This window comes from Ascaphus truei, chromosome 4 (genome assembly GCF_040206685.1).
Source record: "Ascaphus truei isolate aAscTru1 chromosome 4, aAscTru1.hap1, whole genome shotgun sequence".
Lineage (NCBI taxonomy): Eukaryota > Metazoa > Chordata > Amphibia > Anura > Ascaphidae > Ascaphus > Ascaphus truei.
Genome location: NC_134486.1, coordinates 214,412,703 through 214,682,175, shown reverse-complemented (window position 1 = coordinate 214,682,175; position 269,473 = coordinate 214,412,703). Strand labels below are relative to the sequence as shown.

The 269,473-nt window shown below is 43.9% G+C and overlaps 1 protein-coding gene and 1 long non-coding RNA gene across 2 annotated transcripts; one reads left to right on the top strand and one right to left on the bottom strand.

Annotated features, from left to right (window-relative positions):
• The first annotated feature begins 27,645 nt into the window (after nucleotides 1–27,645).
• KMO (kynurenine 3-monooxygenase) lies at nucleotides 27,646–191,727 on the top strand. Its single transcript, XM_075596841.1, has 15 exons — nucleotides 27,646–27,761; nucleotides 37,331–37,400; nucleotides 71,333–71,430; nucleotides 85,176–85,265; nucleotides 94,696–94,744; nucleotides 128,417–128,504; nucleotides 134,405–134,570; nucleotides 142,426–142,497; nucleotides 143,747–143,868; nucleotides 160,360–160,507; nucleotides 164,601–164,655; nucleotides 164,798–164,880; nucleotides 169,743–169,844; nucleotides 182,599–182,658; nucleotides 190,757–191,727. Exons 1-15 carry the CDS (start codon nucleotides 27,708–27,710, stop codon nucleotides 190,907–190,909), a joined length of 1,410 nt encoding a protein of 469 aa, XP_075452956.1. The 5' UTR covers nucleotides 27,646–27,707; the 3' UTR covers nucleotides 190,910–191,727.
• A 25,284-nt stretch (nucleotides 191,728–217,011) lies between these two features.
• On the bottom strand, nucleotides 217,012–224,402 carry LOC142492044 (uncharacterized). The gene is made up of 3 exons (XR_012800689.1): nucleotides 224,332–224,402; nucleotides 217,954–218,054; nucleotides 217,012–217,372 (listed from the first exon to the last, which is right to left on the bottom strand). It is a non-coding gene; the product is annotated as an uncharacterized LOC142492044 (long non-coding RNA).
• Nucleotides 224,403–269,473: the final 45,071 nt, after the last annotated feature.

Here is a 269,473-nt window from a genome sequence, read left to right as displayed (position 1 = left end):
AGATAGAAAAATTAACAAGATTTTATTGAAAATACAGCAAGACACACTAACTTAAAAACATAAACATACTAGTGACAGCCAAAAATAATATATATGGAAAGTGACTACTAATCAAGAGATGCTGTATGTAAAGCAAAAAGCTAAAATGTATCTAAATGAAAAAAAAAAAAAAAAAAAAAAAAAAAAAATATATATATATATATATATATATATATATATATATATATATATATATATATTAAATAGTGACACCAAAAAAGCTTAATGAAACAAAAATTAAATAAAAAAAAATAAAAAAATAAAAAAATATATATATATATATATATATATATATATATATATATATATATATATATATATATATATATATATATCCCTGATGGCATAAATGCCTGATTACAAGATATAAAATGTGAATCACGGCATAGGGAAAAGTATGTAATCAATAACCCAATATACAACCTAAAATATATGGGGAAAAAATATAGTATATAGCCAAGAGAAAGAAAAGAAAAACGGGGGCACACAGGGGAGAAAAATATAATTAACTCATACCCTGAACAGCAAATCCAAAAAATAAACAATGAATACTGATGCAGCAAAAGGATACATAGTGACTATGATAGACATATGAGCAAACAGAAACAATGAGTGTGGAGTACACCGCAGTGCAAAGCCCTGCAAGGACAAATAATGCCAAGAGAGCAGGGGGAGATAATACTCAGCTGTAGCTCAGTAGCAAGAGGCATCAGTCCATAGTGGTTGTAGTAGATGTATTCCAGTGCTTGCTCATAACAAAATTGAAAAAGTCCATGTTGCTGCATCAGGTCATGATAAAGTCACACCAAATAAAAATCACATAAAGCTGTCTGTAGTAAATACTCAACGCGTTTCACCCGTCGGTGGGCTTCTTCCCGGAGTGGTAAAACTAAAGTGAAGGCATGCTAGTCTTTATAGAGGTGAAAGTAATTAATTACAGCACTTCGCAGAACTCCCCGTCCAATTAGGGATTCAGGGTTGGATTGATAGCGTGACGCGCACCGGTGCAGGCAATAATATAATTAATTCAGGCACAAACAATACGAGCCAATATGTTTGCTGCGGTGCGCATGCGCATAATCTACACCCGATATCACAGCCGCCAGACACATACACATAATGCACATAAATGCAGGCAGTGAATAAAGGAAATCCCTGAGTGATTGATCGTACAGGTGCATGTGTATATGTCATCTGCATCACTTCTCATCTTGTTCTCAATGGTGCATATGACGTCATAATACCAACATTAGCTGAGATTAAAGATATATTAGGCTCAGAAGATAACTAATACAGGCAGTGAATAATATAATATCAGTACATCTGGATAAAGAGAGTCCCCATCACTGTTGTAACTCTGATGCAGGAGTTGCACTGGTTCACATGCCGATTAGTAATGTCTTAGTTGACGTCATCAAGTCATCACATCAGGGACTGGAGCAGATAGTGCTGTCAATTCATTATTTATGCACTGACGAGAGAGGGACATATATGTTAGAAAAACAGAGCTATAATGTACAGAGTTCTGATGTTTAATACAAAAAAATATCCTTTATGCAAAAAAAGGGGAAAAAAGAGTAGATGATCACACTATATCAATAGGAATAAAAATAAAATTGATGGATTTAAATTTAAGAGAATAAATAGTAAAACAGAGAGGGAAAGAAAAAATACACATGTCAGTAGCAGGGGGGGGGGGGCACACAGCCCAGCAAACATATAGAACACATTATGGCCACAATTTTGCTGAAAGTACAAGTAACCAATAACGAACTACAGAAACATAGCAAACCCTAGGGAATCATTTAATCCCCTGGGCTGCATCGTATTGAGAAGGACGATCCAGAGACATTCCTTCTTAAGGAGTGCTTTCTCCAAATCCCCACCCCTTATGCCTAAGGCCACTTTATCAAAGGCAAATGCTGACAGACAAGTACTGTCCGAGGCATGATATTGGAAAAACTGTCTGGCTACAGATGTGATTTTTTTGAATGCATATATATATATATATATATACACACACATACTGTATATATATATATATATATATACACACACACATTATATATATTGTGACATAGTCCAAAGATGTTAGGCAGCTTTCTGCCCCATTTTAGGTCAGAAAGTGCAGGAATAGTTAAAAATGATCCGTTCCACAGCTTCCCATTAACTCAGGCAGCTGGATGGAAAATCCAGACCACAGATTACAATGGCTCTAGTTCTCCCTCACCTGCTCTTCTAATCACATGCACAGGTATTTAGAGCAGAGAGGTTTTGCATTTCACTCTCTCTCCTTAGAGCCTGGAGGCTGGGGGTATCGCTGCTCCCCTGTTTCCAGTTTCGGGGTGGACGGCCCCTCCAAGTATCACAGTACCAGAGGATTTGCCTGGACACTTGGGACCGAGTTCCCACCACGAACAGATAAGACAAAACAAATGGTTATTGCTGTTGCTAAAAGACTGCTGTATCTAGTGACCCTAAATGAGAGAGCATTGTTTTAAGCTGGGGAACCAGGTTAGTTGGCCAGCAGCTGTTAGAGAGACTTATTCTGATGTGTAGTTAGATCCCTGAAAGGGATAGGATTTTGTTTATATGATTTTGGTTTTATTTCTTAAAAATAACAGTGTGGGAAATACTGTAACACTGAAATGTGTGAACTGCTGAATGAAAGTATCTGAGTACCTCTAATCTACACTTGTTAAAGCTGCAGTACCTTACTTGGATGAAAATAAAGCAGGCAGAAGCCTGAGTTAAGCAGCATAATACTTTGCATGATCCTGTTTTTTTGTATAAATAACCCTAGAAGACTGTGTCGGGAAGAACCCAGACAGACGTCAGCGCTACAAAAGAGGGGCGTTTGTCACTATATATATATATATATATATATATATATATATATATATATATATATGCAGATGGCACACACATAAACTGGATATAGGTGCTATTCCCATACAGGTAATGTATAGATAGGTTCCTTACTGAGTAAATCCAGGATCACAAGGCAAGAAGGAGACAGCACACTCAGGAGGTACAAAAAAAGCATATATTCAGTAGAAAAACTGGCACATAAACCCGACGTTTCGGTCCATGGCACAGGACCTTTCTCAAGGGAGTGCTCTGTACATAATGATACCTGACAAACATATATACCCACCACCCATCAACAAACAGATCCCTGATAGGCTAAACCATGATGTCAAACAGCTGTAGACACTAGCTAATCAAATACGACATCAGCACTGAGCAACAGTGGTGTCGGGTGGCGTCTCACGTATCTTAGTAACCATTAACAATGGCGCACATGCGCAACATACGTCACAACTACAAATAATAAATATATAAAGGTAATTGCTAGAAAACACGAGCGTTCAATGCGTATGCTAGGTTTATACATATATATATATATATACAGTGTTCGACAATCCTATACATTTACACGCCCGGGGCGGGTGGATTTAACCCCCGGGCGAGTAAATATTGGCCCAAGCAGCACACGTGTTTTTTTAATTTCCCCCCCGCTCGTGCTTAAATTTTCCCGTTCCCGCTGGCTGAAAAAAAAAAAAAACCTCCCCTACCTGACAGCTGATTGGCGCGCGCTCCCAGGCTTTGTGGGCGCGCGGCCAGGCTCTTTATGAGCCCGCCCCCAACGAGCGGCCATTTTTTCTGGCCGGAGATCTGTTGGAGAGTAAGTAAGTACTCTCCAATCCTCCGTCTTGTGGCCCCTCTGCTCCTTCCCTGCAAGCCCCCTTACTCCTTCCCTGCAAGCCCCCTTACTCCTTCCCTGCAAGCCCCCTTACTCCTTCCCTGCAAGCCCCCTTACTCCTTCCCTGCAAGCCCCCTTACTCCTTCCCTTCAAGCCCCCTTACTCCCCGCTTCCCGCGCGGGGCAGATGTTCCCCCTTCTGTCCCTGTCCCCGCTTAACTTGGCTTGCCGCTGATTACAGTGGGGGTGTCCCCCCTTCTCGCCCTGTCCCGGCATCTCCGGGCTGGAGATGGTCACGGGGGGGGGGGGGGGTGGCGGCGAGCGGGGCAGTGGTGGTGCTCGGTTCCGCTGCCTTTCCTCTTCCCCCTTTCGTGTATGTGTGTGTATGCATGTGTGTGTGTGTGTGTGTGTGTGTGTGTATGCATTGGTGTGTGTGTGTGTTTGTGTGTGTATGCATGGGTATGTGTGTGTGTGTGTGTGTGTGTGTGTGTGTATGCATGTGTGTGTGCGTGTGTATGCATATGCGTGTGTATGGGTGTGTGTGTGTGTATATATGTGGGAGTGTGTGTGTATATGTGTGGGAGTGTGTGTGTATATATGTGGGAGTGTGTGTGTATATATGTGGGAGTGTGTGTGTGTATATATGTGGGAGTGTGTGTATATATGTGGGCGTGTGTGTGTATATATGGGAGTGTGTGTGTGTGTATATATATGGGAGAATGTGTATGTGTGTATGGGAGTATGTGTGTGACACCAAAGGTACCCCCCCCCCAATCAGTCACCTGCCCCGGTCAGTCAGTCACCCCTGCCCCGGTCAGTCAGTCACCCCTGCCCCGGGCAGTCAGTCACCCCTGCCCCGGGCAGTCAGTCACCCCTGCCCCGGGCAGTCAGTCACCCCTGCCCCGGTCAGTCAGTCACCCCTGCCCCGGTCAGTCAGTCACCCCTGCCCCGGGCAGTCAGCCACCCCTGCCCCGGGCAGTCAGTCACCCCTGCCCCGGGCAGTCAGTCACCCCTGCCCCGGGCAGTCAATTACCCCTGCCCCGGGCAGTCAGTCACCCCTGCCCCGGGCAGTCTGTCACCCCTGCCCCGGGCAGTCAGTCACCCCTGCCCCGGTCAGTCAGTCACCCCTGCCCCGGTCAGTCAGTCACCCCTGCCCCGTCAGTCAGTCACCCCTGCCCCGGTCAGTCAGTCACCCCTGCCCCGGTCAGTCAGTCACCCCTGCCCCGGTCTCCCCCCGTCTCCCCTCTCTCTGGTCTCCCCCGTCTCCCCTCTCTCTGGTCTCCCTCGTCTCTCCTCTCTCTGGTCTCCCCTCTGGTCTCCCCTCTGGTCTCCCCTCTCTCTGGTCTCCCCCCTCTCCCCTCTCTCTGGTCACCCCCCTCTCTCTGGTCTCCCCCCTCTCTCTGGTCTTCCTCTCTCTGGTCTCCCCCGTCTCCCCACTCTCTGGTCTCTTTCTCCTCTCTCTCTGGTCTCTTTCTCCTCTCTCTCTTTCTCTCTCTCCTCCTCTCTCTCTCCTCCTCTCTCTCCTCCTCCTCTCTCTCTCTCTCTCTCTCTCTCTCTCTCTCTCTCTCCCTCTCTTCCTCTCTGTCTCTCTCTTCCTCTCTGTCCCTCTCTTCCTCTCTGTCCCTATCTTCCTCTCTGTCCCTCTCTGCCTCTCTGTCCTTCTCTTCCTCTCTGTCCCTCTCTTCCTCTCTGTCCCTCTCTTCCTCTCTGTCCCTCTCTTCCTCTCTGTCCCTCTCTTCCTCTCTGTCCCTCTCTTCCTCCCTCTTCCTCTCTTCCTCTCTCTCCCTCTCTTCCTCCCTCTATCCCTCTCCCTCTCTTCCTCTCTCTCCATCTCTCCCTCTCTCTCCCTCTCTTCCTCTCTCTTTCTCTCTCTCCCTCTCTTCCTCTTTCTTCCTCTCTCTCTTCCTCTTTTCCTCTCTGTCCCTCTCTTCCTCCCTCTCCCTCTCTTCCTCTCTCTCCCTCTCTTCCTCCCTCTCCCTCTCCCTCTCTTCCTCTCTCTCCATCTCTCCCTCTCTCTCCCTCTCTTCCTCTCTCTTTCTCTCTCTCCCTCTCTTCCTCTTTCTTCCTCTCTCTCTTCCTCTTTTCCTCTCTCTCCCTCTGTTCCTCTCTTCCTCTCTCTCCCTCTCCCTCTCTCCCTCTCTCTCTCTCTCTCTCTCTCTCTCTCTCTCTCTCTCTCTCTCTCTCTCTCTCTCTCTCTCTCTCTCTCTCTCTCTCTCTCTCTCTCCCTCTCTTCCCCTCTCTCCCTCTCTCTCCCTCTCTCCCTCTCTTCCTCTCTCTCCCTCTCTTTCTCTCTCTCCCTCTCTCTTCCTCTCTCCCTCTCTCCCTCTCTTCCTCTCTCTTCCTCTCTCTTCCTCTCTCTTCCTCTCTCTCCCTCTCTTCCTCTCTCTCCCTCTCTTCCCCTCTCTCCCTCTCTTCCTCTCTCTTCATCCCTCTCCCACTCTTCCTCTCCCTCCCTCTCTTCCTCTCCCTCTCTTCCTCTCCCTCTCTCCCTCTCTCTCCCCCTCTCTGTATCTGGATATCTTATTTACCCTATATATCTTAACTGTCCTATACTACACCAAAATAACCTATACTGCTTTCTTCCAGATCTGACTCAAGCTTCACATGGAAGACATCGGAATCCCCCCTAACCCAGAAGACAGGTAGGGAACGCCTCCCCTCCAATGTATAACATTGCAGGAATGAGGTACCTGGACATTGAGGGACTGCGGATCAGGTAAGATCCCAGGCGGGATTGCTGCTTTAGATATTGTGAAGCGGGGACGTCCAGACACTGGTTAAGGGGTTCAGAAAACTAGTCATTCACCTGTGGCTTTTATTTCTAGATCCGACATTTACACACTTACACTCACACACACACACACACACACACACACACGTAACAAGGACTAATTGTAGTATAATGTAATAAATACATTTGTCAAAAACGAATGTTGTTCTGACTAGGAATTTATTAAATGTATTTTATTTATATATTTTATTTTAAAGCGGGGTTGGGGGCGGGACTAGGGGCGGGTTGGGGGCGGGACTAGGGGTGGGTTGGGGGCGGGACTAGGGGTGGGTTGGGGGCGGGACTAGGAGCGGGGTTGGGGACGGGACTAGGTGGCGAGTAGATTTTTTGGTTGGGCGAGTATATTTTTGGGTGATTTGTCGAACACTGTATATATATATAAATTTGCATGTCTTAGACACCCACCATGGTGAAAGACAGGGTTGCAGACCTGTCTAAGACATGCAAATGAATATACAGGAATATTTACAGTTGCTTTATGCTTTACTGTGGAGGGTTTTAGTCACTTTTTTTACCCACCATAACCTTAATAGTCGTGGTGATTACCTACTCTTATCTCATTTGAGCAAATGTCAGTAAGCCAACCTCACACTGATGAGACCCATCAAGGTTGAAACATGTCTGTGAGTGGGTTAACTGACTTTGCATCTCCCAAGTCCTTGCTTAAAAGCTGTGTTTAAAGCAGCATGCATTGACTAAGGGTTGCTCATGTAATGTGAGCATGAGATAAAAAGTGGCACTGTGTGCTCATTTGCATGTCATTTCCCAGAATCCCTTGCTGCAGTGGAAGTGCTGTTTGCTGGGTGATAATGGTGAAAGACAGGGTTGCAGACCTGTCTAAGACATGCAAATGAATATACAGGAATATTTACAGTTGCTTTACACTTTACAGGCGGTTCACTGCAGTCGCAGGGGCATAAAAATAGAAATCCTCACGCAATCAATAAAAAAGGTTGTTTATTAAGTTCAACGACAAGTGGCGTGGGAATAAACAGTTCTAGAGCACCTAGAAATAAAATTCTTTTTGCCCCTAGTTCCTAGACCTCCCCCCACTCAACCACAACCGGGTCCCCGAATCCTGGACCCCCGATAAGGGTCGAACCGAGAAGAGCGGGTCGCGCCATAGGTTCCAATGGCGGCGGCAGAAACAGCTCAAGAAAACGGCTAAGTGTAAAAAGCTGAAATTTAGGAATCCATAGCTCTGGTTCTGGAGGGTCCAGAGGATCAGGGTTTGGGGTACCTGTAGTCACTGCTCCGGCATCGCTGCAGAACCATCCTTGACCCTCTTGGGCCAACCCGACAGAGTATGGACCCCCTTGAAAGTTCGGGACTTTTCCCATAGACTCCAATGGCGGCCAATCTCCATTGACCGGCTATGGCGGAAAACCCCCATTGACTTCAACGGCGGCGTAGCCCCGTTGAAAGTCTATGGCGGCGGATCCCCATAGCCACCAACGGCGGCGGTTTGCCATTGAAAGTCTGGCGGCGAAGCCCGTTGTTTTCAATGGGGATTTAGTGAAAAACCGTGATTTAATTTACAGCGGAGTTTTTTGTATTAAAATAGGAAACGGTTTAAGGTGTATTTGTGTAACTCCGGTTCCGAAGGTCGTAGCAAGTCGCAAATTAGACCATAGGGTGTCCCAGTTCCGGCATTGAGAACTGGGAAGTTTGGACCCGCTGGACCCAACGGAACCGGATATTTTAATATGTTTGTGTTTTATCTTTAATACTGTGTCCCAAAGCAGGGATAAAACCCAGAGGAAATTCCTTTGCATACCAGGGTAGCATATGGCCAGAGAGGCGACCCAATGTCTAGGACTTAAGTATTGTTCAAAGGATTTTGTCACCCTCACTGTTTACATGAGGGCGGAGATTACTCAAACCAGAGCAGGCTGTAAGTGTCCCATTTCACACCTCACAACAAAGAGTATCCTGCCAGGAATTCCGTTTAGTAGACTGGCTGGCATCCCTGATGCAAATGTTGGATTACAGAAATGAGACCCTGGATGCCAACTGCGCATGTGCCAACTAGTTGGGGGGCATGTATCAAAATGTGTTCCCACGTTAATGACTGGCTACAGTAATTGTGATCCAATCACCTGTACTTAATGTTAAGGATAGGGTTACAAAAGGTTTATAAACTGTTGTCCACCCTTTATCCTTTGTCTTCTGAAATCATCTGAATTGTTACCTGATTGCTGGAGAAATGCTACATGATACTTCTCATTCCCCATCCCCAAAGTAAGTGTACTTCTTGTCTGTTACTGTATTATTTCGTGTGTTCACCTATCCAAAGGAATAAATATACTTTATTATATCTAAGCCTCGTTCAGTTCAAACCCAGTTATTTGGTGTAAATTACAACCTGTCATAAGCTATTGTCCCAATCACATTGTTGCATTTGACAATATTGCACTATTTGGTGTCTTCATTTCCTCTCTTCTATGTCCTGATGAAATTTGCGCACCTATTTTCTTCATTAATTTTATTCTTACACATATATCATTCCTGATCCCTGGCTCATGGAGGTACCAGGGACCCTACGGGTTCAGGGGTAACCAGAGGAATTAAACCTTTATTAGATAGCATGGTTACCCCCTCCCATCAAACCTCAAGACGATGGATCTGGGGTATTCAACCCATCAGGTGGTCTGCAGACCTGGAGGTTTTCTGGTCACTGGCAATGTCCTGTCAGGAGAGTCCATCTGCTTTGCCATGCTCACTACCCTTCTTGTGCTGGATAGTAAAGTCAAATTCCTGCAGGGCAAGGCTCCAGCGTATCTGTCACAGGAGACCAGGTTTATCAACACCTTTTTGTTCTGGGATTATATGATTGAGTAAAGCAAGGAGGTAAAATAAATTGTAATTTATTTCAGGAAAAGACATACATGTAACACAATTTACACAGTTAACACACTTACTGGGAACGGGGTGTCAAGGGAGACCAGCACTTTCAACACATTTATACCCGGATCCTTTGATTGAGCAAAGCGAAGAGATAAAATAAATTGTAATTTATTTCCACAAAATAGAAAACAAACAGGTAGCGCTATATTCCACAATTAGGCTGGCTGCCTATGATATAACCCTGACCCCTAGTCAGGTAATGGAAGTGGAAAAATGTTATATCTATGGCGCTCTGCACTAATATAAATTGAACAAAATATAATAAATAGATGTTATACAACCAGTATCACGGAAATTGCCATACAGGTGCTCCACGTGGTGTTGAAGTACATGGAAATATAAAAAATCAGAATCATAGCATAATACTGCAACAAACAAACATGCAACATATACCTAACACTAGACAAACGCTGAGATCAACAGGTGGCAAATTACAAACACATTTAATTATGACATATCATTGTAAAATTACACATAAAAATACAAATAAAAAAGATTCTAGCAAGACACTCCAACTCAGGTGGGGGTACCTGCTTACCGAAGGCAAGAAGGTATCAGGCGTTGGATAGATTAAAGAGTATCCCCTCTTATGGAAAGCTGCTGCCATTGCTGACGTCTGCACTCAGACGTGTAGTTCTCCTGTGTAATAGGGACAGGCTTCCCCAACCCGTGGCGTCTGCCTCCGTCCGCAATCAGCACTGTCCACGTGTAGTGGTGGCGGTGGAGTGGCAGCCGCAGATCCATCCTGCCCTGACCCCGCCAAACGATGCAGTTTCAAAGTGCGGGAGATTCATGCACCAACGAAAGTCAGCCCACAGACAACAGCTTCCAAGAAGGGCAGCAATCACACCCGAGTGTAAAGGATCACGTAGAACCACCCTACGCGTTTCGAAAGTCCTGCTTTCTTCTTCAGGGGTAAAACGTAATTGCCAACACCTTACAAGCCTGAGGTGGCTTCTTATTCTGCTAAGGACAAGCACGAACCTCGCACCTTTACCGCTTAGCATTTGAGACCCAACCTCCTTACCTGGCAACACTCAGTCTGGGCTGGGCGGCCTTTTGCTGATCTGCCCGGACTTTACACTAAGATGGGGGTACTTGGGCTACCCCTCCTCACTTCACACCTTAGTAGGTTGGAGCCTTTCAACTCTGGACTTTATCAGACATCACGGCAGCAAGCCAGCGGGGTGTCTTAGAAGTCCGGGGCTGTAGATGCTCCATTCATTCAGAGGAATTTCCTGCCATGCAGTTCTAAACAACCGCAAATTCGATAAACGAAGTGTTTGCTCTGTCTCTGGTGTTTGCATGACAGTCACAATGTGCCTAACATGTTGGAACACTTGCGCTATAGGAGTTTTCATGTTTTCACCTGGACGATGTTCACAGCAAATTTCAGCACTCTAGGAGCTTCCTAGCAAACGTTAACAAAAAAGCGCTTGCTATACTGCCAAGCGCTGAGTTTTAAAAACATTTTTACTTTATACTTTCCCAGGCAAAACACTGCTACTGCTGCGACACACTTTATTCGAGCAAATAACCAGTTTGTACCTGGCAGATACCTGGAATGCGCCGCTCCTCACCTCTGACAAGCCGCGTTGCGTTTGCCTTCCCAGCCACGGTTCATGCCTGGCTGACGGGCGGCTGATCTGTTAAATGATTATGATCAGGATTTAATAGGCTGCAATGCTTCGCGTGTCCACCAGATGGCATAAATTCATGAATTGTAATGCAGTATATATACTGTATATATATATATATATATATATATATATACTGCATAACAACAACCCCTATAACCCCTAACATACACATACTGTACAGTACTGTATATGCACATAAATGATACTATGGGCCGGCGGGGGCGAGATGTGTTTGCAGCAGAGAGAGATCCGCTGCTCTCTCTCTGCGCAAACATCGGCACATTAAAAATTATTTTAAATACATTTTTATTTATAGTGTAGATGTGCAGGGGGTCTCGGGAGCTGAACCGCACTGGTTTCAGGTCCGGGGACCCCCTGCTTCCCGCGATACAGACCCCTTTATGAGGTGCCGGTATCCCTCTGCGTTTAAAGGTCCCGATCACGTGATCGCGGCCTGTTAAACCAAGCAGAGGGATACCGGCACCCCCAAAAGGGGCCTGGATCTCGGGGAGCAGGGGGTCCCCGGACCTGAAACCAAAAGGTTTCTGCTCCGGAGACCCTCTGCACATGTACAGTATAAATAAAACACATATATAAATATGCACTCGTTCTTTACCTTAACGGCTATGCGCTATGGTAAAGAAGCAGCATTTCTGTATTTTTTTTTTTTAACAATCTTTTTTCCTTTATTGGAGACAGATAAAAGTTGGTACATTCAGGGGTTACAATCAGTACAGTATTTAACAATCGGATAGGATTAAGTTGACTTGGTTGTGTTCTATGGAGACAGTCTCAATAAAGCCTTTTCTCAGTTTTGTGTCAAAAAAGAGATGGGTAGGGGGAGACTCAGGTTGGGGGGGGATAGATGGGAACGACAAAAGATGGGTTGGGGGGGGGGCAGGTTTCGGGGAGGGTCGGAGGAGGGGGGGGGAGGCGTTAGGGAGTTCCTCTCTTATTGTCAGTGCCGGGGGGTAAGTGAGGGGAGATGGGTTATTTTTTGTAATTGGGTCTAGTCTGGTGTCGAGATTCCTAGACTTATCCATGGTTCCCAGGTGTTGTGGAATTGTGGCATTTTTTGCCTGAGCATTGCTGTTAGCCTTTCCATGCTCATGACTATGTTTATTCTGTTTACTACTGTCCTTCGTGAGGGTGCTTTCAGTTGTTTTCAGGCTGCTGCAACTGTACATCTCGCGGCCGTGAGTATGGCCGACATCAGTCTGGCCTCGGGGGCCGGGATGTCCTCCATTGGGCTGACCAGCACGTATGTCAGAGGGTCCAGCGGGACCTCCAGGCCCAGGGTCTCGTCTAGCAAGCTCTGGATTCTAGTCCAGAATTTCTGGATTTCGGGGCATGTCCACCATATGTGGGCCATGTCCCCTTTCTGTCCACATCCCCTCCAGCACAGGTCCGATGCGCCGGGGAAGATCTGGCTCAATCTACTCGGGGTCAGGTACCATTGAAATAGTATTTTGTATATGTTTTCTTTTGTTACTGTGCAGATTGAAGTTTTGGGGGCTGCCTCCCAGATGTCCTCCCACTCCTGGAGGTCTAGGGGTACGCCCAGGTCTATACACCATTTTTGCATATAGGCATGTGTGGGCGAGGGGAGGGAATTTTCGATTATTCTGTAAATTGACGGAATTAGTCCCTTCTGGTATTCTCTCACTTGGCAGAGGGACTAAAATTTGGTTATGGGGGGGAATTTTGAGGACGCGGACAGAGCTCTGAGAAAGTGTCGTAGCTGTAGGAATGCAAAAATAGGGAGGTGGGGGGCCGCTAATTTGTTTTTGAGCTCCTGGAAGGACAGAGCTTCATTATTCTCCAGCAGATCCGCTACCGTGCTAATATGAAGGTCCTGAAATAGACCGATTTGGGCTTGGGTGCATCCCGGAGGGAATTCAGGGTTCCCAAGTATGGGGGTGAGTTGGGAGGAGGGAGAAGTTAGGCCATATTTCCCTCTGTTTTTGGACCAGATAGACCACGTGCATTTCATTGCTCCTAACTCAAATTTCTGGGGAGGTTTTCCTTTATATTCTGGGGACCATAGCAATATAGGGAGGGGGAGAGGGGATATATAGCTAGCCTCCATTTCTAACCAGCAGGTTGTACTCGGGGGGCTGTTCCAGACTACTGCTTGTCTGAGCTGGGTCGCGTGGTAATATCTGACCACATCTGGTACTCCTAGTCCACCCCTCGTTTTAGCTGCTAAGAGCACTGACCTCGGGACTTGGGGTTTCCGATACTTCCATATAAATTGCATTATTTGCTTTTGAATATCTTTTAGGTCGGCTAACGGTATTGGAATTGGAAGGGTTTGGAAATAGTATAACAGTCGGGGAAGGATATTCATTTTAGCGGAGACGATTCTGCCGAACCAGGAGATCTGGTATGTATTCCATGTCTCTAGGTCTCTCTTGATTTGACTAAATAGGGGGGGATAGTTTGTTTTATATAGCATGGGGTACTTTTTAGTGATTTTTATTCCTAGGTATTTTATATGGGACAAGTTCCATCTATATTTGTAGTTTGATTGGAGAAGTTTCCATGTGGCTTCGGGGAGGGATATATTCAGTGCCTCAGATTTGTCCCTGTTTATCTTGTAGTCTGAGGCCTGACTAAATTCATCTAATAATTTGTGGAGATTGGGCAGGGAGATATGTGGGTTAGCTAGGGTCAGAATGACGTCGTCCGCGAAAAGGGATATTTTGTAGTTTTTGTCAGCTATAGTTACACCTGTGATGTTCGGGTCTGCTCTAACTTGGGCCGCCAGTGGTTCTATTGATATTGCGAATAGCAAGGGGGATAGGGGGCAGCCCTGTCTGGTTCCGTTTCTAATGTGGATCGGACTGGATTGTCCTCCTGGTAATTTTAAGTATGCTGTGGGGTTCTGGTAGAGTGCTCTGACCCCCTCTAGAAACGGGCCTGAGAAGCCGAATTTGAGCAGGGTTTTGTCTAGGAAGGTCCATTTGATCCGATCAAAGGCCTTCTCGGCGTCTAGACTGAGGATCATGGCTTGGAGTTTGTTGAGATGCACGTGGTCAATGATATTAATAATCTTGCGGGTGTTGTCAGAGGCCTGTCTTCCTGACACAAATCCCACTTGGTCTATATGAATTAGTCTGGGGAGAATAGGGTTTAACCGGTTTGCTAGGATCTTGCTAAAGAGTTTCAGGTCTGTGTTAAGCAGGGAGATTGGTCTGTAGCTACCGCATTGCAGCGGGTCCCTTCCTTCCTTGTGTATAATTGCTAGGTTGGCAGCCGTAATTGTGCCTGGGATCGGAGCACCTTCTAGGAAAGAGTTGAACATATCGAGTAGAAAGGGGGAGAGCGGCATGCTAAATTTTTTATAATAGGCTTTTGAGAAACCGTCTGGACCAGGGGTTTTGGCTATCTTAAGGGTGCTTATGGCTTGTGCCAATTCCTCCTGGGTGATCTTACCATTTAGGGCTTTGAGTTCCTCTTCCGTGAGAGATGGTAGATTACATCTTGCTAAAAATTGCGAGATATAGTCTACGTCTACTGGGTCTTGGTTGGGGGGGTGGAGATTGTAGAGATCTGTATAATATTTTGCAAATTCTTGGGCTATTTCTTTTTCGATATAAGTGGTGTGGCCTCCTTTAGTGTGGATTCTAGTAATTTGGCCCCTTGTTTTATGCCCCGAAGTTTTGATGCTAATAGTTTATCAGCTTTGTTGCCTTTGTCATAAAACTTCTGGTTGGACCATTTAAGTTTTCTCTCCACCTCCTCTAATTAGGACTGTCTTAGTTCGGTCCTAGTTTTTTCAAGTATTCTGAGTAGTTTCTTGGAAGGTGACTTTTTATGCTGGTGTTCCAAGGTAGTTATTTTTTCAGTTAGCTCTTTTTGCATTTTTAGTTTCTGCTTTTTTTTTATAAGATGCTAGGGAGATTAGATCCCCTCTGATTTGAGCTTTGTGGGCTTCCCACAGTGTTGACGCTAGGGGGACTGACCCTTTGTTTTGTTCAAAGAACATATTTAGTTTGTGTCGAATCGTATCTACTGTTTGGGGGTCGTTCAGTAAGGTATCATTAAGTTTCCAATTATAGGAGGTGTGTTTCACAAACGGGAGAGATAGGGTCAAATCTATCGGGGCATGGTCAGACCACGTTATTGGTCCTATATTGGAGTGGGAGGACGCCTGGAGGACATTTGTGGAACCTATGAAATAGTCGATCCGCGAGTATGATTGGTGCGGGGCCGAGAAGAACGTATAGTCCCTCTGGCCGACGTGCTGGGCCCTCCAAATATCTGTGAGGGAGAAACTTTTTAAGACCTCTCTAAGTTTTGTCGCTTTTTGTTGGTCTGGGCTACATATTGGGTGGACGGTTGGGTGGTTCTATCCTGATCGGGGGATAGGGCCATGTTGAAATCGCCAACTATGAGCAACGAAGCTAGAGCTGATTGCTCAAGGGAGTCTAGCAGGACCTGGATAAATTGAACTTGATTTTCGTTTGGGGCGTATATATTTATTATAGAAATAGGGTTTCCAGAGAGGGAACCTTGTATGTGCAGGTATCGGCCATCTGGATCTCGGTTAATCTTGGAGAGGGCAAATGAAACACTGTTCCTTATTAGAATGGCTACTCCTCTTTTTTTAACCTGGGAGGAGGCGTAGTAGGCCTGGGGAAAGGTCTGCTTGAATGTGTTTGGGGGATCATTAGAGTTGAAATGTGTCTCTTGTAAGCATATGATATCGCTCCTGAGTTTTTTAAGTTCCTGGAGTGCTAACTTACGTTTTTTAGTTGAGTTGAGTCCTTTAACATTTAGGGAAGTGATTTTAATTGATGACATTATTGTGGGGTCGTGCTTCCAGGATTGAGAGGCCTGGACCCCGTATTTATCCCATGACGGGGGTTGGTTTGTTTATTATTGGGGGGGGGGCTGGTTGGGGCGCAGCTTGGTTCGTGAGTCATTGTGTCCTGAGGAGCTCGGGAGGGATTGGGTGGGAGGGAGTTGGACGGGGGGAGGAAAGGGGGAAGGGGGGGGGGCACACAAGAGGAAAGTAAGAAGTGGGCTTTCTGAGGGCCCATTTGTTTTCCTCTGCGGCACCTTCGTGTCCAGGGGTTGAGGGGGGAGTCCCCGGGAGATCTTTCCGTGACGTCGATCGTGGTAGACTTCCAGGTTTGGAGGTCCAGCACCCTCCTCTTAAAGATTGGCAGGTGGGGGTGAGGAGGAGGGGGGGGGGGAAGGGGGGTATTGAGGTTGGGTATAGCCTTGGGAAGAGATTTGTGTTCTCTAGTTTGAGGAGCTTTGTGGAGGTCGGGGGGGAGGGACAGGGAAGGGTGGGGGAGGTGAGACGGTTGGGAGGGAGGGGGGAGGGGGGGGGGAAGTGGGGTTGGGGGGGGTGTGAGGGGGGAGGGGAAGGAGGAGGGTGGGGCAGGGGAATGGGACGTTAGGGTGCAGGGGAGATCAGGGTTATCTCCCATGATTTCCTCGCAGTTCCCTTCGTAATGATATATCCTTTATAGGTTTGCATTACTAGGCACCTGTGTTTAAAGTACTTATCAGATGCCTGTTTCACTCTGTCTTAGCCATTGCCATGATGGAGTGAGATTTCGGGTACCAAGCGCGTGTGTAGGTTTTCTACTGTGCTGTATCTGGGCAGGGGGGGGGAGGGACAGGGGGGGTAGGGTGTATGTGTGGAGGGAAGAGGGGAGGGGGTGGGATAAGGGGGGGGGTTGGAGGGGGGAGTGGGGGGGGAGGGGGAGAAGGGAGGGGGGAGAGGATGTGGAGTAGGCGGGCTGGGTGGGGAGTGGTGGGGAGAAGGGGAGTGAGGGGTTGGAGAGGGGGGAGATGAGAGCTTTGGGTTTAATGATCCGTCTTATTACATCGACACTTTTCATTGCAGTACAATATACAGATTACTGGATTACATTGTTAGGCAAAGGCATAAGAAAAAAGGAAAATCACAGCAGTGTGTATCTCCAGACACTCATTCCCTCGTTATTCCTCTTGGTAAGCTAGGGGAGATCATGGGTACCTTTAATGAGAGCGGTTCTCTTTTCGGTGTGTTAGTCGGGGGGGAGGGGGCAGGAGGTTGAGGGGGGGGGGATGGGAGGTTGGGGGGGAGGGGGTGTGTGTGAGGGGGGAAGGGGGGGGGGGGTAGGGGGGGGAGGGGGGGATGAGGGGGGTAGGGGGGGGGAGTGGAGGGAGGGGGGAAAGGCTGTGAAGTAGGCAGGCTGGGTGGGGGGTGATGGGGGGTAGGGGGGAAGAGGAGGAGTGTGGGGGGGAGGGGGAGAAGGGAGGGGGGAGAGGATGTGGAGTAGGCGGGCTGGGTGGGGGGTGGTGGGGGGTAGGGGGGGGAGGGGTTGGAGGGGGGGAGGGGTTGGAGGGGGGGAGGAGAGAGCTTGGGGTTTAATGACCTGTTCCATTTCATCTACACATTTCACTGCAGTGCACTATACAGACTACTGGGTTACATTGCTAGACACAGGTAAGCGCAGAAAGGAAAATCACAACCATGTTTATCTCCAGACTCTCATTCCCTCGTTATTTCTCTAGATAAGCTAAGGGGGGTCATAGGGAACTTTAAAGAGATCGGTTCTGTGTGCGGCATGTTAGTCGGGGGGGGGGAAAGGAGGTTGGAGGGGGGTGGTATGGGGAAGGAAACTTGGGGGTTAGTGTATTGTCCCTTGTGCAGCGTGTGCCATACCAAAAAAAAAAAAAAAAAAAAAAAGTTTTTTACGTTGTGTTTTTGGGGGTTACAGATTTTTGTCAGAGAGGAACTTCAATCTCACAATATTTGAGAAATACATTTTGACCGGGTATGGGTGTGCATATGCTGTATTTAAGAGCCCGTTGCTCTGAATGCTTATCCTGATAGGGGAACCGGGGGGAATAGGAGGGGGGGGGGAAAGGCAAGGGAGGGGGGTAGGTGGGGGGGGGGGGAGCTGGCTTATCTCTCTAGGCGTAGGTAAATTTTTCAACTTATGGGAAATCTTTTTGGCCGTTTGTGAATGCTGTAAACCCTTGCTATGAGTGTTTATTACTCATTCTTTAACCAACTGTGGGTCTTTGTCGCCCATTACTAGGCATTATATCGGTTGCGAATTCTGTTCTTTCAAGAGGCGGGGGGGGGGGGGGCAAGGGGAGACATCTGGTCACACATTTGGGTTTGCATATCACATTGTTAGGGCATCTCCTATATGCGGCAGTTCGCGACCCCATGAGGGGTTAATTGAGTTCTTGCCATTGATCGGGGCCTCAGCAGTTCTAGGGTCCCAGGTGTATCGGGGGGGACAGGGGGGGAGGGGCGCTTGGGTGAACATCCACGGTACCTTTAGGGGTTGTCGGGGGGGGAGTGGGGGGGAGGAGGTGAGGGTGTTATTTTCATACGACCTGTCTCTTGGTGGTTTCAGCTTGGGAGGGAGGAGAGGGGGAGGATTCCCTTGACCAAAAGGAGTTCAGGGGGCCGGCAGCCCTGTCCGCGCGGGCGCCTCGGTGCTGAGTCTCCTGGCTTTCGGGATGAATGGCCGGGGGGGATAAATAGTATGAGGGGGGGAGGTAGGGGGGGGGCTTTTTTTTCTCTTTTTTTTTTTTTTCTCCTTTTTTCCCCCCCTCGGTGGAATTGCGCCATTGCGCACGTGCAGGCCTTGCCGTCCTGATCTTGGGACTCGTTCCTCGGAGCTGATGACGTTAGCGACTTCTCCCTGTCCCATGGTGGGCCCGTTGGCGGATGAATCTACTTTGCTATCTCAGCGGAGATAGGCCCGTCATCTGCTGGCTTGTGCTGGGGCTCCGGACGGCTCGGCTCGGGGCGGACAAGGTAAGGATAGGGGAGGGGGGGGAGTGAGGGGTGGGGGGGAGGGCAATAGGGAGTGGGGGGAAGGGGAGGCTTGGGGAGGGGATAGTGGGGGGGGGGCGGGGGGGACTGGGTTCTAGGGGGGAGGGGGATGGGGGAAATTCCCGGTGCTTGTGGTAAGGAGGGTTGAGAGAGGGTAGTGCTGGAGGGATAGACTAAGTGGGGCGAGAGGTCAGTGTGGTATGGAGGTTTGGTTGAAGCACGCGGGTCAGCCATCTTGTTCTTGCGAGGCAGGCTTTGTTGCTCCCTGGCTCTTTTGGCTGGCGATTCGTTCCGACGCTCTTGGTGTTTCCGCCGGGTCTGCTCGTAGTGCTCTGGGGGGGCTTCTCTCTCTCTCCCCGTCTCTTCGGCTGGGGACTTCTATCGCCTCGAGGAATTCCTTGATGTCGTCAGGATCGATGGTGAAGAACCGCCCGTTCCTCGGGACAACGAGCTTGAAGGGGAAGCCCCAGCGGTAGGGGATTCCGCGATCCCTGAGAATTGCCGTGAGGGGTTTCATCCCTTGTCTTTTCAGGACGGTCCATCTGGAGAGATCGTTGAATACTTGAATCGTGTAAGTATCCATTTTGATGCCGCCGTCCCTTCTCGCAGCTGCAGAGATCTTTTCTTTCGCCGTGTATGTGTGGAACTTCATAATGACATCCCTTGGGCGCTTTGTGTCTGGCGATTTAGGGCCAAGGGCTCTGTGCGCCCTGTCGAGTTGGAGCTCGTGTTCTGTGAGGTCAGGTACCAGCTTTAAGAAGACGTTTTTGAGGTAAGTTGGTAGTGATTCTGGGGGGAACCGTCTCGGGGATACCTCTGAACCGCAGGTTCTGCCTGCGGTCCCTATTTTCGTGATCTTCAATGGTGGATTTTAGCTCGGCAATTTCGTGGCCCATTCGCGCCATCTCATCCTCCAAGTTTGAGTGGGAATCTGTGATCGTTGCCATTTTCGCCTCCACTTCGTCTGCCCGTGAGTTCAATTTATTCACATCCTCTCTAATGTTCCTTAAACCTTCTCGAGGTCTTGAGTGAAACCTTTCCGCATTCTGAGGAGTAGGGCTTCAAAGAAAGCCGGGTTGAGCTCTTGCTGTTGTGCAGGACTGTGCTGGGGCATATCGGCCGCCTCCGCGGCGTCCTCGTGTTCTTCGTCGCCATCTTGGATGCTTGATGCCAGCTCCATCTGTCTCTGTGCTGGGTGGAAGAACTTAGTTACGGGGTTCTGCGATTTCCTTTGGTTCCTCCCCGTCATGCCTGGGTACCTTAGGGAGGCTGTTAGACACTTTTGGGGGAAATTCGTTCGGTTTGGAGTGCTGTTCTAATAGCGTTCTGGGGAGGGTGTCGGGAACTCTCCTTTTACCCTTCCATTCACGGAGGATGGAGGGTTGTGGCACGCTGAGGCTCAGGCAGCAGGGCCAAATTCTTGGCAATTGGGACAGGCAGCCTTGTACCCCTTTTAGGGGAGATGTTCCTTTAAGATGGCCGCTTCCTCTGCAGCCACGTGGTGGGACCAGCAGTACCTTCAGTGAGAGGGTACTCTCCCAGTGCTCTCCCCTGCCGGGATCGCCTGATGGGGTATGAAGCTAGATTTATTGATTAATTGTCTCGGGGGGGGGGGGCACGCGGGGACCGCAGCGGAGTGATGCTGCTCAGGCTTCCTCGCGGGGCTACGGGAGGCTGCCGCAGGCGCGCCTCAGGCACCGCTCACGGGGGGAGGGGGGTTTCCCCGAACACCACAGTCAGACCGGGCACCGCGGGACACCCGTAGCTTAGCTCCACCGCCCCTCCTATCTCCCGCTCCGCTTCTCCAGACGGCTCCTCCGATTTTGTGTTTGGGGCAGGGGGAGACTTCCACCGGGGGTCGGGGCTCACAGGAGGCCTCCCAGAGCGCCGGCAAGCCCACTCCAAATCGCAGGAAAAGATGAGTCCTGTGCGCAGCTAGTCTTTGGGGTTCTGGGCTGTAAGGTTTGGGGGGGGGATTTGTTTATTTAAATGCTGTGTCTTAGGTTATTCGTTGGAGGGGCCCTGGAGCAAGTCTCTCAGGCAGCCATTCCTCGTGACGTCACAGGAAGTCTGCATTTCTGTATTTTTAATAATATTGTACAGTGAGCAGGGGGTTCCCTGAGCCAGAAATCAAAACTCAGGGGGCCCCCTGCTCCTGCTCAATATTATTAAAAATACAGAGATGCTGCTTCATTACCATAGCGTATAGCCGCTAAGGCAATGAAGGGGTTAACCCACCGTGCCCGCTTTATTGTGGGTAGCGGGGGTGGGTGAAGGGGGTATTTGGCCCTTGGTGTGAGTTTAGGACTTGCGCGGGGGGGGTTGCGGGTGCACTTAACCCCTTCACGACCGTAGCAGTTAATACCGCTACGGTCATGAAGGGGTTAACCACTCCCGCGATCTCCCCCCCCCCAAGCCCAAAACAACCACCGTTGGGGCTAATACCCCCTTCACCCACCCCCACTACCCACAATAAAAAAGAATCACACACAGCATCCCCGCAATACATAAATAAATAAATACATTTGAAATACATTTTTATTGCTAGTGTAGATGTGCAGGGGGTCTCGGGAGCTGAACCGCGTTGGTTTCAGGACCGGGGACCCCCTGCCCCCCGAGATACAGACCCCTTTATGAATTCTAGTGGGGACCTTGAGCATTCTCTCATTAGAGTACATGCTTAATACAGGTATAATATGCTCTATTAGCAGTTTTGTGTCAGCTGCAGCATTACTGTGCTTTCTTAGCCATGACGCTGGCTCTGTAGATACAACGCGGCATGTACTCTAACGAGAGAATGCTCAAGGTCCCCACTCACAGACAAAACCGGCACTTAGCAGTGCATCTCACCCTCTAACCGGCATGTAAACGTCATGACATCATGACGTCAGTCCTGTAGCCGCCTCCCACCTGACGCACGTTTCGCTGGGGCGCCTTTGAAAAAGCTGTCAGCTGCAGCATTACTGTGCTTTCTTAGCCATAACGCTGGCTCTGCAGATACAACGTGGCTGCACTAAGGGTGTTTCAAGTGTGTGTGTATTCACCACTCCATCAAGTTTATTCTGCTAAGGTACCCTGCATGTTTAATCATTAGAGAACAAACTTAACTAAGGCATTGTATGATCTACTGATGTCTTTGTACCAACTGCAGCACTACTGTGTTTTCTCAGCCATGATGTTGGCTTTATAGATATAAACTTGCTGCATTTAGGGTGTTTTACTTGCGTGTGTATTATCACTCCACCCTGTTTGTTCTGTCACAGCAGCTGATTACAACTGCTGCCTTTGTCAAAACCTCTCCCCCCCCCCTCTTTCACGTTTGTTTGTTTTCACATTGCAATTTGTCTGCTGCCTCAGATTTGGCGTGCTTATATGGCACATTATATTAGGGGGCTATAACTGGATACGGACTAGATCCGTGCCCCAGAGCCAGTTATCACACTTTGTGAGCTCTTGTGCCTGCTATTTACGATTCATATTTTTGATATTGATATTCTGAGCTATTAGCTTTCTTAGGCATACTAATGTTTCTTACAGGGGTTTACTAACTTCAGACTAATTAGACCATTTTTTGATACCATCTGGTCTTTACTATCTTTTGTGTAAACATTCAACTGCTATATACCCGGTATTTCATTGAAGTATATACATGTGCATGATCAGTCCTACGTTACCTGTTCTAACTATACAGGCTTTTTAACTCCTATCATTGCTGCACTAGGGGGTTAACTCCTATATACTTGTGAGTTTATTGTCTGCTACATAGCAGATTAGTTAGATTTCCCTTATCCCCCTAGTATACAGTTTTAGTATCACGTGCTGTTGTCTGTTTTTTGTGTTTTGTCACCAATGTCAGTTGGTTTTTGGTTTCAATGTTTTGACACTTATTTTAATTGAGATTAATAAAATATTACATTTTAAATAATTCATCATTACATCATCATATACAGCGAGTGCTGTCGAATAGGGTGCTTTTGTTTCCCAGTATCTAGTTTGCTCGCTCCCCCCTATATTGAACCGTTGTACACTATATATGTTTTTGACCTTTTATATTGTAGGCAGATGCGAGGGTGTCTTTCCCTTCCCCATTTCCCCCAGTTTGTAATATTTTTTACAACAGCCTGTCTAAGCCAATCCTGATGGTTGTTGTCTATATCATCCATAATTGGCTCGGGTAAATATGGAAAGGTATATCCATGAGACTGACGGTACTGGTTTAAGATGGCCCTGTCGGCTATACTGAACGTTAAGATCTTATGGTCAGCTCCTTGATTAGGTAATACCCCAAACTTCGTTTCACTGAGCTCTATCTCCTGATAAAATATGGAGGGTACTCTCACCCCTAAGTTAATCTCACCGATCCGCTTACGAATGGCTTCCGCTATTTCCTCTTGGGACATCCCACCAGTGGTCCATGATGGAACCATCCACCAGCAGTAGCGGTGTTCTATTGAAACTGGCAGCATAGCCCTTAAACATTGGATCCCACCACTAAAGGGTTTCCTGGACTGACGTTCTACATGTGGACTATCGGGAGGACACACCAGAGGACACACCAGAAGTAGCAGATTGTTGAGATAGGGATGATTCCCTAAAGGACTTAAATGACCCCAGAGATCTAGCCACAGGGATACGACTTGAATAGGGTATTTAACACTCAGAGTCATCCTCTGACCACCCATCTTTCCCACCAAAGTCCCAGTCCCTCAAGTCCATTGACATACCAGGGAACAGGTTAGCACTAGGGAACTTGGTTAACACAAAAGTAGATGTCGCAGGGGCCGAAACTTTGGGACTAGGGGCCAAGGGTTGAGGCCTAGGATGGTCTTGGACATAACGCACTGGGTCCCAGATGATAGTGTTGGGCTGGGGGCAGGGGTTGGTGACGGGGCATAAGTAACTGGGGCCGGTGAGCTGGGCCTATCATCATCCATGACCAGTCCAGTAAGCATACCTTTGGGTCGGCCATGACCCCTAGGGAATTTTACGGGCAGTGGTGAATGATCCATGGGTCCAACAACCTCTTCCATGGAGCGGGGTCTGCAGTGGGGCAGGGGCAGGGAGCATTGTCCGACACTCAATACAGGAAGTCCCGACTCCGGTTCCGCAGCCGCCATCTTGACAACTTCATCGGATAGGGCAATTCTCGTAAGAGCACCAGGCAAGTACAAGTTCGGAGGCGGTGATGACGTCACATCCGGAATTGCATCACCCCACGGCACACCAAACAGGGCTCCGCCTGGTTGCTCATCTGGCAAGGCCGCAGTGGACTCTTGTTGGACGGAAGAAGATGGCGCCTCACCCAGCTGAAGGTAGGAGATGTCATCTGGTTCCACAGGGTCCTCAGCAGGCAGGTCTTTGATCGACATCTTCCTTGGGCCTTGGCCTTCAGGACATCGATGGAACTGGACTCTACCTCAGGACGCAGGTAGGTGAAGCTCTTTTCTCCACAGGCGTCTGGCAGCTTGCTCCCCTGTTAGATGAGGAGGGTAAGGACACCTCCTCTGGGCCGCAATGTCAGGGCGCCTCGCACCCAAGGCAGCAATTGGCATGGAGCTAGCCTGCTCGGCACCACCAGCGGAAATGCACCCAACACCCCGGGGGTAGTGGACTCACCCTCCAGGCGCACAGACACCGGTTCCGGTCCTGGAACCGTCGGGACTTGGACCACGGTTGTCTCGGCCACTGGAACGTTGGCGCGTGGTTGAGCAGGTAACAGTGTGCACGGGACTACAGGTGACTCTGTGAGGTACAATTTCCCATGACAGTAGAGCCTGATCGTAGACCGACAGACGCACGGGTGTAGGACAGACTGCAGGGGCCGCACCGGATGGTGTGGAGGCCTGGTCTATCGGTTGAAACACAGAGGAGGGTGGTACAGGGCGGGCAGGCTGCAGGTACAAGGCCCTGCATGCTAACAACGAAGTAGGGCTGGCATCGCCCCCTGGAAGCCGGCAGTTGGGGCACACACACCGCATGTGGTGGTGGCCATAGATGGTGACCACCAGGTAGCCTCCTGGCAGATAATAGTTGGTCAGTTCTAGCTCTGACATGGTATTGAAATAAAGTAGGTGAGGTAGAATATCAGCAGCTAGGAAAAGCAGCTCATCTCTCCCTCACAGCTCAGCAGAACTAAAGTCCAGTAGGGTGTAGTAACTCCTCCCATAGCAGAGACAGAATCCTGGATTGGTTCTTGGATTGTGGCCCCTCCCTACGTGGAACACAGAGTAGGGCTGGGCGGACTAAGGAGTGACCTGGCTCCGGCTGAGCCAGTCACAGTGATGGGCGGTGTCGGATTTTACCGCTGAACAGGATGCAACTATTTTGCAAAACTTGCATCAGGCTTTTGCAAAATCCATGCGGTCCCGTGGTTTTGTCGGGAATGCCATCTTTGTTGTGCGGTACACACGGCAGACTTCATTTTGGAGCAGACCGCAAAGTTCAGTGAAACAAAGGTGTACATGGTCCCTGGCGATGCCTCACGGGTCCGTCCCTTACATCCTGAATTGTAGAACAGCACAGACCATAGACATTAGGTATACATGTCCACCCAGCTCCAACTGAAAGGGGCCTGTCCCTAATTTAGATGAGATGCGGGGTTCACTCTCCCTGGATACTTTCCCACAGGGTGCGCCCCCATAAGCACATTCCCAGGTACCCAGGGTCCCCAGCAAATACTGAAAGGAGTCCTGGCCCCAGTATTTTCTTTTTTAGCAGCTTGAAGGGTACACGCTCCCTGGATTTCCCATCAGGGTCTGCCCCAACCACTGGTCTGTTTGAGATGAAGGGTACATGCTCTCTGTTGTCATGCCATCAGGGCGCGCCGCAACTAGCACAGTTCATTGTGAACAGGTGCACAGGGTCACCAGCCTACAACTGAAAGGGCACGTCCCTGTCTTGAACATAATGAAGGGTCTTCACGCTCCCTGGGAACATGCAATCAGGGTACGCCCCAACATAGTCTTTCATTCGGTAAGGGTCTAGGTAACCTCCTTCCTGGTGTCGACTCAGAGAGAGTTTCCACCTTCCTTTACGTGGATGGGTGCCCAGGGTCCCTGGCAGAGCATCAGAGGCCTGGCCCAGCCTCATTTACTGCCTGCTGCCAATGTCCTGAAAGCCTGCCCTGTTGCTGCATCTCAGCGCCTACAATTGTAGCACCCCCCCCCCCCCAGGTGATTTTAACTAGGCTACAGGTCCGTGTGGTGCTGGTTACCTGTGAGGGTCCAGGAGAGATGAGCTTCTGCGATGTTGTAGGGAACAGGACAGGCTTTTTGTGATCCTCAGGTTATTTTCATTTGGTGACAGCGCTTCAAGTCCCAGTAGGTTACAGCAGGGCTGCAGGCAGTCCCTGCCATGACAGTCTTTTCTCCTATTCTTCTGCCTAATAGACTGCGACTTAGTCAGAAGTATATAAAAGGGATCTTTATTTAGTGCAGCCACTGCAGGATGGTATTACAGCTTTGCAAATGGTGGAGAATGGGTTCCAGACACCTGGGTGGTGCGGGTCAGCAGAGAATGTTGAGGCCTTGTGCTATGCACAGATCTTGGGCTCCTCATCCCCAGGAGGGGCTGAGCTCCTCTCCCTTCCCCGGCTGGAAAGGACTCCAATCACAACTCCTCTCCCCAGGATGGGCTGAGAAGAACTGACTCCTCTATAATTTGGAATGCCTCCTCCCTAATACAAAAAGGGGAGGACACAGGGTCTGCACCATGATTGGGTGCAACACAAACCCAGTGTCACCTCATCTCTTGCCACTCAAGGGGACTGTGTAAATGGGGGTTAACCCCACAGGGTAGCCTGTCATTGTCTGTAGCTATCAGAACGTACGTGACGGAAAGGCAGAAAGAAAGTCTGGACCAGCCATGGCTATGTAATATATTCAATAAAATGCTAAAAGAGAGGTTTATATATTGGTGGGTGCTTTTATTTTATTGCAACACCAAATAACATACATAGCCTTTCTAACACAGAATACTACATGTAAGTATATACTGTAGCGCAGTACAAACAGTTAAGTATTGTAGCATTTTTTTTCTGTGTTTCTTTTTTTAGTATGTCTGAAAACATAATTGTCAATATTAATTCCACCTGGATTATAGAATATTTTAATATTTGTCCAAGATGAGATACTAAGAAAATATAAAAAAAATCACATGTAAGCAAACTAATAATCCCTGCAATAATTCTTTAAAAAAAGAAAAAAAAAAAGTAAAATCATGTAATTAAAGTCTATGCTCAGATTGCACAATGGTAAGTAGTATTAACCTCAGCTATAAACGGAGGTTGAAAATATAGTGGGCATCTGGTTATTACAGAACCTTTTCAGCCCATGTTGTCAGTAAAGAATGTCTGAGCACTTTAAAATAGTGCAGAAATACAATACAGTTCCTCAAAATTAATCCTGCTGCTTTACTCTGTTTTTACAAAAACAAAATATGGGCACTGAGCAGCTGGGGGCCCAGCCACATCATGTTCAAAGTAATGGTGTGCTGCCAGACCCGAACTTCTCATGTGTGTCTGAATTCTCCTCTCAGTCCATGGTATTATCTGGTATTGTACTGTGATACTGACTAATAGCATAAACTTGTCTTATTTGTGCTTTTTTTTTTTAGTTCTCTGATGCCACTTAATGTATTTTAGCACACAATATAGTAACTGTTCCTTTTGTTGCTCCTCCCTGTTTGTTTAAACTGTCATGCATAGACTTTGCTCTGTGTGCAGTCAGCAAGTTCTCAATGTAGTATAAAAGCAGTGTATACAAAGCTTGTGAGTGATTTGTTTAAAGCTCATTCGTGGTAGCAGCAATTTTGGGGTCTCTGAATCATGGATATAGCTGACAATCGAACAAAGAAAATATCCATTGTTGGAGGAGGATTGGTAAGCACATAAACGTCAAACTACAATTTGTAATTACATTTTTTTTGTGTGTGTTATGCTCTTCTGTACGACTGTAACAGATTCCTGTTGAATGATAGAGGAACAACTTTCACTGGGGGGAGGATAGAGGGATAGGGGATGAGGTAGATGGGGGGGAGGGGGTGGAGGGGAGAAGGGTTGCCAGGTGGCTTCTCCCAATAGTACTGGACGCACTCAAGAAAAGTTGTTGGGCAGGTAAGTGATTGATAAATGATCCAACTGTACCAATTTTGTTCAAAATTTCCCTCCACATATGCACCAATTTGCACCATTTGCCCTCTCCAACATTTTTATGAAATGGTGTAAATTGGTGCATACAGTACATGGGGGAAATTAAAAAAAAAAAAAAGATGTAACGGTTAGATCATTTTATAAGTAACATGCCACCATATAGCAGCTCAAAGGGAGAGAATCCGTTTGATTCTTGCGGTACCTCTCGGTAGGCAAACAGCAAATACTGCAGGTGAACCCCATAAGCATTTCTAGCCGGTCTCTGGGATCCACCACATACTAAAGCACAGTGCTCTAGGTGAATCTCCCAGTCTTTCCCTTCAGCCTCTATTAAAGCTTGAAGCCTCTGCTTCAGGGTACCTTTAAACCTCTCACATAAACCGTTTGTCTGGGGGTGGTAAGGGGACGTGCGCTGGTGCTTCACCCTGCACGAATCCCAGAGACACTGTAGCAAATCACTCATGAATTGCAACCCTTGATCAGTCAGAATCTCACTAAGGGAAACCAACTCTAGTGAATATGACTAGCAATGCTTTAGCTACTGTCCTAGCGCCGATGGGGGCTAGTGCTATAGCCTCAGGATACCTTGTGGCAAAGTCCACCACTGTGAGTATTTTGCGCTTGCCAGACTAACTGGGGATCATGAGGGGTCCCACTATGTCCATATTTATCCTCTGGAAGGATTCCCTATTACTGGTAGTGGGTTCGGGGGTGCCTTCACATGATCACCCGCCTTACCTACTCGCTGGCAGGCATCACAGGTGCGGCAGAACTCTGCCACTGCCCCTGATGCCCCCGGCCAGTAGTAACGCTGCAACAGCCAGGCTCTCGTCTGATTGACCCGCTAGTGGTGTGGAGTGGGCTACCTGTAACAATTGCAGCTTATACTCCTTCGGTACCACTAACTGTCTTCTACCTGTCTAAACCCAATCTGGAAAGGTAGAAACCTACTCTATAAGAGCCCATGGTGCCATAAGAACTAATCTGCCCCATTGTCCGAGACAGACTCGGATGCCCGGAGTCTCATGCCCTCCAAGCTGGGATCAGATCTCACCGCTTCCCTAAACGGTGTCCCTAATTCTGGCCACCCACCCATAGTCTCTAAGTCAGGTGTAGAGGGAACAGGTACAGTGGGAGATAAGTCAGAACCTTGTCACGACTCCATCTGGCTTACCTGCCTGGTCTCCTGGGAGACCCCTGGCACTGTTGGTCCCAAACGCAGGGGGATGGCGAAATCCTCATGCGCAAATGCCAATTCCTCCATAAAAACACAAGTAAGATGCCCCAGGTCATTACTGAGGAGAACCTCAGTATCTAACATGGGCAATACCCCCACCTCCCTCATGCCGCGTCCGGCACCTCAATCAAGAAAAGAGGCCTGAGCCTCCACCAATGGGACCCTGGGGTGATATCTGGTTCGTCTCTGTGCAGCACCTCCACCTTTAAGGTATCCCAACGTGGTGGGATAAGCCCCTTACAGGAACAATACCAATAATACACACACTCGGGTATATAATAACAACCTTTACTGAATACAAGAAACACTACCCTGTACCATACAGTATAATATGCCCCAACCTGATATGGCCAATGAGTGTCCCCAAAGTACATAGGATGCTTGGCACATATACACTGATGTCCTTTCCCCAATTTCAGGGCCCACCCAAAAGTGATGGAGAGAGCTCTATCCTGTGGAATGTTGATGCACTTGTGGAGGTACCTGCCCAGGGCTCCAGCACCCGGTTACTGTAGATTTACAAAGGGGAATCCGTCTGATCGAACGTTGTCTTCAGCGATGGTGTCTGCATCCACGTTGGATGAATTCCCGCGTGGATGGTATCACCAAACAGAGTCTCTTACAACGGAGGTGGTCTGGTCCCAGACCACAGGCCGCAATCACCGCATGGTGTCTCCCGGTGCTGTACACTGACAATAAACAGCTACTGGGGAAAGGTCCCTAGCTATGGGCTTTCCCTTTAGCAGTCACAACCTATTGTGAGTTGGGCCTATGGGGGGAGATCGGGCCTAGTTCAGGGGAGCACTGCTCCCTGGACACTACCTGCTCCATCGAGGTCCCGCTTCCGACTGGCGTGGTCCCAGGTGCACCAAAAATATCATCTCCTACTGCTGAGATTCTCCTAGCCCTATTGGCTGCCTGGCAACATGACTCTCCTTCCAAAGGCTCATTGGAGCTGTAGTTTTCCTGCGGAGCTGTGGGTGTAATGGCTGCTAATTGCAATGCCTCCTACGCGAGGTGTTGCAAGATGGCCGCTGCACTTGTGATCCTACTGCGATTGCTTCTGCGCAGGCGCCCGCAACTAAGATGGCCACCGCCCGCAGTGCTGAACCGCTCCGGCAGCTCCCTGCACAGTCACAGCCGCCCGCGTCACCTGCAGTCTCCCCCCATTCCCCCACACCGCTGTAGGAGGTAAAACGGGGTTGGGAATACATCCTCCCCCTGGTGAAGACTCCAACGTACCCGCTTGGAACAACGTATAAACATAACACCAGTTACATAATAAAAATGGATAGTCTTGCCTCTCGCCCGAACATCATGTAATATGGAGTATATCCCGTGGACTCATGTCTGGTGCAAATATATGCGAGTACCAGAGCTTCAAAATGCCTACTCCATTCGGTCTTTTGCGAGCCCTTGAGAGTGCCTAGGATGTCGAGCAGCGTTCTGTTGGACCTCTCCAGCAGAGCATCTCCTTCGGGATGATATGGAGTGGTCCTAGACTTCTGGATATTGAACAATTTAAGCAGCTCCTTGATGAGCTTACTCTCGAAGTCAATACAGACTAGATGCAGGGGCCTTGAGCTCTTTAGGTGTCCCATTGGGGAGGCATGGTTGGGCAGTGTCTTCCTCCGGATACACTTCAGGCATTTCTGGCAATGCTGTTCCACCGACTCCCGCATTCTGGGCCAGATGAGCGGTCCCTAACTAACCCAAAGGTCTTATCCACCCCCAGGTGTCCGTGGTCATCATGCAGTGATTGTAGTACATGGTACTGCATGCTTCGGGACAGGACCAGCTGTCTTCGATCAGGATTATTGTGGTATGGGATGATCCGGTAGAGAAGGCCACACTCTATTTGGATTTATCCCATTCTCTCATGAGGATTGCAACCGTGTCTGTGGGAGCACATTTAACCAAGAAGGGATTATTCTGGTGTAGAGCCTGGTGTATAGCGTTAGCCACTGGGTCACGTATCTGAGCCTGTAAGATCGTCTTCCACTTTAGGAGTGTATTTGGAAAGATTTCCAGGCCATCTGGTTGGCAGTAGGCGGCAGGAAGTACCTGGGGTCAGCATCCCAGAGAATCTGCTATCCTCAACTCTGAGAACGCAATACAGTCCTCTACTATGGAAGCTGTGGACTACATGGCGTGCATACCAGGGCTAGGGATTTTTTTCCACACACCATCATCTGACGTAATGCTTAGTCCGGGTCTGACAGGGCATTGGCTCCGACGTTTATGGATCCCAGTTTGTACTTGAGAATAAACTGATAATTTGACAGTGCTGCTAGCCATTGGTGGCCAGTGGCATCCAGCTTGGCTGAAGTTAGAATGTATGATTAATATTATCTGTGCGGACCTCAAAGGGGACTCCATATAGGTAGTCGTGGAGCTTCTTGACTACTGCCCACTTGAGAGCGAGAAACTCCAGTTTGTGGACTAGGTTGTTGTGCTCGCTGGGTGTCAAGCTCGGGCTCACGTATGCTATGGAGCAAAGTCCCTCAGGATATTTCTGATGCAGTACCGCTCCCAGCCCATTGAAACTTGCATCCACATGTAATACATATGGCAGTTCAGGGTCGGCATAAGCCAAGACGGGTGCCTCGGTAAAGCTTTTATTTACATTAATGAACGCTTGCTCGCAGGCGGGTATCCACTTGTCACTGAGGGGAAGATGGGTGGGGTTGCCCTTCTGGTGGTTCTTCTGGGCATATCCACAGGAGGTTGTTGAGGACCTTGGCTTTACTGAGTAGCCCTCCACGAAGCGGCGGTTAAATCCGCAGAATCCCAGGAAGGACCGTAGCTCCGTCACATTCTATAGTCGAGCGGCATGGTATGTGGTGAGAAGTTCTAGAAAAGCACTTTAATCCTATCCAGGATCACGGATGTCCATGCTCTTAACTCGGGCACTATCTTATACCCTCTGCGGATGTTGTCGTCGGCCGTGCTTCCTAGGGACAAGCACCAGTAAGCCTTGTGTCGACCCCGATAGCAGCACGCCACTTCCATGTATCTCACTCCCCCTGGTGGATTCTCGGTCATTCCCTTCTCATTATTGAAGAGTTCCCCATGTTCCTCCTGCGCAGTGACCTTATAGCACCCTTCTTTGAGTACCGGATGGATCCATAGCGAGGATAGGGGAGTTTAGCCAGTTTCACTCAGATAATTCCAGATCACCCCAACCACATCAGTGTTGGTCCCCAGGAGGATCAGGTAGCTAGGATGTTCCCGGGGCTCGGGACATATCAGGACCTCCACTTCCATGGTGTGCGTCTTGCCGGTGTTCAATTGCAGTATGCGGTATGTCCAACTCCACCTCCATTTCCTGTTTTGGTGGCCATCTTTGTGAACTAAGGAAATGTTGATCCATGTTGGTACCTTGAATCCTCACAGACGGACATTGGGTTAGACAAAGGGTGCGTAAACTTTTGCTGCTGTGCCCCCCTGCCTGCTTTCCCCCAGTGCTTGCGCCCGCCCCCATTACCTTAGTGCAGCGTCATTTGACATAGAGTTGCCATGGTGATGCGTCCTGAAGCCGGCTGAATCTCGGTAAGTTGCAGAGGCCTCGTGCGGTCTCCTGGCATTTAATTTAAATGCCTTGGGGAAGAGCACGGGTCTCTGAAACTGCCGTGCCCCCCCCCCCCACAAAATAAATAAATCTCGCGCAACCCCTTGGTTAGACATTTTCAATTTGGGTCTGCAGGACTGAATTGAGAGGGTGATGGTTTTGTCTGGGATGTGTTTGTTCCCACTTGGCATGTGTCAGTGGCGCTGACATATGGTTGTAAATATGTTAAACAATTTAATAGGCTTGCAAGGATTATTGTTTGTGAAATGTTAATAAAATGCTGTGGTTGTTGTACATCCAAAGTTGATGTCTGTGTTTTATTGGGTATGGGTGGGGCGGCTTGGTTTGTATGGGTAATGAAGGAATATGACGGCCAAGGGACAGCTCAAATTAATGGATCTATTTTTTTAACAACAATATTTGCTTTCTTAGAAGATTCAATCACATTTACAATACGTGCCTCACGTATTTCTATCTTGTGAAAAATGTATATGTATTGCTTCTTCTTGCAAACACTGAATTAAAGTGAATGATCTGTTTGACTAATTATACTAATAAAGCTAAGCAAACACAAGCAAAAAACATTTCAAATTTGTAAAAAAAAAAAATTCAATATTTGTGTTTACTATGGAAGTGTTAAAAGTTTTTATTTGAAATATTTTAAAATGTGCTGTGTTAAAGTGAAAAAAAGGCGCTAGCTCCACTGGTGATCACTACCAATGAACAGTGACTATATACAAATCTAATGATACAAAAAAAGAAATACAGTGCACACGTGATAATTAACGTGACTAAATGAGTTCAAAACCCCCCTGCTCAAACCCAGCTGGTAGGGACTGGTTCCACTGGTCCCTCAATTCGTGCAGGTTCGTGTGTATTCCAGGGGGAGCATGGAAGGGAAATAAAACAAAATATCTTCTAAGTGTAGACCGTTTGGTACTCAATGGGTTAATACAATGATGTGTCTTGGCTCGTATGAATAGCCTACTCACAAGATGTAGATAAAATACGGGCAGTGTGACACAGTGGTCTCAGCGGAAAGGAACTCTTGATTCTTGATAAGTTGTGGACCGCCAATCTCAGCAGGACAGCATAATATATGTGGGAGAAAGAGTATCCATAGTGCAGACCAATAATGTAAAAAACGTAACTTTTATAGGGTTTAAAAATGAACACTTACAATAAAAACAATCAAATCAAGCATGAATCACAATAATGTGATGGAAGAGAGTAGACTGTGGATTTTGGGCTCACCCACCACCTCCGGTGTGCATGTGCAGCGTGGGACACTGCTACGTTGGACGTTCCCCCCTCTCAGCTCCCTCTGGGGTGTTCGGGTATCGTCTGCTCCAGTCCTTGTGGTAGACGTCAATTCGGTGTATATCTGGAGCTCCCTCTGAAGCGTGCCGTCCCGTCCCCTCCGGTGGACTCTGATACGTCACTTCCGGTTTGGTCGCGATACGTCACTTCCGGTGGAGGGTCTACAATCTACGTCCCTGCTTCTCTCTTCCAATAGGCGGGTACCACTCTACGCGTTTCGCCAATCGGTATGTGGCTTTGTCAGGAGTGTACCGCCCCCTATTAGTCTGCGTCTTAATATAGCTTGCATCATTAATTGTGATTTAAAACATCTGTTTGTACGAGGTCTGCACTAATCACTAACGAGGAATTCATCAATGTACATAAGGGAGCATCCACATGATTATAAAGGGATAATTATATGACATGTTATTTAAATCCATGAACCGAGTTATGATTCAATATGGGGAGTGGAATCGACTTGAGGATAAACAATCTACCTAATAATATCTACTTATAAATTCTCATAAAATGCGGTATATAGTATAAAAAAGTACGTATAAAAAAGAGTTTATATATGAGACCGGAGGTTAACATGAAATGGGGGAAGGGGGTTCATATGAAAAGAAGGGGGGAATACTTCAAACCGGAATTGTACAGGGGTGGGGGGAAAAAAGTTTATTATGGGTATAATATATGGGTATATAAACTCTTTTTTATACGTACTTTTTTATACTATATACCGCATTTTATGAGAATTTATAAGTAGATATTATTAGGTAGATTGTTTATCCTCAAGTCGATTCCACTCCCCATATTGAATCATAACTCGGTTCATGAATTTAAATAACATGTCATATAATTATCCCTTTATAATCATGTGGATGCTCCCTTATGTACATTGATGAATTCCTCGTTAGTGATTAGTGCAGACCTCGTACAAACAGATGTTTTAAATCACAATTAATGATGCAAGCTATATTAAGATGCAGACTAGTAGGGGGCGGTACACTCCTGACGAAGCCACGTACCGATTGGCGAAACGCGTAGAGTGGTACCCGCCTATTGGAAGAGAGAAGCAGGGACGTAGATTGTAGACCCTCCACTGGAAGTGACGTATCGCGACCAAACCGGAAGTGACGTATCGAAGTCCACCGGAGGGACGGGACGGCACGCTTCAGAGGAAGCTCCAGATATACACCGAATTGACGTCTACCACAAGGACTGGAGCAGACGATACCCGAACACCCCAGAGGGAGCTGAGAGGGGGGGAGCGTCCAACGTAGCAGTGTCCCACGCAGCACATGCACACCGAAGGTGGTGGGTGAGCCCAAAATCCACAGTCTACTCTCTTCCATCACATTATTGTGATTCATGCTTGATTTGATTGTTTTTATTGTAAGTGTTCATTTTTAAACCCTATAAAAGTTACGTTTTTTACATTATTGGTCTGCACTATGGATACTCTTTCTCCCACATATATTATGCTGTCCTGCTGAGATTGGGGGTCCACATCTCATCAAGAATCAAGAGTTCCTTTCCGCTGAGACCACTGTGTCACCCTGCCCGTATTTTATCTACATCTTGTGAGTAGGCTATTCATACGAGCAAAGACACATCATTGTACTGTATTAACCCATTGAGTACCAAACGGTCTACACTTAGAAGATATTTTGTTTTATTTCCCTTCCATGCTCCCCCTGGAATACACACGAACCTGCACGAAATATTTTAAAATACCTGTTTTTGTTTAAATATTTTTTTTATTTTTTTTAAAAAAAGAATCAACCATGACCTGGGAATGTATATTGTCGAATCTATAGTATGTATCAGTCAATAAATAACTAAAGGAAGGAATTTAACAACAAATGTACGCCTTAATAAAATACAATGTGGCCACCCTCTACCCCCATCTTCTTTATTCTATGACCTTCACCCCATTGACAGTATGAAAAACTATTTAATAAAAGTTAAAAATAAACATCAACCACTGAAAACATGATGCTGTCCTTATTTAAATAAAACTGTCCCATCTAATATCTAGAATAACATCTAGAATATCCTCTGCATTGTGTTACTGTACATTCTAGTGAATAAGAGCTACAACAGCAGGACTGATCAGGTCTGTATCTCTACAACCTCAATGTTTCTGGCCTCTCTAGCTAAAGCTGATAAAAAAAGATAAAAATATTTATTCTGGTAAATAACTGGTTGTATTTAATAATAAGAAATGTTGACAATAATCAGTCAGTTGCTTACAAACAAATTTCTTTATTTCTTTCCTCTATAGTTTCGTGTAAAAACCCCATGTACAGTACACGATACATCCATATTTTACTCAAACATCAGCATCCTTTGTGCGACGACATCTACAATATCAGTCTTGAATGTTGCTAAAATAGATGGGCTGTAATTATACCAACAGTTTTCAGTGGTGGCATGTTGACATCTTTCCTATTTCCATCCATCACTCAAAAAGTGTTTCATTTGCATTGTCCAAGATGTACAGATGTAGCAGATCTTATCGCACTCGCGGTCACGTTCAAGCTTGTACAATAGCGCAGATCATCCTTTTAAATAGTGTTTGCCCACATTGGGTGCGTCCCACTGCGATACACAAGCAGAATCAAAAAAGTCTGCTATATCTGTAAATGATGTCCAGATGTAGCAGATGTTATTGCTATTGTTCGTGCAACGCATTGTGCCAATGCTTGTGCGTTATTTGATGCTAAATTTTATGCAGCTCTATTGAAAGAAATGGTAACACATGCATCCTTTTCTCAACTCACGCAAAATGTAACATGTATTTTGATGCAGTGTCATGTTGACAGGAGAAAAAACTACTGGTATATCTGTATTAGAAAAGAGTAAGCGAAATACAAACCAGTCAGTGTGTATGTAGCAAATTACAAGTCTGCTGTGTCTTCTCCTCAACCAAGAGAACCAGGTTTTTTGTCGTAGTTCTAATTTAATTGCACTACTCAAAATGTAGTTCAATTGGAAATTCTGAATCTAATAGATATTTGATTTTAACTTCAATGTACAGGTAATATTAATGTTGGTAACTTTAACATTTGGTAAATGAATTGTTTATTTTTAAATGGCATGTTTCTACTTTAAGTAAATAATTATAAAGTTTTTGTAATGGGAGTACATTTTTGAACTAATATTAAAATATGTTGTTTTTTGCAGGTCGGTAGCTTAAATGCATGTTTCTTTGCTAAGAAAGGATTCCAAGTTGACCTATATGAAGCAAGAGAAGGTATACTTGAATACATATTGTATTATTATACTGTGTGTGTATATATATATATATATATATATATATATATATGCATATAAAGAAAAAAGCAGCGCCTACTATAGGTATATATGTGAGGGAAAGTGTATAGCTATGGTATTAAGTGCAAGTATAACTCAAATAAATGTGTATATTAGAATAAATAATCTATACTAATTATGTGAAGACAGAGTATCTAACTAAGTGCCTATATAAATAATTAAATAAAATAGCCTATAAATATTAACAAATAAACATAAAGTAAATATTACAGAATATATAAATGAAAAACAGAAAAAAGCAAAAAAGAGGGTCAAAACCAGTCCTCAAAGAGATAGTCCAATATTGTAGATGGATGCTAATTAAAGGGGTCTCCGGCTGCTCTCAAAAGGACTAACCACGTCCTAGGGAATCTGCAGAAAAGAGAGAGGAGAGAGCGCACGCCCCATAGTGTAAAACCGTAAATTTATTGAGGGGAAGGGGAGGAGGGGGGATAAAAAATGAACTCACAAAAGTACAGAATAACAAAGCATTTCGTGATAATAATCACCACCATCCAGTAGCTGCGCTTCGTTCTTGGGAACCTCCGATCGCGAACGGGATGAGCCACAGTCCTAACAGATGTCCAGGGCAAGTGGATAATTCTGCAACACGTTCCAGAGATCATGAAGTGTAGCTCCTAGCTGACAAGCCTCTATGGTGTTGGCGCTTGGATCGGTCTACTCCTGCGCTCCGTGAGGACGTAGTGTCTATGCGTCCTACGTGATGACGCTCCCTGATGTGTTTCGTCACACACGGGTGACTTTCTCAAAGGGTAGTCTTTCTCCCTTTCATCCAAGTCATCCAAGCGTGATCCGGTCTGATGACTCCTTAGGGGGTATGGCGGGGGGGGTTAGGTAGCGGTGGTGGAGTGACAGGCGGCAGGGGGTGACCTGTGTAATGCGGCATGCATTCTGTAAAAGTAGGTGATATACAGTAAGTGGCTGAGTGTGCAGGGGGGATGGGGAGAGGGTGGGGTGGATGGGGAGTGGGTGGTTGGTGGGGTGGATGGGGAGAGGGTGGGGAGAGGGTGGGGGGTGCGGGGATGGGGAAAGGGTGGGTGGTGTGGGGGATGGGATTGGGAGAGGGGGGATGGGGGAGAGGGGGGATGGAGTGGGGGTTGGGAGGGAGAGGGGGGATGGGGTGGTGGGTTGGGAGGGAGAGGGGGGAAGGGGTGGTTGGTTGGGAGGGGTGTGGGGTGGGGAGGGAGAGGAGGGGTGTGGGGTGGAGGGGGAGGTGGGGTGGGGGGGTAGAGGGAGGGTGGGGGGGAGGTGGGGTGGGGGGGTAGATGGAGGGTGGGGGGGAGGTGGGGTGGCTGGGAGAGGGGAGGTGGGGTTGGGGGGGTAGAGGGGTGGGGGGGGAGAGGGGAGGTGGGGTGGGGGGGGTAGAGGGGTGGGGGGTGGTATAGGGGTGCCACGTTGACCATGTGCTAATTTGTGCAGTAAACTGATTGCGCAGGGGGGGGGGGGTCGGCGTGGCCTAAGTGCGGGCGGGCAGAGTGTAGAGGGGGGTAAGTGCGCATGGCAGGAGTGGTGACAGGGGGTAGTGGGCTGTTTGTGATATCCCTTGGCGGCAGCGGCGGCGACTGGAGTGGTGAGAGGGGAGGTGGGTGTGTGAGCGGACTGTTTGTTAGGGGGGTGGAGCGTTGTCTTTGTGTGGTCCGGCGCAGCGGCGATGTGGGGTAAGTGCAGGCGGAGTTCTGACAGAGGGTGTTGTTGGGGGGGTGAGCAGCCTCGTTTCAGAGGTCCCACGGTGGCAAGGGCAGCGTGGGGTAAGGGCGTGTGCGACGGCAGGAAGGGCGTAGCAAAGGGGCCGTGTGTGTGTGTTACGGATGTAATCCGCAGGTAGGCTCACACAGTATGAGGAAGCTTCTGGGGTGTGAGCAGTCCACACGGGTGAAAGTGTGGTGCTTGAGTGGAACAGTGGCTTAGAGTAGACCGGACAATGAGAGCCATGGGGGGGCGGACGGACCGACGCACCAATCAAATGGTCTCCAGACACTCACACACAAGATTTTCAAAAATATATATATAGATATATATATAGATATATATCTATATATATATGATAATCAAAAAATAAATAGACGATACCGTTCTGTGGCTAACAAAATGCTTTTATTTGTGCGAGCTTTCGAGATACACTGATCTCTTCTCCGGCGATGTTACAATGAATGAAGCAAGCAAAGGGTATACTTAAAAACAGTGTCTCTTGGAATGTTATCTGTGCTTGTCCCTCCCCCGTGGGTGGATGTGATTTTTAACAAAACAGAGGGGCAGCTAGCACTCCCATCAAAGTGAAATTGTATGGTGCCTGTCCTATAGAAATAAACAGAGAAAGCAGTCATCCCTAGCAAGGGAAGACAAAGGACAGCACTCAAGGATAAATGGCAACAAAAAAAACTGTATTCAGATGGTACAGCACAAACAAGACCAACGTTTCCCTCCCCCTCCCCCCCTCTCACTCTCTCTCTCTCTCCCCCTTCCCCTCCATCCCCCCACCCCCCCTCTCACTCTCTCTCTCTCCCCCCTTCCCCTCCATCCCCCTCCCCCTCTCTCTCTCTCCCTCTCTCTCCCTCTCTCTCTCTCCTTCTCCTTCTCCCTCTCCCTCTCCCTCTCCCTCTCTCTCTCTCCCTCTCTCTCTCTCCCTCTCTCTCTCTCTCTCTCTCTCTCTCTCTCTCTCTCTCTCTCTCTCTCTCTCTCTCTCTCTCTCTCTCTCTCTCTCTCTCTCTCTCTCTCTCTCGTCTGCAACCCCACCTTTCACCATTCTCACAAATGAGCCACGTTTTGCTTCAAAACTATTTTAAACATGGTTCCATATAGGCTTAAGCTTGCTGCATGGTCACAGCTTTAAGCACAGTCAGGGTTAAGATGCATGGCCAGTAAACCCACCCACAGACAGCTGTTTCAACCTTAATGGGTCTCATTAGTGTGGGGTTGGTTACTGGCTATGCAAAGCTGAAGCAATGAGGATGGGGTTTACCATACTTGGTTATGTTATGGTGAGTAAAAAAAGTGACAAAAACCCTCCACAGCAAAGCATATAGGAAATGTAAATATAACTATATGCTCATTTGCATGTCTTAGGCAAGTCTGCAAACCCGCCTTTCACCATTATCACCCAGCACACAGCACTTACTGTACACTGCAGCAAGGGATTCTAAGCACAGCCAGGGTTAAGATGCATAGCCAGTAAATCCACCCACAGACAGCTGTTTCGACCTTAATGGGTCTCATCAGTGTGGGGTTGGTTACTGGCTGTGCTTAAAGCTGTGACCATGCAGCAAGCTTAAGCCTATAGGGAACCATGTTTAAAATGGTTTTGAAGCAAAAAGTGGCACTGTGTGCTCACACTGATGATACCCATTAAGGGTGAAACATGTCTGTGAATGGTTTCTCTGGCGTTGCATCTGATTCCCAGGCTGTGCTTTTAAAGCTGTGTTAACAGCGAGCATTTGCTTATATGGGCTCCATGTAACAATGGTTTTTCAGACAAAAGGTGACACATTGTGTGCTCATCTCATTTACATGTAATTTCCCAGAATCCCTTGCTGTAGGGGAAGCACTGTATGCTGGGGATAATGGTGAAAGGCAGGGTTGCAGACTTGCCTAAGACATGTGGATGTGCTCACAAGTGATCTGTTTATTTGCTATATATATAATTAAAGATTGACAATATACAATTCATTTGCATGGACTTTATTTACTCTTTTTTAACATAAAAGCCTAAACTACCAGGCTAATAGAACAGTATTTACCAAACAAATACAAAGAAGAGTCAAGAGTAATACTTTAATGTGCTTTTAAAATGCAGTTATTGTTCACAGAGCTTCAGCATCACAGCCAATATTTTAATGCTCCAGTGTTACAGCTGGTGTTTTTAGACAACTGATTGGTAATTAAACCTATGCCTGAGTCATATGTATCTTCAATTATTGCCTTATTTAAACCTGAGCTTTGTAAGCAGGAATTGTTGTGCCAAATAAGTTAGGGGTTATCTAGTGGAAACTCAAACTCTGCAATATACTGTATAGTTAGCTATTCTTAGCATGGAGGTAGTAGGAGCGACCAATCAGAGTGTGGGAATCCCTACCCGCTGGCCAATAGGAAAAGGGGATCGTCCTTTGGCTGATGTCAGAGCAGGGGTGTGCCAAGCCGGCTCGGGATGTCCTGTGGGCAGGACATATGAGATGACCAATGGGAATTGCGCCAACATTCTGCCGCTTCCCTCAGTCAACACATTGCCACCTATTGGGCAGGCTCCACGGAGTCTAGGAAAACAGAGTGTCCTCCCTGCAGGGGGTTTCTGTTCTCCAGACCCAGTATTCTGCCCTGCCCCGTCCTCTTAGCACCCCGACACCTCTCAACATCCCGTTTCCTCTTTCATCTACGGACTCTATACAGACTTGCTGACACCTTAAACAGATGCCCTGGCGGACTGCATAGAGCCTTATAATAAATGTATCAAACACATAAAACATATTTGAATACATGTGGGACCTTGGGGGACTCATGAAAGTCAGGGATATAAGACTGATATATCGGGGCCCAAAAAGCAGGAGTCTGGGGGAAACAGGGCAGCCCCGGTGTAATTCCACCCACGTACCGGCAATCATGCCTGCTCGCTTGGTAGAATGAAGGTACTACCAGTAGCTCCGGTCCCCGAAATCCTGAAAACAAAAGAATTGCATTCTTACCAAAATATCCCAACTAAACCGTACACACAGCAAATTTCATGAGTCTAGGGTAAAGGGCACATGGAAAGTGTAGGTGAAGGGGTAACCAGGCTCAACAATAAAGGTTAAGCCTGTCTAGTTACCTCTGATCCACGTATTGGGTTTCGGGAGTGTCAGCTCTTGAGTCCAGTGTTTGTCAATGCATGTCTGTAAATTATGCGACAATAAAGAATTTATGTGTTTTTACCTTTCCAGTTGTGCCAGCAAGCAGAGATTGCTAGGCTATGAGTTTCAAGGGGGATTTTATGGAGAAAGTCGTGTCAGAATGTATCTAGATAGCCGGGTTCCAGTGTTGCGGGATACCCCAAAAATGTACTTGAGAATCAGGACGGATTCTCAGATACATTGAGACACATTGCTCTGGCAAAATCTCCCCTTGAAAACACTTGTGCGACTCACCGCTAGGACTCCCTGTTTCAGCACAGACCGTAAAGGGAATGGTAAAGGGATGGTAAAGGGATCACTAGTATAAGAGGGGATGCCCTGAACACCCAGAACCTGGTATAAGGGTTCTGGAGATACTCCAACATTACATAAGTTTGCAATGAGTTTTAAAATCTAAGTCCGATATAGTATGTGGGGAATATGGCTAGTAGGAATAAAAGTGCAATATTCTTATTCTATTCCCCATAGCCATAAGACTTAGAAATGTTTTAAGTATATATTTTATTAAACCAGTGTGTATATATACTTGTGCACCGTATATGAGCTGGGACTTCCAGGTCCAGGGTTCCGAGAGACAATTTGGCTACCAAGCTTGGTGCCATCAAGTTTGCTCGGATTCCGGACATGAAAGGGTCAGAGGTTGCCAAGGTGTGAAAGCCATTTGGGTACTGGAGTTAAGCTCCAGTACTCATGTCGTGGCTGAATGGAAGTCCTTGGACAACCATTTGCCCAACCCAGGCTTTGAGGAGCCTAACTCAGCGTGTGGCTTCTGGATGACAAGTGGCAGAGGTGCCAGTTTGGCGCATGCCCTTGTCCGATGCCGAAGTCCCGCTTTCCCGGCTTTGGTAGACTGGCAGCGCTCTTATTGGCTGGTAGGAATTCTCCCATATTTCATGAATGAACTCTGAAATACTATAAGGATACCTCAGCCAATCCGGAGAGCAGATTCTAAGAGCCAGAACAGCAGCGGTAAATTTGAAACGACCAAAAGATGCTCTTGGAGAAATAGTAGCGAGCCAGCTTCAGAAATTTCAAGGTGAGAAAGTCCCACTTTTCGGGGCCAAGTTTTGAGAATTGAATGTAGCGGTCACGGCTAGGATTGCCAGCCGAAACAATTTCCAGGACGTTTGGGACTTACTCCTGGTCAAGGGATTTCAGGACCTCCGGAAGAAAGAGAGCGGTGGCGTCAGGAACTTCATGCCGATTTGAGTTCCAGGTCAACTAAAAACTTTGTTTTATGTTCTATTTGTGCAAGGAAAGTCTAGTTTTCAACCCCAGACCCAGTAAGTGTGTTCTTCTCATGTATTTTGTGTTTCATTGTGCTTAGTCTATTTTAAGTGAATAAATGACAATTTATTTTACCACCTTGTTTTGCTCAGTGTTATGATCCCGGTATAAAAGGTGTAAAGGCCTGGTATCCCGTGACACCTGTCACAGCCATTTCCTTTCTAACATGTGTAGGATTGCTCACTTCTCTCCAAGACTGTTTGGGTGAGGACCTCTCTTCCGCTGGGTGTGTAAATGCTGCATCTATACCCAATTTTTTAAGGAACTCCTCTCCCTCTTCTAGCGCTTTTATTGAGAAGGCTTTCCCATTCCTGATAACTAGCAAGCTGAAGGGGAAGGACCAACGATACCTGATTCCCTTTTCTCTAATAAACTTGGTAGTAGGCTGCAATTTTCTGCATCTGCCTAATGTTATCGGGGAAAGATCTAGGAAAATCTGCATTTTTATTTCTTCATATGTGCAGAAGGCGGTATTCCTAGTTATCTGACAGACTGCTTCCCTTATTTTAAAGTAGTGGAAACGTAGGATTACAGACGAGACAACGAGTATTCTAAATCTTGCCTTAAACTAGACCGTTACATGCTGGGTACATGCTGGGTGTAACCTGGCTAGTTTAAGGCAAGTTTAAGGCATTTCTGCATTGACTAATGACCCATCGGATTAACACAGCAGGGGTCCCTGGCAGTCCCATTCAGTTTGAATGGGACTGCCAGGGACCCCCGCTGTTAATCTGATGGGCCATTAGTCAATTCAGACATGCCCTAAACTTGCCTTAAACTAGACCCGCCAAAAAGAAGGATCCAGCACTCCACGGATTTGGCAAAATTTCAAATTTTATTGCGCCATACACAACGACCGTTTCGATCTTAGTAGGTCTTTTATAAGTGAAAAGGCATAATGCCAAAGACAACAAACAGGATATATATACACACCCTGCAGTGGCTCAGGGGCTTACAACAATTTTGGCCAAAAATGTTAAACTAAAAGACCATTTTATTTAATAGATATTGTGACAGAAACCAGGGGATGGTAATAATTCCATATATAGGGCTCCCAGGATACTGAACAGTTTCTATCCTGTTTGGCCTGGGAGTGCAGGCTTATAATACATGCACTCCATCCCACAGTTTGGCAAGTGCTGGAACTGAGGGATGAGAGATCCAGACCAGAGTTTGTCTGCTGCCTGATTTCTGTCACCTGTCATGCTAATTAGAAATCAGATATGTAAGACTGATTTCCTGTTTGTTCTCCCCTCTTCCCAAGAGCCTGGAGGCTAGAAGGCTGCTGAACTACAGAGGGGAGAAGCCTCTTCCCCAAACAGGTTCAATCATTCTGTTCATTTGTCTAAGACTGCAAAAGTACCTTGTTTTGTTGTTGGAAGTGGAAAAGCCACTTCCAACCCTGAGTCAGGGATATCTAAGTTAAGTTATCGCTCAGGTGAGCAGCTTTTGTTTTGATGTGTTTCTGTTGTATGCACTGTGGCAGTCTCAGTGCCTGGGACTGAATAAACCAGGCATAGCCTGTTTAAAGGAACAGTACGTGACGCCTCATCATTTAACCTACCCTAAAAGACCGTGTTCTAACAGTCCCGGACAAACGACGGAGCCCCGGAGTAAGCTGTTTGTCACATATGGTGGAGAATGCGGGCAGAACACTAAAAGGTCTGCGGGTTAAAGAACTTTAACAAGGAAAAAAAAAAGTTTTTTTTTCTCTCTCCAAACAAGATGGAAGACGTGGTGAGTGCGCTGGTACGCAATGTCGCTGTCCAGAAAGAAGCGAATGAAACCCAGCAACAGCTGTTAATAGCCCAGCAAGAGACTAATGCAAACCAGCAACAGGTGAATGCAAACCAGCAAGAGACAAACCGCTTGCTGAGAGAGGAGCAACAACGGTTCGCTCAGGGCTTACAGCAGGATCTCGAGATCCTGAGGGGGACTATCAGTAACCTTCCACTGGCAGAGGAAGCCCCAGTTCCGAAAATGACCAGGGCTAGCCACTACCTTCAGAAGATGGGACCCTCGGATGATATGGAAGCCTATCTTCTCACGTTTGAATGCACGGCACAGAGAGAGGGATGGACAGAAGCTGAGTGGGCTGGTCTAATCGCACCCTTCCTAAGCGGCGAACCCCAGAAGGCTTACTTTGATCTAGAGCCAGCCGAAGCTAACGTCTATACAAAATTGAAGTTCGAGATCCTCGCCCGCCTCGGCGTTACCACGGCAGTTCGTGCCCAAAGGTTTCACACATGGTCCTTCACGATGGATAAAGCCACCCGAAGCCAGATGTACACTGGCGACACACTTTATTCGAGCTTGGCTAGTCCCACGAATTCGGGTATACCCGGGTGTATTGAGGTTTGTGACTGTTTTCTGCCCGAGTGCATTGAGGTATTTTCCAAGCAGGGATTGAAGCATTTTATTCCCGCTGGCTGCAATAATGCACAGTATATATATATATACTGCATTACAATTCATGAATTTATGCCATCTGGTAGACACGCGAAGCATTGCAGCCTATTAAATCCTAATCATTATCATTTAACAGATCAGCCGCCCATCAGCCAGGCATGAACCCAGGCTGGGAAGGCAAACGCAACGGGGCTTGTCAGAGGTGAGGAGTGGCGCATTCCAGGTATCTGCCAGGTACATACCGGGTATTTGCTCGAATAAAGTGTGTCGGTGCAGTATGACCTCATCCACCTCGCCCGGAAGTGGCTACAACCCGAGATCAACTCAGCAAACCCCATCGTGGAACGGTTGGTCATGGACCAGTTCTTGAGGAAACTTCCCTCTGCCTTACGCCGTTGGGTCAGTCGGAGTGACCCCCACAATGCGGATGAGCCTGTGGCCCTCGTAGAAAGGTACAATGCAGCAGAAGAGCACCCGCAACTCACAGTCGGGGAGCAACCCCACTACCCGAGGTTCCAGGACTCTTCCAGAGACGGTAAAAGGGTACCAGAGTTAAGGGGCGCTGAAGAGCGGCGACCACCTTCACGCAGCACCAGCAACAGTGGCTCGCACACTAAGGGCAATAGCCAACATGGGGAGCTGGGAAAAGGCTCTAAGTGGGACACAGACTATGTACCTAAATGTGTAAATTGTCATGAGAGGGGCCACACAGCAAAAATCTGTCCACTAAATGATGAACCCATGCAATGCAACAGCGTGGAACCTTATTCGCTGTGGTCCCAATGTATGGGCCCTAGCCCAGAGGACACCTTGAATAACCATCTGTGGGCATTTGTAAAGGTTAATGGTAAGAGGGTTCGGGCACTTCTTGACTCTGGGAGCATGGTCACACTAGTGTCCGAATACCTGTTGCCCATTAAGAAGAAACAGGTAAACAGTTCACAAAGAGTGGCAATTTGTTGTATACATGGGGATAATCATGAATATTCCACTGTTGATGTTTTTTTATGAAACAGAGTTTGGTTCATTAGATTTCAAGGTGGGTATTGAACCCAAACAGGCACATGATGGGTTAATAGGGACCGACTTTCCCCATTTTCTAAAAATGTGGTCCCCCGCTCAGAATAGCGCCCAGAGTTCAATAGCGGACCATAACGAAGTATTAGAAGAAACAAATCCTTTCCCTTTTTCAGAAATGGATGTTGACGAGGGCCCAAATAAGAAGGGGGAAAAGGAGGAGTGCTGTAAAATTCCCTTCCCCATCACTACTTTGGTAGGGAATACCCCAAATCAAGATGTTGATCAGACACTTACCACCCCAGAACCGGATAAGACCCTCACTGACCTAGAGGTCAGTCCTGGGAGTTTTAAGAAGGCCCAGTGGGAGGACCCCACATTAGCGGTAGCAAGGGGAAATATACGGGACCAGAATAGTACTCCTGGCCAACCAGATAGGTCACTTGCTTACCCCTACTTCGAGGTAGAGAACGACCTAGTATATCGGGTTGATAAAAGGAAATCAGTTACAATTAAACAATTGTTGGTACCACGGACATTCCGTAACGTAGTATTACACCTCGCACATAGTCATCCATTGGGGGGACACCTAGGGGTGGAAAAGACAAAAGAAAAGGTTCTTCGAAGCTTCTATTGGCCTGGGGTTCTGGCAGAAATGACAAATTATTGCTCCTCATGCCCAGAATGTCAGATCACCGCCCCGTTCAAAACGTACCGCAGCCCATTGGTACCCCTTCCCATAATAGAGGTACCATTTGACCGGATTGCTATGGATCTAGTAGGTCCCCTAATAAATTCTGCTAGGGGACATCAGCATATATTGGTAATATTAGATTATACCACCCGATATCCGGAGGCAGTTCCCCTACGTAGCACCTCTGCTAAAAACATAGCAAAAGAGTTAGTAGTTCTGTTTTCCCGGGTCGGAATTCCTAAAGAGATTTTATCTGACCAGGGAACACCATTTATGTCCCAAATAACAAAAGAGCTATGTAAACTCCTAAAAATCAAGCATCTCAGAACCTCAGTCTATCATCCACAAATAGATGGTTTAGTGGAAAGGTTCAATAAAACCTTAAAGAGCATGTTACGGCGGGCGGTCGATAAAGATGGGAAAAACTGGGATTGTTTGTTACCGTACCTGTTATTTGCCATTAGGGAAGTTCCCCAATCATCCACAGGTTTCTCCCCGTTTGAACTATTGTATGGCCGACACCCAAGGGGCTTACTGGATATAGCCAAAGAGACTTGGGAACACGAGGTTACCCCTTACAGAAGTGTAATAGAGCATGTTGCCCAGATGCAGGACCGCATTGCTGCAGTCCTACCCATAGTGAGGGAACACATGGAAAAAGCTCAAGAGGCCCAGAGGAATACGTATAATAAGGGTGCTAGGGTCAGAATTTTTTTTCCAGGTGATAGGGTACTAGTTCTGGTTCCCACCGTGGAGAGTAAATTCCTTGCTAAATGGCATGGGCCATATGAGGTCTTGGAAAGAGTGGGTGAAGTAAATTATAAGGTAAGACAGCCAGGTAGGAGGAAACCTGAGCAAATTTACCATATAAACCTACTCAAGCCCTGGAAAGATAGAGAAGTCTTGTTAACCCTAGTACCCCCAGGTCCGTCAGAGAATCAAGAAACTGACCCAGAGGTTAGCATAGCTGAAACCCTGTCCGTTCATCAGAAACGAGAGGTTCAGAATTTAGTGAGAAGAAACAAAGAAATCTTCTCTACACAGCCAGGTAGAACTAGCGTAATTGAACATACCTAGTCTCTGAACCGGGGGTCCGAGTTAACCTTAAACCGTACCGAATCCCAGAGGCCAAAAGAAAGGCTATAAGTTTAGAAGTTAAAAAAATGCTAAAACTAGGCGTAATTGAGGAATCCCAAAGTGGGTGGAACAGCCCTATAGTCTTAGTCCCAAAGCCAGATGGTACAACAAGGTTTTGTAATGACTACCGGAAACTAAACGCGGTGTCAAAATTTGATACTTATCCTATGCCCAGGGTAGATGAACTTGTAGAGAGACTGGGCAAAGCCCGATATCTCACAACCCTAGACCTAACAAAAGGGTACTGGCAGGTTCCCCTCACAGAAAGGGCAAAAGAAAAGACAAATGGAAAAATAGGGTAACCCCAATTATCGAGGCCACTACCAGGCACTATGGAGTGTGTTTTAGGAAAGAAGGTTTGACGCCGGTATACAGGTGATGCAGGTAATAAGGCAATATTGTGGTATCTCCGATACTAACAAGGGGAGTGGGGTACTGGAAAACCGGTTAGAGGTACAAGGGGACACCTCCCAAGGGGGCGCCCCCAAGTAAATCACGGCCCGGCTACCAATATATCCTCACCTGTTTCCCCTGTTTATCGCGTGGAGGTCCCTTGAAAGCCGTTCCTGTTTGCGGCTGCAAGCTTGATCCTGGAGGCTCTGTGTGCTGGGATTCTGCTTGCTGGCGTCTGCGTGCCCCAACCGGATATGACGTCACAGGTGAAAAAATGGAGATTGCTTCCGAGGTTCACAGCACCTTCACTCAGCCAGTTGTATGAATATAAATAACTTTATTAGTAACCAGTAATGTACAACAGCATGAACACTCTTACGCGTTTCGTCCAAGACAGGACTTTTCGAAAGTCCTGGCTTGGACGAAACGCGTAAGAGTGTTCATGCTGTTGTACATTACTGGTTACTAATAAAGTTTTTTATATTCATACAACTGGCTGAGTGAAGGTGCTGTGAATCTCGGAAGCAATCTCCATTTTTTTCACAAAAGAAAAGACAGCCTTCTCAACCCCAGATGGCCTCTTTCAGTATAAGGTGCTGCCTTTTGGCTTACATGGAGCTCCCGCCACATTCCAAAGAATGATGGATAAAATTTTAAAACCACATGCTCGGTACGCTGCCGCCTACCTGGATGATGTGGTAATCCATAGTGAAGATTGGCAATCCCACCTTCCAAAGGTCCAAGCTGTGCTCGACGCAGTTCGTTCTGCTGGACTAACTGCTAACCCCGCTAAATGCACTATTGGTCTGGAGGAGGCCAAGTATCTGGGGTATTCTATTGGTAGAGGGTTACTCAAACCACAAACACTCAAAGTAGAGGCGATACAAAATTGGCCAAGGCCAGTTACAAAAAAACAAGTAAGGACCTTTTTGGAGTTAATTGGCTACTATAGAAGGTTTATTCCCAATTTTGCAACTAAGGCAACCCCACTAACCGACCTCACAAAAGCAAGAGGACCGCTAATGGTAAAGTGGTCCCCCGAAACCGAACAGGCCTTTAGAAGCCTGAAAGAAGCTCTTTGTGCCCAACCAGTGTTGGTCACACCTGACTTCTCCAAAGAGTTCGTAGTCCAAACCGACGCATCTGAGGTAGGGCTGGGGGCAGTACTCTCCCAGGAGTCTAATGGTGAGGAGCACCCCATCCTTTATTTAAGTAGGAAACTAAATCCCCAGGAGAAAAATTACTCCATAGTAGAGAAAGATTGTCTCGCAATAAAGTGGGCTGTAGAGACGCTCAAATACTACCTGTTGGGGAGAAAATTCCGGTTGGTCACAGATCATGCATCCCTTACCTGGATGTGTCAAAACAGGGAAAAGAATGCTAGAGTGACCAGGTGGTTCCTAAGCCTACAACCCTTTAAATTTTCTGTGGAACACAGGTCAGGGCACAAACATGGCAATGCTGACGGGTTGTCAAGGATGCACTCCCTAATATCCATGGTCGCTCATCCCTCGAGGTCTGAGCTGGGGGGGAGGATATATGACAGAAACCAGGGGATGGTAATAAATTCCATATATAGGGCTCCCAGGATACTGAACAGTTTCTATCCTGTTTGGCCTGGGAGTGCAGGCTTATAATACATGCACTCCATCCCACAGTTTGGCAAGCGCTGGAACTGAGGGATGAGAGATCCAGACCAGAGTTTGTCTGCTGCCTGATTTCTGTCACCTGTCATGGTAATTAGAAATCAGGTATGTAAGACTGATTTCCTGTTTGTTCTCCCCTCTCCCCAAGAGCCTGGAGGCTAGAAGGCTGCTGAACTACAGAGGGGAGAAGCCTCTTCCCCAAACAGGTTCAATCATTCTGTTCATTTGTCTAAGACTGCAAAAGTACCTTGTTTTGTTGTTGGAAGTGGAAAAGCCACTTCCAACCCTGAGTCAGGAATATCTAAGTTAAGTTATCGCTCAGGTGAGCAGCTTTTGTTTTGATGTGTTTCTGTTGTATGCACTGTGGCAGTCTCAGTGCCTGGGACTGAATAAACCAGGCATAGCCTGTTTATAGGAACAGTACGTGACGCCTCATCATTTAACCTACCCTAAAAGACCGTGTTCTAACAGTCCCGGACAAACGACGGAGCCCCGGAGTAAGCTGTTTGTCACAATATTTATACATATATATTTAGGCACTGTACCGTGTATGAGTTTCACTGGATGTGCACTGAGCTCTGTCTGTGTTTTATGTTCTGTCTCTGGTTTTAAATATATATTGCCATGCTCAGTAGCACTCCTCTGTGACACTCATATGCTTATATATATGTTGTGGTTATTTTGGGGGTTCAATAGGAGCTTGTTAGGTGTCCAGTATGTTTTTATATACACCCCCCCCAGAAAACAAAATAAAGTGATAAACCCCAAACAGCTGAACATCTAGCACTTAGCACTTGTGTTTCTTATCAATAAAATAAGGTATGCGTAACTGCATTTGGGTCGATTAGAAGGACCTGACATGATGTGCAGGTTACAGGACTGTCCACACAGACACTGACCAAGCAAAACAATGTAAACTAATGTCAACAACATTTTGTTTTCTAATTTAATTTAATAAAATAAAGCAAATTGGACTCAGTAATAATATATGCACCTGGATTGAAAACTGGTTAAAGGACAGACAACAGAGGGTTGTCATAAATGGAACTTTTTCAGGTTGGGCTAAAGTCATGAGTGGAGTACCTCAGGGATCGGTACTGGGACCCCTGCTTTTTAACTTGTTTATTAATGACCTTGAGGTTGGCATCAAGAGCAAAGTCTCCATCTTTGCTGATGATACTAAATTGTGTAAGGTAATAGAATCAGAGCAGGATGTAATTTCTCTTCAGAAGGACTTGGAGAGACTGGAAACGTGGGCAGGTAAATGGCAGATGAGGTTTAATACAGATAAATGTAAGGTTATGCATTTGGGATGCAAGAATAAAAAGGCGAATTACAAATTAAATGGGGATATATTGGGGGAATCCTTGATGGAGAAGGATTTAGGAGTGCTTGTAGACAGCAGGCTTAGCAATAGTGCCCAAAGTTAGGCAAACAAGATCTTATCTTGCATGAAACGGGCAATGGATGGAAGGGAAGTAAACATTTTATGCCCTTTACAAAGCATTAGTAATACCTCACCTTGAATATGGAGTACAATTTTGGCACCAATCCTAAGAAAATACATTATGGAACTAGAGAGAGTGCAGAGAAGAGCCACCAAATTAATAAAGGGGATGGACAATCTAACTTATGAGGAGAGGCTAGCTAAATTAGATTTATTTACATTAGAAAAGAGGCGTCTAAGAGGGGATATGATAACTATACACAAATATATTCGGGGACAATACAAGGAGCTTTCAAAAGAACTATTCATCCCACGGGCAGTACAAAGGACTCGGCCATCCCTTAAGGTTGGAGGAAAGGAGGTTTCACCAGCAACAAAGGAAAGGGTTCTTTACAGTAAGGACAGTTAAAATGTGGAATTTATTATCCATGGAGACTGTGATGGCAGATACAATAGATTTGTTCAAAAAAAGGTTGGACATCTTTTTAGATAGGAAAGATATACAGGGATAAACCAAATAAGTATTTATGGGAAAATGTTGATCCAGGGATTCATCTGATTGCCAATTCTTGGAGTCAGGAAGGAATTTATTTTTTCCCTTATGAGACATCATTGGATGATATGACTCTGGGGTTTTTTTTTGCCTTCCTCTGGATCAATAAGTAAGTATAGATAAAGGATAAAGTATCTGTTGTCTAAATTTAGCCTAAGTTGAACTTGATGGACGTACGTCTTTTTTCAACCTCATCTACTTTGTAACTGTGTAACTATGTAACTATGTAATACCATGTATAATCATGGAATATCTGAAGGGTAGATTAATCAAACTACTCCCTCTCAGAAATAGATTGTGAGTAACAATACAAGTGTAAGGGTGTGCTAGAACCAGGTGCGTGTGTACGGCAGGTTCCGCGACGGCATGGTAATACAGGGTGCCGCCATGTTGTTGCGCAATATTGCGAAGGACACTGACAATGTGAAGTGGTCGCGCCTGCGCAAAGGGAGCGCGCGAACAACAGGCCAATAGGAAAAGGCTCTGATAATGGACGGCAACTCCCGCGAGCTCTGGGACAATCACCTGATGCTAGGAGCCAATGAGAGGGCGGGGATTACGGAAACAGGAACAGGAAGCGTGGGGGCAGAGACCACGCTAGGCAGAGGAGCTCGGGACCGAGCGAGAGGAGGTAGTGTGAGTGCAGGGGGTCCGTGACCCGCCTGCATAGGCCAGCTATTACTCCCCAGGCCCATAGGAAGTTTCCCTGAGTCACAGTAGGCTGCTGTACTGCAGGGACGCCCGATAGTGGAAGGAATTGTCACCTTAGTTAGGGACAGCGCACAGAGTTGTCGACAGTCATAGTCATCTGGGATCAGACGGCTGGACATCACGACATCCGGAGGATCCGAGCGGAGGCAACGGACCCTTTGCGAAGAGGCCCCGGTCACCGCCGTGACCGGAAGGTACAATTGTAAAGCAAGTGCACCAACACCGGTCATCAGGCGCTGATCCCGCCTTAGGAATAACTCTTGTAGTGACACTAGCATGTGGCTAGTGGACTGAGTATATTAGCTAACCTCTTACAAGGACAATACTCTATAGAGCGTGGCAGAGCCACTGTTATACGGGACGATTTCACTAGGAATGCGGCTGAGCCACGATAGTATAAGGACTCCCACGTTATAGTATAAGTATATAAGTTATGTGTGATGTTGTATAGAGAGTAAGAGATGGTTACATAGGCACAGTAAACTTGGTTGCACGCATTGTTGGTATGTTTCTTGCCCAGGGCGATCTTACGTAACGGGGATCCTGGGTAAGTGGAGGCGCTGCGCTAGAACCCTTACCCCAGGCTCCCAGCTAGCGGAGGCTCATATCTCCTGGAGCCGCAGGTTAAGTACAGCATTAGTAGTCCCTTAGGAAGGTGTTCAGAAAAAGGGCTACATTTGGAGGCGCTGCTAAGAGTCAGACCTGGGGTGCCCCTATATTTTTTTCTCAATTGTGCAACAAGTTATTCCATCATGTCTGTGCCCTCGCCACTTGAAGTGCGCAAGTAAGCCCAGCGGCATGAGATTCCCCTGACATGTGTTTTTAGCCTGGGGCATGTTCCCGCCGTTCTCTCACTCGGCACTGTGACGGACCGTGTCAGAAAACTTCCGCTCATGGACACTGCCCGAGTGCAAGATCACTACTACGATCGGGACCAGTTGTGGCGCAAAATATTATATGTCACTGAGCAGGACATATGCCCCGAAGTTCTGCCCTTGGTACTACTGTTACCTGAGGCCCCCGGCGGACGCTGTCCCATAGTGCAAGTGGACCCCAACGAACCACTGGCCGCTTCTACCCCACAGAGGGGGTATCCCAGCTCGTTAGGTGCCATCACTAGCGGCTCTGACCGCACCCCTGAAAACAGTTTGCACTCTCGGTGGCCTGCTGCAATGGGCCTGGGCACTTCGTTCACCCCTTCCGTCCTGAGGCCCGCACTAAATAGACTCAGTATGCCCCGACTAGATGCCTACTCCCCCGCCGGGAGTAGCCTAATGGATAATGCCTCTATTCCTGTGCTCACAGAGGCCATCCACCACTCCACACAGGCCCACCAATACCGGAAGTTAAAGGCGTTCTCAGGTGACAAACCCACGCCTCAGGGAGAAGTTGGATTTGAAGAGTGGCTGGATCACACGGAACAGGCACTGCCTGAATGGTCCTGCACTGACGCCGTCTGTCGGCAGCGTATAGTGGAATGTCTCCGACCCCCAGCGTCCCACATGGTGCACTGCTAGCGGGACGATCACCCGGACGTTGACGCGGCGGGACTCATTTACTGCCTTACCAAGACCTATGGAGCTCCTGTGGACATCTATGCCCTGATGGCCAAGTTTCATACTTTGGCCCAGAAAGAGGGAGAAATGGTGTCCGACTTCCTTAGACGTCTGCATCTGGATCTGTGGACCCTGGTGAGAAAGGGCGTGGTACCGAAGGTGGACGCCGATGGATTGCGCACTACCCAGCTATTGAGGGGGCTCCTGCCTCTGCATCCGGTGTCTGTACGTGTCAGCGGCTGCCTAGTACCCGGACAAGCCTTGGCGTTCAATGACCTAATGGACCGAGTCCAAGCGCATGAAACTGTGCTGCTGGGGCGTGACTTAACCCCCGGGAAGAAGGCGTCGGGTGGAAACAAGGACACCAAAAAGTCAGAAGCTAAAGCCGAGGCATCAGAGAGCGGGGACCCCGACAAAGAGGATTCGGAGGCGCCGACCGCTGCCCGGCCCCGCCCGGTGTCGGGGCGAAACTCACCTCCCGCCGAAATGATACCTACCTCAGTCAAATCCAGTGTTATTCTTGCGGGAAGATGGGACACCTTCGGGCGCGCTGCCCCTCCCAATGGAGAACGGCGTCTCGACCAGCTCAGTCTATGCCGTGTACTCCCCAGGACGGTGGAGCCGTGGCCCAGCCCTCAACGAGTAATCGGATCGGACCCGCTGCCATCGTTCGGGTAGTAATCGAAGGCATCTATGCCTCGGCATTGATGGATACGGGATCCCAGGTGACCATAGTGTATCGGCCCTTCTATGACCAACACTTACACAGGTTGCCGCTGTTATCCGCTGATTCCTTACGGTTGAGGGGGTTGAGCCACGAAGATTATTCCATCGATGGAGTGGTAAAAGTACATCTGGACATTCCCCAGCTGAACACCGGTAAGCACCACCCCATGGAAGTGGAAGCCTTAATGTGTCCCGAGCCGCAAGACCACCCCAGCGCCCCGATAATCATGGGGACCAACACCGACATTGTGCAATCAGTGATCCGCATGTACCTACAAGAAGCGGGCGAAGTCCCGCTGCTGGCCCTCGCTACGTGTCCGGCACTACAAGAGGCCTGCGGTAGAATCGCGACTGAAGAGGAGCATGGAATGCTGTACAGTCAAGAGTGGGGACTGACCCAGATCCCGCCCGGGGAAGGGAGAATGATGATCGCGGCCTGCCAATACCCGGATAGACGTCCGGAAGATCAGCTCTTCTCCTTGGAAAGCAGGACACGGGATTATCAGCGGCTTGGCTACGAACTATTAGCTTCCGTAAGAGAATGGCCGGGGAAGATTCTGAACAGAACCTGGGTGTATGTGCAGAATATCTCCCCGTACCCCATGTGCATTGATCGGCGGCAACCGCTGGGCAGAATATACCCGGTGGTACCCGAAAAGGAGGCTTTGGAAGGGCGGCCGGTGGCCACCACTCATGCAGTAACCCCCCTGTTGGCCTTTGACTTCGGAGACACACCGATAACGGAAGACTGGAGGAGAAGACTGCAGACCAAGCTAGGAGAACGACGAGGGGTGTTCTCCACGAGTGATATGGATGTGGGATGCAGTCGCAGCGCCCGCCATACCATTCGGATGAACGACACTACCCCGTTCCGGGAGCGCTCCCGCCGCCTAGCTCCCCGAGATGTGGAAGAAGTGCGGAGGCTAATAGCCGAAATGAAGAAAGCTGGTGTTGTTCAGGGATCACACAGTCCCTACGCTTCTCCCATCGTGGTGGTCCATAAGAAGAATGGGGCGGTGCGTCTATGCGTAGATTACAGAACATTGAATAACCGTACGGTACCCGACCAGTACACCCTACCGCGCATTGAGGACCTTCTGAACGCCTTGACGGGAAGTAAATGGTTTAGTGTCCTAGACTTGCGGTCAGGATACTATCAAGTGCTAATGGATCTGGAAGACCAGGAGAAGATGGCCTTCATCTGTCCACTAGGGTTCTACCAGTTCACACGCATGCCACAAGGGATCTGCGGGGCCCCTGCCACCTTTCAGAGGTTGATGGAACAGACCTTGGGAGACATGAACCCGCAAGAATGCCTAGTGTACTTGGATGACATTATAGTGTTCGGGAAAACCTTGGAGGAGCACGAGGAGCGGTTACTGAAGGTATTGGATCGACATCAGAAGGAGGGACTCAAACTGTCCCTGGACAAATGCAAATTTTGTCGCATGTCCGTGACATACGTGGGCCACATCGTCTCAGCTGAAGGGATTTCCACTGACCCAGGGAAGATAGAGGCCGTAGTGAATTGGCCCCGGCCCAGTAACGTCCAGGAACTGCGATCCTTCCTGGGGTTCTGTGGCTATTACCGACGTTTCGTGGAGGGCTACTCAAGCAAAGCTAAACTTCTGAATAACCTGTTAAAGATCTATCCTGAAGATACCGGTCGGAAAGTGTCACAGCACAAACTCCCTTTGGAGAAAGGTGGACCCCGGCTTGTGAACAAGCGTTCTTAAAACTGAAAGCCAGTCTAACCCAGGCCCCGGTATTGGCCTATGCCGACCCTGATCGCGAGTATGTGCTACACGTGGATGCCAGTTTTAGCGGACTAGAAGCAGTGTTGCACCAGAAACACGACACCGGGCTCCGCCCCGTGGCGTACGCGAGTCGAAGCTTGACCCCCAGCGAACAGAACTACCCTGTCCACAAGCTGGAATTCCTAGCCCTCAAATGGGCAGTAGTGGACAAGTTACATGATTACTTGTATGGGGTACAGTTTGAAGTGCGGACCGACAATAATCCCATGACATACATTAATACGTCCGCCAAACTAGATGCGACCGGTCACCGGTGGTTGGCGGCACTGGCCAACTACCGTTTCAACCTCAAGTATAAACCAGGGCCCACCAACGTGGGGGCCGATGCTTTGTCACGAAGACCGGGGCTCTCACCTGTCCTGGATGAGGAGGTGTGGGAAGAGATTCCGGGGCCTGGTATACGTGCTCTATGCTCTACATCCGCAGTAGTCGACAATCAGATCGCCTTTTCGGAATTAAGAGTAGCCGACTCATTGGGGTGTCAATCCCGGGCTGTCCCTCGGGCTTACCGAAGCGGGGACGGAATGAATATTACAGAAGACAAGATTATCCCCTGGAACAAGCTAGTGCAGTATCAAATTCAAGACCCAGTGATAGAATTAGCCCGACAAGCTTTACAGCAAGGAAACCCTTCTATTCTTAAGCAAGCCCCAGGGAATGGTGAAACTCTTGTTAAATGAGTTCGGAAAATTCGAACTGGACAATTGCCTCCTGTATCGGGTCATACCCTACCATAATCATCCCGACCGACGACAGCTATTCCTGCCCAAGATTCTGCGGAATATGGTCCACCGGGCCCTACACGATGATCATGGCCATATAGGTGTCGACAAAATATTCGGGTTAATTCGGGACCGGTTCTACTGGCCAAAGATGAGAGAATCCGTGGAGGTTCATTGCCGACAATGTACCCGCTGCATACAAAGGAAGACATTACCCACTCGAGCTGCCCCCATGGCGCATTTGAAAAGCTCTGGCCCCATGGATTTGGTGTGTATGGACTTCTTATGCATCGAGCCAGACTCCAGGGGCATCAGTAATGTACTAGTGATCACGGACCATTACACCAGATACGCCCAAGCATTCCCCACCAAAGATCAGCGCGCAGTGACTGGCTAGAGTATTATGGGAAAAATACTTCATTCACTATAGGTTACCGAATCGACTACACTCGGATCAAGGCAGAGACTTCGAGAGCACTCTCATTAGGGAACTGTTGAAGTTGTTAAATATAGCCAAGTCACGGCGACTCCGTACCACCCGGAGGGGGATACAATGCCTGAACGGTTCAACCGCACGCTACTTGACATGCTGGGGACACTAACTGGTTCTCAGAAGACGGAGTGGAGCAAGCATGTGGAGACACTGGTGCACGCATATAACTGTACTCGCCACGAGTCTACCGGGTACACCCCCTACTTTTTGATGTTAGGAAGGGAAGAGAGACTACCTGTGGATGTGCGACTGCGGATATCTACCGATGGGGTATCCAACAGGACGCATTTCCGATATGTACAGAGACTGCAAGACAGTCTACAGCAGGCGTATAAATTAGCAGAAAAGACGGCGGCGCAATTAAATGCGGGCAACAAGAGGCGCTATGAACACAAAGTAAGACATAAAGAGATTCGTCAGGGGGATGCTGTTCTTCTACGTAATTTAGGCGTTCCGAGGAAACACAAGTTGGCTGATAGGTGGAGAGATGGGGTGTATGAGGTAGAATCACAGATGCCTGGCCTCCCGGTGTACCGCATCAAGGATTCAGAAGGCCGAGTAAAGGTATGGCATAGGAATCATCTGCTCCCCATACCTCAAGTAGGGGACAACGAATTGGAAGTGCCCACTGTTTCAATAGATGGAGAAGATGGAAATATAGAGGCTGGCCTAGAGACTGTAATAAATGCCACCTCTGAGAATCCGATGGAGGGAACCTCTCAAAGGGGCCTTCCGACCGCGGGGGCATCTCCCGAAGGAGCTACAGGTAAAGAGCCCCTTGGTCCAACGACAGATACGCTGACTACAGTGAGCCAGCCGTTAGACCCGCAGAGCCCGTGCTTTGTGCCACAAAAAGACTTTGTAGATCTATTGAACCCCTCAAGGGCAGAATTGGGAATGCCAACTGAAACTTGCTCTTCTCCAGAGGAGGTAGCTGAAGAGCTACCTCGCAGAAGCCAAATAACTGGTCAACCTCCAATGAGGATGGCGTACGATCAATTCGGGGCACCCCATTATGAGGCTCAGCAGTGGGCTCGCCACAGAGTACAGTCGGTAGTGGTAATGTTCACTGAACTGTGCAATTTAATCTAGAGCCTACACTGGCGACCAACTTTATTCTTAGTTGGCTAGCTCCGCGAATTTCAGAGTATCGCGGTGATGTGCGGTTTTGTATCATTTTCTCCCGGGGTATATAGCGTTATTTCCGCGGCAGTGATTTAAGCATTTTATTCCGGCTGGCTGCAATACTGCAATGCCGTGTAAAAACGCATGGGGGCATTTTTATTGATAGTGTAGATGTGCAGGGGGTCTCCGGAGCTGAACCGCATTGGTTTCAGGTCGGGGGACCCCCTGCTCCCCGAGATACAGCCCCCTTTATGAGGTGCCGGTATCCCTATGCGTTTAAAGGGCCCGATCACGTGACCGCGACATGTAAACAAAGCAGAGGGATACCGGCACCCCCTAATGGGGCCTGTATCTCGGGGAGCAGGGGGCCCCGGACTTAAAACAAAAACGTTTCTGCTCCGGAGACCCTCTGCACATGTACAGTATAAATAAAACACATATATAAATAAACACTCGTTCCTTACCTAAGCGGCTATGTGCTATGGTAACGAAGCAGCATTTCTGTATTTTAATAATATTGTACAGTGAGCAGGGGGTTCCCTGAGCCAGAAATGAAAGCTCAGGGGACCCCCTGCTCCTGCACAATATTATTAAAAATACAGAAATGCTGCTTCATTACCATAGCGTATAGCCGCTAAGGCAATGAAGGGGTTAACTCACCGTGCCCGCTTTATTGTGGGTAGCGGGGGTGGGCGAAGGGGGTATTTGGCCCTTGGTATGAGTTTAGGACATGCGGGGGGGTTGCGGGTGCACTTAACCCCTTCACGGCCGTAGCAGTTAATACCGCTACGGTCATGAAGGGGTTAAGTCCTCCCGCTACCCCCCGCAAGCCCTAAACAGCCACCATTGGGGCTAATACCCCCTTCACCCACCCCCGCTACCCACAGAAAAAAAAAAACTCACACACAGCAGCCGCCAAAAAATAAATAAATAAATCTAAATAAATAAATGACTATAAATAAATACATTTGAAATACATTTTTATTTATAGTGTAGATGTGCAAGGGGTCTCCGGAGCTGAACCGCGTTGGTTTCAGGTCGGGGGACCCCCTGCTCCCCGAGATACAGCCCCCTTTATGAGGTGCCGGTATCCCTCTGCGTTTAAAGGGCCCGATCACGTGATAGCGGCCTGTAAACCAAGCAGAGGGATACCGGCACCCCCTAAAGAGGCCTGTATCTCGGGGAGCAGGGGGTCCCCAGACCTAAAACCACAGCGGTTCAGCTCCGGAGACCCTCTGCACATCTACACTATCAATAAAAATGTATTTTAAATGTATTTATTTTTTACAAATAACGCTTCTCCATACAGACAATAATAATAATAATAATCCATTTAATAATCCTAACTGATCTTACAATATAAAACATAACATTCCAATCCACACAGTACATTGCATTTACATTGTATAAATGATGCATAAAATCTATGCACCATATACATTCTGCAAATGAATGTTAACAATATCATTGCAAGCTACTGTACTAGTAAATACAAACACTTCCAAACAAGTCAACTATTTTAACCAATCAAGTAAACAAAAATCAATATATACTGTAAGTACCAACCAGAAAACACAATTTAAAACCAAAGCTAACCCTTACAATACCAAGGATTACATCTATCTAATTGTAAAAAACATTATACATTATACACACATTGAAGCATTGCAATAAACAAGATACAGTACAGTAAATCCCCGGTATCTCCCTGCCATCAGTGTAATCTGTTTAAAGCCCCCTCCCCCCTAATGTTTCTGTTAAACAGATTACACTGAAGGCAGAGAGATTTAACAGAAACATTAGGGGGGAGGGGGCTTTAAACAGATTACACTGAAAACAGTGAGAGATTTAAAGCCCCCTCCCCCCTAATGTTTCAGCTCCGGAGACCCCCTGCATATCTACACTATCAATAAAAATGTATTTTAAATAATTTTTTATGTGCCGATGTTTGCGCAGAGAGAGCAGCGGTTCTCTCTCTGCTGCAAACACATCTCGGCCCCCCGGCCTATAGTATCATTGATGTGCATATACAGTACTGTATGTGTATGTTAGGGGTTATAGGGGTTGTTGTTATACAGTGTATATATATATATATATATACATAACCAAGAAAAAACAATATGAAGTAGCGCCGCTAAATATCCCAGTTAATGATATAGATATTGATAGGAGAGGTTTCAGGTCCGGGGACCCCCTTCTTCACGAGATACAGGCCCCTTTATGAGGTGCCGGTATCCCTCTGCATTTAAATGTCCCTATCACGTGACCGCGACATGTAAACAAAGCAGAGGGATACCGGCACCCCATAAAGGGGCCTGTATCTCGGGAAGCAGGGGGTCCCCGGACCTAAAACCAAAGCGGTTCAGCTACGGAGACCCTCTGCACATCTACAGAATGTGTAAAACACACATATAAATAAACAATCATTACTTAACTTAGCGGATAGCCGATATGGTAATTAAGCAGCCTTAATGGATTTTTAATATTAGGGTGCGGGAGCAGGGGGTCCCCTGAGGTGAACCGCATTGATTTTTGGCTCAGGGACCCCCTGCTTCCCGAGTTACAGGCCGAGTTACAGGCTCCGGTAAGGGGCATCGGGTGCCAGTGTCACCGCCATCTTTATAGAGCCCACGTCGCGTCTTGGACGCTATAAAGATGGCGGCGACATTGAAACCGATACCCCAAACCGGGGCCTGTAACTCGGGAAGGAGGGGGTCCCTGAGCCAAAAATCAATGCGGTTCAGCTCAGGGGACCCCCTGCTTCCGCACAATATTATTACAATACATTAATGCTGCTTCATTACCATAGCGGATAGCTTCTAAGACAATGAATGGGTTAAGGCATAATACAGTAATGGGCAAAATTACTATTTATAACCACAAATGGATAATAGTGCATTTGTCCATTTAAAATACATAAAGAACAATAAATACATTAAATACATATTGCACTCACCCTTGTCCGGCTGCCACGATGAAGGCCATCCTCATCTTCATCCTGCCCATGCCCCCTCCGCTGCTGCAAAACAGAAACAAGAATAAAAACATCCAATGTAATGTCCCCTAACCCCTTAATTACCATAGCGGTTATTAACCGCTAGAGTCATTAAGGGGTTAACCCACCCTCACCCACCACTCTGGAGGCCTACATACCCTCCCCACTAACCCCCCACCCCATGAGGCCTTACCACCCTCACCCACTACCCACAAGGGAGGCCTACCCACATACCCTTGGGGCCAATACCCCTCCCCCACCCCCAGTACCCACAATAAAAACAATACACAGCCCCACAATAAACATCATTACCCACCCCCTGTGCCCCCCCCATAAATACATGATTTATCCTTTTACATACAGGGTTCATACCCCAGCCCCACGCGAGTCCCCGGCGGGCTGACGGGTCACCTGACAGACCTACAGGGTACCAGCAACTTGTTTCATACAGGTTCTGGAGGCCTGTTGGTGGGTCCCGCCAAGCGCCATGGCCCCCAGGTGGTCTCCGCGGGTCACCGTGGGCCACAATTGGGTCCCCACGGTAGGCCCGCGGATGTCTGGGTCAGACCCACAAGTGTCTGAGGGGCCTCGGTGGTTCTCATGGGGGTCTGGGGACTCACAGGTGCTCACTAATGGTCCGCGGTGCCCCCACGGATGTGGGACCACCGGTTCTTCCCCGCACACTACGGGTCCGCGGTGCCCCCATGGATGTGAGGCCACCGGTTCTTCCCCACAGACTACGGGTCCGCGGTGCCCCCACAGATGTGGGTCCACCAGTTCTTGCCCGCAGGTGTCACCCGTGGACCACGCAGCCTGATACCCGTGAGATACCCGAGGATACCGCAGGTGGTCTCCAGAGGTCTCACGCAGAACCAAGGAACCAACCCTGAATGTAAAATAAATAAACCTGACCTATACATTCAATACATACATCCCCCCCCCCCAACACCTACAGTACAATAATGTGCAAAATAACTATTATCCAGATAGGGATAATAGATTATTTGCCCATTATTAAACACATTAACTAGAATATTAAAATAAATAAAGTACTACTGACCTCATCAATAAGAAGCCCCTGTCGCCAGCAACATCCTTGTCTTTCGTTGCCCACAAAATACATAGCCAATACATAGCCAATACATTGCAATTACATTCAGATATCAATTAACCCCTTAAAACCGTATTGGATAATAACCGCAAATGTAATTAAGGGGTTAAGACACACTGGCCCGATACCCACCCTTCACCCATTCATTTGTACAGTGGCTTCATCATGCAACTATATATATATATATATATATACATATATATATATATATACATATATATATATATATATATATATATATATATATATATATATATATATACAGATATATATATTTATATATATATACACACATGATGAACCAATATACAAATAAATGTAGAAGGGTTATCAAAAACATGCTGTACTACAAATACCACTTCTCCATACAGACACAGTACAATAAAATCAATTTCCTTTAAAGATCCAATCTCATCTTCCAATCAAAATCCTCAAATGCCAATCAAAAACCTCAAATGCCACTCAAAACATTGCATTTACATTGTATACATGATGCATACAATCTATGCACCATGTACATTCTGCAAATGAATGTTAACAATTACATATTCCAAACAAAATACCAATACATCCAAACAAGTATACTATTTAAACCAATCCAGTAACCATAAATCAATTAGCATTCATTAATTAAATCACTAAACAATTTACATTCCATCCATAACAATTAAACAATTAAGTAATTCAATCGTTGAACAGAAAAAGTTATCCTCAGACAAAATATAAGTACCAAAAATAATACAATATACAAAAGCAAGCCTCACTCTGACCTAGAGTACACCACACAATAGCAAAAATTACATCTATCTAATTTTAAAATACATGACACACATTTATGCATAGCAGCATAAGCAAAATCATTTTAAACACAACAAAACAAGCTTTTAAAACAACATAATTTCTTACCCTGTATGTATATATCGATCTAGACATACATACATACATACATACAGTGGCAAGAAATGATATAGCAAAAAAATAAAAAAATACACATGTAAAAAAACTTTAAAAAAATGAACAAGATAAATAAAATACATTTCTTTAGTTCACTTACCATTACTTGACCCACTCACCGACCCCCGTTGAACAGCTTACTCTCGAACCAATCCACGCACAGGAACCCATAAAATAACAAACCATAAAATAGAAAACCATAAAATAATAAAACACGACAATCCAGGGGTCTTCTATTTGTAATCCATCTTCATCTGTATTCTTCTTTCTTGTATCTTCTTCCGGGGTCTTCTTGTCGTCTTCGGCCACGCCCTGGTCTTCTTTCTTCTCCGGGGGTCCTTCCTCCTCGGCGTTTGCCTTCAAAATGAGACGACATAGGCTTTCAAAGGCCTATGACGTCACATTTTCGTCATGGTTCCCACGGCGCTGATTGGGCTCTGGTGCGGGTATCAGCTCCGGAGACCCCCGGCATCAATCACAGACAGGAAAAAGGCCTGATTTTTTCTAAGTGTTGCCCTTGCCGATGCTTCTCCCCACCGACAAATTGGCGAAAAAATGTCTTTTCGAGAGTGCCGATCAGCACCGATAAGCACCGATAACATGATCAAGGCTACTAGAATACAGCCGATTTTAAAAAGTGGCGAAAGGAGCCGAAAAGTGGCTTCCGATAATTTTTTATCGGGAAGAAAAAATGACGATTTTGACCACTTATTGGTGCTTACTGAATCCCAAAGGCTTTTTGTGGCGAAAAACAACTTTTCGGCGCTTTGTGCATGAGGCCCTAAGTTCCCTGGTATACCTTCTAGATTTAAATCCAGAAAAACTATTGAAAAGTTATCACTAATTGAAGTGAAAATCAAGTTAAACTCATTATTGTTAATATAAAGTTTCAACTCATCCAGAGAATCTAGGTCACCATCCCAAACACATACAATATCATCACTAAAGCGTTGCCAATCTACAATCTTACTTGAAAAGGGACTGTCACACCAGATGTACTTCTTTTCCCATGCTCCCATATATATGTTTGCGTAGCTAGGGGCAAACCATGTCCCCATAGCCATGCCACATATTTGAATAAAAAATTGCATTAGGAAAACAAAGTAGTTATGCGATAGAATACAGTACAATTAATTGAATTCACAATTAATTCAGTGTTCAATGGGTATAAGTTTGCATCACTTATTAATCATTCTCTCACAGCTTCTACACTCCTATCCTGTGGTAGATGTGTATACAGGGATCATACATCAAAAGTGACTTATAAGTCACCTACCTCTCAAATTTGGCAGATTTATAACTGACGTTGTAGCTTTAATATAAGATGGTAATATACAAGCATATTTTTGTAGAAAGAAATCTACATATTGTGACACATTCGCCATCAGTGAGTTGATACCAGAGACGATTGGTCTACATGGTCAATTTATCCACAATGTATGCAATTTTGGTAGACAATAGAATATCGGTATATTTGGAAATTCTGAAATTTTGAAAAAAAAAAGAGTACTCAATTTTCATGGCTACGGTTTTCGCTAGAGCATCATTCAGAATCCTATGTGCCTCCACTTCATAATCTTTCCTATTAAGGAACACAGCTCCCCCTCCCTTGTCCGCTTGTCTAATTATAAGGTCTTCTGAATTTATAATTTGAAAACTTTGGCTCCGTTAGGTCTTAATGAAGAATTGGATGTACTGTAGTGCCGACGAGTATTCTAAAAAAAATCTGGGGCAATCACCAACAAGACCCAGGTACATGCTGGGTACATGCTGGGTACATGCTGCAACATTAAAGTAACATTTCTGCAGACAGACTAATGGTCCATCGGATTAACAGCAGGGGTCCCTGGCAGTCCCATTCAAACTGAATGGGACTGCCAGGGACCCCTGCTGTGTTAATCCGATGGGCCATTAGTCTCTGCAGAAATGTCACTGAAATGTTTGCAGCATGTACCCAGCATGTACCTGGATCTTGTTGGTGACAGTCCCAGATTTTCCAAGGCAAGTTTAAGGCAAGTTTTAGAATACTCGTCGGCGCACTTGTATAGTCCCTTTATTAATTTTACTTGATCTAAATAGGGATAATTTTCAGTGAACTCATTTTTAATTTCATATGTGTTGAATTTCAATGTGATTGCAGCCTGTTGGCTTCGTCCAATCCGCAATAATAATTTAAATGTTTTTTTCTTGATAGGTGTTTTTTAGATTTATATTTTATTCTCTGATATTAAATGATTTATATTTTATCCTATTATATAACATTGGGCTTGTAAGTTAGAGCTGATATGGGCGTGCTGTGATTGGCCAAGAACACCCCCCCCCCCTCCGTTCGACCAATCACGGAGACCCACGGGGTATTTAAACTGCTTCAAAATACACTTGATATATTCATTGATGAAGTAGAGAGGACCTCTACGAACCGCATAGGAAACAAGACTATAATTGTACTTTAATTCTCCAAATACTTTGACAGTGCGCTGCCAGGTTGTTCTGAGTCTGTGGTTCATCACCTAAGCCTTGTCAGTGAACTTGCGGATCTCGCTTCAGCAGCGCAAAGCTTGTAACGTCAGTGGCTGCTGCTTAGACTCAGAGACCATGTACATGGCATGCATCTCTGTCTTAGTTGGTGGTTCCCCTATGGCCATATGCTAAATTTTACTTAGCACCTTACCACTACGGACCGACTAGAGGATAGATGCTGGAGTTTCGGGATCTGAGGGAAAGAACACGGAAGGATCCAACTCCACTCACCCAAGAGCAGACCGTGGTGTATGCCGACGGATGCAGAGGTCCAGGAGGGCATTTTTATTGGTAACATGTCCCTAGCATGTACTGCCTGATGTATCAAGTTTGTTGTACGTGCAATACTTACCCTTTTTCCGTTTAACACATGATATACTTTTTAAATACACTATGAGTTGTGACTTTTTTCACATAATCAACAGATAAGATTATTAAAGAATAAAAAAACTAGAACTGATTAGTGCTATAGTGGCAGGGGGTATGTCTACCTATTATATATAAAATAGCAACAGTCTGCTTTCCAAAGGTCTTGAAAAAAAAGTGAAGGTTTAATGTAGGATCAATGTGTCATTGGACCTTTGTCAAGATGGAAGAACAAAAACGTTGATCCTACATTTAACCTTCACATGTTTTCAAGATCTCTGGAGTGTGGACTGTTGCTATTTTATCTGAATGCCTTGGTCTGTAGATGTCTCAGCACCTGAGGTAGTTTGCAGTGTTTATACTGGGAGTGCTCCTTTGAAATGACCTATTATATATAAAATATCATTATTTATAAGCCAACAGATAAAGATGTTGTAACCTAACTGGAACTGGTTGACTGTTACTAACTTAAATTAAGTATATGTACTGTATTCTGAGAGAGAGTATGAGACCGTTTAGATGGAGGTCCCTCTCTATGACAATCTGGGCTTGCTCATCTCTAATATTATCTCCATACGTACACTTTATACTAAAGAAAAAAAATACAATCAAACATGGGGTTCCGTTATATACATACATTTGTAAACACCAAAGGTTATTCGATTAATTTCTCCAGGGCCACCACCTACTAGAAGAGTAACACAATACACAATTACATTGTCACAATTCACTATATGAGAAACAGATAAATCAGACCGCTCTCCCTAGGTATAGTCCTAGTATTATAAAAGGTACAGGTGCAAGGAGGTATATAATTATAGAACAGAGTAGACCCAAGTAGGATCAAAAGATTCCCCACATAATTGCACTCAATGCTAGGACAAATTATATCAGACAACAATGGTCAACCAGATAGTTTCTCTGTAGGTCAGTCTAGTGACTAATAATAAAAAATGTATTTCATCAAAGTATAACTAAACACAGTACAAGATGAAATATATTTATATTTTAAAAATTCCCCGTAGTGGAGTGGATAGTAGAGTATCACTCTTGTCTTGGGTACACCTTTAATAGGTTTGATAAACTTAAAATACTCTAAACTGGCATTCAAAGAGTGTCTTTAATAGTTCCTGCACATATATATATATATATATATCTAAAATGGAGCAGGACTGTATATTGTATTGGTGTTCCTCTATACTAATAATGATATGCTGCGGCAAATGAAGGTGACTATTGGTATGGCCTAAAATAGTAATGATTGAAAATACCACTGGTTATATCACATACTGTAGCCAGTAGGTATAATACCATCAAATCTGCATCCATAAATGTATAAGCAAATACACTACATGGCTGTGTCACTGCATGTGTATTGTTATAACGATTGTGACCACAGATACGCCTGAGAGGGCGTGGATGTAAACTTTGCTCGAACGTAATTAGGAGTGTAAGGATATCTAATAATAAAAAATCCCAAACAGCTGAGAGTAGGTGGTGCTCACGGGGAAGAATTGAATGTATTTACTAAGATTAGGGGCCCCTGATGAAGCCTTGTGGTGAAACGTATATCGGGTACGTTTGACGGCAGCTAACCAGTGACATCGGCTGATTCGGTGATGCAGGGGCGTCCTGCTTGTCAGAGCGTTTCGGAGATTGTGGTTGTGGACAGCAAAAACGCTCTGGCGCATGTATATGTATATTATAACTAATGCAGAGTATAATTATTGATTTCCTAACAGCCATGTAGCTGAGTACTGGATCTAACACTTCTGAGGTGTTCCTGCAAGAAGTGTATTTCCTAGTACTATCCAACTGAGCAAATAATTCTATTTTGCTTGGTGGTGGAGGGGTTACTATACCCACCCACTTATTTGGGTTACTAGGTTCATCAATAGCTATGGGATGCTTGCTCACTATATATTCATAAGTGTATTACTACCTTTAGGGAGCATATACTTAACTATGAATTTAGTAAGAACCAGATACTCCATCTCATTACCTTATTTTAGAGTGGCATTTGCACAAAAGCCTACTGGTACTTTCAGTTATTGATCTATGGCTAAGCTTTATAGGACAGCAATCAGTCTATCAGCTTGTCTACAGCCACTGTAGTTAGGGAATCACTGCATTAGTTATACACCATTGTTTGGGGATTACTATATCCCACAAAGGACATGAGGAGCAACAACACAACACATTTTTGTGGGAATTTGATACACTGATTTACTTTACCCAGTGCTGTTCAAGCTACTCTCTTTTTCACCCTTGCAACTGCTCTCCGCATTTTTAATTTGTTGTTTATTTGTTTGTTTCGTCGTTGATCCCTCACACCTATATTTTAATGAATTACAAATAAAAATGTAATTTTATACTACCTGGTGTTTTTGTGCCGCATAAGGGGATTCTTCTCTATCTTAGTAAATACATTATTATAACGCTTGCCTCATTGAAAAGCACTTAGTGCCTTGGCATCTCATAACAATAACCTTTAGTAGGAATGAATTAGTAATCCTATTTGTACAACAGGATGTATTTATCTCACTAATGTGATTATTCCAAAACCAGGATACAGCTATGATGTTGCAATCATGTCAATACACTGTTACCTGTGACTATCGGTATAGCCAGAAATAACTGTGATTGAACATATCACCGGCTATATCACATACTGTAGCAAGTAGGTATAATACCATCAAATCTGTGTCCATAAATGTATACGCAAATACATGGTTGTATCACTGCATATGTATTGTTATAACGAATACCAGATGGTAAAACACATAGTGTATCGGTACCTACCAACAATAACACCCTTGGGTTGGAATAAATTAGTAATCCTATTTGTTGCAATCACATGTTTTAAGCAGACACAAATAGGACACAAAAATATGTACAGTATTCATCTCACTAGTGAGCATTCCAAACTGGGATACAGATATTGTGTAGCAATCATGTCAATACATTATAACAGCTGTAGCAAGATAGAGGCCTCAGCGGACCAAATGATAGGAGAGAGAGAGAAACACCAAAATAGGCTAGTATGGCCTTTGTACTGTATATATAACTCTGTATATATCATGGTGGGCATACAGCAAATATTGTAATCCTGTACCATCCTGCCTATGTAGACAAATTACATTTGAATGTTTTTTGCTGACGTTGTGGAACTTAATTTGTGGCTATTTTGTAATGATGAAACTTGGGATATTATAACTGCTTTTTTAAAAGATCTTCTCTGTGTCGTGTTTCCCACAAACTGTCTTTAAATTGTAACTTTTCTTTTTCTGATCTAGATATTCGAACTGCCAAATTTGTTAGCGGAAGAAGCATCAATTTGGCACTTTCATACAGAGGAATTCAAGCTCTAAAAGCTGTGGGTTTAGAGGATAAGGTAATGTTCTATTATCACCAGCAATATTAAAACAATGTTTGTCATTTATGGGGACTATTTTCTGTATTTCATATTTAACAGAATAGATGGCCGCTAGAATGTTCTCTTGTGTTTTGGTTGTAAAATGTTTCCATGTTTTGGTCTTGGTTTTTGTTTTCACATTTTTCATGTTTTATGTTTTGCCGAAATTCGATCTGTTTTGGATTGTTTAAAAATTCAGGAAAACATTCAAATAAGTAGGAAAACTAGCATAAAAAAACACATACATTCCTTAAAATAAGTATAAATTCATAAAAAGAACATTTGGGAAAGTAAAATAATATTACTGAGAAACCTAAAATAATTTTAAAGCTATAGTCACCTCTACCCCAAACTATTTACCCAACACAGGTACCCTAATCTTGTTAGCCCAGCTGAAATGAAATGATTTGTGTACTAGTAGTGATTAAAGACATCAGATAGTGTTATTTCTATACCAAGCTAGTACTGTAGTGCCGACGAGTATTCTAAAACAAATCTGGGGCAATCACCAACAAGACCCAGGTACATGCTGGGTACATGCTGCAACATTTCAGTGACATTTCTGCAGGCAGACTAATGGCCCATCGGATTAACAGTGGGGGTCCCTGGCAGTCCCATTTAAACTGAACGGGACTGCCAGGGACCCTTGCTGTTTTAATCCGATGGGCCATTAGTCTCTGCAAAAATGTCACTGAAATGTTTGCAGCATGTACCCAGCATGTACCTGGATCTTGTTGGTGATAGCCCCAGATTTTCCAAGGAAAGTTTAAGGCAAGTTTTAGAATACTCGTCGGCGCACCTGTAAACAAATGGTTTTAACCCAACTGATATATATATATATAGCAATGAACAAAAATAACAAGCAGCAAAACAGAAAAACACAGAGAAAAATACACTCAAGTAGTGTGAACAAAAGACTGATAAAAAATACCAAATTTAAAAAAATGTGAAAAATAAAAACAATTCAACTGAAGACTCCAGGCAGCTTTCTGCAGAAAAAAACACTTCTACCACACAATCTATAAAGCAAAAGAAGAGAGCTCAAGTTCCATAGCGTAATTTAGATAAAAAAAGGTTTAATCAGAGACAGTTTAAAATCAAACGACTCACAAACGCCAAAGGCAATCTCAAGGGTTATTAGCTGGAATCATCAGAGATGGGGACAAAGGTTCCACAAGTTCTTCCTCCGTAAGCTTGATTATGACGTACTATATACAGGTAAACTCCGTTATAACGCGCCTCTTTATACCGCGATTCGGTTATAACGCGGTTTACCCGTGGCTCCCGTTTAAAAAAAAAAAATATATTTTTTTTAAATTTTAATTTTTTTTGCACACTGCACACACTGCACACACTCACTGCACACACTGCACACACACTTCTCACTGCACACACACTGCTCATTGCTTACACTGCACACACTGCTCACACTGACACACATTGCACACACACTGCTCATTGCTCACACTGCACACACTGACACGTTGCTCATTGCTCACACTGCACACACTGCACACACTGCACACACTGCACACACACTGCTCACACTGACACACACTGCACACACACTGCTCATTGCTCACACTGCACACACTGACACACTGCTCATTGCTCACACTGCACACACTGCTCACACTGACACACTGCACACTGCACACACACTGCTCATTGCTCACACTGCACACACTGACACACTGCTCATTGCTCACACTGCACACACTGACACACTGCTCATTGCTCACACTGCACACACTGACACACTGCTCATTGCTCACACTGCACACACTGCACACTGCACACACACTGCTCACACTGACACACACTGCACACTCACACACACTGACACACACTTTCGCACACTCACAGACACTTACACACACTTACACACACTTACGCACACTCACAGACACTTACACACACTTACACACACTCTCACACACTCTCACACACTCTCACACACTCACAGACACTCTCACACACTCTCACACACTCACACACACTTACACACACTTACACACACTCACAGACACTTACACACACTTACACACACTTACACACACTCACACACACTTACACACACTCTCACACACTCTCACACACTCTCACACACTCTCACACACTCTCACACACTCACAGACACTCACAGACACTTACACACACTTTCACACACTCACACACACTTACACACACTTACACACACTCACAGACACTTACACACACTTACACACACTCACACACACTTTCACACTCTCACACACTTACACACACCAGCACCAACACCCGCTCCCCCCCCTCCTCCTGCGCAGGCAGCGGGGACAACGGTGGGGAGAAGGTGAAGCGGGGACCGGAGGGGCATCCCCCCTCCCATCTCCTGTCACGCGGTGACAGGGGGAAGCCGGGACCGGAGGGGCATCCCCCCTCCCATCTCCTGTCACGCGGTGACAGGGGGAAGCCGGGACCGGAGGGGCATCCCCCCTCCCATCTCCTGTCACGCGGTGACAGGGGGAAGCGGGGACTGGAGGGACATCCCCGCTCCCATCTCCTGTCCCGCGGGGTGAATATGCGCTGATGCGGCGGCCATTGTTTTTTTTCCGCGACCCCGTTACTAATGCGGTGGTCTTGGGGTGGACCCCGAGGACCGCGTTATAACGGTGTTTACCTGTATATATATATATATATATATATATATGTTCTTCAGTATTAGGTAATACTTTTTTTATTTGGACTAACAATTTATATATCAGGACAAGCTTTCGAGAGTTCTCCTCTCTTCTTCAAGTCGGCAATACTGATTAACAATGGAATATATGCCTAAAACTGTGTTTGGGAGAGCAGGGGAAAAAAAAAAAACAACAGAGATGTACTGTAGATAAGGTATGGTGAGAAAGTGTTTGAAGACATGGAAGGGTGTAAAACATGGTGACAAGGAACAGCATGAATGGGGAAGGGGGTGCTGTGGGGGGGGTGGATAAGAAGAGAGGCAGGCAGGATAATTACAAACAATTCTGATAGTGTGTGAGAAACCTCATATCCGCATTAAGTCCTTTTATTTTGGTGTCAAAGAGTCTTATCATTCTGAGTTCAAATGTTTTCCATTCTTTGGTGCGTTTAAACATTCCGTTGAGGATTTTGATTTTTAAATCATTTATGGAATGATCTGGTTGTGGGAAATGATGTCCCACTGGTGAAGACTGGGACATCATTTCTGACAACCAGATCATTCCATAAATGATTTAAAAATCAAAATCAAAAAATCAAAATCCTCAATGGAATTTTTAAACGAACACCGAAAGAGAGACGGTTGCATGAATACAAATTTATGCAACTGCTCGTGAAACACTTGGTGGTGGCCTAAACCGAGACAGCAGCTTCAGGAGTCAGTACCCTGACACAAGAGAACTCTCTTCAAATGAGTGCTAAAGGCCATTGTGATGGTGAAGGGGTAACCAGGTTCTTAATAAAGGTCAAGCCCTGTTTTGGTTACCTCTGATCCAAGTATAAAGGTTCGAGCGTGTAGGCTCTTGAGCCCAGTAACGTTATATGCATAACCTGTAATTTGCGACAATAAAGATTTTTTGTGTTTTTACCTTTCCAGGGATGCCAGCTAGCAGGGATTGCTAGGGCATGAGTATTGGGTTCTTGGGTGCTCCAACTGTTGATAAAGTTGTGAGGGGACTCTCAGAGTCCAGTCTATGTCCTGTAGATAGTGTGTGGGGAATACAGGCTGATAGAAAATAAATTACACATTTGTATCCTTTTCCCCATTCCCATGGCTTAGAGAAGTATTAAAGTCTATTTTTATTAATACATTAAAATATACTGTTGTGAACTGTAATGAGCTGGACTTTCAGAACCGATGTTCCGACGTGCTTCCAGGGCTACCAAGTTAGTGCCAGTAAGTCTGATGGACATCGGAGTTGAAAGCTACCAGAGGATGCCTGAGGTGTGAACGCCATTTGGGTAACAGGGAAAGGCTCATACCCTGGGATAAATGGCAGTCGTCAAGGCTGCCATTTGTCCTACCAGACCTGGAGGAGCCTGACCCAGCGGATGGCATGAGATAGCCAGTGACAGAGGTGGCAAACTTGCGCATGACCCGTGGCAATCTCAGATTTCCTGCAGACCTGGCTTTCCATACCGGCTTCGCTCTAATTGGCTACTGAGAAAAGTTCCCACGCTCTGATTGGCTATAGTATTTTGTGAATGGAGCTCCAAATACTATAAGAAATGTCTGAGCCAATGAGAGTTGAGAGTTCTGGCAGTAGATGTGCTGGCGGTCTTTTCAAAGGTGCTCTTGCGTGAATAGCAGAGTACCGGCTACAGAAACGTCTGCCCGGAAAATATTCTAAATCCCACTTCTAGCGGCCAAGTTCTAATAATCGAATGTAGCGGTCTCAACTGGAATTGCAAGCCAATTTTAGTACCAGGAGTTTGTTGCTGTCACAGGAGACCAGAACTTTTAACACCTTAATTACCTGGATCCTTTGATTGAGCAAAGCGAGAGATAAAATAAATTGTGATTTATTTACAAAAATAACATACACAGCTTGATCTATTAAATACTACGAAATAACACTTAGTGGGACAGGGCAAAATGAAATAAAATGTTCCCGGAACGAACTTCACAGAAATAAAGTCTCTAGGCACCAATGCCCAGGAGTGGGTTTGGTGCGCAAAACAGAGCCACGAAACAGTCTTTGGCTAGTGGCGCCTCCCGCAACCACTCTTACTCCGCTGAAAGTAATCTTTTAGTTCCCCCAATACAGGATTGGTCAGCAAATCCTTAGTTCTTACGAATAACAAAATGCTTATGATCGCTCATAGGACAAACTGGTGCTACTAGAATTGTCCTTAGCCAAACTATCCAGATGTGAAGAGAGTGTAACAAAAAAATTGTTTAAACGTCAATAAAAACCTCTTGGTGCCAGTGTCCCATTTAAATGTCTCAGGAGCTTAAAGAGTCTCTATATCCCACTGCCCGTGTATATGGTGCTCAGCAACGGGGAGGATATATAGTGGTAGGGAGGAAAGACAGCAGTAAAACCGCAGTATCCCTGAACCAGGGACCCCCGCTAAGTCACTGCAGCCCTCCGCCACAACCTCTTACCCGGTGTCACCCACGATGTGGCAGTCCTCACCGCAGAGGCAGTCCTCACCGCAGAGGCTGGGGAACGTAAATCCAGGGGAGAACTCCCTCACTCGCTCGTTAGCTTGACTCGCCGGCGTCTCCGATCAATGATGACGTCAGGAGTCACCGGATCCGGAAGAGGAAACAGCGTGCTCCAGCCCAAGGTAAGGATAATGCAGAGGAGGTTTGTAAGAAGGCGGTCACTGCTGCCGCCAGGGAAATGATGTTGCTCACGCTTAGAAATAAAAAATAGGTTTATTCGTGCATGTATAGCAAACAACAGCTGCAGAGAAAACTCTGACGCGTTTCGTCACGTGTGTGACTTTGTCAAAGAGTATCTGACACTGGGGTTAGTGATGTTTAAATAGCGCGCCACTCACAATGGATTGGTTAATACCTCAACACCACACAGGTGCCAGGAATGAATTAAAGGAGGACAAATTGTAATAGACAGCCACTAGAACCTATCACTGATATAGGTCCCCTATCAAAACATCACTTTACCACCAACGTTGTACCAAGGATACACAAAATGACACAAACAGTAATTAAAAACAAACAAGCTTAAAAATTTTTTTCCAATCAACTCTTAACATAGACAACAAGTGCCAGTTAATCTGCAACAAAAGAAACCATAATTTCATACATATAAAGTTATATCTGAAATAAACAGTACATACATGGTAATTGATATATACAAATGAAAACCTGATATTGCATTCTATGATCATATTGCAACCCAAATTCCGTTCCATAGCAATATAATGAAATCTTAAAGAAAAATATATATAAAAGTGTCAAATAATGAATTACATATTTGCTGCATATGCTAATCAAGTACAGCCTAAATCAACATTATATAATCATATACTAAAAACTAAAAAACTGAATATTGAATCTAATAGTAATGTAACCTAATACATATATTTAAATAGTACATAATACATAATAACATATTTTAATAATAAAGTATAAATCAAAACTACTCTAACTTGATCATATCATATATATTAAATTAAACCAAAAAGTGTTTAAGATCCCATTCAACATTCATACCGACGGGATGTAACGTATTTAAAGCGTAGATCCAGAACATTTCCCTCATGTTTAATTTATTCAACCTATCTCCCCCTCTAGGATAAACAAACACATGCTCAAGAACTGAAAATGAGAATTGTGAGATATCACCTTGGTTACAATTTGCAAAGTGTCTGGAGACTGGGTGCAATAAATCTTTTTTCAAGATGTGTCTAATGTGTTCTTGAATTCTAGTTCTCACTGCTCTGATGGTACGTCCCACGTAAGACTTATTGCACCCACACTGAAGAAGATACACGACATAGCATGTATGGCAATTCATAAAGCTATTCATACGCAAAGAACCTTCACAAGTCATGATCTTTTTCAAAGGCCTTGCATATTTGCACGTGGAACAACGTCCACAGGGAAAAAATCCTTTAGGGATATTAACTAATTGTTTCTTATCCAAGTTAGCTGAAAATAAACTAGGTGACAAATGATTGCCAATGGTTTTAGACTTTTTATAGATAAATCTCGGACCACCTTGTATCATAGGTGCAATATCATGGTCCAAACTAAGCACTTTCCAATGCTTTTGAATAATGTCCTTAACCGCCTTAGATTGCCTATTGAACACTGATATGAAAGATGGACATGTTAAATTATCTTCATGAGTGTAAGACTTCTTTTTATTCTTAGTTTTAGACTTAAAAAGTTGTTCTCTATCTAAAGAATCGGCATATTTAAATGCTTTATTTATATCCAATTCTTGATAACCTCTATCCCTGAAGTTTTCCATCATTTCTTTAGAGCGCTTCAGAAATGTCTCATTGTTTGAGCATATCCTTTTAAGCCGAATGAATTGGGCCTTGGGAATACTCTTGATAAGGGCTGGAGGATGACTACTGGTGGCACAAAGGAGGGAATTTTTATATTGTGGTTTACGGTATATGTCAGTTTGTATTTTCTTATTAATATCAATAGAAAGAGTCATATCCAAAAAATCAATATGGTGAATATTTTGTGTATAAGTAAATCGTAAATTATAATTATTATCATTTAACGTGTCAACAAAAGTGTTCAGTGATTGTGAATCCCCATCCCACACCAAAATCAAATCATCAATGAAACGCTGATAAAATATAATGCGACTACGGAATAAATTAGAATCGTGAAATATGTGACGTGCCTCCCAATATCCCATAAAAAGATTTGCATAAGAAGGTGCAAAAGATGACCCCATTGCAGTGCCCAATTTTTGAAGAAAATAACGTGATTCAAACATAAAATAGTTGTGAGTGAGTAAAAAAGTGACTGATTCAACTAAAAAAGTGCTCAAAGTGACTGATAAATTGGAGTGACCTAAAAAATGCTCAAGTGCTTGAATGCCCTGTTGATGTGTAATGATGGAATACAGGGAGGTCACATCCAAGGTGACCCACCTGTACCCCATCTTCCAATCTAAATCCTTGATGGATCAAATAAGGTCCGAAGAATCTTTAATATACGAAGGTAACTGATAAACCAAGGGCTGAAGGTATTCGTCCACATACCGTGATAACCCATCTCCCAAAGATCCAATACTCGCTACAATGGGTCTTCCCGGAGGGTCGACCAGCGACTTATGGATCTTTGGGAGATGATGAAATATGGGTACCACGGGATGCGGACACGCTAGAAACCCCAATTCCTTTAAACTAATAACCTCTAACATCCTACCCATATCCAAAAGATCATTATATTGTACCAAAAACTCCCTAGTGGGATTAACTTTCAAGGGTTGGTAAAGTGTTAAATCCCCAAGCTGTCTGTATGCCTCCTTCTTATATTGTACTGATGACAGAACCACCAGGGCCCCTCCTTTATCTGCCTTTTTAAAGACTAGTCTCTTATCTTTTTTCAAAACATCAAGTTGTTGAATCTCGCATATTGTGAGGTTTTTATCTCTAACATTAGAGAATGAGAATCCTTTATTCAAAAGGCGGATGTCCCGCTCGACCAACTTCTCAAAGGCCGTTATAAATGGTCCTCTTTGAGAATTTGGACAAAAGACCGATTTCTTCTTAAAGCTAGACTCATGGTCCCCAAAAAACTCTTGTGACTGTACATTAAGTTGTTCATCTTGTTGAATCAGTAAATCCTCCATATCTGAAATATAACAATTATCCCTAAAATCCAACAAAACTTTCTCATCAGCAGACCTAGAAACATCAACATCAATAATCGGGTCATCTTTACACCTAGAAGGAGCAGAACGGGAAGCAAAAAACTTTTTAAGGGAAAGCTTACGGGTAAATCTCTGTAGATCTATCACCGTTTCAAATAAATGGAAGTCACCTGTAGGGGCAAAACCTAACCCACGGTTGAGAAGTGATAATTGGTCAATAGTGAGTTCTATCCCTGACAAGTTAATCACATTATCAATTGATTTATTTAGGTATATTTCTTCCTTTTGCTTCTGCCCCTTAATTCTCCGTTTTCTCTTAGATCGTCTGGTACCTTTGCGTTTTTTGAACCAGTATTAGCAGACGATTTCACGTCAGGCCGTAAAGGTCTAGAAAACATCAACGCTGTTGAAGTAGAATACTGGAAGCAGGGGACAATTCTTGGTTACAATGGTATAATCTTTGTCCTGCACAATGAATCGTAGGTGAATCTATCTCCCGATCGGCTGCACAGACTTTTAAAACCACACAAGCCATATCGGTATAATGTGCAGCCAATCACGGTGTGGGAACAACGCATCCCACCTATTGGGAAGGTTTGCCAATGCTTCATGGTGCTGGGCAGAGGCTTCAAGGTATGCTATGGTCATGCACTAACTTCGCACAGAAGCCGCTTAGCATACCTAACCAAGCCCACTTCCCTGGTGACATGCTGTCTACCTGTCCCTGGGCATCTGGACACCTGGCAGGAAAAACTGTTTACATTTACTTCCCTTCACTTAACACTTTAAAATGTCAGTACCTTTTTAAGTCCGGACTTTTGTAGACATTCTGGAGTCATCTCAGCGTGATGTCTTAGAAGTCCTGACTTAAGTTATGCATAACTCACTGTCCGGAAAGGATGGCCATATATCTGTGAATCACTGTACTTGTGAACCAAGTGTTTCTGCTGCTCCGCCTGCTTGAATGTAAATGCTCTTGCTCTATTATTTTAATACACCAAAAAGAGGGGGACTTTCATTCATTACTTTTTATGAAAGTTTAAAATACAGAAACCATAACCGTTTTAATGATTACCCCCTAGCCCTCTGCATAGCAAAAATCAGAGCGCTAGGACATTCCTATCCAAAGTTAGCTTGCTGCTTATTTGCTATGCAGCAAGCTGCCGTGTTTTAAAAACTTTTTTCCTTTCTTGCGGTTGGCAGTGAAACTCTATGACAAGGCTTACAACTGATATATAACTGATGCATAACTGGGGAAAGACATATACAATGTAACTCAAGATAATGATGTGGTCCCGTTATGCCTAGCGGGACACACAAAGACAGTTTACCATACAATACAGGGTTGCAGCCATTATTGGGCTACAGAGCTGACACTTTACATTCCTAATATGACTCAGGGGCACCCAGCCGGGCAGAATACCTTTATTTACTGACCTGGGTACCCCTTCACCCTCACACCTGTCCACCTCAAAGTGTAGGGGCTGTCCTAATCGCCCCAACTGGCGGTTTGACTGACCGCAAAGCTCTTGAGGTTATCGGGTCAACAGGACTGTCCTTGTGGGATAGTTTGTCCACATTTCCGTGCTCGCTGCCTTTCTTGTGCTGGATGGCGAAATCAAACTCTTGCAGGGCAAGACTCCAGCGCAGCAGTTTGGCATTATCCAAATACATACTGTTGTAAACAACTCAGGAGATTGTGGTCTGTGATTACAGTGAATGAGCGACCATACAGATGGGGCTGCAGCTTGCAAAGTGCCCATACAATCGCCAGACATTCTATTTCAATCGTGGCATAAGCCACTTCCCTGGATAACAATTTGCGACTCAGGTACACCACAGGATGCTCTTCTCCCTCCTCCCCCACTTGGCTGAGTACAGCACTGATCCCATAGTAAGAGGCATCGGTCGGCACCAAAAACTTTTTAGCATAGTCTGGTGCAGCTAAAATAGGAGCACTGGTCAGGGCGGTCTTCACAGCCTGAAATGCCTTTTCACAGGCTGGAGATCAGACAACCAGAACTGGGAGTCGCTTCTGTGTCAAGTCAGTCAGGGGTTTAGCTACGGCACTGTACTGTGGCACAAACTATCTATAATAGCCAGCGGTGCCTAGGAAAGCCATAACCTGCTTCTTAGTCTTTGGGACAGGCCACTGCACTATTGCCTCAACCTTAGCTGGTTCAGGCTTCAGATGCCCACCCCCCACCCGATGCCCTAGGTACAACACCTCTGCCATCCCTACTAAGTACTTTGTGGGTTTTAGAGTAAGCCCTGCATCCCTAATTCTTGCTAGCCGCTGCTAAATGTACCAGGTGAGAATCCCATGAATTACTAAAGACAGCAATATCATCCAGGTATGCCCGGGCGTAACTCTGCATCCTTCTAACAACCTATTGACCAGGCGTTGGAAGGTAGCCGGGGCATTCTTCATCCTGAATGGTATCACTAGGAGTTCATAGAGGCCACTCGGAGTGATGAAAGCTGACTTCTCCCTAGGCTACTGGGTCAGGTGGGATTTGCCAGTACCCTTTACGCAAATCCATTGTGGTCAGATACTTTTCCCCTGCGAGTTCATCCAGTAACTCATCCATGCGAGGCATGGGATACGCATCTGAGACCGTCCCTGCATTGAGCTGCCGGTAGTCCTCGTTCCTAAGAAGGATTGGTCCCCCCACTTCTGTGTGGACTCAATGCAAGGGCTCTGGGTCGATACAGTTACCCCTAGGGCCAGCATCTCTTCCCTCTATACTGCTCTTCAGCTCTGCAGATACCTGTGATGAGGGAGGGGTTAATCAGGCCTAAAATAAAGGTTATACCTGGCTGATTAATCCTACCTCGCGTTGGGAATAAAGGGGTTAACAGTTTCTGCACAACACCACTGTATTTGCCCTGTCCCAGCCTTTTTAACCCCCATTTGCAGGCTATTCTCGACCTGCTGTAATGTACATAAATGCATTGCCTGCTACAGTATATTCTGTGGAGACACAAGATGGCATAGTGGTTGCGGTTAAGCAGTCTGTGTAAAAGATGGGTATCCATTCTTCTATCGGGTTGACCTGTAACCACAAGTCAATTGAATAATTGGCTTGCGGTTAAATCTGAAGAGGGTTTTACTGATACAATGTATCCGTGCCTTAACATGAAAGCCGGAGCGTCAATTGGCGTGGGAACTGTGTCAATTGACGTGAGAATTCGGTGAACTTGGTTCCCATAAGCAGGCATTTCAATTAAGGAGGCTAACTAGAGAACGGAGGCACCCAGCACCATGATTTTTGGTGTGCAAGTGTAAATAAATAATACATGAAGATACATATAGAAATTACAGTGATGGTACACCTAGAACATGAAGTTTGAATAAAGTGTGATAAACTGTGATTTTAAAATGTACAGGCAGGAACTGTTTTTTCTATAAGCCTGGGAAAAATCCTCTGGCATGTAACTGTGTTAGGGGTGAATGAGCTGAGGGTATTCCCTCCATGGCACTTCAAGGGTATACCGCTGAACCGGCGACCCTCAGTCTATAGAAGTGTCAGGGATGAAAGACCCCAGAGCACTATAATGTATACATGGCCGGACTCCTGAGAAGTGGCAGATCCCGGACCATTGACACCTTTGGGTCAAACCTCAGACTAAGAGGCCCTAGCAAGAGGGTGTATCCCACATATGCTAAGTGGCCAGGGTGTCAAGCCGACACATGCGCTTTGCAAACCGGAGAGCCTTTTTGCCCGGTTTTGCAAACTGCGGAATTGAGTTCCAGGACTTTACGGGCTAAATCCTGATAATATAAAGACATTGTTTTATGGACTGTAGAAGCTAGGAACGGCTAGTGTTTTCACCCAGAACTCCAGTAAGTGTGTTTTTCCATTTTATATTGTAATCCATTGTGTGATCTCTGTTTCCAAGGAATAAATCCCAATTTATTTTACTGTACCCCCTTGTTTTGCTCAATGTTATGATCCTGGTTTAAAAGGTGTAAATACGTGGTCTCCCGTGACAGTCACACATACATATGAATTGTGAATAGTAAATAAACAACATAAATATTATTGTTGCTCATCCAAGCTCGTACTTGATAGATCTTGATTTCTTATAATACATTGTATCAATTCATGATTAGCCGAGTGCACTCAATAATTCATTGGCTGTCACACATTAGCTCATAACATTATTCTGCCTAATTATGTATATACATGTTAATGCCTTATGATATTGAACCACATACATATAACCATAATTAACCCTTACTAGGGTATGGCAGCAATAATTAACCCTTAGGGCAGTGGAGAATGGTTAAGTTGCTTGATGTATCACAGCTCACCCCCCTGTCCTAGTTTTTATGGTAACATAAAGTATGTTGTTCATAGATATGGCTTGTCAAGCCCAGAAGGATTTGTGGCAATAACTGACTGGAACAACCAGTAGAACAATCTGGTGGAAAAATATTATTTAAGAAACGGTGCTAACTCAATGTCCATTCAGTCCTGATGGGGACTTAGTCTGGAGTGTGTAAATCCAGAACTGCTCTCTGAAGGATATGCAGTTCCCTCTCCCCCCACATGGGATCCTTTGGGATCACTTCCAATCCCCTAAAACTGAGGTTCTCATATTCCATCATGGCAATCTAGAAAGTGCTAGGCCAGGTTGTGGACTTTCTTGCAACTTCCCACTAGACGTTTGGCATTCCTAATCCCACCAATGTGTTCCCCTATTCTTACTTACAGGGAACTTATAGTTTTACCAATATACAGAAGATTACATGAACAGCAGATACTGTAAACCACAAAACTGGTCAAACAATTAATAAATTGATCTATCTTGTACTCCTTTCCAGTGATGTGGTTACATATCATTTTGTCTTTGGACATGTACTTACATTCAATGCATCTGCCACAACAGTAGTTGCCTACTGGTTTCTTCAAAAACCCATGAACCTTATCAACTGAATAACATTTCTTAAGCACACATGGTGCCAATACTGTATCTGTTTAAGGTTTTTCACCTTCCTAAAGGCAACCTTCGGTTTATCTGGGATTGAATCCCTTAAAATGGGATCCATTTTAAGCACATCCCAGTGTTGGTGCATGATTTTGCGGAGTTTGGTCTCCTGTTTACAGATATTATTCCAGCTTTCTCCCCTTCTCCCCCTCCCCCCCCCCCCCACATGTATGCGGGTCTTCGGTTACTAACAAATAGGACTGAGCTGAGTTCAAACATTTAAGCCCTTTTTTGGGGACAACGGAAGGCTAAATTGTAAGTGTAATATTGTGTATTTTTTACATAAAGTACTATTTATTTTTATTCTGTATGTTTCTCTTTGCATCTTTTCTTTTTTTTTAATAACCCCAAAGGGTTAAAGTAATTTTATCGTTAAGTATAAATAATTTATATATTAATTATTTTTTTTCTCAGATTGTGGCCCAGGGTATTCCAATGCGTGCACGAATGATCCATTCACCAACAGGAAATAAATCTACAATTCCCTACGGGAAGCACCATCAAGTATTTATTTTCCTATTTGTTTTCCTGTTTTCCAAATGCCTTTTATAATTGAATTGATCATACAGTATGTATTATAACAATGACATTGGAACATATCTGTACATATGGCAAGTTATATACACTATGGGGCCTATTCACTAAACTTCGATAAGTTCAGAAAAGAGCTTCACCTAAAACAATAAACCTGTGAGGTGATTGTACCTAAAGTACTAGTGAATAAACAATAAACAATTCCCAACAGAAGTGGAATAAATCCTGATAGGAATGGCAGCCTAGGGAACAATATCAAGTCGTCCCAGAAACTTGAATTACAAGAGATATAACAAAAGGGGACAATTCCCTGGCACAAGAAGACAATACAATAAAATATGAAAAACCCAGTCCCAATGGATAATTCCTCAGAACCAGTCTCAGATGACGATTCCAGACAGTAGTCTCAAAATGGATCAAAGTTAATGTGTCTGGTCTCTCTGCATGATACAAAATTGCAGTCCACAACATAACCTCGGAGCATGGCGTTCAGCAGCTGGGATGGGCGTCCCACTACTCTCTCCTCTCCTCGTGGCCGCAATTTGATTCGACTCCCCCGGTGACATCACTGCTATCTCAACTGTTCCTGCTCGACTCTGATGGAAGATTCAAGCTTCACCCTACATGTTTCGTGGCTCAGGCTTGTCACTTCCTCAGGGCTAAGTGGAGCTCAAATATCTCTACAGGCTATATATAGCCAAGAAATCTATCAACCTCTTCATCTCCCTTGTGCAGGGAAGGGGGAGAGGGGGAATGGATGCATATACCACCAAATACTATGATATATCGCTACACCGATGTATGCACTTAATACATAACATATGATTGTCACGGGAGACCAGGTTTATTAACAACTTTTATACTGGGATCATTTAGGCAGTAAAATAAATTGTAATTTATTCCACGAAATGACATAGACACAATGTAACACAATTTGCACTGAAAACACATTACTGGGATCGGGGCTAACGGAATAATCTTTCTTGGAATGAAATGTTAACAACTGACGTCTGTAGGAGCCCTTTCCATGACCGGGAGGTATTCACGAAAGTCCTGGAACACAATTCGTCATGCAATACCAGCCATGACCACTAAGTCCCGATTTCAGAATTTGAGGTTAAAATCTCCGAAGCCGGCTCGCTTTTATTTCTCACAGAGCATCTTTTTCGTATCATGAATTTGCTGCTGTTGGGTTGGTGTTTGGAATCTGAGGTCCTGATTGACTGTAAGGCTCCTTATAGGTTCTGGAGTCCCTTTCAGAAACTACTACAACCAATCAGTGCGTGGGAATCTCCCTGCCGGCCTATCACTGTATTGCACTGTTATGGTTTTTTGAATGGGGAAAATGCTATAAGCCATCTTTGGCTAATAGTACTTTTCCCCATTCCAGTGTAGTGTTGTTGGTATATGGGGTGGGTGAAGTTTGTAGTTGCCCCAGGATGGTGTTTAGGCCTTGCGGGATGGTACCGCTGTGGGTTAACCCCTTAATTAATAACCACTAAGGTAATGAAGGGGTTAACTCCTACTGCCACCCTCCCGCAAGGCCTAAACACCCACCATGGGGCAACTACAAGCTTCACCCACCCCCTCTACCAACAAAAAAGCATTGTCTGCTATTTAATCCCTTCATTCCCTTAGCAATTAGCTGCTAAGGTAATGAAACTGGCTACAATTTTATTTTTACTGCACAGGATTGAATCCGGGGGTCTGAAATAAATATGCAGGTCAGTTTCGGAGGCCCCAGGAGATCCCCGGTGAACCCCGGAGACCCCGGTATCAATCCTATGCAGTAAAAATAAAAGAAGCTCCTTGTTATGTGTATCGCAATTCTGATCTCGACACCTTTTTAGCTGGCGAGAAAAGAGTGCAAGTTTTTATAGTACTATATGTGACGGTGAAGGGGTATCCAGGCTCACTAATAAATGTTCAGCCCACTGCGTTACCTCATATCCATGTGTTGAGGTCCTAGAATGTCAGCTCTTGGACCTACATGTCGGAAATGCACTGCTGTGACTGTGTGCAAATTATGTGACATTAAAGATTTTTGTGTGTTTTGCCTTTCCTGGGATGCTGGGACCAGGAGATTTCTAGGCTGTAAGTTTCAGGGTGGGTTTGCCAGAGAAATCTTTACATAATGTGTCTATGTATCGGGGTTCCAAAGTTACAGGATACCCCAAAAGATGTATCCGGAAATCAAGTAAGATTCTCGGATATATGGAAGCACATTGCTCCGGGCAAACCCCTACCCTGAAAACGTTCTTGCGACTCACCACCAGGATTCCTGCTGCAGCATGATCCAGACAAGGTGAACGGGTCATGAAGGGGTTAATGTATACCCGCAACATAAGGAGGGATGCCCAGGTACATACCCAAAACAAAAGCATTGACGCCGCTTGTTTGTTGCAACTCTTTTTAGCAATATATGTTCTACTACTTGAAAAAGCATGACATCATTATCCAGCCACATACCTTGTAAAGTTAATCTATAAATAACTTCAAGTACACTAGAAATTTTGGCCATACCAACGTCACAGAAGTGAAATTATTCAGTACAATCTTCTTTTAAAAATTGATGTCTCAGTGAACAAATAATAATTGTATTGGACATAGAAATAGAACAATACCAAATAACAGTACAGTTTAAAATACATATACATAGAAGTATGTCACCATCCCATACGCAAAGGTAACGGTAACAAATAAGGTGTAAATAAGTTTCCACTGATGTCGTTTTCATTATTATGGTCCATCTACATAAATACCACCAAACAAGTAGATAAATACCCACAGACCAGTTCCTATTAAGTAACTATATTTAAGGAATCAACAATCATAATTATTTTATAACAATCTCAAAATATATTTTAATCAATTAAAAGCACACATACAGTAAGCAATTATGAATGGTCACACAGACTAATTCATAAAAAGGCATGTTACCTAGATACGTAAGACATTAAAAAGACAATAAGTTACAATATATACAGTATATTATAAAAGTGCAAATAAAACAATCACCATTATTCTAAAACTTAACCCAAAGCACAGAATCAAAGCAGGCAAGCCAATTTAAAATTCACTAATGAATATGCAGTAGGAGATTCTAAATATCAGTGTAACAAATAGACACAGTACTGTTTATGTACAAGAATATAAGGGTTTTGCTCGACTATAAACAGTATATGTACACGAATATACTGGTTTTGCCCAATTATAAAGCAACGTGTTTTTCAATAAAGTTAAATTTAAAAATACATACTTACCCTATAATCGGGCCCAACCCTCTTTGCGAGCTAATCAGCAGTCGGATGTATCAGGTAGGAGGGTAACACGGAGGAAGCTCCAACTTGGGGGCCTGAAGCAGCCATGTTGCTTGTGGCAGGAAGCTCAAGCCAACAGAGATAGACACAGAGACAAAGAGAAACAGTGTGTGTGTGTTTGTGTGTAAACTTTTTTCTTTCCACTTACTAGTGAAATTAGGGGGTCACCTTATATTTAGGGTTTCTCTATAATTGGGCAAATACCGTGTGTATACATATTTACTGTATATATCTGAATCATCTGAAATGTCACCCGCCCCCCAACTTCCCCCAGTGAAGACTTCCGGGTTGGGCAGGCGGCTTTTCTCCTGCTGCTGCCGCAGCCGCTGCCGACCTTTCACCATCTAACACCTCCTGCTGCCCTGCTGCCATGGTCATCGTCTTCATCCACCGCCAGCTCCTTCTTCCGCTCCCGTCTGGATTCTGCCTCGCCTGCTCACAAAATCCACTCACTCCAGGCGAGGGGGCGAGTGAATTTGTCGAGCACAATAGAGTGTGCAACAGGTTTCCCCCCACCCTCTGGGAGATTTCGCTATTACAGGGTGTCTTGTGCTGGTTACCTGCTGGCTCACAGAAGCTCTGAGTTTCCGACATTTTTAGTGGACATTTTAGGACAGGCTTTCGGGGTGATGGTTGGTTCTTTCTCACTGGAGCGGCGTCTCATCTCTTGCAGGCTCCAGGAGTACTGGAGGCAATACCTGCAGGAGAACCCTCTGATACTCCCCCTGATTGATTGCAGTCTCAGGCAGGGTATATAAAACTGGAACACTTTATTCTTCATAACACGAAAACAGCATATAAGTGATCCACTGATCTTCCTTCCTCCGGTTATTCCCTTGAATCAACCCACAGGCTAGGGCCCAAGGGTCTATCCTAGCTCTTGCCCTACTCCCTGGAGTAGGAGGTATCAGTCCCCCTCCCTTAAGGGAGCGGATGGAAGGTGGTCAGGGCCCTGCACACATCCTTCATGGAACACTCTCTTTCAGAGAGAAAACTGACTACATTTGGATGTGCAGCCCCTCATGTACCCCGGGGGGGGGGGGGGGAGTCCATGGTCTGAGCTCCTGATTGGGCAGAACACAGGCCTTAGCCCGCCCCCTGTAACTCAAGGGAGCTGCTTATTGGAGGGGGAACCCCAGATTGAACCTAACAGTGCCTGAGCTGGTACCAGGGTTTATGTGTTAGGCAGGGCAGATTAGTAGCCAAAAAGAATACATGGCTACACACTCTCCCTGGTGCACTCTCACGGAAACCGTTGAGAACCTTAATTTTTGTACCATCCTTCAGCTGGAACAACCTGGAACAATACATAACAATTATACTATCACCATTGATAGTATACAGTTGATCACATATACTGAATACAGTGAGGCATTACAGATCCCTCCCACCATGGAGAATCCTTACACCCCTCAATAGTAATGGTAAGGGTCAGGCTTCTTAACTAGCCTGCCCTCATAGTCAGGAACCATGACAGAGTACACCCATTTAGGACCCCGCTCAGGTAGATACTCTACCCAGTCTAGGTTGATGCCTCGGCCTACTCTCCATACCCTCATGAGGTAGCAGATTTTCTCCTCATTATAGTACCTGGAATCATTGCACTTAGAGGATAGATATTCAATTATGGCATCCCATAGCCAATCCTCTCGATTGGCCTCTATCTCCCTCATGATGGGCTCAGGGACATAGGGGTAGTCGAATCCATGGGACTGCCGGAACCGTTGGGCTATTAACCGATCAGGCCTGTTGAGTTTTGTTAACTTGCAGCAACTGGCCTGGCCCGGTGGTACCCAGAATAATGGCTCCTTTGAGGGTTGCTCATGGTAATTTAGCATTAAACCGGTTAGTTGGACTATCTCTAGCTTGATCTCCCTCTCGTCTCCTGTGGGTCTCCGCTGCTTCCTCTGCAGAGAACTCCCCTTCCTCCCACCAGTGATATACAATGTCCCCACTAATTAGCAGGAACTGGGTCCGGTTCATGTAGGGGACATATCCTTGCAACATGGGGTCCCACCACTGCAACCTTCTCCACACTTCTAGCACTGATTGCGGACTTATCAGATCCAGAAGCCACCCTAGAGGATACTCCCGATATCTCTGATTTTGTTGACTTGTCTGACCCTTCCCCTGCGAAGGTTAAATAGTCACCCCATTTTCCTCCCTCATGGTGGTCATCGTCAAAGTCTTCCTAGTCTCTCCAGTCCTGAGAAGGTTTAACTACCTTCTGTTTGTCCTGGGCCAGTGTAGCAACAGTCTTAGGCCCTTCAACGCCTCTATGTGGGTCAGTGTTAGTAAGCTTACTGCGGATGGTTACCGCCAGCACCTGGTGCTTATCAGGGTCCATAGGGGCCTTCCGCCTTCGGCCCTTGGCGTGGCCGTGGTGTCCATAGGCCGTGGGCTGTATAGGATGTACCATCGCTCGTAGTGAAATCATCGGTACAGGACTCCGCTCCCACTCATCCTTAAGGTAGGCATTTCTTCCCCAGTCACCACCACGGATCGCCCTCTGTCGCTGTCGTCATCCGATGTTGGGTGGGCTGCCCCAAGGGTAAGAGCACCGGTACACCTCGCTGTCGTGGGCCGTGACTGGCAGGTAGCTTTCCTGCTCCTGCGCCACCAGCAAAGGGTCTCAGCCTCCTCCTGGGCGGTCACCTTACTCGGTAAGTCTTTAATAGTTGCAGGAACCGTGACACACTGGTCCCTTGGAGCATCCATCCCCGAGGTTGCAGTCCAGGCCGCACTTTGCTGTAGAAAGGCTGCCTATTTTCTCAGGTCCGGTAGAGCAGGCAGCGACTCCTTTGGCTTTAGGTGTGGGATTCCACACCGTGGGCACTTTAATGTCAGGCTCGCCTCTTTGCCCGGAAAGTCGCAGCAAGGGCAGATGCATTTGAGATTGCTCTCCCCGTTGACTTCTACTACCAGGAAGCCTCAAGGTAGCCGATATTGGGATACTTTACACCCGCTCATGATAGGGTTTAGCACAGTACTATTGTGAGTAGCTCCTGCTCAGCTAGCTCACCACGAGGAACTGAGGGTGCGGTAGCTCGCATCTGGCTCCTCCCCCAGTGGTGACAGTCTCTTGGGATAATTAGTGCCTCCTCCCCCTGGTGGAATAAAGAGCATGGGCAAAATGTAGAAAGGCGTGGCCGTGGCTTTCACGCCGGGCCACTCATGGCAGGTGGGTACGGCTCCTGCTTTCGCGCCGAACTGGACACTTTGCAGGGCGTGGCTTAGCTTCATGCCAAGCCCTGCACAATTTTGCAAAAGAAAGCTTGCAACTTGCAATCCCTTCCACGCAGTCCTCCCAGTTTTGGCGGGAACCTGCTCCCTACACACGCTGCAGTTCTTTCTTGGTGGAGAATGTACCCCAGGCTAGTCGAAACCCCTTTCCAGTATGCTGCACTCATTGATAGTCCAATCAAAGTACACTGTGGCTCCCTGTACTCTGAGCTGCTAATAGAATTGTTGTAGCTCCTCGTATGGAAGATCTAGCAATCCTGACTTTCAATATCTCTCCCCTCGGACACTACCCACAAATACTTTAATGCCACCTTGTTACCGTGACACTCTAGTCCCTTTCCTGGGATTTCTTGGTCCCAGACAGCCAAAACACCCCTCTCCAGGCACCCTTCTTCTTAGTACTTCTTAGTACTTAGAGTGGAAGAGTACCTGCTTTCTCTTTCTTTACTTTGCTTCGCTGTAAATGCCTGCCCTGTTGAGGATCTTAGCAGCGCCTCCAAATGTAATAGGTTTTCCCCCACCCTCTGGGAGATTTCGCTATTACTGGGTGTGTTGTGCTGGTTACCTGCGGGCTCACAGAAGCTCTAATTTTCCGCCGTTGTTAGTGGGGAAGACAGGACAGGCTTTTGGGGTGATTGGTTCTTTCTCACTGGTGCAGCGCCTCCATCTCTTGAAGGCTCCAGGAGTACTGAGGCAATCCCTGCAGGAGAACCCTCTGATACTCCCCCTGATTGATTGCAGTCTCAGGCAGTGTATATAAAACTGGAACACTTTATTCTACATAACATGAATACAGCATATAAGTGATCCACTGCTCTTCCCTCCTTCGGATGGTCCCTGGAATCAACCCCCCGGCTTGGGCCCAATGGTCTATCCTAGCTCTTCCCCGTACTCCCTGGTGGAGTAGGAGGTATCAGTCTCACTCTCATAAGGGAGGGGGTGGAAGGTGGTCAGAGCCCTGCACACACGCTTCCTGGAACACTCTCTCTCTCAGGAGAGAGAACACTGACTAAATTTGAATGTGCTGTCCCTTAAGTACCCCAGGGGAGTGTCCACGGGCTGAACCCCTGATTGGGCAGAACACAGGCCTTAGCTCGCCCCCCCCCTGTCACTCAAGGGAGCTGCTTACTGCAGGGGAAAACTTGGATTGATCCTAACACTGCCTGTACTGCTACCAGGGCTTATGTGTTAGGCAGGGCAGATTAGTAGCCAAAAAGAATACATGGCTAAAAGTAATAAACCCAAATGTGAATAAATATTAAATAAAGAGTGTGCCCAAAAAGTTGTGCAAAAATACAATCATGTATTCAATATGTAATTCAAACAAATAATTTATATTTATCAATGTCCGTGAAAAAAAACAAATATAAAGACAAATTTATCCAAAGAAAGAAGGATCAAAGATATGTCCCAGAGTTCAAGGGGTTTAGTAGAGTTTTAATCAACCCAGTCCCAAAAGACCCTCGGCAGCTCTCAATAGACGAAGCCACATCTAGAAGCAAATCTAAAAAAAGAAAAAAGAGAGTGCTCGCCATTTCATAATAAAGTATATATTTTTTTTAAAGAGTACAAGTGGCACTCACAAGAATAGGAGATTTAAAAGCATTTAGGTAGACAATAGTCACCACCCGGTTCCAGCAGATGAAGACGAGTTGTCTCAATGGATTGCAGGACTGATATACACCTTCTGTTTGTATGGTGGGGATTCCCAGAAGCTGTTCAGTCTCACACGATCCAACTGTAGAGGAGGCTGGAGCTTGAGAGGCCGTCCCCACATGGCGAATGTCGTGACATCAATGACGTAGCCTAATGCATTTCATCACAACACGTGACTTCATCAGGGGTGTACCCGACGCACATTTCGCTAAAGCTAACAGGTTGGATAATAAATAGTGCGTCTGGTCAAAGGTCATAGCGTAACGTGAGATGTCACAGGCCAAGGAAGTCTGCCATGAGGCAGGGAGAGATACAGTCAGGGAGCAATACTGCCCAGATCTGCACTCGGTGACTCACGGGGTCGGGATATGAGGTACTGTATATAGTTTATATTACTACGCTCAGTGCTTAGTCCTTACGTGTCCTCCTATCCCTACTACAAGAGTCCTCATACAATACAGGTTATGCAAGCCATCCTGACTAGGCTTTAAATAGCAGCAGCCAGATCTCTCTCCCTCTCGCCTCATACCCCAGCATCCCCTGCTAGCTCATATCCACTCCAAACCATAGGACTACACAGGTGCCTTATCAGTAAGGGGATGCATATTTGCCGATTGTGATTTTAATTTAGCGCTATCTACCAATTAGACTGTAAGCTCCTCGGGGCAGGGACTCCTCTTCCGAAATGTTACTTTTATGTCTAAAGCACTTATTCCCATGATCTGTTATTTATATTATCTGTTATTTATTTGATTACCACATGTATTACTACTGTGAAGCGCTATGTACATTAATGGCGCTATATAAATAAAGACATACAATACAATCTTCATATTCCACTTCACTGAAAAATGCCTCAGCAATGATCAAACGCCAGATTATTCAACACAAAATCAAGGTCAAAGCTATAGTACTGTATTCTGCAGGTCAATTTTTTTATTTATTTATTTACAGCTTTTGACACTAAGCAACTTTAGTATTTCTAACATATCTATAATATAAAAAAAGAAAGATTATCTATTTAATGGCTTCTAACTATGTAAAAAGCAGACAATTCAAATGTATTAATGTAACTAGAACGATATGATACAGTCAAATCATGTTAGTAGTCTGTTAGAATCCAGACGTATGCTTTGTAAAAAGACACTGTAAATGTAAGTTTATTTTTATTCTCTTTTTAGTGTATCCTATCTGTTGACAGATCTAGTTTAAACAAAGAACTGCTAACTGGTAAGTAATGATCTTCACTTGAAACCATTGATTTTTCTCAATATAAAAATAAAAATATGGGATACTGTCTAAAAAATATACTGTTATCTGTAATGAAATCTACCAAGAAAAGTAGTTTGTGATATATGTGGAAGCAAAAAATCCAAATATTTAGGTGCTGTATTTCGATGGAAAAATGCAATTGGGATGTGCACAGGGTGTGTAACATTGCATCCAATAGAAAGACAAAAATAAGTATTTCTGCCTCATTCCTACACTATTTTATATCCCGTTTACTACTCACTTGCAGCTTTACAATGTAGAGTCATTAGTTATGGGGAACATATATATGGTAATGCAATGCAGCTTTTACTGTTTTATAGATGTTTAGGGAGTCATTTTGAAAATACATTTCTAAATACTAGAGCATGGAGCTAATTTCTTACCTCAAAAGCCCAATACATATAGTACTGTATGTACATTTTGTATGCATAATTATTTCAAATTTTACTAGTGTCAAAAATAAAATACTCCAGGTCAGAAGTGTCATAAATATCCCTGGAAAATCAATGTGCATGCCTGTCACGGGAGACCAGGGATTTACACCTTTAAACCGGGATCATATCACTGAGCAAATCCAACAAGTACTGTAAAACAAATTGCGATCTACTCCTTAGAAACTGACATACACACAATGGATTACAATATACAGGAGAAAACACACTTACTGGGGGTCTGGGCTAAAAAACTAACCTTTCCTAGTTGAAATAGTGCATAAAACAAAGTCTTTAGGTTGACCAGGACTTAGCCCGAAAAGTCCCGGAACTCAAATTGGCATGAAGTTCCTGACGCCACCACTGTATCTCTTCCGGAGATGCCAAAATCCCTTGACCGGGAGATAGTACCAAACATCCTGGTACTCTTTTCGGCGTGTAGTTCCAGCCGCGACCGCTACGTTCTCTTCTCAAAACTTGGCCCCAAAAAGTGGGACTTTGAAAATTTCTTGACTTGAAAATCTCTGAAGCTGGTCGCTGCTATTTCTCCAAGAGCATCTTTGGTGAGTTCAAAATTGCTGCTGCTGTTTTGGTGCTTAGAATCTGAGGTCCGTATTGGCTGCTGGGTTTCTTATAGTATTTCATGAAATGCTACAACCAATCTGAACCTGGGAACTTTAGAACCAGAGGGCTGCCAGTCTTGCAAAGCCGGGCAAGCGGTTCTTCTAAATGTAACGAGGGCATGCGCGAGTTTGCCACCTCAGCCACTTGTTATTCAGAAGCATCCTGCTGGGTTAGGTGCTTCCAAGTCTGGGAAGGCAAATGCTAGCTGCGATGGTCGGCATTGTTTCCTGGACGTGTGTACTCCACCTAACCATCCTGCCAAAATGACTGTAACACCACTGGCAGCATCTGTGGCTTTCAAGTACGCACCTAAGGCAGACTTAGTGGCACCAAAATTGGTAGCACACTAGCACCCCTCAGAGTACTGTCTTTAAAAGTCCCAGCTTATAAGTATAATACATTAACAAACCTCTCATTTTAATAAAAATATACTTTTTCACTTTTGCCTTGTCTAAGTCTTTTGGGCTGTGAGTGATAGAATGGGACTATATACTTTTATTCCCACTAGCCATATCCCCCACCCACTGTTAACTTGACTTAGACTGTAAAAAGTCCCACAGTGCAATGAAAATATGCTTAGCTTCAATCTCAGCGCTGTAGCTCTTTCCTTTAAGAAAACCTAATTTTCTTTTGAACCAAAAAACGCTTAGGCACATAAATCTCTATGCCCTCATTTACCTTTCTGGTCTGTGCTGAAGCAGGGAAACCTGGTGGTGAGTCGCGTAACTGTTTTCGAGGGAGGACTTTGACCGGAGTGATGTGCCAATATGTCCCCGGGAATATGACCTGATTCCCGGATACATTTTTGGGTTGGTCAGCAACTCTGGACAACTTCTACCTAGACACATTCTGACAATACTTTTACCGCAATATTCCCCCTGAAATTCATAGCCCGAGAATCTGTACTGGGTAGCACTCCTGGAAAGGTAAAACACACATAAAATATTTATTGACATATAATTACATTAATTGCAGGCACAATACACAGGTTGAAGAGCAGACATTCTAAAACCTGAAACAGGGCTCAGAGGTAACCAGCCGGGCATAATACCTTTATTGATTTTATTGATGGCCTGGTTACCCCTTCACCGTCACACATCCCCCCTCAAGATGAAGATTCGGTTGCAGCCCCCACTTCCGGCGGTTCAACTAGCCTGACATCTCTTGAGGCTTTTGGCTCGCAAGGAATGTTTTGTCGGGAAAGTCCATCAGCGTTTCTGTGCTCGCTGCCTTTCTTGTGTTCAGTGCCTAAAAAGCTTTATCACATGCAGCAGACCAGGCTATCAGAACTGGGAGTCGCTTCTGTGTCAAGTCAGTCAGGGGTTTTGCAATGGCACTATACTGGACGACAAATGTCCGATAGTAGCCCGCGGTGCCTAAAAAAGCCATGACCTGTTTTTTGGTCCTACAGTAGGTACCAGCCACTGCACTATAGCTTCCACATTAGCTGGTTCTGGCTTAAGGTTCCCTCCATCCACTCTGTGCCCTAAATACAACACTTCTGCCATACCCACTAGACACTTGGCAGGATTCAGTGTCAGCCCTGCCTCCCTGATCCTTATCAGCACAGCACCTACATGCCCTAAATGTGAGTCCCACGAGTTACTGAACACAGCAATGTCATCCAGCTATGCCCTCGCAAAACTTTGCATCCCTTCCAGTAACCTATTTATCAGGCATTGGAGGGCATTCTTCATCCCAAATGGCATCATCAAAAATTCATAGAGACCACTTGGAGTGATAAATACTGACTTCTCCCTAGCCTCCTGGGTCATGGGGATTTACCAAAAACCTTTGGAAAAATCCATGGTGGTCAGATACTTTGCCCCCGAGAGCTCATCTAACAGCTCATCCAGCTCAGATCCATGCATCTGACACCGTTGTCATGGTGGACCAGGACTTATCAACACTTTTTATATTTTTGGGATTCTCGATTGAACACACCAAGGAGGCAAAATAAATTGTCATTTATTTCCTTGATAGACAAATACACGACAGCTTCAGAATACACTTAATACAACACTTACTGGGATTGGGAAACAAAATAGAATGTCCTTTGCAAGAAAGCGCATGAAATGCAGTCTCTGTTTAAAGTCCGTTTGGCTAGATTGCAAGGTGCCAATCTAATAACTCCGCCAAATAAAGGAATTACGTAGAAGTTCGTAAGAATTCGTTCGGGAGTCACCAGGTCTAACGAATTCCTGAGTTTGGGGTAAATCCTTGGGTGCGTTGTTATTAACCCCTTGCGTCCTGGAACCGCTACCTCTGTACGTGAACAGAATCGTGTGCAAAGCTTGGTTAGGTCATGAATCACACCAGGTATAGCTCGGTGGGCAGTTTTATAGAGTTCACAGACCTATCTATAACATGCCTGCCCAATCCCCTCTGTGGGAACACTTAACCCACCAATCTCCGTTTTGCCCGTAGTTCGCAAAACTGTGCAAAAAGGCTTTCCGGTTTGCACCACACATGTGTTAGCTTGACACCCATGCGACTTAGCATACCTGGGGTACACCCCTTTCCTGGCAACCCTTGGTCTGGGGTTTGGCTCCAAGGTGGGAATGGCTCATGCTGAGTACCGGGATCTGGCACACAGCAACATCCCGGCCACTTTCACACTTTGGGTCTCTTCATTACCGGCACTTCGCTAGACTTAGTCTCCCACTGAACAGGGGGTCTTTGAAGTATAGGAAGGAAAATAAAAACACAAACAGAGTATACTGCTCACTAATAATAGTAGTAATGATAGTAGTAATGATAGTAAATATGAGCATAAATGCCTAGAGTGGCATTGGGTGCATCAGATGAGCTGAATGTAATGTTTAATGAGAAATAGAGAGAAAGGTGTATTTACACCATCTCTCTAGCTAGAAGCTCATTAGTAGATGCTCTCCGGGACTATTAAAACATAGCATTTATTAGGTATCATATTAAAATAAAGTCTACATGCATGAAAGTCATAATGTGTAATTGGTGTAATAAAAATAGAGTGGGAGTGGGGCAGGGGTGGTAGGGTTGAGCTAAAGGTGTATTGCCAAGGGTACAGTATACTAACCACCAAATAGGAAAGGCAAGTACATTGGTGGCCACCTTTATCCTAATGCGGCCGGATCCGCGGCGCTCTGATAATCACGGGCAGATGCGGTTTTTTTTTTTGGTCCGGAGTGAATTGCGTTATTTTAGCACTCGTGATATTAGCATTTTATTATCGCTGTCTGCAATACTGCAATACCGTCTAAAAACTCAGGGGGGCTGTTGTCTTGGAAGTCTAATGCCTTAGCAGTTCAACCTACGTCAGTACACAGTCTGCGTGTGCGCGCGCAGTAATTGTAAATTTGCATATTTACTGTATACATGCATTTGCAGTGCTGTATGTCTCATTTGAAAATTGTTCAAACGCATAGGCTTGTACAGTACTGTAACAGTGTCACATTTCAGCATATACAGTGCTCTCCCCTCGCTCGCCCCCGCGCACACACAGGCTAATTTACTGCACTGCAGGGTATTTCAACTTCTTATCTTCTCTACAATGCAGTACATCTCTCCCACACCATTCCTTTGAACGTGTGTCTTTCTGGTTTCAATCACATTCCTGCTTGATAGCAGATGATTACTGCGCATGCGCCTGTAACTTCACCCACCACTGCATGCTTGAGTGAGTGACCAAAAAAAAAATATTTGTTTTTTTCTCTCCTCATTTTTTATTTTTATTTTCTCCACAAGCCTGCAAAAACCATCTTGATATTACGATATTCAATCTGTGCTGTAGCTTTTGACTGTGACCCTGTGCGTTTGACTGCACATGGTTAATTTGTGTGCTTTTTATGTACTGTATTTGGGGGTGTAGGGATCAAATAATTATTATGACCTGCCTTTTGAAATTATGTCATTTCTTTGAACTGCAGTACAACTAATCCTTCCTACAGCTGTACCCTGTGCCCCCCTACCCCACGCACACACACAAGGCTCGCTCAAGGATTTGAAACTCTTATTGACAGACACCTCTACAGAGTCATTCATTTTCTGAAGCTTTTCATTGTGTTTTTAATCCGTCCCTAGCCAACCGTCACCTCACTGCGCCTGCGTGTAATCCTCTTTGAGATGGGAGCTAGCTGATTACTGTGCATGACTCACCCAACCCCCCCCCTAACCCTTTGAGGCTTTGTTTATGGTAACGCTTTGGAAAATCCCTTCTCGAATATGATATGTAAATCAGATTTGCACAGCATTGAGAGAATTGAGAGTTAAAAAAAACCATTAACTGATTCATGTTGTTTTGTCATTCATTCTTTTTCTTTGGTGTACTGTAGGTGTGGGGGAGGGGGGGTTGTTGTCAATGATTATTATTATCAAGAATGTAAATAAATATTTATTTTATCAGGAACAAAAAAAATAAATATAAAACGCTTGCCATTGTGTTTTTACTGTAATCCGTTATTCAATCTGTGCTGTAGCTTTTGACAGCGACCCTGTGCGTTTGACTGCACATGGTTTATTTGTGTGCTTTTTATGTACTGTATTTGGGGGTGTAGGGATCAAATTATTATGATGACCTGCCTTTTGAAATTACCCTATTTCCTCGATACTAAGACGCCATCGATTCTAAGACGCACCCTTGATTTAATAAAAAAATTGGGGGGGGGGGGGGGGGAACCTATATTAAATGTGCAGAATTTTTTTTCTGAGGGGAGAGAGAGGGGAGTGAGAGGGGAGTGAGAGAGAGGGGAGAGAGAGAGAGGAGGGAGGGGGGGAGAGAGAGGAGGGAGAGAGAGGAGGGAGGGGGGAGAGAGAGGAGGAGGAGGGGGAGAGAGAGGAGGGGGGGAGAGAGAGGAGGCAGGGTGGGAGAGAGGAGGGAGGGGGAGAGGAGGGAGGGGGAGAGGAGGGAGGGGGAGAGAGAGAAGAGGGAGGGGGAGACAGAGGAGGGAGGGGGGGAGAGAAAGGAGGGAGGGGGGGAGAGAGAGGAGGGAGGGAGGGGAGAGAGAGGAGGGAGTGGAGGAGGGGGAGAGAGGGGAGGGGGGGAGAGGGGAAGGGGCGAGAGGGGAGGGGGGAGAAAGGGAGGGGGGAGAGAGGGAGAGGGAGGGGGGGAGAGAGGGAGGGGGGAAAGAGGGGGAGAGAGGGAGAGGGAGGGGAGAGAGGGAGAGGGAGGGGGGAGAGAGGGAGAGGGAGGGGGGAGAGAGGGAGAGGGAGAAGGGGGAGAGAGATGTGGGGGAGAGATGGGGGGAGAGCGATAGGGAGAATTGGGGGAGTGTCACGCCTGTATGCCCGCAGACCAAGCTAGACCCCAGTACTGAGGTGGGAACGGTATGATACAACACACCCACAGTAGGTGTGGTATAGCGTTGCTGGGCCTGTTGGAAGAGTTGTTAGCGTATTCTTGCAACGCTTGGGGAGTGACCGTAAGAATAGTCGTGTCCGTTAGCCAATGTCCAGGGATCCAGAGGGTAGAGTTGTCAGAGGGCAAGCCAGGTCCTAGGAAGCCAGAGGTCAGCGAAGTCGTACGTGTAGCAGAGTTCAAGGGATACCAGAGAGCAGAGTAGTCCAAGGTCAGCAGGGGTCAAAGCCAGGGAAATCCAAAGTATCACAGGAGCAGGTAATCACAGGAGCACAGAGGGAGCACAGCATAGGTCAGGTACACACAGGGAAACAGGAACTATGCAGAGCGAGGAAGAGGTGGACAGACAGGGATTATAAAGGAAGGTGCACCAATAACAGAGAGGGGAGTAGTAGAGAGAGAAGTGGGTCTATTTTGATCTGGTTTAAAACTGATTGGCCGGCGAAGCCGGCCAATTCAGTTGAACAGCAATTGTACTTGTTGCCAAGTAGAACAAAGAAAAACCAGTCAAACAAATATTCAAAAGAAGACCAACAAGTGCACTGTTGAAGTGCACTTAAAGCAGAAGGGTTAACTCTAAAGAACCCTTGATGGGGGATACCGAGCAGAGCACCCCGCCTAACGCCCACTGGGAGGCAAACTCTGAAACCATCCCAGTAGACTCGGCGTACGAGTACTCTGCCCGAATACGGGAGTGCACCAGCACCCGGAACATGGCCACGATGTTTGTTGGGACCCCCCCCCTCCAAAACCTGCTTCCTGGTTTTACAAATGGCTACCTTAGCCAATGCCAGGAGAAGGTTGACCAGGAGATCCCTAGGCTTATCGTTCCGGGTCACTGGGCACCCAAAAATAAAAAGACGAGGGGAGAAGTGTAGCCAGAACTGCAGGGGAAGGCTCTTGAAGAAGGAAAAGAGGGGCTGCAATCTGGCGCAACTCAAGTAAATGTGATATACGGACTCCCGCTCACCACAAAAGGGACAGGCAGCGGGAGAGTCCGTGAAGTGTGCCAAGTACTCTCCTGTGCTCAATGCACCGTAGAGGACCCTCCAACTCAAATCCCCAGCGGGACGGGGAACCAAACCTGAATAGAGTTCCTTCCACCGGGGTCTATCGCCCTCGTTCGCAGGAAATACCTGCCTCCAGATAGTATCAGGGTGGGTGACAAGGGCGAGGTAGTGCACTATATGGAGCACTAGAGAATACAGGACTTTCCTCGGCATGCCGCGGAAACATGCCGGGGACATATCCCCCAACCTGCTGAGGTTGGGGGAGAGAGGAGCCCGAGGGGGTTGCCGTGGCTTTGGTTCCATGCAAAGATCCGGAGAGCTGAAGTTGATAGGTTGACAAGGCTCTCCGGTCTGCAATACCCCCTCAATGAACGTGCGTGAGTCGGGGTGGATGTCATCTTTAATCTCCCGGATCAAACGATGAGGGACGCGGGCAGTACGCAGACCCATACGGGGGCGCGAGCACCTCTGCCCTAACCCAGTCTCGCCGCTCAAAGTCCAGGAGATCCCCGACTCTGGTCACCTACGCCAGGATTAGCCGGTGGCAAATAGAGGGTGAATCCAACATCCGAGCCCCCACTGCCGGATTATACAGCAGGGGCTCGGCGAGGAAATCAACCCCCACCGCCTGTTCCTTCCTTGTCGCGGAGACCAGTTTCCAGGCCTTAAGTAAGTCCCGGTAGTATGCCGGCAGCTCCGAGAGGTCTCTACCTAAACCCTCAGGCCTGATGATAAACAGTTGCCGGTCATACCTCATATTGCGCAGCTGGCGAAAGAAACTGGTTGCCAGCTGGCACCACTGCGGAGACGGATCTGCGAATAGGTATCTCTGCAGGTATTGGAGGCGGAAAGTGTGTAACTGGGAGCGGACACACACCACTCCGTGTCCACCCTCCTCCAAAGGAAGGCACGCAACTCCCGCAGAGACCCAATGCTTCCCCATCCAGAGAAAATCCATCAACCTCCTCTGGATCTTGTTGATAAATTCGGGGGTCGGGCCCAAGGCTATCAGCCGGTGCCATATCTGACTGGCCACCAGCTGGTTGATCACCAGGGTTCTTCCCCTGAGGGAAAGCATTCTCGACAGATACACCCAAGACCCCAGACGAGCAATGACTCGTTCCTCAAGATCACTGAAGTTTTCCGGGGCCGGGTTCTCCGCAGCAGACAGGTAGACTCCCAGATATTTGAGAGTATCGCTCCCCCACAAGACATTACAAAACGTGGGCGGCAAAGAGTCCACCTGTAAGGGACCCACCTAAATGCCGGAGCACTTGGACCAGTTGATCCGAGCCGAAGAGGCCGCGTGTAGACCTCTTGGCATGCTTGCGCCCGCTCTAGATCATCTAGGTCCTGGGCCACGAGGAGCACGTCATCGGCATAAGCCGACAGGATTACCCGCATGTCGGGCTCCCGCAGCACAAGCCCGGTGAGCCTCCTCATCAGTAGGCAGAGGAAGGTCTCAATGGCCAGCGCGTACAATTGCCCAGACAGGGGACACCCTTGACGTACTCCCCGACCAAACACAAAAGGTGCCGTCAGGGACCAATTGATCTTCACCAGACACTCTGCAGAGGCGTACAGCATCTGGAGAAAGCCCACAAATTGTGGGCTGAAGCCAAACTCCCGCAGGGTCTGCATGAGGTAACGGTGATCCACCCTATCAAACGCCTTCTCCTGATCTAGGGACAGGAGGGCGAGTGACAGACCAGTCCTCTGCGCGTGATGTAGCAGGTCCCGGACCAGAAAAATGTTGTCATGAATACTGCGGCCTGGGACAGTATAGGACTGGTCGGGGTGAATCACCTCTGCCAGCACTGACTTGAGCCTCAGCGAGAGCGCTTTGGCTACGATCTTATAGTCCGTGCTTAGCAGTGAGACCGGTCGCCAGTTAGAGATCTGGCGGAGATCCCCCTTCTTCGGTAGCAAAGACAGTATTGCCCGCCGACACAAAAGGGGCATCTCACCGGTCTCCAGGGCTTCGGCCAGGACCTCGGTGAAATCAGGTCCCAGTATTTCCCAGAAAAACCAGAAGAACTCCACAGTCCGCCCATCTAGCCACAGCGTTTTTCCGCGGGACATGAGACTGAGGGCTTCAGAGAGCTCGGCCAGAGTCAAAGGTAACTCAAGCCTCTCTCTTCCACCCTCGCCGACCGTGGGAAGCCCCTCCCATAAGACCCTGCATGCGTCTGGCTGGATGAACTCTGGAGAGAAAAGGTCTACGTAGAATCTCCGGGTTCTGTCCCGGATGCTCTCCGGGTCACTCAGAGGGGTACCGTCTTCTGCTAGCAAGCAGTTGATATGTTTACGGTTTCCCCTCTTTTTCCCCAGCGCATAGAAGAGGCGCGACCCGCGACCCATCTCCCGAAGGAAGTGGATGCGGGATCGCACATACGCCCCCCGAGCTCTCCGATCTTCCAAGTCCCGGAGAGCGCACTTCCTCTCCACGTACGCACACTGCAGGTATTGGTCTCCTGCCACAGACAGCCGCTTCTCGAGATCGAGCACCTCTTCCTAAGGGCCTCGATCTCAGCATCGCGCCGCCTGTTGGCACCTTCGGTGTACTCCTGATAAACGAGGCACAGATCAACCTTGCCCACGTCCCACCACTGCTCTAATGTGGCAAAGTCTGATCTGCAACCTCTTCAGGCCATCCAAAAGTCTCGGACCGACGTCGCAAACCCCTTGTCTTCCAACAACGTGTTGTTGAAGTGCCAATAGGCGGCCGAGGGTGCTGCTGGTAGTAGCGCCACCATCATGGATGCACAATTGTGGTCCGAAAATGGCGCCAGCCTAATGGTACTGGACTGGGCTCGCGACAGGCTGTGGCTGGATATATACAGCCTGTCGATCCGGGACCAGGACATCCGTTCACCCCTAAACACCCTAACATGGGTGAACTCAGTGGATGCCTCGGGATGTTGTTCTCGCCAGACGTCTACCAAGGAGTAGCGGGTGATGTCCTCCCGCAAGGCGGATGCAGAACACGGGTGTGGCTTTGGGCCATTCCGGCCTTTTAGAGCCTCGAGGGTGCAGTTGAAATCACCTCCGAGCACCACGTGTTCGTCCGCGTCGACTGTCTCCAGGTATTCAGACATTCTGACGAAGAACTGCCTTCTCAGGGGTCCGGTGGCAGGAGCATACACGTTCAAGAAATTAAACGTGTAGTCCTCGTGCCGGACCCTGAGAGGCAACTGGCGACCTGGAACAACAGTTTTGGCAAGCAGTAGCTCTGGTTGAAAGGACTCAGAGAACAGGGTCACCACCCCACTAGATGACGAAGTGAGGTGGCTGAAGAAGACCTTGCCTCGCCACTCCAGATGCCAGCTGGCTTCAGGCTCTGGAGTGGTATGGGTTTCCTGCAGGAAACTCACAGAATACTTTCCCTTCTGTAAAAAGGAGAGTACCTGGAACCTGCGAAACCCGTCCTTACAGCCATTCACGTTAAGTGTACCGATGCTCAAAGCCATTGGTAATCAGGAGTTTTGCTTTCCAGAGGCGCTCAGGGAGCTACACCCCGAGAAGCCTTTATGTGGTCTCACATCAATTTATGAAATTTCAGGACACGAAGATGGATAGGCCCACAGATTTTGGCCTTGTGGTTAGCCTGATGTATACTAAGAGAGAGTGGAGAATGACCGAGGCATCCTTTCACCTTCCAAGGGCCAACTGCACCTTCGTGGTTCCGTGTTTGCAGAGGGTATCCTCCAGGAAACCATCTAGCTCCTGGGCAGGGATAATGGGTGTCAAAGAGTCCACCGCCTCCGCGGTGCCAGAGGACTCCTCACTGAGCCCCAACTCCCCGAGCTCCTCTTGACTGAAAAACTGAGGATCCCCGCCCTTCCCTGCAGGGGCCTTTCTCAGCCTTAAAGTGGGTCCCCTCCTCGGTGTTTCCACGAGGGGGTCCACTATATCCTCCACATCCAACCCCAGGGTGGGATGTTCAGGGGTAGCTGGTGGCGGTATGGCGGAGGTAGCGGTCTCCCTAGTGTCCTCGGGGGCCAATGAGGCACACAGTGCCCTCCTGGTCTCCTCTACCACCATGCGAACAAACGGGATGCCACGGGCGTTCGCATTAATCGCGGGAGGGCACTTTTCAGCAAGTATCTCATAGGTAGAGTCCAGCCCAGCAATCGCCTCCAACAAAGTGCCCGACCAAAACTCCTCACCAGGAGAGCTCACATCTGGCATCTCCCAGATGCAAAATGAAGTGCTCGCTAAAACACCCTCACCCACACCCGCCTCTCCCGCTCCATCCTCCAAACCCCCAACCACGAGGGTCAGCCCTAGCCCATCCCCTTCTTCCGGTGACACAAACCGGGGCTCAGCCTCAGGTGTGCCACCCGAAGGCAGCACAGCCGGAGGGGGATCCTGGCCGAACTCCGAGTCCCCGAAGACAACTGCGAGGCAGATTCACCGAAACACAAGTCCCCGGGGGATGTTCTCCAACTGGGAGGGGTGTTGGAAGGCTCCCCAACGTCCATTTATAGGAGCAAAGCCTCATGTTGTTGAGCACTTTGATCTTCCACCCCAGGGACGCCGGGTACCTCCTCCTGCATACCCTCCAGATCTTCGAGGGGGGGGGGGATAGCATATTTATGGGGTCCGGCTTACACTGGCTAATCCTAACCTGTGGGCCGGACAGGGCCACCTGTGCGGAATTGATGTTGCATTCCGCTTCGGAGACTTCTGAGGGTGAACGTAATACGGTTCACCCTCCTCGCCCTCCTCAATCATCCTCTTGTTGTTAGTTTTTTCTTTCCTCTTCCTGGGGATTTATTCCCCAAAAAAGGGTACCGCTACCTCCTCAGTGGGAGCCTCCTACCGCTTCCCCGCACCCTGTACGATGCTTACATTGGGGGTAGGGTGCTCCTGGGGGGAGACAGCGACAACAGAGGGTGACTTCTTCAGGGTGACTCTTTTATTCTCCCTCTTTTTCCTGGGGAATAGTGCAGACGTTACCGCCCGAGATGGGGCAGCCACATCTCCTACGGTCCCAGGGGGAACCTGGGCCCCTGAGGGCTCTGCCGTGGTGGGCGCAGCGGTACAGGGTGTCTCCTCCCGGGGGGGGACAGTGACAACAGAGGGAGGCCGCTCCAGGGCGACCCCCTCACCTTCTCTCCGCTCCCCGGGGAAAGGTGCAGATGTCACTGCTCGAGACGGGGCAGCGACATCTCCTGCGGTCCCAGGGGGGACCTGGACCCCCGAGGGCCCCGCCCCGGTGGGCGCAGCGGCACAGGGTGTCTCCCCCGGGGGGGGGGACAGCGACAACAGAGGGTTGCCGCTCCAGGGCGACCCCCTCCCTCCGCTTCCCTGGGGAGATGTGCAGATGTCACTGCTCGAGATGGGGCAGCGACATCTCCTGCGGTCCCAGGGGGGACCTGGGCCCCCGAGGGCCCCGCTGTGGTGGGCGCAGACATCACTGTTCGAGATGGGACACCGACATCTCCTGCGGTCCCAGAGGGGACCTGGGCCCTCGAGGGTTTTTCCTTCTCCCTCTGTTCTTTGGGGAGAGGGGTACAGACGTCACTGTTCGGGATGGGACAGCGACATCTCTTGCGGTCCCTGGAGGGACCTGGGCCCTCGAGGGCCCCGCTGTGGTGGGCACAGCGGCACCGGGTGTCTTGGCAGAGTGAGGGGTGGGTGCAGGAGCTGAAGTAGGATTTCTATTCCCTTTGGGGCAACTCCTACGAGTGTGCCCCAGCTCCTTGCACAAATAACACCTAACCCCCTCCGTGCCATAGAACACAGTGTATTGAATGCTCTCGTAAGGCACCCTAAAGGAACCCTCCACAGATTCTGTGCTCCCCGGCAGCAGCAGCTGTACCTACCGCCTAAATGAGAGCACATGCCTCAGCGCCCTATCCCTGCAGCTCAAAGGTAATTTTGTTATAGGAGATTTAATGTCTACCAGGGTTTGCAGGTGCGGCCGCAAGAGGCTGTCTGGGATGAAGGGGGGCACATTTGAAAGGATGACCTTTGTGCCTAACCTCTCCATGGGTTCTATAGGGATGTAGGTCCCCCCTACATTGATGCCTTTCTGCACCAGGGTGTGGGTGGCAGCCAGCGTACGGAGGAATAAAATGCCCCTCCCATACATCTTGCTGGCCGCCACCACAGCAGAGGGACCCACAACGTCTGCCACAGCCCTCACATAGATCTCCATGTTAAGGCCAGGTGACATTGGGCACCTCACCCCAAGCTTCCTGCTTAGACAGGGCGTGGCCCCAGCGTTGTTGTTGCTGGGGTCAACGCCTGCAGCTGCCACCTGAGCCCATGTTGGAACTGGGACTGCAGGGGTTAAACTGACAACAGGAGCCGGGGGAGGTGTGGCCAGGGCACTGGATGTACCAGGCCTAGGACTGTGGTTATTGATCCTAGGGGCCCCAGTTTTTGGAGTCCGGTGTCCAGGTGTGGCCCCTGTTGCTGCACTAGTCCTATTACCCCCAGGCATGATAAAATAAGCCTCTAAGCAAGGGGAGGAAATAGTGCTTATGGAGAGAGATGCAGAGAGGAAACTGTTCCTTTAAGAACCAATTAACTATCTCTGCACAGGGAGGGGAAGAAAAACAGCTTTTTAAAACCTGCTGTAATCTTCTCTTTTCTCCCCTTATTATTTAACTCTCTCTCTTGCAAGAAACCACACCACAATATTGAAGGTCTTAAAGTAAGACACAGAGCTCCCAAAAATGCAAATGACAAAAGGAAATCAGGCTTAAATTAAGGTGAAATTAGAAGAAAAAGAAACAACCAGGGGTGGGTGAGGTGAGAGGGGTTGATACTACAGTTTCCAGCCAGCCACAGTGTTGTTTTGCTGGGTTGAACCACTGCAGCCTCTGGGTGAAAACCAAAAACGGTTTTTAAACCTGAAAAAGCACCCAAAACCCTCTAAAAACTCACAGTATACTCACATTATACTCCTCCACAGATCCACAGCAAAATATAACAAATAAAGAAAGAATAAAGCTGATTCCTTACCAAATGCCTAGGAGCTCTTCACACATGCTTCTGAGTGAGAAGCTAGAGATAGGTCAGGGAGAGAAGAGGAGGAGACAGAAGGGGCAGTCAGGGGAATGGCCTGTACAGCTTGGGAGGCGGAGACAGGGAAAGCTGATAAGAAGCGTTTGTGCGCATGCCCCCTGTAAGCTGGGGATGCGCGCACACAGGTTGCCACACAGACGCGGCCCGCACGGAGTAGGGGAAGACCGCAGGAGGAGGACGGAGTCAAGAGGAGGGGAATGCACGCGAGGCCTGTGCCCGCGCGATGGCCAGAAGGGCAGGGAGGAGCATGCACGCGTGTCCTCCGTGGGCTGAGGGGACGCGCGTACCGGACGCGTCACCAGGCGCGCGGAGCGCCGCGGGCATTACGCGAGGAGGAGGCAACGGGACGGATGGCACAACAGGGGAAGGTAACGGAGCTACCGCGGGGGAGATGGAGCGGGGAGGATCAAGGCAAGGGTTAAGGGACCGTGTGGGTATGCGGGACCTGCGGGGGACATGCTGCGGTAAGGGGAGAGAGGTAGAAGGTGAAGGAGAGGAGTGAGAAGGAATAGAAAGGGTGACAGGAGATGGGATAGAGGGACAAAGAGATGAAGGAATCTCCTGAGTCGTCACAGGGAGAGATAGGGGAGAGGGATAGGGGGAAGGGGGGAGAGGGATAGGGGGAAGGGGGGAGAGGGATAGGGGGAAGGGGGGAGAGGGATAGGGGTATGGGGGGAGAGGGATGGGGGGAAGAGGGAGCGAGAGATGGGGGGAAGTGGGGGAGAGATGGGGGGAAAGCGATAGGGGGGAAGTGGGGGAGAGATGGGGGGAAGAGGGATAGGGGAAGGGGGGAGATGGATAGGGGGGAAGGGGGGGAGAGAGATGGGGGGAGAGGGATAGGGGGAAGGGGGGGAAAGAGATGGGGGAAGGGTGAGAGATGGGGGGAGAGCGATAGGGGGGAAGGGGAGGAGAGATGGGGGGATAGGGATAGGGGGGAAGGGGGAGAGGGATAGGGGGGAAGGGGAGAGGGATAGGGGGAAGAGGGGGAGAGGGATGGGGGGAGAGATAAGAGGGAAGGGGAGAGGGAGAGAATGGAAGGACACACAGAAACAGACAGACACACACACACAGAGATACACACACACACACACACACACACACACACACACACACACACACACACACACACACACACACACACACACACACACACACACACACACATACACACACACACACACACACACACACACAAACACACACCTCCTTCTGCACGTGCAGCTCACAGAGATTTGCCAGGGGGAGGAGGGGGAAGGGGATAGGGGGGAAGGGGAGAGGGATAGGGGGAAGAGGGGGAGAGGGATGGGGGGAGAGATAAGAGGGAAGGGGAGAGGGAGAGAATGGAAGGACACACAGAAACAGACAGACACACACACACAGAGATACACACACACACACACACACACACACACACACACACACACACACACACACACACACACACACACACACACACACACACACACACACACACACACACACATACACACACACACACACACACACATACACACACACACACACACACACACACACACACACAAACACACACCTCCTTCTGCACGTGCAGCTCACAGAGATTTGCCAGGGGGAGGAGGGGGAAGGGGATAGGGGGGAAGGGGAGAGGGATAGGGGGAAGAGGGGGAGAGGGATGGGGGGAGAGATAAGAGGGAAGGGGAGAGGGAGAGAATGGAAGGACACACAGAAACAGACAGACACACACACACAGAGATACACACACACACACACACACACACACACACACACACACACACACACACACACACACACACACACACACACACACACACACACACACACACACACACACACACACAAACACACACCTCCTTCTGCACGTGCAGCTCACAGAGATTTGCCAGGGGGAGGAGGGGGGTTGCTGTGTCCAGCTGCTGTGAAGACAGAGCCCTGTCCCCGGCATCTCCGAAGACAGAGCCCTGTCCCCGGCATCTCCACTGAACTCTGCACCTCATGGAGGGGTTTGGGGGGGGGAGGAGTGATCTCTCTGCACGGAGGGGAGAATGGGGGGTCTGTGATCGTAGCTATGCTGTTTGCAGAACACAGAAAACCGTCTGCATCTGCAGCATATCTCTCTGCACGAGGCGGAGAAGGGGGGCCCGTGATCGCAGACATTTTTGCTGCACACAGAAAACCGGCAGGCATCTCCAGCAGCGCCCCCTGGCTGTTTTTTTTTTTTTTCCAGTACATCGATTGTTAGACGCAGACCTATTTCAGCCACGTGAAAAAGGGAAAAAAACAGCGTCTTACAATCGAGGAAATACGGTATGTCATTTCTTTGAATTGCATTACAACTAATCCTTCCTGCAGCTGTACCCTGTACCCCCCTCCCCCACGCACACACACAAGGCTCTCTCAAGGATTTGAAACTCTTATCGACAGACACCTCTACAGAGTCATTCATTTTCTGAAGCTTGCGATTGTGTTCTTAATCCGTCCCTAGCCGAGCGTCACCTCACTGCGCCTGCGTGTAATCCTCTTTGAGATGGGAGCTAGCTGATTACTGCACCTGACTCACCCAAACCCCCCCCTCAACCCTTTGAGGCTTTGTTTACGGTAACACTTTGGAAAATCCCTTCTCGAATTTGATATGTAAATCTGATTTGCACAGCACTGTGAGAATTGAGAGTTAAAAAAAACATTATCTGATTCATGTTGTTTTGTCATTCATTCTTTTTCTTTGGTGTACTGTAGGTGTGGGGCGTGAGGGTTGTTGTCAATGATTATGATTATCATGAATGTAAATAAATATTTATTTTATTTTATCAGGAACCAAAAATAACAAATATAAAAATAATCATGAATAATACATAATGCAGTCTTTATTAAGTTCTTCTGTCAGATGGAAATTGAGGGCCGGTGGATAAACATGAATAATGCACATTAATAATAATATTAATTAATAATATATATAATATATATATATATAGTAATATAATTTTTTCCGTCTTTATCTTCTTCCTCATTCTGTGTACAGTACAGTAGTTCATTGAGAGAGGAGAGGTTTTGTGTGCATCATTACTGCAGTTTAGATACTGTACACTTAACTGTACAAACAGTTCACAGACTGTACACGACACACTCCCTCTCTCCCAGTCCATCCTTTTTTCCTGAAAAGACAAGAAAACAAAAAATTAGTGCAGTTTTGTGCATACTGTATTATGGCATTGTGTGCTGTGTAGTACTGTTAAACTAGTCTATACTGGAACTACTGTATACTGTGACTACTGTTAAATAGTTTGGAACCAGATGGCTGGTGCTGCTCTCTCTGGGAAAAAATAAATTGAGCAGTTAGGTGCATACTGTACTGTATTATGGCCATTGTGTACTGTATACTGTAGCTACTCCATATTGGACTACAGTACACTGTTAGCACTGTCAAACAAGTCCATACTGGAACTACTGTATACTCTGACTACTGTTAAATACTTTGTAACCAGATGGCTGGTGCTGCTCTCTCTGGAAATAAATAAATTGAGCAGTTACTGTACTGTAGGTGCATACTGTATTATGGCATTGTGTACTGTGTAGCTACTCCATATTGGACTACAGTATGCAGTTACTGTAGTACTGTCAAACTAGTCTATACTGGAACTACTGTATACTCTGACTACTAGGAAAGAAAAAATCTGTGCCATACTTACCTGTATCATACTGTACTTACAATACTACAGTACAGTACTTCAGTATACCATACTACCTTCCTGATGCTTGCCAATTACGCGCGATCACAATGGGCAACACAGTCGCAATATGGTCAATATATTTATTGCATCGTTCCATGGTGAGTATATCGTTCCAAAAACTCAGTATGCCTTGCGCCAACTCATCCTTTTTGGAGGGTTTCACGACTTTTCAGATATGGTCCTTCAGCTGATGCCAGACCATTTCGATCGGATTGAAGTCTGGCGATCTGTCATTGGAGGAGGAAAAAAAGGACAATTAGTTTAAGAGATACAGTACACAGTAAAAACAGTGGGAAAAAATGAGACACGGTTACCGCACTTACTCCGCTGGCGTCTTCACCCAGTTGATACCGCGCTCAAGCATATGCGCTGTTGACGCTGTGTGCTTCGGATCGTTGTCCTGATAGAAACGGTGACCATCCGGGAACTCGCGTGTGATGTATTCCACAATCTCAGGCACAATTTTGTCTTGGAAGAAAGCTTTATTCATGATTCCTATAACAAGAAAAGAAAAGTGCTTAAAAAACTGCACACTAGTACAGTACAGTTCATAAGGCTAAATTATATTTGATATATTTTACCTTCAAAGATGACAATGCATCCTGGTCCACGCCTAGAGATGGCACCCCACACATGCATCTTCACTGGATGTTTTGGACACGGCTTCATAGATATGCAACCTTTTTGTGGAATGCAAAGGTGGCAAATCTCTCCAGCGATACAGTAGACTCGTCAGTGAAGATGCAATCCTGGAAAGTTTCTCCACTGTCGATCCATGCCTGGGCCTGGACCACTCTCTTGATTTTGTTAACGTCCCTTATCATGGGGTACGCTCTGTAATGACAAGGAATAAATAATTTTAGAGGTACAGTACAGTTTCTTAAACAACACTTTTACCTCCTGTACTGTCCAGTACTAACCTCACATGTCCATATTTCCATCCAATTCTGCGTCTCATCTTCTTTATGCTGGTCTCGGATACAGTGAGATTGTGATTTTCCTGCAGAGTGTATTTGACCCTTAATGCACTCTTCTCATCATTCTCCTCACTTATTTTGTCGACCAGAAGAGTTGTCTCCCTACAATGTACAGAAAATTAACAACATATATTGTTCTATTAATATGCAGCAATATAAACATTATATACTGTTGTTATATAAATATACCGAAATACCTATAAAATTAGATACAGTAGATCTACACAATATATTGTTCTATTAATATGCAGCAATATAAACAATATACAGTATATACTGCCGCCGTTCTCCCGGAAATCTTCAGTCCGTCTTCTCCACTACTCATCCTCGACGCTGCCGCCGCCCTCCCGGAAAACCCACAGGCCATCTTCGACGACGCTGCCGCTGGTGCCTCGGAAATCAAGAGATCAATTTCTCCATCCCTCTTCGACGACGCTGCCGCTTCTCCTCTCCCGGATATCCACAGGTCACCTCCTCCACCCTTCTTCGGCGACGCTGCCGCTTCTCTCCATGGAACCCCCATCTCATCCTCCGTAGCACCCATCCACCCAGATGTCCACAGCACGCCATGCACAAGAACCAGCTCGTTAGACCGGATGCTGAATGGGATAAGTGTGGATATCCCCGGGAACTCTATTGTGCTGGCAAAGATAGATCTGCTTCTGGAGACCATGCTAAATGTGGAGCAACGGATGCAGAAGATGGATCAACGGATGGAGAAGATGGATCGACGGATGGAGAAGATAAAGACTGACATAGCGGGGATACATAATTTGCTCGGTGTTCATGTCCCTGTATGCCTGACGCCGGAGCAGGAGGGTGGCATGGATGTGATGAATGGGACCTTCGACCACCTTCCATCAGCAAGCGCACCCCCTCCACCATGAGATTTTGTGTACATGTATGCCGTTGAGGAGGAGGATAACATGACAACCCCGTCACGACCACGCCAGGAGACAACATGGTGACCAAGACAGGAGGAAAGCTTCCTCCCAGACAACCTACCCTCACCCACCACCACAAGCACACCCGCTCACAGAAGCACACCCGCTCCCAGAACCCAACCTACATACGCTTGCATCGATACGGTGCCCGACATCATCCTGCGCGATCTGCCACCGGCACTCAGGGAGAAGTATAGGGTGATGAGTGCTGCTTTACCCCACAAGTATTCCTTGTTAATTTTTAAGCACCACGTGTCCTACTTGATGTACTGCGAGTGGGCCTACAAAGTGAACTACGAAGGAAATCGCGAAAAAAAAGCTATGTGTGCTGTGCACGCGCGTAGTAAGTGAAACTTCTTTGACTTTTGTCACAGAAATTGTATTTGTATTGGTAATGTTTTAATTAAAAATCAAAATACAATTTCATTGACAAAACGCAAATACATTTGACTTATAATGCGCGTGCTCGGCACACATCCCCTGTATTATCTATTTGCACTAAATGTGAATTCCTCGTGTGTGCGTGTGAGTGTGAGTGTGACAGAGTGTGCGTGTGACAGAGTGTGCGTGTGACAGAGAGTGTGCGTGTGACAGAAAGTGTGCGTGTGACAGAGCGTGTGCGTGTGACTGAGAGTGCAAGTGTGACTGAGAGTGCGTGTGTGACTCAGAGTGCGAATGCGACTGTGAGTGTGCATGTGACTGTGAGTGTGACTGTGAGTGCATGTTACTGTTATAACCGGCAGCCTGTCTTCTCTCCGGTGTGTGTCTGGTTACCTCTCTGTGTGAGTCTCAGTCCCTCTCCTGTGTGTGTCTGGTTACCTCTCTGTGTGAGTCTCAGTCCCTCTCCTGTGTGTTTCTGGTTACCTCTCTGTGTGAGCCTCAGTCCCTCTCCTGTGTATGTCTGGTTACCTCTCTGTGTGAGTCTCAGTCCCTCTCCTGTGTGTGTCTGGTTACCTCCCTGTGGTTGAGCCTCAGTCCCTCTCCTGTGTGTGTGTCTGGTTACCTCCCTGTGTGTGAGCCTCAGTCCCTCTCCTGTGTGTGTCTGGTTACCTTTCTGTGTGTGAGCCTCAGTCCCTCTCCTGTGTGTGTCTGGTTACCTCTCTGTGTGAGTATCAGTCCCTCTCCTGTGTGTGTGCCTGGTTACCTCCCTGTGTGTGTGAGCCTCAGTCCCTCTCCTTTGTGTGTCTGGTTACCTCCCTGTGTGTGAGCCTCAGTCCCTCTCCTGTGTGTGTCTGGTTACCTCCCTGTGGTTGAGCCTCAAGTCCCTCTCCTGTGTGTGTCTGGTTACCTCTCTGTGTGAGTCTCAGTCCCTCTCCTGTGTGTGTCTAGTTACCTCCCTGTGTGTGAGTCTCAGTCCCTCTCCTGTGTGTTTCTGGTTACCTCTCTGTGTGAGCCTCAGTCCCTCTCCTGTGTGTGTCTGGTTACCTCTCTGTGTGAGCCTCAGTCCCTCTCCTGTGTGTGTGCCTGGTTACCTCCCTGTGTGTGAGCCTCAGTCCCTCTCCTGTGTGTGTCTGGTTACCTCCCTGTGTGTGAGCCTCAGTCCCTCTCCTGTGTGTGTCTGGTTACCTCCCTGTGGTTGAGCCTCAGTCCCTCTCCTGTGTGTGTCTGGTTACCTCTCTGTGTGAGTCTCAGTCCCTCTCCTGTGTGTGTCTAGTTACCTCCCTGTGTGTGAGTCTCAGTCCCTCTCCTGTGTGTTTCTGGTTACCTCTCTGTGTGAGCCTCAGTCCCTCTCCTGTGTGTGTCTGGTTACCTCTCTGTGTGAGTCTCAGTCCCTCTCCTGTGTGTGTCTGGTTACCTCCCTGTGTGTGAGCCTGGTTACCTCCCTGTGGTTGAGCCTCAGTCCCTCTCCTGTGTGTGTGTCTGGTTACCTCCCTGTGTGTGAGCCTCAGTCCCTCTCCTGTGTGTGTCTGGTTACCTCTCTGTGTGAGTCTCAGTCCCTCTCCTGTGTGTGTCTGGTTACCTCCCAGTGTGAGTCTCAGTCCCTCTCCTGTGTGTGTGCCTGGTTACCTCCCTGTGTGAGTCTCAGTCCCTCTCCTGTGTGTGTCTGGTTACCTCCCTGTGTGTGAGCCTCAGTCCCTCTCCTGTGTGTGTCTGGTTACCTCCCTGTGTGTGAGCCTCAGTCCCTCTCCTGTGTGTGTCTGGTTACCTCCCTGTGTGTGAGCCTCAGTCCCTCTCCTGTGTGTGTCTGGTTACCTCCCTGTGTGTGAGCCTCAGTCCCTCTCCTGTGTGTGTCTGGTTACCTCCCTGTGTGTGAGCCTCAGTCCCTCTCCTGTGTGTGTCTGTTTACCTCTCTGTGTGAGCCTCAGTCCCTCTCCTGTGTGTGTCTGGTTACCTCCCTGTGTGTGAGTCTCAGTCCCTCTCCTGTGTGTGTCTAGTTACCTCCCTGTGTGTGAGCCTCAGTCCCTCTCCTGTGTGTGTCTAGTTACCTCCCTGTGTGTGAGTCTCAGTCCCTCTCCTGTGTGTGTCTGGTTACCTCCCTGTGTGTGAGTCTCAGTCCCTCTCCTGTGTGTGTCTAGTTACCTCCCTGTGTGTGAGTCTCAGTCCCTCTCCTGTGTGTGTCTGGTTACCTCCCTGTGTGTGAGCCTCAGTCCCTCTCCTGTGTGTGTCTGGTTACCTCCCTGTGTGTGAGCCTCAGTCCCTCTCCTGTGTGTGTCTGGTTACCTCTCTGTGTGAGCCTCAGTCCCTCTCCTGTGTGTGTCTGGTTACCTCCCTGTGTGTGAGCCTCAGTCCCTCTCCTGTGTGTGTCTAGTTACCTCCCTGTGTGTGAGCCTCAGTCCCTCTCCTGTGTGTGTCTGGTTACCTCCCTGTGTGTGAGTCTCAGTCCCTCTCCTGTGTGTGTCTAGTTACCTCCCTGTGTGTGAGCCTCAGTCCCTCTCCTGTGTGTGTCTAGTTACCTCCCTGTGTGTGAGCCTCAGTCCCTCTCCTGTGTGTGTCTAGTTACCTCCCTGTGTGTGAGCCTCAGTCCCTCTCCTGTGTGTGTCTAGTTACCTCCCTGTGGTTGAGCCTCAGTCCCTCTCCTGTGTGTGTCTAGTTACCTCCCTGTGGTTGAGCCTCAGTCCCTCTCCTGTGTGTGTCTGGTTACCTCCCTGTGGTTGAGCCTCAGTCCCTCTCCTGTGTGTGTCTGGTTACCTCTCTGTGTGAGCCTCAGTCCCTCTCCTGTGTGTGTCTGGTTACCTCTCTGTGTGAGTCTCAGTCCCTCTCCTGTGTGTGTCTAGTTACCTCCCTGTGTGTGAGCCTCAGTCCCTCTCCTGTGTGTGTCTGGTTACCTCCCGGTGTGTGAGCCTCAGTCCCTCTCCTGTGTGTGTCTGGTTACCTCCCTGTGAGTCACACGTTGACAGCCTCCCCGCTGGCTGTGTGCTCACTAACCTGCTGCTCTCACACTCTTTCGAGGACTCCAGCACATCTAGTCTCCCCTCCTCCTGTATTAAGCAGCGCCCCTAGTCTGCCCCCTGCCGTCTCTCAGCTCCTTCCCCCCCGCCTCTCCGTTTCTTCCTCTCTCCCGGGATCTCCGGCTTTGTCTGGACTGTGGCGGGGAGGGGAGGAGCCGGGGACCGGAGGAGCCGGGGAGGGGTGAAGAGGCCGATACTGAGCCGCCCGAACGTCCTGCTCCTCTCACCAACGGCGCCGCTGCCAGTCGCTTCTGCGCATGCTTAGGGGGCTCTGTCTGAGTCTCCAGCCCGGCAGAGCGCGCGGCTGGGACAGAGAGCGGGCCTGGTCCCAGGAGCCCCGCCGCCGCATATGTCGCGGCTGGGACAGAGAGCCCGAGAAGTCGCTGTACAGGGGGAATTGCGGCTGTTAGGAGCGGCGCCGGCAGCTATAGCCACTGACACCGCATATATCTGCGGCCGTGTGGGGGGAGCAGCACTGGCGGCTATCGCCGCCGCATCTGATTTTTTGAGCGGTTGGGATCATGTCAGTGTTGGGGTCGGGCTGAGCCAGAACACAGCCCGGCCTCAACTGCCAGCACTGACGTCACATCCGTTTCATTGACTGACTGTTCTGACCATAATACTGTAAATGTTTTGACTTGCTGTACTTTAATAAAGGAGATGTTGCGTTTTGTATATTTTATGAATAAAGATTTTTTTTTTAATAACAACATGTGACTGTAAACCATACTGACTGACTGTGAATTTTTTTACTTTCTGTACATAAATGTTTTCACTAGCAGCAAACCATACACCTGTTGATGTTTTGAATTGCTGTGCACTTAAAATGTTTCTACATTGTACAGTATTTGTAAATAAATGTTTTTGTACTTACTCCACCAATAAAAGAAAATGTTGATTTGTTTTAAATTGTTCCATTGTCTCCTTTGATACTGTAACAAAATACAGTGTTTCTAGAATGTACAGTACTGTCCAGGCATACTGTACTGTATACAGGCATACCCCGGTTTAAGGACACTCACTTTAAGTACACTCACGAGTAAGGACATAATCGCCCAATAGGCAAATGGTATCTCACGCATGCGCCTGTCAGCATGTCCTGAACAGCAATACCGGCTCCCTACCTGTACCGAAGCTGTGCGCAAGCGGGGAGACTATAGAGCCTGTTACAAATGCGTTATTAACATCAGTTATGCACGTATATGATGATTGCAGTACAGTACATGCATCAATAAGTGGAAAAAAGGCAGTGCTTCACTTTAAGTACATTTTCGCTTTACATACATGCTCTGGTCCCATTGCGTACATTAATGTGGGGTATGCCTGTACTGTAGGCATGCTCAGTACTGTATACTCTTGTAATACAAGAGTATTAAAAAACATACAAGACACATATGTACTGGTATAGAAGACACATATGTACCGGAATACATGTAGAATAAATGCATACTTTTTATTTTCTCGGGTTTATTATACAGTATACTGTATATAAAAAATGCATTGTATACAGTACGGTCCGAAAACATTAGCATACTGTTTCAGGTATTCTATCCTAATCAATAACAACGGCCACTAAACTGTAGACTCCGGTACGTGGTTTTTTAAAACCGATTCTGCAATGTGCAGGCATTGTTACACAAAGCGATATTATCCATTGAAATCCCTCCATTTGCCGTTTTCCGCATGAGATGACAAAGTTTTATTTTCTGAGGAAAAATTAATTAAAAGTTTTACTATGATGGTCAGTTCCCCAAAGAAGTTCCCAGTCAGTCCCACCAATAATTTTCTCGGGGGGCGTCTCCTGTTCACATGCGCATGCGCCTACCGTCGATGTGATGACACGCATATGAGTTTCAAGAATGTTCCAATGCGCATGCGCCTAGCTTTCCACCAATTGTTCAGTATCTACAGTACTGTAGAAGCCGCTCAGCCAATGATATTGCTTACAGGAGAATTGCACTGATATTGATATTTTCAAAATAAAAAAAACCAGAATAAAATACTCACCATAGAATTTCCCAATCAGCTGGCGCCGGACCACTGCCAGTCCCGTATTCTTGATCATACAGTGGCGGCCGAGCTGACTCTAATGCGGCCGCCACCGCAGTGCGCGTGCAATGCGTGGGATGACGCGGCTTGTCCGCGCGTTACTGTGGCGCCGGTGTCACGTGGCGCACCCGCTTCCCTGGCTTCCCCGACATCCCCTGAAGGTTGAAGCGGGGTAAGCGGGGTTACGGGGAAGATGCAGGGGCAGAAGGGGCAGAGCAGGAGCAGCCAGGGGGTCAGGAGGGGAGAGGAAGATGCGCGCGAGGGGAGGGGAGTGCAGGGAAGAGATGCGGCTGGCGCGCGCCAAGTTCGGCACCAGCCGAACTAAGCCCCGGGAAATTACGGGCACAGGAAATTACGGTCAAATGTTAGAATGAAAGTGGCCGCAGCAGTACACGTTGACAGGTGACAGCGAACTACTACACCTGTAGTCAGCTGATGAGGCTGGAAATCGCTTAGGTACATGCAAGCTTGCTCGAAACTATACGCGAAATCCGGTTCAGGCTGCAGGTATCCGTGCGTGGACAGACAGCAAGGGTTGTCACTGACGGTCGGACCGTTATTGGAAGTCGGTGCTGGTGCTGGTGCATTGCTTGCCAGCGACTGTCGTTTCTTAGTTGGTTTTAACACGACCTTTCGCCTTTTGCCATCTGCATGATCATAGATACAGGAAAAACCCGGTGATACACACCAATACCCTCCAATAAATTCGGGATTAATAGGAAAAAAACATGGATCACTACATAACTTTTTCCTTATTGCACGCTTCCACACATGAGGAGCTGGCGAAAATTTGTAAAAGTCATAGTTTTCGATAAAATACTGATAAATTAAAGCAACTATTGCCATCTTATCATCTGTTGCATTAATCGCTGCCCATATTAAATAAGCGTATGTTCTGTCGGGTTTTGGAACACGGGCTGCACTTGTACACTCATGGCGACGGGACTCTGGACAATAAGCAGAACAGGATCTGGTGTTTGTCTTTCTTAAATATGAGAAGCCTAAATTGATACATTATTGTAACCTCTTCCTTCCGTCCCAAGGCCAATTTACAATAGCCCACTGTGGTATCTTTTTTAAACGAAACACCTGCAAGTCGACACATTACTGAAGCGCATGCGCATTACAATTCATGAATATCTGCCATCTGGTGGACACGCGAAGAATTGCAACCTATTAAATCCAAACCATTCTCAATAAACACATCAACCGCGCATCAACCGCGCATCAACCGCGGCGGTGAATGCGGCATGAATGCGGCATGAACGCGGTGAAGTGCGTAGCATTAAAAAAAAAATCCCGGAAAAATGCGGTGATATTGGAGAATAAAAGGGGCCGCGGCGGTATACAATGTTTCCACCTAAAGACACCTATCCATGATAGGGCAACTGTACCGCATGAGTGCCTCTGTATATATTACTGGGGTGTCTAATACTAGTACAGGTATAAAGTGCAGTCATTGGCACAGCATACCGATCAAACCAACCTATGATTGCTTGACGTGGAACCAACCTGCTATAGTGACCTTCAATGATGATATCAAGTGTAAAGGTTATGGCAGACCCAGATGGAATAACAGATAAATAGTACCCTCATATACTACAAGACAGTGTAAGGTAATAACTCCTTACCACTGTAAAGTATGCACGGAGGTTTCAACACAATCATGGATTGGTGGTATGTGGATTGAGCCTGTGCAGGACAACAACTCTACACACTAAATTGTAGTGTGTCAATGTATAACTACAAATGGAGTTAACAATGGCGTGTAGAGTGAAGTACTCTGTGTGCTGTAGAGATGGGTACCAATGTTAATGCTGGTATGATAAACTGACAACCCACTGTCAGCAATACTGCAATGTGTCTAAGTGCTGTAAACAACCTGTGGTAGGATGTAATATATCCGCAGGGAGGTATAGCCTATAGTTGCACTATATACTATAGATAGTGATTTGCAAAAGACAGTGTAATGGTGCTAATGCTTAAATAGCAATGTACCAATGTCTATGCAAGAATATCCATATCAAATAGTGCTGGCTATATATAAACCTCTAAATGTATAATACAGCACAAAGTAATAAACATAGCAGAATAAAATGCAGTGTAGTCAGCAATGATATTGGACGGTACATCCATTGGGTGCACACGGCGGTGCCAGATGAAATGAGGATCTCAAACAACACACAATTACCAACGGTACACTACTCCCAGTCTCCTCCCAAATGACGTCACTACGCCGAACGCCCTACGCGTTTCCCTCTTACACAGAGATTCGTCAGGGGCGAATGAGTGACAGCCGAGGCGGGACCTGTATTTTATAGCATCTGCGGTTGTCATAGCAACCCGTAACCAATCAGCATTAGGCTGAGGTCCCGTTGCACGCGTCCGCACGGCTGGCTTGCTTGCCGGCGGCGCGTGCAACTCGCTGTACCGCGATCTGCGGTCTACAGGCTGCTTTTCTCGGAGCGGGGGGGGCGTGGCCAAACGGGTCGGGGGGGCGCGGCCATGACGGGAGGGGGCGCGGCCATGACGGGAGGGGGCGCGGCCATGACGGGAGGGGGCGCGGCCATGACGGAGGGAGGCGGGGTCCAAAACAAAGCAGGGCTCACAGCACTGCAGCAGCTCCACACACAAGCACACAATAGCTGGCTTGCCATTCGTTGAAGGGAGCCAGTCTATGATTGGCCCCTTCGCGTACCATGTGACGCGTTGCCGCAAGAGAACACCATTCTCTCGTGTCTCCTGCTGGCTACCGCGTCACAGCATGTAGCAAGTTAGAAGTGAGGAGGGACTGGGACCCGATCGTGAGTTCAAACAGGAATGGTAAGTTGAGCTCACGCCGCCGCCCGCGCACACGGGCGCAGCGGGTCCCAGCCCTTAGTGTGTGTGTTATATACACTGCTGCTTGCATAATCCTGGCCTCATGGATGTCGCTCGCACTGTAGACTTCAAAATAAAACCATCTTGTCAGTAATAATTATTGAAGGGGGTAAATATCAAGTGGGGCACCTGATGCTCATGGATGAGAGCGCTCATAGAGCTAAATTGAGAGCTGAAAATAATCGCTGCTTAACCTGGCATAGAGCCAAAGATAGTCATACGGTTGTAATGTAAATGACAGACAGGTGATAGGTGGTGCATACATTAGGAGGAAACTAACGCTCACCAAAGAGTGCAGTAAAATAACTCATACTCATGATGTACTGTGGCATGGTTGATTATAATAGTCATTGAGGGAGGTGTGGAGAATAGGTATTATGTATAAGGAGGATATTCACTGTTGCACACCCCAAATACAGCAGGGTCCCGCTTCTTGGCGCTTCGCTTCTCGACGATCCGCTGATACGGCGGCACCAAGAAGGGGGCCGCCATGTTGGTTTGTAAATCGCGCATGCGCAGAACGGGCGGGTGCGCCCGTGCGCATGCGCAGACCGCAGGTTGCGCGCGCATACCATAGGTTGCGCGCACATACCATCGGTTGCACATGCGCAGAACGGCAAAAATGCCGGTTTGCGCATGTGCAGAAGTGAAAATCGCCGGATCCGCTTTCTGGCGATTTTCACTATACGGCGGGCCTCTGGAACGGAACCCGCCGTATACCCAGGGCCCTGCTGTAAATGTTCAAATAAAGGGTGTGTAAGTGAAACCCTCATTAAGACCATATGGATTCAGAGTTTTTAATCTATAAATCCACTCTGCCTCCCGTTTCATCAACCTATTATCGATGTTATCTCCCCAAATATTATTCTTTATGTGATCAATGCCTATAAAAGAAAGGCATTTTACATCCGCTTGGTGAAAGTTATTGACGTGGCGAGCTACTGGGGTATCTAGTTTGTTGTTTATTGAATTAACATGCTCAAGTACACGTCGTCTGAGCTCCCTTATAGTCTTGCCGACATATCTGTGACCACAAATGCAGGTTATGAGATAGATTACATTAATTGTCTTGCAATTGATGTATTGTCTGATGTCATATTTTTTGGAATGGTCACTGTTGTGAAAGGATTTAGCTGATGTGATGTATTGACAGGCTTTGAAAAACGGGGTGGTGGGGGGGTGGGTGTGAAAAACGGGCTGGTGGGGGGTGGGTGTGAAAAACGGGGTGGTGGGGGGGTGGGTGTGAAAAACGGGCTGGTGGGGGGTGGGTGTGAAAAACGGGCTGGTGGGGGGGTGGGCTGCTGACATGCGAGGGGGGGTGGGCTGCTGACATGTGAGGGGGTGGGGTGGGCTGCTGACATGTGAGGGGGGGGTGGGCTGCTGACATGTGAGGGGGTGGGCTGCTGACATGTGAGGGGGTTGTCCTGCACAGGCTCAATCCACATACCACCAATCCATGATTGTGTTGAAACCTCCGTGCATACATTACAGTGGTAAGGAGTTATTACCTTACACTGTCTTGTGGTATATGAGGGTACTATTTATCTGTTATTCCATCTGGGTCTGCCATAACCTTTACACTTGATATCATCATTGAAGGTCACTATAGCAGGTTGGTTCCACGTCAAGCAATCATAGGTTGGTTTGATCGGTATGCTGTGCCAGTGACTGCACTTTATACCTGTACTAGTATTAGATACCCCAGTAATATGAGGTACTCATGAGGTACAGTTGCGCTATCATGGATAGGTGTCTTTAGGTGGAAACATTGCATACTTGCCCTTCCTATTTGGTGGTTAGTATACACTTGGCAATACACCTTTAGCTCAACCCTACCACCCCTGCCCCACTCCCACCCTATTTTTATTACACCAATTACACATTATGACTTTCATGCATGTAGACTTTATTTTAATATGATACCTAATAAATGCTATGTTTTAATAGTCCCGGAGTGCATCTACTAATGAGCTTCTAGCTAGAGAGATGGTGTAAATACACCTTTCTCTCTATTTCTGATTAGGAAGGAAAATACCCTCAGCTCATTTACCCCTGGCATATTTAAATGCCAAAGGATTTCTCCCTGGCTCACAGAATAAACTGTTTCTGCCTGTACATTTTAAAACTTACAGTATCATACACTTTATTAAAACATCATGTTCTGGGGGTGTCACAACTGTAATTTTTATATGTGTGTGAATGGTTTATTTATTGGGACTTGCACACAAAAAATTAGAGTGCTAGTGTCTGCGTTCCTGAGTTAGCCCGCTTAATTGAAAGGCTTGCTCGTGGGAAGCCAAGTTCACCTACTTTATTTATTTATAAAAATGTTTTACCAGGAAGTAATAGATTGAGAGATACCTCTCGTTTTCAAGTATGTCCTGGGCACAGAGTTATAAAAAATACATCGTTACATTTAAAAAAACAGGGTTATAAAGTGAATTCACAGACATTTCATGGACAGATAGAGTTGGAAAATTGGGTACAGGGGATAAAGGGCTTATGAGTTTCAGATAGAAATAGAGCAGTTTTAACATCACTTTAACATCACCCAACATCAGCGAACGGAAACAAACAGCTCACACCCTTTGGCTGCCCTTCGGCTGTGAACCTTTGGGGCAACGCATATGTACACTGGGGTGGGTGAGATTAAATCTGATGCATCTGTGAACAAAAAGATCTTTTCTTTGCGTCCCCTTGGCTCATTAACATTCCAATGAGTGGGGTTGCCAATTCCACAAAGAACAAGCACATGTTAACCCTTAGCACGCTGGTCCTGTGCAGAGGGGAACAGTTCTTGGGGGGGGGGGGGCATCAGACTGTGCGCCTTTGGGGCAACACAGATGAACACTGGGGTGGGTGAGATTGAATCTGATGCATCTGTGAACAAAAAGATCTTTCTTTGTGATCTTTTTACTTCTCACGTCAATTGACCCACTTCTCACGGCAATAGACTTTCTGCTTTTCAAGTTACGGGAGCTAACAAGGTACAGATACATTTTATCAGTGAACCACTTCACATCTAACCGCAAGCCACTTATTCAACTGACTTGTGGTTACGAGGTCGAGCATTTGGAAATGGATACCCATACTTCAAACAGACCTCCCAGCGCCAGCCACGCTTATTCAATCAGCGCTGGTTTCGGCGCTCACAATGCCATCTTGTGCCTAAAAACATTATGGCACACTTTGCATTTATTTCTATTACTGCAGGTAGGGAGCAGCCTGCAAAATGGTCATAAAATGGCTGGGAAAGGGGAGAATACATCAGTGTCATGCATATACTTTTAACCCATTCACTCCCAATATGAGTTGGGGTTAATCAGCCAGGTATAATACCTTTATTAAGGGCCTGATTAACCCCACTCTCGCCACAACCGTCTGAGCGTTGAGCTGCCGGTAGTCCACACAGAACCGAGTTGTTCCGTTCTTCTTAGGTACCAGGACTACTGGACAAGCCCAAGGGCTCTGATATGGCACAATTACCCCTAGGGCCAGCACCTCCTCTACTTCCTTCTCTATGCTACTCTTTACCTCTGCTGATACTCTGTAGGCATGCTTATGCTATGTCTTTGTTCACCTGCAAGCACTGGGTGCTCTGTAATATGTGTTCTGCCCGGCTTGTCCGTGAACAGAACCCTATGCTGCTCTAGCATAGCCCTTGCTTGCACCTTCTGTTGTACACTGACCTGAGGCCATATCTCAACCTGCTCTACTGTGCCCCCCTGTCTAGATTCCCCTAGAAGGTCAGGCAGAGCATTGCTTGCTGGGTCTCCCATCGGTTGGAGTCAGCTCCGCCCTAAAAAGTAATGTGCCCCAGGTCATTACCGAGGAGCACCACAATATCTAACCCGGGCAATACCCCCACCTCCCTCATGCCACATCCGACCCACCAATCAAGGAATACCCGGGCAACTTGAATGGAGTGCGGTCCTCCGTCTGGCATGGTCACCTGCATCCCTGTGCCCGGGAGCAGATCTTCTGGCCGGACCATATCAGGTCGGACCAGTGTAACAGTGACATCAGAGTCGAGTAAGCCGGTTGCTTGGTGATCTCCGATGGTCACTGTGCGCAGATGCTTCTGCCGGACATCGTTGGACTGCATCCCGACTGGTGCAATCTGATGTCGCTCTGTCTCTGCTGCTGGTTCCTGGATGACAAGTGCAGATCTCTCCATGGAGGTTCCCCGCAGGACTAGTCCTACGGCTGTACTTGGCTCCTCTTTGTGTGCCAGTCGCACACGGGCGACCGGCCTCGCAGCTGGAGAGCGTTGCTCCTGATGTGGTCCACCGGACTTTGCACAGTCCGGACAGTCTGGTCTGATGTGACCCTCTTTGTTACACAGGTTACACCGCCTCTTATACTTGTATTTACCGCTAAGGTAATGAAGGGGTTATATCCACCCGCAAGCCCCCATAAGGCCTAAACACCCACCAAAAGCCAAATACCACCTTCACCCACCTACCCACAATAAGCATGACACTGGTGGTTAACCCCTTCATTGCCTTAGCAGTTAGCCGCTAAGGTAATGAAGTTGCCTGTAAATGCATTTTTCATGCATCTGATCCATGCTGGGGGTGTCCGGTGCTAATATCAATGGATATCAGCTACGGAGTCTCCCGGCATCAATCCGATGCAGGAAAAATGCTTTTTTTTTAAGTGCCATCTCACTGCTTCTCGGAAGCTTCTCACCACCTTATTGCCAACTTTTTGTGGTGGGACGATTTGCAGAGAAAATCTCCATTCTAGAGCAGCGATCTGCCTTGATAAGCGGACCGGGGCTACTAGAATTGAGCGAGTTTGAGAAGCTGGCGATAAACGGCTTAACACCGCGCGTTTGGCGATTTTTTTTTTCTCGGCTGACGAACTCCATTGACTTAAATATCTTTTTTCAGACTATATTGAATTACCTCCTAAATTATATCTCTGTCAAATAATAATAATAATTTCACAGTTGCAAAACTAGTGATGTCTGGTTCAGAAAACAGTACTAAACGTATCGAATTACTTCAATTATTAGTTGAATTAAATTCTGTAGCGGTGCATGTGTTACCCAGTAAACCTTAGCCTATAACTTAACTTTTTAACAGTAGATAGCATGCAAAATCACAGCTACTTATGTGGGAACCTACAACATTCAAATGAATTGATGTTTTCATACATATTTAGTTTTTTCTGTTTACCTGTTGTTGACAAGTATTATTTTCATCTACACCATTGATTCATAGCCGCAGAAAAGTATTCGAATGCCAAGCTGCACTTTGAACACAAGTTACACGCCTGCAATGCTGATTCTGGAACACTGGCTTTTCTTGGGTAAGCACAAGAAAATAGTCAAAAAGGTTTTTTTATATATTTGTTTAGTTTAATTATTAATACATTTTCAAATATTGAAAAAGCAAAGTTATCTATTCACTAGTTTCTCATTTCCAATGAAATTATCTGCAGGTTAATCAGTTGAGAAAGCAAAAATATTTATCTTAGAGAGCTATTTTAAATTTCAAATGAAAAAATACAATATTGAAATATTTAAAAAATGTTCTATTAGACATTCATGTGATTTCCACTTATTTGTTTTCCATAGCAGTAGATGGAGGGAAATCGTTATAGATATTTTGTTACATTTGAATGTTTTTTGTTAATTTTGACTTACAGTAAATCTGTTAACCAGACTAGGTATATAAAGCCAGGTGTTTTATAACACAGGGGGAAAAAATCATCCCTTGGGTACACTGATAGGTCTCAAACATTTATACTTGAAATTATTTTACTAAATAAATCACCAAGCAAATCTATTGATATTGAATTAGAAAACATGGAAAAAGCAAATAAAATGTTGTTCTTGAGATTGTACATGCAGGGCCTGCTTTAGGGTAGATCGATAGGCATGGTCGATCAGGGCGACAAGCAATTGGGGGCGTGCTGAAGGACTGCACCTATCAATTTACCCCAGGGCTGTCAGACTAACGTGGGGGCTAGTGGGAGCTGAAAGTTGCTTCTGAGACGCTGGTGCGCGCCTCCTATTCCTCCACTACTGCACGGTCCGACCTTCTTGCGGTGGGGTGGCCCAGCAGCAACTTCCAGCACTTGCCGGAGGCTCCCCCGAGGTAAGGTTGTGTGGCTATCGTGGGGTGGGGAGCAGGTGGGGAAACTTTTTTGGGGATGGGGGCAGGTAGAGAAGCTATTGTGGAGGAGTGTGGCAGTTGGGAAAGTTATTGTGGGGAAGGAGGCAGGTGGGGAGGAGGGATATTGTGGTGGGGACATATATGGGGCGGGGTTTTTTTGGGGGGCTATTGTGCGGGAGGTGGTGCGCGTGTGTGTGTGTGTATTATGGGGCAGGGGGTATTGTGGAGCTGGGGGAGTACTGTATGGTGTGTTTATTGTTGGGCAGGGTGTATTTGTATTGTGAGGAGAGAGAGGGGAAGGGAGAGAGATACCATCGACATTTACGTATTTTTAATAAAGAAAATGCAAGAAAGGGGAAGGGGAAGGGAAAGGGGGGGAGTTGGGTGAGTGGGAGAGAAAGGGGGGAAGGGGGACTGAAAGGGGGCGGGAAATGGAGAGGGGGAAAGGGGATTTAAAAGGGGAGGGAAAGTGGGGGTAAAGGGACGGGGTTGAGGGGGAGAGAAGGGAAGGAAGGTGTGGGGGGAGGGGTGAGGGGGAGAGAAAGGGGGATGAGGGGGAGGGGAAGGGGGAGAGGGAGAGAAGGAAGGGGGTGAGGGGGAGAGAAAGGGGGATGAGGGGGAGAGAAGGGAGTGGAAGGGGGTGAGGGGGAGAGAAAGTTGGAGGGTAGAGAAAGGAGGTGGAGGGGTAGGGACAGGGAGTGAAGAGGTGGGGAGAGGAAAGGGGAGAGAATGGGTGGAAGGTGGGTGAGGGGGAAAAAAGGGGGTTATGGGGAGAGGAAGGGAGTGGAAGGGGAGGAAGGGAGGGGAAGGGGTGGAGGAGGAGGGAAAGGGAGGGAATGGGTGGAGGGGGAAGGGAATAGAATGGGGAGAGAAATGGGAGGGGGAGGGGAGAAGAGAAAGGGGGTGAGGGGGAGAGGAAGGGAGGAGAAATGGGGAAGGGGTGGAGGGGGGAGGGTTGAAGGGGGGAGGGAAAGGGAGTGATGGGGTGGAGAGGGAGGGAAAGGGAGGGAATGGGTGGAGGGGGAAGGGAATAGAAGGGGGAGAAAAGGGTTGGGGAAAGGGAGGGGGGAAGAGAAAGGGGGGCAAATGAGGAGAAAAAGGGGAGGGGAAAGAAAAGGGGGGAGGGGGAAGAAAAGGGGGGAGGAGGGGGGAAGGAAAGCTGGTAAGTGGTGGGGAAGAGGAGGAGGGAAAGGGGGATAAGGGGGAGGAAAAGGGGGGAAATCAGGGAGAGAGGGGGAAGGGGGAGAGAAAGGGGAGGGGGATGGAAAGAGTGGAGATGGGGATGGAAGGGGTGGAGAAGGGAGAGGGAAAGGGGCAAAGGGGGAGGGGTAGGTTGGGGGGAAACAACCCAATCATCTTCATCAATCCTAGATAAATGCATGAGGGAACAGTTCTATAAAAAAATAGCTCAGGTCCCAATCGGTGTTGAGACCCAATGGGATCCATGTGCGTAGCGTAAAGATCCAATACATTTCTCTATGATCCAATTTATTAACTTTATTACCACCTTTAAATAGAGCTGAGATATGTTCTATACCTTTGAAAGTGAAGGTGAATCGCCCAATACACAAGATGATGCATGTTTAGAGACGGGATGGTTCAAATCCCCCTACTTTTTGTAACCCTTATCCTGCCGTCTGCCCCCCACATAATACTAATTATGCCCAAGCCTTCCCCACCAAAGACCAGAAGGCCATCATGGTGGCGAAGATTCTGTGGGAGCAGTACTTTATACATTACGGCCTACCCAATTGCCTACATTCGGATCAATGCCGGGATTTTGAAAGTAACCTCCTCCGGCAGTTGCTGAAATTGCTAAATATCACTAAGTACCGAATGACCCCTTACCATCCAGTAGGAGATGCTCTGCCAGAGAGATTCAACCAGACCCTCCTCGACATGCTTGGCATCCTAAAAGGTTCACAGAAGAATGAGTCGAGTAAGCACGGGGAGTCCTTGATGCACGCCTATAACTGCACCCGCCACGAGTCTACGGGATACACTCCCTACTTTCTAATGTTCGGGCGAGAAGCAAGGCTTCCAGTAGATATATGTCTGAGGGTATCTACTGACGGGGTACCCAACAGGACGCACTTCAAGTATGTGGCTTCAAGTATGCGGCTCCAAGAAAGCCTGCAATGAGCCTACAAACTAGCAGAGAAGGCAACGGCTCATCAGAATGCCTGTAACAAACGGCGCTATGACCATAAGGTCCGCCATCAGGAGATTCGTCCTGGAGATGCCGTTCTCCTCTGCAACCATGGGATCTCCGGCAAACACAAGCTGGCCGACTGTTGGTGAGACAGAGTATTGGAAGTAGAATCGCAGATGCCGGGCCGCCCGGTCTACCGTATAAGTGACGTGGATGACTGGGTAAATGTCTGACACCGAAATCATCTCCTGCCTATTCCGTAAGTGGGGAGATGACGATCTTGAAATAGAGACTACACCATTGGCCAGTGAGCCCAGTGGAGCTGATGAGAGCTCAGAAATAGTAACAGATACACCCGAGGATCCTATGGAAGGACCCTCTAGTAGTTCAGATCACAGTCACGCAGCACCTCCCGAAGGAGCCACGTGTAATGGGCCCAGGCAGCATACACCTACTCAGGTGGCTCCAATGAGCCCTCCTTTGGACCCTAGGAGTCCTTATTTCGTACCCGTAAGAGAAATTTCAGAGACTGTTACACCTCCTATGCCAAAGCCTCAAGCTTATGATTATTACTCCCCAGAGGGCGTTGCCGAAGAAAAGCTTCGCAGAAGCCAAAGAGTGATGAAGTACCCTCCCAACCGGGTAACCTATGATTCATTAGGGGCACCCCACTACAAAGCTCAGCAGTGGTCTCGTATCAAAATTAAATCTGTCATTGTAATGTTCACATAAATGTACAATCTGATATAAAGCCATTGCAATGCGTTAAGTTGTATATACATGTCATGCATTTTTATTATATAAATGTTGTGTTGATGGTTATGTCGTTCCTAAGCGGGATGTTGGTTCTTTCACCATGGGGAGAGTATAGCCTGGGTCCTCCTGGTCCCCTGTTTGTCTCCTTACCTTTCCATAGGCAACGGAGGCTGGGGAGAGTGCGGGGGGGATATGCAGTAGCAAACGCAAGCAGCTGCCGTTAGGAGTATAGCACAGCAGGGGAACTACAAGTACCAGCAGCCTCAAGGGCTGCAGATCACATGTTGCCAGGCAGCCAATAGGGCTGAGAGATGCATGGCAGTTAGAATTCTAACCGTTTGAGTTCTGACAGTTAGAGGGACTGGCAGTTAGTGTGACTGGCAGTTGGAGCCAGGGCAGAGAAAGGGAAGGTAGGGTCTGGGTGTCATTGGCACCCAGATTAGGCCAGATTAACACTTTAGGTCCAAGATAGGTCCCACTCACCTAATCAGATTGTGGCTACTACAGGGAAACCCCTAGCTAGGGATATTTCACCTGTAGCTGTATAAAGTTAGTGTATAGTGCCATTTGAAGAGGCCGCGCAGCGATTTGCGGACTGTGGTCTGTGGCCTGACCACCACCGTACTATTATAGACTATCAAAAGGTAAGACCCTCCTACTGAAGTTCATCCCACGCAGAGGCGTAGACTGCGCTTCAATCGATGTCGCTGGATCAGTTGATCCCTTTTGCTTTACGATCATACCCGGGTGCTGGAGCACCTGGGCAGGTACCTCACAACATGCACCAACTATAACACTTTCAGTTACTGTTGGCAGTGCTGTCTCACACATTGGGTGGGTTGGCTCTTGTGGACGCCAGGGAGGTTGGGTGCCATGGGGCATCTCAGTTCTTTGGGGAAATCCCATCAGGGATGGACATTACGGTTGGAGGGCACGGTGGGGCTACGGCCGTGCGAGGCCTATATTGTATGTGGATTAGTGATATACCTAATTTGACCTGTGTTCAGTAAACTGTTATTAAATACAAGTGTGTGATCTTATTGCATTGGGTCCTGTGAATGAGTTATCCGGGTCTGTCAGGAACCCTCAAAAGTGGAGGCGCTGTCACCAGACGGATCAGGTACACCCTGGGCTCCCAGCAGTGGATGTTCAGGCCTCCTGTAAGCCACAGATAAAGCACCACACACTCAGTAGCCGCCGCATTACCCAAACAAGGGGAGTGGGGGGAATAGAGCTACATATCATAACAATATTAAGGAGAAGAGAACTCTCATGTGTCCCTTATTCATTTCTTCTGTAAGGAACCCTGCACATTACGGACTCCCATATATCTCTTTGACCTATTTTTTTTGAGTATTCATAAATAGGTAATTGTCTTCGAATCTCTCATTTCAAGAACACACCTATGGGGATAGCCCTCCCATTAATTTTTTTTTTTTATAATGATGAACACTGGCAAAAACTTATCTAAACACATATTACTTGTGGTATTGGCAGGCGCACAGACAGTCTGACACTTACTTTAGCACATATTGAGCCTCCCTCTCTAGCTCACATCAGTCAACCTTTATGACTTTAATACTATCACCCTCTTAAAGAATAAGCAAAAGGTTTGTTTTAGGGCTTCAAATTCATGAAAGGGTTAAGAGTTACATAGTATGTATATACATACTGTAGGAAAAGGGCATAATTGTGATAGGTAGCAAAGAAAATCTGTAATGTATTGTATAGCATACAATGTAAAAATGTCACTAATTCATCATATATGTTCTATAATTTTACTTAATTAAACTGGGTAAATGTTGTATTGAATCGCTGATACTGTATGTAGTGCAGTAGTACACAATAGCAAGATGAAAGAGCACTCTAGATATCAAACATCTAGACTCCAGGGCGCTTAGAGGTCCAAGTGCGGGGTTTATTTATACCATGCAGGTTGTACAGTATACTATAAATTACTGAATATATTTTTTTCTTTGGTGTACTGATGTTTGCATTTTTTTTTCTATCACCCCATATTGTCTCTTTATATTTTAAAGGATGCTGAATAAATTTATGGATTTAACATTTTTATCAGTGTGCCCCTGTGCTTTATTCTTCTCTTTTTGCTTTTACAGCATACAGTAGTAGTTTTATGTCAGGATATAAATATTGCAAACATTTATAATGTTGTCTTTTTTCAGCAAGGAGGGAGACCTAATACAGACAAATTGTGATTTAATTGTGGGATGTGATGGTGCCTTTTCTGTTGTACGAAAGCAATTTTTCAGGAAATCACGTTTCAATTATAGTCATGTATACATCCCTCACGGGTATAAGGAACTGACAATTCCCTCAAAGAATGGTGAGGTAAGGTGCACAAATATTTTTTTTTTAGACTAAACTAAAAGCATGTAAGAATGTAAAGGAGAGAATAATAATTATACTTTTTTTTACACTGCTCATACAGATGTAGCCAACGCTATTGTAAACATTATCATAAGATTTGCAATTCAATCAAGCCGCAAGTTTCAGAATTGTGCAATTTGTGCTCCAAATTTAACGATTTAGTGTCGGCACAATAGCGGGTGCAAAAATGTTGGCTATATCTGTAGTAAATGAAGAAATGCTGGCATCCTACAGATGTACAGTGCAGATGTTTTTGCACCTGCCGGCACGTTTCAGCGGGTGAAATAGTGTTAGTCCTGCCCCATTTTGATGTGCGGCTGAATAAAGAATGCCCACTTCTCCCACTGGTGTGTTGTTTATGTCCCGCAGCAATGCTCCAGTGAGTGCAATAATGTCTGCTACATTTGTAGCTTATAATTCAGGTAATGAGGAAATCAACTACAGACGAGATATTAAGGCTAAAATCCACAAAAGGGCACTAAAGGAATGGGAGTAAAGGTGTGGTAAAGTTTAGCACCCTTCTGTTGATCTGCGCCTAAATTAGCGACTTGTGATTTTGCATTTTAATTAATTTATGTAAGCATAAGATAGAAATTGCAAAACATACAGAACCCCAATAAGCTCATATTGAACCCCCAAAATAACCACAATATATATATATATATGTGTATAGGTGTCAAAGAGGAGTGCTACTGAGCATGGCAATATATATTTAAAACCAGAGAAAGAACATGAAACACAGACAGAGCTCAGTGCTACATCCATTAACACAGATACACGGTACAGTGTCTATATATATATATATATATAAAGATATGTTTTGAATAAAATGGTCTTTTAGTTTAACCCTTTGGCCAAAGTGTTGTAAGCCCTTGAGCCCCTCCATGGCAGACCACATCTCAAGGGTCCTAACACTAAAATAAATTCTTAATAACCTGTACATTACCAGGAAGAATGATTTATAATAAATCTGTCAAAATTTAAACTAAAAGACCATTTTATTCAAAAGATATCTTTATATATATATATATATATATATATATATATATATATATATATACAGTAGTCGACAAATCACCAAAAAATCTACTCGCCGAACAAAAAAATCTACTCGCCACCTAATACCACACGTGTGCTGCTTGGGCCAATAGGAGCTCGCCACGATGTTAAATCCACTCGCCCGGGGCGTGCAAATGTATAGGTTTGTCGAACACTGTATATATATATATCTATCTCTATATATATTATATACATATACATATATATATATATATATATATATATGTATATATATATATATATATATATATATATATATATATATATATGTGTAGCCAGGTCACCTGTTTCCCCCTTCGACCTCCTAGGGAGCCTCCGTGGCCAGGAGAGATGCCGGGTGCTGCCGGAGGCCAGCGGCAGACCCAACGGCCATCCCAAGGGTGGGGGCCGTTGCAGGGAGCGGTGCTCTCTCTCCGCGAGCGGGCCGGTTGCCGGGGACGCGATCGGGCCGTTGCTAAGGCCGCGGTCGCGTCTCTAAGGTCCCGGCGGCCGGCGAAGAGAGCGCCGCCATTACTCCACCACTCGCGCATGCGCAGTGATCGCGCGAGTGTAGGAGCTAGCCAGGAGAGTCGCGCGAGAGGTAGGGAGAGATTGCGGCGGCCATTAGGGGTTAGTGCAGGTGTAGGAAAGGCGCGCACGTGGTCCCTATGTGCTGTTAGGCTCCATGGGACTACAACTCCCATGGGGCATAGCGAGACAGGCACCAGATGCCTGATAGGAGCCAATAGGGCTGTAGGACTGCCCTGGACAGGAATGGATACATTTGGCGGGCTGGAGCTACGTAGAGTGAGAGTCAGAGTCAGGAGCCCAAGAAAGGAGGTAGGGTGCAGGAGCCGGGGACTCCCTGCACTAGGCCAGCGGCCCTAAGGTCCAAGTTAGCCCTTATCCCTCAGGTTAGTGAGTGTTGCCAGGGATAGTCTCTGAGAGGGACCCTGTCACTCATGGTAGTCAGAGCTGGGGAATAGCCAGGGATAAAGGGGGCTGAGGTTAGTCTGCAGAGCGTTGCGGCAGGCGTTTAGGTGAATTAGTGGCACGAGACAGCTGGGGGGTTCATAGCGGTAACCAGTCCGGGGAGCCATAGCCCAGGGTCCGTGTTGCAAGTGGCGAGGCAACTGGGAGGGTTCATAGCGGTAACCAATCCGGGGAGCCATTGCCCAGGGCGGCGTTGCGCATAGTACGAGGCAACTGGGGGGGGTTCATAGCGGTAGCCAATCCGGGGAGCCATGGCCCAGGGCCCGTATTATGAGTAGGGTGGGTACAAGACCTACCTATATAGGATAGGCAACCCCGAATGCCCTAGGAGATTGACCCTTAAGCCACTTAAGGATGCTGTGCTATAGGGACGGCCTATAGTGCAGGGTGTGTCACGTTGCTATACCGTCAGTTAGGGACTCAGCGGATGCTGCGGTTCCAGTGACGGAGTTCGGACCCACGTTGGGGTCACAGAGAATATCGCCAGGATAGGATCAGACGGATTCATCATGCGTCTGACCCTTTGTGAAGCGTTGCTGATCCGAGCACTGGAGTGCTCGGCAGGTATCTACCGTTCTAAGTGCACCACCGGGCCCTTAGCTTAATAGTGACTGCGCAGTCACCCATTGACTCTCTGCAAGAGTGCGGGACATTGGGTGGGGTTCTTTGGACACTGGGTGGGATCACCTAGTGTTGGGGAATCGTCCTGCGAGACGTCACGGTTAGTGTCTCCTCCTGAGAGGGACACAGGTTATGTTATGAATGTGATGTGTCGTATTACATGTTAGTAAAGTCCTTAGTTATTATACCCCATTGTGTATGTGATCATTGTGTTTGTCCTGCGAGGATCCACTCCCCCTCTGGTGGGAGCCATCGCAGGTGGAGGTGCTGCACCTATTGTAAGTGGTTGTCCATAGTATTGTAATTGCCCCAGGTTCCCCGCAGCGGAAGCTCAGCCCTCCTGTGAGCCAACAGGTAAATCACCACACCTATGGTAACACCGTATGTTCTCTTGCACTATATCTGCGATTGGGGGGGGGGGGAATACCCGTTACATATATATATATATATATATAACAACAAAGACACAAGAAGTCTCAAAAATGAGCACTCAAAAGATCCCCAAAAAAATGTAACTTTAATGTCCTCAATTGTAACAAACTAAAACAAAATAAAAACAAAAAGCAGAACCCTGAAATGGACTAAGTGACTACTTATAACCTATGGCCCATATAAAAAGTCTGAACCTATACATGAATATCAAGCTAATGCAAGAAAAATGTCAGGTGAGATCCCACGGAAACTATTTCCCTGGATCAACAAGTCCGGCCGGTCACAATATAAACCACACCACACATACTGCACCGTCACACTTTATTCGAGCAAATACCCAGTATGTACCTGGCAGATACCTGGAATGCGCCGCTCCTCACCTCTGACAAGCCCCGTTGCGTTTGCCTTCCCAGCCTGGGTTCATGCCTGGCTGACGGGCGGCTGATCTGTTAAATGATAATGATTAGGATTTAATAGGCTGCAATGCTTCGCGTGTCTACCAGATGGCATAAATTCATGAATTGTAATGCAGTATATATATATATACTGTGCAGTATTGCAGCCAGCGGGAATAAAATGCTTCAATCCCTGCCTGGAAAATACCTCAATGCACTCGGGCAGAAAACAGTCACAAACCTCAATACACCCGGGTATACCCGAATTCGTGGGACTAACCGAGCTCGAATAAAGTGTGTCGCCAGTGTATAAGTCTACACTCCGTGAAGAAGCCGCAAGGTGAAACACGTGTAGAGTGGGAGCTGCTGCAGTGACCCTGAGACTCTATTTGGTGACACTTATTCTCTGGTTGACTTTGGGACTTACAACTATTTGGATTCTGATATCTGGCGGAAACTACTGTCTGGCATCTTTGAGCTATAGTATTGCACTCTTCATCTCAAGGGGGGATGAGTATAGCATTTTTTCTTTATTCCCCATGCTATAATTGATGGACTTCACATGTTATTCGTTCATTCTGACCTCATGTTATCCTGGATATATTGGACAATTGTTCATTTTTATGTTACTGTAGGATTTTTTGTGACACTTAGATTTTTTTGTGTCATTTTTTCCAACGTTATAATCCATCTTCACATATTTTTTTCTGGATTTCGCCACACTTCCCACCACAGTGGGTTAAATTTGTACCTGTATGGTTTCCATCTTGCAGTGTGTATGATTTATCGTGTTGCAACCGGTATCGTATGGTCTGTTATTGCTTTATGGGATAAGCACCAAAACTTATTTACTTGCATATGGTGTGCCGGCTGTGCATTGGATTCTATATATATATATATATATATATATATATAGACACTGCACCGTGTATCTGTGTTAATGGATGTAGCACTGAGCTCTGTCTGTGTTTCATGTTCTGTCCCTGGATTTAAATAAGATAGAAATTGGCCAAGATATTTTATATTGAAAATGGATCAATGCTTTACTTGACCCCAATTACAAGGGCAAAATATTAGAATTTTTAAATGTATTTATATAAAAAAATTACCAAGAAGTAATACATTGAGAGTTACCTCTTGTTTTCAAGTATGTCCCGGGAATAGGGTTAAGATGACAAACAATACACGGTTACAAATATAGTTACATAAGTGAAAAGGGAATACATTATATACAAGACATAGCATGCACAGAATATATATTATAGGCATATGTAACAGTTACAGACCAGATAAAAATATGAGACAGCTTTAGTTTTGAAAGAGTTTAGACTGGTGGTGGCTGTGAGAGTCTTCGGTAGGTTGTTCCAGTTTGTGGTGCACGGTAAGAGAAGGAGGAGCAGCCAGATACTTTGCTGAACCTTGGAACCACGAACAGTCTTTTGGAGTCAGATCCCAGATAATAAGAGCTGCATGTGGTAGGGATGAGGTGCTAAGTTGATAGACGGGTTGGTTGCCCAGAAAGTATTTGAAGGCAAGACAGGAAAGATGAATTTTGCACCTAGACTCAAGTGATGACCAATCTAGTGATTTGAGCATTTCGCCGTGGTGTGTGTTGTAGTTGCATTGGAGGACAAAACGGCATATTGAATTGTAGAGGGTCTCAAGATTGCTAAGGTGAGTTTGGGGTGTCGAGCCGTAAACTATGCCCCATAGTCAATGATAGGCATTAGTATCTGCTGTGTGATACGCTTTCTGACAAGCAGACTTAGGGAAGATTGGTTCCTGTAAAGTACACCTAGTTTGGCATACAGTAGGTTTTGGATGTCAGGGTATCAATGTGCATCCCAAACGTTAAATGGGAGTCAAATCATATGCCAAGGTATTTAAACTAGTAACAGGAGTTAGGGTGGTGTTAGCGTTAGTTCTGATCTATAGCTCAGTCACTGGAAGCTTTAAAAATTTAGTCTTGGTCCCAAATACCATTGTTACAGTCTTGTCAGTGTTTAAAAACAGTTTGTTTTGGGAAATCCAGTTTTCGAGTCTCAAAAAGTCCGACTGAATTATGTGTTCAAGGTTGGGGAGGCTATGGCTGTGTGCATATAGGATTGTGTCATCTGCATACATGTGTATTGAAGCTTCCTGACAAGCTGTGGGAAGATCATTGATGAACACTGAGAAGAGTAGGGACCCCAGAACAGGGCCTTGCGGAACACCACAGGTGATATCCAGGAGGTTGGAGTTAGAGCCTGAGATGGACACATGTTGGGATCTACCTGATAGGTAGGACTGAAACCAGTTTAAAGCATGCTTCCCTAATCCAGAGCTCTGGAGTTTGTTAAGCAGGATAACATGATCAACAGTATCAAAAGCCTTTGCAAAATCAAGGCATATTGCACCAGTGAGTTGTCCCCGTTCGATTCCACACTGGATTTCATTGCAAACTTTTAGAAGGGTAGTTACGGTGGAGTGTTTGGGGTGAAAGCCAGATTGGAATTGGCTAGGGAAATTTTTCTTGGTATAGTAATCGCTTAGTTGGGAGTGGACACATTTTTCCATGACTTTGGATAGTATTGGGAGAAGAAAGATTGGCCTGTAGTTTGAGACAGTGTTTTTGTCCCACTTTTGAAGATTTGGACAACTCTGGCAGTTTTACAGATCTTAGGGATATGGCCTGCAGACAGGATAGAGTTGACTATGGAAGCAATTGGTTTGGCAATGGCTGGGGCACCAAGTCTTAGGAACTTAGATTGTAGTAAGTCAGGTCCACATTGGCTGCTTAGTTTTAATTTGAGGAGCGCTAGTGTAATCTCTTCTTTGGATACTGGGCCAAATTGAAAATTGTGGGCTGTGTTGGGAGGGGGTGGGGCTATATGGGTACTCCCAGGATGAGATTCAGGTTTGTGGTTTGGGTTGCGTTTCGCTAATAAGTTAGTAGCAAAGCCCACAAAGGAATCGTTGAATGCATTTGCAATGTCAGTGTGGTTTGTCAGAGTAATATCCCCCTTAGTGATATTACTTGGTTGTTGATGGTTTGAAGGCTGTAATATAACCTTCCAGAAGTTAGCTGGGTTTGATGTATTCTGGTGGAGATTGTCAGAGTAATATTGTGCTTTTGCATGCCTTGTTTGCCTTGTGCACATGTTCCGCAGGCATCTGTAGTGACTGAGATCCTTGCTAGTGCCAGTTACGTTGTAGCTTTTCCCCAAGGCATCCCTGAATTGGTAGAGTGCTATAAGGTCAGTTGTAACCCATGGAAGGTGGGCCCCCCGTACCCTTATTCTGCATAGTGGAGCATAGGTATCACAGAGTTTTAAGAACTCGGATTGGAAATAGGCGAGCGCAGAATCAGGGTCGGAACTAAATCGATTCTGTGCCAAGGGCAGTTGGTAAGATCAGCCAGAAACTCTAGTCGGTTAAAGTTTCTAAATGTTCTAGTGAGGAGAACTTTAGGGCTTGATTGTGGCGTTTTAATTTGCCTTACACAGTACACTATTGCATGGTCACTGAAAATATCAGGAAGGATGGCAGAGGATTGAATTCTGCTGGGATTTGAGGAGAGAATCCAGTCTAGCAAGGAATGGTTGTGCGATTTCAGGTTTGTCCATGTGGGTTGGGAAATGAGTTGCGATTGGTTAAGTTACTTGATTTGTATCTGGATTTTGTGGCTTTTAGGGTCGAGTCAATTGTAGTTGAAATCCCCAAGAACTAGCAACTCGCTCTTCTCATTGTGACAGGAAATGGAGCCAAGAAACTGGGTGACATCCATCAGGGACTATCGAGGGGCTTTAGGAGGGTGGTAGTTGCCAGCAAGCAAGAGAGGCTTAGAAAAGGGTAGGCAGATTTTGCCATCAAGGATTTTAAAAGAGGATGGTTCAAAATTGGTAGCTTTTGCAACACTATATTTTTATCTTTAAAACAATCACATGCAATAAATTTGGGACATCATTCTGAATTGAGACAAGTTTATAATATTGTGTTCCAGTGTATGTTCTGGCAAAGATACATTCTGGAGTTGTAATTTAGAATTCCATAGATTTAGAGCTTGGAAAAAGTATTACATTTGTAAGTTTTTATATAGTTAAAGTATGGCATTTTCCCCACAGAAGTGTATAATGGTAGTGGAACTGCCAAAGTATAAAAGTACAAATAGCCAGTGCAACAACTAGTGATATTTGAGAAAAGCAGACCGTTTTTTCTTTCCAGAAACAAAGGACAAGCCACTGCAGTAATCTCCAGATTGTAGTGTGATAAAACAAAACACAGGAATTGCTGTGAAAAGCTTTACAATGCTTAGTAAAACTTGTATGACACTGTATTTCTCATTCTGTGTATGACAGTTTGCCATGGAGCACAACTACCTCCATATTTGGCCAAGAAACACATTTATGATGATTGCACTTCCAAATCTGGTAAGTCACTACAATTTACAATTTAGTTAAATTTTCCATGTTTTTTTCTTTCACAAAAAAATGGAAAAATCATAGCATTCAGTATGCTCAACCCCACTCTTAAAAAAAAAAAAAAAAAATGCGTGAGTCTGACAGCAATTCCCTCGGAAACGCAGATTTACAGTAATGGTCTGTATACAGTATGGTGCTCCAGGATTAAACGGGAGGCCCTCTCCTCTCTAAAATGTCAAACAAACATAAGTGAAGTTCCCAGCACTCTAACGAAGAAATACTTTGAAACAAGCAAATTGCAAAAAAGAATAATTTAGTGAAAAACAGCAATCAACATACTGTATAAAAAAAGTGAATACAGAAACACAAAATGCATAGATGTCCAGATAGGGATATTATGAACCAAAAACACATTATAAAAAAGACATTGTGTCAAAAACAGAGAGAATCGGTAATATGGAAAAATACTTACTGTATCTAGTCAAGAGAGTGCATTGGATCTCAGCAAATCTGTACTGGGACCATCATTTAACCGTCCCATAACCGTAAAAGCAAGGGAATATCTTATTATATGAACAGAGAAGGAGGGAGAAAACATAGAGTAAACTAAATAAGAGGGCATTGTTTTGGGGGATGAACCTCATCTTCAGGTCCGTTCTCCTTCAAGCCTGTTCCCTTTCTCCTGTCTATGATTTAAAGGTGGGTGACTCAAATACGTTTCCAATCATCAGTCCAAATGTGCTTCCATGCAGCTTTATTTCCTGAACAAGGGCATCATGTAAGGGTACAATAAATCCATTCCCCATGTGGGTCTCATCTTTTTCTGATCAGTCTCTGCCCTTGATGCCTCCTCATGGTGCAATTATATTATTCCGAGATCACCACCTGTGGAAGCCCCTATGAGGGAGAGAGGAATGTGGCAGGAAACCTGGTGAGGGATGGGGGGAGAATCAATTATGTGTTTATACTGTATACAGAGGAACTGTGGATACATACAGGGAAAGCTGTGGGTATATAGATGGGTTATTTTTCTCACCAATTGTCCAGCTCTGCATTTTTGACAGGATTCTCATGGTGACCAAGTAGTGATCTTCCTGCCCTCGCCCCCACAGCACCTGCCAGAGACTCAACTAATACACTTTTTACTAGCACTTGTGTGTTATATTCTTTGGGGGCTTTAATGCGCTATTTAATTACCAAATACCTTTCATTATCTTTCTATCTCACCTTTTTTAAGTGTTGTGTTTTATTTCAACAGGATAAAACTTTTACATGCACTCTCTTCATGCCATTTGAAGACTTTGAAAAACTCAGTGCAGGTGATCAAGTGCTGGATTTCTTCAAGCAATATTTTCCAGACTCGATTGAATTAATTGGAGAGTACGTATTTTTGTCAGTTAGGAAGGACTAAAGATGTGTTATGTCTGCATAATTCGGAATAAGCATTTTATTGTAATTTACATACACACTTTGGTAAATATTGCACATATAGCAAAGACCAACATACTGAAGATATTGTTATGCATAAGCTTTTTGAGATTGCAGGGGTCTCTTGATCGGATGTGATTTCTAAAATGGGTAGGGGAAACTTAAATGCATATTGTAGTTCATGAATCAAGACTTTAGATTCATGATTCATTATGGAAACCTTTAACACCTGCAGCACATGTAGAAGGTGTTTACATCCCTATTCTCACCACTATATGTTCTCACCCTACATGGATACCCGAGGACAGTTTCCCTGCCTCAGTATACATTACTTATCCTTATCCATTGATGAATACACCATATAGCACAATATCCCAGCTATAGTATGCTGATCTTCTGAAAACCTTGTCACGGGAGACCAGGTATTTACACCTTTTAAACCGGGATCATAAAATTGAGCAAAACAAGGGGGTAAAACAAATTGTCATTTATTCCTTAGAAATAGTTTTAAGGTTAGTCAGTATTAAAATGAGAGGGTTAGCACAATTTGCAGGGGAAGAGATGGCAGGGAGGCATGGGTGAAATCAGGTGTGTATGTCTGGGTTTAGGCTTAGGGGAGATCCCCAGCAGCAGGAACTAGTAGATAGAGGGTTTAGATAGAGGATTTGTGTGGGTGTTTTTTTTGAGGGGTAAAGAAGTTGATGGAAGAAAGGTGTATAAATAATGGTGCAGTGGGGAGTGATGAAGTTGGAGAGAACAGAGCCATTCACAAAGGAGTGAGGAAACAGTAAACGGAAAAAGCAATAGGGAGGGCATAGTGATATGCAGGAGGAGAGACTTCCCAGGTACTGAAGGATAGAAAGAGTACAAAGAATCACAGCGTATCGAAAGTAAAGTTCTCACATTTGCAACGTTGTGCAGAGTCCAGATCTTCCTCAAATCTTCACTTCCAATTTCAACGCCAAAATTAACTCTGCCACACACTTTAAATATGACACTTTGATGTTACACAGCGATATGGCTTCACAGACTAGATAGTCTGTCTTAAATACTCTGATTCCATGCAATTGAATAACAATTAAGGGAGGGGTCTGCCTATCAACTCACAGAAACATACCCCAATAGTTAATTAAATCTTAATTTCTCTTGCAATTGTTGGTAGGAGAATTCAGCTCAAGGAAACATACCTGTTTGAAGAAATAAATCAGAATGTTTATCCAGATAGTCAGAATCCATCCATGATTAAAGATATAGAAATAAAACATCAGAGATATTAACGCCAAAATTAACTCTGCTTCACACTTTAAATGTGACACTTAAGATTGGACACACAGCCAAAAATTAAGATTTAATTCTTATAGTATTTCAGTCACATTCATGAAATGCTCCAGCCAATCCGAGCATGGGAGAATTCCTACCTGCCAATCAGGGACTTGCCAGCCTCCTGAAGCCGGGCATGGATGGATTTGTAATCTGACAGGGGCATGCGCAAGCTTGGCACCTCTGCTACTTGTTAGTCAGAAGCCACCCGTGCAGTTAGGCGTCTCAATGTCTGGGCTGGGCAAATGGTAGTCCAATGACTTCCAATAAGGCCAGGATGAGGATACTTGAGGCTAAAATGGCTTTCACTCCTTGGCAATCTCTCAGGCTTTCAACTCCGGGACCCGAGCAGACTTGGTGGCACCAACTTGGTAGCCAGCTGCTCTCTCGGAACAACGGACTTGGAAATCCCCAGCTCATACAGTATACTGTGCATAAGCATTAACCATTATACACAATGTTAAAATAAAAATATTTCACAATTTCCTCTAAGTCCCTTGTTTACTAGGTTTGACTGGAAAGATGCGCACGTTCAGTTTCAGTGAAATAGTGCTGTATCTATATGTCCCTGGGAATCTGACCTGATTCCCTGATACATTTTTGGGGTGGTCAGCAACTCTGGACCCCTTCTACCAAGACACAATCTGACAACACTTTGACCACATAACCCCCCTTGAAACTCATAGCTTCTGAATCTCCACTGGTTAGCACTCCTGGAAAGGTAAAACACACATAAATCCGTAATTGCAATCCAATCACATACATTGTAGGTAACATGAATGGGTCTAAGAGCTGACACTCTAAACTACCCAATATGGTCAGAGGTAACCAGCCGGCATAATACCTTTATTGATGGCCTGGTTACCCCCTCACTGTCACACCTCCCCCCTCAAGATGAAGGCTCGGTTGAGGCCACCATGTTCGGCGGCTCAACTGGCCTGACACTTCATTAGGCTTTTGGCTTGCAGGGAGTATCCTGTCGGGAGAGTGCTTCAGCATTTCCGTGCTCACTGCCTTTCTTGTGCTGAATCATGAAATCAAATTCTTGCAGGGCAAGACTCCAGCGAAGCAATTTGCCCTTCTTCCCCGACACCCTTTGTAGCTAACTTAATGGGTTGTGGTCCGTGATCACTGTAAATGTCCTGCCATACAAATAGGGCTGTAGTTTCATCAAAGCCCAAACAATGGCCAGGCATTCCTTTTCAATCGTGGCATAAGCCACTTCGCAGGGTAAATGTTTCCTGCTCAAATAAACCACTGGATGTTCACCCCCCCTCCTCACCCACCTGGCTGAGTACAGCACTGATACCATAGTCCGAGGCATCAGTTTGCACAAGAAACTTTTTCGCGTAGTCTGGTGCAGTCAGAATTGGAGCACTAGCAAGTGCTGTCTTCAATGCCTGAAAAGCTTTTTCAAAGGCAGGAGACCAGGCTACTAGAACCAGGAGTCGTTTCTGTGTCAAGTCAGTCAGGGGTTTTGCAATGGCGCTACACTACCGACACGATTTATTCGAGCAGGGCTAGTTCCGCAAGCCGGGGGATGCCCCGGCTTGCTAGCCCCACTCCCTCGGCATGCCGCGCGTCACCAATGCGCGGTCACACGTCATCGGGTGCCAGAGCCCCCTGCACGCGTGTCCAGGGCTCCCCGAGGGAGCCCTGGTGTCCCGCGATGTGGGGGACGGCGGCAGGGGGTTCCGGGGGACCCGGCGGACCCGGCAGCGGGAGGGAGAGCGCCCCGATCGGAGGGCGCTCTTCCGCTGCTTCGGCGCGCGCCCGGCACCCTCCGGCGCGCGCCAGGTTACTGCTGCGGCCGAGAACGGGCAAATGCTCGAATAAACTCGGCCGCAGCAGTATACTGAGGGACACATTTCCTATAATAGTTTAAGGATCGGGTAGTCACGCCGCCCTCAGCATGCTCCCTGCTTACTTCCGCTCACTGCTGGGGCTCCCGTCTGCCCTGCTCTTGCCGCCAGTGGGGACGCCGTTCCTTCTGGGACCACTCCGCAGAAGGCGCGCATGTGCGCACCCCGCTCCTGGCATAATACCTCTTCTTCCGGCTTGCGTCCTCGCGCCAACATTAGGTCCCACCTCCTCGGACCTTGTCAGGAATCATCAACCCACCTGATCCCTGCTCCGGATTCACCAACCACATCCCTCGCTGCTGACACACCTCCACGCTACAGGTTTCTCATTGGTTGCTCTCTCCTACTTATGCTCAGCTGCCCCACTGGCAAATTGGCTGAGCATAATTCAATGTTCCGTTGTGTTCATTGTTTCCTAGCCTTGCAGTCTTGTCTTGTCCTCAGCTTGTTTTGGACTCCACTCTTCTTTACTCCTGACAACGGCTATCTACGACAATCCACACCTCTCCAGCCCTGACCTTTGCATCCATACAACGACTATTCTCCACTCTCCAACCCGGACCCCAGCTAATAGTACCTGCAGTGATCTGTACCTCGCCAACCCAGACCCCGGCAAGTTTATTGACTAACCATACCTCTCCAACCCAGACCCAGCTACCTTGACCAACCTACACTCCAGACACACCCACGCGTGGGTGGTGTTTATATCCATCCCCACCTCGTCTCCGCAGTCACGCCTTGTTTGTGGTGAGCACATCGTGACAAATAGCCAACTGTGCCCAAAAAAGCCATAACCTGCTTCTTGGTCCAGGGAATGGACCACTGCACTATAGCCTCTACCTTTTGCTCATTCTGTCTTAAGGTGCCCACCACCCACTAGGTGCCCTAGGTATAATACTTCTGCCATACCCACTAAACACTTTGCTGGTTTCAGTGTCAGCCCTTCTTCCCTGATCCTACTCAGCACCGCTGCTACATGTACCAGATGACTGTCCCATGAACTGCTAAACACTGCAATGTCGCCCAGATTTGCCCTTGCAAAACTTTGCATCCCTTCCAGTAACCTATTGACCAGGCATTGGAAGGTAGCCGGGGCATTCTTCATCCCAAATGGCATAACTAAAAACTCATAGAAGCCACTTGGAGTGATGAAAACTGACTTCTCCCTAGCCTCCTGGGTCAGAGGAATTTGCCAATAACCTTTGGACAAATCCATGGTAGTAAGATACTTTGCCCAGGCGAGTTCATCTAAGAGCTCATCCATGCGGGGCATGGGCTAAGCATCTGACACCATCTGAGCATTGAGCTGCCAGTAGTCCACACAGAACCGCCTGGTTCCGTCCTTCTTAGGTACCAGGACTACCGGGCAAGCCCAAGTGCTCTGAGATGGCACAATTACCCCTGGGGACAGCATCTCCTCTACTTCCCTCTCTATCACCTCTGATGATACGCGAAAGGCATGCAGGGGTCTCTGCTCACCAGTCTCCACTGGATGATCTGTGATTTGTGTTCTGCCTGGCTTGTCCGTGAAAAGAACCCTAAGCTGCTCTAGCATAGCCTTTGCTTGCACACGCTGCTATGCATTGGGCTGGGACCCTATCTCTACCTAATCTACTGCGTCCCTCTGCCTAGATTCACCTTGGAGGTCAGGAAGAGCATTGCTCCCCTGGTCCCCCATCGGGGATAGCCAACACTGATGCCACTGTGTATAATACTCCTTCAACATGTTAATGTGATAGGTCCTATTTCTTCTTGTCTCTCCATCTAACCGCACAACATAGTTGCACTCATTCATTCGTCTGATAGTGTATGGTCCAGACCAGGCAGCCATCAATTTGTTCTCACGAGTGGGCTTCAGAACAAGCACTTGCTGTCCTGCGATGAATGATCTGCTACAGGCGTTTTGGTCATACCAAGTCTGCTTGGTCTGAGCCTCCCTGAGATTAGCCTGTGCCAACCCCATAAGCATTTCTAACCAGTCCCTGAGATCTACCACATACTGACACACAGAAAAATCAGTATTGGTGGTCTCCCAATCTCTCATGGAATAAGTCTAGAGGTCCCTGTACCCTGCGACCATATAACAGCTTGAAGGGAGAGAACCAGGTATATTCTTGCAGTACCTCTAAGTAGGCAAACATCAAGTGCTGTAGGTGAATCTCCCAGTCTTTTCCTTCAGCTTCTTTAAAAGCTTGAAGCATCTGCTTCAGGGTACCATTGAACCTCTCACATAGACCGTTTGTCTGGAGGTGGTAAAGGGTTGTGCACTGGTGCTTCACACCGCATGCATCCCAGAGACACTGTAACAATTCTGATATGAATTGTGACCCTTGATAAATTAGAATCTCACTAGGGAATCCTAGTCTAAAGAAGATACAGTAACTAACAATGCTTTGGCTACTGCCCTCACCTCAAGGTGACCAGCGCCACAGCCTCAGGGTACCTGGTGGAAAAATCCACCACCGTGAGTATGTAACGCTTGCTGGACCAGCTAACGATCATCAGAGGTCTCACTATGTCCATGGCTACTCTCTGGAAAGGTTTCCCTATTACTGGTAGTGGGTTCAGGGGCACCTTCACAAGATCACCCTCCTTACCTACTCGCTGGCAGGCATCACAGGAACGGCAAAACTGTGCCACTGCCTTTGATGCCCCAGGCCAATAGAAACGCTGCAACAGCCGGGATCTCATGCGAGTGACCCCCTGATGCCCCGCTAGTGGTATGGAGTGCAATACCTACAATACTTGCTGCCTATACTCCCTGGGTACCACTTACTGTCTTCTACCAGTCCACACTCTATCTGGAGCAGTAGAATAATGCTCTCTATATAAGAACCCTCGGTGCCATAAGAACCGAGCCGACCCACTCTCAGAGGCAGACTCGGATGCCCGAAGTCTCATGCCTCTAAGCTAGGATTGGATTGCACAGCATCCCTGAACTGTGTCCCTAGCTCTGGTCACTTTCCCTCAGTCAGGTAACAGGTAAATGGGTAGGTAGGTCAGTACAATGTCACGACTCTGTCTGGCTTACCTGTCGGTCTCCTCAGTGACGGTAGGATCCTCAAGTGGCAGAGGTACCAAAGGCTCCCTGCCTATGTAAGTGCCCTGCTATTGCTCCTTACAATTGCTTCAAATGGAGCCACTTCTTTAGCAAAATAACAAACAAGATGCCCCAGGTTGATACCGAGGAGCACATCAGTATCCAACCCAGGTAAAACACCCACCTCCCTCATGCCTTGGCCGGCACCCCAATTGAAAAAGACCTGGACAAACTTGATTGACTTAGCTCCCTCATCTGACATGGTCACCTGCATCCCTGTACCTGGGAGCAGATCCTCTGGTCTCACCATATGAGGTCGTACCAGGGTGATAGTGGCCCGGAATCGAGCAAGCTGGCTGCTTGGCAATCACCAATGGTCACTGGCCTTAAATGCTTTCCCTGGACATCGTTAGATTACAACCCGACCATTTCAATCTGATGCCCCCCCATCTCCACTACTGTTCCCCTGGATGCAGGTGTAGATTCCTCCATCTGAGTCCCTTGCTGGGCTGGCTATATGGCTGCATAGCGGAGACTGGACTCGCAGCAAGAGAACGTTGCCCATGATGGGGATTACCGGACTTTGGCCGGTCCGGACAGTCAGGCTTAATGTTCCCCATTTTGTTGCACTGATAGGACCTCCTTTCTTGCTTAAACTCTGCAGTCTGGGGTGTACCCCCCTCAGCTTCTGGATTTGGCTTCCAGTGTGGTGGACTGTTCTTTGACCAAGCCAGGCTGACTCCATTCTTGGCAGATCCCTTTTTGCGGGCAGAGCACGACTGGTAGTACACTCATCAGCCAGTGTGGCTGCAGCGTGGCAAGTCGCTGGCTTTCAGTCAAAGACTCAATCCCACACCTCAGTGGGACAACTCTGGAGAAACTGTTCTTTAAACACCAAGTCCAGTAAACTGTGATACTTGGTGGCACCACTTCCCTCCACCCACTGAGTGCTATGTTGAAATGCGCATGTGTGACTCCTTGCCAGTCTTTTCTCCTGATACACAAACGACATAAGAAGAGACACGCTTACTTGGGAACTGGGGTAAAAAAAAACTAAACTTTCCTAGCTGTATGGCACTCTAAACAAGTTTTTCTTTGACCAGGACTTAGCCCAAAATGTCCTGGAACTCAAATCAGCATGAAATTCCAGATGCCACCACTCCCTTCTCTCCTGAGGACTTGTTTTTGCTTGACCGGGACTTAGCTCCAAACATCCTGGAACTAAAATCGGCTTAAAATCCCAGCCACGACCGCTATGTTCGTTTTTGAGAACTGGTCCCCAAAAGCTGGATTTAGAAAATATTCCGGGTTGGTTTTATTGAAGCCGGTGCCAAGAGCATCTTTTTCCGCATTCAAAAGCCCCGCCGCTGTTTTGGTGCTTTAGAATCTCTTGGCTGAGAGGTTTCTTATAGTATTTTGGCGTTCATTCACAAAATACTACAGCCAATCACAGTGTGAGAACTTTCCTTCTAACCAATCAGAGCAAAACCTGTGAAGTCTTGTGAAGCTGGGCAATTGAGGATTCTGAATCTGTCAAGGCATGTGTAAATTTGCCACCTAGTCCCTTGGTATTCAGATGCCACCTGCTGGGTCAGGCTCCTCCAAGTCTGGTGGGGCAAATGGTAGTCCAGATGACCTCCATTCATCCCAGGATGTGGGTACTTGAGCTCTTCCCGGTTAACCAAATGGTCTTCACACCTCAGGCATCCTCTGGTGGCTTTCATATCTGATGTCTGAACAGACTTACTGGCACCAAGTTGGTAGCCCAGTGTCCTGTCAGAACATTGGTTCTGAAAGTCACAGCTCATCTTACCATGAACAACAGTACATTTTATACCCAACACAATGTTAATAAAAGTATACTTTTACATGTCCTAAATCTCTGGGTATGGGGAATAGAATAGAAAGCTGCACTTTATTTTCTACTAGCCTATATTCCCCACACACTATCAAATAGCCTTGGACTGGACTTTAAAAATCCCCTCACAACCTTATATATGGTTGGAGCACCCCAAAACCTCTCTACCGGTTCTGAGTTACCTTGGCATTACATACAGAACCCCTATAAGCTCATATTGAACCCCCAAAATAACCACAACATATATATATATACTGTATATATATATATATATATATGCGTATAAGTGTCAAAGAGGAGTGCTACTGAGCATGGCAATATATATTTAAAACCAGAGACAGAACATGAAACACAGACAGAGCTCTGTGCTACATCCATTAACACAGATACACGGTACAGTGCCTATATATATATATATACAATGTTCAACAATCCTATACATTTACACGCCCGGGGCGTGTGGATTTAACCCCCGGGCAAGTAAATATTGGCCCAAGCAGCACACGTGTTTTTTTTTAAATTTCCCTGCTCGCGCTGAACTTTTCCCGCTCGCGCAAAAAAAAACAAAAAAAAAAACTCCCCGTACCTGACAGCTGATTGGCGCGCGCTCCCAGGCTTTGTGGGCACGCGGCCAGGCTCTATATGAGCCCGCCCCCAATGAGCGGCCATTCTTTCTGCCCGGACATCTGTTGGAGGGTAAGTACTCGCCATGCTGCGGCCCCTCTGCTCCTTCCCTGCGATCCCCCTGGTCCCCACATGGCTCCCTACTCCCCACCACGGCAGCTCTCCTGTCCCCTGCTCCTGTCCCCTTCCCCTCCACCTGTAGCCTGCTCCTGTCCCCTTCCCCTCCTCCTGTACCCTTCCCCTCCTCCTGTCCCCTGCTCCTGTCCCCTTCCCCTCCTCCTGTCCCCTCCTCCTGCTCCTGTCCCCTTCCCCTCGATCCACCGATCGCTGCCTGGGGCGGGAGGTCATCACTGCTGCAGCCCAGTTGGCGTGTGGGGGGGGGGGCCTCGGCCCTCACCCCTCACTACGTGCCTCCCATGCGCCAGCTAGCTTCATGACGGCGCAGCCGCCGCATGAGATGGGAGGGGTGTCGGACTGCCCGCCCCACGAGATTCATGCCGCCGCGGGCTGGGGGGGAATAAGCTGACTGTCCCCTGGGGCGTCCGCTGGGGGATACCTTGCCACGTGCTTCCCACCCACCCTGCTGATTGGGGGGGGATGTCGGCCTGCCCCCCCCATGAGCGGGAGATGGGCGCGGATGGGTGGGGGAGGAGCGTGGTGCTGGTCGCGGCCTTTCCTCCCCTGTGTGTGTGTGTGTGTGTGTGTGTGTGTGTGAATGTGTATGTGTGTGTGGGAGAATGTGTGTGTGTGTGTGTGAATGAATGTGTATGTGTGTATGGGAGTATGTGTATGTGTGTGACACCAGAGATACCCCCCCCAATCAGTAACCCCCCAATCAGTAACCCCCCCCCCCAATCAGTAACCCCCCCAGTCATTCACCCCCCCAGTCACCCCCCCAGTCAGTCACCCCCCCAGTCAGTCACCCCCCCCAGTCAGTCACCACCCCCCTAGTCAGTCAACCCCCAGTCAGTCACCCCCCCAAGTCAGTCACCCCCCCCCAGTCAGTCACCCCCCCCCCAGTCAGTCACCCCCCCTCCAGTCAGTCACCCCCCCCAGTCAGTCACCCCCCCAGTCAGTCACCCCCCCAGTCTGTGTATCACCCACCGTTTCTCCCCTCTGTGTCTCCCTCCCACACACTCTCTCTCTCCCCCACACTCTCTCTCCCCCACACTCTCTCTCTCTCTCCCCCACACTCTCTCTCTCTCTCTCTCTCTCTTTCCCCCACACTCTCTCTCTCCCCCACACTCTCTCTCTCCCCCACACTCTCTCTCTCTCTCCCCCACACTCTCTCTCTCCCCCACACTCTCTCTCCCCCCACACTCTCTCTCTCTCTCCCCCACACTCTCTTTCCCCCCCACACTCTCTCTCCCCTCCACACTCTCTCTCCCCCCCCACACTCTCTCTCTCCCCCCACACTCTCTCTCCCCCCCACACACTCTCTCCCCCCCACACTCTCTCTTCCCCCACACTCTCTCTCCCCCCCACACTCTCTCCCTTCCCCTCACACTCTCCCCCCCCACACTCTCTCCCCCCCACACTCTCTCCCCCACACTCTCTCCCCCCCACACTCTCTCCCTCCCCTCCCACACTCTCTCCCCCCACACTCTCTCCCTCCCCCCCACAGTCTCTCCCTCCCCCCCACACTCTCTCCCTCCCCTCCACACACTCTCTCTATCTCCCCCCACACTATCTCTCTCTTTCCCCCCCACACTCTCTCTCCCTCTCCCCCCCACACTCTCTCTCCCTCTCCCCCCCACACTCTCTTTCCCCCACTCACTCTCACTCTCACTCTCTCTCTCCCCCCCACACTCTCTCTCCCCCCCCCCCACACTCTCTCTCTCTCCCCCCCCCCACACTCTCAGTCACCCCCCCTCCAGTCAGTCACCCCCCCCAGTCAGTCACCCCCCCCCCCAGTCAGTCACCCCCCCAGTCTGTGTATCACCCACCGTTTCTCCCCTCTGTGTCTCCCTCCCACACACTCTCTCTCTCTCCCCCACACTCTCTCTCTCTCTCCCCCACACTCTCTCCCCCACACTCTCTCTCTCTCCCCCACACACTCTCTCTCTCTCTCCCCCACACTCTCTTTCCCCCCCACACTCTCTCTCCCCTCCACACTCTCTCTCCCCCCCCACACTCTCTCTCTCCCCCCACACTCTCTCTCCCCCACACACTCTCTCCCCCCCACACTCTCTCTCCCCCCACTCTCTCTCTCCCCCCCACACTCTCTCCCTTCCCCTCACACTCTCCCCCCCCACACTCTCTCCCCCCCACACTCTCTCCCCCCACACTCTCTCCCCCCCACACTCTCTCCCTCCCCTCCCACACTCTCTCCCTCCCTTCCCACACTCTCTCCCCCCCCACACTCTCTCCATCCCCCCCCCACAGTCTCTCCCTCCCCCCACACTCTCTCCCTCCCCTCCACACACTCTCTCTCTCTCCCCCCACACTATCTCTCCCTCTCCCCCCCACACTCTCTCTCCCTCTCCCCCCCCACACTCTCTCTCCCTCTCCCCCCCCACACTCTCTTTCCCCCACTCACTATCACTCTCTCTCTCCCCCCCCACACTCTCTCTCTCTCCCCCCCCCCACACTCTCTCTCCCTCTCCCCCCCACACTCTCTCTCCCTCTCCCTCCCCCACACTCTCTCTCCCTCTCCCGCCCACACTCTCTCTCCCTCTCCCCCCCCACTCTCTCTCTCTCTTCCCCCCACACTCTCTCTCTTCCCCCCACACTCTCTCTCTCTTCCCCCCACACTCTCTATCTCTCTCTTCCCCCCACACTCTCTCTCTCTTCCCCCCACACTCTCTCTCTCTCCCCCCCACACTCTCTCTCTCCCCCCCACACTCTTTTCCCCCTACTCACTCTCTCTCTTCCCACCACTCACTCTCTCTCACTCTCTCTCTCCCCCCACACTCTCTCTCTCCCCGACTCACTCTCTCTCTCTCTCCCACACTCTCTCTCTCTCTTCCCCCCCACACTCTCTCTCTCTCCCCCCCCACACTCTCTTTCTCTCCCCCCCACACTCTCTCTCTCTCCCCCCCCACTCTCTCTCTCTCTCTCTCTCTCCCACACTCTGGATCTCTTATTTACCCTATATATCTTACTTGCCCTATACTTCACCGAAATAACCTATACTGCTTTCTTCCAGATCTGACTCAAGCTTCACACGGAAGACATCGGAACCCCCCCTAACCTAGAAGACAGGTAGGGAACACATCCCCTCCAATGTATAACATTGCGGGAATGAGGGTACCTGGACATTGAGGGACTGCGGATCAGGAAAGATCCCAGGCGGGATTGCTGCTTTAGATATTGTGAAGTGGGGATGTCCAGACACTGGTTAAGGGGTTCAGGAAACTAGTCATTCACACCAGGCTTTTATTTCTAGATCCGACATTTAAGCACACACACACACACACGTAACAAGGACTAATTGTAGTATAATGTAATACAATAAATACATTTATGTCAAAAACGCATGTTGTTCTGACTAGGAATTTATTAAATGTATTTTATTTATATATTTTATTTTAAAGCGGGGTTGGGGGCGGGACTAGGGTTGGGGGCGGGACTAGGAGAGGGGTTGGGGGCAGGACTAGGTGGCGAGTAGATTTTTTGGTTGGGCGAGTAGATTTTTGGGTGATTTGTCAAACACTGTATATATATATATATATATATATATATTTATATATATATAAATATATATATATATATATATATATATATATATATATATATATATATATATATATATCTTTTGAATAAAATGGTCTTTTAGTTTAACTCTTTGGCCAAAGTGTCTTAAGCCCTTGAGCCCCTCCAAGGCAGATCACGTCTCAAGGGTCCTAACACTAATATAAATTCTTAATAACCTGTACATTACCAGGGAGAATGATTTATAATAAATCAGTCAAAATTAGGTGCATAGTTCTAAGTCTGATTGAAGCTCTTATTAACCTGTATAATACCAGGAAAAGCACTCTGTATTAGATTTGTCGCAATCAAACTGCATGCAAGTTCCCTTGGAGGATGGCTCCTCCTTCCCAGGTTTGAAGCTAACCCCCTCCCACTTTTAAATGGTTAAAGCTCACTCCATTTCACCTTCCACACTCATGGGAAATTGCATGCAGTTTTATTGCGGCAAATCTAATACAGTGTGCTTTTCCTGGTATTATACAGGTTAATAAGAGCTTCAATCAGACAACTAATTTTGACAGATTTATTATAAATCATTCTTCCTGGTAATGTACAGGCTATTAAGAATTTATATTAGTGTTAGGACCCTTGAGACGTGGTCTGCCTTGGAGGGGCTCAAGGGCTTACGACACTTTGGCCAAAGAGTTAAACTAAAAGACCATTTTATTCAAAAGATATCTATATGTATATACAGTTAGGTCCGGAAATAATTGGACACTGATACAAGTTTTGTTATTTCGGCTGTGTACCAAAATAAATTCAAGTTACAGTTAAATAAGGAATATGGGCTTAAAGTGCAGTCTATCCGCTTTAATTTGAGGGTATTCACATCCAAATTGGAGGAAGGGTTTAGGAATTACATCTCTTTAATATGAAGCCCCCTCTTTTTAAGGGACCAAAAGTAATTGGACAATTGACTCAAAAGCTGTTTCATTGACAGGTGTGGGCTATTCCTTCGTTATTTCATCATCAATTAGGCAGGTAAAAGTTCTGGAGTTGATTCCAGGTGTGGCATTCGCATTTGGAAGCTGCTGCTGTGAACCCACAACATGCGGTCAAAGGAGCTCTCAATGCAAGTGAAACAGGTCATCCTTAGGCTGCAAAAAAAAGATAATCCATCAGAGAGATAGCAGGAACATTAGGAGTGTCCAAATCAACAGTTTGGTACATTCTGAGAAAAAAAGAACGCACTGGTGAGCTCTGCAATACAAAAAGGCCTGGACGTCCATGGAAGACAACAGTGGTGGATGATCGTAGGATCCTTTCCATGGTAAAGAAAAACCCCTTCACAACATCCAGCCAAGAGAAGAACACTCTCCAGGAGGTAGGTATATCATTATCCAAGTCTACCATAAAGAGAAGACTTCACGAGAGCAAATACAGAGGGTTCACCACAAGGTGCAAACCATTCATAAGCCTCAAGAATAGAAAGGCCAGATTAGACTTTGCCAAACAGTATCTAAAAAACCCAGCCCAGTTCGGGAACAGCACTCTTTGGACAGATGAAACTAAGATCAACCTGTACCAGAATGATGGGAAGAAAACAGTATGGAGAAGGCTTGGAATGGCTCATGATCGGAAGCATACCACATCATCTGTAAAACACGGTGGAGGCAGTGTGATGGCATGGGCATGCATGGCTTACAATGGCACGGGGTCACTAGTGTTTATTGATGATGTGACAGAAGACAGAAGCAGCCAGATGAATTCTGAAGTGTATAGGGTTATATTGTCTGCTCAGAATCAGCCAAATTCAGCGAAGTTGATTGGACGGCGCATTACTTTACAGATGGCCAATAACCCAAAACATACTGCGAAACCAACCCAGGAGTTTTTTAAGGCAAAGAAGTGGAATATTCTGCAATGGCTGAGTCAATCACCTGATCTCAACCCGATCGAGCATGCATTTCACTTGCTGAAGACAAAACTTAAGGCAGAAAGACCCACGAACAAACAACTGAAGACAGCTGCAGTAAAGGCCTGGCAAAGCATCACAAAGGATGAAACCAGCGTTTGGTGATGTCCATGCGTTCCAGACTTCAAGCAGTCATTGCCTGCAAAGGATTCTCGACAAAGTATTAAAAATGAACATTTTATTTAGGATTGTGTTCATTTGTCCAATTACATTTTAGCCCCTGAAATTAGGGGACTGTGTATGAAAATGGTTGCAATTCCTAAATGTTTCATACGATATTTTTGTTCAACCCCTTGAATTAAAGCTGGAAGTCTGCACTTCTATTGCATCTCGGTTGATTCATTTCAAATCCATTGTGGTGGCGTACAGAGCCAAAATGATGAAAATTGTGTCGTGTCCAATTATTTCCGGACCTAACTGTATATATATAGATAGGCACTATACCGTGTATTTGTGTTAATGGATGTAGCACTGAGCTCTGTCTGTGTCTCATGTTCTGTCTCTGGTTTTAAATATATTTTACCTTGGCATTAATTGGGTATCCCCTTTAACCTAGCGACCCCTCATAGTTACATGGACACTTTGCATCCCTATGTCCCCCTTTTTCTTTCTGGGCTGTGCTTAAGCAGGGAACCCTAGCGGTGAGTGGTGCAAGTGTTTTCAAGGGGAGATATTGCCAGGACAATGTGCCTATATGTATCTGGGAATCAGGCCTGATTCCTGGGTACATTTGGGGATATCCAGCAACTCTGGACCCAGACTACCTAGACACATTCTGACAACACTTTCTCCGCAAACCCCTCCTTGAAACTCATACCCTAGCAATCCCTGCTTGCTGGCACTCCTGGAAAGGCAAAAACTTAAAAATTCTTTATTGTCGCACAATTACAGTTTAAGCATATACAACGGTTAGGCTCAAGAGCAGACACTCTTGAACCCCAATACATGGATCAGAGGTAACCAACCAGGCTTAACCTTTATTTGTGAGCCTGGTTACCCCCTTACATCACAGAAGGATTTAGGAGTACTTGTAGACAGCAGGCTTAGCAATAGTGCCCAAAGTCATGCAGTAGCTGCAAAGGCAAAAATGTTATCTTGCATTAAACGGGCAATGGATGGAAGGAAAATAAACATAATTATGTCCCTTTATAAAGCATTAGTAAGACCACACCTTGAATATGGAGTACAATTTTGGGCACCACTCCTTTGAAAAGACATTATGAACTTTGGAGAGTGCAGAGAAGAGCCACCAAATTAATAAAGGGGATGGCTAAACTAATTTATGAGGAGAGGCTAGCGAAATTAGATTTGTTTACATTAGAAAATAGGTATCTAAGAGGGGATATGATAACTATATACAAATATATTCGGGGACAATACAAGGAGCTTTCAAAAGAATTATTCATCCCAAGGCCAATACAAAGGACACAGGGTCATCCCTTAAGTTTGGAGGAAAGGAGATTTCACCAGCAACAAAGAAAAGGGTTCTTTACAGTAAGGGCAGTTAAAATGTTGAATTCATTACCCATGGAGACTGTGTTGCCAGATATAATAGATATGTTCAGAAAAGGTTGGACATCTTTTTTTGAATGGAAATGTATAGAGGGATATGCCTAATAAGTAAACATGGAAGGATGTTGATCCAGGGAGTAATCTGATTGCCAATTCTTGGAGTCGGGAAGGAATTTATTTTTCCCTTTATGAGATATCATTGGATAATATTTCACTGGGGTTTTTTGTTTGCCTTTCTCGGGATCAATATAATGTAAGTACGGATATACTGTAGGATAAAGTATCTGTTGTCTAAATTTAGCATAGGTTGAACTTGATGGATGTATGTCTTTTTTCAATCTCATCTACTATGTAACTATGTAACAATGGAAGCATATACTTACATTCATAAAATATACAGCTTTCATTATTTTATGTTCAGCTGAATTTTTGAGTGAGAGTACAAATCATTAGATTCCTTTTCAGTATTTGCCAATCTTTATTAACTTCAAAATGATTACTAAATTCTGCACTGTATCGGTTTTAGCCTGTGTAAAATTGATTTTTTTTATGATATAATCCAATTGCTGTCATAGTTGGAATACAAACAACACATTTTTTTTTCATTTTCTTTAAGGTGCAAATTAAAAGAAGACTTCTTTCTGCTGCCAGCACAGGCCATGATTTCAATAAAGTGCTCTTCATTTTGCCTAGACTCTAAATGTGTTCTAATGGGTGATGCAGCCCATGCAGTTGTGCCCTTCTATGGACAAGGCATGAATGCTGTGAGTTGCCCTTAAATACAATGTTTGTGTTTTTATTACTAAAGTATCTAATTGTTATAGTGTTGTGTGAATTTAATAGAGCAGCATTGAACAGGAGTACCATGTCTTGTTTCATGTTACCATTTAATTGAAAATATGATTTGATGGGTACCTTTGTATATGTTTGCAAGAGGAATGAAATCACAGCTGCTACCCCAAATGAGAAACATTTGAAAATCCACAGCAGGATACGGTTTATTTTTCAAATTCTTTCTCCAGGTATCACCTTCTTTATTAATTTGCTCTCTCTCCAACTTGGAAGCACAGACATGGGGAAGAAGAAAAACAAAAAAAGGAAAAGTGCACTCACATTTAGAAAATGTTAATTTTAAATCAATCTTCCGGTGTTTTAATGTGATATACATCTATTTCACATTGTTTTCAGCTTTGTAAAGTGAAACAGAGAAGAGAAAAAAACAGTACAGCAATTCAAGACTTAAGAAATTAAAATCTTTTCTATTTATTGCACTCACAAAGGTTAAAAATACATTTTGCTCTTAGAAATGTGGGGATATCTTTCCCGATGTATTCTTGCAGCCTCCGTATGACTTTGGTGCAGTGTTTCCACTTTCAAATTTCTAATTTCATGGTCCGGACCCTTCTGTACATTTCCTGGGTTTTTTTTCTGGTTCAAGAGATCAAATTTCCAGGTCAAATTTCCCTGTCTAAAAACGTGTTTAAACCGCAATGAGAAGTAGATTTAACAGCAGTTTTAATTTGTAGGAGGCCAGGAGGTGCCTCTGTGTGTGATTCCCTTCTTTCTGTGTTTGTTCTGAAGTTACAGAGTACTTCAGCATTACCTTACCAATATGAGCTGGCTAACTTAAAGTGAGTGGCATGCAACTACTGTACTAGCCCCATCTCATCATGGTAATATTTAGTAAATATATCTAGGGGTGTAGCCAGCCACAGGGCTGTAGGGCATTTTGATTTTGTGATGGAGAACTAAATACAGGCATACCCCGCTTTAAGTACACTCACTTTAAGTACACTCACGAGTAAGTACATATCGCCCAATAGGCAAACGGCAGCTCACGCATGCGCCTGTCAGCACGTCCTGAACAGCAATACTGTCTCCCTACCTGTACCGAAGCTGTGCGCAAGCGGGAAGGCTATAGAGCCTGTTACACATGCATTATTTACATCAGTTATGCACGTATATAACGATTGCAGTACAGGACATGCATCGATAAGTGGAAAAAGGTAGTGCTTCACTTTAATTACATTTTCACTTTACATACATGCTCCGGTCCCATTGCGTACGTTAATGCGGGGTACAGTATGCCTGTATGCTGCCAGAACAATCTATGGCCACCATAAGCACTGTGTGCTGCAGAGGTGTCCTGCAATTGCACCAATACAGTCTGGTTATATTCTGTGTATAGTCAGATAGTACTCCATGTACAACTGCAGCCACCGGTATTTGACCATTTCTCAGGAAAAATGTTGAGATTCCGATCAAAAACCTCGCGAGGAGGGCTGCAGCAGCTGTAATGTCCCATTGGATTGACACAGCGGAGGTTCCTGTGTTTGAATGGGACTTGTGCTGTGTGAATCCTACCAGGTTCCAGCTGTCTGTAAGAGATGCACAGTAAGAGAGAGACTGACTCAGTCACTCTACCTGCGTACCACTAACAGGTGATCACGGGGGTTTTATTTTATTTTAATATTACTATATTGTAGCAGGGTGTCTCCAGAGCGGAACCGCATTCATTTCAGCCACCCACCCCCCATCCCCTCCAACACATACAGTACAGTAATGGGCAAAATTTCTATTATCCCTATCTGGATAATAGCTAATTTGCCCATTAAAAACATAAAACATAACCGAAACATTAACCAGCCAGCATATAGAAAATTAAAGTTCTACTTACCCCTTCCAGGGTGAAGGCCATCCTCATCCTCCTGATCTTCCTCTTCTTCAGTGGGCACCAAAAAAAAAATAACTGGCCACTAACCCCTTAATCACCTTAGTGGTTGTTAACCCCCCTCCCGCTACCCACCAGGAGACCTAACCACCCGCCCATGGGCACCTACCCCCACATCCTCTACTAATTAATTGGCACAGTGGCTCACCCATCCCTATGGGCATGAGTTGCTACTATGCCAGTCAATATGCCACCTGCAAAACAAAATAACCTGCAGCAAACAACATCCACATTGCATTGCCATGAAAATTGAGTGAAGGGTGTAGTTTCTCCAGGGTGGGTGGTTAAGCCGCTAAGGTAATGAAGCTGCTTTTGTTTTATTTTAATATTACAGTATTGTAGCAGGGTGTCTCCACAGCTGAACCACATTGATTTCAGTTCCAGGGATCCCCTGCTTCTTGAGTTACAGGCCCAGTTATGTGGTACTGGTATCCCTCTGCTTGGTTTAAATCCCTTGATAACGTGGACCATGACACGGGAGAATTTAAACATGGCCGCTGGGATACTGGCACCACATAACAGGGCCTGTAACTTTACTGTTGACGTTACACTCCGAGTCAGTGTGTAGTGCCGCCTGGCTACATACAGTACTCTGTGTCAGTCTATAGTACCAACATGTTATACTCCATGTCAGTATATAAAGTGGAGTATAATGATGGCACTATAGACTGATACTGAGTATAACCTGACATAGAGCCCAAATGGGAGTGAAAGGGAAAATGGGGTTACACATGGGGAAAATGGAAGAGGGGGTGACACATGGGGAGGAGGTAGAGCAGATGAAACATGGGGAGGCGGGCAGTTGGGGAGACGTGGGGGTAGTTGAGATGTGGGGGGCAAGGGAATGACTTGGGGCATTAGAAGGCAAGTAACAAAGGGGGGAAAAGGGATGACTTAGAGAAAGTGGTTGACAAGAGAGTGATGGGAGACTAGGGGATGAGAGAGGGAAAAGGCGGTCAGTCAGGTGGAAAAGGGGGTGATGGGGGAAAGGCAAGGCAGTGGGGTTATTGTCCCTACTACCTTGCTCTGCAGTCTCCACAGCCAGCACCAAGTGGAGCTCCAAGCAAAGTGTATACTCACTGTATCATGTGCTGCCTTGGGTTAGCTGGTCCATAGGAGCTCAGAAGTGGAGCTAGTTATGGGTCGCTTTGACTTCTCTTCCATCTCTTTATGGTCCCTCTGCACTGTATGCAGAAGCGCTCATGTTTTGTTATTTTTTTGTCAATGTTCCAAATTTCTCGATTTCCCGTAGTTTGAAAAATAATCCCGATCACGGGTAAAATTTCCCAAAAGTTGGAACATTTTCCGGTAAGTGGAAACACTGCTTTCATATCTCACTCTGTAGCCGTGAGGTCACTTCCAGTTTTTCCAATTCCACAGCAAGTTCTCGCCCAACTTGCTTTGTTCTTTAGACTTCATCATAGAGGTGACACATGAAACGCATTGGGTAAGGACTTGCTGTGGGATCTGCTAGATCGGAAGTTATGTAAAGGCTAGTATAGTGTACTGTATTAGCATCTAAGCCCCACGGAGGATGTCAGAATAGACTGAGCAAAATATCCTGACATTTCTAAGAGCACATTTTATTTTTACCTTTGTGAGTGCAATAAATAGAATAGATTGAACTTTTTTAAGTCTTGAATTTCTGCACTATGTTTCTGTATTTTCTTGTATATCCCATGAAAGCACCCAAGAAACACTTTGTAAATGTAAGTGCAACATATTAGAATTTTTATTTTTCACATTTTTCACTAAAATATGACACTATATTTTTATTTTTCTTCTTCCCAATGTCTGCGCTTCCAAGTTGGAGAGGAAACATTTTTGCTGAAGTCTGAGGAGGACTACTTTGGGAGCTGAGATTTAGGGTTTAAAAGAGGAAAAGCTTTTATAGATTGCATTTTTATTTATTTGGATTTTAACAAGATTGAGGATGTATTGTGTTTATTATCATATGTTATTCTATTTTTTTTCATACATCCACCTCTCGGAGAAATGATAAGCATGTAAGCAACTATTGTAGATGAAAATGTTCTTTACATTATGTATTAGTTAAACACTATATTATATTTCAGAATTATTGGTATTTTGTTAACAACTAATACACATGTTTAATATTTCTACAGGGTTTTGAAGACTGCCTTCTTTTTTCTGAAATAATGGACCAGTACCATGACTTTGGTAAGCCTTATTGGTATTCTAATAGTTTTAACCTACAGTAAACTTCTAGAAAAATATACTCTTTTTTTCAAAAATAAATCTCCCTGTAATTTTGAGAGAAATGGATTATATACTTTTATTAACAAACATCTATCACTTTTAGGAATCTGTGTTCCTGAGTTTTCTAGGCTCAGAGTAATAGACGCTCATGCAATCTCAGACTTGGCGATGTACAATTACAAAGAGGTACAGTACAGTAAAGTTGCAATAAAAATATTCTGAAAAATTTGAATATTGCCTCTTTTATAACTTTATTTTTTCTATTTCTCAATTCACTTTCTCTTAAATCTAACTCTTTGAGCTTTATTTAATAAACTGAGATAAAGCTCTTCTTTTTTTCAAATTAGTTTGAATGAAAAAAATGCAAAAGTTGAAATACTGTATGCATCAGCAATGGTGAAGACACAGTTAATTAATATACAGATTTCCTGAGCATTCAATTGAAATGTTGGCATAGAATATCACAGTATTCAGAATATATTATATGGAAAACAGAAGAAATCTATGGCGCATAAGCTGCAGGTTGTGATCAAAGGCAGAACATTTAAATGAAAAAAGAACAATTAATTAAAATAATCATAATAAAATACACATGTAAAACATCTGAACTTTAGTACAGTTTTTTTAATCATACTGTATATCTGGCCAAACACCTTCTAAACTATCTATATTTAATATAAATTCGGATTGTTCCAAAACAAAGGAGTTTAAAAAAAAACAAAAAAAACAAAGTATGTTTCTTTATGTTTTCCTGCCCTGTATCCATAATTTCAGCCCTTAACCTAAATACCAGGTCTCTTAATCAGAGGTTTAATTCCGTGTTAGATATTATGATTTCCAAATTTCTTATGATATGCTGTTGTTCTAAAGAGACAATGTCCTTTGAATGTTTCAGCAATAAGGTTAACCTTTTGTGAGGTATTTAGGATCGTTGTAGGTATTTCTTTCAGATGGAGTATCATTTATTTTGACTATTTAGGATTGAAGCAGGGGATCTCCGGACCGGAACCCCTTTAATTTCAGGTCCGGGGAACCCCTGCTTCAATTTTATGTAATAAAAGCAGCAGTGCTTCATTACCTTAGTGCGCAACCACTAAGGTAATGAAAGAGTTAAGCAGTAATACCCGGTTTGTTGGTGGTGGAGGGGGTGGGTGAAGGTTGTAGTTTCCCAAGTGTGGGTAGTTAGGCCTCCCTGGAGGGTTGCATGAGGAGTTAATCCCTTCATTACCTTAGCTGTTACTACCACAATGGTAATGAAGGGGTTTAACCCTCCTGCTACCGAATCGGAAGGCTTAACCACCCACCCTGGTGCAACTACCCCCTTCACCCACCCCCTCTACCACCAACACCACACACAAGAATGGGCACTAGCCCTATTAGCCAAATATGGCTAATAGCACTTTTGTCCATTCAATTATACAGTTAATGCACATTACAATAAACTACAATTTACAATTTTAAAAAAAACCCACCAGCCATTAAATCCATTGATTGTCATTGTGATTATCTATGCCTTCAATGGGGGCACAGATAGCCACATTAAAAATCAATGCGTACCTTAGTGCCCATGCCCTCTACCCCCAACACCCCCATCCCTACCCCACACACACAATAATGGCTAAGATCTGACTAATAGCGCTTTTTCTGGTTCAAAAGCAATCAATAGCCAGCCACACTATAGTAAATAAAAGTAGTACTTGCCCCTTCCAGGATGAAGGTCGTTCTCATCCTCGTCCTCGTCCTCCTCTTCAGTGACACCAACATTTACATTAAAACACTAGCTACTAGCCAGTAACCCCTTAATTACCTTAGTGGGTAGTAATCGTTATGGTAATTAAGGGGCTAACCCCTCCCGCTACCCACCTGGGAGGCCTAAACACCCAAGAGGGGCCACTACTACCTTCACCCTCCTCCTCTACCACCAACAACGGGGTACTGGTGGTTAACCCCTTCATTACCTTAGCGTTTAGCCAGTAAGGTAATGAAGCGCTGTTTTAATTTTAATTACATGTGATTGAAACAGGGGTCTACGGAGCTTAACTGCATGTATTTCATGTCCGGGAATCCCCTGCTTCCCAAGGTACAGGTCCCAATATGGGGTGCTTGTATCTCCTGCAAGTTTAAATGTCCCTGTCATATGGGCAATGATGCGAGGCATTTAAACTTGCAGGAGATAGCGACATCCAATACGGGGGCCTGTACCTCGGGAAGCAGGGGATCCCCGAAATTCACATTAATGCGGTTCAGCTCCGTAGATCTTCTAATTCAATCCTACGTAGTAAAAATTATAATTAAAACAGTGTGATCGCCTGTAAGAGCTGTGCGGGGAGATGCAGTGGCTCTCTGCTCTATCTGAGTAGCTCTCCCAGACTGGTGGAGTGAAATCGCATGTTCAGCTCATTTCGCTTGTGAAGCAACTTTAAAGTAGTGCGGTATGTCATTTTTGTAACATGGTATATAAAGTGTGATATGCAAGAGTGAATTCCGTTTTTTCACAAATTTTATACAATGAGCTATGAACATGCCAACACGTTCGATGTTGCAATTACAATATCGAAGCTATTAGAATAGGCCCCTTGGCTTTGAAAGTATGTACTGTAGTTATGGTAGAGATAAGGCATTAACACTTTTAACTATTAACTCCTTAGTAGCTATAAGGATTATGAAGGCATGCACTTCTTTTTTTTTGCTAGTGCAGGCAGTGTTGTTAGGTTACTTACATAGTGGTTTAATAACCATGTAAAAAGCTAATATAATATAAATAGCTAAATAAGCCTGTTCTCCATCTGGACTTATCTCTTATCTCAGCTGTTTGGAGCTAATTTAATAGCATGTGCATTAGTGCATTTGCAAAAATGACTAATTTACATAGTAATTATATTGGTAAGTACACTGCCAATGTAAATAAATAAGCTTTGTTATTCTCTTTACTTTCTATTGCATATGATAAAGAGATTTTTTTACTCTTTTGGTGAAAAATGTCACCCTCTGAGTTTTTGAATACACACCGTTATCTCTAAAAAGAACCATATCCATCTATTAGACATAGGGGGGCCTATGCTAGTAGCCTTCATAAACCATCTCACTATGCCTGTTACGCCGTCAGTTTTTTTTAGTGTAGTTATCACGGTATTCAGAAAGACTCTGAAGACCGGCGATAGCTAAATGACCAAAACTGGCGAGGAGCAGCGATAGGATAATCACCTCTCTCAAAAGTTGCAACCCGTGGATCTACAGCGATATGGGTGGGCCAGCAGCATAAAGAGCCACCTCTCCCTGCGCATATCCAGCGATCGCAGGGTTTTAATAACATTTTTAATACTAGTGTACGTGAGCAGTGGGTCTCCGGAGCAGAACCGCGTTGATTTCAGGTCCGGGGACCCCCTGCTTCCCGAGATACAGGCCCCCTTATGGGGAGCCAGTATCTCCTATGTATTTAAATGTTCCGGTCACGTGACGCGAGACATTTAATTGCATAGGAGATACCAGCACCCCATAACAGGGCCTGTATCTCGGGAAGCAGGGGATCCCCGGAAAGTAATATTTACTTTATTTATGCTGGCTGGCTAATGTTTTATTTTAGAATAGGCTTATGTTTGATTTTAGAATAGGCTAATGTTTGATTTTAGAATAGGCTTATGTTTGATTTTAGAATAGGCTTATGTTTGATTTTAGAATAGGCTTATGTTTGATTTTAGAATAGGCTTTATTTGATTTTAGAATAGGCTTATGTTTGATTTTAGAATAGGCTTATGTTTGATTTTAGAATAGGCTTATGTTTGATTTTAGAATAGGCTAATGTTAGATTTTAGAATAGGCAGATGAGCTATTATTCATATCTGAATAATAGTAATTTTGCCCATTACAGTACTGTATGTGTTGTGTAGGTTGTTGGGTGTAGACAAGGTGGGTATTAGGGTTGTTGTGTTTTTGAATGTTTACTGTGGGTAGCGAGGATGGGTGAAGGTGGCATTTGGCCCTTGCTGGGTATTTATACCTACTGTGTGGGTAGCGGGAGGGGTTAACCCCTTAATTACCTTAGCGGTATTAACCGCTAAGGTAATGAAGGTGTTAACTCCACCCGTAACCCCCCCCCCTCCCCGCAAGGCCAAAACAGCCACCAAAGTCCAAATACCACCTTGATCCACCCGGCAATCTACAATAAACATGGCACCCGTAGTTAACCCCCTCATTGCCTTAGCGGTTTGCCACTAATGTAATGAAGTTGTCTGTAAATGCATTTTTCATGCAGCAGATTCATGCCGGGGGCCTCCGGTGCTGGTATTCAGGAAAAAGTCATTTTATTTTCGAAGTCCCTCTCTTGCTGCCGCCTCACCAGCTTCACACCAACTTTTTCTGGCGAGAGGAATTTGGGAGGAAATCGCCATTCTAGAGCCATGATTAGCCTCGATAAGCTAATGGAGGCTACTAGAGTTTCAAAACCTGCCGACAAGTGGCTTATATTGGCTCACTTGGTGACGCAACACACTTATCGAGCCTTTCTGAATCGCTGAGGGCATTTTTGCCCGATAACAGCTAAAAATGGTCGATACGTGGGTTATGAAGACTACTAGCATTGGCCCCAGGGTTTTTTAATAGGTTATTTGAGCATAAATCAATAGTAATATATACAAATATTATACCGTGCTCAACTAGACTAATAATAGGGGTAGTAAATAAATACTGGCATGCTCAGTCTGTATGGATGGACCAGGGTAATCAGGTCCAAAGTCCAGAAACCCCTATCCAGGGGAACCTTGGAAAGTGAAACAAAATAATGGAACAGACAAGCACAGCCTGTATAAATAAATGTATTAAACACAATAAATAAGACAACTGTAAAAAACTGAAGTGGTAAATACTGAGAGCATGAAGAAGATAACACAAGTATGACAAACTTGCAATAATAACGTGGTAGCGTTAACACATCTCGTTGACTGACATAATAACGTTTCCTACATCTTTATACTGTACTTGTGTTGTATTAAAATGTAATTTCATTGTTTCATTTCTACATATTAATTATTTTTTTTACATTTTTTAAACAGATGCGAGCTCATGTCAATTCGAAGTGGTTCATTTTTCGCAAACATGTAGACAATATTCTTAATACATTAATGCCTTCCACTTTTGTTCCATTATACTCAATGGTAAGCAGTTTTTTTTAAAATGTTAATTTCCTAACCCATATATTATTACCCATATTGTTAGATCATTACTGGGTTACAGGGAAATTCTATTTAATATTTGGAAAAATATGTCATATTTTATTTTGGATTCCCATTTTCATTACAAATCATAAAATCCCATATAATCACATTGCATTGTTCTCATTCCCATTAAGTAAATGTGAGTAAGTAGTAAATAATCTCAAATTGGTTGTCTGTGATCTTAGAACAAAATATATTTCACTGTATGGCATCAATATTTACCATACATTACTATGGCATCAAAATAAAAAAATTAAAAAATTAATTTTAGAAGGCCATATCGACATAACAGTTGTGTATTTTAACATCTAGAAGGAGACCTGACACTTCATAGCACCCAATATTATAAAACAACGACTAAGGCCCAAATCCACATAATGTGACTGTTCTAGTAAAATGCATTGTGTTCATTCCAACAGCCATTATTCTAAATAATATGCAAATGAGCCTAAATTATATTCATCCGCTATGCTCCATTAAGGTTGACGCTGGGAAAACTCATAGTTAGGGATAGGGGGGAGGGAAAGAGAGAGAAAGAGAGAGAAGTACCTATTTCAGGATCTGGCTGGAAAAAACACCAAGACTTAAGGTACTCAAACAAGTTGTGGTAAGTAAAAAAAAAAGGTTAATGAAACCCTCCATTGTACAGTGTTAATAATGTCTCAGACAGGTCCCGAAACCTGCCTTATCCCATAATCAAACCGCTTACATTGCTTCCACTTTAGCCATGGACTCTGGGTAATGATATGCAAATGAGTGGTTGTAGAGCATCACTCTTTACTTCTTATCTAAATGAAAATGAATCCCTTTAAGCTAATGCCAGGGGTTTCACACAGCTTTTAATGCAAAGTCTAGGCCAAAGAAGTGCTTGACAAGAAAACATATCACAGGCAGTTGTTTCGACTTGACTGCCCACTGCATTTCTCCTCCATACAGTCTCCTTCAATGTAGGGACATAAAACTTGGATGACATACTTCGGGTGGTAGATTTAGCAACCAGCCTTTCCTACGTGTTTCGTGAGTACTATCTCAGTTCTTAAGGGATGCGTTTGTAATACGTGTAACACGTGTATATGACTCCAGATAAAATCACATACACAAGTGTACTGCTATAAAAATACAAATGCACATACCAAAGGGTAGCAGGGACCCATACAAAGATGGCAGGAAACCTCCTCTGAGCCCACCTTTTCATATCCTGATTTACATAACTCGGCTCCGATATTAGCCAAATAAATTAAAATCCTCGTCAAGGACTTCAAATTGTCTCTGCATTCAGAATTACAATCTGTAGTGGCTGAATTGAAGCATGATATTTCGACAATTGGGGTGTGGACACAGGACCTGGAAAACCAGATGGAGGATGTTGTTGGTGCATATAATGATCTGGAGCTCAAAATGCTATGAAAGAAGTTGTGCAACAACTCCAAGAGAAACAAGAAAATCTAAAAAATAGATTTCGCAGAAATTATTTTAGAATTAACAGTAGAGGGCCTCCCAAAGATTATTGGCTTTGCAGACCTCACTGAATATCTTACCAGATTGTTCCTGTCCATCTTACCAGAGGCTGCAATGGCAATCCTACTCCTAGATAGGGCATTGTCACGGGAGACCAGGCAATTTACACATTTTTAACCGGGATTATTCACTGAGCAAAACAAGGTAATGAAATAAATTGTAGTTTATTCGCACAAATTCGCTTACACACAATGGAACACAAAACACAGATGAAAAGACACACTTACTGGGGGTCTGGGGTTGAAAACTAGACTTCCCTAGGTGCAGGGAACTCTAAATTAGAGTTTTACCCTGACCAAGGCTTACAGTAGCCTGGAATCTCCTGGCTCCTAAATCGGTGTGAAGTTCCACACGCTCCCTTCTCTTCTTAGAACTTGGACTTTCTTGACTGCGAGTTTGTACCAAACTCCTGGAACTAAAATCTGAGCCGCGACCGCTACGTACGATTTTGAGAACTTGGCCGCTAAAATCGGGACTTAGAACCTGGCAGGCAGACTTTTAAGGCTTAAAATCGAAGCCGGTTGCTTTGCTATTCACGCACAAGAAACTTTGAAAAGCCCGCCCACGCTCTTACTACTGGGGATCTCATTGGCTCACAGAATCTTTATAGTATTCTGAGTTTCATTAATGAAACTCAGCAGCCAATCATCGCATGGGAACTTTCTCAGTAGTCAATCAGAGCTAAGCCGGTATGAAAAGCCGAGTCAGCGGGAAATATGAAATAGCAAAGGGATATGCGTGAGTTTGCCACCTCTGTCCTTGAATGAGTCCTCCGTCCTGAATGACTGCCATTGTTCCCCGGATCTGGGTACTTGAGCCTTTCCCTGCCAACCAATTGGTCTTAACACCTCTGGCATCCTCTGGCTACTTTGAACTCCGATATCCAGCAGACTTACTGGCACCAACGTGGTAGCCCTGGCAGCCTGCCTGGACATCGGTTCCGAAAGTCCCAAGCATACACAGTGCAAACATTACAGTACATGTATTAAAGTATACTTTTAATATACTCCTAAGTCTCTGGGTTTGGGGAATAGAAAGATGTACTTTTATTCCTATCAGCCTTATTCCCCTTGCACTAGCTTTTGGACTTAGTCTGGACTCTGAGAGTCCCCCACAACCTTATCTATGGTTGGGGACACCCACAAACCCAATACAAGTTGTGGGCTACCTGGGAACTTACTGGGGTACCCCACTTAACCTAGGAATCCCCTCAGCTACAAGGACACTTTTCATCCCTGTGTACCATTCACCTTTCTGGGCTGTGCTGAAGCAGGGAACCATAGCGGTGAGTCGCGCAAGCGTTTTCGAGGGGAGATATTGTTAGGACAATCAGGCATGATTTCCGGGTACATTTTTAGGGGAACCGACAACTTCGGACCCCAACTACCTAGGCACATTCTGACAACAATTCTTCCGCAAAATCCCCCTTGAAACTCATGCCCCAGCAATCCCTGCTCACTAGCATGCCCGGAAAGGGAACAACACAAAATATTTTTATTAAATGTTGTACATTTCAAACGTACACTGTTACTGAGCCCAAGAGCTAACTCCCTTGAACCCTTATATAAGGAGCAGGGGTAACCAAAAAAGGGTTTAACCTTTATTTGAGAGTCTTGACCAGGGAGGCTGGGAGGAACCCCCTCCCTCCTCTTGTTGACCGATACCCACATATGACAGACAAATAACGACAGACTCAGTTTGGAGGTATTAAAGGTTGCGGATTAGTTTATTAAACAATAATAGAGTAGCCGCTAGTCCCTGTCAGGGTGCTTTCTTAATGTGTTATGGGCAGGGGGTCAGCCAGGCCTTGCCCTGCTGCTCCCATACCCTGCCGAATCCCAAAGAGCGGCTGTTGTCGTGAGTGGGTTCCCAGGAGTCACGTTCGCTTGACCCCACCCACTCGCTACTACACTCGTGCAATGCCCGCCCTGTGTCCGTCTGGCAAGGACAAGCACTTACCCCCCAAACTGCCGTCGCAACAGTGGCAAAAATGGCCAAACTGACCCCTCCTTTAGGAACTTCAGTCCTTTCTATTTCTCGGGAAGTCTTCAGACTTTGCCCTGTAAAATATAATGGTACATGCTAATTGTTTACAAGCAGTATAGCTCAGCAGCTTAACCATGATTATCGTTCTCTCTCCCATTACAACAGAATGGCCCAGAGCAAGTACTTGCCCCCGACTACCTTCGAGATAGGAATGGGTGGGTGGGAATTTTGCTACAGACAGGAGCAGAAGGAACACTACCACTCCCGGCTGAGCATTAAGGCTTCTACTTAGCCCCTCCCCCAGTCCTTCCTCCGGGCCGTGAAGGTGGCCCAGAGACACAAGAGATGTGAGTTGGGGCTTTCCCCCTGGTCATGGGCATCACACAACCAATTGGCTGGAGGGATTGCTTGACCAGGGAGGCTGTGAGGGACCACTACCTCCCCTTGTTGACCGATACACAAATATGATAAACAAGTAATGACAGACTCGGTTTGAAGGTATAAAAGGCCGCAGCTATGTTTATGAAACAATAATAGAGTAACTGCTAGTCCCTGCCAGTGAGCTCACTTAATGTGTTAAGGGCAGGGGGTCAGCCAGGCCTTGCTCTGCTGCCCTCATACCCAGCCAAGCCCCATAGAGCTGGCCATTGTCACGAGTGGGTTCCCGGGTGTCACGTTCGCTTGACCCCGCCCACTCGATACTACCCCAAGGCAATGCCGCCTGAGCCCGTCTGGCAAGAACAAGCACTTACCCCCCAAACTGCCGCCCCCAACAGGTCTATTTAACCCACCTTAAATTAGACGCGTGACGCCAAAACCACTAGGACCTTCTCCAACCCTTTTTACAAATCATTGTTACATAGTTACACAGTTACACAGTAGATGAGGTTGAAAAAAAGACATACGTCCATCAAGTTTAACCTATGCTAAATTTAGACAACAGATACTTTATCCTATATCTATCCTTACTTATTGATCCAGAGAAAGGCAAACAAAAAACCCCAGCAAATGATATCTCATAAGGGGAAAAATAAATTCCTTCCTGACTCCAAGAATTGGCAATCAGATTACTCCCTGGATCAACAGCCTTCCCATGTTTACTTATTTGGTACAGTATATCCCTGTATACCTTTCCTTTCTAAAAATATGTTCAAAACCAGAAACAAAGAAGTCCAGAGCAACATCCAATGTGAAAAAAATACACAGTAAAATACCAATATATCTCTTGAAAAAAGTGTCATTTAGTTAACCCTTTGGCCAAAGCATATAAGCCTGCGAGCCACTTTCAAGACATGAAAAGATGTTCAACCTTTTTTTTAAACAAATCAGTGTATCAGCCATTACAGTCTCCATGGGTAATGAAAGCCACATTACAACTGCCCTTACTTTAAAGTACCCTTTTCTTTGTTGCTGGTGAAATCTCCTTTCCTCCAAGCTAAAGAAATGCCCCTGAGTTCTTTGTACTGCCCGTGGGATGAATAGTTATTTTGAAAGCTCCCTGTATTGTCCCCGAATATATTTGTATATAGTTATCATATCCCCTCTTAGACGCCTCTTTTCTAATGTAAATAAATCTAATTTAGCTAGCCTCTCCTCATAAGTTAGATTGTCCATCCCCTTTATTAATTTGGTGGCTCTTCTCTGCACTCTCTCTAGTTCCATAATGTATTTTCTAAGGTGTGGCATCCAAAAATGTGCTACATATTCAAGGTGTGATCTTACTAATGCTTTGTAAACGGGCATAATTATGTTTACTTCCCTTCCATCCATTGCCCGTTTAATGCAAGATAAGATCTTGTTTGCCTTTGCAGCTACTGCATGACTTTGGGCACTATTGCTAAGCCTGCTGTCTATAAGCACTCCTAAATCCTTCTCCATCAAGGATTCCCCCAATTTATCCCCATTTAATTTGTGTCGCCTTTTTATTCTTGCTTCCTGTGACAGGGTGAATGAACGTCACCAGCCATATACCTGGCAAACCTATGTTTAGGCTTGCAGTGCAGCAGTGACGAGGTTAAGTTTCAGTTGAGAAGGGCTGCTTAATTAGTCTGACCCCATCTGCATAATCAAGGTGTTTTAAAAACCCAGGCTGTACACACATTCAAGCTAGCTGGTCAGGAGACAGGATTGAAATACTGAAGAGATTACTGCTATAAGGTCTGTTTTTCAAAGTACATGTGTGATGAACTGTCTATGTCCTGCATGCTGAAGAGAAGCTGCCTTGTTTTCTATGCTGAGGAGAAGCTATGTTGTTTTTGTCTGCTGAAAAGTAGCTATTTTGTTTTTGTATGCTGTATATTTTTAAGGCTCAATAAAGAAGCCTTATCAAGAGAACCCGCGTGTGTGGTTGCATGTACCCTGCAACACTTCCCAAATGCATAACCTTACATTTATTTGTATTAAATCTCATCTGCCTTTTACCTGCCCAAGTTTTCAGTCTCTCCAAGTCCTTCTGGAGAGAAATTACATCCTGCTCTGATTCTGCTACCTTACACAATTTAGTATAATCAGCAAAGATGGAGACTTTGCTCTCGATGCCAACCTCAAGGTCATTCATAAACAAGTTAAAAAGCAGGGGTCCCAGTATGGATTCCTGAGGTACTCCACTCACGACCCTAGCCCAACCTGAAAAAGTTCCATTTATGACAACCCTCTGTTGCCTGTCCTTCAACCACTTTTCAATCCAGGTGCATATATTTTTACTGAGTCCAATTTGCTTTATTTTGTACCCCAAAGTCTTGTGTGGAACCGTATCAAAAGCCTTTGCAAAATCTAAGTAGACCACATCAACTGCATTACCCGGGTCTAAATTCCTACTTACCTCCTCAAAGAAACAAATAAAGTTAGTTTGGCATGATCTATCCTTCATAAATCCATGCTGACTATTACTAATAATTTTTTTTGCCATTAGGTATTCCTGAATAATATCCCGTATTAAACCTTCAAGTAGTTTCCCCATTATTGAAGTCAGGCTTACATGTCTCTAAATCCCTGATTGTTATCTAGCTCCCTTTTTAAATATAGACACAACATCTGCTTTACGCCAATCTTGTGCTACTGAGCCTGTGGAAATGGAGTCCGTGAATATTAAATGTAATGGTTTGGCTATTACTGAACTTGACTCCTTGAGAACTCTTGGTTGTATGCCATCGGGGCTAGGTGCCTTATTTACTTAAATCTTTTCAAGCTGTCTATGTACTTCTTCCTCAGTTAACCAATTGTTCATTAATATGGAGGTTGTGGTTCCTCCTGCGGCACTACAATTGAAATTGATTCTTCCCTGGTAAACACAGAGGCAAAGAATTTGTTTAATACCTCTGCTTTTCCGTTATCTCCAATAATCTGCCTGCCCATTTCACACTGAAAGGGTCCTATATTTTCTTTGCTCATTTTTTTGTTATTAAGGTACTTAAAGAACTTTTTAGGGTTGATCTTACTTTCTATTGCAATCCTTTTTTCATTATCCATTTTTACTAATTTGATTGCCCTTTTGCAATTTTTGTTACATTCGTTATAATTCTGATACTATTCCTCCGTCCATTCTGATTTAAAGAATCTAAATGCCTGCCTCTTCTTTTCCATCCCCCCCTACCTGTTTATTTAGCCACATTGGTTTTGACTTATTTCTTTTATACTTATTACCAAAGGGTAACACTGATGAGTGTGCTTTTCTAACAATGTTTTAAAGACTGCCAAATTATCTTCTACATTTTTCCCTATAAAAGCATCATCCCAATGTATTACTTGTAGATTAATCCTCAGTTTATTAAAATCTACCTTTCTAAAGTTTAAGGTCTTTGTTGAACCCAAGTTATCTGTTTTTTGATCATTTGTTTAAAATGAGACCACGTTAAGATCAATGTTACCCAAATGTTCCAGGACTTGAATATTTGCTATTACTTCTATATTGTTTGATATTACCAAATCCAGTATTGCCCATCTCCTGGTTGGTTCCTCAATAATTTGGGTCATATAATTGTCTTTAAGCACCCCAAAAACCTGTTTCCTTTTGTTGTAATGCTAATCTCATTGCCCCAGTCTATGTCTGGATAATTAAAATCACCCATTATGCAAACATGACCTAGTATTGATGCCTTCTCCATTTGCAAAAGTATTTTAGCTTCCTCAATCTCACCGATATTTGGTGATTTATAGCATATCCCTACAAACATTTTCTTTATACTTCTACCTCCACTGCTAACTTCTATCCACAAGGTCTCTACATTTTCATAATTCCCTTCGTAAACATCTTCCCTTATTATAGGCTTTAGATCCGGTTTAACATATAAGCATACTCCACCTTCTCTTCTATTTGCTCGATCCTTCTGAAAAAGGGAATAACCCTCTAAATGAACTGCCCAGTCATGCGTTTCATCCCACCATATTTAAGTAACGCCTATGATATCATACTGCTCCCTTGTAGCTATTAATTCAAGCTCCCCCATTTTATCCGTCAGGCTTCTTGCATTAGCAAGCATGTATTTAAAAGTTTTTTTCAGCCTGTACTATTATCTTATCTTCTCCTTCCGTTCTGCGCCACTTGGTTTAGTCTTTAGAAGTTTTCTAGTATTATCTGTATTTACTATGAGTGTCTCGCTGCTTGTCAAACTCGCACGTGCCCCCATTTTACCTCCATAACCCCTTGTTTCCTCATCTATTCTATTTAGTTCATTATCTGTTTCATTCTCCCCCCCCCTCCATCATAGTTTAAAATCTCCTCCAAACTTTTTAACATTCTCCACTCTAGCACAGAAGAATCCTTCATTGAGGTGCAATCTGTCCCTAGAATAAAGATGGCAACTTTCAGAAAAGGAGTCTCAGTGCTCTAAAAACCCAAAACCCTCCTTCCTACACCACTTTCTTAGCCATGCATTTACCTCCCTAATCTCTGACTGTCTCCCTGCGGTAGAGTATGGCACTGGTAGTATTTCAGAAAATACTGCCTTGGATGTCCTTGCCTTAAGCTTTTGGCCTAGATCCCTTAAATAATTTTTTAGGACCCTCCATCTTTCTCTAACTTTGTCATTGGTGCCAACATGTACTAAGACCACTGGGTCAATCCCAACCCCTCCCAACAAGTTGTCTACCCAATCCGCAATGTGCCGAACCCGAGCACCCGGGAGACAACAAACTGTTCGGTTCATGCGGTCACGTCAACAGGTTGCCCTATCTACCTACCTAATAATGGAGTCCCCTACCACCACAATATTTCTTGGTATCTGAGCATCCTGCGTCCCCTCTGTGCTGGAGGAACTATTCCCCTGGCTGCTTGAGGAATCAGTCTCCCCCAGCCTTGCCATTCCTGCCCTAGCACTCCCAATATCTTCCCTCAACATGGCAAATCTATTGGGATGCTTGCACAGTTGATGTAAACATGGGCCAGCAGTGATGACAGATACCACATTAGGATAGCTGATTGGTTTATCCTAGTATCAGTGCTGTGTATTGGTTTATCTGCTGTGGGCTGTACCTTGGAATGTGATTTCCAACGTGTATAATGCAACCTTCCATTGAGGTGGATGGGGGAGGGAGTCTGCTCTGGTAAGTAAACTCGCCATTCCCCTCCCCCCCCCCCGCTTGCTGCCATGGATGGCACGCCACGAGGAGGAGCAACCAAAATAGGGCTCCTCCACCATGCAGAGGCTGCCTCCTAGCCGCAGAAGGAAAACCTAACTCCCGTGCTCCAACAACCATGGGTGTGACGGGAGACATCGGATCCAACAGCAATGTATGCCCATGCCCGCGCTACTGACCAAGCCTCTCCCTCCGCACCTGCCAGCAGAGCAGGGTGGAACCGCCTCTACTGCTTGGCTAGCCTGGCAACAGTGGACGAGAGGGTCGGAAGTGCACCGGCGGGGAAGCTTTCTCACCTTTGTGTAAGCACGCGGGTCCCGTTGCGAAAATTGAGCCTGCCGACCGCTTTGTGCGCAAGTCCAACAACGGAGGGAGGGTATGAGCGGATACGAGCCACCAGGAAGCCCTGCAAAGCAGCCTCGTGTGAGGTAAGGGGTCCCCGTGCCTGCCCCCACCTGCCCCGTGCTGGCCAGCCTGGCCATGGGGGTTTAAGGGAGCGATTGCACCATGGAAGGACCCCCCTAAACCACGCTGGAAACACAAAATTCAGTTCGATCGTGTGGTAACCCATTGTGTAAAATATACACTATATGCCTATGATCTATCTTTCAAATGTACGCAGAATACTCACCTTTTATTTATTACATTTACTTTGATATACTTCACCATATTGAAAAAACGTTGCTCAGCACGACGTGCTGTTGCGGCAGCACTATTACTACACCAAAGAGATCATTTTAACTGGCCTCAGACAAAAACTAGAGCTTCCTGATCTCTCCCCAATGACACTTGTAAAAAAAGAAACCTAATGCTGATTTCCACGATCCTGAGTGACAATAAAATGTGAACAATAGTTAATCGAGTCTCTGCACCATTGAAGAGGGCATAAACTCCTTGCTACATTGAATCTCAGAAAAAGGGTGGGAGGGGGGGTGATAGGAGTGATCAATTAGAAACCATACAAATAAGTGAAATGTTCAATGTACATAGTAATAAGTGCGTGCAACTGTGAACTGAAACTGAATCAGTAAATGGATGAGCACAGAAGGAAGTGTGCTCAGAAAGAAATTCACTTGAATTCACATCACTAACAATTTAAGATATAACCTTTAATTGTATTTTACTTAAAACCTATATTACTAATTGTGAATGTGATAGTGATTTTAAAAAAATCAAGCCGCCGAAAGTGAAACTACTGCACCGACACACTTTATTCGAGCAAATACCCAGTATGTACCTGGCAGATACCTGGAATGCGCCGCTCCTCACCTCTGACAAGCCCCGTTGCGTTTGCCTTCCCAGCCTGGGTTCATGCCTGGCTGACGGGCGGCTGATCTGTTAAATGATAATGATTAGGATTTAATAGGCTGCAATGCTTCGCGTGTCTACCAGATGGCATAAATTCATGAATTGTAATGCAGTATATATATATATATATATACTGTGCAGTATTGCAGCCAACGGGAATAAAATGCTTCAATCCCTGCCTTGAAAATACCTCAATGCACTCGGGCAGAAAACAGTCACAAACCTCAATACACCCGGGTATACCCGAATTCGTGGGACTAGCCGAGCTCGAATAAAGTGTGTCGCCAGTGTATATACCAAAAAGAAATTCCTTTTAATACACTCAGAAATAATTATACAGGTGCGCCGACGAGTATTCTAAAACTTGTCTTAAACTTGCCTTGGAAAATCTGGGGCTAGTCCAGGTGCATGCTGGGTACATGCTGCAACATTTCAGTAGAGACTAATGGCCCATCAGATTAAGACAGCAGGGTCCCTGGCAGTCCCATTCAGTTTGAATGTGACTGCCAGGGACCCCCACTGTCAATCCGATGGGCCATTAGTCTGTTTGCAGAAATGTCCCTGGAATGTTGCAGCATGTACCCAGCATGTACCTGGGTCTTGTTGGTGATTGCCCCAGATTTGTTTTAGAATACTCGTCGGCACTACAGTACTTTACTGAGATAAGGAATAAATGGCATGATCCAGTAATGATGGGAAACCCATCAGAGAGCCAGAGCAAATTCCAGTAACACACCTAATAATTTAAATGATGGAAAGTAAACCAAAGAGCTAAAGTCAGTGCTTATTTTAGTTACAATAGGCGTTGCTGGGTAGTGAATTACATTAAACCTAATCCCACCTTTGGAGTATTAAATGCTAACTAACATATTAGTGAATTAAATTAACTACTTTGTTTCAACTCCTTCTGGTTATAAATTCACACTTAATCCATCTGCTCTTCAACCAAACTGACATTCAATCACACAGCTCAGTGCTCGTAGGTTCAAGGATTTATTACAACCCTTTGTTTAATTCACTGGCGCACCTTTCACATTTGTTTTTCTATTCTCTATTAATCTGCAGTCTGTTTTGGCCCTATAGCTAGTGAGGGCACTCATGAATGTTTACTGGTGGAGCACTCAGTAATACATTTTTATCGTAATGTTTCTTTCCTTGTTCGAATGGTAGTGGTTTAAATCCCCCCTTCTGTCTCCCCCATGCATGGGGATTATATACGCAACCTTGAAGAAGCGAGATATTACTTATGAAAAGGGGAAGGAAAGGCTCGTTGCTAGATGCTGAATTACTGTACATCATTCAGGTCTGTCATCTACAACGGTTTGCGTAGGAGACTGAGTGGATGAGAGAAATTGGGTTGCCAGATAAAATAGGCCACTACTAACTGAGACACATTAATTTAACTTCTGTTTATTATTGAAATAATTTTATTAACTTTTTTTTAAAACAAATTTTATTTTTGGTTACACCATTGGAAGATTTTTGCACTCGATTGCACGTATTTGGATACATTTTGACTGAAAGGACCAGCTAGAGCAGCTGCATTCCCATCTTTGGGACTTCTATGGACTTCATAGTCCTGAGATTGTCTTGGTCTCATTAAAGACTAACAAATACTGTGCTTTATTAGTTTGGTTTAAATTTATTAGAGCTTCTACTGGTTCTCATTTTCTACTTTTTTTACTTACATGATATGCAATAGATTTTTTTATATGATTTTGTTTTTATTTTTAGGTTTTTTATTGAACACCTTTCATTTGGGATTTTACATGATTTCATATATTTATTATTAATGTATTACCTTTTATTTATTAATTTCCATCATTTTAAGAAATCAGGGTTCAGTGATTTTATGTAATGATCTCATAACATTAAAGGAAACCACATTTAGGTGGATAAGAAGTAAAAAGTAATGCACCATGAATACTCATTTGTGGCAGTGTAATCATGGGGTAGGTTTGGTGACCTGTCTGAGACATACTGTATGAATGTGCCCATAAGTGTTCTTTATCATTACTTTACCAAAACTTTAATAACCTTGTTTTTATAAAGATAACACAGTGTTTTCCTGAAATTAACTATGCTAATGAGTTCTAAATACCACTATAACGGTCAGATTATGTGCCATGAATTAAGAGTTTAGTGAATCTAGGCCATAGAGAGACAGTCTATATAAATATTCATCATTAAATAGTCTCCCAGATTGCTATATTAGGAATAAAATGCTACTTCAGGAAAAGGTGCATTAAAAATAAAATACACAATTTAAGTATTTTTGCAAAGTAATCTATGTACTTTTCCTATTCAGGTAACTTTCAGTAGATTAAGATACCATGAAGTGGTACAGCGCTGGAAGTGGCAAAATAAGGTTAGAGAAAGCTAAATAATTTGACTTATTTATACTGTACATTACTCTGTGTCATGTATTTCTAAGAGTTACCAAAGTATATCGTTATATAACGGTAATTTGTCACAGACATTAACTTAACCTTTAATGGAATGGGCTTGTTTGCAAACAAACTACTTTTGAGAAGGCTAAAAAGTAACAATATTTTTAAGTATTTTTGGAGTAAGTATATTGGCATTTCTCCATTCAACCCTCCGTGTCAGTGCATGGCATTGGGAATTAAGCCCCTCAGAAATGGAGCTACAGTAGGAAACAGATCACTTGACATTTTTTCCGGATGAATAAGAAACACTCTTCTCTCCTTGCATCATTTGTTCTGTGTCCTACCAGCTATGAGGTGGACATGTTTTTGTTGCTTGTATTTAGTTTTTTGAGGTCACCTTTGTGCAACCAATGGCAGCCTCCGGAGCTAGACTAATCCACTGACTGCATTGAAGCCTCCCTGCCTTTACCAAGCCTTTGTTCCTCTCCAAAGGCTGCTAACTAGCCACTGAGGGAGAAGTGGCATTCTAAACCCTGGCATATTCAGTCATACCGGCCATGTGCTGCAAATGGGAGCTCTCCCCCCCCCCATCTTTCCAACCCAGTTTGAGGCCGGGAGACTCATCCTCATCTACAACAGCTGCAAATATCTGTGGGATTCTATTGAGCTAGGATGGCGTTAAGTATTGCTGCTTTACATCACTTTTGGCTTTAACTAACTTGCTCCTTCCTGGAAGCACAACATGACATCATATCTGACCGATTGCTTGGAATGAAGGCAATTTTCTTCTGTACATCCACAAGAACGTCAATACATATGCCATCATGTTCGCAACATGGGATTTTGCATGGCCAAGTCCCGATGGGCAGGGGCACTTGGGAGTGGTTTATTTTCCAATTGGCCATCTCTTGTCCAAAAGCAAAGCATTTATATTTCACCCTTGCCATTCTCTCACTCGATAATGTACGGGTAAGCTGCTGTTCTTTTTCTGTCACTGTGACTCCCATTCGCACTGCTTCTCTCACTAGAAGCAAGACTGAATCTCTGGCTGATGAGGCTTCTTCAATAAATAAGAAATATGCTGCCAAACTTAAAGCTGCATTTCAAGCTCCCGTTTTTTTTTTGTAGTTTTTTTTTTACTTCAATAGTTTCATGTGGGCAATTTCTACATACCTAAAGAACAGCATAGCTGCCGGTCAATTCGTTCTCCGTCTATTGATCGGCAAAGTTTGGCGACATCTTTAGATCTGGGGAATGTAAATGGTTGCTATAGGAACAAACATGCTTGTTAAAATAGAATACAAGAAAATTGGTCTTTCAAAGTTGTTTTTTTAAAAACAGAAAATGCTAAAAGTATTTTTTCTTATTAAAAAAAACACACATGCAGGATATTGCTTGAACTGCAACTTTAAACATCTCAATTGTTTTGGTTAAAATAAAAAACATATTTCTTGACAGGTTGTTAAGGTTGTGACAATTATGTATGTGTGCCTTAAAAAGAAGCTCTTGCCCAAATGGGTCCTTTTTTTTGTGTTTCAAGTAATTTATGATTTCCTCATTTATGTCTGCTAGATAAGAAGCTTTTAAAATAGCTCTGTATTATGAGTACCTGTGTTGTGGCTGAAACATTGGACCATGGATATCTCGTATCAGAATAAACATCCATTTCTTTCTTAATTAACGGTTTATTCAGTCCAGGAATAGGCAGAAAGACCATTATAGCAAAAAGTATTGGAAGAGAAGAGTCCTTTCTTCTGCAAGACCAGAGACAGAAGTATTGGTTTATCCAAAAGGATGAAACCATCCTTTTCAGACTGCACAACATACTGTAGAATGGACCTTTCTATTCAATCAGACATGGCCATTCATCATGCAAAAAGAAGCAGAAACAGACATAGAACTGATCAGGGAGAAGTACCCGATAAAGAGTTATCTTTCAGAAATTCAAAAGACTCTCTCTCAGAGTTCCATAACAGCTGGGGAAAGATTAATGGCACAGATAATCAAAGAAGGATGATGAGAATTCAAGACCCAACCTCCAGAGAGGAGATTCCAAGAAATCCACTAAACCTACTGTCTTTTTAGAGCTACATTTCAAGTTTACTGCAAAGGGGGTGATTGCAGAGGTAACTCCTACTTGGCATGGTTGGTGTTTCTTCTGTTCCAATACTTTGATACTGTACTGTAGTACAAAAAAAAGGAGAATCATTCGGTACAGTCTTAGATTTAAAATATCTCAACAAATTAATTAACAAGAAATACTTCAAGATGGAGTCAGATCAGTGATAAGCATTCTTGGCAGGAGACTTTTAGCTGCCATAGATCTGAAAGATGCAAGCCCCATGTACCGATTGAACCGCCACATTACATTTTTTGTTCAAGGACATCATGACAAGTATCAGGCACTTCCTTTGACAACTCTTCTGGTGTTTACAAATATTTTGGTAGTAGTGGCTTCATAAATCAGACAATATGAGATATATATTGTTCCTTATCTGAACAATATACTAATAAAAGCATGATTCAGAAGCAGAAGAACATGCAACCAATGTGATCGAGATTTTACAGGAATATGAACCTGTAAATCACCACAAAGTACTCTGCAACCTAGCCAGATTCAAAAATTGTAGGAGTTATTTTCAGTATACTGTAGTAGCAACCAATGTATATTTTTCCCTAGGCAAGAAGGAGAAGATTATATATTTAACAAACAGGGTTTGTGTATTTCATTACCCAACAGCCAAACAGTGTATGTTGCTTTTAGGTCTTAAGTTTGTCACAATAGAAGTCTGGGCATTGTTTCACCTGAAGAAACTTCCAACAAAATGTCCTCAAATTCTGAAACAGGGCATATCATAGAAAATAAGATTGCTTTCCAAGACATGGATTACATTGAGGTGGTGGGACAAAGTGTGTACCATCTAGGTTGGATTATAATGTCAACAGATGCCAGTTAAACAGGTTGGGGAGCCAATCTATTACGTAAATATAATCAAGGAAGTGAATCAACATTGTTGATAAACATCTTGAAACTAAGGGCAATGTTTAAGGCTCTGTTTCATTTTCACCCCAACTATCGGAAAGGCCAGTGAAAGCGTTTGTTTACATGAATCAAGGAGGGACCAAAAGCTTTCACGCAACAAAAGGAAGTGGCAAGGAATGTAAGTCTTTGAATGCCGGTGGTGCTGCAGCAAAATGTCACAGCTACCCTGACATATTGCAATCACATGACCGCTCTTTGGGGATCACTGCATCACTGATGACACTCACAATCTTCTGTTCTCCATTGGAGCGCAGAAAGCGATCAACCATAGATAATGAGCAAGAAAACCCATGACGTAGTCACTACATTATGGGGACCACTGAGTACCAGCCCCAAAGGATTAAGATGGGCAAAGAAGATTATAACATTAATTACAGCAGTTCCTACACTGTCGTAGGGGTAGCTAAGGTTCAAGCATATATGCTAAGCAGGAATTTAATAGACTCAGGAGAATTATCAATTGATAGCTATATTTCAATAGACCTGATGCTTTAAAGTCGTAATTTCAAGATACAAGTATTCTGTGCAAGTCATCTGGTTCACAAAGTGGAATTTGTAGATGTTCTTCCCCTCATATTGAGTTTTTAACTAGTATGTATTCCAAACTTTTCCTCCAATACATAAAGTATCAGAGAAAATCAGCATGCTGAAAACTGACTAAATAAATAATACCTGGCCTACAAAACCCTGGTATACAGATATTCTCAAAATTTAAATAGAGGAAATATGTTCTGTTCAGACCTATTAAGTTGCCAATTTAGGATTTCAATATGATTCTGGAGGCTATGAAGATGGCTCTTTCTTAAAGCAATCTCTTCAGGGACAAGAATAAGTTTAATTAGTGCATTGTCTTGAGATTCACCATTTTGGTGAATGCTCCAAGACAGATTGTCTTAACCTTGCCACTTTAAAGTGGTATCTTCTTTTTGCCCAAAACCAAATAATACATTGGAGATTATATACTCTGAATGCTGCTACAGCTTTAAAGTCCTACATATCTAATGCAATAAGGAGTACAACCATTTTTATATTATTTTCCAGTTCACAAAAGGATTTTCAGCCACCAAAACAACTATTTTAAGATGGATCATAGCAGTTCAGGAAGCCTGTGAAATCATTTGGTATTAATTCCACAGAGGGCAATCAGCAAACTCTAGCCACATCTGGAAAGAACAAGAAGCTACTGTGGAACAATATTTTCAAAGCAGAAAGATGGTTCTTGCTGAGTAGGAATTTAAAAGACCCAGAATGGTCACTAGATATTTTATAGGTGAGGCAATCTTCAATCGACAAAAAGTCTCCCAAAGGAGAGTAGGATTTTATTTTATGATTTGGTTTGCCTTAAAGGGACAATGTGCCTGTTATTTGTTTTTATGTGGAGAATAAACCACGGAAGTTTAAAGCATAATCCACTGTTTGTGACTCTTAATAATGTGAGGTCATCCTGCCACAGGTGGTGTGAGAAGTGGGATGCTACGCCTCTGGGGTCAGTAGAAGGAAATGTGTTAAGGCCATAAACTCAGGCAGAAAAACAAACCAGGATCACTGGGCTGTGTAAGGCATACAGGACTAACGAGTGCTTGGTGTAAAGTCTTACCGTCGGGTGTGAGAAGGAGGGGGAAACATGGGTTTTCAAAATGGCCGACTGGAAATGTTTTTTTTTGCAATGTACTTAACCAGGTGAAACAGTGTCCCTTCAGGAATGAGCATCACTACGTAGCCCTGGAAAGGGAGCGGTACCAGATGTTTTTGGTTGGCCAGGCTCTTTATAGCACAACAAAGTGTACCTTCAGTACCACTGATGCATTGGAAATTTCTACGACAATGAAAAATGTTCCTCAACTTGCAGCGGAAGTTACAGAAATGTTTGACCCCATGTTGTCCGGAAATCATTCGTCATAAAAGAGCCGAGATGTCTTGCAGCACAGAGCGACTGGTGGAATCATCACGGGAATGGCAATAAATGAAAAGAATGAGCAAAGGAAAAATGAATCCTTTAACCAAGCAACAGGTGCACTCCCATCTGCCAGGTATGTGTATGATCTCCGTGGTGAACAGACGAAAAAGGAGCAAGAAGCTAGCACCAAGTTACAGATGTGTCTACTCCTGGCGTTACTTGAGTATGCAGCTTTGGAGAAAATGGGGCATCACTTGTGAAGTGAGTTGGAGGAGGTGGTGACTAGTCTGAAAGTGTGGTTGCCACTATGGATGAAAAGCAGAGCAAGTCTGACAAAATGATTGCTGACTGGAAACAGTTCTATGAGATGTCTCAGAAAGACGTTCACAGAGCTGGAAGTCTCCCAGTAAGAGATTCGCACTCTCACCACAGATCTTTGTAAATTGAAGGATGCGGATGAAAAGATACTGGTTCATTTAGAGACTGTAAAAAGAGAAAATACATGTCAGAGAGGTAGTTTCAGATTTGACTGACCAGATGAGTGAAAGAATTGAGAAGCTTCACCAAGAAGAAAAAGTGAAGAGACAATTGACACAGGAAAAGTTATAAGTGCAGGAAGAACTGAAGAATGCATGGAGAGTGCTGCAAAAAGAACTTGTCTCCCTGGAGCAGCATACACAAGCAAAGCGCATACTGCAGAGCTTGCTGTAAGAGCTCTGTGCAGGTCGGCAGGAGGCAAAGGAGAAACAGGCAGATGATGAAGAGAGTTCTGCAGTGAGTTCTGCAGGAAGAAAGTATCCAGACTGCTAACGAAGTAAAAGTGCTACAGGAGTATTTGAGTACCCAGTGTGTCCCTGCAGAGTAGCATGAGAAACTGAAGGCCATGCTGAGAATCACCAGAGCCACACTGGAGGAGCTTAGAGGCCAGGTGACTCAGTATTAGAGGGAACAGGAGAAGGAGCGAGAGCTGGAGGAGCAGAGAGGCTGCTCCATTCCCAACAGTATGCCCAGAAGAGAGAGGTCTGGAAAAGGCAGATGTGATAGAACAAATACCGGTTTCATCAGAGTCTTGTGAAGCTTCGAACGGAAAAGACAGCTCGCTTTTTAACGCTTATGAGTCTATAGAATCATCTCCTACAAAGAAAGTATTTTAAGGGGCAACTTGTGATGATGGAAGAAAGAAGGAAGGCATTACACCCTGGACCTATTTCAAAAAAGTTGGGCACTCCTAAAAAGCATCTAAAGAGGCCTTGTGAAAATAATAAAGATGTTCTGGGATAGTAACATTGCATCAAAGAGAACCAGGCCCTTGGATCCAATTGGAAGTTGGACAGTCGGAAAGATACAAAACAAACTGGAGGGAAGGTTGAAACCCTCTTCAATTGGAAGTCAAGAAAAAAAGGGAAAGTCTTTGACATTGGACTTATCCGACAGTGATTCTGGTGCATGGCAATGGTGCACGGGCCACTCCACAAGACAATGTTACGTTGGGGAGGGGGATATGTGACCGAGTCACTGTCTGTGCTGGTTGGAGAGAGCTTGTAGTGTGCATACGTTCCTGCATGCAGTAGGTTAAACTCCTCTGTAGGAGCCAGCTGCACTTACAGCTAATTAAGCAAACAACTCCTAACTAAAAAGGGGTTTTGAAAGGTTGGCAGTCAGCTGCCAGCAGAGAGAGACTTTCCTCAACCAGGAAGGACACTGGTTGGAACGGTTCCCCAAGTCTTCTGGGACCACTGGGACCCACCCATGAGCAGAATCGCCATGAGAGTGAACAAGCCTGCTGGATGCAGAGCTTGTCTTCAAGTAACCAGAGTTCCATAGACTGCTGAGGAGGCAGAGCTGTCATGTCAAGGTTGCTGAATCCAGAGGGATTTCCTATACTCCCTTGGGACTGAGTTCCCACAACCACAGATAAGGACTTCATATGATATATTTCTATGCATGAGTGTATTGTTTAAAGCTGTAAACTGGGGTTAGCCAGCCAGTGTGTTAATCAGACACTGTTGTGCAGTTAGTCTCCAAAAGGGGAGTAGGTTTTTATTTTATGATTTGATTTGCCTTAAAGGGTCATTGTGCCTATTGTTTGTTTTAGTGTGGAGAATAAACCACTAAAGCTTAAAGCCTAACCCACTGTTTGGGACTCTTTCTAACCCTACGGCAAGGCTATCCTGACACACTGCCTGATATTTGTGGACTTTGGGACAACAATATTTTTTTTATATATTAAACCCTCTATGGCAGTGCATGCCTGCCTGGTTCCTGTTCCTTAATTTAAAAAAAAAAGAAAAGAAAAAAATATTTTAGGATTTTCTTGTATTGTTATCTTCTCTCTTCATATATTTCTGTGAGAGCTGAGTAGACATTTATAGCTGAGAGATAAATTGGTTCTTGAACATCCAGCAAAAAAATCAGGTAATCTGTGTCCTACCTCCAGTTGCCAGGAGTCTAATCCCCGTGGCATACAGTGGCAAAGAGAGATTATTTTTAAAATAATCTATCGGTGAGTAAACATGTCCCTTTTTAAGGGTATTTGACATTTCTAGACCATCTCTTGGCTGTCGTGGGGCTTAATGATAACTTTGAAATGGTGTTATCCTTATATAAAAAACACTGCAAAGCTGAAAAGTTTTTAATCCATGAGGGTAATACAAAATCATAACATACAGTTCTAGACTGCTCCAATCACAAAGGTAATTTCTCTGATCTCACACTGGATCTTTTAAGACAATATTGGCCATATTTACTAACCTGTTCTAGATTGTAATGCTTTTTTTTGCCCATTCAAGGTGCCATAGCATATAGCTCTTTTTAGTAAATGTGGTCCTCTCAAGAATTTGACACATTTAAATATATTCTTCTATATTTTTACAGCTAACTTTGCATTCACATTTTCATACAGTACATTATTTTTATTACTTCTGTTAAATCAATGTGCATACTTTACATATATATTTGTAAATGGTGCTAAGTTGAAGGATAATGCATTTTGCCACAGAATATAGAGTAACTTCTGTATGGATGGCTACATTTTGTATTTAAATACTCTTCTTGTTGTAAACATGTAGTAAAATATTACAATAATGATTAATAATTCTCCTGTCCTTATGTCATTGTTCTCTTTTATTATTCCCAGGTCATAAATTTCGGACTTGTAGTTGTTGGTTCAACTGTAGCATTTAGTGCTACATTTTTTATTGTGAAGTACTTGCCCTATAACATCTGCAGAGAAAACGTAAGGCAGTGGACAAAAACGGGATGCTTTTTCTTGCCAAAACTGCATTTCTAGTATTCTGGCCCGCCACGGAAAATAAAACCTGAACTCCACAGAATATTGTCATATTTCTGAAATTAAGTATGTATTGTATTAGGGTTGATGCTGTCCTTGGCTACACAGCCACTTTTTAAATCAGTATTACCATTTCATTAGATACACTGTAATTACAAACTAAAAATGTGATCATTTATAGCACTACTCAAGTGTTACTATTACTAAATAGTGTTGCACAAAAGTGAATAAATGTGTGTATCAGTGCTCTATATAACAATAATGCAATAAAGATGTGACAATCATACATGTGTTACAATCATAGATATCAATCTAAGTTTTATATACTGTATATCTATTATTCATAAAGTAAATATCTAAAAGGATATGTGTGATCCTCAGGAGTTGCTTGTTCTTAAATTGCCCTCCAATGCGGGCAACAATGCTTTAAGTGCTCCAGGTGAAAGGAAAAGTGCTGCTATTTAGACTCACAAACATAGAAGACAAGACAGAAAAAAAACAGTGTATTACGCTCCAAATGTTTAATATTGGCCACGTATAAAAATACACTTACAAGCTGCAAATAATTTTTTGCTGATCTCACTCCCCGGTATTGTCGCAGGCACTTCGGTGTGAAGCTCCGGCTGTCAGCGGTCGCGTCTCTCAGCTGAGACAGCTGATTCCGTATCTCAGCTGTTTCTCCCATCATGTGATCTCTCACTTGTTGCTGCTTGCCACCTCTTTTTTGGCTTCCTGAAGGATTATTATAATGTGAGATCACGTGAGGGGAGTAATAGCTGAAATCTGGAATCAGCTGTCCCAGCTAGGAGATACGACCACAGAGCTTCAGACTGAAGTGCTTGCACCAGTACCGAGTAGTGAGACAGGCGAAAAAGAATTTACAGCTTGTAAGTGCACTTTTATGTGTGGCCAATATAAAAACCTTTGGAGCGTATTACACTATGTTTCTTTTTTCTCTCTTTTTTTTTTGTTTTCGCTCTTGGTTTCTATGTTTGTGAGTCTAAAGAGCAGCGATTTTTCTTTCCCCTGGAACACACTGTAATTACAGTGAAATGTAAACTGTACAATGCTCAATTCAATGACATCAGTGGCATTCCAAATCCTAGCTCCAAAAAGTCAAATAAATAGAATTCTTCATCCTGCAGAGTGCATTATAAATTCACCCCTTTTATGATCGCTATCGGATCAGCCAAACTGGAGCCTTCTAAAGATGTGGCTTAGTGACGGCAGATCCTTTCTTTAACCTACTCTGCCTTATATCTAAAAGTCTGAGGAGGTGAGAGAGAAAAGTATCCCCTTAAATCGTGGCACAGTTAACACCTAAATATAACACTCAATTTTATTAAGGTAATTTAAAATAATGTGTAAGGGATTATGGACAAACAAAACAAACACGTGAAAATATAATAAAATGATGCGGAGTGTGATTAGCATGGGTGACTGATGAATGATGAAACACTTGGAAGATATTATAATAAAGATCTACCCACAAAACTATTGTTGTGTGTGTTTATTCTTCAGTTGTCCTTCAAAGGAAGATAAGTTCCATGAGTTGCTAAAGAAACCCTAACATTGAGGGGGTTCCTTGAACACTACACCTCCCACAGAAAAGCTATAGTACACAGCTGGATGACAAATTTAGCCAAAATGTAATATCTCTGTAAACATTCTCTAAATGACCAACTAATGGTGTGTAAATTGAAGGTCTATGAGATGCAGCCTAAACTCTATAGGTGGGTGGGAATAGTCACCCCTCCACCACGAGACATTTCTATGCTTAGTTAGATAGTACTGGAGACTGCACATCAGATAGATATTTGATCTGAGGTGCTGTAACCAATGTCCAGCTATATATAGCTGTTGCAGGGCTCAAAAGATATTGCTGGGGATAATGCCTATTAGGTATATAAGGGTGTAGTGTAGCAAGTGTCTGAGCGTTCTTGATGTCCACGACTACAGGCTCCAAAACGCTCAGACTCCCTTGCCACTTCGAATCAGCCGACGTCGCTAACTAGTTCACATCACATGTACCTGACGTACGTTTCACCAATAGGCTTCATCGGGGGCCCCTCCATCTTCATCTCCAGTACTATCTAACTAAGCATAGAAATGTCTCGTGGTGGAGGGGTGACAATACCCACCCACCTATAGAGTTTAGGCTGCATCTCATAGACCTTCAATTTACACTCCATCAGTTGGTCATTTAGAGAATGTTTACAGAGATATTACATTTTGGCTAAATTTGTCATCCAGCTGTGTACTATAGCTTTTCTGTGGGAGGTGTAGTGTTCAAGGAACCCCCTCAATGTTAGGGTTTCTTTAGCAACCCATGGAACTTATCTTCCTTTGAAGGACAACTGAAGCATAAACACACACAACAATAGTTTTGTGGGTAGATCTTTATTTTAATATCTTCCAAGTGTTTCATCAGTCACCTTTGCTAATCACACTCCGCATCATTTTATTATATGTTCACATGTTTGTTTTGTTTGTCCATAATCCGTTACACATTATTTTAAATTACTGTAATAAAATCGAGTTTTATATTTAGGTGTTAACTGTGCCACGATTTAAGGGGATACTTTTCTCTCTCACCTCCTCAGACTTCACCTTCCCTAGTGAGCACCACCTTATTAATTGTTGTTGGGGATTTTTTAATTTTGATACCCTCCCTGTCCTTTGTTAGAGCAAGGTCTCACCCCTGCCCTCACGGGCACCTGTGTATTATATCTAAAAGTGGAGAAATAATGTATGAAGCAATGCAGTCTTATATATATTCTAATTAGAGATTGGCCATTAATGACTACTAGTTATTTTTGTTTAATGAATGGCGTCCTTGACATTTTGTCCTTAACATTTAGAAACCTATGTAGAAAGCACTGTAATGTAGCAACTTGAATTTGATTTAATGGTTAGAATGATTTTTTGTTTATAATATCTTATTATGGTAGCACTGGTAATGTAAAACTCTATTCTTTATATCAATATGTAATCATAATGAACAATAAAGTTAAATTGCTACCTTAATGTTTGAAATTACTAAGCTAGGGTGAACAAAAATATAAAATACTTACAGAGGGGGGGCGTGGCCAGGACTCGTAGCTGAGCAGACGTGGGTCGGCTCGGCTCCCTAGTAAAGAGTCAGATTTGGCCGGGAATAATAATTTAAAAAAAACAAACGACCCTGCAACCCGCAGAACGACTTGAACAGGGGGGACACTGATACCCACAGGGGATAACCGGGCTGAGAGCCTCCGAAACACCCAAGAATATTCAGGGAAAGTTTCCAGCCACTGAAGCACCCAAGATGGCGGCGGCCTGCTTGTGACTCAGACTCTCAGCCCAACCACACAACTCTCACCCGGAAGGAGTGCAAGTGCTGTTGCTGGGAGTGCGAGTGCTGTTGCTGGGAGTGCGAGTGCTGTTGATGGGAGTGCGAGTGCTGCTGGTGGCTCAGTTGCTGCTGGTGTGTCTGGTGGTGGTGTTGTTGCTGGTGGCACGCTTTTGGAGTCTCTTCCATTGGAAGAAAGGGAGTCCAGTCAGCACCAGCCAAGTGCTGTGGCTAAACGTGCTCGGTAGAAACGTGTGGAGCAACAACGTAATCCTCGCTTCAATGACAACGAAAACACAGCTCTTGTCACTGGGATTCTCGAGCACTATGACAGTCTGTATGGACATTTAGTAGGTAAGTCGACCTTTGCATTCATTCATCAAATACATATTATCCTACTGTACGTCATGTGAGGTGTCTTCATATCAAAATATTGGTCCATAATATCTAGCAATGTTACTTACTTTACAAACATATCTTGATCAAGATTTACAACGACAAGAACACTCAGTCCTTCAATTACTGCACACTTCATACAATATTCATGCAAGCTTCCTTACATGTCTATGTTTACAAGTAAATGCTCATGTGCTACACAGATAACACCTACACCAACATGTTTGGTATCTCTTGGAACACCTAGCACTTTAGGAAATTGATCGTTTAATGATTAAGAATTAACGTCATATCTTTTGTATGTATTTCAAGTTCGGAGAAGTTCTGCATGCAAAACAGAAATGTGGAATCAAATAATTATTGCTGTGAATGCGTGTGGGAATCATGTGAGGGACCGGAACAATTGTCGCAAGAGATTTGACGACATCAGAGCTAGCTTAAAAAAAAAATACAAGCACAACGCGTGCATGCTTCTGGCACTGGAGGTGGCCCGCCATCACAACGTCTCATCTTAACACCATTGGAGGAGCAGCTGCGACAAAAAAATCTTCCCGTCGTCGTGGAGGGTTTGGCCGGTGACAGAGACATCGGAATTTATTCCTCTGAATTTCCACCAGGTGACAAATGTTACTGTACTAGGCGTGTCGTAGGTTAAAGTTCTTTTGTTTATTTCCGCTGCTACTTATACTTTCTTCCCAATATAAGCATACCTACATATATATATGTTTCTCTCAATATATCTATCTATCAATATATAGATATATTTCGGTGTCCTACTAAAAGCACAAATGTATATATATATCGTCGCACTGAGTGCTCATTTGCATGTCATTTCCCACAATCCTTTGCTGCAGTGGAAGCGCTGTATGCTGGCCGATGATGGGGAACGACAGGGTTGCACACCTGTCTAAAGCATCCAAATGAGCAAACATTCATATGTACTGTTGCAGTACATACATATATATTTTACATTCATTGGTCAATTATGTTACACCTACAAACACCACATAACTGCGTCTTTAAATCATGCATCCAACATATAGCGTTCTAGGGGCAACAAACATCACTTGCACTAACACATTTGATTATGTTTCATAAAAGGTCCTAGTTTGCTTCATGTCATATACAGAGAGCATAATTAGGGACAGGTTGTAGTTGTTATGTAATTGTGTTCTTAGGTAGCACAGTTCACACTACTATTTCGCTCATCTACCATTGTGTTAAAGCAGGTGCTATTAATATGTCATCACAGCATACACGTGAACACAGGTGGTGGGGTTTTGCACACAGACAAATAACAGGGTCATGTTTAGGTCAACTTTGTTCACACCATTTTCTGCAGCTTCAATTAATTGAAATGTCAGGGTTCTGTGACCTTTTGGGGGAGGGACTACAGTTCTTAAAACGTCCCAACATAAAGTACACATAAGTTAATCACATTCATTGTAAATGGTAACTATGTACTATTTCACACACCAAACCACTATGTATTAAAAACTACATCACACATTCATTCACTCAAATTTAGAACATTATATGAACACCACTTTATCACAGAAGTAGCATCTGTGAGCGACACACTGCATGTGTTGTGGAGTGCCAGCCACATTGAGGCCTGCAGCACCTTATATTAATTTATCACACATTTCCTGGTACAACAAAAATAACATTCCAATATTACGTACTTAATGATAATCATAGTCAACGTTCGTGTAATGGTAGTCATGTACATTATTATTGTGATTTTAGTGCACAACATATTCAGTGTATGTGCAATATAACTATTATTTTTAAACACCATTACTGCATAAACATTGTATGTTGTATGGTAGTGTAAAAAAAGGTCCCAAGTACACTGTCATGTACTTTGTTATTAAAATGGAGAATGTTCAGTTTGACAGACACATCTTTTCATTTCATTAAGTGATACTGTTAGTTAGGCATAAATACTCAAGATACACAAACGCAATGTTCATTATGTACACATGTCAATTAACAACTTATATTATTGTTCTATATAGTTGCTCCTGGAGGTCATGTGTCACCTGAGACTGAAAATGTCTCTTCACCTGGGACATCCAGTTCATCTAACTTGGAAGGAGAGTGTATGAGGTGCAGGACATCTAATATGTTAATTTATATATGTTATGTTTTAATGTTAAATAAATGGCTTTGACATCTAATGTCAATCAGATCACTTATTGGTACAGAAAATGAAGTGTTGAAATAAATAATGTATTGTGTGTGATGTAAACTATCATATCATTGTTGTGAGATTTGACCAACCTTTCATTCATTCATATTTCACACTGAGACGAAACATAGTTATTACGTCAAGGTACTTTTTAATGTTACAACATAAAACGATAGGAAATATGTTAGTTGTTACATTGTCATAACAACTATCATTATATAGTAAATCAGCAAAATTTTGCATGCCATGTCATCATCTGTTCATTTATTTTTAGAACCTGATGTTGCCAAACAGACAGAAATTCTATCAAGTGACCATGAACCGGTTCCCAGTAAAAATGTCACACAGTCAATTCCTCCAGCAAGTAACACATACTCAGCAATAGCAGCTTCAGAAGAAAGAATAGTTGCAGCAGAAAATCGTCGCCATTCTGATTTGATTTCAGTGCATGAAAGAATGATATCACAGCAGGAAATAATGATAGCTCATCAGGAAAGGGCAATATCAGTATTGTCACATCTCCAGAGAATCTTCATTCAAATTAGTAAAAAATTAGACAAAATAAATAACACATTAGAAGCAGGAGTTGTTCAGCTAAGCCAAGCTAATCAGTTGAGAAGGACTGCAACAGAACAACAATTCAACTTTACCCCCTCAGAGGATGGATCAATAAATGCTGCTAGTTTTTCTTCCCAGCCATCTGATGTTCATTCCCCAGTTCGGGATGGTACCGGTACATTAGCCGCAAGTTCTGTGCATGTCCCTCTCACCATCCAACCGCTGCCATCTGTTGGAAATCAGGAACTGACACCTACAAAGGAGGCACCAAAAAGAAAGTTTCAAAAACAATTACTAATAACCAGTTTTTGGAAACAAATTAAAAAACAAAAACAGGACATGGAGGCTACATCATTTGTGCACTGTGTAGCAACTGGTTCAGAACTGCATCTGCCCACAACCCCTGCCCCTGAAGTGTCACTGGACTATCCCCCTGCCTCTGAAGTGCCACTGGACTATCCCCCTGCCTCTGAAGTGTCACTGGACTATCCCCCTGCCTCTGAAGTGTCACTGGACTATCCAACTGCCTCTGAAGTGTCACTGGACTATCCCCCTGCCTCTGAAGTGTCAGTGGCAAATCCCCCTGGCCCTGAAGTGTCAGTGGCAAATCCCCCTGGCCCTGAAGTGTCAGTGGCAAATCCCCCTGGCCCTGAAGTGTCAGTGGCAAATCCCCCTGGCCCTGAAGTGTCAGTGGCAAATCCCCCTGGCCCTGAAGTGCCACAGACTAGTGAAAGTGGTTGTGTTTTGTTGAAAGTCGGTGCAAACGTAAAAGGGTACAACAACAGACAACAAGCAGGTCTGTGACTCGGTCTCAAAGGGAAAAAAAGATTAAAATTTAACATTAAGTAAATCTGTATTTTGCCTTGTGATGTTTCATATAGATTATGTTAAGATTATAGTATGTATTATCAACACCTGTTGTTTCCAAACATTCAACTATGTCCTTGTACACGTGAAGGTTTGGAAATGTTCACAGTCTGAATGAACGCATATTGTTAAGAATATTTATGTCTTAATCATCTGTTCAGTAATGGTCCAACATTACACAATTGCTATGTTTACAGTAGCTGACATTCACTTAGCTGCTAAACATAGTATTTGTGTGTGTTAGGTACATCATTTAGGGAGTGATTGCATGTTAATATTAAGGACATTCAACATTGAGTAAATATATATATAAGTGCTTACATCTTGCAATTCATTTTATAGCAGGATTAACTGTCAATGATTACTTACGTTCACCTTCCTTGAAGCTTCTTAATGTTACCATGTGATCATGTCAGAGTACTGGTTACAATAACATGTGTTCATGTGTATTAATATACACTTGTATATCCTACATTACACTAGTACGTTTTTTTTTATCCTATGCCTACTTACTTGCATCAATAGGTTCAGTGTAGAACTATATTAAATATATATATTGTGTGAAAACACTACAGGCCTTGCTGCCTCAGAAAAGAGCTTGTTTGCTGTTAACGACTAATAGAACACAGCTGACTCTAATAGGCCCTCAAACATACTCACCCTGTAATGACTAAACCGTTAAATACGTCAGAGAAATATAACTATCCCTGTTTACATATAAGGCCTTAAATACAGAAATAGACACACATATATTGTTTTCTATATATATATATGTATATATATATATATATATATATATATATATAGAGAGAGAGAGAGAGAGAGAGAGAGAGAGAGAACTCCCAGATACATATAGACAAACAGTGTGTGACACACTAAGAGATAAACTCACATAAAGAGAGACACACATTGAAACATTGTAATGGCACACAGAGAGAAAGACAAACCCAGGTGTGTGTGTGTCTCATACCTCTGTGTAACCATTATTTTTATTATGCTACCACTGTTGAATATTTCACCCACATAGTTTTTTAATGAACATCGTACACTTTTGCTGAGAAACTAGATAAAGGCTAAAACAATGTGACATTCAAAGTGAAATGGCTATCTAAACCAAAAAATGTGTGCCAATTATTTCTACACATTAGAACTGGGGGGGGGGGGGGGTAAAAAGGAGTGTTACATTCAGCTTCTATTGTGACCTTCAAAAAAAGCACAATGATAACATTTAATGAATTTCTACATCTGCACTAAAAACTTAGCACTCCAGTTACACACACATCATTTGAACATCAGCAATGGCAGACCATTACAGTGTTAGCTGCAGCAATCCGCACAAATCATATAAGTTTAGGATAGCCGAGGCCATAATGTCAACTGAAGAAAAAAAAGCTAACGTTGGTCAAATCTATGACTTGATCCGAAACAAATATCCATACTACAAACAGGATCTTCGAGCAGATACTTTTAAAGCTTCTGTACGCTTCGCTTTATCAACAAATGATTGTTTTGAACGTGTCGAAAACCAACAAGAAACTTATGGATTTTGGCATATTGGCCCAAAATATAAAATTATCATGGAACATGGGACTTATGTTCTGCTAAATAGCATATATTTTCCTAATAACAATAGCAATGGATCCGCAACAACTTTACCGTCTGAAACGATACCTGCTGCAATAGCTTCACCCTCCATTTCTGAAGCCCAGATGCAAGATGAGCATAACGACTCAGACCTGTTACAGAACCTTTTTGGAGAAGAACTATTTGATTGGGAAAACAATCACGTACCTGCGGACGTCTTCTTTGAACAAGGCTGTGGCGATTCCTATGAGCGCCTCATGGAGATGTCTTTCATACAGGATTCAACGGGTGCCTCAAGCATGGAAGAAAATACAGTGTCTTTCTGGAGCGACCTGTTGCAGCCAAACCAAGGTCAACTTCTACAAGAATGGTAAATACAAAAATTGTTATACGTTGACTCACCGTGATAACTTTTAGTTTTTGTATCTGCACCATTTGTATGCCAAATGCGTGGATACAGCGTAAAATTGCAGACTGCCAACACATTTTTACGTAATACAATATAATACATCAACAAGCATTAGTACACATTGCTAACGGAATAAATATACCTAGTTTACTATCTCTTACAACATATCATTGCAACATGTTACCATAACTGTAACACACACACCTCATTGTTTATCATGCAACATCTAAAAAAAAGAGGGTCCGCCACATATGACGTGGGACCCTTGTCATGTCCCAAGCCGTCCTTAAAAAGGTTGACGGATGTAAGGGCTGCCCCAAAATGACGTGCGCACGTGAAACCTTATTGGCTGTGGGTGTTTGTTATTGTTCCGGTCTGTGCACTGTGTCATGCATGCGCGTCTGTGTGTGTGGCCGTGCACAGCGCGGTAGGCCAATGTTAATTAAGTGGGAGGAGTGTTTGCGTGTAGTTCACGTTGCCTTAACATTACGTCACACGTCTTTTATTCGGTCATTACCTGATCGGACGTTGGTTCCGTCCACACACGTCGGTTAAAAACATTTCTACAAGTATGTGTGTAGAAGTAATGTAGTTTAGCGAACTTTGGATTTCTTATAAATATCATATGCTTAATGCTACTAAGAACATGGAGGGACATGTATAAAACGCACAGCGTACACATTGTTTAGCGCATGCGCTAACACTTAGTCCACACAATCGTGCAGTGCGTGCGCAAATTAAGATGTGCGCGCACATTATTATGTATACAGGCAACGGAAACATAATATCCGTAGTTATGGCAGCAACGCCATTATCAAAAATAAATATGTTTATGTTAATGTTTAACCTTGCACTTGCAACATATACGTGAATTACGCGTGGATATACAGTACATAATGATATAGAGATGTGTAACGCGTTGTCATGCGTAGACATATATAAAAGTGCCATCTGTGACCATCATGTGTTTGCTGTATTTCATAGATGCTGCGGATGAATACATGGGATCATTCAGAAGAGGCAATCGTTATATGAGAAGATTGTGAAGAGGAGCCACCAACTAATATACTACATATGCAACACTTTTTATAATGTTTGCTGCGCATATTAACTAACAATACATAATGTGATCCGGTTATGCATATATTTAATAACCACGTAATTAACATAATGATGTTGCTAACCACTGCAGTTTTCTGATTTTATGTGTATCCTTGATTTACTTATAACATTATATGTAATGGTCTGTAAAATATATAACAACCATTCCCACACAGCAAACACATTTGTGTACTATATTGTATAATGGGACGTATGACTGTATTAACTATGTTAATGGTACATAAAACCACGTAGCCATTATATGTGAACGTACACAAGTTATATAGGGATTTTTTAGTAAATGGTTTGTAATTGGGAAATATAATTGTAGAACCAAGTTGTAGTGCTCACCTATAATGCATGATGTTATGAATAATCGCTACACATCATGTAAACATGAAATTTACTCTATATATTTGATAAACACAAGTAAATATAGTTGTGTGTTTAGTGAACGTTACACACATAAAGAGTAAAGTGAGTCTGATCATATAAAGTAACATATTAATACTGATGGTATCATTTGATGTTGTTAAACATGCATCATACACTAATGGAGATACACACAAACAGTGGTACTGAAAATTGTGTGTATGGTATTGTGCACATGATGAACGTGAATATTTAGACATTATTTCTAAATGATCATCATAATATTGTTTAAGTTACGTGAATTACATTACAACTATATTAACAACATTGTCATTAGGTGTAATGAATTATGACAATGTACTAATAAATAATAGAAATGTTTATCATGGTGTTAACATTTTTACAGTTGTTACATGTAGGTCAAAAGAACACACGTGTGACTTATACATACACATGTGACAAGGTTACATAAAACCAGATAATAAATTGATACAATACCTAATCACATACATTACTAAGTACAAGATGTAACAAGCATTGGTGTGTTTACAGGCAATCATGCATGGAGTGCTATGAACACTCATGTGCATCCGTGGTTAATCACCTCCCATCATCAAAATAATAGCAACATTTATCCCCTTCTCTACACATACCACTATATTACAGTAATGCAATTTGGTAGGGTACATACATTAAATGGGATGTCATGTAACTAATTTTTGAGAAATACAATGCACATGAACCATCAAGTGTAGCTAAAAGCATGTACATTATACAGAAACAAAATGTTGTAAAATATCTATTTTGCACACATGTTGGGTTGATAAATCCTATAAGTATACGTATATAGAGGGTGTCACATCTTATGACAGATGTCAGTTAATATACATACCATGAGCAGTCATTGAGGACATATACCAAATTAAAATCTATATGTATATATAATGATCAAACATTGTCATGACATCTTCTGTAACGTAAGTAACACACCAAAGTGTGTATTTGGGGTTACATAAGAAACACCATGTATATGTGCTAACATATAATATGAAAAGCACAATGGTGTAGACATCATAGTGATGCACATGTCACAGTGTTACAATAACATTGTATGTAACCATTGTGCAATAAGGAATGACTGTGGCCATACTATGTGTATTGAGTTTGCCTAATCAACAACTGAATGTTACGACATTATTCATTTGTCACACTTGTTGTATTCACATACACACAACCTCACATTATAAGAAGGATTATATAACCTGTGGATGAATGACATACCGGTGCCACATGCTTTTGTAGACACAGCAGAGAAGAGAAAGGTGTGTGACTCATATTCATCTGTTTACTAAGAGAATGGTTTTTGGGAAAATTGTTGTTTCATATAACATAATGAATATATTACAGTAGTAATATGAACATATATGTATTAACTTACATGAAAAAAAACTATTTATGACATTCTGACGTGTCTCTGCACCACTGGCTGTTTGTTCATTGTCAGCTGACACATTGATGGGATGCTCCTCCTCCAAAGGCTCACCTATATCTGTAACTACATTATGTCTGAGTGCCACATTGTGCAAAATGCAACATGCTATGATTATATCAGACACTTTTTGAGGCTTATATTGAAGTGTCCCACCAGTTCGATCGAGACACCTAGATCTTGTCTTGAGAAGGCCAAATGTCCTCTCTATAACGGATTGCGTCGAAATATGGGCAGCATTGTACCTCTCCTCTGTTTCAGTTTGAGGGCTTAGCACCGGGGTCAAGAGCCACGGCCTAACTCCGTATCCTGAGTCACCTATAATCAATGGAGCACACATAAGGTAACATTATTGATAACATTATTACATATAATAATTCCTAGAAAAAGAAGAGTTTAGTGTTACAACATCATAATATGTCACCCAGCAGCCAACCAGGTCCAAAATAGCCTTCTTCGAAAGCATGGAAGACTGATGAGTTCCTCAGGATAGAGGAATCGTGACTGGAACCAGGGAATTTGGCTACCACATGCATTATCTTCATCGTGGCATCGCATACCACCTGTACATTCAGGGAATGGTAGTGCTTACGGTTGCGGTAAGCATGCTCACTCTGACTAGGCGGAATCAAAGCAACATGGGTGCAATCGATTGCACCCATCACACATGGTATCCCAGCTATGGCATAAAAGACATTCCTGACTTCCAGCCACTGTGTCTGCTCTTTAGGAAAATAAATATAATTCCTAGCGCGTCTATTGAGTGCATAGAGAAACTGAGTAAAGGCCCGCGAGAATGTAGATTGCGAGACCCCGCCCACTATGCCCACAGTTGTCTGGAATGACGCGGAAGCAAGATAATGTAATGAGCACAGCATTTTAACAAGCCCAGGGACTGCACGACCTCTGGCTGTCACAAAATCTAAATCTCCCCTTATCTCTTCTGTGAAAAGCGTAAATAAAAAACACAGTCTGAGGTTATTTTGAAACAGAATAACACGTGAATTTATTCAAGTCAAGTGCACAACGGAGACAGCTTCAAAACAAAAGCTCTCCCCCCAATAAACATGGTATGCCATATATTTATACCCTAAATCCTAAAGCTCCACCCCTTTATGGGGGGGCTTGCACGTCACTAAACATTACCTCATTTTGTAATACTGCTGCGGCACAGTTTATTCGAGCATTTGCCCGTTCTGTGCCGCAGCAGTAGCCTGGCGCGCGCCCGAGTGTGACGGGCGCGCGCCGAAGCAGCGGAAGAGCGCCCTCCGATCGGGGCGCTCTCCCTACCGCTGCCGGGTCCGCCGGGTCCCCCGGAACCCCCTGCCGCTGTCCCGCGATCGCGGGACACCAGGGCTCCCTCGGGGAGCCCCTGGACACGCGTGCAGGGGGCGCACGCTCCCGATGACGCGTGACCACGCGTCTATGACGCGCGGCACGCCGAGGGGCGGCCACTAGCAAGCCGGGAGATTTCCCGGCTTGCGGTACCGACCACACTTCAATAAAGTGTGTCGGTAGTGTACATAACAATACTAAAGCTGATGTCATTTTGTAATACATAACAATACTGGATAACTGTCTGTCAGCTAAAAATCATTATGGGGTTAAATGTGATGTCAGTTCTGCCACTTGCCACACTGTGTGAGAAACAGTTTATCTTAGACTACTAACAAGGCTTTCTCATAATATCTAGCCTGTTTACACTTTTAATTTGAAGCTGATTGGATGAGGAAGGGTCAATAAATTTAGCTAGGAGCGAAAAAATTCCATTCTCTGCTTCACACATTTGTTTATACAGAAATGAAACACAGAAATTAGACTCACAAAGACAAGACAAGATGGCGGATTGAAATATTCACACAAAATGGCTTCATCCTAAATGCTGTTATGTTGTTATGCCAGACCCCCTAATATCTCATCTTTGTCAGTCCCTCCTCTGATTCTTTAAAACATTGTTTTTGAGAATTATTGGTATGATTTTAGTCCAGAAACACGTTGGGAGGCCCAGGGGTGCTCCATCATCTCATAATGCTGCTTGAGGGTATAGGACAGTGCACGAGGGTGCCTGCCAAATGTAGTCATAGTCTCGTAGTATGGCGTTATAGCCAAATTCTTTTCTAGAGTTAGAACATTGTACTTGGCATCTTCTTTCTTCAAGGGACTGCTGTAAATTGGTTCTGCAAACAATGGCATTATATCTGCAGAGGGGGTTGCATATTTGTGGATCATGCCTTTGACAAACGTAACACAAACATAGATGATTGAAATATCACAATCACACACATTACCGCATTCAAAAATTTCGCTCCTAGTGATCCTACCAATCCAGTCAGCCCCAAAGGGTCCCAGTCTGTGTCACCTTCCTTCCTAAGTCTTTCTTGAATTTCTTCTATCTTATCTAACTCATGTTGTACCTTGCCACTCTGATCTTGGATGAAAACACAACATTGTTCTTTAATTAGGGCACATACACCTCCTTTTGATGCTAAAATGTAATCCTAAGCCATTCTGTTTTGTAAGGCCATAAGCCTGATCTGAACCTGTTCTTGGTTTAATGATGAAATTAAAAACTGCAAAATTAAGGCCACATCATTCCTGTAAATTGTTATCTGACTGAACATACATTTTCATACAGGTTCCATTGTTTGGTGGAGACACTTGACCCATAAATTGATTCTTGTTCCTAGTGTGTGATACACCCTTTAAAGAGCTATTAGACAGTGAGTGCTGGTACTTACGTAGATTTGTTACCCTTTAAAGAGGTTCCCTTAAAAAAATTGGAATAATACAGAAATTATACACATAATACTAAAAACCTTATTTTATGCAAGCAACCTTTCTTTGGATATGCAGTTGCTAGATAAAGGAAATGGCATCTATCTCTATCATCATATATTTTCAGCTATTACTAAGAATTGAAGGGGTTTGGTATCTGTGGAAGCGAAATGCATGATCCTCACCCCTGCACGCATTGTATACATCATTCACTCAGAATATCAGAACAGACAATGTCTGCTATGGTCAACATGGCTGACTTATGATCCTTTCCTTGTGGCTGACACACCCCCTGGGTGACCCCCTCCTCTCGTTGGAGGTGCAACACACTTCTGGATCAAAGTTTTGCTGCATATGACACATACATAGAGAGTGATGAGTACTGCCAAAACACATACAAGAACTTTCACAAGCCACGCTTCCAGGAAACCAATCCTCCCATCAAGGCTCAATTGTACATACACCTTAAATTTCTAACTTAAACACACTCTAAAGAATAAAAATATTGAGTCTTTGAAAAATAAAATGTTCTGATAGAAATCAGGAATATTGAGTCTCTGAAAAAATGAAATGTTCCTGATAAGATCAGGCCTCTGCCTGGTATCTTATTTTCCTCGTTGGTTAACAGTCAAAGTTTGTCTCGTCAAAACGTTAACTTGATGCGGCTGTGCTTTAGGTGCCTTTGGTCTTTGGTGGAGCTGGAATGAGCTTTACTGTACTTTGGGTCCAGGGAAAGAACTCTGCCACTTTAATTGCTGTATTGGTGGTTAATATGGTCCTTTTCATCTGGGATGAAGAGCATGCTTGTTTAGGAACTACTTGACCTTTAACTCCGTCTCGTGTAGGTGCACTTTTATCATACATTATGCCTAGAGAGACTCAAAAAATGTATTAGTGGCATACAATACTTATTAATTGTTTTATTACCAATAGATGGTCCTTAATTTGTTCTTTTGAACCACTGTTAGTCATAAGTCATCCCATAAGTGTCTCATAGGGAGATAATTTATACCTAGGAACAAATTCTTGTATCAATGTGTTTACTACTGTCTTAACATCCGCATATAGACAGAGGTATCTCCTATTAATGCTCCTCATATTTAAAACCAAGCAGCTAATGTGGACTTGACTGTACTACAATCTAAGTTCCTAAGGCTTTGGGCCTCATCCATTGTCAAACCAATTGCTTCCATAATCAACTCTATCCTGTCTACAGGCCATACCCCTAAGACCTGGAAAACTACCAGAGCTGTCCCAATCTTCAAAAGTGGGGACAAAAACACTGTCTCAAACTACAGACCAATCTCTCTTCTCCCATACACACTTGCTCTCATTCATGCCTCACTGTCATCTCCTCCGATGCAAATGGTATCAACCTTTTCATAAAATACTAACTAACCTTAAAACTTGCCCCACAAATTAAACATCCCAATAGCCTGCACTCATGGCTATTATTTCACACACAGTCACTCCTACCACACCCACTGTGGCCAAGAACTGCCATCTACAGCACTTATTCCCTCACCTGCTATCTCTGTAAATTTCCCTTAAACCTTAGATTATAAGCTCTTAAGGGCAGGGATTTCCTTTCCTATTGTCTGATTTTGCTGCACTTACTATTCTATTATAATTCCCTCTACTGTATTCTTTATGAAGTGCTGAGAACATTTTTGACGCTATATATATAAAGTCATACACTGCAATACACTACTATCCAAAGTCATGGACAAAAATGTGTTCACTCCCAATTAAACAATTACTATACAGGCATACCCCGCTTTAAGTACACTCACTTTAAATACACTCGCGAGTAAGTACATATCGCCCAATAGGCAAACGGCAGCTCACGCATGCGCCTGTCATCACGTCCTGAACAGCAATACCGGCTCCCTACCTGTACCGAAGCTGTGCGCAAGCAGGGAGACTATAGAGCCTGTTACAAATGCGTTATTTACATCAGTTATGCACGTATATGACGATTGCAGTACAGTACATGCATCGATAAGTGGGAAAAGGTAGTGCTTCACTTTAAGTACATTTTCACTTTACATACATGCTCCGGTCCCATTGCGTACGTTAATGCGGGGTATGCCTGTACTAAGACAAATGCCCCAAGCCAATTCCAGTCAGGCCTCCACCCCAAACACTCCATTGTAACTATTCTGCTAAAAATGTGAAATGCCTTGCATATAATATATACCCTGCTCACTTCTGTAACTGTATTTGTAACTATGTAACACCTGTCCTTTAACTCTATACCTAGAACATATCCAAAAACGAGAGGTGACTCCAAATGCACCACTTTGGCAAAACATTCTAAAAATATTTTAACAATAACTACTGCTTATAATAAAATAGAACACCTATGGAAAAAATAAATGGTTAAAAGTTATAAAATATATCACATATTCATATAATAGTCAAATGCTTTTGTATAGGACTTCACACTAAATTTCTTGTAATATAATCTCTTTGCACAGTGCCGAACACACTGACAGCGTTATTTTTTAAAGACACTCAGAGAAAAATTTCAGAGCTTGTTTATCTTGGGCAGTTTGCCAGCCCGGGCGTTTCGCCAAAAAAGACCTTGAAAGTGCAAAACAGATAACAAAACAGTTTCTCCGTCTTCTAAATATTAATTACTGGATTGAAACTTCAGCTCAAAGTTAAAAATGGAGCTCTCTCCACAGCAATAAAACCGAAAAAAATTATGGCCTCTCTAAAAATAAAAATATGACCTTTCAAAAAATAAAAATATGGCCTCTTAAAAATAATAATATGACCTTTCAAAAATAAAAATATGGCCTCTCAAAAATAAAAATGGGACAATTAACTAAACTGAGGTTAGATCAACTTATGAACACACCCTATATAATTTAAACAATATGCGCGAGCTTAAAATCTCTCCAACATATCCTAATCCTATAGAAATGCAATTGACATGTTTTTACTGGTTTACACACAATAAAGAAACCACAATACAGACACACAAAGAACATAGACACAAACTTCTCTCCTACACAGCGAATCAGCTTCTCATATAAATAACCTGCTTTTATTCTCTTTCTAGTTGCCATTAGAACAGAAGGAAAAAGAATATTTTCTGGTTCAAAAGACCTATTCGTGTGGCCAGTACGAACAAACCTTTTAAATTCCATTCTTTTTCTTCTACTCTCTCTCTTAGGGCTGCTCTGCAATTACTGGCAACATGTCCTACATTTTTACACTTATAACACTTTATGTCCCTTCCAAACAATATACACACAGTCTCTAATTTTATCCCAATTTCTGCATATAAACCTGTCATAAAAATAGCCCTCAATATCTACTTCCTCAACAACACATATGCCTTAATTATCTATCGGCAAATTCACTTGCTATTTCTTTCCTATTCACTTTCTTTTTCACTTGTTATTATATTAACTTCTGTCCTGGCAATGGTAAAAATTAATGCAGCGGGACCCTTCTGTCCCTCAACATAATTCTTTTGACCCATATTAACGTAAGGTATGTTTCCCTGTGGGACTCAAAAAAACACGAGACGGTGCTCCCTGAGCTTATCAATCCCACAGAAAAAGACCCCTCTTTCATTTAAACATCTGCGCAATTAGTTGATAATAGTACAAACAGTGCCATTCACTGGCCAACAAAATATATTTATATTGTCTCTTTTCGTTCTCTGTATTCATTCTTTATTATCTTTGTCTGCAGACACACAATCCTTTGAGAATTTTTGGTTTCCCATTATTCCCCTGTTACAGAAATCAAATTTAATTGACCTGTACAATACTTCTTCGGTTACAGAAATCAAATTTAATTGACCTGTACAATACTTCGGCTACAGCAATCAACTGTTAATTGACCTGTACAATTTAGCGTTACAATAATCAACGCAAGCTGATTACGTACAACTCTTTTGGTATGTTATTGTTCTGAATTGTGTAAATATGCAAATAAGGACCTGTCACAAGACTGTTCCCCAATCACATTTTCTCACCATAACTATACCAAAGAAAAACTTGAATCACTTCAGCGGGTCCAACCCAGTCCTGATAAACCTTATACTTTTATAACATGGATACAGGTAAGACTTTCTAACCAGATCTCCATGAATAACTCACTTGGTATGTAAATGACAAAACAGAGCAAATGTACAATCAGGGACCCGTCCTGCTCAGACAACAAAAATATTTTATCATAACCCAGGACGGTCTGAAAACAATCCCTTTAAGCACAAAAACACTCACCTTCATCATCAAAACACCAAAACCTTTAACGGGACTCTTACCTTAGCCCCTAACAACTCTTAACAACTTTACACTTTCAAATGAATACAGGAACAGAGAATAATAAATTCACGTGAATCTGCTAGGGATTCTTACTCGTCACATCAGATAAGACACCGTTCAAAAATCAGCTCCACGCACCACTCAAAACAATTTAATCAGGCTGTCTGTCTAAAAAATGCAGGAAGCCTTACCTTGATTCATATGAGCGCTCAGGTTTGAGTGATGGAGGAGTGATACATCCGGGTGCTCGATTCCGATGATATTGAGTCCCTATTTCGGAATGCGCCATCTGTGAAAAGCGTAAATAAAAAACACAGTCTGAGGTTATTTTGAAACAGAAAGTCAAGTGCACAACGGAGACAGCTTCAAAACAAAAGCTCTCCCCCCAATAAACATGGTATGCCATATATTTATACCCTAAATCCTAAAGCTCCACCCCTTTATGGGGGGGCTTGCACGTCACTAAACATTACCTCATTTTGTAATACATAACAATACTAAAGCTGATGCCATTTTGTAATACATAACAATACTGGATAACTGTCTGTCAGCTAAAAATCATTATGGGGTTAAATGTGATGTCAGTTCTGCCACTTGGCACACTGTGTGAGAAACAGTTTATCTTAGACTACTAACGAGGCTTTCTCATAATATCTAGCCTGTTTACACTTTTTTCATTTGAAGCTGATTGGATGAGGAAGGGTCAATAAATTTAGCTAGGAGCGAAAAAATTCCATTCTCTACTTCACACATTTGTTTATACAGAAATGAAACACAGAAATTAGACTCACAAAGACAAGACAAGATGGCGGATTGAAATATTCACACAAAATGGCTTCATCCTAAATGCTGTTATGTTGTTATGCCAGACCCCCTAATATCTCATCTTTGTCACTTCATAAAGAGATAAGATTGCTGCTGAACTCAAATGATAGCGACTTACTATCTCCTCCTCACTCATCCCATCTAACAGGGTTCTCTCCCTGTACACACGCGGACGAGCCACAACTTGTCTCCTCTGTCTTCTCCTCTGATCTCCTATCCCTCTCCCTGTCCCTCTCCCTGTCCCTCGCCCTGTCCCTGTCGTGTCCGCGTACCTGTCCCTGTCACTGTCCCTGGCTCTTTCCCTCCCTTGCCCTATGTCATTCTCTTCATCAGCCAGCTATTCGTGCAAAAGAATGTTCCTCCGTCTCCTAAACAATCGCATCATTTTGAAATCAGTAGCTGTGAATGAGCAGGTAATGGCCGTCCTTTAAATAGCTATGTGATGATGTCAGGTGACATTGTAAAATGCTACGTGTTACATAAACATATTAAAGTACTTGCCTCCCAAGCTGTATCCATTTCATCTAAGAAGTATTATTTCTGTGTACTCAGCAGCCAATCCTGATATTTGACAATGATGTAACGTGAAGCTTTGTACAAGCATTCATTGTAAATGATTAGTGTAATGTGTAATGCATGTAGCACTTCTGAACGCAACACTCAGTCATGTAATTATGCTAAAAGCATGAGATTGACGTAGAAAAAGTTTGCTGCAACATATCTAATTTGCCATGTTAGTGTCACATGTTCACAACAATGAATTCTCGTGTGCATATGCATACATTTATGTCATGAGGATAGTTGCTATTGAATCAGTTTGAAACATGTAACAATGAGTAACTATTGTAGATGTGTGTATAAGTTAGCATGAATTGCTTGTAATGCAACGTTTACAATGTAAACATGCAATGTGATTGACTGTCCAATAGCGGACGTCATCAAAAATGGGAGGACCCAAAGTACATGTACACATGAGAAGAAAGATGTACATGAACGTTTGATGATGCGTTACACATTACAAGCATTGTCTAATGTAAAGCAACATGAATATACGGTGGATGTGTTAGATGTGTGACATGGGTAACATCATATAAACAATTGTCGCTCAGTTCAGTAAAATGTGTGATATGATGTGAGCTTCTCCTTTAAGAGTTGAGTATAGGATTTTCCATTGACACATCATCACATGATGAGTAATGTGAGAGGCAAATAATGAGAACATATAAAAGTACAATGTTATGCAAATAATACACGTCAGGTGTGACACAATGCAGTGAATGCCCCCCACACTGTAATGCTAAACACATTTTTATTGTGAGCAATGGAATGTAAACAGTACTGTAATGTTATACGTCCCCGCTCCATTGCCTCCAATGATGTCCATATGAATTTTTTTTCTAAGTGCCGTTTCGGCAACCGTAGCGATCGTTCTCCCCTCCAACTTGCCAACTTTAGTTGGCGGGACACATTGGCGAAGAACTCTCCATTTTGTAGTGGCGATCAGCACCGATAAGCTGATTTTGGTACTTGAATACAGCCGATTTTAAAAAGTGCCGAAAGGTGCCGAAAAACGGCTTTTCGGCAGCCGAACGGCGAAAAAAAATTATCGGCACACAAACATGGCGATAAAATACACTTATCGGCGCTTACTGAATCTCAAAGCCAAATTTGACGGAATTATGGCCAAAAATGCTTTATCGACGCTTACTGCATGAGACCCTAAATGGGTAACAGATGATTTATTACTTATTTATACAACTCCTGAGCATCAATCACGTTAGGGGTGCCAAATAATGTGTTCACGAGGCCATACCCTCTTCTCCCAGGTCACGTCTTGTGGCAAGTTATTTTCTGCACTTAACAGAAGCATTCACCCCAATTTTTCACCTGCAGAAAACGGTCCCACACTCTTGTTTATGTTAGGGTATTGTGAGATTATTATAAAGAGAGGTTGCTCAGAGTTTGTATAAGATAAGGTTGTTGTTTATTGTAATACAACAAAATAACAAGAAAACATGATAAGCAAAATAGCAAAAATAAGCTAACAATCCATATCTACCTATGCAGAGATTATTTACTTAGTATGCCTGTCATACTCACGAACACAAAGGTATTATGATATGTCACGCCAGTCTCAGTAGGTCTCGTCTCAATGTGGCTTGCCACTCGGTTCTGATTTAACATGGCGCTATGCAAACTTTTATTGTCCATTTATCGTTCGTGTCGTACGTGGTGTACGTGTGGAAATAACTTCTGACATACTGGCATTGCAGGATGCCTGCAGTTCAACTAACTTCTTCTTTGTGCTAAATACCTGCCTCTTAGCGACATATGTTACAATAATACATCCTGGCATATCAAAGAAATTCTATCTGCACATTTCTGGTAATTGGTATTATTCCCAAAGCAAGAAAAAGTAGTTAATATTTTGACAGTATGCCCTAAGCTGTACTAAGACATATAATTATGCTATATATGTACCTTATGCTACCTGTAACCTATAACAATTATGCTATATATGTACCTTATGCTACCTGTAATCCATAACAGGTGTGTGTGTGTGTGTGTGTGTGTGTGTGTGTGTGTGTGTGTGTGTGTGTGTGTGTGTGTGTGTGTGTGTGTGTGTGTGTGTGTGTGTGTGTGTGTGTGATGTGCAGGGAGAGGGGGGATGTGCGTGTGTGTGTGTGATGTGCAGGGAGAGGGGGGATGTGTGTGAGAGTGCAGGGAGATGGGGATGTGTGAGAGTGCAGGGAGAGGGGGGATGTGTGTGTTATGTGCAGGGAGAGTGTGTATGTGTGTATGTGTGTGTGTGTGATGGGCAGGAGAGTGTGTGTGTGTGTCTGTCTCTGTCTGTCTGTCAAGTGAAACACACTATATTAACAACTTTAAAATAGTAAATTCTCCAGTAATTTAAAGTAAAAGTAATTAAAAAAAGAAAAGAAATTATAACTCCTCTCTGTTTCAGCCTTGCCCTTTGCTCTGATCTCCACTCCTCGGCCTTCCCCCTGGCCTGACATCACTCCCCTTGTAGCCAGATATGTCTCCAAAACAGATTACAACTTTTGCAATTGCTACGGAGATGGGTGATGACATCCATAGCCGGCACTATAAGCGCAGCTTAATTGGTATCATTCAAATGTGACTTAAGTGAAATTAAACTGATGTCACACCAATAATCTTTTAGTTTAGTACAGGTCAATTGACATATTAGGGTATTTACCTCCTGAGGGCTGTTCTATAGTTCTTTTTATGTGGTTTTAACATTTATTTGTCTTCTGTTCCAGCTCAATCATCTAAATGTATGCTTGTTAGGGCTTTCATATGTTATTTGCTGTATTGTTTTAACTGTAATGTTTCAATTTATGAGTAAAGTTTAAGTGCCGATTTTTAGGCAGAATACACTGTTATGTTAGAGACGCTGACTCCTCCCTACTCTTCCCGTGATTGGTCCGTGGCTCGAGTCCTCCAGCCAATCGGGAGCGAGCGGGGGGGGGGGGGGGTATTTCAGTGTCAATAGTTTTAATGGTTACTATTCCCTGATTAAGAAACCTTTCGGTTTCGAAACGAGTTGGATAATATCACAACTAGAGATCTCAGTGATTCAAGGACACTAACATCCATCTTGCTGCTGAGGTGATTTGAGATCGGTGAGAACCGGGGTACGCGACACATGGAGTGACGTCATTGACGGCCAGACGGAGTGACGGTCGAAGGCGTACTCACAGAGAACCACAGCTACCAAACTACCCCCACAAACGGATTCCTCACCATTAACCAACAGTAAAACAGGAATATTGGGACACCCTGATGTGTATCACACTCCTAGTGTGGAACAATACAGTATAGCAACCAAGCCACGAACTTACCTTAGGCACTGACCAAAGGCATCAGTGTGACGATTCTGGATCTGCAGGTTAAATATCTGTGGACACACCAGATGACATCTTGCTGGAGAAACCTGTCCCTGCTGGTTGGCGCTTGGGTAACATTATCCCTTGAAATGCTGTTTTAACTCTTCCTTGATGTACGCAGATTACTTATCATGTATTGTGTAAACCAATAATATTGTATTTAATGCACTATGAGCGTTGTGTGCTGTTTTTGTGTTTTTCTAGGGTATTTGAATGCTTTGGACAACCGAGTTATTTTTCTTTGGTCCTTCTATTATTCATAACCCGGTAAAAGCACCATACTCAACAACTACATACTATATTTTGTTGTGCAGAGGTTCTAACTTTCCCATTCTCCCCCCCCCCCCCAATCTTTCCTTTCAGGTATACCAAGTTTTTTATTTTAACAGAAATATGTATATGTACACGGATATTACTGTAAGTGTGCCGTGTGCCAGACACAGAGAAAAGCTGGCGAATGAGGTCAGTGCTGCGTGCATTACAGTAATTCCAAAATGGGTGCAACTAAATTATTAATGTATATAATGTTTGAATGCGCCACATAATGTTTGCAAAATCTCATTTGTGCAAGCAATAATATAGAAATCCCCATTTTTTCTTTGACACTGCCCAAACCACGTGGATCTTTGTTTGCATAATGCTCCAGCTGCATCTTTGTGATGGGGGGGACTTATATATCTTTTTTGCAAGCAACAATGTAGAAATTCCTGGTTTTTCTTTGCCCATTGACCTAAATGTGCTTCTTCTTTTTTTAAGGCTCAGGGCTACAACCGCGTCTTGTTGCTGAAGGCTTAGGCCTTGTCCATAGTGCAAGATACGGAGCGAGCTACATAGCTCGCTCTACAAACAAACGTCTGTATTCCAAAGTGCCTGGACATAGTGAGGGCGAGCTTGCACGTGAGATACAAGGATACCAAAAGCAGAAGAGACAAACTTGTTTGCTATTGCAGCGAGACAGGCTGGTCATGTGAGCGGCTAACAGCCAATGCAAATTTAGTAAGCTATTCTGCCTGGATACTGTTCAAATTACTTTTTGTCAGTTGAGTTGTGCTTGCTTGCTGTAAGAATATGGACAACTCAACTATTGAAAATTTGATTACTGAGGTTTACAAACATGAACCTTTAATTCATACAATGACAGAAATATCAATGATAATTTATGGAGAATAATAATAGCATGTTCTTGTATAGCGCTGCTAGTTTTACGTAGCACTTTACAGAGACATTTTGCAGGCACATGTCCCTGCCCGATCCTTGCTCCTGGACATAGGTATAACCCCCCATCTGGCCCCTCCCCCGGCTTGCCCCTGGCCACTCCTGTGGCCCACCTGATTCGGGGAGGCCGCGCCCCCCAGTCACTGTCTGTGCCGCCCAATTGGGCTGGTCCGCTTTATTACCAGCAGAGACTTGCAGAGCTGTAACACCCCCAATAACCCCTTCACTGGCAAAGAAGAGTGAAAGAGGACAGGATGGACCATAGTCATTTTGCAGAGAAAGAAACTGCAAGATTTGAAAGGAGCATATTGTGGGAGAAGCAGAAGAGGTAACCGTAAAATGTAATATTAAAAACATATGCTGGTGGAATAAATAGATATTGATGTTATAGACTACGATAGAAAAAGGAGGAATGTGGCCCGGCTAAAGTGGAATTAGGAGGAGCTCAGTATTGGATATTTTAGGTTTGATGGGACAGAGGACTATCCTGAGGCTTGGGAAACTACCATAGGTCTTGGGTAGATAGATATCAGTATGCAATCTACTGTATATAAAATGTCGTACTTAAAGCCACAAGAAGTTTTAAGGTTACAGAAAATGAGAGAGAGACAGAATATTTTATAAGAGAAGTGGACAGACCCCAGAACTGAGCCCTCAAAACTCAATAATCATTGTAGCAAATATAGCAAAACATTTTATTTAAATGACTTATGACTACAAAATATTTTAGAACTATATACACATAAAAAGTAGAATTACTAAGAGAAAATATAATATGGCTTTGATTCTGATGATACAATTTCTAACATTTCCTCTTTTTCTGTTTTTTGGCTGTGCAGGGAACTAAACATCTCCAAAATGACACCTTTGTTTTCTTCTCTGATCTCTCGCTGCATTTTGAGGTCATAGATGTAATCTCCATATTTATTTCAGATATATTTACATCCTCAGAGTATTTCTGCCTCAACTGAATTGGACGACCATATAAAAACACCTGTAGTTCCTTCTGCTGAGTTTCAATTGCTTCTCTAGTCTTAGAGATTTCATCAGACAGTTTTCATGCTTTGTCGAAGATTGTTCATGTATGTTGTTACATCGTAGAGGATTTGAGCATCTGTCAACACCATTTTCAAATATTTCAATTGTCCTGAAAAACATAATTATGATTTATAGCAGATATATTTAGAATGAAGCAAAAGTATTTATTACATTGTGTTACTATTTGTATTTGAAACAAATATATACTGTATATATATATATGTATATATATAAAAAAAATTCTAATGCCTGTTCATGTTTGTAATGGTTCCAATGGGTAATGTGTCAGTAATGATTCCTGTTGTACAGGTATCACTTTGCAATGTGAGTATGGTCATTTGCGTTCATTACACTTTTCCCACAAACCCACACAAAGAGGCTGATTCTATATGCGGCGAAGCGAGTAGTTTTCAAGCCAAATTCCCCATTGACTTCAGCCAAAAATGTCCACTTCAGCACATATAGCTCAGAATATTGAGGGGCTGATAATATAACAGCTATTTCAGCATCAGCCCTTTAATATTGTCAGCTATAACAGCTATTTCAACTCGATTTCAGACAAGAAGTCCTGGAATAAATGAATATAGTCTAAAAACCAATACCCAAAAGATTACATTAAAGTATACATGATTATATATTAATATTTTCACAAATATTGATTATTAATGACTCTTTAAAAGATTTCCATACCTTATAGCTGAGATTACAAATGTTCACAATCTCAGGCTGAAACACGTGTTCTGTGGTAATGATATTGGTTGTTCCAGCAGTGAGACCTCCTGAGAACCTCCCTAAAACAAGATACAGCATTAACAAACTGCGGCCAAGGAGGGTCCTGCTTGCTGTCCTGCTATTCTTGTTGTGATGAGCAGCAGCCAGATCATGGAATTCTGGGACCATTTGAAACATAACTTCAGAACTTTGACTCTGATTAAGTAATCACATGATTTCAGAGAAAATGACCCTGCTCAGCTTGAAATAAATGTGTATTGGGGGAGGCGTTCCTCTGGGTAGAGGTATATATGATAAACTTACACAAGACAAATAAACCCAGTTATGGGCACTCATGCATCATGCATGTTTGTTGTGTGTACGTGCGTGTATATATATACAGTGTTCGACAAACCTATACATTTGCTCGCCCCGGGCGAGTGGATTTAACCCCCGGGCGAGTAAATATTGGCCCAAGCAGCACACGTTTGGTACTAGGTGGCGAGTAGATTTTTTTGTGTGGCGAATAGATTTTTTGGTGATTTGTCAACCACTGTATATATATATATATATATATATATATATATATATATATATATATATATATATATATATATATATATATATATATATATATATTACATGCAAAGTATGTGTGGTAATTAGTATGTGTGGTGTGTGTGACTGGGATTGTATGTAGTGTGTTTGTTCATGCTGCATGCATCTGATGTGTGTATCTGGTCTGCAAACATGTGGTATGTGTATCTGACGCGTGTACATATGTATATGTTGTGTGTATCTTGTGGAACACCCACAAGCTCATATTGAACCCCCAAAATAACCACAACATATATATAAGCGTATAAGTGTCACAGAGGAGTGCTACTGAGTGCTTGCAGTGTGAGTGTAACTGTGATTCTGTTGACTACCAAACAGATAAAGTGTATAACTGGCAACATGGTAAAAGAACAACCAAGAAATCAAGACCCCAGAATGTATCCAATCCAGCTGCTGTATCTGGTGCAACATCAACAGACATTGACTCTTCGGACTATGATTCCAGGCATTCAGTGGAAGGCGATGCAGGTCCATCATCCTCTTTTTTAGGACAAAGCCACTGACAAGACCAAACGCAAGGAGGACAAGGCGTGGGAAGTCGTCAATTATAAGACAGAATGCGATATGGATACAGAGGCAAGAAGAGAAGGGGCAATCATGCCAAGTGGTGAGTGATGAACTTACTATCATTAATCTTTCTAATGTGGTCCTCTCCGAGGAGCAATTATTTGTTCTTCGAAAAGGACTATCTTTCTCACCTACATATCATGTTAACAAGTTTGATTGGATTAAAGATTTGAATTTGTTTTGCCGTAAATTGCTTCTCACAAAACATTTCAACAAATTTTCCAGTAATGAGGTAAGTAGTCATGATGGTGATGAGGTCCTTAACACACAGGAGCGTGAGTTAATACAAGACTTGGTTTCTCCATCACTACCCAGTGTAGGGACAGGCAATGAGTTAAGTTTGGTATCCAATTTCAAGCCAAAATCTACTTTCTGTCCTCCTATACAAACAAATTCGTGTATTGAAATCTTTGCGAATCTTGTAACGGAGGACATACTTAACCTACCCAAAAAGACAGGATATAACAATTTATCTGGCTCACAATGGAGGGCTCTTAAAGATCTGTGTGGCTTATCCACTGTGGAAATTAAACCAGCGGATAAAGGCGGTAACGTGGTGATTTGGCCGAAACCACAATACGAAAAAGAGGTCTTCAGACAACTGAAAGATATCAAGTGCTATCTTGTACTTGATTGCGATCCAACTGAAAAATTTAAGATGGAGTTGGATTGTATTCTGGAGAGTGCCTGCTCGCAGGGCACAATCACAGTATCTATCTGTCAGGGTCTGAAGACCAAATTTCCGGTATCACCAACCTTTTACATTCTACCTAAGGTTCACAAACACCCCCAAAACCCACCAGGCAGGCCTATTGTGGCAGGGATTGGGGGTCTGCGTGAACCTATTAGCCATTTTATTGACACTTTTTTGTACCCTATAGTGGATATTTTACCCACCTTCCTGCGTGACACTATGGATGCGCTATCTAGATTGGACGAAATCATTGTGGATGGTAGTGTGATCTTAGCGACCTGTGATGTGGAGGCATTATATACCTCCATTCACCACACGGACGGTTTGGCAGTGCCATGACTGATCGGGTTCTGTTGTGGTTGAGATACATTGATGACATCCTGATCCTCTGGCAGGGCAGTGCGGAGGATTACGGACAGTTCGTCGATGTGCTCAACCACAACAGCCTTAATATTAGGTTAACGTCTAAATTTAGTTTCACCTCAATCGATTTTTTAGATCTATGTATCAAGATTGAGAGTGATGGGCACCTTAGTACTGACATTTTTAGGAAGGAGACTGCTACGAATGCTATCCTACACGCTACAAGCTCCCATCCTCAACACCAAATTTCGGGAGTACCGATTGGTGAATTTATTCGCTTGAAACGTAATTGCTCAAACCCTATTATCTATGAAACAAGAGCATTAGAGATGAAACACAGGTTCCAAAACAGAGGATACAGTCAGTCAGTAATTAAGAAGGGATATGAACGCAGCAAAAGTATGAGCCGGGTATCTCTATTGAAACCCAAAATCAAAAAACAAGATTGCAATAAAATAAGATTTATTGGCACGTACAATCAGCAGTGGAATCAGCTGCGTGAAATCCTGCAAAAACATTGGCCAATTCTCATGATTGACTTGGACCTCAGACAACAACTCGGCCCCAAAGTGGAACTTGCACGCAGAAGATCTCCTAATCTTAGAGACAAATTGGTCCACAGCCACTACACTGTACCAAGTACTACTACTTTTCTGTCAACATTTGACAAAAAGGGATTTTTTAAATGTGGTGGCTGCTCTGCTTGTAAATTCGCTAAACAAACATCAACTTTCCAGGACTGTAAGGGCATTAATGAGTTTAAGGTACAACAATTTCTGACCTGCCGCTCGAAGGGGGTGATCTACTGCCTGTTGTGTCCTTGCAATAAAATATATGTAGGGATGACAACTAGGGAATTACGTTTTAGAATTATGGAACACAGTCGGAACATTAAAACAGCGAATAGGGATCTAGAATCATCTAAGAAAATTACAACGGTAGCAAAACATTTTTTGCAGGAACACAATGCTGACAATTCACTTCTCTCCGCATTTGCAATAGAACGTGTCTCTCTGGGGATACGCGGAGGAGACTTTGAAAGAACACTTCTGCAACATGAATGCAGGTGGATTGTCACTTTAGGATCAATGCTACCCAATGGTCTTAATGACTATTTGGGATTTGCAATGTTCCTGTAAGGATATCTGATAACTCTATCCATAACTATGGCCTCCCCTTTTTGTATTTAAAACCCTTTTTGTTTTCCAGATTATACAGAACAATGACGAGAGTCTTTTTTGGGAACAATAAATTAATAAAATATTCCTTTTTAGGGGGTTTTGGCTGTAGGGGTTTAGGTTTAGACTGTTTTTTTATAATTAATGTATTAACAGTTTTCACAGATATCCACACACCATCCCCACTTTATATATATTTTATATTTTTTATTATTGTTTCCCCTTCTGTATATTCTCTTTTTCTTTTGTTCTCTCTCTTCCCCCCTCTGTGATGAGATTGATTTGTGCGCAATATTCAGAACTATTGTACAGCACAGCATGTTTATGACTCAGGGTATACACTGGGGCCTGAGGGGAAATCTGGCCTACGCAGGTGGGTCACTGACCCCCTACACACACACTATCTCTCCCCTTGCTCCTCCGGTGCCCTCTGACTAGCGTGGTCCCTCCCCCACGCCTCCTTTTCCTGCCTGTCAGCAATCCCTGCAATCCTATTCGCTCCCTGGCGTCAGGTGGCTTCGCTGAGGCTCCTGGGGGTTGTAGTTTACTGCTGAGCCTCCTGGTGATTGGCCAGCCGTTCGCGCGCTTTACCCTGCGCATGCTCAAACTTCCTCAGAGCCTCCCGTCGCGCATTGGTACTGCGCATGCATGAAACGCAACATGGCGGCGCCCTGTATTATCGAGCCGCCGCGGAACGCTGCCTGCTCAGCCCCCACCTTCAAATGTGCCGTGCGACCCTAACAGCGCCCGTGATCGCCCCCCACAGCTTTTTTTGTTACACCATTGGAAGATTTTTGCACTCGACTGAAGGTACAGTATTTGGATACATTTTGACTGAAAGGACCAGCTAGAGCAGCTGTATTGCTATCTTTGAGACTTCTATGGACTTCATAGTCCTGAGATTGTCTTGGTCTCATTAAAGACTAACAAATACTGTGCTTTACTAGTTTGATTTTAATTTATTAAAGCTCCAACTGGTTCTCATTGTTAACATATATTTTTTTACTTATATGATATGTGATAGATTTTTTTTATATGATTTTGCTTTTATTTGTAGCTTTTGTTTATTGACACCTTTCTATTTTGGATTTTACATGATTCCATGTATTTATTATTAATGTATTACCTTTTATTTATTAATTTCCATCATTTTAAGAATCAGAGTTCAGTGATTTTATTTAATGATCTCATAACATTAAAGGAAACCACATTTAGGTGTATAAGAAGTAAAAAGTAACACACCATAAATGCTCATTTGTGGCAGTGTAATCATGGGGTAGGTTTGGTGACCTGTTTGAGATATATTGTATGAATGTGCCCAAAGTGTTCTTTATCATTACTGTACCAAAACTTTAATAACCTTGTTTTTTAAAAGATAACACAGTGTTTTCCTGAAATTAACTATGCTAATGAGTTCTAAATACCACTGTTACTTTTGAATATAATTCAGTTAGTGAAAAAGGTGTTAATTCAGGGAAAATAACGGTCAGATTATGTGCCATGAATTAAGAGTTTAGTGAATCTAGGCCATAGAGAGACAGTCTATATAAATATTCCTCATTAAATAGTCTCCCAGATTGCTATATTAGGAATAAAATGCTACTTCAGGAAAAGGTGCATTAAAAATAAAATACACAATTTAAGTATTTTTGCAAAGTAATCTATGTACTTTTCCTATTCAGGTAACTTTCAGTAGATTAAGATACCATGAAGTGGTACAGCGCTGGAAGTGGCAAAATAAGGTTAGATAAAGCTAAATAATTTGACTTATTTATACTGTACATTACTCTGTGTCATGTATTTCTAAGAGTTACCAAAGTATATCGTTATATAACGGTAATTTGTCACAGACATTAACTTAACCTTTAATGGAATGGGCTTGTTTGCAAACAAACTACTTTTGAGAAGGCTAAAAAGTAACAATATTTTTAAGTATTTTTGGAGTAAGTATATTGGCATTTCTCCATTCAACCCTCCGTGTCAGTGCATGGCATTGGGAATTAAGCCCCTCAGAAATGGAGCTACAGTAGGAAACAGATCACTTGACATTTTTTCCGGATGAATAAGAAACACTCTTCTCTCCTTGCATCATTTGTTCTGTGTCCTACCAGCTATGAGGTGGGTGTGTTTTTGTTGCTTGTATTTAGTTTTTTGAGGTCACCTTTGTGCAACCAATGGCAGCCTCCGGAGCTAGACTAATCCACTGACTGCATTGAAGCCTCCCTGCCTTTACCAAGCCTTTGTTCCTCTCCAAAGGCTGCTAACTAGCCACTGAGGGAGAAGTGGCATTCTAAACCCTGGCATATTCAGTCATACCGGCCATGTGCTGCAAATGGGAGCTCTCCCCCCCCCCATCTTTCCAACCCAGTTTGAGGCCGGGAGACTCATCCTCATCTACAACAGCTGCAAATATCTGTGGGATTCTATTGAGCTAGGATGGCGTTAAGTATTGCTGCTTTACATCACTTTTGGCTTTAACTAACTTGCTCCTTCCTGGAAGCACAACATGACATCATATCTGACCGATTGCTTGGAATGAAGGCAATTTTCTTCTGTACATCCACAAGAACGTCAATACATATGCCATCATGTTCGCAACATGGGATTTTGCATGGCCAAGTCCCGATGGGCAGGGGCACTTGGGAGTGGTTTATTTTCCAATTGGCCATCTCTTGTCCAAAAGCAAAGCATTTATATTTCACCCTTGCCATTCTCTCACTCGATAATGTACGGGTAAGCTGCTGTTCTTTTTCTGTCACTGTGACTCCCATTCGCACTGCTTCTCTCACTAGAAGCAAGACTGAATCTCTGGCTGATGAGGCTTCTTCAATAAATAAGAAATATGCTGCCAAACTTAAAGCTGCATTTCAAGCTCCCGTTTTTTTTTTGTAGTTTTTTTTTTACTTCAATAGTTTCATGTGGGCAATTTCTACATACCTAAAGAACAGCATAGCTGCCGGTCAATTCGTTCTCCGTCTATTGATCGGCAAAGTTTGGCGACATCTTTAGATCTGGGGAATGTAAATGGTTGCTATAGGAACAAACATGCTTGTTAAAATAGAATACAAGAAAATTGGTCTTTCAAAGTTGTTTTTTTAAAAACAGAAAATGCTAAAAGTATTTTTTCTTATTAAAAAAAACACACATGCAGGATATTGCTTGAACTGCAACTTTAAACATCTCAATTGTTTTGGTTAAAATAAAAAACATATTTCTTGACAGGTTGTTAAGGTTGTGACAATTATGTATGTGTGCCTTAAAAAGAAGCTCTTGCCCAAATGGGTCCTTTTTTTTGTGTTTCAAGTAATTTATGATTTCCTCATTTATGTCTGCTAGATAAGAAGCTTTTAAAATAGCTCTGTATTATGAGTACCTGTGTTGTGGCTGAAACATTGGACCATGGATATCTCGTATCAGAATAAACATCCATTTCTTTCTTAATTAACGGTTTATTCAGTCCAGGAATAGGCAGAAAGACCATTATAGCAAAAAGTATTGGAAGAGAAGAGTCCTTTCTTCTGCAAGACCAGAGACAGAAGTATTGGTTTATCCAAAAGGATGAAACCATCCTTTTCAGACTGCACAACATACTGTAGAATGGACCTTTCTATTCAATCAGACATGGCCATTCATCATGCAAAAAGAAGCAGAAACAGACATAGAACTGATCAGGGAGAAGTACCCGATAAAGAGTTATCTTTCAGAAATTCAAAAGACTCTCTCTCAGAGTTCCATAACAGCTGGGGAAAGATTAATGGCACAGATAATCAAAGAAGGATGATGAGAATTCAAGACCCAACCTCCAGAGAGGAGATTCCAAGAAATCCACTAAACCTACTGTCTTTTTAGAGCTACATTTCAAGTTTACTGCAAAGGGGGTGATTGCAGAGGTAACTCCTACTTGGCATGGTTGGTGTTTCTTCTGTTCCAATACTTTGATACTGTACTGTAGTACAAAAAAAAGGAGAATCATTCGGTACAGTCTTAGATTTAAAATATCTCAACAAATTAATTAACAAGAAATACTTCAAGATGGAGTCAGATCAGTGATAAGCATTCTTGGCAGGAGACTTTTAGCTGCCATAGATCTGAAAGATGCAAGCCCCATGTACCGATTGAACCGCCACATTACATTTTTTGTTCAAGGACATCATGACAAGTATCAGGCACTTCCTTTGACAACTCTTCTGGTGTTTACAAATATTTTGGTAGTAGTGGCTTCATAAATCAGACAATATGAGATATATATTGTTCCTTATCTGAACAATATACTAATAAAAGCATGATTCAGAAGCAGAAGAACATGCAACCAATGTGATCGAGATTTTACAGGAATATGAACCTGTAAATCACCACAAAGTACTCTGCAACCTAGCCAGATTCAAAAATTGTAGGAGTTATTTTCAGTATACTGTAGTAGCAACCAATGTATATTTTTCCCTAGGCAAGAAGGAGAAGATTATATATTTAACAAACAGGGTTTGTGTATTTCATTACCCAACAGCCAAACAGTGTATGTTGCTTTTAGGTCTTAAGTTTGTCACAATAGAAGTCTGGGCATTGTTTCACCTGAAGAAACTTCCAACAAAATGTCCTCAAATTCTGAAACAGGGCATATCATAGAAAATAAGATTGCTTTCCAAGACATGGATTACATTGAGGTGGTGGGACAAAGTGTGTACCATCTAGGTTGGATTATAATGTCAACAGATGCCAGTTAAACAGGTTGGGGAGCCAATCTATTACGTAAATATAATCAAGGAAGTGAATCAACATTGTTGATAAACATCTTGAAACTAAGGGCAATGTTTAAGGCTCTGTTTCATTTTCACCCCAACTATCGGAAAGGCCAGTGAAAGCGTTTGTTTACATGAATCAAGGAGGGACCAAAAGCTTTCACGCAACAAAAGGAAGTGGCAAGGAATGTAAGTCTTTGAATGCCGGTGGTGCTGCAGCAAAATGTCACAGCTACCCTGACATATTGCAATCACATGACCGCTCTTTGGGGATCACTGCATCACTGATGACACTCACAATCTTCTGTTCTCCATTGGAGCGCAGAAAGCGATCAACCATAGATAATGAGCAAGAAAACCCATGACGTAGTCACTACATTATGGGGACCACTGAGTACCAGCCCCAAAGGATTAAGATGGGCAAAGAAGATTATAACATTAATTACAGCAGTTCCTACACTGTCGTAGGGGTAGCTAAGGTTCAAGCATATATGCTAAGCAGGAATTTAATAGACTCAGGAGAATTATCAATTGATAGCTATATTTCAATAGACCTGATGCTTTAAAGTCGTAATTTCAAGATACAAGTATTCTGTGCAAGTCATCTGGTTCACAAAGTGGAATTTGTAGATGTTCTTCCCCTCATATTGAGTTTTTAACTAGTATGTATTCCAAACTTTTCCTCCAATACATAAAGTATCAGAGAAAATCAGCATGCTGAAAACTGACTAAATAAATAATACCTGGCCTACAAAACCCTGGTATACAGATATTCTCAAAATTTAAATAGAGGAAATATGTTCTGTTCAGACCTATTAAGTTGCCAATTTAGGATTTCAATATGATTCTGGAGGCTATGAAGATGGCTCTTTCTTAAAGCAATCTCTTCAGGGACAAGAATAAGTTTAATTAGTGCATTGTCTTGAGATTCACCATTTTGGTGAATGCTCCAAGACAGATTGTCTTAACCTTGCCACTTTAAAGTGGTATCTTCTTTTTGCCCAAAACCAAATAATACATTGGAGATTATATACTCTGAATGCTGCTACAGCTTTAAAGTCCTACATATCTAATGCAATAAGGAGTACAACCATTTTTATATTATTTTCCAGTTCACAAAAGGATTTTCAGCCACCAAAACAACTATTTTAAGATGGATCATAGCAGTTCAGGAAGCCTGTGAAATCATTTGGTATTAATTCCACAGAGGGCAATCAGCAAACTCTAGCCACATCTGGAAAGAACAAGAAGCTACTGTGGAACAATATTTTCAAAGCAGAAAGATGGTTCTTGCTGAGTAGGAATTTAAAAGACCCAGAATGGTCACTAGATATTTTATAGGTGAGGCAATCTTCAATCGACAAAAAGTCTCCCAAAGGAGAGTAGGATTTTATTTTATGATTTGGTTTGCCTTAAAGGGACAATGTGCCTGTTATTTGTTTTTATGTGGAGAATAAACCACGGAAGTTTAAAGCATAATCCACTGTTTGTGACTCTTAATAATGTGAGGTCATCCTGCCACAGGTGGTGTGAGAAGTGGGATGCTACGCCTCTGGGGTCAGTAGAAGGAAATGTGTTAAGGCCATAAACTCAGGCAGAAAAACAAACCAGGATCACTGGGCTGTGTAAGGCATACAGGACTAACGAGTGCTTGGTGTAAAGTCTTACCGTCGGGTGTGAGAAGGAGGGGGAAACATGGGTTTTCAAAATGGCCGACTGGAAATGTTTTTTTTTGCAATGTACTTAACCAGGTGAAACAGTGTCCCTTCAGGAATGAGCATCACTACGTAGCCCTGGAAAGGGAGCGGTACCAGATGTTTTTGGTTGGCCAGGCTCTTTATAGCACAACAAAGTGTACCTTCAGTACCACTGATGCATTGGAAATTTCTACGACAATGAAAAATGTTCCTCAACTTGCAGCGGAAGTTACAGAAATGTTTGACCCCATGTTGTCCGGAAATCATTCGTCATAAAAGAGCCGAGATGTCTTGCAGCACAGAGCGACTGGTGGAATCATCACGGGAATGGCAATAAATGAAAAGAATGAGCAAAGGAAAAATGAATCCTTTAACCAAGCAACAGGTGCACTCCCATCTGCCAGGTATGTGTATGATCTCCGTGGTGAACAGACGAAAAAGGAGCAAGAAGCTAGCACCAAGTTACAGATGTGTCTACTCCTGGCGTTACTTGAGTATGCAGCTTTGGAGAAAATGGGGCATCACTTGTGAAGTGAGTTGGAGGAGGTGGTGACTAGTCTGAAAGTGTGGTTGCCACTATGGATGAAAAGCAGAGCAAGTCTGACAAAATGATTGCTGACTGGAAACAGTTCTATGAGATGTCTCAGAAAGACGTTCACAGAGCTGGAAGTCTCCCAGTAAGAGATTCGCACTCTCACCACAGATCTTTGTAAATTGAAGGATGCGGATGAAAAGATACTGGTTCATTTAGAGACTGTAAAAAGAGAAAATACATGTCAGAGAGGTAGTTTCAGATTTGACTGACCAGATGAGTGAAAGAATTGAGAAGCTTCACCAAGAAGAAAAAGTGAAGAGACAATTGACACAGGAAAAGTTATAAGTGCAGGAAGAACTGAAGAATGCATGGAGAGTGCTGCAAAAAGAACTTGTCTCCCTGGAGCAGCATACACAAGCAAAGCGCATACTGCAGAGCTTGCTGTAAGAGCTCTGTGCAGGTCGGCAGGAGGCAAAGGAGAAACAGGCAGATGATGAAGAGAGTTCTGCAGTGAGTTCTGCAGGAAGAAAGTATCCAGACTGCTAACGAAGTAAAAGTGCTACAGGAGTATTTGAGTACCCAGTGTGTCCCTGCAGAGTAGCATGAGAAACTGAAGGCCATGCTGAGAATCACCAGAGCCACACTGGAGGAGCTTAGAGGCCAGGTGACTCAGTATTAGAGGGAACAGGAGAAGGAGCGAGAGCTGGAGGAGCAGAGAGGCTGCTCCATTCCCAACAGTATGCCCAGAAGAGAGAGGTCTGGAAAAGGCAGATGTGATAGAACAAATACCGGTTTCATCAGAGTCTTGTGAAGCTTCGAACGGAAAAGACAGCTCGCTTTTTAACGCTTATGAGTCTATAGAATCATCTCCTACAAAGAAAGTATTTTAAGGGGCAACTTGTGATGATGGAAGAAAGAAGGAAGGCATTACACCCTGGACCTATTTCAAAAAAGTTGGGCACTCCTAAAAAGCATCTAAAGAGGCCTTGTGAAAATAATAAAGATGTTCTGGGATAGTAACATTGCATCAAAGAGAACCAGGCCCTTGGATCCAATTGGAAGTTGGACAGTCGGAAAGATACAAAACAAACTGGAGGGAAGGTTGAAACCCTCTTCAATTGGAAGTCAAGAAAAAAAGGGAAAGTCTTTGACATTGGACTTATCCGACAGTGATTCTGGTGCATGGCAATGGTGCACGGGCCACTCCACAAGACAATGTTACGTTGGGGAGGGGGATATGTGACCGAGTCACTGTCTGTGCTGGTTGGAGAGAGCTTGTAGTGTGCATACGTTCCTGCATGCAGTAGGTTAAACTCCTCTGTAGGAGCCAGCTGCACTTACAGCTAATTAAGCAAACAACTCCTAACTAAAAAGGGGTTTTGAAAGGTTGGCAGTCAGCTGCCAGCAGAGAGAGACTTTCCTCAACCAGGAAGGACACTGGTTGGAACGGTTCCCCAAGTCTTCTGGGACCACTGGGACCCACCCATGAGCAGAATCGCCATGAGAGTGAACAAGCCTGCTGGATGCAGAGCTTGTCTTCAAGTAACCAGAGTTCCATAGACTGCTGAGGAGGCAGAGCTGTCATGTCAAGGTTGCTGAATCCAGAGGGATTTCCTATACTCCCTTGGGACTGAGTTCCCACAACCACAGATAAGGACTTCATATGATATATTTCTATGCATGAGTGTATTGTTTAAAGCTGTAAACTGGGGTTAGCCAGCCAGTGTGTTAATCAGACACTGTTGTGCAGTTAGTCTCCAAAAGGGGAGTAGGTTTTTATTTTATGATTTGATTTGCCTTAAAGGGTCATTGTGCCTATTGTTTGTTTTAGTGTGGAGAATAAACCACTAAAGCTTAAAGCCTAACCCACTGTTTGGGACTCTTTCTAACCCTACGGCAAGGCTATCCTGACACACTGCCTGATATTTGTGGACTTTGGGACAACAATATTTTTTTTATATATTAAACCCTCTATGGCAGTGCATGCCTGCCTGGTTCCTGTTCCTTAATTTAAAAAAAAAAGAAAAGAAAAAAATATTTTAGGATTTTCTTGTATTGTTATCTTCTCTCTTCATATATTTCTGTGAGAGCTGAGTAGACATTTATAGCTGAGAGATAAATTGGTTCTTGAACATCCAGCAAAAAAATCAGGTAATCTGTGTCCTACCTCCAGTTGCCAGGAGTCTAATCCCCGTGGCATACAGTGGCAAAGAGAGATTATTTTTAAAATAATCTATCGGTGAGTAAACATGTCCCTTTTTAAGGGTATTTGACATTTCTAGACCATCTCTTGGCTGTCGTGGGGCTTAATGATAACTTTGAAATGGTGTTATCCTTATATAAAAAACACTGCAAAGCTGAAAAGTTTTTAATCCATGAGGGTAATACAAAATCATAACATACAGTTCTAGACTGCTCCAATCACAAAGGTAATTTCTCTGATCTCACACTGGATCTTTTAAGACAATATTGGCCATATTTACTAACCTGTTCTAGATTGTAATGCTTTTTTTTGCCCATTCAAGGTGCCATAGCATATAGCTCTTTTTAGTAAATGTGGTCCTCTCAAGAATTTGACACATTTAAATATATTCTTCTATATTTTTACAGCTAACTTTGCATTCACATTTTCATACAGTACATTATTTTTATTACTTCTGTTAAATCAATGTGCATACTTTACATATATATTTGTAAATGGTGCTAAGTTGAAGGATAATGCATTTTGCCACAGAATATAGAGTAACTTCTGTATGGATGGCTACATTTTGTATTTAAATACTCTTCTTGTTGTAAACATGTAGTAAAATATTACAATAATGATTAATAATTCTCCTGTCCTTATGTCATTGTTCTCTTTTATTATTCCCAGGTCATAAATTTCGGACTTGTAGTTGTTGGTTCAACTGTAGCATTTAGTGCTACATTTTTTATTGTGAAGTACTTGCCCTATAACATCTGCAGAGAAAACGTAAGGCAGTGGACAAAAACGGGATGCTTTTTCTTGCCAAAACTGCATTTCTAGTATTCTGGCCCGCCACGGAAAATAAAACCTGAACTCCACAGAATATTGTCATATTTCTGAAATTAAGTATGTATTGTATTAGGGTTGATGCTGTCCTTGGCTACACAGCCACTTTTTAAATCAGTATTACCATTTCATTAGATACACTGTAATTACAAACTAAAAATGTGATCATTTATAGCACTACTCAAGTGTTACTATTACTAAATAGTGTTGCACAAAAGTGAATAAATGTGTGTATCAGTGCTCTATATAACAATAATGCAATAAAGATGTGACAATCATACATGTGTTACAATCATAGATATCAATCTAAGTTTTATATACTGTATATCTATTATTCATAAAGTAAATATCTAAAAGGATATGTGTGATCCTCAGGAGTTGCTTGTTCTTAAATTGCCCTCCAATGCGGGCAACAATGCTTTAAGTGCTCCAGGTGAAAGGAAAAGTGCTGCTATTTAGACTCACAAACATAGAAGACAAGACAGAAAAAAAACAGTGTATTACGCTCCAAATGTTTAATATTGGCCACGTATAAAAATACACTTACAAGCTGCAAATAATTTTTTGCTGATCTCACTCCCCGGTATTGTCGCAGGCACTTCGGTGTGAAGCTCCGGCTGTCAGCGGTCGCGTCTCTCAGCTGAGACAGCTGATTCCGTATCTCAGCTGTTTCTCCCATCATGTGATCTCTCACTTGTTGCTGCTTGCCACCTCTTTTTTGGCTTCCTGAAGGATTATTATAATGTGAGATCACGTGAGGGGAGTAATAGCTGAAATCTGGAATCAGCTGTCCCAGCTAGGAGATACGACCACAGAGCTTCAGACTGAAGTGCTTGCACCAGTACCGAGTAGTGAGACAGGCGAAAAAGAATTTACAGCTTGTAAGTGCACTTTTATGTGTGGCCAATATAAAAACCTTTGGAGCGTATTACACTATGTTTCTTTTTTCTCTCTTTTTTTTTTGTTTTCGCTCTTGGTTTCTATGTTTGTGAGTCTAAAGAGCAGCGATTTTTCTTTCCCCTGGAACACACTGTAATTACAGTGAAATGTAAACTGTACAATGCTCAATTCAATGACATCAGTGGCATTCCAAATCCTAGCTCCAAAAAGTCAAATAAATAGAATTCTTCATCCTGCAGAGTGCATTATAAATTCACCCCTTTTATGATCGCTATCGGATCAGCCAAACTGGAGCCTTCTAAAGATGTGGCTTAGTGACGGCAGATCCTTTCTTTAACCTACTCTGCCTTATATCTAAAAGTCTGAGGAGGTGAGAGAGAAAAGTATCCCCTTAAATCGTGGCACAGTTAACACCTAAATATAACACTCAATTTTATTAAGGTAATTTAAAATAATGTGTAAGGGATTATGGACAAACAAAACAAACACGTGAAAATATAATAAAATGATGCGGAGTGTGATTAGCATGGGTGACTGATGAATGATGAAACACTTGGAAGATATTATAATAAAGATCTACCCACAAAACTATTGTTGTGTGTGTTTATTCTTCAGTTGTCCTTCAAAGGAAGATAAGTTCCATGAGTTGCTAAAGAAACCCTAACATTGAGGGGGTTCCTTGAACACTACACCTCCCACAGAAAAGCTATAGTACACAGCTGGATGACAAATTTAGCCAAAATGTAATATCTCTGTAAACATTCTCTAAATGACCAACTAATGGTGTGTAAATTGAAGGTCTATGAGATGCAGCCTAAACTCTATAGGTGGGTGGGAATAGTCACCCCTCCACCACGAGACATTTCTATGCTTAGTTAGATAGTACTGGAGACTGCACATCAGATAGATATTTGATCTGAGGTGCTGTAACCAATGTCCAGCTATATATAGCTGTTGCAGGGCTCAAAAGATATTGCTGGGGATAATGCCTATTAGGTATATAAGGGTGTAGTGTAGCAAGTGTCTGAGCGTTCTTGATGTCCACGACTACAGGCTCCAAAACGCTCAGACTCCCTTGCCACTTCGAATCAGCCGACGTCGCTAACTAGTTCACATCACATGTACCTGACGTACGTTTCACCAATAGGCTTCATCGGGGGCCCCTCCATCTTCATCTCCAGTACTATCTAACTAAGCATAGAAATGTCTCGTGGTGGAGGGGTGACAATACCCACCCACCTATAGAGTTTAGGCTGCATCTCATAGACCTTCAATTTACACTCCATCAGTTGGTCATTTAGAGAATGTTTACAGAGATATTACATTTTGGCTAAATTTGTCATCCAGCTGTGTACTATAGCTTTTCTGTGGGAGGTGTAGTGTTCAAGGAACCCCCTCAATGTTAGGGTTTCTTTAGCAACCCATGGAACTTATCTTCCTTTGAAGGACAACTGAAGCATAAACACACACAACAATAGTTTTGTGGGTAGATCTTTATTTTAATATCTTCCAAGTGTTTCATCAGTCACCTTTGCTAATCACACTCCGCATCATTTTATTATATGTTCACATGTTTGTTTTGTTTGTCCATAATCCGTTACACATTATTTTAAATTACTGTAATAAAATCGAGTTTTATATTTAGGTGTTAACTGTGCCACGATTTAAGGGGATACTTTTCTCTCTCACCTCCTCAGACTTCACCTTCCCTAGTGAGCACCACCTTATTAATTGTTGTTGGGGATTTTTTAATTTTGATACCCTCCCTGTCCTTTGTTAGAGCAAGGTCTCACCCCTGCCCTCACGGGCACCTGTGTATTATATCTAAAAGTGGAGAAATAATGTATGAAGCAATGCAGTCTTATATATATTCTAATTAGAGATTGGCCATTAATGACTACTAGTTATTTTTGTTTAATGAATGGCGTCCTTGACATTTTGTCCTTAACATTTAGAAACCTATGTAGAAAGCACTGTAATGTAGCAACTTGAATTTGATTTAATGGTTAGAATGATTTTTTGTTTATAATATCTTATTATGGTAGCACTGGTAATGTAAAACTCTATTCTTTATATCAATATGTAATCATAATGAACAATAAAGTTAAATTGCTACCTTAATGTTTGAAATTACTAAGCTAGGGTGAACAAAAATATAAAATACTTACAGAGGGGGGGCGTGGCCAGGACTCGTAGCTGAGCAGACGTGGGTCGGCTCGGCTCCCTAGTAAAGAGTCAGATTTGGCCGGGAATAATAATTTAAAAAAAACAAACGACCCTGCAACCCGCAGAACGACTTGAACAGGGGGGACACTGATACCCACAGGGGATAACCGGGCTGAGAGCCTCCGAAACACCCAAGAATATTCAGGGAAAGTTTCCAGCCACTGAAGCACCCAAGATGGCGGCGGCCTGCTTGTGACTCAGACTCTCAGCCCAACCACACAACTCTCACCCGGAAGGAGTGCAAGTGCTGTTGCTGGGAGTGCGAGTGCTGTTGCTGGGAGTGCGAGTGCTGTTGATGGGAGTGCGAGTGCTGCTGGTGGCTCAGTTGCTGCTGGTGTGTCTGGTGGTGGTGTTGTTGCTGGTGGCACGCTTTTGGAGTCTCTTCCATTGGAAGAAAGGGAGTCCAGTCAGCACCAGCCAAGTGCTGTGGCTAAACGTGCTCGGTAGAAACGTGTGGAGCAACAACGTAATCCTCGCTTCAATGACAACGAAAACACAGCTCTTGTCACTGGGATTCTCGAGCACTATGACAGTCTGTATGGACATTTAGTAGGTAAGTCGACCTTTGCATTCATTCATCAAATACATATTATCCTACTGTACGTCATGTGAGGTGTCTTCATATCAAAATATTGGTCCATAATATCTAGCAATGTTACTTACTTTACAAACATATCTTGATCAAGATTTACAACGACAAGAACACTCAGTCCTTCAATTACTGCACACTTCATACAATATTCATGCAAGCTTCCTTACATGTCTATGTTTACAAGTAAATGCTCATGTGCTACACAGATAACACCTACACCAACATGTTTGGTATCTCTTGGAACACCTAGCACTTTAGGAAATTGATCGTTTAATGATTAAGAATTAACGTCATATCTTTTGTATGTATTTCAAGTTCGGAGAAGTTCTGCATGCAAAACAGAAATGTGGAATCAAATAATTATTGCTGTGAATGCGTGTGGGAATCATGTGAGGGACCGGAACAATTGTCGCAAGAGATTTGACGACATCAGAGCTAGCTTAAAAAAAAAATACAAGCACAACGCGTGCATGCTTCTGGCACTGGAGGTGGCCCGCCATCACAACGTCTCATCTTAACACCATTGGAGGAGCAGCTGCGACAAAAAAATCTTCCCGTCGTCGTGGAGGGTTTGGCCGGTGACAGAGACATCGGAATTTATTCCTCTGAATTTCCACCAGGTGACAAATGTTACTGTACTAGGCGTGTCGTAGGTTAAAGTTCTTTTGTTTATTTCCGCTGCTACTTATACTTTCTTCCCAATATAAGCATACCTACATATATATATGTTTCTCTCAATATATCTATCTATCAATATATAGATATATTTCGGTGTCCTACTAAAAGCACAAATGTATATATATATCGTCGCACTGAGTGCTCATTTGCATGTCATTTCCCACAATCCTTTGCTGCAGTGGAAGCGCTGTATGCTGGCCGATGATGGGGAACGACAGGGTTGCACACCTGTCTAAAGCATCCAAATGAGCAAACATTCATATGTACTGTTGCAGTACATACATATATATTTTACATTCATTGGTCAATTATGTTACACCTACAAACACCACATAACTGCGTCTTTAAATCATGCATCCAACATATAGCGTTCTAGGGGCAACAAACATCACTTGCACTAACACATTTGATTATGTTTCATAAAAGGTCCTAGTTTGCTTCATGTCATATACAGAGAGCATAATTAGGGACAGGTTGTAGTTGTTATGTAATTGTGTTCTTAGGTAGCACAGTTCACACTACTATTTCGCTCATCTACCATTGTGTTAAAGCAGGTGCTATTAATATGTCATCACAGCATACACGTGAACACAGGTGGTGGGGTTTTGCACACAGACAAATAACAGGGTCATGTTTAGGTCAACTTTGTTCACACCATTTTCTGCAGCTTCAATTAATTGAAATGTCAGGGTTCTGTGACCTTTTGGGGGAGGGACTACAGTTCTTAAAACGTCCCAACATAAAGTACACATAAGTTAATCACATTCATTGTAAATGGTAACTATGTACTATTTCACACACCAAACCACTATGTATTAAAAACTACATCACACATTCATTCACTCAAATTTAGAACATTATATGAACACCACTTTATCACAGAAGTAGCATCTGTGAGCGACACACTGCATGTGTTGTGGAGTGCCAGCCACATTGAGGCCTGCAGCACCTTATATTAATTTATCACACATTTCCTGGTACAACAAAAATAACATTCCAATATTACGTACTTAATGATAATCATAGTCAACGTTCGTGTAATGGTAGTCATGTACATTATTATTGTGATTTTAGTGCACAACATATTCAGTGTATGTGCAATATAACTATTATTTTTAAACACCATTACTGCATAAACATTGTATGTTGTATGGTAGTGTAAAAAAAGGTCCCAAGTACACTGTCATGTACTTTGTTATTAAAATGGAGAATGTTCAGTTTGACAGACACATCTTTTCATTTCATTAAGTGATACTGTTAGTTAGGCATAAATACTCAAGATACACAAACGCAATGTTCATTATGTACACATGTCAATTAACAACTTATATTATTGTTCTATATAGTTGCTCCTGGAGGTCATGTGTCACCTGAGACTGAAAATGTCTCTTCACCTGGGACATCCAGTTCATCTAACTTGGAAGGAGAGTGTATGAGGTGCAGGACATCTAATATGTTAATTTATATATGTTATGTTTTAATGTTAAATAAATGGCTTTGACATCTAATGTCAATCAGATCACTTATTGGTACAGAAAATGAAGTGTTGAAATAAATAATGTATTGTGTGTGATGTAAACTATCATATCATTGTTGTGAGATTTGACCAACCTTTCATTCATTCATATTTCACACTGAGACGAAACATAGTTATTACGTCAAGGTACTTTTTAATGTTACAACATAAAACGATAGGAAATATGTTAGTTGTTACATTGTCATAACAACTATCATTATATAGTAAATCAGCAAAATTTTGCATGCCATGTCATCATCTGTTCATTTATTTTTAGAACCTGATGTTGCCAAACAGACAGAAATTCTATCAAGTGACCATGAACCGGTTCCCAGTAAAAATGTCACACAGTCAATTCCTCCAGCAAGTAACACATACTCAGCAATAGCAGCTTCAGAAGAAAGAATAGTTGCAGCAGAAAATCGTCGCCATTCTGATTTGATTTCAGTGCATGAAAGAATGATATCACAGCAGGAAATAATGATAGCTCATCAGGAAAGGGCAATATCAGTATTGTCACATCTCCAGAGAATCTTCATTCAAATTAGTAAAAAATTAGACAAAATAAATAACACATTAGAAGCAGGAGTTGTTCAGCTAAGCCAAGCTAATCAGTTGAGAAGGACTGCAACAGAACAACAATTCAACTTTACCCCCTCAGAGGATGGATCAATAAATGCTGCTAGTTTTTCTTCCCAGCCATCTGATGTTCATTCCCCAGTTCGGGATGGTACCGGTACATTAGCCGCAAGTTCTGTGCATGTCCCTCTCACCATCCAACCGCTGCCATCTGTTGGAAATCAGGAACTGACACCTACAAAGGAGGCACCAAAAAGAAAGTTTCAAAAACAATTACTAATAACCAGTTTTTGGAAACAAATTAAAAAACAAAAACAGGACATGGAGGCTACATCATTTGTGCACTGTGTAGCAACTGGTTCAGAACTGCATCTGCCCACAACCCCTGCCCCTGAAGTGTCACTGGACTATCCCCCTGCCTCTGAAGTGCCACTGGACTATCCCCCTGCCTCTGAAGTGTCACTGGACTATCCCCCTGCCTCTGAAGTGTCACTGGACTATCCAACTGCCTCTGAAGTGTCACTGGACTATCCCCCTGCCTCTGAAGTGTCAGTGGCAAATCCCCCTGGCCCTGAAGTGTCAGTGGCAAATCCCCCTGGCCCTGAAGTGTCAGTGGCAAATCCCCCTGGCCCTGAAGTGTCAGTGGCAAATCCCCCTGGCCCTGAAGTGTCAGTGGCAAATCCCCCTGGCCCTGAAGTGCCACAGACTAGTGAAAGTGGTTGTGTTTTGTTGAAAGTCGGTGCAAACGTAAAAGGGTACAACAACAGACAACAAGCAGGTCTGTGACTCGGTCTCAAAGGGAAAAAAAGATTAAAATTTAACATTAAGTAAATCTGTATTTTGCCTTGTGATGTTTCATATAGATTATGTTAAGATTATAGTATGTATTATCAACACCTGTTGTTTCCAAACATTCAACTATGTCCTTGTACACGTGAAGGTTTGGAAATGTTCACAGTCTGAATGAACGCATATTGTTAAGAATATTTATGTCTTAATCATCTGTTCAGTAATGGTCCAACATTACACAATTGCTATGTTTACAGTAGCTGACATTCACTTAGCTGCTAAACATAGTATTTGTGTGTGTTAGGTACATCATTTAGGGAGTGATTGCATGTTAATATTAAGGACATTCAACATTGAGTAAATATATATATAAGTGCTTACATCTTGCAATTCATTTTATAGCAGGATTAACTGTCAATGATTACTTACGTTCACCTTCCTTGAAGCTTCTTAATGTTACCATGTGATCATGTCAGAGTACTGGTTACAATAACATGTGTTCATGTGTATTAATATACACTTGTATATCCTACATTACACTAGTACGTTTTTTTTTATCCTATGCCTACTTACTTGCATCAATAGGTTCAGTGTAGAACTATATTAAATATATATATTGTGTGAAAACACTACAGGCCTTGCTGCCTCAGAAAAGAGCTTGTTTGCTGTTAACGACTAATAGAACACAGCTGACTCTAATAGGCCCTCAAACATACTCACCCTGTAATGACTAAACCGTTAAATACGTCAGAGAAATATAACTATCCCTGTTTACATATAAGGCCTTAAATACAGAAATAGACACACATATATTGTTTTCTATATATATATATGTATATATATATATATATATATATATATATATATAGAGAGAGAGAGAGAGAGAGAGAGAGAGAACTCCCAGATACATATAGACAAACAGTGTGTGACACACTAAGAGATAAACTCACATAAAGAGAGACACACATTGAAACATTGTAATGGCACACAGAGAGAAAGACAAACCCAGGTGTGTGTGTGTCTCATACCTCTGTGTAACCATTATTTTTATTATGCTACCACTGTTGAATATTTCACCCACATAGTTTTTTAATGAACATCGTACACTTTTGCTGAGAAACTAGATAAAGGCTAAAACAATGTGACATTCAAAGTGAAATGGCTATCTAAACCAAAAAATGTGTGCCAATTATTTCTACACATTAGAACTGGGGGGGGGGGGGGTAAAAAGGAGTGTTACATTCAGCTTCTATTGTGACCTTCAAAAAAAGCACAATGATAACATTTAATGAATTTCTACATCTGCACTAAAAACTTAGCACTCCAGTTACACACACATCATTTGAACATCAGCAATGGCAGACCATTACAATGTTAGCTGCAGCAATCCGCACAAATCATATAAGTTTAGGATAGCCGAGGCCATAATGTCAACTGAAGAAAAAAAAGCTAACGTTGGTCAAATCTATGACTTGATCCGAAACAAATATCCATACTACAAACAGGATCTTCGAGCAGATACTTTTAAAGCTTCTGTACGCTTCGCTTTATCAACAAATGATTGTTTTGAACGTGTCGAAAACCAACAAGAAACTTATGGATTTTGGCATATTGGCCCAAAATATAAAATTATCATGGAACATGGGACTTATGTTCTGCTAAATAGCATATATTTTCCTAATAACAATAGCAATGGATCCGCAACAACTTTACCGTCTGAAACGATACCTGCTGCAATAGCTTCACCCTCCATTTCTGAAGCCCAGATGCAAGATGAGCATAACGACTCAGACCTGTTACAGAACCTTTTTGGAGAAGAACTATTTGATTGGGAAAACAATCACGTACCTGCGGACGTCTTCTTTGAACAAGGCTGTGGCGATTCCTATGAGCGCCTCATGGAGATGTCTTTCATACAGGATTCAACGGGTGCCTCAAGCATGGAAGAAAATACAGTGTCTTTCTGGAGCGACCTGTTGCAGCCAAACCAAGGTCAACTTCTACAAGAATGGTAAATACAAAAATTGTTATACGTTGACTCACCGTGATAACTTTTAGTTTTTGTATCTGCACCATTTGTATGCCAAATGCGTGGATACAGCGTAAAATTGCAGACTGCCAACACATTTTTACGTAATACAATATAATACATCAACAAGCATTAGTACACATTGCTAACGGAATAAATATACCTAGTTTACTATCTCTTACAACATATCATTGCAACATGTTACCATAACTGTAACACACACACCTCATTGTTTATCATGCAACATCTAAAAAAAAGAGGGTCCGCCACATATGACGTGGGACCCTTGTCATGTCCCAAGCCGTCCTTAAAAAGGTTGACGGATGTAAGGGCTGCCCCAAAATGACGTGCGCACGTGAAACCTTATTGGCTGTGGGTGTTTGTTATTGTTCCGGTCTGTGCACTGTGTCATGCATGCGCGTCTGTGTGTGTGGCCGTGCACAGCGCGGTAGGCCAATGTTAATTAAGTGGGAGGAGTGTTTGCGTGTAGTTCACGTTGCCTTAACATTACGTCACACGTCTTTTATTCGGTCATTACCTGATCGGACGTTGGTTCCGTCCACACACGTCGGTTAAAAACATTTCTACAAGTATGTGTGTAGAAGTAATGTAGTTTAGCGAACTTTGGATTTCTTATAAATATCATATGCTTAATGCTACTAAGAACATGGAGGGACATGTATAAAACGCACAGCGTACACATTGTTTAGCGCATGCGCTAACACTTAGTCCACACAATCGTGCAGTGCGTGCGCAAATTAAGATGTGCGCGCACATTATTATGTATACAGGCAACGGAAACATAATATCCGTAGTTATGGCAGCAACGCCATTATCAAAAATAAATATGTTTATGTTAATGTTTAACCTTGCACTTGCAACATATACGTGAATTACGCGTGGATATACAGTACATAATGATATAGAGATGTGTAACGCGTTGTCATGCGTAGACATATATAAAAGTGCCATCTGTGACCATCATGTGTTTGCTGTATTTCATAGATGCTGCGGATGAATACATGGGATCATTCAGAAGAGGCAATCGTTATATGAGAAGATTGTGAAGAGGAGCCACCAACTAATATACTACATATGCAACACTTTTTATAATGTTTGCTGCGCATATTAACTAACAATACATAATGTGATCCGGTTATGCATATATTTAATAACCACGTAATTAACATAATGATGTTGCTAACCACTGCAGTTTTCTGATTTTATGTGTATCCTTGATTTACTTATAACATTATATGTAATGGTCTGTAAAATATATAACAACCATTCCCACACAGCAAACACATTTGTGTACTATATTGTATAATGGGACGTATGACTGTATTAACTATGTTAATGGTACATAAAACCACGTAGCCATTATATGTGAACGTACACAAGTTATATAGGGATTTTTTAGTAAATGGTTTGTAATTGGGAAATATAATTGTAGAACCAAGTTGTAGTGCTCACCTATAATGCATGATGTTATGAATAATCGCTACACATCATGTAAACATGAAATTTACTCTATATATTTGATAAACACAAGTAAATATAGTTGTGTGTTTAGTGAACGTTACACACATAAAGAGTAAAGTGAGTCTGATCATATAAAGTAACATATTAATACTGATGGTATCATTTGATGTTGTTAAACATGCATCATACACTAATGGAGATACACACAAACAGTGGTACTGAAAATTGTGTGTATGGTATTGTGCACATGATGAACGTGAATATTTAGACATTATTTCTAAATGATCATCATAATATTGTTTAAGTTACGTGAATTACATTACAACTATATTAACAACATTGTCATTAGGTGTAATGAATTATGACAATGTACTAATAAATAATAGAAATGTTTATCATGGTGTTAACATTTTTACAGTTGTTACATGTAGGTCAAAAGAACACACGTGTGACTTATACATACACATGTGACAAGGTTACATAAAACCAGATAATAAATTGATACAATACCTAATCACATACATTACTAAGTACAAGATGTAACAAGCATTGGTGTGTTTACAGGCAATCATGCATGGAGTGCTATGAACACTCATGTGCATCCGTGGTTAATCACCTCCCATCATCAAAATAATAGCAACATTTATCCCCTTCTCTACACATACCACTATATTACAGTAATGCAATTTGGTAGGGTACATACATTAAATGGGATGTCATGTAACTAATTTTTGAGAAATACAATGCACATGAACCATCAAGTGTAGCTAAAAGCATGTACATTATACAGAAACAAAATGTTGTAAAATATCTATTTTGCACACATGTTGGGTTGATAAATCCTATAAGTATACGTATATAGAGGGTGTCACATCTTATGACAGATGTCAGTTAATATACATACCATGAGCAGTCATTGAGGACATATACCAAATTAAAATCTATATGTATATATAATGATCAAACATTGTCATGACATCTTCTGTAACGTAAGTAACACACCAAAGTGTGTATTTGGGGTTACATAAGAAACACCATGTATATGTGCTAACATATAATATGAAAAGCACAATGGTGTAGACATCATAGTGATGCACATGTCACAGTGTTACAATAACATTGTATGTAACCATTGTGCAATAAGGAATGACTGTGGCCATACTATGTGTATTGAGTTTGCCTAATCAACAACTGAATGTTACGACATTATTCATTTGTCACACTTGTTGTATTCACATACACACAACCTCACATTATAAGAAGGATTATATAACCTGTGGATGAATGACATACCGGTGCCACATGCTTTTGTAGACACAGCAGAGAAGAGAAAGGTGTGTGACTCATATTCATCTGTTTACTAAGAGAATGGTTTTTGGGAAAATTGTTGTTTCATATAACATAATGAATATATTACAGTAGTAATATGAACATATATGTATTAACTTACATGAAAAAAAACTATTTATGACATTCTGACGTGTCTCTGCACCACTGGCTGTTTGTTCATTGTCAGCTGACACATTGATGGGATGCTCCTCCTCCAAAGGCTCACCTATATCTGTAACTACATTATGTCTGAGTGCCACATTGTGCAAAATGCAACATGCTATGATTATATCAGACACTTTTTGAGGCTTATATTGAAGTGTCCCACCAGTTCGATCGAGACACCTAGATCTTGTCTTGAGAAGGCCAAATGTCCTCTCTATAACGGATTGCGTCGAAATATGGGCAGCATTGTACCTCTCCTCTGTTTCAGTTTGAGGGCTTAGCACCGGGGTCAAGAGCCACGGCCTAACTCCGTATCCTGAGTCACCTATAATCAATGGAGCACACATAAGGTAACATTATTGATAACATTATTACATATAATAATTCCTAGAAAAAGAAGAGTTTAGTGTTACAACATCATAATATGTCACCCAGCAGCCAACCAGGTCCAAAATAGCCTTCTTCGAAAGCATGGAAGACTGATGAGTTCCTCAGGATAGAGGAATCGTGACTGGAACCAGGGAATTTGGCTACCACATGCATTATCTTCATCGTGGCATCGCATACCACCTGTACATTCAGGGAATGGTAGTGCTTACGGTTGCGGTAAGCATGCTCACTCTGACTAGGCGGAATCAAAGCAACATGGGTGCAATCGATTGCACCCATCACACATGGTATCCCAGCTATGGCATAAAAGACATTCCTGACTTCCAGCCACTGTGTCTGCTCTTTAGGAAAATAAATATAATTCCTAGCGCGTCTATTGAGTGCATAGAGAAACTGAGTAAAGGCCCGCGAGAATGTAGATTGCGAGACCCCGCCCACTATGCCCACAGTTGTCTGGAATGACGCGGAAGCAAGATAATGTAATGAGCACAGCATTTTAACAAGCCCAGGGACTGCACGACCTCTGGCTGTCACAAAATCTAAATCTCCCCTTATCTCTTCTGTGAAAAGCGTAAATAAAAAACACAGTCTGAGGTTATTTTGAAACAGAATAACACGTGAATTTATTCAAGTCAAGTGCACAACGGAGACAGCTTCAAAACAAAAGCTCTCCCCCCAATAAACATGGTATGCCATATATTTATACCCTAAATCCTAAAGCTCCACCCCTTTATGGGGGGGCTTGCACGTCACTAAACATTACCTCATTTTGTAATACTGCTGCGGCACAGTTTATTCGAGCATTTGCCCGTTCTGTGCCGCAGCAGTAGCCTGGCGCCCGCCCGAGTGTGACGGGCGCGCGCCGAAGCAGCGGAAGAGCGCCCTCCGATCGGGGCGCTCTCCCTACCGCTGCCGGGTCCGCCGGGTCCCCCGGAACCCCCTGCCGCTGTCCCGCGATCGCGGGACACCAGGGCTCCCTCGGGGAGCCCCTGGACACGCGTGCAGGGGGCGCACGCTCCCGATGACGCGTGACCGCGCATCTATGACGCGCGGCACGCCGAGGGGCGGCCACTAGCAAGCCGGGAGATTTCCCGGCTTGCGGTACCGACCACACTTCAATAAAGTGTGTCGGTAGTGTACATAACAATACTAAAGCTGATGTCATTTTGTAATACATAACAATACTGGATAACTGTCTGTCAGCTAAAAATCATTATGGGGTTAAATGTGATGTCAGTTCTGCCACTTGCCACACTGTGTGAGAAACAGTTTATCTTAGACTACTAACAAGGCTTTCTCATAATATCTAGCCTGTTTACACTTTTAATTTGAAGCTGATTGGATGAGGAAGGGTCAATAAATTTAGCTAGGAGCGAAAAAATTCCATTCTCTGCTTCACACATTTGTTTATACAGAAATGAAACACAGAAATTAGACTCACAAAGACAAGACAAGATGGCGGATTGAAATATTCACACAAAATGGCTTCATCCTAAATGCTGTTATGTTGTTATGCCAGACCCCCTAATATCTCATCTTTGTCAGTCCCTCCTCTGATTCTTTAAAACATTGTTTTTGAGAATTATTGGTATGATTTTAGTCCAGAAACACGTTGGGAGGCCCAGGGGTGCTCCATCATCTCATAATGCTGCTTGAGGGTATAGGACAGTGCACGAGGGTGCCTGCCAAATGTAGTCATAGTCTCGTAGTATGGCGTTATAGCCAAATTCTTTTCTAGAGTTAGAACATTGTACTTGGCATCTTCTTTCTTCAAGGGACTGCTGTAAATTGGTTCTGCAAACAATGGCATTATATCTGCAGAGGGGGTTGCATATTTGTGGATCATGCCTTTGACAAACGTAACACAAACATAGATGATTGAAATATCACAATCACACACATTACCGCATTCAAAAATTTCGCTCCTAGTGATCCTACCAATCCAGTCAGCCCCAAAGGGTCCCAGTCTGTGTCACCTTCCTTCCTAAGTCTTTCTTGAATTTCTTCTATCTTATCTAACTCATGTTGTACCTTGCCACTCTGATCTTGGATGAAAACACAACATTGTTCTTTAATTAGGGCACATACACCTCCTTTTGATGCTAAAATGTAATCCTAAGCCATTCTGTTTTGTAAGGCCATAAGCCTGATCTGAACCTGTTCTTGGTTTAATGATGAAATTAAAAACTGCAAAATTAAGGCCACATCATTCCTGTAAATTGTTATCTGACTGAACATACATTTTCATACAGGTTCCATTGTTTGGTGGAGACACTTGACCCATAAATTGATTCTTGTTCCTAGTGTGTGATACACCCTTTAAAGAGCTATTAGACAGTGAGTGCTGGTACTTACGTAGATTTGTTACCCTTTAAAGAGGTTCCCTTAAAAAAATTGGAATAATACAGAAATTATACACATAATACTAAAAACCTTATTTTATGCAAGCAACCTTTCTTTGGATATGCAGTTGCTAGATAAAGGAAATGGCATCTATCTCTATCATCATATATTTTCAGCTATTACTAAGAATTGAAGGGGTTTGGTATCTGTGGAAGCGAAATGCATGATCCTCACCCCTGCACGCATTGTATACATCATTCACTCAGAATATCAGAACAGACAATGTCTGCTATGGTCAACATGGCTGACTTATGATCCTTTCCTTGTGGCTGACACACCCCCTGGGTGACCCCCTCCTCTCGTTGGAGGTGCAACACACTTCTGGATCAAAGTTTTGCTGCATATGACACATACATAGAGAGTGATGAGTACTGCCAAAACACATACAAGAACTTTCACAAGCCACGCTTCCAGGAAACCAATCCTCCCATCAAGGCTCAATTGTACATACACCTTAAATTTCTAACTTAAACACACTCTAAAGAATAAAAATATTGAGTCTTTGAAAAATAAAATGTTCTGATAGAAATCAGGAATATTGAGTCTCTGAAAAAATGAAATGTTCCTGATAAGATCAGGCCTCTGCCTGGTATCTTATTTTCCTCGTTGGTTAACAGTCAAAGTTTGTCTCGTCAAAACGTTAACTTGATGCGGCTGTGCTTTAGGTGCCTTTGGTCTTTGGTGGAGCTGGAATGAGCTTTACTGTACTTTGGGTCCAGGGAAAGAACTCTGCCACTTTAATTGCTGTATTGGTGGTTAATATGGTCCTTTTCATCTGGGATGAAGAGCATGCTTGTTTAGGAACTACTTGACCTTTAACTCCGTCTCGTGTAGGTGCACTTTTATCATACATTATGCCTAGAGAGACTCAAAAAATGTATTAGTGGCATACAATACTTATTAATTGTTTTATTACCAATAGATGGTCCTTAATTTGTTCTTTTGAACCACTGTTAGTCATAAGTCATCCCATAAGTGTCTCATAGGGAGATAATTTATACCTAGGAACAAATTCTTGTATCAATGTGTTTACTACTGTCTTAACATCCGCATATAGACAGAGGTATCTCCTATTAATGCTCCTCATATTTAAAACCAAGCAGCTAATGTGGACTTGACTGTACTACAATCTAAGTTCCTAAGGCTTTGGGCCTCATCCATTGTCAAACCAATTGCTTCCATAATCAACTCTATCCTGTCTACAGGCCATACCCCTAAGACCTGGAAAACTACCAGAGCTGTCCCAATCTTCAAAAGTGGGGACAAAAACACTGTCTCAAACTACAGACCAATCTCTCTTCTCCCATACACACTTGCTCTCATTCATGCCTCACTGTCATCTCCTCCGATGCAAATGGTATCAACCTTTTCATAAAATACTAACTAACCTTAAAACTTGCCCCACAAATTAAACATCCCAATAGCCTGCACTCATGGCTATTATTTCACACACAGTCACTCCTACCACACCCACTGTGGCCAAGAACTGCCATCTACAGCACTTATTCCCTCACCTGCTATCTCTGTAAATTTCCCTTAAACCTTAGATTATAAGCTCTTAAGGGCAGGGATTTCCTTTCCTATTGTCTGATTTTGCTGCACTTACTATTCTATTATAATTCCCTCTACTGTATTCTTTATGAAGTGCTGAGAACATTTTTGACGCTATATATATAAAGTCATACACTGCAATACACTACTATCCAAAGTCATGGACAAAAATGTGTTCACTCCCAATTAAACAATTACTATACAGGCATACCCCGCTTTAAGTACACTCACTTTAAATACACTCGCGAGTAAGTACATATCGCCCAATAGGCAAACGGCAGCTCACGCATGCGCCTGTCATCACGTCCTGAACAGCAATACCGGCTCCCTACCTGTACCGAAGCTGTGCGCAAGCAGGGAGACTATAGAGCCTGTTACAAATGCGTTATTTACATCAGTTATGCACGTATATGACGATTGCAGTACAGTACATGCATCGATAAGTGGGAAAAGGTAGTGCTTCACTTTAAGTACATTTTCACTTTACATACATGCTCCGGTCCCATTGCGTACGTTAATGCGGGGTATGCCTGTACTAAGACAAATGCCCCAAGCCAATTCCAGTCAGGCCTCCACCCCAAACACTCCATTGTAACTATTCTGCTAAAAATGTGAAATGCCTTGCATATAATATATACCCTGCTCACTTCTGTAACTGTATTTGTAACTATGTAACACCTGTCCTTTAACTCTATACCTAGAACATATCCAAAAACGAGAGGTGACTCCAAATGCACCACTTTGGCAAAACATTCTAAAAATATTTTAACAATAACTACTGCTTATAATAAAATAGAACACCTATGGAAAAAATAAATGGTTAAAAGTTATAAAATATATCACATATTCATATAATAGTCAAATGCTTTTGTATAGGACTTCACACTAAATTTCTTGTAATATAATCTCTTTGCACAGTGCCGAACACACTGACAGCGTTATTTTTTAAAGACACTCAGAGAAAAATTTCAGAGCTTGTTTATCTTGGGCAGTTTGCCAGCCCGGGCGTTTCGCCAAAAAAGACCTTGAAAGTGCAAAACAGATAACAAAACAGTTTCTCCGTCTTCTAAATATTAATTACTGGATTGAAACTTCAGCTCAAAGTTAAAAATGGAGCTCTCTCCACAGCAATAAAACCGAAAAAAATTATGGCCTCTCTAAAAATAAAAATATGACCTTTCAAAAAATAAAAATATGGCCTCTTAAAAATAATAATATGACCTTTCAAAAATAAAAATATGGCCTCTCAAAAATAAAAATGGGACAATTAACTAAACTGAGGTTAGATCAACTTATGAACACACCCTATATAATTTAAACAATATGCGCGAGCTTAAAATCTCTCCAACATATCCTAATCCTATAGAAATGCAATTGACATGTTTTTACTGGTTTACACACAATAAAGAAACCACAATACAGACACACAAAGAACATAGACACAAACTTCTCTCCTACACAGCGAATCAGCTTCTCATATAAATAACCTGCTTTTATTCTCTTTCTAGTTGCCATTAGAACAGAAGGAAAAAGAATATTTTCTGGTTCAAAAGACCTATTCGTGTGGCCAGTACGAACAAACCTTTTAAATTCCATTCTTTTTCTTCTACTCTCTCTCTTAGGGCTGCTCTGCAATTACTGGCAACATGTCCTACATTTTTACACTTATAACACTTTATGTCCCTTCCAAACAATATACACACAGTCTCTAATTTTATCCCAATTTCTGCATATAAACCTGTCATAAAAATAGCCCTCAATATCTACTTCCTCAACAACACATATGCCTTAATTATCTATCGGCAAATTCACTTGCTATTTCTTTCCTATTCACTTTCTTTTTCACTTGTTATTATATTAACTTCTGTCCTGGCAATGGTAAAAATTAATGCAGCGGGACCCTTCTGTCCCTCAACATAATTCTTTTGACCCATATTAACGTAAGGTATGTTTCCCTGTGGGACTCAAAAAAACACGAGACGGTGCTCCCTGAGCTTATCAATCCCACAGAAAAAGACCCCTCTTTCATTTAAACATCTGCGCAATTAGTTGATAATAGTACAAACAGTGCCATTCACTGGCCAACAAAATATATTTATATTGTCTCTTTTCGTTCTCTGTATTCATTCTTTATTATCTTTGTCTGCAGACACACAATCCTTTGAGAATTTTTGGTTTCCCATTATTCCCCTGTTACAGAAATCAAATTTAATTGACCTGTACAATACTTCTTCGGTTACAGAAATCAAATTTAATTGACCTGTACAATACTTCGGCTACAGCAATCAACTGTTAATTGACCTGTACAATTTAGCGTTACAATAATCAACGCAAGCTGATTACGTACAACTCTTTTGGTATGTTATTGTTCTGAATTGTGTAAATATGCAAATAAGGACCTGTCACAAGACTGTTCCCCAATCACATTTTCTCACCATAACTATACCAAAGAAAAACTTGAATCACTTCAGCGGGTCCAACCCAGTCCTGATAAACCTTATACTTTTATAACATGGATACAGGTAAGACTTTCTAACCAGATCTCCATGAATAACTCACTTGGTATGTAAATGACAAAACAGAGCAAATGTACAATCAGGGACCCGTCCTGCTCAGACAACAAAAATATTTTATCATAACCCAGGACGGTCTGAAAACAATCCCTTTAAGCACAAAAACACTCACCTTCATCATCAAAACACCAAAACCTTTAACGGGACTCTTACCTTAGCCCCTAACAACTCTTAACAACTTTACACTTTCAAATGAATACAGGAACAGAGAATAATAAATTCACGTGAATCTGCTAGGGATTCTTACTCGTCACATCAGATAAGACACCGTTCAAAAATCAGCTCCACGCACCACTCAAAACAATTTAATCAGGCTGTCTGTCTAAAAAATGCAGGAAGCCTTACCTTGATTCATATGAGCGCTCAGGTTTGAGTGATGGAGGAGTGATACATCCGGGTGCTCGATTCCGATGATATTGAGTCCCTATTTCGGAATGCGCCATCTGTGAAAAGCGTAAATAAAAAACACAGTCTGAGGTTATTTTGAAACAGAAAGTCAAGTGCACAACGGAGACAGCTTCAAAACAAAAGCTCTCCCCCCAATAAACATGGTATGCCATATATTTATACCCTAAATCCTAAAGCTCCACCCCTTTATGGGGGGGCTTGCACGTCACTAAACATTACCTCATTTTGTAATACATAACAATACTAAAGCTGATGCCATTTTGTAATACATAACAATACTGGATAACTGTCTGTCAGCTAAAAATCATTATGGGGTTAAATGTGATGTCAGTTCTGCCACTTGGCACACTGTGTGAGAAACAGTTTATCTTAGACTACTAACGAGGCTTTCTCATAATATCTAGCCTGTTTACACTTTTTTCATTTGAAGCTGATTGGATGAGGAAGGGTCAATAAATTTAGCTAGGAGCGAAAAAATTCCATTCTCTACTTCACACATTTGTTTATACAGAAATGAAACACAGAAATTAGACTCACAAAGACAAGACAAGATGGCGGATTGAAATATTCACACAAAATGGCTTCATCCTAAATGCTGTTATGTTGTTATGCCAGACCCCCTAATATCTCATCTTTGTCACTTCATAAAGAGATAAGATTGCTGCTGAACTCAAATGATAGCGACTTACTATCTCCTCCTCACTCATCCCATCTAACAGGGTTCTCTCCCTGTACACACGCGGACGAGCCACAACTTGTCTCCTCTGTCTTCTCCTCTGATCTCCTATCCCTCTCCCTGTCCCTCTCCCTGTCCCTCGCCCTGTCCCTGTCGTGTCCGCGTACCTGTCCCTGTCACTGTCCCTGGCTCTTTCCCTCCCTTGCCCTATGTCATTCTCTTCATCAGCCAGCTATTCGTGCAAAAGAATGTTCCTCCGTCTCCTAAACAATCGCATCATTTTGAAATCAGTAGCTGTGAATGAGCAGGTAATGGCCGTCCTTTAAATAGCTATGTGATGATGTCAGGTGACATTGTAAAATGCTACGTGTTACATAAACATATTAAAGTACTTGCCTCCCAAGCTGTATCCATTTCATCTAAGAAGTATTATTTCTGTGTACTCAGCAGCCAATCCTGATATTTGACAATGATGTAACGTGAAGCTTTGTACAAGCATTCATTGTAAATGATTAGTGTAATGTGTAATGCATGTAGCACTTCTGAACGCAACACTCAGTCATGTAATTATGCTAAAAGCATGAGATTGACGTAGAAAAAGTTTGCTGCAACATATCTAATTTGCCATGTTAGTGTCACATGTTCACAACAATGAATTCTCGTGTGCATATGCATACATTTATGTCATGAGGATAGTTGCTATTGAATCAGTTTGAAACATGTAACAATGAGTAACTATTGTAGATGTGTGTATAAGTTAGCATGAATTGCTTGTAATGCAACGTTTACAATGTAAACATGCAATGTGATTGACTGTCCAATAGCGGACGTCATCAAAAATGGGAGGACCCAAAGTACATGTACACATGAGAAGAAAGATGTACATGAACGTTTGATGATGCGTTACACATTACAAGCATTGTCTAATGTAAAGCAACATGAATATACGGTGGATGTGTTAGATGTGTGACATGGGTAACATCATATAAACAATTGTCGCTCAGTTCAGTAAAATGTGTGATATGATGTGAGCTTCTCCTTTAAGAGTTGAGTATAGGATTTTCCATTGACACATCATCACATGATGAGTAATGTGAGAGGCAAATAATGAGAACATATAAAAGTACAATGTTATGCAAATAATACACGTCAGGTGTGACACAATGCAGTGAATGCCCCCCACACTGTAATGCTAAACACATTTTTATTGTGAGCAATGGAATGTAAACAGTACTGTAATGTTATACGTCCCCGCTCCATTGCCTCCAATGATGTCCATATGAATTTTTTTTCTAAGTGCCGTTTCGGCAACCGTAGCGATCGTTCTCCCCTCCAACTTGCCAACTTTAGTTGGCGGGACACATTGGCGAAGAACTCTCCATTTTGTAGTGGCGATCAGCACCGATAAGCTGATTTTGGTACTTGAATACAGCCGATTTTAAAAAGTGCCGAAAGGTGCCGAAAAACGGCTTTTCGGCAGCCGAACGGCGAAAAAAAATTATCGGCACACAAACATGGCGATAAAATACACTTATCGGCGCTTACTGAATCTCAAAGCCAAATTTGACGGAATTATGGCCAAAAATGCTTTATCGACGCTTACTGCATGAGACCCTAAATGGGTAACAGATGATTTATTACTTATTTATACAACTCCTGAGCATCAATCACGTTAGGGGTGCCAAATAATGTGTTCACGAGGCCATACCCTCTTCTCCCAGGTCACGTCTTGTGGCAAGTTATTTTCTGCACTTAACAGAAGCATTCACCCCAATTTTTCACCTGCAGAAAACGGTCCCACACTCTTGTTTATGTTAGGGTATTGTGAGATTATTATAAAGAGAGGTTGCTCAGAGTTTGTATAAGATAAGGTTGTTGTTTATTGTAATACAACAAAATAACAAGAAAACATGATAAGCAAAATAGCAAAAATAAGCTAACAATCCATATCTACCTATGCAGAGATTATTTACTTAGTATGCCTGTCATACTCACGAACACAAAGGTATTATGATATGTCACGCCAGTCTCAGTAGGTCTCGTCTCAATGTGGCTTGCCACTCGGTTCTGATTTAACATGGCGCTATGCAAACTTTTATTGTCCATTTATCGTTCGTGTCGTACGTGGTGTACGTGTGGAAATAACTTCTGACATACTGGCATTGCAGGATGCCTGCAGTTCAACTAACTTCTTCTTTGTGCTAAATACCTGCCTCTTAGCGACATATGTTACAATAATACATCCTGGCATATCAAAGAAATTCTATCTGCACATTTCTGGTAATTGGTATTATTCCCAAAGCAAGAAAAAGTAGTTAATATTTTGACAGTATGCCCTAAGCTGTACTAAGACATATAATTATGCTATATATGTACCTTATGCTACCTGTAACCTATAACAATTATGCTATATATGTACCTTATGCTACCTGTAATCCATAACAGGTGTGTGTGTGTGTGTGTGTGTGTGTGTGTGTGTGTGTGTGTGTGTGTGTGTGTGTGTGTGTGTGTGTGTGTGATGTGCAGGGAGAGGGGGGATGTGCGTGTGTGTGTGTGATGTGCAGGGAGAGGGGGGATGTGTGTGAGAGTGCAGGGAGATGGGGATGTGTGAGAGTGCAGGGAGAGGGGGGATGTGTGTGTTATGTGCAGGGAGAGTGTGTATGTGTGTATGTGTGTGTGTGTGATGGGCAGGAGAGTGTGTGTGTGTGTCTGTCTCTGTCTGTCTGTCAAGTGAAACACACTATATTAACAACTTTAAAATAGTAAATTCTCCAGTAATTTAAAGTAAAAGTAATTAAAAAAAGAAAAGAAATTATAACTCCTCTCTGTTTCAGCCTTGCCCTTTGCTCTGATCTCCACTCCTCGGCCTTCCCCCTGGCCTGACATCACTCCCCTTGTAGCCAGATATGTCTCCAAAACAGATTACAACTTTTGCAATTGCTACGGAGATGGGTGATGACATCCATAGCCGGCACTATAAGCGCAGCTTAATTGGTATCATTCAAATGTGACTTAAGTGAAATTAAACTGATGTCACACCAATAATCTTTTAGTTTAGTACAGGTCAATTGACATATTAGGGTATTTACCTCCTGAGGGCTGTTCTATAGTTCTTTTTATGTGGTTTTAACATTTATTTGTCTTCTGTTCCAGCTCAATCATCTAAATGTATGCTTGTTAGGGCTTTCATATGTTATTTGCTGTATTGTTTTAACTGTAATGTTTCAATTTATGAGTAAAGTTTAAGTGCCGATTTTTAGGCAGAATACACTGTTATGTTAGAGACGCTGACTCCTCCCTACTCTTCCCGTGATTGGTCCGTGGCTCGAGTCCTCCAGCCAATCGGGAGCGAGCGGGGGGGGGGGGGGGTATTTCAGTGTCAATAGTTTTAATGGTTACTATTCCCTGATTAAGAAACCTTTCGGTTTCGAAACGAGTTGGATAATATCACAACTAGAGATCTCAGTGATTCAAGGACACTAACATCCATCTTGCTGCTGAGGTGATTTGAGATCGGTGAGAACCGGGGTACGCGACACATGGAGTGACGTCATTGACGGCCAGACGGAGTGACGGTCGAAGGCGTACTCACAGAGAACCACAGCTACCAAACTACCCCCACAAACGGATTCCTCACCATTAACCAACAGTAAAACAGGAATATTGGGACACCCTGATGTGTATCACACTCCTAGTGTGGAACAATACAGTATAGCAACCAAGCCACGAACTTACCTTAGGCACTGACCAAAGGCATCAGTGTGACGATTCTGGATCTGCAGGTTAAATATCTGTGGACACACCAGATGACATCTTGCTGGAGAAACCTGTCCCTGCTGGTTGGCGCTTGGGTAACATTATCCCTTGAAATGCTGTTTTAACTCTTCCTTGATGTACGCAGATTACTTATCATGTATTGTGTAAACCAATAATATTGTATTTAATGCACTATGAGCGTTGTGTGCTGTTTTTGTGTTTTTCTAGGGTATTTGAATGCTTTGGACAACCGAGTTATTTTTCTTTGGTCCTTCTATTATTCATAACCCGGTAAAAGCACCATACTCAACAACTACATACTATATTTTGTTGTGCAGAGGTTCTAACTTTCCCATTCTCCCCCCCCCCCCCAATCTTTCCTTTCAGGTATACCAAGTTTTTTATTTTAACAGAAATATGTATATGTACACGGATATTACTGTAAGTGTGCCGTGTGCCAGACACAGAGAAAAGCTGGCGAATGAGGTCAGTGCTGCGTGCATTACAGTAATTCCAAAATGGGTGCAACTAAATTATTAATGTATATAATGTTTGAATGCGCCACATAATGTTTGCAAAATCTCATTTGTGCAAGCAATAATATAGAAATCCCCATTTTTTCTTTGACACTGCCCAAACCACGTGGATCTTTGTTTGCATAATGCTCCAGCTGCATCTTTGTGATGGGGGGGACTTATATATCTTTTTTGCAAGCAACAATGTAGAAATTCCTGGTTTTTCTTTGCCCATTGACCTAAATGTGCTTCTTCTTTTTTTAAGGCTCAGGGCTACAACCGCGTCTTGTTGCTGAAGGCTTAGGCCTTGTCCATAGTGCAAGATACGGAGCGAGCTACATAGCTCGCTCTACAAACAAACGTCTGTATTCCAAAGTGCCTGGACATAGTGAGGGCGAGCTTGCACGTGAGATACAAGGATACCAAAAGCAGAAGAGACAAACTTGTTTGCTATTGCAGCGAGACAGGCTGGTCATGTGAGCGGCTAACAGCCAATGCAAATTTAGTAAGCTATTCTGCCTGGATACTGTTCAAATTACTTTTTGTCAGTTGAGTTGTGCTTGCTTGCTGTAAGAATATGGACAACTCAACTATTGAAAATTTGATTACTGAGGTTTACAAACATGAACCTTTAATTCATACAATGACAGAAATATCAATGATAATTTATGGAGAATAATAATAGCATGTTCTTGTATAGCGCTGCTAGTTTTACGTAGCACTTTACAGAGACATTTTGCAGGCACATGTCCCTGCCCGATCCTTGCTCCTGGACATAGGTATAACCCCCCATCTGGCCCCTCCCCCGGCTTGCCCCTGGCCACTCCTGTGGCCCACCTGATTCGGGGAGGCCGCGCCCCCCAGTCACTGTCTGTGCCGCCCAATTGGGCTGGTCCGCTTTATTACCAGCAGAGACTTGCAGAGCTGTAACACCCCCAATAACCCCTTCACTGGCAAAGAAGAGTGAAAGAGGACAGGATGGACCATAGTCATTTTGCAGAGAAAGAAACTGCAAGATTTGAAAGGAGCATATTGTGGGAGAAGCAGAAGAGGTAACCGTAAAATGTAATATTAAAAACATATGCTGGTGGAATAAATAGATATTGATGTTATAGACTACGATAGAAAAAGGAGGAATGTGGCCCGGCTAAAGTGGAATTAGGAGGAGCTCAGTATTGGATATTTTAGGTTTGATGGGACAGAGGACTATCCTGAGGCTTGGGAAACTACCATAGGTCTTGGGTAGATAGATATCAGTATGCAATCTACTGTATATAAAATGTCGTACTTAAAGCCACAAGAAGTTTTAAGGTTACAGAAAATGAGAGAGAGACAGAATATTTTATAAGAGAAGTGGACAGACCCCAGAACTGAGCCCTCAAAACTCAATAATCATTGTAGCAAATATAGCAAAACATTTTATTTAAATGACTTATGACTACAAAATATTTTAGAACTATATACACATAAAAAGTAGAATTACTAAGAGAAAATATAATATGGCTTTGATTCTGATGATACAATTTCTAACATTTCCTCTTTTTCTGTTTTTTGGCTGTGCAGGGAACTAAACATCTCCAAAATGACACCTTTGTTTTCTTCTCTGATCTCTCGCTGCATTTTGAGGTCATAGATGTAATCTCCATATTTATTTCAGATATATTTACATCCTCAGAGTATTTCTGCCTCAACTGAATTGGACGACCATATAAAAACACCTGTAGTTCCTTCTGCTGAGTTTCAATTGCTTCTCTAGTCTTAGAGATTTCATCAGACAGTTTTCATGCTTTGTCGAAGATTGTTCATGTATGTTGTTACATCGTAGAGGATTTGAGCATCTGTCAACACCATTTTCAAATATTTCAATTGTCCTGAAAAACATAATTATGATTTATAGCAGATATATTTAGAATGAAGCAAAAGTATTTATTACATTGTGTTACTATTTGTATTTGAAACAAATATATACTGTATATATATATATGTATATATATAAAAAAAATTCTAATGCCTGTTCATGTTTGTAATGGTTCCAATGGGTAATGTGTCAGTAATGATTCCTGTTGTACAGGTATCACTTTGCAATGTGAGTATGGTCATTTGCGTTCATTACACTTTTCCCACAAACCCACACAAAGAGGCTGATTCTATATGCGGCGAAGCGAGTAGTTTTCAAGCCAAATTCCCCATTGACTTCAGCCAAAAATGTCCACTTCAGCACATATAGCTCAGAATATTGAGGGGCTGATAATATAACAGCTATTTCAGCATCAGCCCTTTAATATTGTCAGCTATAACAGCTATTTCAACTCGATTTCAGACAAGAAGTCCTGGAATAAATGAATATAGTCTAAAAACCAATACCCAAAAGATTACATTAAAGTATACATGATTATATATTAATATTTTCACAAATATTGATTATTAATGACTCTTTAAAAGATTTCCATACCTTATAGCTGAGATTACAAATGTTCACAATCTCAGGCTGAAACACGTGTTCTGTGGTAATGATATTGGTTGTTCCAGCAGTGAGACCTCCTGAGAACCTCCCTAAAACAAGATACAGCATTAACAAACTGCGGCCAAGGAGGGTCCTGCTTGCTGTCCTGCTATTCTTGTTGTGATGAGCAGCAGCCAGATCATGGAATTCTGGGACCATTTGAAACATAACTTCAGAACTTTGACTCTGATTAAGTAATCACATGATTTCAGAGAAAATGACCCTGCTCAGCTTGAAATAAATGTGTATTGGGGGAGGCGTTCCTCTGGGTAGAGGTATATATGATAAACTTACACAAGACAAATAAACCCAGTTATGGGCACTCATGCATCATGCATGTTTGTTGTGTGTACGTGCGTGTATATATATACAGTGTTCGACAAACCTATACATTTGCTCGCCCCGGGCGAGTGGATTTAACCCCCGGGCGAGTAAATATTGGCCCAAGCAGCACACGTTTGGTACTAGGTGGCGAGTAGATTTTTTTGTGTGGCGAATAGATTTTTTGGTGATTTGTCAACCACTGTATATATATATATATATATATATATATATATATATATATATATATATATATATATATATATATATATATATATATATATATATTACATGCAAAGTATGTGTGGTAATTAGTATGTGTGGTGTGTGTGACTGGGATTGTATGTAGTGTGTTTGTTCATGCTGCATGCATCTGATGTGTGTATCTGGTCTGCAAACATGTGGTATGTGTATCTGACGCGTGTACATATGTATATGTTGTGTGTATCTTGTGGAACACCCACAAGCTCATATTGAACCCCCAAAATAACCACAACATATATATAAGCGTATAAGTGTCACAGAGGAGTGCTACTGAGTGCTTGCAGTGTGAGTGTAACTGTGATTCTGTTGACTACCAAACAGATAAAGTGTATAACTGGCAACATGGTAAAAGAACAACCAAGAAATCAAGACCCCAGAATGTATCCAATCCAGCTGCTGTATCTGGTGCAACATCAACAGACATTGACTCTTCGGACTATGATTCCAGGCATTCAGTGGAAGGCGATGCAGGTCCATCATCCTCTTTTTTAGGACAAAGCCACTGACAAGACCAAACGCAAGGAGGACAAGGCGTGGGAAGTCGTCAATTATAAGACAGAATGCGATATGGATACAGAGGCAAGAAGAGAAGGGGCAATCATGCCAAGTGGTGAGTGATGAACTTACTATCATTAATCTTTCTAATGTGGTCCTCTCCGAGGAGCAATTATTTGTTCTTCGAAAAGGACTATCTTTCTCACCTACATATCATGTTAACAAGTTTGATTGGATTAAAGATTTGAATTTGTTTTGCCGTAAATTGCTTCTCACAAAACATTTCAACAAATTTTCCAGTAATGAGGTAAGTAGTCATGATGGTGATGAGGTCCTTAACACACAGGAGCGTGAGTTAATACAAGACTTGGTTTCTCCATCACTACCCAGTGTAGGGACAGGCAATGAGTTAAGTTTGGTATCCAATTTCAAGCCAAAATCTACTTTCTGTCCTCCTATACAAACAAATTCGTGTATTGAAATCTTTGCGAATCTTGTAACGGAGGACATACTTAACCTACCCAAAAAGACAGGATATAACAATTTATCTGGCTCACAATGGAGGGCTCTTAAAGATCTGTGTGGCTTATCCACTGTGGAAATTAAACCAGCGGATAAAGGCGGTAACGTGGTGATTTGGCCGAAACCACAATACGAAAAAGAGGTCTTCAGACAACTGAAAGATATCAAGTGCTATCTTGTACTTGATTGCGATCCAACTGAAAAATTTAAGATGGAGTTGGATTGTATTCTGGAGAGTGCCTGCTCGCAGGGCACAATCACAGTATCTATCTGTCAGGGTCTGAAGACCAAATTTCCGGTATCACCAACCTTTTACATTCTACCTAAGGTTCACAAACACCCCCAAAACCCACCAGGCAGGCCTATTGTGGCAGGGATTGGGGGTCTGCGTGAACCTATTAGCCATTTTATTGACACTTTTTTGTACCCTATAGTGGATATTTTACCCACCTTCCTGCGTGACACTATGGATGCGCTATCTAGATTGGACGAAATCATTGTGGATGGTAGTGTGATCTTAGCGACCTGTGATGTGGAGGCATTATATACCTCCATTCACCACACGGACGGTTTGGCAGTGCCATGACTGATCGGGTTCTGTTGTGGTTGAGATACATTGATGACATCCTGATCCTCTGGCAGGGCAGTGCGGAGGATTACGGACAGTTCGTCGATGTGCTCAACCACAACAGCCTTAATATTAGGTTAACGTCTAAATTTAGTTTCACCTCAATCGATTTTTTAGATCTATGTATCAAGATTGAGAGTGATGGGCACCTTAGTACTGACATTTTTAGGAAGGAGACTGCTACGAATGCTATCCTACACGCTACAAGCTCCCATCCTCAACACCAAATTTCGGGAGTACCGATTGGTGAATTTATTCGCTTGAAACGTAATTGCTCAAACCCTATTATCTATGAAACAAGAGCATTAGAGATGAAACACAGGTTCCAAAACAGAGGATACAGTCAGTCAGTAATTAAGAAGGGATATGAACGCAGCAAAAGTATGAGCCGGGTATCTCTATTGAAACCCAAAATCAAAAAACAAGATTGCAATAAAATAAGATTTATTGGCACGTACAATCAGCAGTGGAATCAGCTGCGTGAAATCCTGCAAAAACATTGGCCAATTCTCATGATTGACTTGGACCTCAGACAACAACTCGGCCCCAAAGTGGAACTTGCACGCAGAAGATCTCCTAATCTTAGAGACAAATTGGTCCACAGCCACTACACTGTACCAAGTACTACTACTTTTCTGTCAACATTTGACAAAAAGGGATTTTTTAAATGTGGTGGCTGCTCTGCTTGTAAATTCGCTAAACAAACATCAACTTTCCAGGACTGTAAGGGCATTAATGAGTTTAAGGTACAACAATTTCTGACCTGCCGCTCGAAGGGGGTGATCTACTGCCTGTTGTGTCCTTGCAATAAAATATATGTAGGGATGACAACTAGGGAATTACGTTTTAGAATTATGGAACACAGTCGGAACATTAAAACAGCGAATAGGGATCTAGAATCATCTAAGAAAATTACAACGGTAGCAAAACATTTTTTGCAGGAACACAATGCTGACAATTCACTTCTCTCCGCATTTGCAATAGAACGTGTCTCTCTGGGGATACGCGGAGGAGACTTTGAAAGAACACTTCTGCAACATGAATGCAGGTGGATTGTCACTTTAGGATCAATGCTACCCAATGGTCTTAATGACTATTTGGGATTTGCAATGTTCCTGTAAGGATATCTGATAACTCTATCCATAACTATGGCCTCCCCTTTTTGTATTTAAAACCCTTTTTGTTTTCCAGATTATACAGAACAATGACGAGAGTCTTTTTTGGGAACAATAAATTAATAAAATATTCCTTTTTAGGGGGTTTTGGCTGTAGGGGTTTAGGTTTAGACTGTTTTTTTATAATTAATGTATTAACAGTTTTCACAGATATCCACACACCATCCCCACTTTATATATATTTTATATTTTTTATTATTGTTTCCCCTTCTGTATATTCTCTTTTTCTTTTGTTCTCTCTCTTCCCCCCTCTGTGATGAGATTGATTTGTGCGCAATATTCAGAACTATTGTACAGCACAGCATGTTTATGACTCAGGGTATACACTGGGGCCTGAGGGGAAATCTGGCCTACGCAGGTGGGTCACTGACCCCCTACACACACACTATCTCTCCCCTTGCTCCTCCGGTGCCCTCTGACTAGCGTGGTCCCTCCCCCACGCCTCCTTTTCCTGCCTGTCAGCAATCCCTGCAATCCTATTCGCTCCCTGGCGTCAGGTGGCTTCGCTGAGGCTCCTGGGGGTTGTAGTTTACTGCTGAGCCTCCTGGTGATTGGCCAGCCGTTCGCGCGCTTTACCCTGCGCATGCTCAAACTTCCTCAGAGCCTCCCGTCGCGCATTGGTACTGCGCATGCATGAAACGCAACATGGCGGCGCCCTGTATTATCGAGCCGCCGCGGAACGCTGCCTGCTCAGCCCCCACCTTCAAATGTGCCGTGCGACCCTAACAGCGCCCGTGATCGCCCCCCACAGCTTTTTTTGTTACACCATTGGAAGATTTTTGCACTCGACTGAAGGTACAGTATTTGGATACATTTTGACTGAAAGGACCAGCTAGAGCAGCTGTATTGCTATCTTTGAGACTTCTATGGACTTCATAGTCCTGAGATTGTCTTGGTCTCATTAAAGACTAACAAATACTGTGCTTTACTAGTTTGATTTTAATTTATTAAAGCTCCAACTGGTTCTCATTGTTAACATATATTTTTTTACTTATATGATATGTGATAGATTTTTTTTATATGATTTTGCTTTTATTTGTAGCTTTTGTTTATTGACACCTTTCTATTTTGGATTTTACATGATTCCATGTATTTATTATTAATGTATTACCTTTTATTTATTAATTTCCATCATTTTAAGAATCAGAGTTCAGTGATTTTATTTAATGATCTCATAACATTAAAGGAAACCACATTTAGGTGGATAAGAAGTAAAAAGTAACACACCATAAATGCTCATTTGTGGCAGTGTAATCATGGGGTAGGTTTGGTGACCTGTCTGAGACATACTGTATGAATGTGCCCAAAGTGTTCTTTATCATTACTGTACCAAAACTTTAATAACTTTGTTTTTTAAAAGATAACACAGCGTTTTCCTGAAATTAACTATGCTAATGAGTTCTAAATACCACTATAACGGTCAGATTATGTGCCATGAATTAAGAGTTTAGTGAATCTAGGCCATAGAGAGACAGTCTATATAAATATTCCTCATTAAATAGTCTCCCAGATTGCTATATTAGGAATAAAATGCTACTTCAGGAAAAGGTGCATTAAAAATAAAATACACAATTTAAGTATTTTTGCAAAGTAATCTATGTACTTTTCCTATTCAGGTAACTTTCAGTAGATTAAGATACCATGAAGTGGTACAGCGCTGGAAGTGGCAAAATAAGGTTAGATAAAGCTAAATAATTTGACTTATTTATACTGTACATTACTCTGTGTCATGAATTCCTAAGAGTTACAAAAGTATATCGTTATATAACGGTAATTTGTCACAGACATTAACTTAACCCTTAATGGAATGGGCTTGTTTTCAAACAAACTACTTTTGAGAAGGCTAAAAAGTAACAATATTTTTAAGTATTTTTGGAGTAAGTATATTGGCATTTCTCCATTCAACCCTCCGTGTCAGTGCACGGCATTGGGAATTAAGCCCCTCAGAAATGGAGCTACAGTAGGAAACAGATCACTTGACATTTTTTCCGGATGAACAAGAAACGCTCTTCTCTCCTTGCATCATTTGTTCTGTGTCCTACCAGCTATGAGGTGGACATGTTTTTGTTGCTTGTATTTAGTTTTTTGAGGTCACCTTTGTGCAACCAACGGCAGCCTCCGGAGCTAGACTAATCCACTGACTGCATTGAAGCTTCCCTGCCTTTACCAAGCCTTTGTTCCTCTCCAAAGGCTGCTAACTAGCCACTGAGGGAGAAGTGGCATTCTAAACCCTGGCATATTCAGTCATACCGGCCATGTGCTGTGAATGTGATCTTCCCCCCTATCTTTCCAACCCAGTTTTAGGCCGGGAGACTCAGCCTCATCTACAATAGCTGCAAATATCTATGGGATTTTCTTGAGCTAGGATGGCGTTAAGTATTGCTTCTGTGCATCACTTTTGGCTTTAACTTGCCCCTTCCAGGAAGCACAACAGGACATCACATCTGACTGACTGCTTGGAATGAAGGAAATTGTCTTCTGTACATCCACAAGAACGTCAATACATATGCCAACATGTTCGCAACATGGAATTTGGTATGGCCAAGTCCTGAAGGGCAGGGGCACTTGGGAGTGGTTTATTTTCCAATTGGCCATCTCTTGTCCAGTGCCCCTAAGCAAAGCATTTATATTTCACCCTTGCCATTCTTTCACTTGATAGTGTACGGGTAAGCTGCTGTTTTCTATCTGTCACTGTGACTCCCTTTCCCACTGCTTCTCTCACTGGAAGCCAGGCTGATTCTCTGGCTGGTGAGGCTTCTTCAATAAATAAGAAATATGTTGCCAAACTTAAACATCTCAATTGTTTTGGTTAAAATAAAAAACATATTTCTTGACAGGTTGTTAAGGTTGTGACAATTATGTATTCGAAAGTGCCATAAAAAGAAGCTCTTGCCCAAATGGGTCCCTTTTTTTTTTGTGGTTTCAAGTAATTTATGATTTCCTCATTTAGGTCTGCTAGATAAGAAGCTTATAAAATAGCTCTGTATTATGTGTAGCAGTGTTATGGCTGAAGCATTGGACCATGGATATCTCTTATCAGAATAAACATCCATGTCTTTCTTAGTTAACTATTTATTCAGTCCAGGAAAAGGCAGAAAGACCATTATAGCAAAAAGTATTGGAAGAAAATAGTCCTTTCTTCTGCAAGACCAGAGACAGAAGTATTGGTTTATCCAAAAGGTGAAACCATAATTTAGAGACAATACAGCATACTGTACAAGGGACCTTTCTTTTCAATCAGAGATGGCCATTCATCATCCAAAAAGAAGCAGAAACAGACATAGAACTGATCATGGAGATGTACCCGATAAAGAGTTATCTTTCAGAAATTCCAAGGACTCTATCTCAGAGTACCATACTAGCTGGGAAAAGATTAATGGCACAGATAATCAAAGGAGGATGATGAGAATTCAAGACCCAACCTCCAGAGAGGAGATTTGTAGCTTCAGACATTCCAAGAAATCCACCAAACCTCCTGGCTTTTTAGAGCTACATTTCAATTTTACTGCAAAGGGGGTGATTGCAGAGGCATGGTTGGTGTTTCTTCTTTTCCAGTACTTGGATAGTACAAAAAAAAAAAGGAGAATCATTCGGTACAGTCCTTGATTTAAAATATCTCAACAAATTAATTAACAAGAAATACTTCAAGATGGAGTCAGGTCAGTGATAAGAATACTAGACAGGAGACACGCGCATGAGAGTGATAACTCACACGCTGAGACCGCTACACAACTGCAACAAACGCAAGAAGGCACTAGGTCTCAGCGGACAGTTACACTTACACAAAAGGCCCACGAAAAATATGAAGCTGCCATTAACTTGTTGCGGTGCGCGTCAGAGAAAGCCTGGGAAAAAACTGGACTTGAAATGTGTAATGTTGCAGGCATTGGCAATTGTGATAAGCACAAAAATGAAGGAAAGGAGGAGCACACAGGAGACTTGATTTGAGTTTTTAAAAACTTCAATAAGGTGTTCACAGCATCAGAGCTTTAGTACAGATAACGTTTCAGGACTAATGTGTCCCTTCCTCAGACCTAACACATTAGTCCTGAAACGTTATCTGTACTAAAGCTCTGATACTGTGAACACCTTATTGAAGTTTTTCAAAACTCATATCAAGTCTCCTGTGTGCTCCTTCTTTCCTTCATTTTTGTGCCATTATCATGTCAAGCCTTGAGATGCCGGGACCATTGGGAGGTAAGCACCTTAAGCAGAATTATACTTGCATGTCTTTATTAACAGTAGTGTGCCATTTATTTCTATGATTGCTCTCAATTGTGATAAGCAGCAGGCAATAACTCAATTAAGGCATAACTACTCATGCTACCGAGTGCTGTCAGAGACATATATCACCTACTTGACCAGAACTAATACCAGGGAGAACTTGCAAGAACGATACTCACAGAATAATATTGACCTGACACGTGACAGCCACGTGCGGACTGCTATCACGGAAGCTGAGAGTAGGAGAAAGGACCTTGCACTGGAAACCGCATCACAGCACTCCAGCGCATCCAGGCATTCATCAAGGTCAGCAAAATCAGCACGATCTAACACGTCTAGCGCAAGCGCAAAAGCTACCAAGGGGCGAGCCTAGTAGAAGCCGCACATGCTAGGGCTGAATATGGTCAGGAAGAGGCAGCCATACGGTTAGAGAGAGAGCACGCGAAGAAGAGAAGGAGCAGACAGCCGCAGCCACTGCGCGCAGGAAGGCCAAATTGGATGTGGACTTAGAAACCGTAAGGAAGAGGACGCTGCTGCCACCGTAGCCCAAGACGAAATCTTAGAAGCAGCCACATGACAGGCTGGCAGGGAGCGATTGTACAATGGGAAAGCCACAGAGGATCCAGCACAATGCACTAAAGCCTAAGTGAGGAGCCTTTCCAGCAATAACACCACCACACCACCTCTACATGATGAGGAGTATATCACAGATGCCGAAGCCCTGCAAAGTCCACGTGGAGAAGAAGCTGTTTTGTCGAAGGCATACACTGCGTGGGATAACCACAGCCACAGCAGTGATCCACACGCCTGTACGCATAGGGATGCACAACAACAGGCTCGCAATCCAGGTACGCCCAGATGGAGAAACACAGCTCCACACACTAACCAGCAGCCATCGCACATAAACACCAAAGAAGATGCGACTGTAAGGTCCCTCCTGGCAACCACCATTGCCCCAAATGCACACTCCGCACATAGGTAAAAGACGCACGATCGAACCCACTCGACCTTACAATCCGACGCTGCAAACATAGAAGGCGGATAGGGTACCATACCAGGAAGCGACTGACCACATCCTCCGCAAGACCAACACACTGATGCATCAGGCCTTACAGACATAGGCAAGTGCATGATGTGGCATGATATGGTGCAAACAGGACTTACCAACTTCGACCACCGTCCTGAGAATTACAGAATATGGAAGTCCACATTCAAGGACGCAATCAAGAGTCTGGGCTTCAATGCAAGGGAAGAACTTTGCCTGCTAACCAAATGGCTGGGGAAAGAATCTGCGGAGCATGCAAAGAGGCTCAGGACAGCAAACGTAAACCGCCCCCAAGTAGGTATCGACTTAGTATGGGAAAGGCTAGAGGAGTGCTATGGAAGCCCCGAGGCAGTCGAAGATGTACACTTCAAGAGAGTCAACAACTTCCCCAGAATTATGGTCAAAGACTATTTGAAGTTACAAGAGCGCGAAGATCTGCTGCAGGAATTGGAGTCTTCAAGAGCAGACCAATCTCTATCAGGTCTCAACATCTTAGACTCCGCTCGTGGAGTGAAACCCATCCTGGAGAAGCTACCTTACAACTCCAAGAAAGATGGTCTTCGCAAGGTTCAAAATACAAAAGGGAGAAGCAAGTCGCCTTCCCCCCCTTTTCATTTTCTTGAGCTTTATTCGCGAAGCAGCCAGAACAAAAAATTATAACAGCTTCATCCCAGGTACACCAACTGCACCCATGCAAGTAACCTGAAGAATGAAAGAACAGCGGCGAGATACGGTAACACTAAAACACCCATCTCGGTCCACAGATGTAGATGGAAGACACCATACCAGATTTATCTTTGGGAAGGCTATGCTGGCACCACAACCCGACCATACCATACCAAGGCTCAAGCTATGTGGTGCAGTGTTAGCAGTAGAGCTGGCAGAGCTCATTGAGTACAAAATAGACTGTAAACCAGATGCTATCAAGTTCTACACAGACCGTAAAGTCGTGCTAGGCTACATATGCAATCAGAAAAGGAGATTCTATGTATATGTACCCAACAGAGTAGAAAGGCTCTGGAAGTCGACACAATCAGATCAGTGTCATCATGTACCTTCAGACCAGAATCCTGCAGACCATGCTACTAGATCAGTGTCTGCAGTGCATCACAGAGCACGTCATGGCTTACAGGACAAAAGTTACTAACACAACCTGATGTAAAACACCATCAGCCCCAGCTGATGACTTTCAACTGGTAGATCCTGAAAAAGACAGATACGACCTCAAGTATCCGTTTTGCTCACGAACATAGTGCCTAGAAACACATTTGGATCACATCGATGTCATTGCTTCTCAAGGTGGACAACCCTCCTGCGAGCAATGGCCCATCTCAGACACATATTAAGGGAACTGCGATGGGCAGCAACATGGCGCCCGCATATGCCAACCTATTTATGGTAGATTTTGAGGAGAAGTACATATATGCATCAATATACTATAAATACATAATTGGGTATTATAGATATATTGACGATCTGTTCTTTGTGTGGACAGGTACTGAGGACCAGTTATTGTCATTTTTTGATTATTTACACAATCTCCCTTCTCCTGTACAGCTTACTAATGTCTGGAGCTCTAAGCAATTATCCTTTCTAGACGTCCTGATTTCCCAAGAAAATGGTGAGTTCCACACAGACCTTTACAGGAAAGATACTGACAGAAATGCCCTGTTACGTGCTGACAGTCACCATCCCCCATCCCTCATCAATGCCCTACCTTTCTCACAAAAAGTGAGGGTTTCTAGGATCACTAGTCGACAGGACAAACTAGCACCAGCCATGGATGACCTTCGTGAAAGGTTCACTAAAAGGGGATATACCCCGGCAGTGCTTGATGCAGCCCTTAACAGAGAGGTGATTCCTAATAGGGCGACTAAGGATGAGAAACGCATTGTATTTTCCACCACATACAATAGGGCCATGTAATTTTGTCAGATTTACTATCCGGAAACATTGGCACCTGCTGCAGAATGATGAGGTGTTAGCAGCTAGTTGTCAGACACCCCCCTTGATCGCTTATAGGAGAGGGAGAAACTTGTCAGACAACTTGATACATGCTGACAACAAGGACCACTACCATACGCCCCACTTCCTAGAAGGCGGGTAAACAGGGTAACTTCCGGTGTATGAATTGTTCAGTGTGTAACAGTCTTACTACCGGGGATGTATTTTGTCATCCACATAGTGGTAAAAAAATCACTATTCATAATCGTATCACATGTAGATCTACATTTGTGGTGTATATTATCAGGTGCCCGTGTGGTCTTGTCTATGTAGGCAAGACTACACGCATGCTTAAAGTGAGATACATTGAACACAAAAGTGTGATACGTAAGGGTACGGACC

Excerpts from the sequence above, each read along its gene's own strand:
- KMO (XM_075596841.1), top strand. The coding sequence starts at position 27,708 with ATGGATATAGCTGACAATCGAACAAAGAAAATATCCATTGTTGGAGGA. Across the intron at positions 164,656-164,797 it reads GGACCAGTACCATGACTTTG|GAATCTGTGTTCCTGAGTTT; the intron begins GTAAGCCTTATT and ends TATCACTTTTAG. Across the intron at positions 169,845-182,598 it reads TTGTTCCATTATACTCAATG|GTAACTTTCAGTAGATTAAG; the intron begins GTAAGCAGTTTT and ends TTTCCTATTCAG.